This window comes from Melopsittacus undulatus, chromosome 5 (assembly GCF_012275295.1).
Source record: "Melopsittacus undulatus isolate bMelUnd1 chromosome 5, bMelUnd1.mat.Z, whole genome shotgun sequence".
NCBI lineage: Eukaryota > Metazoa > Chordata > Aves > Psittaciformes > Psittaculidae > Melopsittacus > Melopsittacus undulatus.
This window is the reverse complement of record NC_047531.1, coordinates 65,412,919-65,701,276: the sequence shown is the minus strand read 5'-3', so window position 1 is coordinate 65,701,276 and position 288,358 is coordinate 65,412,919. Positions and strand designations below refer to the sequence as shown.

The following is a 288,358-nucleotide window of genomic DNA, read 5'->3' as shown; positions in this document are numbered from 1 at the left end:
TAGCAGCTAAATACAACAGATATAATCTTTATAATTAACATATTAATATCATTTCCATGAAGAACCTGGGTTTTTTTTCAGCTTTTGCAAGGGCTGGAACCCCTTTTACTGCAAAGGAAACATTTCCCAAATAAAAGCTATCAGAATGGATCTCCTGAAAAGCTTTTTTTATATGAATAATACCACCTTAGAAAAACCATAAAAGATCTGTGGTCATACCTTGGCAACCGCTCCAGGCAATATCTGAAACACAATACATATTTTTCACTGAGATATGCAGGAACAAAGACCTGTGTTCCAATGTCATCACTAAAGTTTAAGAATTTTACACCTAGGATAACCAGGAATGCTCCATTGTCCCCCAGACAGACTTGAGCCCAGACACACCAGCAAAATACCAGATCTCGCTTTCAAAGAGACCATTTGACAGGAAAGTTGAATCAGCCTTTCTCTCCTTGGCGAGGTGCCTAATGAGGTACAGAAAAAAGGGATACACCTGTTTAGAAGCCAGCTGAGCCAAAAGGCTTTTTACAGAAATAGAAGGGGATGCTCAGTAACAATGAGAACCTGAATCATTGTTGTCAGGAGCTTGCCTGGGTGGCAGGAGCAGGGGCGCAGTGGAATACACATCAAAGGAATACCACAGGCTGCAGTTTATTTTATTGTTATCTTCTTGTACTACCTCCCCAAACTGAATATAAGTATAATAATCATAATCAAAAGAGTATTTTATCCAGTTCCAAATATTGAAAATAATTTCTTGTAAACAGCTTATTGCTTAATAAAAAATAATCAAGGAAATTCTGTAAAATATCTTTCCAGACAGAATATGCTCAAAACAATGAAAACAAAGCATCCTCCTGAACAGATTCTGTGACAATAATCCTGAAGGCCACCATTTCCAACTGATGTAAGACTTGTCACTTACACAGTAACCACTATATTATGTTTCAAATTTGCCCATCATGTGTTAATATGCATTCCTACAGCAGATGAAAAGTTCAAAATCAATCTAAGCTTTGCCAGTGGCTCTAAAATGAGCAGTCATGCACAGAACTTCATATAATGACATTTAAAGTTAGCACAGATGTACCCATCTCACATACACTTTAAATCTTTTATTTAAAAGGAATTGAGCAGAAGTGTGAACTATTTCATACATTTTCCCAAGACCACTGCAGGAAAGAGCAGAATGTTTAAAGTGAAAACACACTTTCCACAAACCAGGAAAGGATTTACATTGCGTGACAGCATGAAGGTCTCTATGGATGAATCGGAATTCTTGTAATGATAATTGTATTTACCATTGAGTTACAATTTCTGTGCTTCTTACTTGGGGTAGAAAGTATAGCAATAGTAGAGTAGAAGGGAGAACAGACTGTGTCAGATTTAATATATATAAAGGTTTTAATATAAAATGGCTCCAGTCTTGGTTAGGATTTCTTGGAGCTACTGTATGCGTGTATGTAAGTTAATAATACTAAGGAAAAAGAAAGCAAACCAGTAGAACTATTCACTTCTTATGAAATGAAGAATTTCCTCTTCTGTGCCTTTGTATTTGGCCCTTCATACACTTTTTTTGAATAGCTGAGTGGATTATCCATTTCCATTAATTTTCTAATTTTATCTGTCAAGCATACTCTCCAATTTCCTTATCTTTTTAATAAGACTATGCATAAAAATACAGCTCACTGGAAATTGCTTCTTGAGGATGCTATAATAGATGCTTGTCAGGTATATTATATGAAAAAGGCTTTGTTTATATGTCCATGTAAACTGACACAATTAGGATACTATGAATTAGAATACAATTTGTGTCCTGAGTCTCCTGAGGTCCTCTGAAGGAGCTGAATACTGTGTAACTCTACTTTCCCCTAAACACGGCATCTGCCATTTTTTTTCTGAAACAGTTATATTTTTACTCTTGAAAAATATTTTACAGAACAAGCATTTTCCCCTCAACAAGGTTAAACCTTATTAGCCTTTGGTAATGGTCTTTTCTAAAGGGTAATTCATATGTGATTATCAACTGCTCCAAGGAAACTGGACAGTGTTTTTAATGTGTAACTAAATTGCATAAAATACCCTCCATCTTTGTGAGCAGGTTTCTCATCAATGTGTGTTTCATTAGCTGTCAGCACCCCAGACGTGTCAGCTGGCCATCAATCACAGACTATGTGAAGCCCTTAAGATGGACAACTCAACTGAGCTGATTTTGAAAGCCAAAATAGTGATTATGCACTTCTTACAGATTTCAGTAATAATGAGGCACAACGTGCTAGAAACTGGGCTGAGACACCTTTGAGTGGTGGAGGGGACAAGTGACACTAATTAAGTCTTTCTGCGTAGCTAGTTGGTCCAAAACTTTGCACATTGGACTTACTGTAAACTGATAGTTGCCATGGTGCCCTGGAAATCAGTTTTGTAGGCTTGGTCTGACTGTAGGAGCGCAAGCACGAATAATGCAGTTGAACCCATCAAACTACACAAGGAGTTCAAGGGACTTGGTGCTTAGCCTGGTCGGTGAGGAGCGAAGATCAAAACTGTCCTCAGCAAGACTGATTCCCAGGTCAGATATTTGGAAAAGGGATTACGTCCTATGGAGCACAACCCTGCTCATTCATCTGGGCTAACAAAGGTTCAAGTGCCTCTGAACACACTGACAAAGTATGGAAACTTTTTGCTTGGCTTTTGTGACTCCAACCCACTGAGCTGGAAGGAAATGGATAGTAAGTTTCTTTCACTTTTAAGAAAAAAAGTATGTAATTATTCTGGCATCCCTGAAAAATAATACTTCAATGTTATAAACTATTTCAGAAATCTGAGGTTTTGAGCCAGTTCCAGTATTGGACTTTTACAACACCCACACCCACCTACCCCTTTGCTTGATACAGTAGCTGAAAAGCAGAGTAGGAAGATAGAAACTACTGTTTACTTTGCTTAGTCTTAACTGATTTCTTTTTCTTCTTTATTCTCTCTCTTTCAAATGACTCTTTCATGATTCTGGGACATGAGAAGCCACTTTTACAACTTTACACTATCTCACTACTTCATTCTCTTCCCCCCTTCCCCCTTTGTAACATATATTGCACAAGCAGCAAGCGTTCATTCTGGAATATTAGGCAGTTCTCTGCTTCTTTGTTAAAGAATTATATACTTTTTCAATTTATTTTCAATGCCAGTTAGAAAATGACAGCAATATTTGATTTTTACTGTATAAAGTGAATGAAAATGGTTCGTCAGCTGACTTATTTATTTTATTCTTTCCACACAGTGCTATGCTACTTGTAAAATACTGCTCTGCTTCAGCTTGGAAGAGCTATACTTGACTACAAAGAGTCCTTTGGTTTGAAATTTTTAAAAGATAAAAATAAATAATGGTAATGTTTGAGAAGAATAAACTTTTACAAAAGGCTTAAATCTACACATTCCTATTCCTTACAGGTCTCTAAGAGTATGGATGCAGAGAAAAGGGTGCTCTACAGGGCTTCCAACATAGGGGTTGCTCAATTTTCTTCAGTTGTACAGATGGACATATTTCTTCAAATATGTACAGGTGATGAAAAGGAGCTAAACTGTTTCTTTTATATTTAAGAATTGTGTTGGAATTTTCTCTGTAATTTCCTCAATTTCTATTAAAATTATGTAAAAGTCATGAAAGGAAAAATGTATAACATACAGAAAACAACTCTTAATAGAAAAGAGGATCTGAGGAGGCTGCAGAGGGACATTACGATTACTTGTCAAAAACTGTTCTTACACAAACAGTAATATTTCTTCTTTCCATACGACAGGACCAAAGGTTACTTCTATTCAACAGCTCTTTCAGAAGAGGTATTGATGACAACTCTACTATAGCCAAAACTAGGGGTTTGCAGATACACTCCCACTGTCAGCTTAGCAATGTTGTCATGCTTGTGCTCATGGGACTCTGGCCTGGATACCCAAAAGGGAATTTAGATGCAGCCTACATGCTTAAACTCAAAACTGTGATGCAAATAGCTTAATTGAAACAGTTTTTTCCTAAAGATTCATAGCCATATCTTCCAAAATAAATTACAACACAATACTCTCTCCTTGCATATAGAGATATGGCTTTAAATACCTACAGAAGAGACAAGGGTAAATCCTCTGTTTCGCACATCTTGACTAAAGGCTCTACCTGCTGGACTGTAAAATGCAGAGGAGTTCTCATGGTTTTAAGAAAAACAATGACTGAAAGAGCCATGTGATGTAACACATGGGCCATTTGGACTCCCATGTACCCCACAGTACCTTACTAGATAACTCCACATTATGACCTATTTCTCATAAGGTCTTTTGTAGATTCTAATATCCTTTTTATATTAGATTAGCCTGAGCATCTACCCAGAGCATTCATGTACCTAGATATTTGCGAAGAAGGAATTATTAACTCTTATATATGAGTTTCATGGCAATTTGAATTCATATATTACCTTTTTCCTTACCTGTATTCTACTTATCATTTAGAGGTTGCACATGCTTTTATGTCAATTCCTTAGCATTTACATAAATTAAAAGCTAGTGAAAAGTGCTGATCCCTGTTTATAAGCAAAGTCTTCCCCTCACACAGGTGACGAAGTGGTTCAGCTTCATAATATAAAGAGAACTCTGTGGTCAGTACTGAATGTAAAGAATAGTCTGAACAACAAATTCATGCTCAGATATCTCAAACATTTACTTTCAGGCTTAAATGGTAACTATAGCTAAACAGAATCATTCTCAAATGTGTAAATAAAGCACATTGTAAATGAGATCATGGCAATACTCTTTCAGTGATGATATAAATGTGCTTCACATGATATGATGACATATAAAAAAATATTTGATTAAAAGCAAGGTAGATCAGAAAAACATACCTGTCACCGAAGCATCATGTGTCACTGTTTAAAGTACAATTTCTAGCCTAAAAAGTAACTTTTTGGAGCTTCTACCGAAAAGCTCCACATTCACACCTCACATGTTGATAACTGTCTGCTCAAATCTGCTGAAGTCCCAGAGAAAAGTTATCTTCTGTTAATGGGCAATCCTGCAAAGTGGATCTCAGAGCAAAAAGCTGGTTCCATGTGTGTGACTTCATGCATCACCAGCAACAAGTGTGCCTCAGCCTGAACTTGAGTGGTTTCCCTGCTGATAAAGCACAAACCAGAGAGAACTTGGCTCATGCTTTTGTTGTCATGCAAAAGACCTGGCTGTGAGGAGAAAGCAAACTCCACAGGTTTCAGCTTCCTCTGCTGTCATTTTCTTCAGCCAACAAATTGATTTAAACCAAGAGTGGATCTGAGCTAAACAAGAGCCTCAACATAAATGTTTAAGGACACTTTGTACCACTCTGTCAGCTTAAAAGGGCCTTGTAGACTTAGTAAACTAGTTTTGCATTCTCTGTAATGCTTATGATATTACTTATATGGAGTAAAGCAGCATTCATATAAATAAGAGTGAAGGCCTAAAATGCAGTCTTTCAGAATTTCTCAAGAGAAAGTATAAGTAATTAACAATTTCCCCATCCCACAAGATAATCCCACAGCTACAAAATTACTTTAGCGCTTACGATGAGAAATGCTATCATAGTTGTAGCAGTAATTATCAAGTCAAAGTACAGTATATTAGCATAAAGAGTCATTAATATATGTGTCTGGTGCAAAGGTTGGCTTCCCCCTGCTCCGGCATTGTTTCCTCCATGGGCTGCAGGTGGAGTTCTGCTCCACCATGGACCTCCATGGGCTGCAGAGGCACAGCTGCCTCACCATGGGCTGCACCACAGACTGCAGGGGAATCTGCTCCATCAGCTTCTCACAGAAGCAGCTACCAAAATCTTGCCACACAAAGCAAATCCACTGTCAGTCAGGGCATATGTTTTAGAAACTGTCCTAGCAAAAAACCCTTTTCAGAACCACAGGCTTGATTCATGTTCCTTCAGAGACTGGTGTGAGATGGGTCTTACAAGGAGCAAGATACATGAAGAGTACAAACTTGGCTCTTATCCCTTTCAGGTCTTCTTTACCTTCCCCAAACAGAGTAAGAAGGACTTTGGAGAGTATGTACAACAGCTGCCAATGCTGCTCCTCCTCCACAGCCTCTGAAGACATTATAGAGAGGGAGGTATCATTCGTGTCATTCACTCCCAAACTGGTGCCTGCTCTGACCTGTCCCCTTGGAGCAGCCCGTTTTGTCCATGAGCCTCAATCAGGTTGACAACGACTACCACAATTCCCCTGTAATGTGGATAAATCAAAGAGCACAGAATGGAGACACCAAAGAATCAAACTGGAGATCCAAATTCCTGTCATGTTCCCAGCCCAAATTAACCATAGCGGCCACTGCACAGACGCAATAAGTGAAGAACAGGCTGCATAAATATAAAGGTGTGTGATTTTTATATTTGCCATTTTAAAAGCCAGTGATTGTCACACAGCGAGGAAAATGTTGCATTTTATGAATCATCAGCCCTCTTTATGAGATGCATTTTGGACTGTATATCACCGTATTGCAAAGGAAAGTATCTCAGTAAGATTAATTAGCTGATGTTCATGAAACATTTTGGATCTGGGAAGCACCATATAAATGTGAGCTATTATTACTGTTATTTATTATTAGGGAGATGCAAATCCTCTCTAGATGTTGACTAAAGGCTTGCGATTTTTATGGTCACAACTTTGTCAGAAGTGTTTTCATCTTTCTAGCAGCAATGCGCTCCCGAAGATGCTGAGCCTTAAATCAGCAGATGTTGTACCTCAAGCAAGTTATGAATTTTCCTTGATTTACAGCAGTTGAGGTGGTTTTTTATTTTTCTTTTTAGGGATGGGTGAGAGAAGCGCGTGCTTTTGGAAACACATAACATAAGACCAGGAGCTCCTCAGAGGCAAACCACATTCACCCTCTGTGAGGCTGTTGAATCCACCTTCAGGCACTCAATGAATGACCTGGTTTTCATCGTACAGAGGAGGCAGTGATCCCCACTGAACACACCAGGAGCTGATCTGGGAGCACATTCCCTTACCAGCATCCCTTATTTGCTTGTCTAGGTCTGGCTGCAGGATGCTCTGTTGAGACACTAGCTAGGCTGTTTTTTGTTTGATTTTGTCTGTTTGTAGCTAACAGTTTATTTTAAATCCTGATCGATCATACAGTGAGAGCTGTGCAAATACCGAAGGACCATGAGTTATTCAATGGGGTCCCCTAAGGGAGCTCCCTCCCAGGTTCCCTAGAGGTCTGCTAATTATCCCACATGTTAAGAATTCCAAGGGAAACCCTAATGGGAGTTGTCAGCAGCATTTTTACACCATCTTTTAAACTGGTGCAGACAGCCACACATGTACAAGCCAAGGACAGACAAATTACCTTGGGCTCAAATACAGACAGGATTAGGACCCTCCTTTCAAAATTCCCTTCAGGGTTTCAGCATGAGCATTGAGTGGAAACTGAGGCCACTTGTGTGAACATAATCTATTCTTTCCAGCACTGCTATTGAAAAAACATCTGGAAGAAGCAGAGGATTAAATTTGTGGTATTCATCCGTTAAGATCACTTGGAGAGGACTTCCGGAGAGCCCCGACTCTCCTGTAGCCAATGGAGTGTTGCACATTTTCCACATGCATGCATGCATACAGCCCACCAATTATGCACTTTGGTCAGGAAAGTTTGAAAACACTGGCTTTTTGTACACCTGCAGTGTGGCATTATTTTCAAGGGAAGAATGTGTATATCAAACATGTTCTTTTCTATCCTGGCTGGTTTTCTGCATAACAAACATTTCTGGCTAGCAGTTCACTTTGAGGACACCAGTGTACAACTCATCCAGACTATTGCTGTAAAGGGTTTGATCCCTGAGAGGACCATATCTATTCTGAATGGAAACCAATTCCACCATCTTCAATGAAATATGTATTTTCTTCTTTTAGGGCACCCAGTGTCAGGAGCCTGTGTACAACTCTCCCTTCCTCTGGCTGCCTTCACAACACATGGGTCCACCAGGAGGTCCAGCTCCCATAATGGAATCCTCAGACCTGTGATCACCTCAGTCCTTGCCCATAGCTCCATGAACCCTAGTAAATCCCCTGCCCACAACTGAGCAAGTTACAGTTACCTACTTACATATTGTCAGGTTATTGCAACAATTGTTATGGGCCAAACCTTGCCAAGATCTTCATATGGATGACTCCAACTCAGCAGACAGTAAAGTGCAAGTTATAGGGTAAGGCAGAAGAGGAAAACTTTCTGGTTTTAAAATAAACCCCTATGACTATGTGGAGCAGACAGCCTTTCCCCATGGCAGAAAAAAAGGTGGTAACAAGAGATACAGGAGTCTCATGTGGTCATACTTGCTTCTCTTACCACACAGTACAAACTCCTCATCCACAGAGATCTCTTTTACAGGTTTTAGAATTTGGCCTATAAATAGCACTTCAAAGCATACATACAATAAATGTGAGCTTCAAAATTGTGCTTCCTTATTTATATTCATATTGTAGGACTGGTATTTCAGGACAGACCTTTTTATTATTTTTCCAAAAATAGGCATCTTTTAATTAAATCCTGCAGTAAATAATGATATTTGTATTTCAGGACTGTCAAATATTTCATTAAAAATCAGCCTAAAATAAATACTTACATTGGAAATGTTTGGGGTTTTGCTTTGTGGGGTTTTTTCACCTTAGCTCCAGTTTGTATCTACAACCATACCAAAAGACACGAATATTTCTCTCTGACACATACTTGGCTGAGAGGGTAATATTTTGCTCTAAGTGTCTCCCCCTAAACATTGTGACAAAGTTATGTTGATGTTGCACAGCAATTTTATGTTCAAACCCAAATTTAAAAACTGCTTATACATGCATATCTTTATGATTCACTAGACTGTGCTTTGAAAGCCCCTGTATCTCAGTTAGTATCGTGTTGAATCCACAGCTACCTTAAATCCATAGACATTGTTATCTTTGCTCGAGAATCACCCATTAAATTGGGATGATTGGAGAACTATTTCTGGGCTTTACAGAGATTAACCAGACTTTACTTCCTACTATTGAAAATGCTTCTGTGACATGCTGCGCATTGGCAACGGAGCAACAGATTGACAGGGACAAGAAATTGCCATGTCCCCTCAAATGTTCATTGGATTTTAACAAGTAGATGAGCCCTCAGAAAGCTGCTGGGTACTGCTGTATTGGAGCAGTTCCTGTAAGCACCAGCAAGGAGTGTTAACCAAGCAACCTGTGTATACTCAGCTGTGGAAGATCCAAGGAAATGGAGCCACTCCAACATATCTTAAGGGACAGAGTGTGCAGTTCCCATCCTGCAAACCCAGCCGTTCAGGATGGGGAAAGAAGCAGGGAAGAAGCGGGAAGAACTGAGCCACTGTTTCATTTCCTCTCCATCCTACTTGCCCCATTCAACCTCATGGCAGTTTAAGGAATGGAAATGAGTCTGGTAGAATCAAAACCTCACTTCTGAAACTGAACTTGTCTTACACCATCAGATATTCTGTATTTGACAATGCAGTCATGCAGTGACTGGAAGAAAGATTTGCTGTGCTGGTGGATGGGCATGCACAGCTAATTTATCTGTGAAGACAGTCTGCTTCACTGAATCCAGCCTTGTCAGAGGTGCATTGAATGAGCCCTTGTACCATCAGTGCACATTCCTTCTTTCTGCTTGGTGCACACTTTGTACCTCTCAGTATGGACATTCAGGTGGAAGGATACAAGCAAGTATAATATGATAACATTTTTTAAACCTGTTTTTAAACTACTCTAAAAATACCTGTGCTGAACATAAACATCTGCATGTGATGTGTCACATGCTCTACATTTTATAAGTATGGGCTGTGCTGCAGAGAAGTCTTACACTGAAGAAATGAGGTCTTTTCTCCAAAAGGTTGTGTGACTCCGAGCTGAAGCTCTGACACAAATCAGGATGATCTCAATTTACATAATTCTCTGTAACTGGTTGTTTCCCATTAAGCCTGGGCATGTAATTGATTTTTTTGCATTCACAAACATGGGCCCCAGCAACCTGCTTAGATCACAGCTGCCTGAGTAATCCTTCTCTTCCTGGGGATCCCTGTTCTCCAGCATCAGCACAAATACCTGATTTGAGCACCAGGGAACAGAAGGAAGGAAGAGCAGGGAAGAGTCCTTGTGCTTCCCCTCTTTTTACAGGGATTGGCAGCATATGGTGTACAAGGAGCGGCTGAGACTTGTATTTATGCAATCTTAAGAGACTGCTTAAGAAGAGATGAATCTCGCTGTCTTCAGCTACCTAATAGAAGCATACAGACAGAGACAGAATCTAAGACTAGGCAGAGACAGAATCTTCCCAGAGACAGGATGAGAGAAAAGGGGACAAACTGCAACAAAGGGAATTCCAATTAGAAATTAGGAAGAAAAAAAAAAAATCACTCAAACATTGAACCAGGTTGACCAGAGACAATATAGCATCTTCGTCAACAGAGGTGCTCGAAGTTTGACTGGACAAGATCCTGAGCAACCTGATTTCAAGCCAGGGCTTGGACAAGATGACCTCTGAAGTCCCTTCCTCACTCTGTCATTCTGCAGTTCCAGAGTTAGCAGTGATTTAGCTGCAGCAAACAGAGGTTTCTTACTTCCTTTCTTGTTTCAGTTCAGAAGTAAACCTAACCACCCTATTGCGCTCTGACCTCCAAGGGCACTGAGTAAGGGTGGATGTTACATATGCTGGAAAGCTTTAATGATTTATACAAATTTCAAGCCTCAGAGCTGAGTTCTCACCAAGTTTAATGTCTGATGAGGATGCGCCTCAGCAAGCACCCCGAGGTTATGCTGATAAAGGTTTGCATGCATTCGTTCTATAGCTATCTATCTATCAAAAGACTTATGTGGTAATTTAATGCTTTATGGCAAGTGGCTGATAGTAAATGAAGCAATCAAAACCTGCCAAATATTCTGCTAGGCAGTAACAGGGAAGAGTTGCCAGGGTCTTGTGTGTCATTACCTCCCCCACTGATCCTTTGGGGATTCTTTCTACCATTTCTGTCTCCATAGCACAAACATTGTCCTTTTCCTACTATTCACTCCGTTAGGTAGTACTGCATTGTCACAGCACTTGACTATAACAAAATTAGAAAGGCAACCTTGTTCCTGTGAATGTCATGGTGCTAGTACAGCCTCCTTCTGCAAGACAACTGACCTTACTTCCTACTCCTGTGATCTTAAAGCCAGCAAAGTATGCAGAGACAAGTCTGTTTCTTTTCAGTAAGATACTGCTGAAACAAAACACCAAAAATTTGTTGTCATGGGAAATGAACCTATCCATGATGAAATAAATAGCAATTTATTCAATAATTTCTACATATTAATGGGAAACCTCAGAAGATATGTAAGTGGTCTTTGTATGGAAGCAAAAATCTAGAAATCCCATTGTATTTGGCTAATTCAAATCAATCAGCATCAATTGAAAAACATATGCAAATATCCCATAAGTAAATTGATCCTTCTCCACTAAAATCTGATCACAAGAACAATGAATATCGCTGGGCAGCTAAATATTTAATGCTGAGTACTTTTTCTACTAATTGTAGTATTTTACTATGTCATCAAGTGAAGGAAAACTGTCAGTGTTCTCAATAAATGCATATACAATAAAAGCCTGAGAGATTGTTGCCGTATTATCTGTCAAGCAAATATCAGTGCCTCAGTTACTGTTTTCTTCCAGCAAATATAAAATCAACCCACAAAGAGTGATGGTGGAAAAGTGCTGGCACTTTTACCACTCTGTAACTCTGCCAGGGGATTATTTAGCTAAATACACAGATGCTACAAATCAACATAGCTCTATTGACTACTTCATCTTCAGAATTAATATTCTTTAGACTATGTAAAGACCTGGCCCATGAAAATCACCAGTAGGTGTTCCAGTCATACACCAGCGCAGGGGTGTCCACTACAGTCTTAGTGTTCCAACCTCTCTCAGGTTTGTGCCAGCACTGATAATCTTAACAGCCATGTGGAAAAAGGTAAACAAAATGATAAAACAATTCAACTGTTTGGGATTTTTAAACAAAAAATAATATCTCTTAATTTCTAAACCACATCTCCAGATTTTCTGGACATGGCACAGTCCTACTACTATGTTTGGTTCAGTTAAGATTCAAAGACAAAAATATAATGCAGCTTTCCCATTTTCTGCAGAAAGACAACATGCACTTTGAATCACTTCATTCTTCAGGATCTTTTTCCTGACACTCTGTCCCAGTTTTCTTCTTCAGAAATTGTCTTGTCTAAGCAGCTGGGAACAGCATTTCAGATCTCAGGCACTCGTTATCTCCTGTTTTTTGGGATTCTGGTTCAGAAGTTGATTGCTGCCCATTTATTGGAACAAATGGACCAAGAAAGGAATTGCATTCCAATAAAAAAATAAAAGAGAACACCCCAAGTTCTGCAGATCTAAAATGCATCATCCCTACACACATGCTATTTAATCCTCACTTGTGAAGATTGCAGTAGCTGGTAGCACCAATGTGGCTTTAAATTCTATCCATTTTCAGAGTCTTTTTGACTTTCTTTTATGGGCAATATCTCCTTTCACAAAACCTTCAATTCTGATCGTGTTTATGAAGAGATGACACCTAAAATCAGGATCCACTTTTTGCAGTAAATTCATTTGTCTTTTGTGTACATAGACTACTTTAGAATAAGCCACCCTTAGCAGGGTGACTCTTACTGAAATATGTAGGAGTATATGTAAAGCACTGAGAGGGCTTTATGAACTCCTGGTGAACCTGTTGCCCACACATTGGATAAATTTGCAAGATGGCTTTGAAATAGGCTGTCTGTGCAATTATCTGTCTGTTAAAGAAGCACCTTGTCTATTTCAGTGGTTTTCTGCCATGTTATAATTAATGAATTTTTGTGCTCATTATTTTTTTCTGTATTCATTAAAATGTTATGAGAAAGTAATTTGGAACAAATACTTAATAAAGGGTTTTGATAGGGAGTATATTCTTTAATTTTCTTACTGTTGAGTAATTATAGAAAAAAATCAAATAAGATCTTGTTTACATAAAAGAAATAGAATAGATATTTCACCTTAAATTCATGTACTTCCTTAATCCTAAATAACTCTCAAAAAAGCCTTATTGAGGGAGTGAGTAGAACAATGAAGTTTTAACTTTGTAAATACTCAGGACCTAAAGTAACTGCCTCCATTTGTTTTGCTGGATTTAAATGAATTGCTATTACAAGTAGGGGGTTTTCTAGGCATATGTTCCCACCATGTGCAGGTCCATCCTATCAACATCTTGTCAGCCCTATTCTAACACGCTGTGTATATGTATATATGTGTGAGAGCATACACAGCACCTCCTATCACGCCAGACACCTAATGTTCATTTTATGTAGCTGACCGCTGGCAGATATAGGGCTCCATACTGTGATAACTAATGAAATTTTCCTGGTCATGTGGCTGTGGGCTCTGCTGCTACAGATGCAAGTTTTACACTACACTTACCATACACAACTTGATGAAAGACTCTGTCTCCGTATTTCAAGGTATCTCAAGGATTCACTGGAATACCTTCCTCCATTTAATGTATTTATGTATTTAAATTTCAGTTCTGAATGATTCAAGAGCAACCTTTCAATTTAATTGTATCCTTTCAGTTGTTTCCCACTATATTTCCAGGCCTGCCTGAGGTCAAGTTCCAATAATGAGCCAACAGGAGCCTTATGAAATTCAACAAGGACAAATGCAATGCTATGACCTCAGGGGGAAGAAATCCTTGCAACAAGGCAGGCTGGGGAGCAGCTCCATTGGGGGACCCTGGGAATGAGCTGAGAGTGGGCCAGCAGTTATCCCACCAGTCATGAAGGCCAACAGTGCCTGGGGCTGTGTCAGCAGGAGTACAGCCTGCAGAGTCAAGGAAAGTGATTATTCTCTGTATGCAGCAGCTGTTAGACCACATCTAGAGCACTGCATCCAGTCTGGGGCTCCCCCAAATGGGAAAGGCACTGATAAATTGGAGTGAATCCAGGGAAAGAACATCACGATAGTCAAGGATGGATGGAGCACGTGCTCTGTGAGGACAGGCTGAGGGACTGGGGCTTCTTTAGGTGGAGAAGAAATGTCTTTTGGAAGACCATACAGAAGCCCCCAGTACCTACAAGGATCTTATCAAGGAGATGAAGCAAGTCTTTTCCCAGCAGACATGGAGGCTGAGAGACAACAGACATAAAGTGAATCTGCAGAGGTTCAGACTGGACAGAGGAAATGTTTCCCCATGAGGACAACCAGGCAGTGGAGCCAAGTTGTTCAGAAGGGCTGTCCCTGGATGTTCTGAATCTCACACTGTGGGTACAGCCTGGGGCAACCTCATCTGACCTTGTAGTTGACCCTGCTGTGAGCATGGGGTTGGGCCAGAGGCCTCTTGATGCCCCTTCCAGCCTGACTTACCCCATAAACCTGTATGTGTCAGGAGTTAAACTATGCAATATATTCCCTTTGTCATCCGGACAATATGAAATGTCACTGATGTCCATCTGTACCTCAAGACAAGTATTGTTTCAAATCTTGTAGGCATGTCATAAAGCTTACCTAAGTAAATCTTGGAAATGAGGTGGAAAAAAATATCTTCCTTTTTTGATTCTGAAAGTTATAAAACATGGGCTCAAGATGAAATAATGCTTCACTAAAAGCAGCATAATTTACAGCAGCATTCAATCAGATAGTTTAGGAGGAAATAAAGCCCTAGTATTGTTATGCTAAATATAAAGAGCGAAGCCAAGTCTGGGTGTAACTCTTCAGGGTTTTGATTAAATTACTTGAAATCTGGATGAAATGTGAAAATACTTTTGAGTTTTCCTTCCACATATCTAATGCACTGCTGGTGTGGAAAGGGGTTAGAAACTGAAGGACATATAGAGAACTGTGTTAGAGCAAGAGTTTGGCTGTGGAGGAACCTCACAGCATTTCATAAATGCTTTCACTTAGTGACCTGTCTACAACTAAATGTCTACTCCAAACACAGAGGACATTGATAGGTAAAAATGTCTTATATGGCTGCCTTGGATATTTAGACCATAAATTTCAGGTACATATCTTAGCACAACAAAGTCAGTGCTTGTTGATTAGATTTCTGAAGAATTATCACCAGACAAAATTTAATTATTAGTTGTTGGTATTATTGTCATTCTGCAATACAACTATTAATTCCTATCTGCTGATCTTTAGCTGTCTCTTACCAGAATCTACCAAGAACTCTGAATTGCAACACCTTCATTATTGAGAAGATATGGAATCAGAGCTATGTAATTGTAGTATAAAATCAGCTCATTACTCTCCCAGCAAAGTAATCATTCAGTATAAGATACTGGAAGCAGAGATCCTTTCCTGTTAGCTACTATTAGCATTCTCACTACTCAGCAAAAAAAATAGAATAAATATAAAAGTACCTTAGCCTGAAGTGAGAAAAAACAGTATGTAACAAAACCCAATCTTCTCAGATTCTGGAGACGTCAAAACTAGTTAACTGCTCAGCAGTCCCAGCCCTAACTGCTAATAGGATAAATCTAAAACCTCTTTGTCAATTAATTAACTTATCCTTGCTTCTCAAATTAAAAAATCAAATAAAGATAAACATGCAATTTTCTTTCTTTCCATGCTTCAATTCCCCAAAGTGCTGCAAGCATGTTTTCCACAAATAGCCTCAAATGATGCAAATGATGCAAAAGGTACAGTAGATAAATACAGCCAGAAAGAAACCTTTGAAATACTATTTGTTTAAAAGAAGAAAAAGGAAGTGTTGAAGTGCAGAGGTGTACAAGAGTAGGTGAATAAGACTCTGTCCCTGACAACTGTGACTGCAAAAATTCCCACTGGTTATTTCTGCACAGAGAAGCAGCGAAGTACAGAGGGCATCCGCCAACACCTGCTTAATAAAATGCCAAATGGTGCTTCTCCTGACATTCACTTCTAACACAAAGACAAAAAGCCACTTTTTATGCTCCTTCAAATCCTTATCATCTTAACACCTCCTCACCCAGAAGGAACTTGAGTCCACACCTGATGCAAAAGCCAAACCAAGAGTTTTGCAGGAAGGCTGACAAAGAAATAGTGAAACCGGGCCACTCTCACTCTAGTAGAAGAGTAAGTGTTGCTATGAATGGATGTTCTGCTGCTCCTTCCCACATAGGTGTGCCTTGGAGCCCTGGCGAGCAAGGCAGCCTCAGAGGTCTTCTTAATGCTTGGGACCTTCAGCACAGAGACAAAGCCAATAGTGTGACTCCTGCTCCTAGAATGTTTTGTGGTTTTTTTACAAAATCTCTCATTAATTCCAAGTTTGAAGGAAAGAGAAAGTTGCCAATCACATTCTTTGATCAAGTAAGTGTCACAGACTATCAAAGAGACAAATTCAGGCTGAAAATGATGGTGCCTTTCTATCACCTTGAGTTCAGCACTGGAACTCCAGAGTGGAGCTTTAAGTGGGTTCCTCATGAGTAACTCTGAACTGGTTCTTATGGATTTGGCACACGGGAGTCCAAACGGTGTGATTTTATTTATTTTTTCTTTTTCCCTTTTTGAGGAGCCAGAAAGGAAGATTATGGAAAGGAAAAGGCCCTACAAGGAAAAGGTATTTGCTTATGAATTAATAGATAAGCAAACAGAATGGGTTAAAATGTGGAAATTGAGCTGAAGAAAACGAATTCTTAATCTACCTAATTTTGACAAGATGTTGATAGGTGGTGTAGATTTTTTTCTCTTCATGGAGCCGATTTGCTATTTCTTCTGTACATCAGAAGCCTCTATCAACCAGTGGTTGTTCTTGAGATAGCTCCTTGTCTCAGGGAGATCCCCTGTTGCCATTAAAGCCACCTTCTCTAAGATGCAGAGGACAAATCTGAAGCTGAAACACTTTATCTTTCAGTGTAAGATAAAGATATAACTAATTCACATCAGCAGTCACTATATGGAACAGAAGTTATTCCAGATTCCTTTAGGAATTCTCTAAGACTAAGCCTATCAACCTAGTAAGGTATTTGGACACCCTAGCTAAACGCATATGAGCTACCCTATGATTTCATGTGATTTAGGTAACTTGAGTTCACTTACTGAATCAGGTTGGCATAAAACACTAATCCTTCTCTTGCCTCCCTCCAACATGTATTACTGTAAACTGTAAGTACTCTGTTTCATAACTGGGCACAGAATTGAAACAGTAGTTGTGGTTTTCAAAGAAATAGCATTTAAAATTACAGGAATAGCTTTACTTGTTGCTGCATTTGAAAAGGGACACAAATTTATACGATTAATACCTAGTGTAAAATTGTACATTCATTACGCATTTCTAGAAGAGATCATGTTCTCCAGGTATTCAATTATAAGCCACATCAGAAGACCTGCTTTTCACTGTGAACTGATTCCATCAAGTTATCCATGGAGATAGCATGGCTGAAGTAACTCCTAGGGCCCCACTGTTTTGAACAGAGGCCTTAGACTACAGCCTTGCTACCATTTTTATTTTGGTAGCAATTGGTAGCAACTATGCACCAAGACCTCACTCCACAAATGCCTACAGAAAGAAGCTGTTTTGATGGGCACACGCTGGGTGTGCCAGCAGCTTGGCTGTGGCTTCTGCAGGCACAGCATGCCTGGGGAACTCAGCTGACATCTAAAAGGTGAATGGTGTTGACCCCTGGGAAAACAGCAGACAGGTTCCCCTGGGTGCTCGGGCTGGGTCAGGCCACTGGAGAAAAGGTGCAGTTAAGCAGAGATATGTTTTTTTGCAGGGCTGGGTGACCCTCACTTATTACCCTACTTCAACACCTGTTCCTACACAAATAATTCTTTCGCTGTGGCCTGTGCCTGCCTAAAAGTGTGGTCTGTAAGATATTCTTGATGTTATTAATGATGTCATTGGATTCTTTTGTACCCACTTATACCCAGTTACCAGCCCCTGGGTACTACCATGTTGTTAGAAATCTGGAAGACATGCATGCTGTCATTCTTCATGTGTGATGTTTTTATACCGTGTTTACCTCAATATCAGTATAATACCTGAAATAATACTGAGAAAAATGAGGAAGAATCACAATACACCTTCTCACTCTCTGTGCATTAAAGTATCAGAACAATATCCCTGAAAAGGCAAACTGTCACTGACAAGTACCTCACTGTGCATTGGAGGTAGCAACTTTCAATGCCTTTGAATGGTCTCTTCTACTGTGACAACTCAATCTGTCCCAAGACCTGGGCCTGTCACCTTTCTCGGGATATTGAACTGTTTTGAAAGCCCTGCTGCCCTCTTTCACCATGGCCCCACATCCTCATGTGTCTAAAAGGAAGCATCTTCATCATGTAACTAAAACACCGAGGTTGGCTGGCAGCTGCTATTGCCAGGGCTGGGTGGTGTTCTCTCATCTGAATGGAAACACAACACTTACATAAGAGAGCACATGGGTGAGGATCAGGGACTTTCCTGGCACATGGGGAGATGACCACCAATTCATCTACATGATAGAAACACATCCTGGCCTTTGATGACGGGGCTGGAGCATTGCCCCAGAAAAACTTACCCAACCTGCTCCAGCTGAAAGATTCCTGCAGTAATGCATATCCTCATGAATTTTTTTACTGTGTTATCAGCTGCTTCCAAGCCACCACTTACCATGTACTTAGTGTATGTTCATCAACTTGATCCTGCACTCAAAAGCACATTTCTACCTTAAAATCCTTGTTTAGCCACATGGGAATCACTCACATACTTGGTTTCTTGAGTGGATGAGATCAGGTTATTCATAGAATGGCATGACCAAGGCCTCCAGAAATAGATGTCCACATCACCCTTTCCAGCCTTCTTCCTCCAGCCACTTCTCCACAGAAGGGAGGTCAAATATATATGCTGTAAGTGGATAGGAACCTTTTCTCTTTTCATCAATGGATGTAGCACTTACTTAAGCAGAATTCAACATAGACCATATTCTTCATGCCATTCCCTTAACAAGTGCGGGCTATTTAATGGAGGAATTTAAAGGAGCAAGTAACTGAAGCGAACTTATTAAAGTTAAGGCACAGAAATGTCAATTAATGATGGTTGGCATCACACAAATTGCTCCTTTTCTGAAATACATGGCAAAAAGTGTTTTCAAAATAATTATTTGACAGTTTCATTTATACATTTCTATAATTATAGCCACCAGGCTTATCTCTCAACCTCTTTTATTTCCATTCACAAAAAGAAAAAAGAAAAAAGAAAAAAGAAAAAAGAAAAAAGAAAAAAGAAAAAAGAAAGAAAGAAAGAAAGAAAGAAAGAAAGAAAGAAAGAAAGAAAGAAAGAAAGAAAGAAAGAAAGAAAGAAAGAAAGAAAGAAAGAAAAGGTTGTAGAGCTTTTATTTTCTACAGGCGAATAAAGTTTATATCTCAGAGTTTATTTTGACAGAAGAAGAATCAAGGCAAGCCTAGTAAACAGTACAAAAGAGCCTCAGGTTTTGTCCATATAAAGAGACAAGGTTCCACTCGCTAAAAAGCGACAATTATGCAACACATAAATATATTAACTCTGGATACGCCATGCAGATGCAACATCATGTACATCTCCTTGTGTCTGACAAGTGTGCATGCTTCTTCTTGCACATGAAAATCTTGAAACGTTCACTTTTAACAAAAGAAAATAATCTTGCTTCCGAAGTGGGTGGGCTGTGGTAGCCTAAAGTAATCTGCAAAGCAGAAAATTCTTTGGTTTTAAGCCTTTTGTTATTCCATGCATGTGCTCAGTTATGCATGTACTTACTTATGCATGTACTAACTGCAAAAATATTTATTATAGGTTTATAATTGTGCTTTTACTCTATGGTTCACTGACATGGGGCTTAGAAGCTTTTTCAGTTTTTCAGTTTTCCATTTAATAGAATGTACACCAAAGTATGACCCTCAGATCAAATAGTGCCGAATGAACTGAGATGTACAGACACTTTTGTCTGGCTCTCCATGCACTACATAAAATTGCCAAAGTGTGTTCACAAGACAGAAAGAGAGCATCTCAGAAGTGCTACTCTCTCAAGTCCTCTAACAACACTGCAGATTTGTTTCAAATTGAAATCTTCCTCCCTTGATACTTCTTCAAGAACTGTAAATATAAGCAAACAAGTTTAGTAATGATAAATGTCACCTTCCAAATTCCAATTATATCTGTCCTTAGTTACAGCAATTTTAACCCTCCCCAAAAAAAACACCAGCCCACAAGTCATTGGAACTATTTAGACATATCATTTTTAAAACGTAGAAATACAGACCTGGAGTAAAGCCAGTCACTTGAATTGTGCAGATGTCCATTCCAAATATATCTTCTGTAGTGATCATTGCTGACTTGTCGTCAAGATCTATTGGCCTTCTCCAGTTTCTTTACTGCCAAAAAATAATTTTATTTTTCAGTATTTATCCTGTTCCTTTTATAAGCTTTCTGCTTTCGTTCACACTATTATTTAACTCATTCTTCTAAATATATCTGGAGGAACCTTAGCCTCAAAATTGCAATGCCAATTTTATCTCCTTTATCACCTTTTCAGCTGGAGTACATGCTTTCAGACTCAGTGAGTCAAGTTCCCAAGTTTCTTGAGGCACATTGAACCTTAAGTTCTTAATGAATCTCTTCACCAGCAAGTTAAAAAAAGGACTTTAATGCAATCCACTCTGATATGTATTCAGAAAGTAGTGACTGTGTGCACTCAGCTCAGAACTGAAAAGGGGACCGGGTGCGCATTAAGCAGTTTCCAATCTTTATATATGTGAGTCTGACAGTTCATGATTAATGACCAGTTGCAAAAAGAGCTCTGTAAGATGGAAGTGAGGAGGGAGGTGTCCAGGCATCTGACTGCCACTGCAGTAGCAGGAATGCCTACCTTCACATGCAAGTTATAAATCGCTAAACAGTTAAGTCCCCAAAACACTTGGTGAAGAGGAAAAAGAATGAGGAAATGCAAGCAGGCACTGTGGCAGAGGATTGATGGAGATTGGGACTCCTGGGATGTGGAGTTGTGGCTGTTTAAAATGAGATGTTTAAAAACAAGAGGCTTAAGGCAAACCTGTGCATGGAAATTGCTGTTTGACAAATACAGAGAATGTATCTTCAGCCTCTGCCTTGATTTTCTTTTAAATTAACAGAATACATTAAGCAAAAAAGCACAAGAAGTAGTCTTAGGGGCAAAATGCATACACTGCATCCAGAATGCTCTTAAAAATGAAATTAAATATACACAAAACTCAAAATCAAAGAAAAGCACAGCAACAAAACCTCTCAACTCATTTTGAAAACCTTATCAACCATGGTATCTCTTTCCGTGAAAATATGTCTACCCCTCCTCAGAGGGGTCCCGTGTCAGTGAAGAAGCCATCCTCTTTGACAAGCCTACACCTGGGTCGGAGCAATCCCAGGCACAGCTACAGGTTGGGCAAAAAGGAAATTCAGAGCAGGCCTGTGGAGAAGGACTTGGGGATGTCGGTCAATGAAAAAATGAACATGACCCAGCTTCAGTGTGCACTTGCAGCCCAGAAAGCCAGCCGTATCCTGGGCTGCATCAAAAGAAGCATGACCAGCAGGTCAAAGGAGGTGATCCTGCCCTTCTACTCTGCTCTTGTGAGACCTCACTTGGAGTATTGCGTGCAGTTCTGGTGTCCTCAACATAAAAAGGACATGGAACTGTTGGAACAAGTCCAGAGGAGGGTCACGAGGATGATCAGGGGACTGGAGCACCTCCCATATGAAGACAGGATGAGAAAGTTGGGGCTGTTCAGCCTGGAGAAGAGAAGGCTGCGTGGAGACCTCATAGCAGCCTTCCAGTATCTGAAGGGGGCCTACAGGGATGCTGGAGAGGGACTCTTCATTAGGGACTGTAGTGATAGGACAAGGGGTAATGGGTTGAAACTTAAACAGCAGAGGTTTAGACTGGATATAAGGAAGAAATTCTTTACTGTGAGGGTGGTGAGGTACTGGAATGGGTTGCCCAGGGAGGCAGTGAATGCTCCATCCCTGGCAGTGTTCAAGGCCAGGTTGGACAAAGCCTTGGGTGATATGGTTTAGTGTGAGGTGTCCCTGCCCATGGCAGGGAGGTTGGAACTAGATGATCATAAGGTCCTTTCCAACCCTAACTATTCTATGATTCTATTCTTCGTAATAGTGTACAAATGAATGTAATTTCCTCAACCTTCTTTAAACATTTTTATACACAGTTTAGTATTTAGACATTGTGTAGACAGTGGAAATGAATGAAATTCCTCTGCAGAGAGGAGCTGCTGGAAGTAATACTTTTTTTTGCTCCACAGCCTGGAACCCATTGATTTCACTGGAGGGACCCAGGCACAAAGCAACAACCAGTCCAAAGCACATAACTGTTACTTATTCATTAAACAAAATCCATCTGTGATGTTGCTCACTACCCAGACAAATCTCCAGCTATTTCTGAAGGGCAAATGAAGATACCCTGGATATTGTAAGGTAAGGTCTCCTGGGCCAGAAGGAAGGTGCAAGGTGGGGTGTGACAGTGGAGCAGCAGGAGGAAATTCTTGGGTTTCCTGGGCTCTCTATCTTCACACAATGTAGAAACTGTTACCCCCTCTTATGCGCACACAGGTGGAGAATACGAGTGGATCAAATATCACATCAAAGAGCACCATTAAAAAGGCAGGTACAGATTTTTATCTTCCCTCAAAAAACTTTTAAATGCAGACAATGACTGTGACTCTCCAGGAGACTATTAAATCAGGCTACAGCCATTAGTACAGCATAGATAGACTCTGAGAAAGTTCAGGGTAAACAAAAAATACCGGATTGAACCCAAAGATAGAAACTAGGCAGCAGAAGTCCAGATGTCATCAGATACAAAGAAAAGGAGCTCAGCTATGATGTTCCAAAGGGAGCACAGCTCCTGCAGTGCTTTAGCCCTGGGTGGAGAGCAGCACACAGCAGCTAGATCACCTTCTCTCTCTGGCTATAGTCAACAATATTTGTAACAGTTTGCTGTACTGATTTCCAGCAGGTCCACCTGGATTTTATCAGTTTATATATTTTTTAAAAAGGCATTTTTTACTTTATCTATAACTAACATTTCGATTTGCAGCTTTGTTTTGATCTTGGGATGTTTTGCAGTATTAACTTTTCATGCTTCCTCAAATATAGATTCAGTTCCACAACTGAATAATCATACAAGGAGTGCAGCTTGTGTTTTGGTGATAGCATTGTCATAAAACTATTTTTAAGGAAAACAGGGAATCATTGAAATAATCTTTTCCCTTTGGAACCAGTTATTCTTTCAGCTCTGCTCAGCCCAGCAAAGAAAGCTTTTTTATTTAACATGAATAAAGTACATGCAAACAGCACAAGCAGCCCATGCTAACTATGGTTTTCACTGACACATGATTGCAAAGGGCATTTTCATCTCTTCTTTGCTTAGTGTTCTTTAGCAGTCTTGCAAGACAAGCACCAACTTCAGTAATACTACATTAGGGGGTAAATGAGAGTCCTGCTCAGTGGCAGAAAATTGATGTGCAATACCATCTGACATGTTTATATCAACATTTAATTATTTAATCAATTTAATAAGAGAATATTTAAACCAGCATTCAAAAAAAATCACTGGGCATAACCCACTCAGTCTATAAATCAGAAATTTTGCTCTTCTATTTTCATTCTTCAATTACATTCTGCGAACTAATCGGCAACACTTGATGGGAATATAGGATGTAGACAGACCATAACAGGTGGAGCAATCAGCTCTTCACAAGAAAATTAATTTGTACAGCCGCTATTACTCTCTCATACACACACATTCGGATTTGCACACACAGCCAAGCAAGCAGCCCTGAGAATTGCTAATTGTGATTACAGCCAAATGTCATAAAACACATTTCATTATATTCAAGGGAATGATAGCCGTGTTCATTCTCTTATCTTTTTATTTTCTTTGGCATTATCTTCGTAATCTTCAGCTTGCTTGGTTTTCTTCTTGATTTGTGAACAAAATAATTGTCTTGTATCCCAGTATTCATACTGGGTTTATCTAAACTTAATTAAAACCACTCTGTTAATTTCTGAATTGAATACAAAGTATGCCAAAGTATCCAGAAATGGTTCTCATGAGACACAATGAGACACTCCACTGCGAATAGTAATAATAAAATGTTTATAAGAATATTCCATCAAGACTAAATTTCTCCCATCGTGTACCCTCATTTCAACCAGCTAAACTTCCTACACTCACAAAAGCAAACAATTCTGGCTCTGGAAAACTCTGTTAGGCATTAAGATTGCCTCTTGAGTGGGAAGTTGTCTTTCTTAGGCCCACAGGATCTTCTTTGTGTGATGCATGGCCCCTCCGGTAGCAGCTGGAGCTGATGACTTGCCCTTGGCCTGGACCTCCTCCAGCAAACATCAAAGCCTGGCAGATGCTGACCTGTAAACAGGGCTTGGGAGGGTTAAGGCAGCTCAGAAGAAATCCTCTCCCAAGGCAGACCATAACTGAACCTCTTTTTCAGAGAGCTGTTAAAATCAGCATACGAAAAAGAGTACTACAATACAAGGTATCCTGTGCTGTATTTGCTGCTTCTGGGGACCCACAGTTCTTAATGAGCTGAACTGGGAGTTGAAGGATTGTCTGGATTACTTAAATGTTAGGGATGACTTCAGGAGCAGAGTGTTTAGTTAAAGCACATTGAGTGCCTGCTGCGGGCTGGCTTCTCAGAAGTTCGGCATGAGGAGCTCCCAAACAGCCATCCAGCGTGGAATTAGATGTAAATGCTTAAATCTCTATCCTGAACAAAAAATAGGTTTCTCCTTTGTGCAGCATTGCAATGCTGGAGCCAGGCTGCAGCAGAACTCCCAAGATCCTCAGAGGAAAAAACAGAAACAAAGTGCACCATTGCAGCACAGACAAAAGGACTGGAAGCCACTCATGGTGTCTAACTCCCACCATCTCTTGTGCTCTGGGTGTCCCTTCTCACCTCATCCACACTGCACATCTCCCACCCATGCAGGGGCTCTCTGACAGTGGGAATTCCAGACACCTGGAAGGACAAAATCATCTTTTTCCTGCATTTGAATAATGTCTGGTCCCCTACAACATCCCAAATACACCTTGTCTTCAATTTATCATCTCTGTACAAGAAATGAGGAAGGGTTTACCTCATAATCAGCTGACTGGAGAGCAAAAAGCTATGTCAGACATCAGGTTTGCATTTTGTATTCCAGCATAGTTTTAATTGGAAGACATCCAATCACCCAGACACTCTGGGACTGCCTTTATTTGAGTTTACCTTTCATTCATCCTACCTGCCATTAAGAAAAATAAAATGGGGGGATATTCTAATGTTCTGTGGGCAGAAGGAAAAGAGGAATGAACCAGAAGGTGACCAGCACTCCTCTGGCACAATAGGAGAAGGAGGAAATCTCTCAGCAGAGCTGGGAAAAATAAAAGCCAACAGCTTCTTTCCACAGATATGTGTCAATCCAAGTCCCCAGCAGGGTAGGGATGTGTCACCAGGGAAGCTGTGCAAAGGGGTGCATTTTCCACTCAACTCTGAGAGCTACACTAGCAGGTAGCGGTAGGCCACGTTCAGCCACATATTTGTTATTGCTGTAGCTCAGCAAGATATTGTCTCCTTCTCTCATGAGCCTCTCATTTTGGCTGATGTTACTGACATTTCCAAAGCAGTCAGAGCCTGGCTGGTAGTCAGCTCCAGTTCCAAGAAATACCTGTGCTGCTGAGAACCGTCTCCCAGAAGGCACTTCCAGCAGGGCATTCTCAGCATCACATATCACTCTCCCATCATTTGGTGGCCAATAGCTCATTGTCCCCTAAGACAGCCCATATGCCCATTGCCAGGGGAAAAAAAAAATGGCAGAATTCTTTGTTAATACCATCCTGATCATATCCATCCCCATGGCTATGTTATTATACATGCAGGTTATTTGTTAAGAAGTAATAGTTTTTTATAACCACATTTATAATGAGTGTTGGAGCGCCTACAGCAGAGAATCGAGGCTGCCCTTTTTCATTTTATGAGTGTGCAAATGCAAAGGAATACATCTGGAACCCGAATTTACAGCAGCTACAATAAAGGCCTTTTGTTTTCACTTTCAACTAAGTTCAAAAGGGGATGCAGCACAGTCAAATGTAACTTAGTAAAATAACTTTTGAACTTAATCAATAACAAACGGCATGACTGCAACTGATAAGTCATCCAGAGCCAGGAATGCAGAGTGAAGTCTGACATGGTATCTATGCCTCACACCATTAAGTTTTTGTCACAGCGTTGAGGGTTAGACACAGAGCACCGGTCTTAGCTTAAAAATAGGAAATATGTCTCATCCTTCACGTTGTTTCAGTTTAGCCTGTATATTTAATTGTAGATTACCCTTCTTATGCAGAGAGCTTATTAGTTTTCATTTTCTCTTGTTTACATTTTCATATCAATTTTTTCCACCAATCTGCAATTTAGAGGATGCTCAATGACACTAATGTTAATGGCATATATTACACTTCTGTTCCACAACAGTGCATGTCTTTTAAAAACATGAAGTGCTCATTTTGCAGATGCTCTGACAGACTCATACTCTTATCCCTGCCTCCACTCTGCAGTTATAGAGAACCTTGACTTTACCCAAAAGGGACATCAAGAGACCAAAAATATCTAAATTAATTCCATCCAAGGTCTTCTCTGACAATCTCACTGCTCATATAAGGGGTCAGAGTCTTGTCAATGCTAACAAACACCATCCAAAGAGCTAAATAGTGTCCAAAGAGCTAAACAAATGTGGAAGAGCACAAGAGGAATTGTTCCCTAACTTACCATTGGGGGACTGTCCCGTGCCAGGACTTCACTGGAGATCACAGGGCGATAGCGAAGAGGATAAGATCCAGGCTGCACATCTGTCGACATAGCTTAACATTCAAACAAGGCCAGGTGGGGAGGGCTGCAGTGTTTTCAAGCATAAGGAGGTTCTGGTCTTCCTTATGCAACCTGAGTTGAGTGTTTTTCCTAAACAAGCCTGTGAAAACACACAGCTGGCGATCCCGCTGTGCTTTATACACCAGCATGAGGGCTTCTCTCTGGCACTCACAAAGCTTTCTGAGAATCTGTAGAAGTCATTTCAGAAAAGATTCTCATTTCAATGGATTTTTTTAAAAACCTCTGTATGAGGTCAATACAAAGGGTATACCCGGTGCTTGCTACAGACAATACCGAGGACAAACATTGATCGGTCATACTAGCAATAATGGGAGAGCTGTTGCTGTTCTTACTGCTGAGCAGCAAGATTGGGTCTGCTCACACTGAGCAAGTATTCAGAACCTGTTCCAAGGGAAATGGATGCTCACCTTTATTGCTCTTTTCCAGCAGGAGAGGTTATAACTGTTGGTCAGATTTTTTGTTCCTTCATGGAAGCCTGGATTTCCACATAGGTGTGTGTAAAAGGGACTGGGAGGGAGATGTTGGGGGCCATTGTGGGGAAGAATGTGCCAATATCTTCATTAAACTGTTTTTCATTAAAAACTTAAACTCCTAAACATTGACATATTTTGTGTCTAAAGAACTAAAAGTCTTTTCCTCTGTCTATGCCTTCCATAGTATCTTTCTTTTTTGTCTTATCTTTTTAATATAGACTACAAAGATCCTTTCCCTTCCTTTCCCTTGTTCTGATGCTCATCAGAATAAGCAGGTCCACAAGAGACACTCATCCCTGATGAGAGAGGGTCATGAGGAGATGTGATTCAGTTTTGCTCCCACTGAATCTTGGAAACAATTTGTCTTGTTGTTATTAGTGCATGTCAATACTAATATCCCATATTTCGGCTAATGGTAGCTACTTAGTCTCTCAGAAACAGCTTTTTTTTTCCCCTCCTGTGAGGAAAACTAGTGGACTATGTTAGTGGTTCAGACTGTGATGTACAACACTGTGAGGAAAGGGATGCAGCATGCACAAATGGACCAAATGTTCTACAAAGACTTAGTCTTATCCCTCATGAGTGAAGATATGAGATCCCAGTTGTGCTAGCACTGACCAGCTCAAGCAGAAGAAATGCTAATTACTGGTTTACTGGTTCAGTTGAAGATTTGTACTTCAGTTGAAGCATGAATGCACATCCATAGAAGGCCTGACTCTTTTTCAGTTTTTCTAGCTAAGTGCAGCTGCGGAGCATCAAAGTACTGATTTTGCTGTACCTTTGCACTAAACCGTGCTGTTTCAGACTGTTCCTCCCTTTTATGTATTTCTTAACTAGTTTTGAGCTTGATGAGGCCTATTAGAGGCAATAATTAAGACAGTCTTCTTTTAACTCTATTCCAGATAAAGATAACTAGCAGGATTTTAGTTCTTTTGACATGTAATCCAATTCCTCGTACTACCACAGTTGAAAAAGTGTTCCTTGCCCCATATTTTTTCAATCATCCTTTTTTTTCTTGTAATGCAAATAAAGGCAAAAAGAAAAAATCATGGGAAAGTGATATAGTTTGGTCCACCCCTCACAGCAAGATATAAACACTAGATTGCGGCCTACTGACAGGGCTATTTTAGACTTTAATTATATGAGTTGTCCTTGCTCATTAGCCATGTACTACTGAAGTGCAACAAAAATAAGTGATTCATTGCTAACATATGGCATCTCAGAAGCAGTCATTAATTAGCAAAGTGGCACTTGGATAAAAACTGGTGAAAAGCATCAGTAAATGGAACTTTAATCAGGGTCTTCCTTCACCCTCCTTTTCTCATGCGCCCCTGTGGGTTTCAGAGGCTGAGCTCCAGTGGAAGCACAACACTTCCCCACAGCACAGAGCACTCACCACCAGCATCACCAGTGGTACAAACTATCACTGCTCCAGCTGCAGCTCTGCTGATTTACACCAACCAGGGTCACAAACCTGCTTGAGTGGGGAAAGCTCACCCAAGTAGTGTTTTCTTCTTGAAATCAAGAGAAAAGAGAATTTGCTCCTAGTCTGACACTCTGCAAAAGGCCTTTGCATCAGTGAAGCTTGCAGGCTGGGGGGAGAGGTTCACCGGGTTATCTTGCTGCATGAAGCCCTTTGCTTCTTCCACATCCATCTGAAGACTGGCAAACATTCTCTTTCCACAACACTTGCTGTATTTGTAATTTTGACATAAAGTGCATTGAGTTCAGCAGGTGAGAAAAAGCAGAAGGCTTCATAATCTACCACTCTAGATTCTACAGATAACAGTGCTTAAAAAAAAGGGGGGGGGGATTTAAGGTATAAAAGCAAGATCATGAGAAGAGGGTTTTCTATGCCATGGCATATAACCTTTTTTGTTAATACAAATGGACTTCAGTTTGATAAATTTCATTGCCATAACAATAAATGGAATTAACGATTTGTCAATTCTGCCATAAGGCTAGGACAAATCTGTGGTCTATTTTCTAGTCCCTAGAAATGGAAAATCAAACTTTTACAACAACAGAGCTCTGTGTTCCCCTCTCAGATGGTAAATGAGGCATTTATCCACATGACAGATTACAAAACTGGAGCATGTCATTTACTTGAAAGCACTACTCTTTAAAGGGTTTCAGAGCACTTTAAGTTCATGTGGTGATTTCTGTGAATTGCTGTAGTGCAAGTACCTTTCTTAGGAGTTGTATTTACAAGAGATATTTGAAAGTTGTGCTGGTTTCAGCATAGGCTGATTATGTATTCAGGATATATTTGCAGATGCCTATGGCTGCTGGCTATTAGATCAGGAGAGTATAAAAATCAAATTCTCTTCCAAAAGTTACCATTATTTTTCTCAGCTGGAGCATCAATTTAACATTTTAGGGGAGCTGCTTTCTTTTTTAAGTGATGCTGTGAAGAGAAATTTCCACTGGTAGGTGACTGAGAGCAATTTATTCATCCTGTCATAGCTATGCTAAGTTCTATCACAAATAAAGAGTTATTAGACAGCAGATGCAGGCAATCCCCTTCTTGGAATGGTCCTACACTCTCTGCAGGAACATAACTGAAATACTCTACTAACTTTACTTGTGAAGATATTTTAGAGACAATTTATCACATTATAGAAAATCTCAGGGAGATTTTTGAGAGGCATCTTGAGGAGCAGGTATTCCTTTAGAAGAAACTACAGGTTCCAGTACAACAACAACAAAACCAAGGGAGAGCTCTTAATTTGAATAGGAACTTTTGGTGATTCCTACCCTGAGCATACCTGTATATGCTACAGTATTATTCTGGGCTCACAGAGGAGAGCAGAAAGTATTTACAGATGTCACAGCATTCTAAGTACTCCAGGAAAGAAAACTTCTGATTGTTATTTGAGAATTCACACTTGTAATGTTAGGGCTGTGAACGTAAGGTGAGGACTCTGAAGCAGGGGTAGTTAAAAAGGAGCTGTGCAGTAAGCACAGGTTTCTACAAAGGCAGGCCTGGGTGCACTTCAGAGGAGAACAACCAGTCCAGTCTGACAAGGAGGACCAGGCAAGGTCAGAAGTGGTGAAGTCTAGCTCCATTAGCTATATCAACTGAGATCCATAGCAAAGTTTAGCATTCACAATGAGATGTGGCCCAGCCTGGGGGCCCAGAGGATCAATAAGCAAATACAGAACCCTTTACCTTCAGGCAACCAGTTAAATTCGTGTTCCAAATATTGCCATCAGTTAACTCAAGCCCTTCATTTGCCTTCTGAGTGAGAGTGAGGGTGTTTTGAATTCAGCCTCACAGACAGCTGCAATGTCATGGCTGCAGAACCTGGATGGCAATTGTAAGACCGAGGCACAATTTAGCAAACACAAAGACACTTCACCTTCTGAGGTGGATAATGAAGAATAAAGGTGAAGTTTATACAGCCAGGCATGGATTCAAATTGGGTTTCCTCACACTGTTATCCATCTTTCCTAAACTGCATTGCAGTACAATTCCTCTTTACGGATCAAGATAACAAACAGGCTTCTGTTGATAACTCTCCAGTATCTGCTAAAAAGCCAAAGCCAGATACTGGTAAGGAGCTACACAAGATTTCCATTTAAAACAAACTGACTGAAGTGTGAGATTTAATTACTACACATGCTTCAGTGGTTCATCAAATGGTTGCTATTTACTTTCATGCAAGAAAAAAAATCTTCATTTTCATGTGTATTATCAACTTTCAAAACTAAATGGTGTGCAAGAGAAAGATTTTTTTGCTCCAGCATGATCAATTCTGTGAAAACCTGGGGAATGTTATCATTGAAATTCCATGTTAGTTAGAAAGTGCACTGCCCTTTGATATAGCCTGGGACACATTTAAGACATTAAAATGGACCAGGAATGCTACCAGGTCACTAATTATTTAGAGAAAATAATGAAAAATAATTAATTTAGTAGACATCAGAATAGATCAGTTCCAAATTTGCACTAAAATTTTAGCTAACAGCTAAGTTTAAACCTCTGTGTTTTCTGAGAAGGACATACAGCAGCCTCCACAAATTGATAAGAAATACACTATACACTATACACTATACACTGAGTAAAATTTTGTGAACATACTTTACAAAGTCTGTTAGTTTATGAATCACAGAATCATATAGAATTACAGAATGGTTTGGGTTGGAAAGGACCTTTAGGATCATCTAGTTTCAACCCCCTGCCATTAGCAGGGACACCTTTCACTAGACCATGTTGCTCAAAGCCCCATCCAGCCTGGCCTTGAACACTATCAAGGATGGGGCAGCCACAGCTTCTCCGGCCAACCTGTTCCAATGTCTTATCACCCTCAGTGCAAAAAACTTCTTCTTAATATTCAATCTAAATCTCCCGTCTTTCAGTTTAAAGCCATTACCCCTTGTCCTGTCACTTACAAACCCTTGTAAAATGTCCCTCTACAAATTTCTTGTTGCTTCCTTTCAGGTATTGAAAGGCTCCTCTAGGGTCCCCCTGATCTTTGGGCTCTGCTTATATCCATCATTTTAAATCATCCTTAGAATAACTCTAAGAATACTTACAGCATTCAGACAAACAAATCAATTCCAGATCTTTCAGAGGTGACAACTGACTTAATTGCTTCTAGTTTGTATGGGCTTCTAATCCATGCTGCTAAATTCTGTTTGTGTTCTGGTTTATGTATTTCTGTGTCACAAGAACCAGAAGACATGTTATGAAATAAAACATAAATTCAACCTGAATATCACAGTTCAAAACATGTTCTTCAATGACTATGGAAGAGTGTTGCTGTAAGGTCATGCAGCTCTCTATTTGAGACTCAGATGAGATACACCTGTTTGCTGCAGAATTGCTTCTCCTGTTTCTGAGGCACAGAAGGCAGGACACAGGACTGTAAGTGTGCTTCAGTGCCCTAATGCTCCTATGAAAATCCTTAATGGTTTCTGTAAGCGCATTGGATTATTGTTTCATAAACGAGTCTCCAAACACACACATGCTAGACCACAAACATTCTCATATTCTGCCTTGGCAAAGACATATCTCACACTTAATAATCTACCAGAAAAATTCAGTGAAGCTTCTGTTCCTATTGCAAACACCACATGTAACCTTAGGGAACTCATTTATTCCATCTGAGCTTCAGTTCTCTGTTTGTGAGATTGAACAGAACATCCCCCACTAACACCTGGAGACTAGTCACTTAAGTGCTGTGTATATTATGGATACAAACAAGAAACAGGGAATTGGGAGATTTCACTGTGAGTTTGTATGTGGTTTCAGTTAACAGTAAATCATCCGTTGCTCTAAGAAACCACGAAATGTTTTAACAAAACCTGTTAGAAATGTGAGGTTTAGGTAAAGTAGGATATGCAGAAATCACCCGCTTGGTTTGGTTTTCTTCTTTTATGACAAAATGCATGATTTTTACATTCAATGCATCAGTGTCTTATCAAATACTGTAAGTTTTAAATCTGTTCATTGGAACATTTTTCTTTCTTGACTACCCAGTGACAGTATTGCTGCACTAAAGGTGTGATAGTATAAATGAGCTGTAGCAGCACTTAGCTAATGTTTAGTGGTGCTTCTAGCAAGAGTCCTGAATGCTGCCTCAATTTAGACTGCTTTGCACTTTGTGTTTGTGGTTTTATCAAGAAATGTACTTGGGCAGCCTTAATTCTCAAGTAAAACTGTGCACTGCTTGCTTGTCTGCAGCAGATAGATCACAGATGAGGTTACAGGTGACACAGCTCTTCGTCCACGGTTCTGCTGAAGGCATCAGGGCACAGGGGGACTGCTTCTCAGAAGATCAAATTAAACCAAAAGAAAAGCTGCCCATATCTGAACATGGCACTTACCTAAGTACCTAAGCCATTGCAGCCACACTCCTGAAGTTAGTCAATATTAAATACAAAGAGGCAGGTAGACGATAAGTCTGTAAGAGCCACAAATGGCTTTAAAAGACAACTACTTCATAAAACTTCGAAAGCTGTCACAAGTCTGCTGAAAAACTGGGCCAGACTCCTTGTATTTCTTGCCAACATGTCCCCCCCCACACCCTACAGAGGATGAAATGATGTATTGGCTTTGCACTCGCTGTGTCTCGAACACAGTGAGCTCTGCAGTTACTCAACCCAAACTCAAGCCAGAAGCCACAGCAGGCAGAGAAGGAGACTGAAAATGAAACAGGATGAAATTACAACACAGGCAAAAATTGTGCCAAGAGTTCTGCTTCTGAAATGTTCCTTGCCCCTATGTCTGTGCTAAGGATGGTGAGTTTCAAAAGGAAAAGCACAGCCACTTTGAAATCAAATCAAAGCAAATCCCAAAGAAAGGAAATATGAGACCAGCACTGATACATAATAGATATATCTAGTTTATTTCTCTGATGGAAAGCTGTATTCCCTGAATGCATAAAGTATTTTTTAACTCTGTTGCAGACAACTGATTTGGATTATACAGAGACCTCATGGGTATATATGTATTGTTTTTCATCTTTATTTTTGATGTTTATATCCTTATTTTTATCTGTGATATAGGAACTAATGTTCTGAAAAGCCAGATTTGCCACTAAGGCTCTATATATTTATTGGCCATATCTTAAGAAACTAGCATATATTCCTCCACTCTCATATTTAAGCGTGATTGAGTATCTGCTGTTATTCATTGGTCCATTCTGATTTCTTCTTGTTTGCCTATTTTTATGGCATTGTTTTATTAAAAGAAAAAAAACAGAAAAGTAGTAAATCATCAGTTACCATTTACATATACATAAGTACAGCTGCAAATATGTCTTCCTTTCCCTTCTGGGTTTCAGTTTTTATCTTTATGTAACATCTGTACATTCTGAATGCAAGATACGACATGACCTTTATTTTCTTAGTCTGCTGTGACCTCTGGGATAGAACCAATAGCCTTTTTTTTCTCATGAAAGTAAATTCAGATGTTAATTGAGCTGGATACAGCAATTTGCCAGCTCATGTAAGTGAAGTGAAAACACACAGCTCCCAGTCAGGCCCATTTTATGAGTGTACAGGAGAAAAAAATAGGAAGAAAAAATTACACATCATCTACTGCTAGAACCAGAACTGCATTCAAGCAAATGAGCACAATTAACAGATTGGATCCCAGGTTTAGGAAATGTCCAGATCCAGATCCACCAGACATGGCAGGCTATCTGGAAGCTCTCACCACTGCCTCACAAAAATACTGACAGATGCTCATCAGAATCGTTACAAAATTTTCTGGCTAATCCACAAAAACTTCTAAACAGATGTTAAAGTCCCTACTTTAGTTCATTCTGAATTCAAGAACTGAGGACATAATGAAACTAGATCAGGTGGGTCTTTTAAAGTGTAAATCATTAAATGGTATGTGTCAAAGTGCTGTTTTCCGAGTGATGAGAAAGTAAGAAAATATAGTAGTGGATAAATAGGCTGTGTGGGAAGAAGACACAACACATTGTAGCCAGATCCCCATAGATGTTAAAAACGAAGGGCATCAAATTTAAAGGAAAGGCAGCAGAAAATACATCTTAGAGTATGGCACAGCCTGGAGACCATTTCATTAGTGGTTTTGAATTATCCACAGTTCCTTTTGCCAAAGCTTATGACCAAAAAAAAAAAAAAATCAAAATAATTTTCAAAAACATTATTAAAACATTTCAGCTCCTGAAAAATGCTTTTCCAGCCTATCTTTTTTTTTTATTTTATTAGACCATAAATATGTCAATATAATTTCATTAAAGGCATAATGAAAGACATTACCAGAACAGTGGCAAATGGGTTCATTTGACAATTTGCAAAATGAGAACTGTCAGTATTCCCCTAGCTTTTCCTGATAATGCTTCAGGCTTTGGACTGTTTCCCCAGGGGAAAAAGCAGATAAAATGAATAAATGGCTTCCCCCCAGCAATAAGAGAACTCTATTAGACAGCTTTGTGGCTCTGTGCTTTCTAGGAACAGGCATTTAGCACAGCAGAAGGCGATGACTTCTTCTGAACTAAACCAAGGTAGAATTGAGGCCAAAGAAAGGGGGTTGGTTCTCCCTCAGTGCTGCCCTTCAAGGGGGAAGCCCAGCAGCACATTTGTGGAGGCACAAAATGCTTGTGGGCAGGGTCTCCCCAACAACAGAGGCCAGGGGGGCTGGTGGGAGATGGCAGACCCAAGAGCCACCACAGTGGCTCCCCAGACAGGAGAGGTGGTCTCCACCACGGAGACAGAGCCCGCAGGAGCTGGGCCAGCACTGCTGGCCACAGGCAAGGCTCCCTCAGGGTTTGTCCAGCTTCTCTTACTCCCTCCGTGAGGACCCTCTGTCAGCCATTAGAGACAGGATATTTGGCACTCTTCATTTCTCACAACACCGTGGCTTGGTAAGACAGACTGTTTTTTCTGCCTCTGAATCCAGAAACCACAGGGCTCAACACAAGCAGCGCAGAATTGCTAGACAACATATTTGAAATCTTCTCTACCTAATCTGTTGCATTTCAGGGGTCTTGTTTTGATCAAAACACTCTTTAGTTCTTGACAAACTACCTCGTTTTCTAAATATACTCCTTCTCCCCACTTCCACTATGTCCCGAGGGGGAACAAGTCTAGGATATTAAACCACATGGACTGAAGCTACAGTATGGATATACTTTTTACAACCAACAGAAGGAAATGACAGGAAAAGAGAGGAACACACATTAATTCACAATTCCCTTAGGGGAAATAGCTCCAGCCCCAGCCTCTATATGTACTATTACTTCAAGGGTTATCTTCATTGAAGAGTGTTCCCAGTGTAAACAAGAAAGTCTGTATTTCTTCAGTATTGAAAAAACACATCTTGGTTTTGGTTTAGTTGAATTCTTCCTTTTTAACCTAAAGAAAATCAAGCAAGAAAACACCAACCAAACAAAAAACATCATCTTTATGCTAAACATTTTAATCTATCAATCACCAAGTTTTTGAAACTTGCCACATCATTAAGCACCACTAAAAGCCACACAGAACAAAAACATTATCACTAGAGATACATCGCTTGAGCACAGGCTCATGAAAGATGTTTTTACAGCGTTTCCTGAAAAACCCACATAATTGGATAGCCTCTGCAGTGGAGCTGCCTCTTCCCTGCTGGGTCTGAACATACCTCTTCCAGCAAGGAATTACTTAGTGCCTAGCAGCAGGACTAGCAGTAGTCTTTCTCTCTGTCATTATGACCGAGTTGGACACGGAACTTGTGTTGACACATCTTGGGTTCAAACTCCTGCAGACTGCAGGCAGTCTTTGTGTTTGAAATCATTCACAGAAAGTACAGTTTGGAATGATTGAGGGGTTTCTTTATGGAAGTATTCTACTAGCACTTCATATGAAATATATAGGAACTGCCTCAGCACTGGTCAGTTCATTAAAGAATGGACTGTTCTTTCTCCATGACCATAAAAGTGGACCTATTTTTGAGAGCTTTTCTGGTCACATTCAGGCTGGATATTAAATGAAATTGGAGAGCCTATCTGAAGCACCAGCAAAGACGGAATGTGAGCACTAAGAGTGTGGGAAATCGTGAGAGGAGCTTGAACATTGTTTGAACATGCTGTCAAAACAAGGATTAGTCAAAAAATACCATCCTCTGTAGCCCAGAATGTGCCTGTCAATGCACCAATGCTTAATCCAAGGCAGGCCTCCAAGATCAGTTGTCCTGACTGCTGGCACACCTGCCCCGTGCTGGAGATGCTGTGTGGTCCCTCAGCTGGAGCCAGTCTGCTGGTGATTCCTCACAGAGTCCCATTTGGTGGGAAGTGCCAGCAGCTGCCCAGGGAAATTGGCATCGCTACCCATTCATGTTGGAAGTGGCAGTAAAAGTGACAAGAACATCAGTTTCACTCTGCTGAAATGCCCTGTCCTGGGAGTTTGTCACTCAGCACAGATTTCAGAATCAGAAAAATGTTTCTAGCTCAGATAACACTAAGGTAGAAAACAAACCCAGAAAGAGGATGGGGAGGTTATTTCATATCATGGAAGCTTCTCTTTTAGGCCAGCTCTCCTAAAGGGTGAAAAACAACTCTACAGTACCTGGGGTATGACAACATGCCCTCTGCTTGGCCCCAAAGCTCCCACGCTATCTTTCAGTTCCTCCTCTAAGGATCCAAGAGTTTTTCAATGTCATAAAATCAGTCTTGGCTCTTCCAAACTAGTTTGGACACAACTCATTTCAATTAAACAAGGCTTCCAGTAATGTATTTCAAACACTCTTGGTTGAACATGTAGTGAGTAAAAATGGCTAGAAGAAGTGACAGTGACCTACTTGGGGAATTTCTGTGCAAAGGAAATAAATAGAAGGTTGTTAGATACTTTTGCACTGCATAATCAGTTTGCACTGTTAGTATCCCCAGACAGTGGTATGTGTATAAGAGGGTGCTGCAGTTGGGATCATTACTCCTCACCAGCAACGGCTGCAGCAGCAACTTTCTGACACCACTTTCCCACAAGAAACCCAGAGGAAAGAACAGTGATAGATTATAAAACTGCTGTGAGCATGAAGTTACTGCCCTTTCTTCAGAGTCTGACCTCCACATGCAAAGCCTCTCTCTCCAGCCCCTGAAGGCACAGTTAACAAACTTCAAGTCCCTGTCTTTGCAGTGAGTGCTTCCCTGGAAATGCGGACCTGGATTCTACCCCAACTCTAATGGCTATCTACAGATTTTACATGAAACAATCACTGGGTAAAACATGGAAACAGCCAGTGAGCAGAAGGATGTGGTGCTGCCGCAGTAAATCCCCAGCAGTCCTTCCTCCACCCCACACATCCCCCTCCTGACCTGCAGACTAACAGAGATATCCCTGCTGCTCATTTCTTACTTTGGTACCAGTTCAGAGCCTCCTCCTCCCTGGGAGAGCATCTTTGGCTATCATACCCCCTTGTGCTGGGCTCCTCCAGGAACAGAAGGCCGCTTTCATGATGAACATGTGCATCATGAATCCGCAGGAAAAATATCCATATGCTGTAGCACAGCCTGAGATTTCAAACCAGAAGCTTTTCCTGCATCAGAGTTGAAGCAGGGCTTTGAAGGCTTTTTTGCAGTGCAAGATCTCCCACTAACTGGGAGGTGCAGGATGGGTAGGAACTGCACCCAAGTCTTTTACCAACACACAGAAAAAAAAACTCCACAAAAACATCTATATCTATGATGTCATTTACCTACATTTGAAAACTGCCCTCACTTCATGGCATTTGAACCACATCTATCTGTCTTCATAACAGCGACTTCCCATCTTCCACATCAATACATTTAATTCTTTAGTGTTCTGGTATGAGCAAGGACATTATAACTATTACAAAATATGTCAGTAAAACACATGCCCATTACATAAACGTACATGAATGCAGTGGGACTAAAAGCTGTGCCATTATGTTAATACTATTGAAAACACATATCTATATGTATAGATGTGCGTGTGTTAGCAGCTATATTGATACAGTAAGTGTAAGTGTGAAATCCAGCCCACTGCTGTCAGTAGCAAAACTCCCTGTGGATCCAAAATTATATAGAACTTCATCTTATAAGCAGATTTACAGGTATTCTAGTTAAGATGTTGAAGACCACCAGGAGGATTTGGCATCCAAATTCCATATGCAACTTCCAAAAGTCTTTGTTTTGAAAATCTGGGTGTATAGTCAACTGTATTAATTGGTTGGCAAACACAGCTGTAGGTTGCTGCCAAATTATTGTTTAGCTACAAATAATTGTACGTGCACACTCATATGAACTTTATTTATGAACATGTTTTCCCAAAAGCACAACTGTGGGTGCAAATGCACACATCACACCCTGACAATCAGTCCTTACCTTGTACCTGCTATTTAGCCCCTAAAATCCCACATACAGCAAACAAACAAAAAAGAATTTAAAAGGTTCTCCCCAGACTTCCCCTGGAGGAATACCCAAAATACACTGGTTTATCCCTGATGAAATCTAGAAATCAAACAAGCAAACCCCTCAAATGAGATTCCCAGGTCTGAGCAGATTTAGCTTAATTTGCCACAGTCCTTTGTGGAGCTGCTGTTCCAGGGAAAGCAGCAGGTCTTGATCTTGGCCTCTAACAGATGGCCCCAACAATATGACAGTAATAGCATCTGACATGTGTTGTTTCAATGATCTCTCTATCTTTTGGAGAAGTATGCAAGCGTTACATACCGTGTGCTGCTTCAGATTGTTATTTTTGGCATGCTTCTGCTGGCATATGTTATGATGAACCATTCACAACATCTTACATTTGCATTATAAAATAAAGAGAAAATAAGAGAGTAGGTCCGTAAGGCTATCATTCAACCCTGTTCTCAAGGTAATATTTCCTTTGCATAAGGGTCAGTTCCAAAGAAACCAAACCTCAAACTGCATATTGAGGGATTAGGTGTATTGCAGGAAGTAGAGTCCTGGAGATAGTACAGAGACAGGTTGATGGAAATATTTATGGCCTGGCTCTCAGAGTGTTTCACAGTGATGCATAATCAGAGTTTTCTACAATGTGCATCAAACAGTGGCAAACTACAGTCTGAGTGGCACCTGGTAATTATGGAGCTATGAGGAGGGGAATGGAGGTAAGTCAGAAAGCACTGAGTGTCCCATCAAAGTTGAGTTTACCTGATAATTACAGGGGTAATGAACATTTCCCCTTCCAAGCCCAGAGGATTTTCTTAAGGAACTTGTGATTTTACTCATTGCCAAGTTTAATAAAACAGGATTTCAGGCAGTGAAATGCTGTCAAGTGCAAGTAGCAAAATCTAGCTAAAGCAGAAACAATGATTTTCACTGAATGCAAGTCATTGACATGTCTTAGCATCATAAACTACTTCTGATTGCTTTTTTCACAAATGAGCTGCTGTCAAATAGAGGACAGATGGCCACGGGGAAACCCATCTCAGCTGCTTTCCTCAATTTGCAGTTACACCCCAGACCATTTCTCCTCCTTAAAAGCTTATCTAGCTCTTCATAAAAGTATTTGTTATTGCTATGTGGGTTGTTTATTCAGTCGATGGAGGACAGGCTCCAGCAGCCCTCACTCCTTACCCCTCCAGGCCCTTACCTCTCCTTGACTTCAGTCAATGCTGGCTTTTCCTCTGCCTTGGCTCAGCCTCACTCAGCTCCCACAGCCCCATCTCTCCTTCACAGTCCTGTGCCTTTTTTAAGCCACCTCTTCTCCAAAGAAGCAGGGACACCTTCTAGTGCCTCTGAAGGGGCTTTTAAGCACAGAGGTGTGAAAAAGCTACAACACAGATACAGAGGTGAAAAAAAAAATCACGAGGTTTGGTTGTTAAGTTTAAAAGAAGAAAGCCAAACATTTTACAGCATAGCCTTGAATTTTTCTCTGCAGGAAGAGGAATGTTGCATGCATCTGTAACAAAGGTGCCAAAACTTGTGCAAAGCTGCGTTATTTGCACCAGAAGCATTAGACATGTTTCAGGAGTCATAGCCCTCAAAAGTGGTCACTTCTCTCTCATTCTGGCTACAGCCCATGAGAGAGGCTTAGAAAAAAGTGGAGACTAAGAACGGAGAGTCCCAGACAAGTGACATGGAGAAGAATGTCTGACTGCAATGTACTGAAAACCTGCTGGGAAAAGGGAAGCAGGAAAGCAGGGAAGAGTGGGAATGGTGAGGTCTTCTGCAAAAGTACCTGAGCAGGGAAAGAGCCACTGTGATGGAGACAGGGCCAAATGCAGACTGGTGGTCTTTGGATACAGGACGGACAGGGGAAGACGTGAGCCTCCATGAAGCCACTGGGGTGTCAATACCAATGCTAGTGTCTCCAATTAACAGCACACAGGCTATTTACACATACTCACTCTCACTGGTCTCCATAATGGCTCAGACTACTACAGCAGAAAGAGTAGGACAAGGAAGAAGGATGAGAGGCAATCAGCCTGCTTTGCAGGAGGGACAATCTTGGATGGCTCTGGGGGGGAAAGACTTGGTATCAGTGCAACAGAAGTGGCTGCCCTCAGGGGCTGGGGATTGTGATGGGTGAGACAACCAAAGCTCCCGCTCCCATTTGTTCTGCAGTCGCCAGAGGGGCTCAATTCATCACCCATATGCAGAAGACATCTGATGCCTTCTTCCTTTCAGTGTCATTGTTCTTTCCTGTGCTTTTATTTCCCTGCACATCCCAGCATGCCCCTTCCAAACCCTCAGATAAAACGCTCAGCAATAAAGCAAGTGGCACTGACATTGAGTGAAACCAACGAGTGCGAAGCTGGCACTTCACTGAGATGAATGAGGTGGAAAGGTTCATGCTTTTTGGTTAAGGCTGCTTGCAGACAGACAGAAAACGGTAGGTTAATTAGACTGGGACTTTTTTTTTGGCAAACAGCTAGAAATTCTCTAGTTTTAACAGATTTGGTACTCTGTGATGCAGTCACACCAGTCTTTTTAACTCAACTCACTTAGACACAAGGAAGTTATTTTACGTGACATTATAGAGCAAAACTGTAATTTCTCCCTAACTAAAGGAACTTTTCCAGACAGCTCCAATCCACGCTCATCTTTACAGTTCAGTACTCATTTAAGAGCCGTTCTAGTCTGAGTAATATCTTTGCAGAAAATGGCACAGTCAGACTCCATATTTACAATTTTTCCAGAGACTTCCACAGCTACTCACCTTGTTAAAAGTTAAAAGGAATTTATTGCTTTTTCCCAGACTACTTGTCCTCCAAATCCAGCCTGAAGCCTAAAATTAAAAAAAAAAAAAAGACTATTGTAGCTGTTTTTTCACTATCTATCTAGCTCAGACATCATCAGTAATAAGGACATAGAATCATAGAATAGTTAGGGTTGGAAAGGACCTTAACATCATCTAGTTCCAACCCTCCTGCCAGTCAGAGTTTTAATCATCTTAGTCATTGCTGTGGTGTCCCCAGGGTATGTGGGAAGACTACAGCCACCCTGTAGGTCCTGTTTGTACAGGTGCAAGGGGGCACTTGTGGTCCCACCATCCCTGTGCCTGCCTGCTGCTACTTGCCTGTTAGCACAGGTAGTGCCATGGAGCCTGCCATATTGACAGCCACCCTCTTTTCCCCTGAAATAAAGGGTTACCCCTTTCTCCTTTGGTCATCACTAGTCACAAAGGAGGCCAAAATACCAATATCTCCATTAAACAACATAGAGACTTCACTTTTTTTAATCAGGGCAAGATAGCTCTTGTGCTAACTCAAATTCGCACTGTACCTCTGAGAGGAATACTCACTCTAAGTAGGGGTAGTTAAGCTAAAGGAAAAGTAAAATCCAAGTAACTTTGCCCTAACACTAGGCTTCATCTTTCTCCCTTACAGTTCTTGATGCACAGAGCCTGAGTTCTTAGCAGAGATGGACCATGTATCAACAGCTGCAATGTTCAGCCTAGAGAAGAGGTGCTTGACTCTCTTCTTTCAGGCAGAAGGCCTTTTATAGCTTTGGTCAGTTCTGCTTCCAGAAGGCTACTGTATTTTGGAGGAGGAGAGAAAGGACTTTCCCTGCCTGAGTTTTAAAAGGAGCAGACAACACCCTCCTGATTTTGTGAAATTAGTCTTCCTAATTCCAATCAACTGTTCATGACTTGCAGGAGACTTGCTCAGGGAAATACCTGATTGGAAATCACAGTCAGACTTAGGCAGTTGCTGAGTGATGACAGTGACAATTCTGTGTCTTTCCAGAGATTTAAGCACAGAGAAATGCCAGAGTCAATCCTTGTGGCACTTAAAGAATTCATATATCTCTAGGGTGTAAGCAGGAAAGGAGGTTGTATTTTCCATGTTTTTTGATGTAGATGTCTACACTTTGCCTAAACAATACTTTCATGCCCTTTTTTTTGGCACTGACACCTAAATTCAGGAAAAGACCCGCTGAAGACATTGGGTATTTTCCTACTAACTGGCTACCCCGTTAATTAACTCCTACATAAATAGAAAATTGACAGCCTGATGTCATGCCTGATGTTGATGCTGGTGATATTAAGGTTGATTGTAAGTGGCTCTCCATTCTGTAATGAGACTGATACTTTATTCAGTTCCTGGTGAAAGCTAGAGAGCAGGAAAGATTAGGCTGGTGGAAGATGAAAATGTCACAGGGAAAAGCACTCAAGGAAGATTATAAACAACCTTTGGATAGAGGGAGCCTTACTTTGGTTTGCAGCGGAAAGGCCTGGTTAGATGCTCAACCAGCACCTGGCAATCATGTAGCTGCATTAGCTGGCATGGGGTCTCTCAACTCCAGCTGGTCAGGAGCTTGCAAAATGTCTGTCCATTACATTTATTATCTCCTGATTATTCTATTTACAACACATGCTCTCCCCAGGGGGCCCCCTGGACAAGCTGCTGTAGAATCACTGTATGCAGCAGTTGTACTGTGGAGGCTCCTACTGTAAGCACTCGCCTTCGGCACTCAAGAATCTGTACCGGCAAGCTGATAGTTTTCACCTATAATTACCAAAATGGCTTGGGATCTCCCTGTCTGTGAGACACTTAGACACTTCTCTCCTCAGGTGATCAGACTGTCACAGTGGAACTCAGCAGATATGCTCAAGTTGTTGCCTTGTCAATTTAAGAAAGAGCAGGACCTGCTTGCAATGATTTTGCTGAAGAGGGCTCCAACCTTTGAGGTATTCTCCCTTAGCTTTAACAGAATGGTAAAATTCCGTGGAATCTCTTGACTTTTACAAGTACCTCATAAAATCTAACAAAGCTTTCACAGTGATGATAGCAGGGATAAAGAGGAGGCAATCAGTATTTGTGAGGTGGACAGACCATTGCTTACCTACATTTTCACTACTTGGCACTTAATCTGTAAGCAAAAAGGACACCACTGGATTATGCATCCAAATCAGAAAGAAATAAAGGACTGTATCTTTTCTGAGAACTTTAAGGAAAGTGGGGGAGGAAGAGAACACAGGTCACTGACAGAAGTACATCAAATCAATGGCAAGACTTGTACTGTGGCAAAAAGGTTTTGCACTGCTGGTGGGACACAAGAGCCCTCCACATTTTCATTAACAAAACAGTTGTCACCTACTATTTCCAAACAATTCACCCACATCATTCAGATCAAACACCCAAACTATCAACACTGTGAGAACAAAAAATGCAGCTTGAGCTTAATTTCTTTCACTTTTTTTTCCTTTGTAAAGCACCACACATCTCAGCTTGACTTTCATTTTGCCTACAACTCTACCTGATTTACATTCACATGCCAATATGCCTGCTATCAAATTTGCTCACACCATTTCCTTGTAGACCCCAAGAGCTGAGCATAGAAAGTTAATGTTGGTAGTTTAATGCCTTGAGACGGAGAATTAAAAGCTGTTCTCCTGGCATCAAATTAACCCCAGCTTTTTTGAATACAGAGTATATAGCAAGGGGAGACTCCCTTGCTCTTTATCAGATGGGTGAACTATGCCCACATGCACAGAGACTGTGATTAACATGAATTTACATAAAACAATATGGACCTGTGTGGAAGAGTGGGCTGTATGAGGGAATACAAGGACCAATGCACACTGCCCACGGGCAATCATTATTCTGTAGGAATGGTCACATTTTTTCCATGTGATGGATGAACAGCAGATTGACTGTGTTTTGATACTGATTTTGGAACAGAGCCTTGAAATGAGCTAGTGGGGTCAAAGAGAATGAGGCTATGAACTTACTGACTCCAGATAGCAATATCCTTATTTTCTACCTCATCCATAAAGCTATATCCTTGGTGTATATCCTATTTCATCACCTCCAGAAGTCCAGGAGAAGGAGGTTCCATCTGTGGTTTTCATAGAAACATAGAATTCCAGAATAGTTAGGGTTGAAAGGACCTTAAGATCATCTAGTTCCAACCCTCCTGCCATGGGCAGGGAGACCTCACACTAAACCATTTCTTCCTTATATCCAATCTAAACCTCCCCTGTTTAAGTTTGAACCCATTATTCTTGTCCCATCACTATATTGTTCCATCGCTAATGAAGAGTCCCTCACCAGCATCCCTGTAGGCCCCCTTCAGATACTGGAAGGCTGCTATGAGGTCTCCACGCAGCCTTCTCTTCTCCAGGCTGAGCAGCCCCAACTTTCTGGAAGCTCCCCTGTGCCCCTGCCCTGTCTGGCCTCCCCACACCCCAGCATGGGCTTTCTTCAACCTTCCCCCTCCAGGCCCATGTGTCTGCCAGCTAATAAAATAGGGCTGTCACCTTGACAGAGTCAGGAGTGTTGGAAACACCCTGTGCTGGAGTATGAGGGCATCCACATGAGAGGGGGGAGAGAAGGAAGTCCTGGTGCCACCCTGTGCTATGGCACCTACCACAGGTGTACAACCCAGCCTCTCCTTCCCCTGCTGCCTCACCAGAGCAGACAGGGAGAAGAATTAAAACACCACCCATCCTTTTCATGGGTATGGCTGTAGTTCATGGTTGCACAATACCAAATACAGCCCGTGGCTCTGCCTCCTCATGCTCTCACACATGCATCAGCCCTGAGCTGTCACTCAGGCAAATATTTTCCTGGCCTTGCCCCAAGCCAGTGACTGACTTCCAGGGATTCCCACTGGGAGATCCCCCTGGATGTGAACAGCCCCTTGTCATCAGCAATTGCCTGGGGTTAATTACCCCTTTTAACACAGCAGCTGTAGATTCTTCAGGGTTATATGAACAATGCCTGTCTCCTTATCCACTGAAGTTCCAATCTGGCCCCTCATCACCATACTTTCTGCGCTGTAATTATAACATTATTAATGGTTATCCACCCTCTGTGAAGTAAAGTAATCTTGACTACACCAGTTAATCAATACTTGGACAAATGAACTAAGCTTTTCCCTGGGCCAGGACAAGTAATTGTAATTATGAGATGTGATCAGCTGGTGAAGTACAGTTACTAACTTGAATCTGGCAGCGAAGTGAAGCTTAAGTATCTACCGAAAGACTGGTTTCACAGAGGCAGTATTTCTTTAAGTGCAGTTAAGCACTTGTCAGAAACCATTAGCTTTAGCTAATCAGTTATCATCCGAAGGAATAACAAGTGAGAGTCTAGTGGACTGACTGTTGAGGTCCCTTGTTGGCACCATTGTCCATCTGTCCATGTGAGCACTGAGCAGAAGGCACTGCATTCACAGTGAGGTCACAGGGCATCAAAGGGAAAAGCATCAGAAGGCAGGGTGGATACGGACCAAAGGAAACAGTAATTTACTATAAGTCTTGAACACTTTGAGGCATCTGGTAGTCAGTATGGGTTAGTTATGTTATGTTTGCTCTGTTTTCTGCAGAAGAACCGCACGTGCAACTTTGCAGAACCCTGGGCAGCAATTACAGCATAGGAGACCATGGAAAAATCTGCTCAGAAAATAATCTGGCCTCTTTTTAATTTACATATACATACATACACACACTGAAAAACTGTATTGCCTAACTGAGGAGACACACACCAGATTAATTGGGGTAAAAGGTAATTTAAACACAGAAGGGAAGGAGGGCAATAAAATACCAGTTTCCTTGTTTGCTTTAGTGCTCTAGTAAGACTAGAATAAGTTTTTGTTTAGGACTTCACAGATCCCAGTACTGGGAAATGCCCAACAGTGAAAGATGTGTACAGGCTGCAAGCACTTAGGCAAATGTGTGAATGTAGATGTAGTGTCTGTCATCTTAGCACAAAACATTGTACAGGGATCTGCAAGAAATAAAGGTCCTTCTTACAGCAGCAAAGATGAAGCCATCTTCTGAAAGGGAAACACAAGTCATCTTTCACCATGCTATAGCACTGCAGGCAACTGAAAGTAAGGTTAAAGATGGAATCAAAGGGCACAGATGCTGTCTATAACAACTTCTGGGGTGAGACTGCCAGAGAGGGTGGCCAGAAGAGCAGTCACTCTCTTGAACTTGGTGATGCTGGAAAGGGAAGGTTTTTTGTTTGCACTACTTGTTTACCAACAAAAGGAAGACCAGTTTAGGGTTTCTTTTCTTTATGTTATGCCCAGTGGAAAGCAGAAACTCAGGAATTCAAGGGAATCCAGAGAAATCTCCTGTAACTCCTTAGTAACAGCAATGGCCTTGTGCAAATTTTGCTCAGACCTCCTGTAAGACAGCCTTGGAGCTACCATGATCTATACTTATCTCAAAGAGTCACCTAACTGCCAATGACCATCACAGCATGGAGGTGGATTCCTCCCGCTCCTGCAGATGTGTGAGTTATTCCAGAGCTAATCAAAATAGCAGATTTCACTTAAGCTCAGACCACTGCCAAGGTTTGCCTGGAACTTATTAAGGTCAGAAAGATCCAGGGTGAGAGCTGCCCAGCTGAATGGAGACACCTAGTAATGCTACATCTGCAGTAGTTACCCACGGCTAATTTTACAGAGAAAAGCACTCACAGGCTACATTTCATTTCACTCATAAGTAAACACCTCATAGAACAAATTCACCCCATATTCACTCCTGCAATCTGAAGGGAATTAATGTTGCATTTGTGTGTTTCACAAGGAGTGGAATAATTGTACCACTGCAAATTCCCAACCATGAAGCCAGTACTCCTGGCTTTGTCCAGTTTGCCAACAGCTAGGCCCAGTGTACTGCTCCCAGAAAGGGCAGCAGTAAAATCACCCTGAGACTCAGCAAATATTTAAACGGGCACCTCTGTCCCAGTGCCATTGAGGGCCATAGAGCTGGAACTGACAATTCTCCTCCTGTGCCTGGACAGAGGTACTAATGGCTTAGCATTTGTAAGAAACTAACAAAAATTTGAGTGGTTTTTTTTCTTAATATGCTAAGATGAGGTAGTTCTGCTATTGATAATCTTAAATCTCTCTCCCCTAGCAAAGTGATGTTCTGTTTTTGCCTATCTTGTATCCCTTTTCCATTATATCTATAGGAAAAAAACAGGTACTCTCCTTCTGCTATGCAGAGCTCCCCCTCAGGTCTCCAGGAAAAATGTGCAAAATGGGTTTTCATGCTCTTCAGCTGCTTTGAGGCCACTGACAGGTGCCATTCCCATCAAGGTGGTTCCTCCCTGTACTGTTTCTCCTCAGCAAGATCCTAGATTTCAGCACCCACATTGCTGCTGCCATCACCAATTTAAGTGGCTCTCAGACTAAATGCATTTTTAGTATCAACTTTATACTTACGGTGAGCATAAAGGGTAAGGTAGACACAGATTCTTCCTCGAAGTGACTGTCTCATCACTATGTAGCAGCAATAGGTAATTGCTGGGTTTTTTTACATTTTACCTATGTAATTTGAAGTAAGACTCCTAAATCCTCAGCTGTGCAGATCATTATATTTTTTAATAGCTTTCATCTTTATAGCCATTGCTTTCCTCCACCTAACCCATTGACTCTCACTGGATTTTAAGAGCTCTACTGAATGTATAGTTTGGGAGAGAAATTGCCCTTTTACAGTATATTTGTCCAGAATATCTTTCCAAATAGCCCTGATAAGCACTAATGTATCATAAACAGTCGATATTAACAAGTGACTAATTACACTCTTCTGGAAGGCTGTTCCATTCCAACACTGATCCCATGAGCAAGAAATGTATGTGGTCAGGGCTGGTTTACAGTCATTTCCAGATTAAAAACTGAACCTCCTTATAGTCCAAGTGATTTCTACTCTCAGTAAAACTGGGGTTAAAGGCAGAAAAATGTCATCCTGTCTTGTAAAGCAGCTTAGCACATTTACTAAACGCCTCTGGGAGATGCATCCCTTCTTCACCAGAGTTTTATGTGGCCAATTCAGCTGTAACAGTTCTGGCTACTTTACTATCGACAATTTGACAAGTGGACTCAAACAGGAAACATTTTGTGATTTCCTTTCACAAACCTGGATGGGGAAAACATTAAATAGAAATTGAAAACCAAGTTCCGTTGGCATTTTTCTTTCGGACCCATTTTCCCAGGGAATTTAACTTCATTTTCAGAGAGTGTTCCAATAGACTGCTGGAAAGATAACATTTGCTTCATTTCCCTTTCCTCCAGCCTTAAACAACCAGGATTTATACAGTTATTTTTATTCTTTTCAGATACCACAGCCTTGCCTGTTTATAAAATGTAAGAGGTAGACAGATAATTGTACTATTTCACTAGTAAACAGGGAGCTGAATATGAAGCTGAGCTCAGAATTGGAAACCCTGTCAGAGTGTTGGTGAATCATTGTATGAAACAAATTGTTCACTTTCTGTTCAGTCCATTAGCTACAAGGATGGAAAGAATTGCTCTCACAACGCATAATGCTGCAATTTCCTATATTCACTTAGCACTTCCCCTTTCCCTTCTGCAAATCAGAGGCATTACTTTTGAGATTTAATTCGCTCCCTCTAATCACGTTCATTCCCAACTCTGACAAACCAAGCTATTGCTCGGTGAAAATGCAACAGCTTTTACACAGCATTCACAAATACAGTGCTCTTCCTCTCCTTTGGAAATAAGGTAATGGCAGGAAAACACAGGTAATTATATAGAAGCTCCTCTGCCTATCCAGCTTCAAACAGCCCCCCCTTTCAATTCTCCTGAGCTTTTTGAGAGATGGTGTATCAAAACTGAATTCACATGAACCCCATGCCATTAGTATGCCAGAGTTTGTGTTGACATTGTGATGAGAAAATCAATACTTGCCCACAGGTACTACACAGTTGCTCATGCTCATTCCTTGTGTTTGTAAGCTTGGGGGAGCCTTTGACATTTTTAATAGTCCCCCAAGTGTTAAGGGTTCCTAAGCAAGCTGCTTAATGCAATTCTGCCTCTGAAGTGGGGCAAGGAAAAGTGCATTGGCACAACTGAGAGCTCTGACTCTCCTGGAGGGCTTCACTCCAGTGATGAGGCTGGCCTTAGCATCTCAGGCAGAACTATGTGCTACCAACTGTATTCATCTTCAGACCTGCAGTAGGTTGCCACCTCTGCAAGGCAATGGCCTGGGTGTGCACAGCAGTGAGAACCAACAGATCCACTGAACATCTACTCACCTCAGAGAAGAGAGAGGACACTGTGCAGCTGAGAATGACCACCTGCACAGCTTCTACAGGATGACTGCAACGGGAGAGAGACCTGGAAAGAATGACTGTGTCATCTATCATAGCATCATGGAGCGGGTTGGATTGGAAAGGACCTGAAGATCATCTAGCTCTAATTTCTCTGTCATGGGCAGGGACATCTCTCAGCATGCCTGGTACTTACAGGGATGGTGCTGGTGGGCATTTGTCATGTTGGGTCTTATTCAAGCCAAACTGAGGTATGAGAAGAAAAAGATCTGAAAGGAGAGCTATGAAATAAAATTCTTGGCACTTTCCAACCTCTCTTCGCTAACTTCTCTGCACATATGACAGCACACACTAATTGATCCTGCTACAGACACCCACACACACAGCCTGAGGGGTTGCTCTGTAAAAGCAACCCACAGAAGATGAAAAGTGGTCATTTGAGGCCACGGGAGAAGCAAGGAGTGGGAGCTCTGCTTTGAGACTGAAGTGGCTTCCTAACTTCTGCTCTTATCAATGAGCATGGGCCAAGTGTCTTTTCCTTGGACGCATGAGCTGCTGACCAACATTAGGAGGAGGCAATGAGATCTGGGAAAAGATCTGACCTTGTTGCCTCTGCATCTTCTGTGCACTGCATTTTTATTCTGGAGATAACATTGCAAAAGAGGCTTTTAAAAAAATGCCAGCAAATGAAATAAGGAACAGACCTCGTATGCTTGACTTACAGCTCTAGCTCCTGCTCCAGCAGACGCAGATCTATCTCAGCATACAGTGACTGGATTGAGACCTGAAGGTAAAATGTAACATTTCAGTCCAGCAACTATGAAATCTTGTTTGAGCTACTTATAATTGAACTGACTGGCACTGGCACTGAAATGCCTCTTGGAACGTGCTGGTTTTGCAGTAGTTGAGATTTTCACTCCCTGGTCCCTGTGCACTTGCTTTTTCACTTTACCTGCACGTAATCTGTCAGGGGTAATCATTAAAAGGGAATTCAACCAAAAGCAAATTGATCCTCCTGACAAATTCTGTTAGAGTGGCAAATCCACTGTGTGCATAACCTGTTTTAACTTACCATTTTAATACCATTTAATTTACCATTTACCATTAACTGGTTGTACTCACATCTGTGAGGCTAGTAATTCACTGCAAGGAGGGATAGTGAGGGAGGGTAGCATTTTAGGTGTATCCATGAAGCCATGGGAAATGACACCATCACATCTTCAGCATTAGTCTACTTTCATGTAAAGTAGCAAGACTGGGAAGGGAGTTTGGTGGCAACCAAAAGAAAAGCTCAAGGCAGAAAGTGCTAAGTGCATCAACCATTCCACAATTAACACATCTCTTTATAATTCTTATGGAAAAATAAAAACAGCAACATGTTTCAAAAGGAATTTTGCTAAAGAAATAGCAAACAGAACTGATTTATTAGGGAATAAAAGTGATTTTTTTTGTGACATGATGGTCTCAAATCACCCATTTTGTCTCCTGTGGAGAAGCAGGACTGTTTGGCTCTGGAGTGCTTTATTGCTGCTATCAGAACTGTATTCATGCTGAAGCTAATGCAGAAGGCAGTGATGTAGGTGTATTTGGGTTACGTTTCAGGTCATGTGCCAGTTTAACACAGACTGAAATGTACCTCCTGCTGCTTTGTAAACAACTCTTTTACTCCAAAGGTGGAGCGTGGCAACAGCAGCTTCTTCTCTATTTTTCCTGGACATCTGAAATTTCTGAGCACATTAAAAGATGTCCACCTGAATTTCCATCACCCACTTGCATTTTGAAGTACGTGACTATGTAACCCATTTTACATTTATTCCACCTGAATAATCCACTCCAGGCCAAATCCCAAGAATATGGCAGCACGCATTTTTAGTCTTGTCTTACCATCTCAGCTGTCAGCAAAGAAATATGAATTCTTACTCTAAGGTGTTGGAGGGCCTTTTAAAACTAAATGTAGTTGTTTTTAAGAGAGATCACCAAATTGTGGTTATTTTCGTATTTACTTGTTGTTCAGGATGAGTTACAAAATGAAACAGCAGAGGTTTCATGGAGTATTTCAACTGAGGTGGACATTATTTAGCCTCAAGATCAGTTAATTTACAAAAAATTGCCAGTAAAGATTCCAGTGACATCTCTACAGTCCTCATTATGTCAACTAGGGGGACTCATTACTAATAAATATTCACCTGTATAACCAGAATCTCTCTTAACTCTGTGTCTCAAGCATACTTTGAAGCCCAGAAAAGGAATCTGTCACTGTTGTCCTACTCTTCACAGAGAAGGCAAAAATTTATCTGTGAAACATCTCCAGAGCTGGAGTGATTGATACCACAGAGCACAAACTTTATATCACAGTACCAGAATTACCCCCTTTGAAAATCATTTGGAAATATGATAATGGCTCCCTCTGAGATAGAAGGGAAGCTGCTGTATTTCTAAAAATGCATAGTCTGTCTTGCTGAAACAAGAGGTTTCCAGGTTGTGGTGGAAAGCTGATTTCCTGAATGGAAGAGCACTGCACTGATCCTTATCTGACCCTTAATGTGACACCAGGCTTAGCAGCAGGTCTGGTCCTCAGGTTCCCTGGCCAGCCGTGTCAGGGGCCTGAACCAAAACTGCTGTCTGGACTACACCAGTGGGTTTCTTTCCCTTGGGAACCAGGGGAATTAGGGAGAACATGCTGTTCAGTGCCCATATTTCACCAAGACACAAGATTGATGTGTGGCTGCAGCAATCAGGCTCAGAAGCTTGGAAGAACTCCAGGTTCTTCAGATTGTGCAAGGCAGCACAGTCTTCCTGATGGCTCAAATGCAGGCACATATAGGATGAAATATGCATTTCCATTGTGTTTATGAAGTTGAGAAACTTTAAACCTTGTTTACAAAAACAACAAAGACTGGTTGCTCTCTTATCAGTCTTCTGCCTCTGGGTAGCTGTAACCAGCAGTTAATTTGCACACTGGGCTTTCTCAAATGTCCTATGAAATTGAAACAGAGCACCATTGTCAGCATTTAAGGCTACACTCCAACCATGGATCCTATGGTCCCGCACCTGGGTTGGGGCAACCCCAAGCACAAATGCAGGCTGGCCAGAGACTGGATTAAGAGCAGCTGTGAGGAAAAGATCATGGGGGTGTTGGTTAATAAGAATCATAGAATCATAGAATGGTTATGGTTAGAAAGTACATTAAGATCACAGAATCATAGAATAGTCAGGGTTGAAAGGACCTTAAGAAAGGACCTTAAACAGCAGGGGTTTAGACTGGATATAAGGAAGAAATTCTTTACTATTAGGGTGGTGAGGTACTGGAATGGGTTGCCCAGGGAGGTAGTGAATGCTCCATCCCTGGCAGTGTTCAAGGCCAGGCTGGATGAAGGCTTGGGTGATATGGTTTAGTGTGAGGTGTCCCTGCCCATGGCAGGGGGGTTGGAACTGGATGATCTTAAGGTCCTTTCCAATCCTAACTATTCTATGATTCTATCACTACAGTCCCTAATGAAGAGTCCCTCCCCAGTATCCTTGAAGGCCCCCTTCAGATACTGGAAGGCTGCTAAGAGGTCTCCACGCAGCCTTCTCTTCTCCAGGCTGAGCAGCCCCAACCTTCTCAGCCTGTCTTCATATGGGAGGTGCTCCAGTCCCCTGATCATCCTCATGGCCCTCTTCTGGACTTTTTATGTTGAGGACACCAGAACTGCACACAATACTCCAAGTGAGGTCTCACAAGAGCAGAGGGGCAAGATCACCTCCTTCAACCTGCTGGTCACACCCCAGAAGTTCTGAAGAAGCAGCTCAACATGAGCCAGCAGTGTGCGCTCGCAGCCAAGAAAGCCAACTTTCTCCTGGGCAGCATCAAAAGGAGTGTGACTAGTTCAAGGGTGGTGATTCTTTCCCTCTGCTCTGCTCTGGTGAGACCCCACCTGCACTACTGCCTTCATCTCTGGGGCCACCAAAATAAGGACGTGGACATGGACCTGCTTGTGTGAGTCCAGAAGAGGGCCACGAATATGATCAGAGGCTGGAGTACCTCCACTATGAAGACAGGCTGAGTTGTTTTTGTCCAGCCTGGAAAATGAAAGGCCCAGGGGAGACCTTGGAGCAGCTTCCAGTACAAGAAATCCGGAAAGGGACATTTTACAAGGGCATGTAGGGAAAGAACAAGGAGGAATGGCTTTAAACTTAAAGAGGGTGGATTTAAATTAGATATTAGGAAGTTCTTCTTTCCCATGAGGGTGATGAGGCACTGGCACAGGTTCCCCAGAGAAGCTGTGGCTGCCCCATCCCTGGCAGTGTTCAAGGCCAGGTTGGATGGGGCTTTGGGCAACCTGCCCTAGTGAAAGGTGTCCCTGCCTGTGGCAGAGGGGCTAGAACTGGATGAGCTTTAAGGTCTTTTCCAACCCAAACCATTCTGTGATTCTATTAATTCCCTAAGGGAAGATGGGAAGATGAAGAACCACTTTTTAGTGTTGGTTAATGCCTGAAGGAAGAGGGAGAGGTGCAGGTGAAGTACCAATGGTGCCTGCTGACCATTGCTGTTCTTGTGAGCTGGCTGGAGCCTTTTCATGAGGAGTCTGAAGACTTTTCCAAGCAGTTGCTCTAAGGGACTTCAAGTTGTCTGTAGCCTCTCTCCTGGTCTCAAGATGGAACTGACTGTGCTAATATCATTTCTGAGATAGCAGCCTAACCTGTTCTTCCTAGACAATCTATCCCCCATGTTTCACTATTACACAGCTTAATGCTCCTCTTCTGGAGTTTAAGTCCATTAGCTCTTGAGGCGGGAGAACAGTTTGTCCCTTCCATTTTGCAGCTGTTTTGATGTGTTTGAAAAAGGTTATCATGTCTTTCCTCAGTCTCCTCTACTCCAAACTAAGCAATCCCAGCTTCCCAGCTCATCACACAGAAGCTAGGCTGCTGCTGGCTGGTGATAGCTTTCAGTAACTGCTGACTGGGCTGGATTTGTACTAGCAGCCTGTAGGTGAAATCCTTCAGCAGCTTTAGCTCTCTAAGCCAGGCTGTCCTTTCAAAGATAGGAAACTTTCTTCTGTGCAGCCATAAATATACCTTATAGTGCAGTGAATTTCTGGAATTTTCTTCATTACATTACAATATAATAACAGAAAGAAAGGAAAAGACCTTACTTTGTGACAGCATCCTGAATGGCTGAACATAAAACAGGATTCTAAACAGGTCTCAAAAAGTAGAGAGGGAAAACACGATATATGGTGTTAACACCTTTCCCACTCCATCCCCTCTCCCAAACAAATGAAATTAAATGCATGAGCCATGTCTTGGTTTGCAAATGAAACTTGGTATTTGTATTTGCTGCCATGTCTCAGAGTGTTGTTTTTCATTTTAGACTTTCCATGGTAGTAAACACTGCAATGCTTTACATTCATTAAGCTTGGGCCCATTTACTCTGTGCAGGCAAAGCAAGTGCATATATCTTAGACCCATAAAGCATCAGTTCAGAATTACACAGGAAATAAATGAGCCTAAGCCAGAAGTCCAATTTCCAGAGTCCAGCTCACTACAGCTAAACGAGCACCTTAGATAAGTATGGCCTATTTTAAATGAAACATTAGTGTAATCTGATAACTGTCAATAATTCTCTCATTATGCCTAAATGAGCTTGTCATCGTAGGGAGATTGCTGCATGGCTGATCTTAATTTGCTAATAAAAACTGCAGAGACAAATTTCAGCTAAGCTGAAACTATTTGATTCATAAAAATGCAATAGTGCACTTTTCAAAGCATTCTTTCCCAATCCTGGCTCCTGACTGGCTGAAGCCCAAAGCCAGTTTGCTCTACGGCCTGTAAGAAGGCAGCTTTGCTATGTAAAAACAATGAGCAATTGTCTCTCTAAATCACTATTATTCCTTAGCCCATTATATTTAATTTATTTTTAATCATGTTGTATAATAGAAATAAAATCATTGGATTAAGCATATATCTAGCAGCAAGAGCCCATTATCCTTTGACAGTGTTCTGTTTCATTGACATTATGTCTTCATTGTAGACAGTTTCCCTGCCATCATTAGTCCTAAAATGACTATTGGATTTCAAGGGTTTCTCCCTAATCCATAATAAGATTTACTTGGTAACAGCACAAAACAAAACAAAGATATGCTTCTATTGTTTTACTGCTACAGAATTCTTGTTTTAAGCTCTTCAGAAAAGTCAAGAATAAATCCAGATATTATGTTTCAAGAATAAATCCAGACAGTATAAGTGTTTCAGGTTTTCCTGCATTATTATGATTAAAGGGAAAGCCTCAGTAACTTTGTAAGCTTTGGAACTTTGTTACTCATTGCAGCTTTATTTTACTTAAGCAAGCAACAATACTTAGTTCTTGAACAGAATAAGATCTACTATTCTTTGTACAATGATTTTTTCAGACCACTTAAAGCAAATCTCAATACAGTCCATTTTCTCCAGAAAGGGCTAAAAGGAGTTTATCAGATTCCATGGGAAAAAAAAAAGGACAAACTTCCATGCCAAGGTTGCCAGCAATTCCTAACAGAGTCAGCACTAACATTAGGAAGTTAAAAACTCCTCCAGCTGATCCCCATGGGATAATTCAACAGCTCTTCATCTGTACCAACGGCAGTCACAGTTAAATCTAAAACTAGATTTTCCCACACCCTATTAACAGCAGCATTGGAATGCAGCAGGGATCATCCGGAGAAAAAAGCATTTTCTGTTATCTCATAGTTATCTTTGAGGAGGTGGCAGATTTCCCAATGAAAAATTATCCGTATAGACTGCCTCTTATTTAAGGATATGCTGGTACTATCAAGTGGTGCTCTTTTTATGCTGAAATTGCTAGCAACAATTAAGAGTATCTATCTGCATGACTCTTTCAGCTGTGAGTGCAGCTTCAATAGATACCTATTTTCCATGCATGTAAGCTATGACACTTTCACCTATACTGACATGATCTGCATAAGCCATGTGGTTTCCACTAAGAAGGGTTTATACAATAGACTCAACTCTCCATTATCTTGGCTAATAGGGAAAGAAAATAACCCAGATAAAGGAAAGACATGCATAATTATTGCTTCCAGATAAGAGCCAGCTCAGATATTTCTGCACTGTGCTCCCTAGACAGAGCTTGTACTTCTGTCAGAGCTTGCTAACTTAGACTTTATTAACTCAGGCATTACCTGCATCCATCTGGTACAAACTAGGCAGCTTGGGTGTCTCCATGATTTAATCACCCCACAAGTAATCTACTAACTGATAATTGACTTTGCTGTAATTAAATAACAGCTTCCATATTCACCCTTTTATATGTGCTGATATTGATACAGCATAGACCCATTCATGCTTGGCCATGTCAAGGTTGAATGTGGCATAATGAAGAAAGGCAAATTATGCATAAAATACAAGAGGAGTATGTTCAAAAGACAAGGGAATGCAGAGGGCACACAATGATGTAGAAGGGCTTTATATACACATCTAACAACCCGGAATTAACACAAGCACTTCTTCTCTTATTCCCATATGGTCCTTGTAGGGGAAGTATGCTCAGGACTCTCATAGGTAACATAGGCAGGAACTAGAACTACTTTTCTACACAAATTGTCAGAGGTTTTCTGGGTTTTTTATTATGTTGCAATCATTCAGCCATGTTGAACATTTGTCAGGTGTGAGAGCTCATAATCTGTAATCTCCATGGGCCTTTTAGTACTGATACATAGCCTTCCTGATCTCAGCACTGGTATATAAATTGTATTGTTCAGTCACAAGAGACACTCAGCTCTGTTACAGATATATGAGCAAATCATTGTCTTCACCACTACAGAAAGAACTACAGATTCTCTTATAAAGAAAATTAAAATATTGTAAATATTTTTTCTGGATTCCTGTGGGAGGAAAAGGATTATAAAGAAATAAACTCAGACTTAATGAAATCAGCAACTATTCCTTATACACTGAAGTGAAACATCTTATGGAAACAAAACCATTGCCAAGTAAGTTTTTAATGGTGTACTTGTACATGACATTGTATTGAGGAACTGATGACTATATTTTGCCACATTCCATGCTGCATTTACAAATTAGCATTGCCTGGGTTTGTCTGCACATTACAATCAGACAGAGCTACACAATGATGCAAGCCATAGGCCAAGCTGCAAAGGGAAAATTGATGGGTTTGAGAAGTTAGCCATATCACGTGATATTGCAAGACTGGCTACAGAAAAAGCAACTAACAGCAAATTACAGTGCCACAACTATCAAATCCCCAAATATCTGTTCATTTTGCTTAAAGCATCACATACAGTGTTCAGATCGCTGCGGAGGTCCTGAACAACATTTTCTATACTCCTGGTATCCTTCAGAATCTCAATGCTTTGTGTATATGGATTGAAATACACAGAGAAGGGACGATTGATAGATTTGGCAAAGTCCCTGGAAGAAAAAAAGAAAATTAACATATCTTGGGTTTTTTTTCACTGCTAAAGAAGAGAAAACTAGATTTTTTGAGTCAAGGGAAATATTTTACCTCATCTTTTCTTTGGCTTCTTCAAAACTTTCTGAAACAAAGTAAGCTTCCTGGAAAGTAGTGATAAGGCATTCTTGCAAACAGGTTGTCTTTGGATCAAATGTTTTCACATTGGCCTTATCAGAGAGAGCATGCTGCAAAATACACAAGAGGATCTGTTAAACTGTATTTCAATACTGCTGTGCATCTATACAACTGTTCATATATACAGCTTTTATATCACTGTGCTGTGTTTCCCTTTGGTTAATAGCCTCTCTTTTTTGCATACAGTGGGTTTTCAGAGTAGAATAAATCATTTATTACTTAAAAAAGCTCTTTTTACAAGAGTAAGTTTTCCCAAAAATGATTATTGAAATAATATAGAGGGAATTAGAAATTCAACTGCCATGTAGGCATACAAACATAAATCCTCAGCTGGAAAGAGGAAAGTCATCAAATAACCATTCCTAAAAATTTATCTCTACAACCAGAAATACATATATGCCCAAAATGTCACTTAACTGGCAGAACTGATGATCATCTTGGTAGGTGAACTGACTCTGACAAAACCATTCATATAATCTGTGCTTTATATTTCCAGGTCAAAATCATAACTATTTTCCTAACTATTTTCCTTAAGAAACTATATATCTGAAAACCAATTAAATAATGCCCATTTATTGCACACTGATGAAATGCACTACATTCTGCCATGTACTGCTGAGCAGTAATGCTCTATGTAGTACTGTAAAGAAAAAAAAAACTAAATAAACAGGCACAGAGCAGACCATGGGCAGATGATGCATGAAATGCTGCTACCCAGAGAAGAAATTTCCAATTAGCCTTTCTTTCTATGTGACAGGCAGAAACCACTAGAAAGGGTGCAGAAGTTCCAAAACTGAGAATCAGGTACTGAGATGTTTTCCAACACAATCTTTTTCTAGCCCCCCTTTTTACTTGAATAATTGTGTTAGCTTTTGGATCTACCCTAACTTTTAGAGCACCTGTATTTTCATTCTCAGTGCTCTGTACAGAAGTATAAGCTAAGGAAAGAGAGCATATTTAGGTCAACTTTCAACCTTTGTAAGTCTTCTAATATCTATCCATAGTGAAGATGTACATGAAAAGCATGGAGAAATGACAGGGAGGGAGCAGATCCCTGAGGTCCAAAGGTGCCTCTTATTTCTTTACTTTTTTTTTCTTCATGGACATTCTTTATAGCAGAGTAAGGTATTAATATTAAGGTATTCACCCCAGCTTTTATCCAGGCTTTCGCTTATGCTCATTTCTAAATCCCTGTGAAAGGCTATGAAAATATCACACTAGCTCTCAACCTGCAGTCTCCAAATAACAGGACATAAAACTGGAACAAGAACCTCTTCCTCCCACTTCTTCTGTCTCCAAAAATAAATACATGAAAAATTAATGTATGAAAACTTAAAATGTCAGGGAATTAACTTTCTTTAGTACATGTATCTTTTCCTTCTCACAAGGTTTGCAGTTTCTAGCCAGCCATCAGTTAAACAGGTTTGAAAAAATAAAAAATGGCCTGTCTTGAATAGCATCCTCTTCTAAATGGATTGCAGAAACAGGCTCACCATAGGCTGCTGTCTATATCTGTCATCACTTTCTCCTTTCAGAGCCATGATGTGGTTGAGTGCCTGCAAATTCAGGCATTTACCTCCTTCTACCAAAATGGATGTGTTTTTATTGACTGGGAATGAAAATTCCCTGGGATGCCAACTATAGCTAAAAACATCTCCTCTAAAGATGCCTTCAGACTGCCAGGTTGAGACTTGATGCCACAAATGTCTAAAGCACAAAGTTTTAGAACTCTGGGTGACGTGCTATGCAGGGCATCGAGAGTGATATGTGTCACATTTTCTTAGGAACCAAATCAGGAGGTGACCACTTCTGGCTCATGGTTTCTTTTCTATACTGTGACAGCTTCAACAGAAAGGGTGACAGTGTTGTCATCCCCTCTTCTCATTCACTCACTAATGGCCTCTGCTGGGCTAGGCCTACTCCTTGGGATATAAGACATAAGAGGCGAGAAAGGATTCAGCCTGTGGCTCCTACATCATGAACAACTGCTCTGGTCACTTAGCACTGATTTTATAAAAAGGGAGAGTTTAAAGAGAAGAAAAAGCTAATTCTTTATCACAGTGGATGCACTCTGAGAAAGCCCTTCTGGTTATTCTCCTCAGATCTCGTACATGAAATGACTCTTGCTTTCTGGACCCCAGCTCACTTTCCGCATGAGCAGAGGTGCTGCTTCACAAAGCAACTCTGCAGAGACTGGGATGTGCAGAAACCAGGAAACATACAACCTGGAAGCAGAGGGTAAAGGACTCAGACATGCCTTCAAAGTTAGGTGACAACTGGTCAGTTATTCTTAGGGATGCAGTTTAGGAACTGCCTACATTCTGATGAATTCACACTCAAGATACCTATCTATCTCCGTTCTTGGATGTGGTCTTTTGGCTCTTGCATCAAGCAAGCATTGGCATGCCTACTAAAGCAACAGGAAACATCTCTGTGAATCTAGATGTTTTCAAATCCTGCAGCCTAGTGCTTCTGATGTCTACTATTGACTTGATATGCTGACACCAGCGATGGCAGAGTTCAGAAACTTAACTGAGCCTGCAGACAAACCTTCAGATAGAACATTAACTGCCTAGTGCGAACTAGGATGGTCAGAACACTGACTCAAAGCCAAACTAGTGGTTTGGCTCTTTCAACATTATGATGCACAGAATCTCAATGAAAAACTGTCTGGTGAGTCCAAAAGCTTCCAGGCTATATTTTTTAATGCATGCTATTCACTTATGTTCTGGTTGGACATTCAGTTCTTCATTGAACTCAAATAAGTAAGTATCCAATATGGATTTCTCCATTAGAGACCTCTTCAGTTATCCAAAGAAATGTCAAGATTAACAATCATAAGGAAAACAGTATTTAGTCAAACAGAGCATTTTACCATCTTGTGGATTTGTGGTAACTGTCTCTAAGGGCCCATTCATACAAACTCTACTGCTTTATGCTAATACAGCCATTGATGATTCCCATTCAGTACAAGCAACAAGTGTTTGGAGTGAAAATTCCAAATGAATCATCCCTGATTCCCAGGAAAAGCAGCACTATCAAACAACCAGACAGCTTAAGAATCAGACAACCACCGTACTGGAAATAAGCACAGCACTAAAGAAATGCCTCCATGACCTGCTAGATCAAAGGTTGAGGCTGACTGAGGTACCTAACCACAAGTCTCTAGGGACTAGGATGTTTGATACATCTGTATAGGGATGGAAGATACAGCACAAGTCCTAAAGAAGACTTATGTATTTCTGAAGTGGCAGCTGGAGAGAGTTAGTCAGATACACTGGGGCATCCCAGAAGGCACTAGGCATTTACACTGAGCCAAGAACCATTAATCACTTCCTAAGTGACCACTACCATTGACACATGAAGGAAGAGCTTGGTCTTGCAATTTCTCCTCTGAGTACAAAAACTGGAGTGTAATAATACAACTTGGATTTTTCCAGTTTCAAAAAAAAAAAAACACCCCTTCCCAAAAAAAAAAAAAAAAAAAAAAACAAACCCCAAAGCAAAAAGCTGGCAAGGAGAAAACTTCAGATGACTTATAAATACAACACTGTCTGAGCAGTAGAGGAGGGCAGAATAAGGACAGAGATGAGAAGCTGTCTGTGTGCCAGTACTGATTTTACTACCTTACTATTTCAAGGCATGAACTGAGTCTTGGAAAACCTGCTCTTACAGGTTTTTCTGATTATCTACAACATAAGTTGCAAATCTGACAGTGTCCTAATTTTACCAGATTTTTTCTTTTTTTCATCAGCATAATTTTCTATATTGTTTAGACAAATAAAGGAAAGACTCTCTAAAAAGGGCACCAAAATGAGCGTCTAGGATCCAGGTGTTTTCTCCATCATCTTCGTACTCTTCAGAAAACAGAGTAAAAGCTTTTATTTGAATCACTTTGGTTATAAAGGCTAATGCTGGCTCTCCTTAACATAAATTATCCTTAAAACAAAATATGAGATCGTATATGGACATCACATTTGACTTTAAAAATCTATACAGAAAGATCTGAAGTCTACCTCTCTGTTAAATATAGAAGCATATAACAGGGATATATGACTTGATCTATAGCCAACTAAAGTTGATAGGAGACTCCTTTAATGAAAGAATTCAAGAGAGCATCATATAAAGCAAACGGATTAAAGCTTCCAAAGACATCTGGACTGCCTCTTAGAAATAGTTTTAATAATTGAAATGTACATTGTTTCTGCCTTATCTCTAAGCCCCAAATATATACCGTGTAGTAGCCTTAGCTCAAGTTAACCTGACTATATTAGGCAGAACATTTTATAACTACTTACTGTACTATTTGTTTTCCCCCAGGCTTCACTTTTAATCTTCTCTTTCTCCTTATTTTGTTGTGCTTTTAGAAGTTTTTTTTGCCTCATGCTTCCATAACATGCACATCAGGAGCTGCATTTTTCAGTTTCTGAAATTGTAAATCTAAGCATTGAGTGAGGAAAAAGACTTGAAAAAAATCCTATATTGATAGGCTGGTGCCCATATTTTTCTAGCTTTTATAGTTCCTTTTTGCTTAAGTTGTTGACCAGATTTGCAGACTGGACCCATGCAATATAGAAAACAGCATGACTGAACAAGCCATTCATTCATCTGAAAGGCCCAAATACTGTAGGCCACTTCCAGCCTTCAAATAATGCAACTCAATTATTTCTAGAAATTTCTAAAAATTATCCATAAAATTGGGCACTGTTTTGCATCCTGTAAATAATACTGTTGCATTTAAAAGAGAGCTGATAGGGTGGGCAGCTGGGGAATGGTTTTTCTTCTTGCTTACAAAACCATATTATTATCAAATGCCTGTAAAATCAAGGCAGCAAAATTCAACACTGACACAAAATCTACCTTCCTAGTGGCAAGGATAAATAAGTATTTGAACTCCTTCAGAGATTGGACAACAGGCTCACAATCACTGTTGTCTTAAGAATGGCAGTATTTATTTCTGAAAGGGCTTCTTCAGTCTGACTCCTGTGAGAAGTATGGGATCTGCACACATGAGGGTCACACTTCATAACCACGCAATCTGAGTTTCCTATTCATCCCCACTCACCACAGAAATATCCAGTATTGTTGTTATCATTTTGAGAGCAGTTCCTGCCATCAATGAGGATTTTAGTTAGAATCAGGATATTATCAGGATCTCAACCAAATCCTGTTATATTAGCATTATCTTTCAGACACCTTCAGGTTAAAGAAGACATTTTCCCTCCCAATAGGTGCTAGGAGGTGGAAATAAGCGAGTTTGCTTTCCCAGGAAACATGAGAAACTTGCATGGCTTGATGCAAGACTGCACCAATCCCATGGGTAGCCAGACATTTTCCTTCCTAAGCATTTCCTGATGTATCTTGTTAATAAGAAGCACATTCACTGCCAGGTTTCTGGTCTAGAAACAGCTTCTCCTATGGTCATATTAGCAGAAAACTTACTGGTGTTTTACATTTTTTTCCTTACCTTTTACCTTATTTTCTACCATGGAACACAGCCCCAGACGTTTTTCACCTTATCATTTTCTTCATGGAGACTGGCTATTTGTGGTATGGTGCTGTTCTGTGCCTGCAGCACACAAGTCCTTAGTTTCTCAGTAACTGAAATGTCCAACTTACGTCCCTATGCTCAGTATATGCAAGACCAGGAGAAATTTAATAGCTTACGATACACAAGAGGTCAAACCAGATGATCGAATAGTCCCTTCTGGCTTCACATCTATGAAATATATATGCAGTATAATAGAAAAGTATATAATATTATTGATTTATGGCAAAATTATTATGATATATGGCCATACCTTTGAAGCAGATCAATATAGTCCATTAGTGGGCACATTATTTAATTTTTACCGTTGCTTTTCAAAAGGATTATTCTTTGCATTTATACTATGAGATTACTGCTGAGTGAAGAACACAGATTTAGGATCACAAATGTAAGGTAACAAAATACACACACTTGACAAGAATAATGTGTTTGTTTATGACATTGATGGTAGAAGATTTATTTCATTCTTGACTATTCATCTCCTCACTTTTACACCCTTAAATTTTGTAAATGATGTGACAGGTATTTTCAGGGTCATTACCTAATGACTGTAACTGTTAGTTTAAATAAAAGGCCTGATTCTCTGCAGACTCCTGCACGGAGTCTGGGGCTTAGCACTGAATGTTGTAGGGCCAGAAGAAGTGGGACATATTCATCTCTCTGTATCTAACCATCTTTGCACTGTGGGTATAAAATATTACTAGGCTGATACAGAGTACTGTGGCTGAAGTATGCACTGAACTTAGAGCAGCTGTAATGCAACCAAATAAAAAATACTGGAGAAGGCAATTTTCTTCAACCTTTTTTCTACTAATGAAAGAATAGCAATCTGACTAATGAGCTTCACCATGAATATTCTCAGTTACAGATGAAACAAACATTAAAAAAGAGACTGAGATTCTTCTATTAAACTGATAGGTAGTTCATTGAAAAAAGACAGCTCAGGAGGATGGGAAGAAGTTAAACATAAATAAACAGCAGATATATTGCAAAACAGTTTGTAAATACTATTATACATATACTGCATACATATACTATTGTATATGTATCTGTACATGCTTTCTAAAACCAAATCTTTACCTGAAAAGCCACCAAGAGTTCATTTAGGTGCCAGAAGATAGAACTCCTCCCTCTCCCTCCCTCCCATCTTGCCAAGAGAGAGCTGTATTATGCTCCAAAATACTAGACTTGTGACAAAATACCTTTTGCTTGTTCTCTATGTTTTCTAGGCATAAAAAGAGGCAATAAATGATCCACTACAACTACTCACACCATGCAAGGTTAAACATTTTCACCTTTATAAGAACAGGGCTCTAGGTATTGGCACACTGGCACATACTTCAAATCTAGCATGAGATCATATGCATTCCTTAACTTTAAATGTGATTAAACTGCTAAATAAGGACCTTAATAAATGTTGTTCTTTTAATATCAATAATGAATCAATTGAAATACACTGGATTACTTACACCAGAACCACATCTGATTTCAAAACATTTTTGTATGTTTTAAAATTATATGCTTCTCTTCTAAACAAAGTTTTCAGAGCTCAAGGAATCCTTACCTGTTAGAACCTATGAGCCTCCTTTTACAAGAAATGCAAACTCAAACAGAAATTAGTTCTGTAGTTTGTAGTTGCTTTGGTACTTTGGGCCTTACAAATCCATTTCATGCTTCAAGTGCCAGCTGGTATTTCAAAAAAGCTTTTAGGTCAGTATCATACTTTAAAAGTAAGCTTTTTATCTTGACAACTTTAGCTGTTATTTGAAAGTGAAAATATTTACATTCAACTATTATTTTGTTAAGAATAATAAAAAAAGTTGATTCTGCTTTAAGGACACATACCTTTAATTCGCCAATAGAAGACAGAAGTCCTGCCCCATAAGCACGTAGCTGTCCTTCTTGCTTGCAAAGGCCAAATTCAATTGTAAAAAAATAGCACTGCAAAATATAAAAATACATATAGTGCAGCTGCAAACAGGCACTTCGGCAATGACAATTGGTACCATATTCGCTTGATTGCCCCACTTCTTCAGAATGTCATGTCTTTCATATAAATTCAGATAAAGTATGTTGTTACTGCTAAGTACTTTAAATGTCATGGTCTGCAGTAGCAGAGCTTTGCACAAAAATGTGTGATTCTTCTTTTTTTCTGAACCCAATCAGTTCACAGGAATGGCCAGTTAGGAACAGACAAGCAAGATCATTTAGGTATCAAAAGCACTGATAGGAATCTGCAGAGATTTTTGAAACCTCTTGGAATAAATGAGGTGCCTTAAAATAAAATCCTGCGAGGTAGTTGGTCTGCCTGTCTAGAAGCCTCTGAATATCTCTGAGATCTAGTTCAGAGCACGAAGCTTTAAGATTGAGCTGATGCCACTTTTAAGTGTGTCACATATTTAAGTACTTTCTTGAGTTAGAATTAACTTACTTACATGTATGGGTTTAAGAGCCTTCTTGAGCCGAGGCCTTAGACTTCACTTGATTTTACACTGTCATAAATGAAGAATTAATATGCCACTTGGCTTCTTGAATTACAGAAAGAAAATTACAGTCAGTTGAATGAGTCCACTTGACCAATCCATTACAATTGTTCTTTAGGTTTACATTCAATCAGGTAATATATCTGATAATGAACTGATGAGGAACTATGAAAGAGAGGTGCTAAACCAGTATAACAGTACAGTAACTAACTTTGCTGTATCCACCCAACAAAGTTAAATGTTAGGAACACCATAAGAAGCACAGATAGCTCACTGACCACTAAATGCAAAAGAAGACAGTCACTTTTGCTCCTATGGTACCGTGTTTTAGTTTGGTTTTGCTATGACACATCATGATTACTTTTTGATGTTAGATCAAACAGTTGAGATTAAGCTAGTAACTATTTCTACGTATGAAGGTTTTAGGAAGTTGATTTCTAACTTGAACAAAAACATTACATATATTGTATATATACACACATATCTATATACATGTGTGCTTACTACATTACCTGACAATTCCAGGTTTTGTGCAAAAGGACATAACTCCACTGAACCGAACAGATTTACAAGTCTTTGCAGGAAATACGAATTTAGGAAAAGAGCCCAGTATTTAACACTAAGTCTTTAGTTTTTCTGAATTACTTGTGAATGGATCCTAACATGATGACTTTTTTTCATTCATTTCCCTCTTAAACCCCCATTCTTCCAAGTTGAGTATCATGCTGAATGCAAAAGAGCAGAAATTAACAGCTTTTTTAAGTTCAACAAATGTTTAGAAATTGACAAATGATTCATTTCTCTGCCTCATAAAAGTTCCTGTAGAGCTAGTGATTCATGCTGCATGGCACTATATAGAAGGGTGTGATAAAAAAGAATAAAAATATGAGCCTTGTGTCTAATCCAAAGTTGCTAACTCAGCTGGGAAGAAAAGGTTGTGGTGACTTCAAATGCCTTGAGTCAGATTCCATCACAGCAAAGGCACAGATACACACTAGGGGAAGTGAAAGCACAACTCTGACCAGCAAAAAAATGCCAATAAAAAAAAATCAAAGTTCCACCACTGGCCTTGCTTTTGACTCAGATAAAGGCAAACTGGCATAAAATATTTCATTAGATGTAATGAGCTGGTGTCATCATTTAAAAGAAGGCCAAGACAATTGGTTTCTAAAAGAGACACCTCAGGGACAAATAACCAGGTGCACAAAATGTCAAAGGCATCAGTACGAATGATGAGTGAAGCTCAGAGACCTACTGCCAAAAAGAGTACAAAGTTAGCTTCCCTGTCTGAATATTTTGCTAGGAAAATCTTCAGGAGGCTACCTGCAGTCCTGGTTCTGTACATGCTGGCACTGTTAGCAATGAATCACTCAGCTTTACACTTTAAATCCCATTAACACCTTCAAATTTGCCCCCTCCCCATCAACTCCCTTAAAACAACCTATCAGGTAGTGGTTCTTAAGCTCTGAACATGAACACCCTGACAGATACACAGCAGGACTGGGATCCTGATAAAACACAGTGGTGACCACAATCACTTCCATTCTGCAAACCAACCAAAGCTAGAAAGGACATGATCTGGTGTTTGTCTGTTATAGATCTGTAAGAGCAACCATGACTTTGCTCGTCAATGTGGGACACTTTTACTGTAGACCTTTCTCAGGCTGAGAAGGACCAAACCAATGTCACACTGCCCACAGGAGAATTCCCACTTAACAATACATAGGGACAGTGGAGGGAGGGAAGAGAAATACTCTCCGCTCCCCTGAGGAGGTGCACCATTGGGGAATGAAGGGGCAGAAGGCAGAGAGCTAACACTGGCAAAGGTGAGAGCAGCCCTTGCTGCCATGGAGTAGGGTGTGCATAAGACAGAGGGAGACCTCAATGGCATTTCCTCCTTGATGGACACACAGCACACAAACAGAGCTTTTTTTTTACTTAAGTTCAAAAATTATTACAATTGTTACTATTATAAGAAAATATACTATTATTATATTTATGAGCCAACACTCGCTGATGACAGCCTATCTTCAGTGTTGATAAATCTTGCACTCTCGCGATAACTAACTCAAATAAAATGCATGCAAAATGACCAGATGATAAAATGTGTCTGCCTACTACTAACTTCTGGCATTAAGCTACAGCATTAAGAAAAGCCCTTCAGATGAAAAGCTGCTTTTTTTATAAATTTGCCATATGCAACAACTACAATTTCTGTATTTAAGAGACCTCTGCTTAGCTAAGAAAACGCGATAGCTCACCCAATACTGCCATCTTCAGATCATTAGTCAGCAACACACGATTCCCCCCCTCCACTCACAGGCTCACTCAGTGCCTTACAAGACTCCGCAGGCTTTGGCAATCTGTGCTCTCAAGTCTACAAACGCCGAGGCATACTGATAAGGAGGCTGAATGTTAACTATAGAGACACGTTTTATAAGACCAGACGCAGAAATACCCACTTAATCACTCTTTTTGTATGGTAAACCACACTGACTGTGGTAATCTGTATTTTATATAAGATAACTATAACTGAAACTGGAGTGGGAATGATAGGACAAAGAAATGGCTGTTGAGAATAATAAACTTGTTAAAGCCTCACCTGAAGGCAAATAGCTGATTATTGCTGTTATATGTGGTTACTTGCTGAATGCAAGCACATGGTGAATGCAAGCAAAGCGGGGTACACAGGCTCTTGTTCTCATTTCAAATCTTAGGCATGTCTCTGGCATACTCCCCAGCCTGCAGCCCCAGGCATGTGGCCCTTCTACAAGCTACAGTACTATCCTGTTGTCCTCCCCTACTTCCAGCTCCACCTCATCTTTGGGATGAAGTGTGGCTTTGCTACCTACAGGTAGGCACTTGAATTAGTGTGTTGTAAAAATTCTGTAGTTCTTGAAGAGACTTCACCTAAAATGCACCTCCATTACCCAAACCAACAAAGTAAGATGAAGGATCAAAGTGCCAAATGAAGGATTGAAAAGAATTTTTAAGACAAGAGATTCTCCCCAGCCATGAGGAGAAGGACTTGGGGGTGTTGATTGATGAGAAGCTCAACATGATGCAGCAGTGTGCACTTGCAGCCCAGAAAGCAAGCCGCATCCTGAGCTGCATCAAAAGAAGTGTGACCAGCAGGTCGAAGAAGGTGGTCCTGCCCCTCTGCCCTCGCAAGACCCCAACTGCAGCACTACATCGAGCTCTGGCATCCCCAACAAGGACCTGCTCAAGCAAGTCCAGAGGAGTACCACAGAAATGATCAGAGGCTGGAGCACCTCAGCAGTGAAGACAGGCTGAGAGACTTGGGGTTGTTCAGCCCAGAGAAGAAAAGGCTCCAGGGAGACTTTAGAGCAGCCTTCCAGTGCCTAAACGGTGCCTAGAAGAAATGTGGAGAGTTTTTTACAAGGGCACATAGTGATAGGAGAATGGCTTTAAACTGAAGGAGCATAGATTCAGATTAGATATTCAGAAGTTCTTTATTGGGAGGCAGGTGAATCACTGGCCCAGGTTGCCCAGAGAAGCTGTGGCTGCCCCATCCCTGGCAGTGTTCAAGGCCAGGCTGCATGGGGCTTTGAACAATACAGTCCAGTGGAAGGTGTGCCTGCCCATAGCAGCGGGGTTGGAACTATATGATCTTAAGGTCCCTTCCAAGCCAAACCATTCTGTAATTCTATAAGACATCATCATAATGACTAAGACTGTGCCAAGAGCATAAGACAGTAACCAATATGATTTTATTTCTCTTGTTTAATGAAAGTACACAAAAGATACTTTACTGTCAAGTGCATGAAACACTGACTACATGGGTCCAAATATTATTAAATAGATAGACGGAAGAAAATCCTATTAAGGGCTATTAATTACTAATAGAGCAGATCTCTTCCTTCAGACTGCCTGAAGCAAAAGTCATTAGCAACTGAAGCAGCATACCAGGAAAATATTTCCACCATATGGCTTTCAGTCTACACTGTCCTCCAAATGTCTGCAGTTTGCCAGTATCAGAGACAAGATACTGGAGTACCTGGTCTGGTCCCGTATATATGTGATTGTAAGATTTAGACAGTTGTCCTACTATCTGTCTGGAAAGCCCTGGCTAAGTCCGAGCCTGGTCTCCAGGGTAAATACAATTTCTACTCTTCATGTTCAGGTACTGTCCTGCATTATAAACTAGACTACCAGAAAGAAAAAGAAAAAAAAAGTTACTAATAACAATAATAAATTATTCAAGGCTGTTTAGACATTTCCAAAGGCGGGAGAAGAGGACTGATAAGTTGAACTCTCTTCATCGTAATGGTTTCTAAGCCTCTGAAAATCACTCCTCACATTACAACACTGTAATTGGAAATCTCCCTCCTGAGACATATGCAAACAGTTTGTGCAGGGTTTTAGGTGCTAAGGTCATAAAGTCAGTAGTTCAAAATCTGCTAGCATAAAAAGGCCTTGCAAGCCATTTCACTTTGCTTAGTTTTCTTATGGTATAGCATAGAGACCATTGTTTGTGTTCACTTGGCAAGTTTCAGCATCATGTGTAACTTGAGATTTTATCTGTTCTCTAGAAGTACTTTGTAAAGACGTTGTCAGCATGAGTCCTGAGAACACCAACCATGTCAAGATCTGATTCACTTGCACACCCTGTCAGGAGAGGAAAGAAGGCGAGATTGAGTAACTGCATGACTGCAACCTTAGCATATGGCTAGGATATGCTTCACTACTACAGGAACTGGTAATGGGATGGTGCTACAGCCCCAAACTGACATACAGTAGCACAATCATTTTACATATATGTATGAAATTAGTTGCTATGAGCACAATACAACTCTTCGTGTGTGTAAATAATTGCAAGTCCAGTGGCAAATAAATACACTTCAGAAAGCATCTCTACATTCATTTTATTGTATTTAAGATTTTTAATGAACCATTCTCGATTCAGATATGTTTTATGTCATAGAGCCATAACAGTTTAGGTTGGAAGCAACTTTAAGGACCACCTAGTTCTAATCCCTCTGTCATGGGGAGGGACACCTTCCACCAGACCAGGTTGTTCAAAGCCCCATCCAGCCTGGCCTTGAACACTGTCAGCCACATGCGGCAGCCACAGCTTCTCTGGGCAGCCTTTTCCAGTTCCAGTGCCTCACCATTCTCCCATATGGTTGGCCCTCTAGGCTGCAAGTGCACACTGCTGGGTCACGTTGAGCTTCTTGTCAGCCAACACCCCAAATCTTTCTTCTCAGGGCTGCTCTCAATCCAGTCTCTGGCCAGCCTGTATTTGTGCTTCACAAATATGTTCACAATATGCAAGAATAATTCCTTTTTCTTTAGGAGGTGTCTAAAATTATTCACCTAGAGATTAAATCTCACATATAGTTGTAATTAATTTTCTTGTAAAATATAGTTATGTACAACTGAAGGACCTCTAAAAATCCCACTTTTAGAAACCAATCCTAAGAATTAATAAAGGTATTTTTTCCCTCTGTAAAAATTGTTCAAATTGCAAGCAAATGTTGATTCAGAGATGCTGTTGACTCCTTGTTTGTGCTTTCTTTCTTCATAGCTGTTGCAAATAAACTTGTCAATAGTTGCTTATTTTTCAATCTTATCTTAAACACATCAATAGTCACTGAAAAAACACCTGGCATTTCACATTAGAATTACTCAGAATACACAACCTGCTGAGTAGTATCAAGAATCTCCACCACAAGAAACAGATAGATACAACACAGGTAACCCAGGCAACTAGCCAGTACAGCCAGCGTTAAAAGTCCAGACATCAAGCAATGCTGGCTATTTGATAGCTATTCATGCGGGAAGGTTATTGAGTAGAAAAGCAGGGAGATATCTGAACAACAAATAAATCTCACGATGAGCTTGTGAATAGATCAAAAGCAGAAAAGAAGTAAAATTCAATGGCTAAGCCTCATTATAGATGATTTGCCTACCTCCAACAAAGGCAGTGACCCTACTCACAGCCAACAGCGCTTCTAAATAAGAAAACAAAGTTTAATTATTCTGAGTTATCTTCCTGAAGTATTTTGTTCAGTGTGCCACTTTGAAATGTATTTAGGCTCACTGAAATGAGGCTTCCTTTGGGGATTTCAAAGTGTATATATTTAATAATATTCTTCTTTTCTCCTCATCTGACTGCTTTGCATTCAGACCTTTCACTAAGGGTGAATACTTGGAACAATCTCTTTATAAACAGAAATTTGAGTAGATGTGGTGCCACTCATTAAAGCACTCAGGGATAGATGCAGACCAGACCTCACAGTTCTGTTGACAGTCATAGCACACAGTATCGCTACATACCAGTTCCTCTAATGCAGAGGCTCGACATACATAGAGAGGGCACACACTACAGCAAGCACAGCGGGGCTTAACCCCTTGTGAATAGTTTGAAATGAAATGTTTCTTTTTTTCAGGAATTTCTGCAGAAAAACTCGTAATGGCAACCAAAATAGAATTATCATCATGAGTTTCTAAGGAAGCAGAAAATATACTCAGGCAACAAAATGCTACAGTGATATTGGTAAGGAATAAAGCTGTACCTCCAATACTGGTGAGCCCAGCCAAGACAAGAAAATGTGGATGGCAGTTGGCCACCTTGCAGGTACAATATACCTTCTAGAATAAGATCTGGAGGACACCCTTACAAACATTTTTCTGTCACTCAAGAGAATGAATCTTTCTGTTGCTCATTCTCACATGAAGGAGGCCCTCTTCCTACTCTGAAGAGAAGGCAGGGAAAATGGAGGATGAAGCACTTCTGGGATCTTTCTGCTGCTGTCACTCCACTTAGCTCCCACAGAGTTGGAGCCAATGGATATCCTGCTCCATGTCTGAACTGCTCCTAAATAATCTGAATTCAAGCTTGCTCTGCATGAAGATGACGTCTGCCCACCCCTCAGCTGAAAACCTTGGAGGCCTTTGGAGATGCAGAATCAAGAAAATCTACAGTTAAGCAGAAACTCTTTCTGTGTAAAAAGGCTGGTGTTTCCTGGCCAGGCAACAATTCCCTTCCACCAAAGCTAGGAGCCAAAGAGATGACACAAAAATATCAATCCCACAAAAGCACACTTGCCTCAACCTGCTCAACACTGTCAAAGACCTCCTAGATTTTTTAAACATAATTAACTAGTAGTGCTGAAGCTTAATACGCAGCTAAGGAGGCGAGACCATCAAACCTATGAACTGCTGCTTAAATCACTTAGAATCATAGAATCATAGAATAGTTAGGATTGGAAAGGACCTCAAGATCATCTAGTTCCAACCCCCCTGCCATGGGCAGGGACAACTCACACTAAAGCATTCCACCCAAGGCTTCATCCAACCTGGTCTTGAACACTGCCAGGGATGGAGCATTCACAGCCTCCCTGGGCAACCCATTCCAGTACCTCACCACCCCCAAAGTAAAGAATTTCTTCCTTATATCCAGTCTAAACCTCTGCTGTTTAAGTTTCAACCCGTTACCCCTTGGCCTATCAATACAGTCCCTAATTAATAGTCCCTCCCCAGCATCCCTGTAGGCCCCCTTCAGATACTGGAAGGCTGCTAAGAGGTCTCCATGCAGCCTTCTCTTCTCCAGGCTGAACAGACACAACTTTCTCAGCCTGTCTTCCTATGGGAGGTGCTCCAATCCCCTGATCATCCTCGTGGCCCTCCTCTGGACTTATTCTAACAGTACCATGTCCTTTCTATGTTGAGGACACCAGAACTGCACACAATACTCCAAGTGAGGTCTCACAAGAGCAGAGTAGGGGGGCAGGATCACCTCCTTCAACCTGCTGGTCACGCTCCTCTTGATGCAGCCCAGGATACAGTTGGCTTTCTGGGCTGTGAGTGCACACTGCTGGCTCACGTTCATTTTCTCATTGACTACCACCCCCAAGTCCTTCTCTGCAGGACTACCATGAATTTCCTTTTTGCCCAACCTGTAGCTGTGCCTGGGATTGCTCTGACCCAGGTGTAGGACCTTGCACTTGGCATGGTTAAACTTCATGAGGTTGGCATCAGCCCACCTCACAAGTGTGTCAAGGTCCCTCTGAATGGCATTCCTTCCCTCTAGCATATCAACTGAACCACACAGCTTGGTGTCATCGGCAAACTTGCTGAGGGCACACTCAATTCTATTGTCCATGTCAGCGACAAAGATATTAAACAAGACCGGTCCCAACACCGATCCCTGAGGGACACCACTCGTTACTGGTCTCCAGCCAGACATTGAACCGTTGATCTCAACTCTCTGAGTGTGACCATCCAGCCAGTTCTTTATCCACTGAGTGGTCCACCTATCAAATTGATGTCTCTCCAATTTAGAGACAAGGATGTCATGTGGGACAGTGTCGAACGCTTTGCACAAGTCCAGGTAGATGACGTCAACTGCTCCACCCCTGTCCATCGCTTTTGTAGCCCCGTCACAGAAGGCCACCAAATTGGTCAGGCAGGATTTTCCCCTAGTGAAGCCATGCTGGCTGTCACCAAGCACCTTGTCGTTTTTCATGTGCCCTAACATGCCTTCCAAGAGAATCTGCTCCCAAGATTTTGCCAGGCACAGAGGTGAGACTGACTGGTCTGTAATTCCCCGGGTCATCCATTTTCCCCTTCTTGAAAATGGGGGTTATATTTCCCTTTTCCCAGTCATCAGGAACTTCACCTGTCTGCTATGATTTTTCAAATATGATGGCCAGTGGCTTTGCAACTTCATTCGCCAGCTCCTTCAGGACCCGCAGATGGATTTCATCAGGTCCCATGGACTTGTGTACATTCAGGTTCTTAAGATGGTCTCGAACCAGATCCTCTCCTACAGTGGGCCCAAGGTCTAAGTTTTCACAGTCCCTGCATTGAACATAAGGCATTGAAGCCCTAATGCTTCACCCCTCCTATTTCCCCTTCCCTGTCATTTGACTCTTACCTTGAACAACTTCTAAAACCCAGGGTTTTAAGGTTTATTAATTTCAGATGGAGTTATTAAGAACAAATGATGTGTAATAATGAGCCATTCCCTTTCCACATTATTTTACAACATGTAACATCAATTCATGTTCAGATCTCCCTACAGTAGCTGAAGTATTTGCCCATTTCTTTTTCAAACTGTTGTTTCAAATTTCAGCAATTCTAACACAGCTAACATAAGAGGCACAGTTAGGTCTTTCAACATTTTAGCTGGGACTCCAAGAGATGAGGTCCTCTGAAAATCAAACTAAAAAGAAACAAAAAAAGAAAAGAAAGAAAAGCAGACTAAACACATCACTGCTGTCCAACCGCACTCTCCAGTCTTTGCTGCCTTATGTGACACACTCGATCCACCATGATCCTTTGCAATTCACAGTCTGCAAGCAGGGAGTGTCTTTTCGGGATCTGTCATTCCTGTTTTCCACATCTTTGTTCTGCTACTCTATCAAATGAGAACTTTACATTAAGAAAACCTATCAAAGGAAGAACCATCCTGATTTTATACACTACACAGGCAAGGGCTGGCACCCTGGAAGTGCTTCCTCAGCCTTGTGGCTTATGCTACAGCTTGAAGAGTGTCATTTCTGTAGCAGAGGGCTAAGGACTTGAACACTGACAGGTTGGCATGACCCAAGAGAGAGCAGAATTTGGAACCAATACACATAAAAGAGATCATTTAGCTTTCCTTCACCTGAGAACACTCCCACTTTCCAGGTAGTCATTAACTCTAAGACTGTTGCCTCAGTTGTAAACTGCATTCCTTAGAAGAATACCCAGAGAACAGAGAAGAACAACCTCAGACACTTTTCTTCCTCTGGCATCCAGAACCAGCATCTCTACAAAAAGCCTAGGCCAGCCCTCAGGACCTGTTTCCCACAGTTACCTACAGACCTCATCACTGGTTCAACATAATTTCCTCCTCTCTAAAAAGATCAATTTCCCTGCAAGCAAACTTGGAGGGAGACTCAGAAGAGAAGACATAAAGTTACAACACTTCCTGAAATACCACTTCAGGCTAGGGAGGCAGTGTGTCCTTTTGAACATGCTGCAATGCTCTTAGAAAATGTTGTAAGAGGACAACTGCACTGGATTCTCTCCCACTTATCCTGGGAAAAGCTTTTGTTAGACTGGTAAGGTAAATTCACAGATTAAAAAGAACCAAAGGTGCAGCAAAATCACAGTACAGGCAATCCTCACTCTATAAGCAGAGAGTTTGCAGAAACACTGCCCAGTCCACTGTCGGAATTCATTACTGCGGGCTGCAAGGCATCTTTAATATTATCCTTGGCCAGCCTGGAGACTGGCCCCACTGCCGTCCCTAACAGGTATTCCCCTAAGTAAGGCAGCAGGTGCATACGGCACTTCTTATGATGTGATTCCCTGGAGCAGGCTGTGTCCCCTTGTAATTGTCAAGACAATTACTGCATATGGCAATTGTACTGCAAGGAGTGGTGCAGAAGAGCCACTGAGCCTCCCATGACATTTTAGCTGATGAGGGACATGAGGTTCTTGTGTCCATGATTAGCAGCAAAAGTCCTAATGTATCTGCTAATGGAGGAAGTCACATCTTCAGAAAGAGAAGCAGCCTCCTGGGGCTCGAAGGATCTCAGAACTTTTACAAGACCTGAAATCTGGGGGCAGAAACACATTGAAGAGACAGGGACAACTGGCACTGAAGTCACAAAATTCTTACTTCAAGGAAAAAATGCACTATTTCTTTACAGACATATCCATTTCAAATTTATTTTTGAGGAGCAAAAAGGGCAGCTCATTCAAAAAATAACAGCATCCACACTAATTTTCTAAACATTTAAGGTAGAAAATTAACGACTTGCATCTATGTACTGAATATTGATTTAATACATAAAACTTGCTTTCAAACATCACAGTTTCCAACAGCAACACTGCATTTAAACTCAATGTTCTTTTAATCACATAAATGCAAAGGGAGTCCCAAAAGCTTTTGTGGCTCTTAATGCATTTGCTTAGCCTGCTTTGCACAAAACCCCCAAAAAAAGGTAGTAGGCATAGATACAAAAGTATAAGTTCTATTCCTGTCAAGCTGACAGGCAGATCAAAGAAGAAAAGTAGCTCAGGGAATTTTAAATATCTATTAATTTTGATACTAAAAATATATCCAAATTGAAGATGTTTTCATAGCCCCAAACAGAATCCTTTTCAAGTAGCTGAGCATCTCCTTGTAGCTCTCCAATTTTCAGCAGTGAGGGCAAGTAAAATGAATCTATTGTAACCACAGAGAAATCAACTGAGTCACCACTGAGTTACCTGACAGAAGCCTGTAACCACAAAGCAAATCACATGAACTGGTATTCAGCAAGGTAGAAAAAAGTTATACTGAGCAAGCACCTGTGAGCAGAGATCACAGCTCTTCACTGAACCAAGTCCAAGGCTGTGGTCTAGAAGTGATGAAGATCACTCTGAAGACCAAACATAAAGACCAAACATGAAGATCACTCTGAAATGGTCACTAGTGATCTTGCACTGATATGTAAGATCTCTGTACTCATATAGGTCCTAAATTCAATGCAGATATGCAATATGTATCTGCTCATAATCTAATAGGTTTATTCAATATTAAAATTATCTTATAAAGGTGTTTACATTCTAGAAGTCTAAAATGTATTGTCAAATATAAATTTAGACACTTTCTATAGTCAAACTCTGTAACTGCAACAATTACAGTCTACTGATTCGAAGGAGGGAGAAAAACTGTTAGAAAAAGAGTAATGTGTTTTATGGGGGGGAGGGGGGAGATAATCTGGGAATACCCACTCTTTCCAGCATGTCTTGAAAAAGATCTGAATTAAAACTGTTTTACCCAGCACTATTAGTAGACACCATCTTTATCAATGACACTATGATGATCTATAGAAAGTTCTTATAACTTACAAAAACCATAAAGCTTACCGATGCTAACTGAAACAAGGTTATCTTGCCAAAACTAATGCTTTGTCTGATGCAAAAGCAAAATCCCAAAGTAAGCTTGAATCTAAGATTCAGACTGAGGGAGTGGGAGACTTGTTCAAAGTGTGCCTGAAATGGCACTGTCACATTGATGTCCTCACCTCACACTGCAACAACTTCAGCCACAGCTAGAATCAAAGCAAAACAATCAAAATTAAAGGACACAAGGCCCCTCTCTTTAAACTTCTCTTTGGTTTCAACAGTGCTCTCAGGCCAAGCACTTGCTTTACCTTTCCAAATTGTCAACAAATAAAAAGAACTTTTATACAACAGCATCAGAAGGACTGCCAGCTCTCTAAGAAGTAGCTAACAAAATTTGTTGCATGCTGTACCATATGAGCTTGGTTTGGACTGAGGAAGAGACAAAACTGCAAAGTCATGTGTCCTCTGGAGTCAATTTTTCTCCTGAAGAAACCCATATTCCAAAATAACAAGTTTTGGCAACAAATTATTAACATTAATTTTACACAATAAATCCTACTTTCATTTACATGTGTGTACAACCCTACTGACCTTTAGGAGACTGTATACAGGGAAATTAAGGTAGTATTTAGACCACAGACCTAAACGCATTGAAAGCAATGGCAAACCTCCCCTTGGTGTTGTTTAGCATGAGGCTTGGACCTATGAATAGATAACTCAGTTATACTTACAAAATCATTATGGTAGAGCACACAAAAAATATCACAATTAGAAATTTATGGAACCGTATTCCATCTAGCACTTTGATGCAATTTGATAGAAAAATGACAACAGGCACAAGAACCACTTCCAAAGCTGCAGCACTAAATAATTAAGCCCTACAAATATTTAGCTCTTTATGGATATCAACCATATTTTGTCTTATTTCCATACTTTTATCTGTGCATACAGAGAAAATACCCAGGAACAAGCTGGATGAGAGAATTAAAGCAAACACATGTGGTACACTCAGTCCCCAAACCAGTATGTAAAACAAAGCAGATTAGTGCATAGTTGTGATTATTAAGTTAGGATCTTTCCAGCTTTGTACAGACACGAATTTTAAGACTCTTTACATAAGACAGTATTTTGCTTATGCATCGTAGCTACATGTATGAATGTCCGTTGTGTAAGCAAAATTATTTACTGAAATATTCCACACAATAAAACGGTAAGTGCATGATTCAAGGACTGTCTTTATTACACATAATTGCTTTGGATTCTGCCTGAAAGCAGAATCTCCTGGATTTCTTCTCCTGATGGGGACACAGACCCCAAGAGGGAGGGCTGGGTGTGCAGGGTTGCAGACATGGTTCTACTGTGCAGTGTGGCACATCCCTGAGCAAGGGGAACCTAGAGCTGGCCCACCCCAAGAGCATAGCAAGTTCCAGCCAGATAACTGGGCATCTGCATTCAGGAAGCTGCTCCTAGGAGAGCCCCTGCCTGCAGCCACCAAAGCTGGTTTTGCACAGCATTCTTTAGCTGCTCTGGCTCCATGTAAAGCATGGATAAAGCCAACTCCTTCACCTGTCCACACAGAGCACAGACATTCCGTCAGTCCTAAGTAAGACCTAGACATGGCTGAAATGAGTTGCCACGTGCTGAACTCCTTCACTTCCCCGTATACCTGTGTGATGCTGACGAAGGACCTCCACAACTTGTACAAATGACTCAAATAATTACCACTGTGTTACAGAATCATACAGAAGTAGGTAAACAAACATGACAAAAAAAGCAAGGAGCAGATCATAAAATTTACTTTGTTAGTTTAACACATATATTCCTCTGAGAATACTTCTTAACATAGTCTGGGATGTTCTGTGGTACATAAATAAAGCTTTAGCATCATGAGAGCCCCACAGTTCTGGACTGTACAAGAATGCATTTTAGCAGTGAGTTTCACATATATGTGCTATGACCAAAGAAAAGTGTGTGTAGTAGTGTCAGTATGAATGGTGTCTACACAGAGCCTAGGATTGTCTCTTTCCTTCAATGTATCAGTGAAAGCACTGGGGCAGTCAGGAACACCATTAGCAATATGTTCCAAACCTTTCCTCAACTTCCCCCCCATTTTCTTTATTTAAACCTTTATTTCTGTTACTTTTGTAGTTGTTACCCAATATGCTTGTGCTATTGTTGCTCACTGGTGCCATGGTTTAAGCCCAGCCAGCAACCCAGAATCATGCAGCTGCTCGCTCACTTCCTCCCTTCTTCCCCCCACTCCCAGAGGGATGGGGAGGAGAATCGAAAAAATGTAACTCCCATGGGTTGAGATAAGAACAGTCCAGTAACTAAGGTATAACACAAACCACTGCTGCTACCACCAATAATAATGATAAGGGAAATAATAAGGGAAGAGAATACAACCACTCACCACCTGCCAACTGATACCCAGCCCGACCAGAGCAGTGATGTAGCCCTTCTGGGTAACTCTCTCCAGTTCTACATCTTGGGCATGATGCGCTGTGGCGTGGAATACCCTTTTGGCTAGTTTGGGTCAGGTGTCCTGTCTCTGTTTCCTCCCACCTTCCCCTCCTCCCTGGCAGAGCATGAGACTCAGAAAGTCCTTGGTCAGAGTAAACATTACTGAGCACCAACTAAGAACATCGGTGTTATCAACATTGTTCTCAGGCTGAGAGTCAAAAACACAGCACTGCACCAGCTACTAAGAAGGAGAAAAATGACTGCTACTGCTGAACCCAGGCCAACTAGAAGCTTATGCTGGGTCCTTCCTTTTGTCTCTGTTACATAGGTTCTATAAGAGACAATTCATGCCTTTTTGCTAATACATTTCCTATTTAGGTCAAAAGAGAAAACAAATATGCAAAAAACCCTATCAAAATAGTGCTGCGTGGAGACCTCATAGCAGCCTTCTAATATCAGAAAGGGGCCTACAAGGATGCCAGAGAGGGACCCTTCATCAGGGACTGTAGTGACAGGACAAGGAATAATGGATTCAAACTTACTTAAAAAGGGGAGATTTTGGTTGGGTATAAGGAAGAAACTCTTTACTGTAAGGGTGGTGAGGCACTGGGACAGGTTGCCCAAAGAAGTGGCAAATGCCCCATCCCTGGCAGTGTTCAAGGCCAGGTTGGACAGAGCCTTGAGCAACGTGGTCTAGTGGGAAGTGTCCCTGCCCATGGCAGGGGGTTGGAACTGGATGATCTTAAGGTCCTTTCCAACCCAAACTATTCTACGATTCTAAAATTCATAGACTCCTTCCACCCACTTTTCAACCTATTTCAACAGGATCCAACATCAAAATGGTAGATGCTTGCCATTTGTGTACATTCAAATCCCACAAATTCTTCCTGAGCTTTTTTTTTTTGATGCTCACTTTCATTACTGTTGTAGCAGAGCAAATGTTCAGAGTGTGATCTATTGAACTACCAGCAAAGATTACTATTGCAGAATCTGCAATTTCTTAATGAAAATGAAGTTGCTCCTGAAAATAAACAAACATAATTAGCAAGCCAGTACTGTGTGAAATTTGCACCATTCTCTTGTTAACCTATATGTCAAAATGTATTACTGTGTGCATGTAAATTTGCATTTGCAGTTCAGTAACCTCACAGATTATGATCTAACCACTTTTGGAAACATAATGCTGCAAGAAATAAAAGCAAATCTAGTGCCTGGCTATAATTTGTTATTTTATTAGAGGCTTTTTCTTTAGTGATTCTAACTGCTTAGGGCTTGATCTTCATAAATTACATCCTGTCTAAAAGGAGCCATATTATTTCTACAGTGAAATTTCCAATTCCTTCTCTGCTCCCTATTAAGTCAAATTAGTTCTCTTTTGCATCTAGCTTCCTCATTTCAGGGTTGGGCCCAAGCATACAAACACAAGCATGTTACAGAGCAACATACTTCTAGTTACTTATGAGTGCAAAATTTTGTCTTTTATGGAGATACTGTGATACTCTCAAGAAGCAGGTCGTTGACTTGATCAGCCGGGCACCCTCATGGTGCATCACCTTCTTACCCTTGAGTAACACAGTACAAAGCACAAGACGTTTCATTTCCAGACCTAACACGTTCTGTGTTGACCTATGTAGCCCAGAAATGAGTTAAGGCAGGATGTTTAAAAATGTTTTGCAAACCAGTATTTTATATCACCCTCTACACATAAAGAAAAAAACCCACCACAATTCCAACATCAGCAGTCCAGCTCCCCACCTTCAATGCAGTTGCTGACACACAATTTCTCCACCAAATTATTTCTCTTACACCATCACAGAATTTGCAGCAGCAGAATCACCTCTTTGTATTTCTGCTGATCAGAAACTGCAGGGACTCATATCCTTGAATAACAATGCTGACTGATGAAGATGGATCCACTGAATCCTACCTCCCCCCTGCATGCAGCCTACCCCATTTCTCCTATATCTAAGCAGCAAACAGAGTCAGATGTACACCACCAGGTCCACTCCTCCTGCCATGCAAAAGGCTCCCATTTCTATAGCAAGTACATCCAAAACTAGCTTAACTCCACAATGCTGCTCTTAACCAACTTGGATTAGGGTTCAAGGTGCTCATTTATGCCACTCCCCTGCCTGATGACTGATACTCCCTCTCATTCTTTTCCAGCTCTAGCTGGAAAGGGTTCAGGGAAGGAGTAACATGCTCAAAGTTACAGAGCATCTTCCACATAATAAATAACTAAACAAATGATTCAAACTAGAAAAGAAGACAACTAAGAGAGAAAATTAAAAGTTCTGTAGTCATGAAGGTGTAGGGAAAGCATGCAGGGATGATTAAATCATTCTCCCTCCCAATACAAAAAAGCTAGTAGGAATCAGGTTAAAACCACAGAAATAGGTAGTTCACCAGACATTGAATAGTTGAGCCACAGAGCTCTTTGTCAAAGTTACTAAAATAGGTACTAAAAATGTACGCGTCTTCAAAGATAACAGCTGTCTCTGGATAGAAATCCAGTCAGGATAATTAAATATGCAGAAACCACATTTGGCTCAAGAGCTCCCTAAGTTTCTGACTGGTTGGAAACTTGGGAAACATTTAAAAATAATCATATATCCTCATCCTGTTCTTGCATCCCTCCTAAGCAGATATTTATGACTGCATGTGGCCTGACCAGCACAGCAATTCTGGCAGATCCAAACTTCATTCTAAACCCAGAACAAAGGCCTCAACAAATTGTCACAATTCCTGAGAAAAATATTGAGCATTTGCTCTCATTTCAGCAACAGAACTCTTCAAATTCTCCTTGTAGTAACTTCTCTGGAATGCCAGCTTATTTTTATGTAGTACAGAGCCTTCTGGTTTTGAGCTACAAAGCTAGTGAGGTATTGCTGCTGAGGTTTTGTTCTTGTGCCATGAATTGCTGACATGATGACTGTGAAAATGCTCTGCAGGGAAACACTGCAGTATTCTAAAATATTAAATATTGATCCCTCGAATCTGTGAGGTTTTTTTGCCTTTAGTCTTGTTCTGTGATATACATACTATCTTTTCTGCTCACCTCTTTGATTATGCATACTGTAGGAAGGACCTGACATCAGTAGTTCAGCTACTTCATCAGAAAGTATTGCTGAAACCCTTTAAAAATGGAGACCATTACCCATTATTAATTCCTTTAGAACATTACACAGAGCAAACCCACGAATTAGGGAATGCTTTTAGAGCAGCAGTCAGCGGCCCAGCAACATCTCACCAATCAAAGGAAAGTAATCCATCGATAACTTATGCTTCTCTCCTGATTCAAACAGGCCTGTAAGACTTTATAGTGAATAAGAAAGCCACAAGGTTTGTCACCACTGGACTTAAGGTACTCACTGTGCTCACTCTCGCATCCATCACACAATTTTGGCATGCAATTGAGATACAGTAAAAAGACTGAGCAGATTTGAATGTTAAACTTCAGTATGCTCAGTGACTCCCATAGCTCTTGGGCTATACTACCAGGTTTCAGCTGGCCAATATATAATTATTTTCATATGGCAGAATAGCTTCAGCAGGGGAGCTGATCACAGGCTTACAACAGTGGTTAGTTCACTGCCTATCATTTTGCAACTATAAACAAGAAACATGTGAGCAATCTTGATTTTTCAAAGGCACAGTGGGAATGTTCAAAATCGCAAATATTTTCATAGTTTTCGTCTCGGCTTCATTTGTTCATTCATGGGGGGAGACAGTAATCCAGTTCACAAGCTGTACTTATGGCCTAGCACTATCAAATAGCCCCTCTGGGAAATCTAATCTGTTGTTTGTGAAGATGAGAGACTGCTACAGTCTGCTCTGTCTAGTGAGACCACAAATGCTGCATCTAGCTTAAGTTATTAAATGCAACTCAGTCTTTATCTGCAGTGTTCCTATTTCTTCCATTCTGGTTTTCCTCTCAGCAAACACAATGTGTAATTGTCCTGAATTATGTGCCAGTTGTTCAGCATGGGAGAAGAACTAGAATGAAGCCAACAAGACCAGATAACATAGATCCTGAGGGAAGACAGGCAAGTAAGCTCACAGGAATTACTGCTGACTTCTCCCAGGGAGGCAGTTCTAAACATTGTTTTTATCCCAGCATATATCTTTAAAATATTTTGCTTGTGATACTTACGCAGATAAATTAAAGTCAGCTTTAGAAATGAAGCATTGGCCTCAGTCATCATCTGGGCAAGGTAAAACATTTAGATTCCTAACAGGATTGAAATGCATTTACAAGACCTTATAACACACAATTTCTTCTAATTCAGAAGCAATTTTCTACTGTAGTTTTCCACATAAAGGACAGCAAAACCAGGAGAAATTTTCTTGATTTCTTTGGTCCCATGCTATTAAAATACCAGAACAAATATTATCAAGAAAGATGAAATGATGACAATTTTACAGTTCTAGAGAACTGAAGGTTTCAACATAACTTCCATTAGGAAATAATTTGGAAAAAAAACCTAGTGCAACTAATTAGGCCCTGATTATCAAATTCCTGGTGGAAAGATTTGGTGATAAACTGCATACAAAGACACTCTGCAAACATCTTTTCTGAATCACCGCCAGTTAATTTGCCCCACTGAATTTCGTAGACATAAACACACCCTATACATAACCACATTACGAACCTGGACTGTACCGAAACAACTCAGCAGGAGCTGGGAGTCATTTCATTGCAGCTTTACAAAGACAGCTGCTTTGGCTCCCAAGTCCACAAATTACAAGGTAATACTGAAGTGTAAACGGAGATGTATTTTTTGTACAATTTTCCTGACAAAACCTTATGTTACATGCTGTTAAATATGTTGGAAATGATATGTTGGAAATGATATATTATATAAATTAGCTGAAATACCACATGTCAAGTCCTCCCTACAGCTTATGGTTTGATAGGTAAGCAGAAAAGACAGTCTTTGTTTCTTTTCATATTATGTCAGAGAGGAAAGACCAGTCATGCTTGAAAAATCAACTCAAAAGTGTTTTTAGAAAGTCACACAGAGTACCAGACATTAGTGATGATGATAATTAGCACTAAGACATGCATGGCTAATACTGTATTTCTTTAACTAGTAACCCCATCATACTATACTACAAACAAAAACATGGGTTGTGCAAATATTTTGCTTTGTTTCAGTAACATACCTCTCAGTCACTTGTTTTTTGTGCTTTCTCTCTTTCTTATTCTCCTAAAATATTGTAAAGGAAATGGCATCTCTCTAAAAAACACTGCAAAGCCAGTCTTTTGGCTCTTTCAATACTCCCCTCACATGATAAGAATGATTAAGTAAGTTTTAAAAGGAGCAAAAGCAGCTTCTTTCTCTTTGTTCCCATTCAACTACCAGACTCAAACAAGAGGACGAGGGGAGCTTGCATCCTTTCCATTCAGCCGTCTTGCCCTGCAGCCATCCTTCTCCCTCTAGCTGGCCAACATCAGGGTCCCTACAATGCTCTCCCTTTTAAACCCTGCCTTCAGCAGGACTGCAAAGATGTGATTAATTGCAATTTACTAAACACTCCTAGTCTGCCCAGGGATGAGGCTCCAGCTTGCTCTACATCCACTGTGTCAGCTCTACAGGGATAAAACCAGCACATTTCCTTTGCACCTCAGTACTAATGGGGCACAAAGAGCAGATCTATCAAAGCCAATACTCAGTGACTTTTGAAAGCAAAATGGAGCAAAACATTACAAAATCTCCTGCAATAATTCTTCCCTTTCTACTTAAAATTCCTAAGAGGTGTTTTCCTCTCTTCCTAAAGCCACTGTCCTCCCTGTAATGGCTCAGCTGTTAATGTCACTATCTTTTGAAACAGGTCATGCTAATGGAAAGCTTGCTTTGGGCATATTGCTTCGAGCTCATTAATATGCATGTTCTCTCTCTGTTCATTTGTTTCTCTATTTATTCTGAAGTTGCCTCACTGGAACCTGCACTGCTTTTCTGTGTTCAGACTCTTGGCTGGCATTTCTCAGCTTGCTACGTCTTTGGTTTTAATCTAGGACGGAAATGGGACCAAATGTTGCAAAAGTCAGTTAACAGCAGCTCAGGTGACATTTGGTGTCTAGCTGAATGAATTTCTTGGCCTCCTCACCCTCACTGCTGAGAGATGTTCTTTCTACTTGCTCTCAAATTGACTGTTTACATTGCAAATTTTAGGGCAAGTAACATCTCTGCATTTGTCAAGCACCTGCTTCAGGAGAGTACAGGCCCACATTGTGCTTCTATGAAAAATAGCACCATCTGGGTTACCTTAATTCTCTAAATGTCTATTCCACCTGAAAGAGCTATTTCCAGCATGGAAGAAGGAATCAACTTTGACTCAGATATCAAATTCTCAGTGTGATAAGGGAAAGTGATTCAGCTGTCTTCTTTTTGCCTTTATGATTCAGGAGCAGCTCATTGTTCAGATGACAGTGTCGTAACTGGGAACACAGTCATAACTCAGAACTTCTGTGACAGGGGGGAGCAAAAGTACTTATATTTTATTCAGAGGTCACTTTATATTAATATCTCTCCCCACAGAGATCAGTCCCAACATTGTCTTCTGCAATAGGCCCATGTCACCCAAGATTATTTTGGGGTAAAAGACTTAGAGATATTCTTTTCCTCAAAGTACCTCCAGGGACAACCAGTTAGGTAGTTTCTCTGGAGGCTGCACGTTGTGACAAGGTACATCTGCTTCCTACTAAGTCTCTTCCTAGCAAATGTGCAAACAGACACACAACCGTCATGATTCCTTCATACAAACAACAGTTTATTCTCAGTAAACTTCCATTAGAAAACCAAGGAACACACCCTGAAGCATATGAGAGGAACTGGCTGTGACCAAGACACTGAGCCTGTCTAACTAAGGAGTGAGCATGGCTGCTTAAACAAATTTACTAGCTTTTTCTATAGGGCTGCAGTATTAAAATCAAACAAATGGGTACAAATGCCTTTTTCAGCAGATGGGACTCTAAGCCACTGCTAAGCCAGTGCACCAAAACTATCACAGCTTGAATCCATCTTCAAACTGTGTCCAAGTTACCAACCCTTTAAATCCCCACTGCACAAGAATGCTAGGTAAGTTTTGAAGTAGCCAGTTCTTCTACAGGATCTCACAAAATTTTTCATTACACAAAAATATTTAAATATGGAGCTGGTTTTTAACACAATATAGTTCATTAAATTATTTGCAGAATCAGTTTTAACAGGATCCACAAAGGGAAACATATCTAAATTAAAAGAACTGAACTGAGCCAGTGGTATAGACCAGGATCACTAACCTATGTCATCATGCAAAGGGCTGCATATGAGTTATTTGGAAATGGCAATACAACAGGGCTGACAGGTAGGCAGGAGCTGAGAGTCCTGGGAATTTGACAGGGCCCTACAGTGCAACCTGAGGGTGCTTAACACACAGGCCATCTAACATCTAACATCTTTAATGCACCACGTCTTCCAGTTCACACTATTTACTGGCATGTGCCTCATTTGATGCAATAGAGAATCCATCCCACAGCCACTAGCTGAGGCACTTGACCTCAGTCTAGATCTACTGCTGCACAGCCTTGGATTAGTAACTATATATTCTCCAACAGGAGCAATAGAAAGGATGCAACATCATCTCAAAATCCATCACACACTACAGTACACTGAACAACTGCAAATCAGAACAGTGAGTACAGAAATAGCAGTGGTAAGGGCCAAAGTGGCCATCTGTGCAGGAGCAAACAGTGTAGAGATGAGAGCACACACCAAAATGTAGTTTTATTTTCAGAATTACCTTGCTTACTTGTTTTCAGAACCTTTAGGTAGACAAATGGCTCAATGTGCAAGTGGAGATAACTGGCGTTCCTAAGGGGCCAGTATTGGAACCAGTGCTGTTTAAAATCTTTGCTGGTGACACAGACAGTGGGATTGAGTGCATTCTCAGCAAGTCTGCTGATGACACCAAGCTGTGTGGTGCAGTCAACATGCTGTAGGGGGGGCATGCCATCCAGAGGGACCTGGACAGGCTCAAGAGGTGGGCCAGTGCAAACCTCGTAAGTTCAGCCTAAAGGGGGCCTACAAGAAATCCAGGAAGGAACATTTTAAAAGGGCTTGTAGGGACAGGACAAGGGCTAATGGCTTTAAACTGAAAGAAAGTAGATTCAGATAGGTATCGGGAAGAAGTCCTTCACTGTGAGGGTGGGGAGACACTGAAAGAGGCTGCCCAGAGAAGCTGTGGCTGCCCCATCCCTGGCAGCATTCAAGGCCAAGTTGGATGGGAGTTTGAGCAGCTTGGTCTAGTGAAAGGTGTCCCTGCTAATGGCAAGGAGGTTGGAACTGGATGATCTTTAAGGTCCCTTCCCTAAACCATTCTGTGATTTCATGAAAATCCATCTCATCCAGCCCTGAAAACTGGTGGTTATTTCATGTAAAACATAAAACTGACAACCTGAAGACTAGTGCATTCAGCTTTGCTCTTATTAAAATCAATGGAAAAATACCTAAAAACTCTGTGACTGTCACATCATAGTCATCTGCAACCTGAAAATGCATTCAAGCTCTAATAAGATAATGCACATCACTTAATCAACCAAAGAGGAGGAGAGATGAGAGAGCATGCCATAAAAAGATTTTGACTCACAGTGGCTAATTTCTGAACATCTTCATCAGATGCTCCCAGTGAAGCAAGTCCTATCTCTTGTGAAAACTGTGCAAACTTGGGATCAGCAAGTAGAGGCACGTGTCCCAAGAGTTCATGGCACGTATCCCTGAAGAAATGGAAAGTAAAAGAGAGTCATTACAGAAATTAATGCCATAATAATTCCATAATTAATTTAACATAAGCCATTTTACCTGACCTCTACTTTAAAAGTCTTACCATTAAACACATTTTTTACAGTATAATTTTTCTTCCCTGTACATGGTTCTGTAGAAATATTCATGTTTGCTTCTATTAAATGGATTATACATAATTTAACCCCACCTGTTCTGTGACTTCCCCATCATTTCTAGATTGAATGGAAGGGCCTAATCACTGCTGTCTTCCAGGCTTAGTACCACGAAGACTGAACTGCCCAAAGGAAAGCCAGATGTCTCACAAGTACAGTTTTCAGCATTTCTTTCCATGTGAATCAAGTTCAAACACATTCCCTCTTCCTCTTCTCCATTGCTCTTTTTGCATGTGGGTACAACTTCACAACCAAACATTTTGCCACTTGCCACTATAAATTCAGGGTAATATTTACAGTAGTTTCTGTGTGTTTGATTTCTTGTTTAGTCCTGAGTTCCTTCTACAATTACTGGGTACTTTTGTTACTTGGTCCACTTTTCACCAAGCAGGTTTCAGAAAAAGCAGAGAAGCCAAATCATTTCAGAAAGAACTGCTGTCCACACCTGTAAGTGCATTTTAGCCATGACAAAGTGCAGATATAAGTGTACAAAAAACTGCCAACCAACCTAACAGAAGTGCACATGCATCATCTATAAAAGCTCTCAAACAATTCTGAAAGTTTTGGTGCATTTGTTCTCAGAAAATAATGGACCTGGTAATAAAGTTCACTTTAAAAATCAGATCTGACATTTCCTTTGCTTTTGCCTCTTCAAAGACATTTCTTTTATTTTTATCTTTTTTTTTTTTGTCTTAAGCTGTAAACAAATGCTTTAAAGGCAGGGAGAAAACATCAAGTTTTCTGCTTTCTACCCAAAATCATCCGATTTGTCTTTTATAAACTATTTTTGTTTGAAAAGACACAGAACCCGACACTTCAGATAAATCATGAACAGAAAAACAACACTCTGTATTATTTAAAGTCTCCTTACTCATTATTCTTCACCAAGAAGGCTGCAGCAACTGTGTCTAGGTAGATAGTAGTAGTTAGCTTCTCAATGCATGCAAATGAAGATTAGCATTTTTGGCATTCCTAGGTTGCTTCACCAAAGGCTTATCAAATAGAGTTTCAGTACTGAAGGGAGACATACAAGCTTCTCTTCTCAGCCCAGACAGCCTCACTGACAGATGCTTAGCAACATTTGCTCATGTTATATTCACGCCTTTTGGTGAGACAAGCACCATTCTGAAGTTGTGCATGATAAGTTTAAGCCAAATTCATATACAAATAATTCATTCACTGGTACAGAGAAATTACCAAGTCTCATTTCTCTTCCTTCCTAGACATAGGTATTTCCCAAAGAAGCAAGGGAGGTGAATAGATAATCTTGCTCCTGATAAAAAAAAAAGTACTCTTGGCATGATAAAACAAACATGATCCATGGACACTGACTACAGATTCAGTTGTAGCAATATGGGCTGAGTGCTCAAATTTGCTGCATGCCAGTATTTTAGTCAGCACCCATAAAACATGTTTGATATGTACAGCTGGGCAGGAACGGTATCAGACATCATACTTACATAAGGAAAACTATTTGCATTTGTTTTCTACTGCCTGATAAAGCTTGTCCTGAAAGTAATCCTTCTTCCCTTGTTTCTACATCATTGTTTGTCTTTTCAGAGCCCTGGAAATTCCCAATTTCTTCAAAACCAGCTAGTAAGAAGGCTTTTCTTTTATGATCTCCAAATCCTTTGGTGATGCTCTGAGTCTTGCGAGATGATCAAAGTAGCCTACCACAAGACCCATAGGTTAGGTAATACTCCTTTCCTCACTGGAGATCAGACTTGAAAAATTGTCTGCCTCTGCATGGTATCATAGAATCATAGAATAGTTAGGGTTGTATCTATCTCTTTGTTCAGGAGATGGTTTGCATAACTTGAATGGATAACCATCAGCACTTAATAACCTTTCTTTAATTCCTTCAGTTCCAGCTATAACAATTTCTTCTGTCACCTCCTGCAAGATTTAGCTTGGACAGCAGTAAAAATTAATTTGTAGTCTGATAGATATACCCAGAGAATTCCCAGAACCAAACAATTCACTGGAGGAACCTAACTCCTCCAATCATCACCTTCCAACACAGAAGTGGGCCAAAAAGCCCATTCTCTGGAAGTCCAGTGCTCAAACTCCAATTCTCATCTGCACTGATGAAATCAACATTGATTCCTGAGTATTTCACCTATGCTGCACTGCATCAGTCCATATGTATTTAACTTCGTATCAGCAGTTCAAATAACAAGAGCAAAGAAAATATACTGGAACTGGCTTCAAGTTCCTGGCTTCAGATAAGGCTTCCACAGCAGCATCACTATTACTGGTACCTGCGCGAGTGTCTACATCTCTGTTTTCCTGTGCTAAAGCCACAACTCCCAGAAACAAATAAGTAAAGACGTGTTATTCCTAGTTCTGAACTGGGACACAGGCTCTTTGTGTCACTTCTACCCTTGCAAACAAAATGAGAACAGACAAAGCCTAGCCCCATTAATTTGTCTCTCCTGACAAGGAGAGGAGGATGAGGACGCAGAAGTTACTTGTCGCGTGCCTATAGCCTGCAGATTTTTCCATTATAACTATGCAAAACAGTATTTTTAACATGCAGTTATAAAGAGGGGAGCTTGAAACAAAAAGCATACAAAAAAAAAAACAACAAACCCAAAATCTTCCAGGCAGAACCATGAACCACCATTCCATATTGTCACTGGAGTGTCTTAGATGTCCCTGCCAGCCTGGCCCTTTATAGATAGCCTAAACAATATAATTCTTCGTTTAACTACAAAAGCTTGATTCTTTTGTTTTGTTTTGTTCAGAAAATAATTAAGTTCCTTTAATTTATTCACACACATTGCTCAGAGAAAATAAGATTTTTGTAATGCACTTTTCACAGCAAAAGATTTTTCTTGGAGTAAATTAGTTAGCAGAGCAGAGGAAATCTATATAGCTCTCTGAATGTAGTAGAAACATAATGAAACTCAGAAAGAAATGTTCTAAAATGCATATAGTAGTGATACAGATCAAACCAAATGAACTCTCTAATTTGTATCTAGCTCTATAGCCTGGGTGTTAAATCTGATGGAAAGCCCACTGAAGTCAAAGGGAGTCTTTTTACCAGATTTATATCATTGAAATGCAACATTCACCAAGCCAGGAACCTGCAGCAAATCTCATTATGGCCCTGTATATCAACCAGCAGATCTCAGGGCATTGCAGCTACTGCAGAAAACAAAGAGCTGTCCCCACTCAAGTCAATTTAGTTTTGCCATTGATTTAAAAAAAAAAAAACAGATTTCACTCTGTATTTTTGATAACACTTACTATATGCTCTAACTATATATATAAAAAGAAAGAATAAACACATTTAGAAAGGTATTTTCAGAATTTTTCTGCAGAGTTCCTAATAGTCAGTACACACTATTAAATTTATGTCAAGAAACAGGTCTGCAAAACAAGGGTAACATCATTAGAAAATGACAGCTTCATTCCTCTGTCAGTTTAAATTTAAAGGTGTTAAGAACATAACCTGGATTTTTAAGTTCAGCCCCCAAAAGGAATAAAAACCTTCATTTTAACTGAATGATTATTACTACACAGTGACTTTTCAGGCACCATGACCAGAAAGGTTACAAAAAAAGTAGCTGCCATTACTATTAAGGATCTGCTGTAATACACTGCATAATTATGAATGTAAGCAGCATCCTCCTAAAAACTACAGGGGTCTCAAATATACAAATCAATGAACCAGAGAACATCAACAAAAGCACAGACACACTTAATTGATTCCTGGAAGATGTTCCTTCCTTTGTTCCTGTTGGAGTTATGTACCTAAATCCCCTATCAATACATTAAAATGATCTTCTAGTTTGCATTAAGTTAATAAATGTCATCCTTCTTTTACTGAATATTGGCAGGTGCTGTGATCTGAGACACTGGCTTCCCACAGGAGAGGAAACCATGGGTGCAAAATCTGGTACTTCCTAATTTCTTTTTTTAAATATCTAGAGATATTTTCAGATAGATCAGTAGAGGTCCAGCATCATGTATGAAAACCCTTCTTTTACACTGCAGCAATTTGCCCACAGATTTAAGAGATTAAAATAATAATTATAAATTATAATTACAGAGGTTACAGAAATTAATTAATTTCTTCAGGGATTACCATCTCTTTTCCAAAAGAAAAATACACACACAAAACTAACTTCACAGTACTTCAGCAAATTCTTTGCCCAGTTCACATGCTGAGGAAAAAAGTAGATAAGTGTATAACAGCACCACCTGGTGACTCATGCCAGAATAATGTTAGAGCATTTTTTGTTCCAGCTTAATATGCAGTTTCGTTAATCCTTTCATATCCAAAAATACCACTCCATGGTTTTGGCAGTCTATTCATGAAATCAAAATTAGGCATGCAACCAAATGTTTGCAAGGCTGGAGCTGAATATGTATGTATGAATCCTTTGTGTAAATTTGGGCAAAAAAAAAATTACACTCAAGTAGTCCAAGCTGACTAAACAACAGCCACAATTTCATGCTAACCACCTGATGACTGACTCACTGCGAAAATGTCATTCCTTGTGGTTACAAAATCAGTGTATGTCTTTGGTAAAACTACTTCCATGTTACCCAACTGACAAGTATTGTTATTACTATACAGAGCACACCATATATAATACAGGATAAGAACTACAATCGCTTTGATCTTTCCCCCCCCTACTTTTCATCAAGAGAACAAATACTGAAATATTTCATCCAAACTCACAATACTCTGTTTTAGAAAAGCTGCAATGCTGTCCCATGAAAGTCTCTTATTCCTAACATGTCCCCTATAACAGGCTTTATAGCTAATATCCTCCCTGGCTGAGAGAATAATGCCTCCTGACTTGCTTGTGTTGTGTTATCTGAGATAAATGAAGGTCAGCTGTGGAGTCTGACCCAAAGAAAGATAAATGGGGACATAAGAAGACCAAATTGTAATTCTGAAAACATTTTTTTTCAGTTGATTCAAGAGGTTTTTTTTCCCCAACTTCTTTCCTTAGCTATCCACCAGAGAATAAAATTTTAGATACCTCTTCAAAATGCTTAGTTGAAAACTCCATTTTTAACTGAAATATAATCCAGATAGAATTTTTTTACCCACCATATAAACAACCCAGTCATTTAAGAGTCTTGCAAAAAGTCCAAAAGAAGCCTTTAAATAAAATTCTGGCTCACCAATGTAAAGGGTTTTGTCATCCATGGTATAAGTAGATTTTTACACTTGAAGAAAGGTTCCTGTTTTCAGTCTTGGCAAATTCAGTTAGGTCCTTTAAGACTCTAGTGAGCATATTTTCTCAGAACTAAAGCAAATGTAGCAACTTACGGTTCTGGTGTGTAGAGAGGATCCGATCCATGTCGTATGTACTGAGTACAGTGAAAAACTCTATATGCTAAGCCAGCTAAAAAATCTCGGGGAGACAAGTATCCAGCAACTGGTCTCACTGTGAATCCAGACCTTTCTGAAGTGAAGGAGATAATAAAATACCACATTATATATATGTGTATATATATATATATATATATATATATCTCACTATATCAGTTTCTGAGGAGAGGTAGTGATATGTTGTTAATTATTGTACCAGAAGCATGACATGGAAAATCATGGCTGAAAATCATCACACATAATTTTCACCTATTATATAGGAGAACTATCTTGCATTGCTAGCATATGTTTAATGAAAACAGTTTGAAGTATTTCAAAGTTGGTCTGAATACATTTCTCTAGAAAAGATGGTAGGGTACCATAAGTGATGTTCTCAAATCATAGACTTTTATGTCTGGTACCAAATGGGAGAGAAATTTTGAAAACAGAAGATGTCTTCTGTAATAAAAACTAACAGAACAGAGCAGGATTAAATTAAATCTGTCCTTATTTTTACAGATAAATTACAGTTTGTGAGAGTAAAATACTGGCTTTCATAGTTGAGATCCTCATTTAAATATTTAAAGAAGTGTTCCTTTATCAGATTGGTCCCAGTGGGAAATAATTTCACTCAGTGACTTTGAAAAGCACATTTCTCTCCCAAATTCATTCTTTATTCTTTCCAAGTGTTTACAGGAGGACGTTCCAATTTTTTCTTTAATAGACACTACTATTGCTCTATTTAGCCTGAAACCCTGTTTGTGAAGGAGTGTGAGGGTTTGAGTTTCCAGTTAGGGAGAAAGAAATCGTACACTTTAGCATCATTCCTTAGAGACTGTAATACAATATATGAGACACCCAGAATGACACAGCCAAACTCTAAGAGTGATGAGTCAGTTATTACCAAATGCAGGTGTTCACAACAGGAATTATGGATGAAGAAAGGAAGCCTTTCATTACAAATTTTGTATTTCTCTTATCTAAAGATTTTCAACACATATTTAGGGCAAAATGCATTGCTAATTCTTCTCATAACATTTAATAACACATAACATTTTTTTCCAAACACGCATCTTTATAATATTTTACTTCTGGAGCTCCTGGAGCAAGAGGATTAAGGAACAAGTATGTGTATCTGAAAGATCCTTGAGGAGAAATGAAAATCTTAAATTAAGTCTTTAGTGGCTTTTCCTCTGCTGCTCAGAACAGCAGGTTCATATCTGTCACTTTCTTTCATATGGGATAAATTTCCATTACAGATCAAAAATAAGTGTATTTTCAAACTTAAATATGTAATATAGTGGTCACTTAAAAAATAATATTAAAGAGAGGTACCAGATCACCTATGCAGTCACATTGATTTTTTTCAACATACAAATATGGCTTTAGGTGTTGAGCACTCAGGAAAGCCTCCTGTCCTCCAAACTTGCTCTCCTCTTTAAATTCAATTATCTTGGCATTTTATTCCCTCTTTTACCTGCCTGGATATTTAGGGGGATGACCACTTGCAGTTATCAGACCTCCCACCCTGTGGTACAATGAGAAAAGCAGAGCTAACTCTGCTCTTTCTTTTCATTGTGGTGACTTTTCTCTCTATGAAGAGAGGAACATCAAGTGATAACACTACATGATACATCTTCAGCTTTTTAATTCCTCTCAAATTCCTACTTGCAAATACACAAACACAACTGTTTTGACTCAACAAACTTTCTGCCATGGAGAATGTCAAAACCAGAATGATACTTCAGGCCAAACTAAAGTCCACTGACAATGCAGGGAGTCTTTTCACTCCGTGTGTTTTGTATCTAAAAAAAAAAGTGTTTTCATGGAACTCTATCTATCTATTAACAAACCAAACATGGAACTTACCCTTAAGAAAAACAGAAACATCTTCCAGCTGAGGCACGTTATCCTCTCTGTATCCACAGTATTTGGTCAGCAGGGGAAAGTTTTTCAAATACTCACGACAAGCATGGGTAGGATAGAGTTTACTGAGTTCCCTAAATACCACTCCCCATGTTTTAATTTCTTCAGCTGTGTACTCCACTCTGGGAATGGGCTGACCACTGTAAAAAACAAAATAATGCAAAATACATCTGAATACAACCTCGGACAGACCGAGGATGGCAAAGTTTCTGTAAAAAATACTGTTTAAATAAATAAAGGAAGCACAAACTTTTAAAACTATTAAAAACTATTTTGAAATTACAGATAGATGCTTTTTTCTTAGACTTTCTTATTCATGTTAAGTTGTACATACTGCATTTATTTCTTAAAAATCGTATTTCTTACTAAGCAATGGAACTATTAGTCTTCATATATATCATAGTAGAAAGATGGATTTCTTATACGCCACATTCCTATACCAGAGTAATATTTCTCCATTTATTGTCACTGATGCCTTAGCAAGATCCTTATTTAGTCTAGTTTGTAGATTCAGTAAGACCATCAGCAGACTACACTTACTATGCATTCTTTAAAATACTTAATATTCACACGGCATCATTACCTAGCATTTTACAAAGTGATGATCAGGCAGTTACATGGATGTTTAGAAATGTGTGGATCCAGCTGAAATCTACATATTTATTGTTTAGGTGGTTGCTTACATGTGCAGATATGTTTGGAACCCCAAATTCATGCAGGATGACACCATGAGGAAGCTCACCTCAGAGCCAACAGCCTATCCTAGGTGTAACTAAGCCTCTAAATACATCTCTCCTTTAAGTATTGTTTCTTCTGCACCATTCCCCTGCCTACTTGCCCTTCCACAGATGTACAGAAAAGCCTTCCAGAGTACCTGTAAACCTGTTTCTGATATCCAGGATTTGCCTTGAGTTGTTATAGCTAATTCAAAACTGATAGTGTGAAGGGCAAGAGGGGATCCTTCCAATTTACACTACCTTGTATTTAGTTGCAAGGAATTTCCCATGCCATGGTCATGGGCCATCATCTCACATTATCAGGTCTCCCTAGAAAACACTTTATAATCTTTCTCTGGATTTAAAATTCATGTTTTAGCATGCAAACTGTACAATCTGCCTTCTCTGTGGGTATCTTCTTTTTCTCCACTGTAATGTACTACACAATGGCAAAGGGATTCAGAGGATCATCCTCCTCCCCATCAGTCCCTACCTCCCACTCCCCTGCACAGGGCTAGTGACATGGGTGCTACCAGCCCAGTGCTGCAGCTTCCCCAGTACCACAGACAGCAGCTGAGCAGGTGTGCTGAGCATGGGGAATCCCACCACAGCAGAACTCCAGTGCTGGACTTCTGCTGGGGATTAAGTTTCCATCTTGGTTGTCACCCAGTTCATAGTGTTGCCTATCTGCATCGTACAAGGTAATAAGGAATGAGCCCTCATATCATATGGTGATTGCTTCTATACAGTCCCTACGTGCACAAGAGAGGATGATCTGCCCCACATTTACTGTAGCTGCTCTCTCATCTTTATTGAAAACTTCCCATTTAATCCTCTTGCCTTTCACTGTATCAAAGAATTTTGATCCACAGCAGTTATCTGTCAGTCAAAGGCTACTTTGTATGAGGTACTCATTCTTGTTAAGGACTCACTGAACATACAATACACCCACTAGTTCCCCTTCAGCCACTCTTTTGACACGACAGGAATTGCAACACATTCAGTGAAGCATTTCTCATCAACTGAAGCTGTACTGGGTCTGTGCCCATTCTGCAGAAGGAGTGAGTCCTTCAGGTCTGGTATCTGTCTTCACCTTTACACTTTATCAGCCTTAAGCTGCCTGCCAGCTCATGGGAAACATAACAGCTATTCTAAATTGTACCATACACGACAGATACAAGCAGGTTACTGCTCCATCCACCTGAAGTTGCCACAATACTGTTCAGTAGCCTTGTCGCTTTTCTTCAGACCTGACCTCTACTGTGGATACTGCCAGTACAGTTCAGCACTGGCCCAGCAAAGAGGAAGAAGTGTGTGCACCAGGGGAAAAACTCAGGTTTCTATTTAGCCCGTCACTAGAGAGGTATAATGCAACCAAGGATCTGAAGCTTGGTCCCTGCTCACTAAAAGGTTTATAACTTAGTTATTGTTTCAATTAATTCACTAGTACTGAAGTAAGGTTCACTGAACATTAATTCCTTAATAGGATTTATGCCTAGGAGAGCTGATCTTATTTCTAGCTGATCATGGCATTGCTTTCTTTATCTAAAGGATCAAGGCAGCCAGACTTGAGGGAGGACCTATACCTTTCTCACTCAGCTCTGCAAAGCTCATTTTTCTCACCCTCTTATTTCAGCAAGCAAGACCTACCTTGCACTCAAACATTTCACTAAATCACATAAATGGCCAGCCTGCATAGCCAGTTTTCTTGTGGCTGAGTAAGATGACTCTACAGGCTAACCCATCCTGAATTTTTATTTCCCCTTATTAAAATAGGGTCTTTCCATTTTGCCATGGTCATGAGCTATCAACTCATATTATGAGTTCACTTTTAAACATAGTATTTTTCCTCCAGATTTAAATTTCTCAACACTTTTTCAACCCCTAATCAGTCTCAAAGGATTAATTAGCAACATCAACATATTTTCACTATCTTTAGTGTAGAAGCTAAGTGAAGGAAGGAGGAAATATTTTTGGTCCATTTATTTCATACCGCTGATCTTTACTGCTGTGCTCTATTAATGTGTCTTTCCCTTTATCACCCAGCCCCAGTAAATATCTGCTCCTTCAAGTTCCCTTCTTAGTGTTTCTCCCTCTCTCTTCACTACAGAGGCCTCTTTTATGTTCAAACAAAGCAGAGCATCTACCACTATAGAACTGTAGCAATTGATAAAGGAAATGCTGATCTGGGATTTTCAATTCAACAATTTATTTACAGAGCCAACTCCAAATTCTTTTCAGCCAAAGCTGTTATTTTTTTTAAGGAAAGAAGTATTTAGTTTTTGGGTTTTTTTAACACTGGCAAAGTAGAAATGAATCAAGCCTCAGCAAGTGATTAGGGAGGTCATTCACCTAGAATACATCAAGAGGTTCAAGACAATGCTCTGAATTTATCCCTAAGGGAAGCAGTCTTTACAACAGAGCTGTTTGTTTTCTATAAGTAAATAGTCATTAGTGATGAGACTGCTATAGTGTAGTGTCAAGACACCTATATTAAATCTGAGCTCCCCAGCATGGGGAGCAGAAACAGCTTAGCTGTAGCAGCATGGAAACCTCCCTGAGCTGATCTACCTTTCCCTCAGCATGGCCTAGGCTGAGCTGCAGGATGCTGAGGGTACATGTCTCTCTGGGCTGTTTCTACAGGCATACTCAGAGACAGATTGACAGTACAGCCCAGTAGACATGGCACATGCCCGGGATTAAGATAACCACAGCATGAGACCTGTGGAGTATGAATGAGCTTTTGCCATTTTTAAGTAACCATTTTAAGCACTGGCTTCCCAGTGATTTTGGAGTCCCTGGCTAAAAATATTTGAAGCATTTTGTCTTCCCTCTGCCTGTAATAATTGGAGAGTTTGAAATCTTTTAAAGGTTTGAAAAGATCAGTAAGGTGAAGGAGTACTTCTGAATAGTTTTGCTGAAGTACAGGATCTGACCCCCAGATAACATCTGGTTTGGGCTGTTTGGTTTTTATAACGTGCCTGCAGAAATGGTTCTTGAGCCTTCAATACCTGAAGAAGGAAAAGATTTTCCTTTCCTTTATCTGTTTTTTCTGGGGGGGTGCAGGATTACTCTATGTGCTTTTTGTGAAAAGATGTTTCTCACTGGATTCAGAGTGGAAAAAAAAAACACCTCTTTGTAGCAGAAGACCAATCACTGCTTAGTGAGCCAGCTGCATGATCTTAACAGCACTTAACCAGCTGAAAGGGAGATATTTCCAGCAACTCAGCAGCTGTGAAGTGCACTGCACTACTGTTACCACCATGGGAGAACTGTCCAACTTATGAAAGAGCTCTAGGAACATACACAGTCTGCCCTCACCCACAGGTACCTGCTTGCCATTTCTTACTGCAATAAATGCTAGGCAAGAAGCTAAATCTACCACAAGCATTAGACTAGAAAAAAAAGGATAATATATCAATCTTCTCTAAACAGGCAATAAACTGTCTCAATTTACATCTGAAAGCTGTAAAACTTAGGACTTACCCGGTCTGCCTAGGAAGCTTCCCTACCAACTAGCACCCTGCTCCTAGCATGCAGCAGTTCAGTACGCTGGGTGAATATCAGGAGCTCCCAGCTAAACAAATGCCACCATGAGTGGAAAAAAGGGGAACCAAAACTAGCACTTATCAATTTATTAGATTGGTAATAGTTTAACAACAGGAATGGGACAAAAACAAAGGAGAAATACAATCAGGATTACACGTCACAAAGCAGAGTCAATCCTCCTGTCCCCCCAGCTTTCTGCAGCCCATATATTAGCCCTATATGAAAAACAAAAAAACAAAACTGAAAAACCTTCACCCCTTTTTTTGCTTCCTGACAGAATGTGCCTTCTATGAAAGGAGAAAAAAAATTATGTGCTATATCATTTAAATAGGTAGAAATCTCATAAGAGAAAAATTAAAACCTGAAGAAGTGTGGTAAAATGGAAAAGAACATGAAACTAATATGTTTGTTCCCTTGAGAATGAGAGTTTAGGCCTGTTGCAAATGAAGCCTAGAATATGATTATAATTAGCTGAATACTTCTGTGACAAGAAAATTGCAACACAGTAGGTGGCTGTAGGTAGCACAGAAAGTTTCCCAATTTCCAGGCATGGTAACAACACCAGCTCCACTAACTATATAGAAATCCACTGACTGAATTCTGAGAAATTTAGAGCTGTGTTAGCAAAATAGATAAATGGCATTTTGCAGCATCCAGGAGAGTAAGCACATGAGAAGAAAACACTAATTTCATTTACAGTGAGCTTGTCCAACTACAAAGGGATGATAGATATGTGCAATTCAGCAGTGCATCAGTCTGTCATTGAGACATGCAAGTATTTGTAAACAAGTTTCTTCAGTTTTAGCAGCTACGAATAACATGCTGAAGAGATAGTGCTTACCTTTCAAATACTTTACTTGCCTGTATCTGTACCAAAAACATAACGGGATTTCAAGCATCAGGTTTGCCATCTATAGCCTATACTAAACTAGTCAAAGTTTAAAGGATGACTTTGTCTACTGTTAAACTTCCATCCTACATAATTAAGTAAAGCATGATCCTAAATAGTCAGCAGCATAGGGAAGAATTATGCCAATACTTACTATTTATAGCTCATGGCAACATCCACAAAGTATTTTCTTCTCTGTCGATAGACATTGTCTTTAAATCCCTTAAGCAAGGAAGAAGAGAGTAATTCACAATAAGGACAGAAAATTGGTTGTAAGAATTAGAAAATAAATCATTAAATTGTTTATTTAGTATCAAATTATACTGTCTTTTGATTAACACTATCTACTGTACTGCAAGAAAAGATAAGGATTTCTCCACTTTTCTGCCCACCAAAGTCCCACAGGTATTTTTTTGAGTTCCTCCTTGTCTGATCAATAACTTCTGACAAAAGTGTTGAGTTACTCAGTTGAAGATCATTCAAGAGCTGAAAAGACGGCACAAGGGATTTAAAAGTCCATCATGTGTAGTGAAACTGAGGCTAAAACCATTAGCCAATACGGAGTGGATTACAGCTCTGCTGCTGAAGTGGTGCTGTATTGGTTCTGTAACAGGGTAATTCTCTTTGGTCCTCTAGCACCCATGCACCACCACAAAGGCAGACACCAGAAGTGGCCTTTGAAAGACCCATCACAGATTTCACAGGGCTTTTTTTCCCCCATCTCTAATACCTAGCATGCCATATAAGCTAACAAATGGTGTGTAAATTATGTTTATAGGAGTTCCCCCAAGTGTAAAATATATATTCATATAATGCAAATGTCTTTTTTCATTGTCTGTAAAACTGAAGGCAGATTTTCAGCAGAGCACTCAAGTATTTAATGAAGGCACCACCTCAGAATGTAAAAGAGTATCAAATGGTCCATCACAGCCATTGACTCAAAGCTGGAATGAGCTGCCACTACAGCTTCTGTTTGAACCAGATTACTGTTCATGGTTGAAGGTGATCAACAGGCTTTTCCATTCTGAGAAAATGTGAGGTAAATCCTAGTTTATCATCAAGAAGTATATGGCAGAAACCAGAATCCAGGAATGCACTCCCCAGCTGTGGGCCCAAAGTGGGGGAAGGGCTCACAGATGGTAGAGATGGCTGGGAACCAAACAAGGTGATGACAATTATCATGGCTGATAGGCAGGCAGGTGACATTGGAGACAAAGAAGCTAGGCTGCCAGGGGACATCATGATGATGCCTTTTTGCTTGAGTGTCTGTGAGAGTCTGTGCCTGAGCTCCCACCATGGCATGGCTGCTGTAGGAGTTGTGGAGCAGACAGGACAGAAGACAGCAGCCTGAGTGCCATTTCTGCACTGACGTAGAGCCCCAGGCCCAGGGTACCTGGAGAGTACCTCCTCAGCCAAGGCAGTCACCAGGGAGATGTCCACACAAGCACTGTAGTACCACAGCATACAGATGCATCACCAGAAAGTCCCCTACACCAAACTGATCTTTCTTCAGTCACAAAATGCAGAAATGGCCATTTTTCACCATCTTGGACAATACCAGCACAAATGTGTGTGACAAAACCTAAAGGAGATTATCACCTACAGGTAGCGTTTAATCTGATCCTACTACAAAACATTCTTATAGTCAGATATCTTAGTTCATTACCTACTTCCTGTCAACTAGAAATTTCCTACAGTACCAGTTTAATCCAGCCTATTTTAAGAATGAATATAACTACCTACCACCAGTATCTTTCAGCCAAGTTGTCCAAAGGTAGAAACTTTGATCTATAACACATGAAAATGTAACATAAAACCTTGCAACCATCTGCCATCTAAAGACTCAGAGGTTAAACATTTACAGACATCAATCATATGAAATAAAACAATAACAAATCTGTTTTTCTGCCTTTTGCATTAAGCATTTGCCTGCATATACGGCTTGTGTGAAATGCAGGCTTGTCTCCTGTCACCAAAGTCTGAAAACAATGTGAGGCACCTTCCCATCTGCTGCATTCATGCAGAAACAGGAACACCTTATTCTATTTTGTTTTGTAATTACCTCCTGTGTGCCCAAGGAAGTACTCCTTCATAATTCTTTCTTCTCTGACACCTAGGTCAATATCAGTTCTTACCTAAGACCTACATGTGGCAGAGCCAAAGGTCATATTGATCTAAACTTTTCAAAGTTTGAAAGCATTCTATCAACTAGTTCATTAAAAAAAACAAATAAATGAAAGCAGTACAAAAGGGGACACAGTTGTTAGTGACATTTTCTAGAAGACCTCCTTTTTCGAGTGTCCTACTAGAGAAAAATGAATTCACTGAAACTACTGAGGAGAACTAAATCCCACCTTCTGAAAACAGTATGCTCAAAAGAGCACTCAGAATCAGCAGTCAACAGGCTCTTTATTTGATTGGTAAATAACCTGAACAGATCATCTACACGACAATTTTACATTACACTTACAGGGTGATCAGCATCCAGCTCAGATCCATACATCAAAACTCTTTGTGAGCATTTGTCTAATTCAGATATCTTCCTGGGGAACCAGGGTACACAGTCAAGATCTGTAGAAGGCAGAATGTGAGTTGAATGTACTGGCATGTAAGATTATGCAGATACCTGTGCAAAACGTTTGTCAGTGTATAAATCAAGTGATACAAAAGCAGCCTTGCCTTCTTCATCAGTCCAGATGTTTTCTGGTGGGTTGAGAGAGACAATATTCGTCTGAAACTTGAGCAACTGGATTAGTTCATTAAATTCTTTCTTACTGCAGTCGCAGTCCACAAAAATTTCCACCTCCGAGTTCCTTCTCTTTGATTTTCGTGATTCAATATGAACCATACTTACATGTTTCTCCTGTGGAAAGATGAAATAACAGATGAAACACAGAAATACCAGCTAGAAGGTATATTCCTCATTAAAGCTTTTCCTAGTTATTAAAATATGTTTGCATTGAAAGTACTTACTTTGTATTTACGCAATTAGTGACACAATACTGATAACAGAAAAATCTATAGTCTGAAAGTAAAAATAAAACTATTAGTCTTAATGAAGAAAGTTAACTAATGATTTAATTTCATCTATCAAAATAACCTCATGTAGGAGATATAGGATTATAACTTGCATAGAATTACAGAACAGTTTGAATTGGAAAGGGCTTTAAAATAATCTAGTTCCAATCCCCCTGCCATAGGCAGGGACACATCACACTAGACCATGCTGCCCAAGGCCCTGTCCAACCTGGCCTTGAACACTGCCAGGGGTGAAGCATTTTATACTTAAATTTTATACTTACATTTGTTATAAATACTAAATTCTAACGCAATTTTATAAGGCAAAGTACATAATAATAATTTAACTATATTTGAGTGTGCTCACTTTCTCTTCACTGCACTGCACAGACTTAACAACCTAACACTTTTATCACACTCCTTTGCCTCCACTATCTTTAGACACACCTCAAAGCCCTCTTCAATCATTAGTAAGTCAAGCAGACTACATGCACTACCAGCAGTCTGACCAAAAACTGTAGATTGCATGGGGATCCATATGGGAACCAATACTTCAACATTTACATTCTAGTTAGACACATGAAACCCTGACCCTGCAAGCACTTAAAGGTGCATTTAACTTAATGACTGAACACTGTGTTGCAGCAAGACTTCCACCACCTGTATGTAATTTAGATTCTGAACTTCTCTCTGAAAATGCCTCCTTTCATTGTGGCCTGCACAGACAACTTCAAATCTAATTTATGCTGTTGAGAATCACACACCAGAAATCTACAGCGAATGGCACAAACATCAGTATCACTCTTAAACCATATTCTAGAAAACCCTTCACAAGCCCAAAATGCTTTATTGAACGGTCCATTAAATTTTAAGTTACTTTTATTCAATTCTGTAAAGTGTAACTGCACTCTATACCTTCTGCCACAGTCCATTAGATTTATACCAACAAACAACCTGACCTCAATAGCCTCCCTCAGTCTGGTCAGCATAATGATTTGCGAGCTTTACCTGGAAGAGTCGGAGAGCTTTCACCAATCCACCAACTTCATTCTTCAAGGAAAACACTACGGCTGTCTTTCCACCTTCAGAAACAGATTCACCTTTGTCATTTCCCTTATTCCCTTTCTTTTCCTCATTCTTCCCAGAACTTGATTTGTTTAGCTACAAATGTATAAAGAAACAGCATCATCTCAGATGCAAACAGGCATTTCCCAAATTTAAGTCTTTTTACTCAAAGTGAAATTTTTATTAGAAAATAGCTGAATGGAACTCATCCAGACTTACTTTAAATGGTAATGCATTTACTTGTAGATTGGTAATTTACATTACCAGAATCACAAATCAAAGGCAGCTGTTAGAGATGATCATATAAGAGGCCAGTCCATAAAAGAAAGCTTAAGGAAAAGCATAGGAATGCTTGGGATACAAATATTATTATATTATTAGGGCAATGCTATCGTTAATAATAAATATGAAATAAATTGATATGATTTAAGTTACTGCAAAGCCTGTAGTGATGCTATTCCACTATTCTAACCTGAATATTGCTGCAAAATTGCACCGCAAAATTTCAGTGACCTTACTTCAGTCAATTTACAATTATTTACACTTCTCTGTATGTTTGTATTAACCATCACATTTAAAACACAAGCTTTATATTCTCTGTTTTAGTACAATTAACGTTCTCATGTAATGCCATTTTTCCTGAAAGAAACAAAACCTCTGTTGATTATACAAATAAGGACAGAAACACAGACTGTATCACATAATCATAGAACACCAAGTTGGAAGGGACCTCAAGGATGTCTTGATCCAACATCTCTTGGCAAAAGCACAATCCTGACAACATATCCCAGCACTCTGTCCAGGTGAATCTTTAGAAGTGTTCAGTGTTGGGAACCCACACTTCCCTGAGATTATTCAATGGCTGGTTGTTGTTACTGTAAAAAAACTGTACCTCCCATTGAAGATGAGCTGGACCAGGAACTCAAAAACATACAGAAGATGACACCATCCTTGACCACTCCTACATTCTTCTCACAATTTGGAGGTCAAAGACTGCTTTAAGCCAAATTTAAGTCAGCATTTAAAAAAAAAAAAAGTAATTTTCACATCTTAAATCTTGCTGAGATGCCAACAGTACAGCATTTATAGAGAATTGTTATAATATCAACCATGATTTTCAAGAAACAGCCTGAGTTTTCCAGTACCCAGGATGTGCCTCCTGGAGAAATCAAATCTCCAGTGAGACACTAACTGCTTTTTTATCATCCATAATAGAGTCACTAAGGATACACGAAGATAGAAGTTAAGAATCATGTACAACTACTGCATGTGGATTAAACTGTCCTTCAGTAAATTGTAAAGCAGCTTTCAGAAAATAATCCAAAAATAAAGTTTTAAACAGGTCTCATAACATTTGATGGAAGCCAAGTTAAATCTCTATTCTTATTTTCTCCTTAGAGGTAGGTTATCCAATTATGAAATATCTGTGGAGCCATGTCGATGGACTTTAGCAAAGGGTCTCCCTGTACTTCTAGATTTCACAAGATTTTATCAAGTGCTTTGTGACCCAGGAAAAAAATTAGTGAGCCTCAATGTGATCCCTTTTCAAAATGGATTATATAAAGTGATTTTCTTAAAAATAGGTGTTGCTGGCAGTGACAAGGTATTTCAATCACATACATCTTAAGGCATCCACATGCTCCATGTCAGATTGGTTCACTTTTTTACCTGATGCTAGTCCACTCTCAAATATCTCCTGCTACGGAACAGAGCTCACAGCTCACAGCTCCAGAGCTCAGCTCACACTGGATCTTCTGAGATTTATTTTTTTTAAGGCACATGAACGCACTGACTTAAAAAAAGAACTAGTTAAAATGCATAATCTTACAAAAACCCACTCTTTAAATGGCACATGTTAAAACAGTCACGCTTAAACTAGTTATGGCACATGCCAAAAAGTCTCTGTGGTCTTTTCTCATCATCTCTTAAACTTCACAAAAACCATCTGGAAAAAATATTTATGTTTTTAGAATGACAGACCAAGGGTTTCAAACATGTTTGTTTCTTAGTAATTGAGCTTACAGGATTCTGATCAGTAGAAGGTTTGCTTAGGGATAGCTTAAGGGAAGGCCACTTTTGTTTTAACTTCAATAATATTTGGGATCTGGCTGAGTCCTTTTCACATCCATCAAACACACCATCTCCACACGAACTGACAAAGGTTCTATCTTTATAGCACCCATGATTTTTCACTGTGTGCTGCTTTCTAGAAATTCTGTACTGAGGATCGTGTAGTCAACTGAGTGTCTGAGAACCTCAACACCATCGACTCCTCTGGGAAACAAGAGCACTTGGCACCTTCCAAGATTGTCACAGGTTCCCTAATGCTTTCAAGCAAGCATTACCCAAAGTGATGGTTAAAAAACCCTTTCAAGCATATAAAAACTAGAAAACTATTTGTTATAAACACAGTAAAGAAGTCTGAACTCAAAACCTTATCAGCCATGCTCATTAGTACACTTCATAACTAAACAGACTAACAGTTCAAATTCCACAATGAAAATTAATTATCTGGAGCAAGCACAAGTACTCAGGAATAAGCCATCTATAGCAGAACTCAGTGAAGTAACTCAAATTTAAAGAGGGTAAAACAAATTTATCATATTTAATTCAGTATTTCTAAGTGAAGCAAAGCATATGCAAATCGGGATGTTTCACATTTTACTATGAAGACGACCAGCCAGTTCACAACTGGTACAAACTGGTGCATTCTGTTGGTTCTTCCCAAGTGATCTGGACCTTCATGTATTGCAAAACTGTACAGGAGAAAATCTTCATAATCCCGAATATCTCACATATTCAAAGCAGATTACATTATTAGCACCAACTAACATTCTTTACTCCTATTAAAGTACATCTATTCAAATACGTTTACCTGTGAGTATACAGAAGTTTACCCCATGGCTGAGATCACCTGTTGCACCACTATCATCACCCCACAGACAGGGAACTACTTCTCCCCCCTGACAGGGCTTCCAACACGGAAGATCCACATCCCCTGCACAATGCTCACGCAGGTCCTTGTGTGCCTGCGAGTTAGCAGAAGCTGGGAAACATTAAATCCAGCTGCTCTGCAAAGAAAATGCCACAGGCATCAAAGCAGTGTGATCTGCAAAGTGCCAATAATGCTTTATATATAAGAATGCTTAATATATATAGATTGCGTCTGTCTTGAAAGGGCAGATTCTGCTGGCGCGTACAGTCCCAAGAACTAATCAAAGCCTTTCAAATTCAAGCACTTAAAACTACCTAAACTGGCCCCGAGTGCTTTTACATTATTCCTATAGCAAGCAGGTTCATTTCTGCAGTGAGGTTTGTACGTCTAACAAAACTTTTACAGATATTTAATGACACTTCTAAGGCAGCGTCTGCAGCGAGGACCGGTTATACGGCAAAGTCGGCTTTACTGTTCCCTTCCCCTGAAAGCTGCAAGGAAGGGGTCGGCTTCCTGGCACCGGCCCCGACCCGCCCCGCTGCTGCCCGGGCCCCGCGGCTCCCAGCCCCGCCACTCACGGTGAGTCCTCCGACGGCGGGGCGCTCCTCCGGCAGGGCCGAGTCCAGCGAGAAGCCCCTCCGCGCCCAGTACTTGCTGGAGAACATCATCATGGCGGGCTGCATGGGGCCGGCCGGGCGGGCAGCGCCGCTCTCTGCACGCCTCACCCGCCGCGGCCCCTTTTATACGCCCCGGAGGAGGCTGATGGCAACGCGATTAGGGGACACCCGTCAACGGGTGACGAGCGCCGCCGCCAGCGACGCCCACGGGCCCGGTTTACCTCAGCCGGGGCGGGGAGCGGCCCAGCCCCGCCGCTCCCCCCGCAGCAGGAGCACCCCGGGGCTGCCCTCGCCTTTGGACCGAACCCGAGAAGCCGAAGCAGTCTGCCCTCTCCTCAGGGGAGGGCGTGCAGCCCAGGGCGCTGCCCCGGGGTCTGAGGAGCCACGGCCTCAGCAGCGTGGGGACAGGGCCCGCGGAGGATGAGGGGACAGAGTGCCACGGGTAGAGGCCGATTTTGCGCACGGAAGAGTTGTGTGTAGGTTTTGATGTAAGAGAGTCTGTGATGTAAAACTTCGCATTTCTCCCTTTTATATAGTACTGCTTTGAAAAATAGGCTGGTTCAGAGAAGAGGAGTTAAGGGACAAAAATGACATCCTGCAGTTAAAAACTTAACATACCTGATGTACTGAAGGGTGATGAGCAACGTGCAAAGCCTAATTCCACTGAGAGAGAGAATGCTTAACTGGAGAATGCTTTTGGAGAATGCTTTTCCATTAAGTCAGCATTGGCTGTGGTTTGTGTGTCAGCTGTGTAAGAGACAGACTGGAATCCTAAGAACATCTACTAACCACAACATCGGTAAAGCAGTTAAACACCTACAGGGGTAAAACAGTCCCATACAGATCTTGGAGATCTTCTATATTTATATGACGACTTCAGTTGTCTCTGAAATACATTTCAGGGTAAAGTTTCTTTGGTTTGGCTTTAGGGTTTGATTTTTTTTTTTTGTATGCTTCCTTGTTTGACTTGGGGGGTTTTGTTTAAGACTTTGTTTACTGCTTAAGGCTACTATTAGCTCAGAAATATTCAGTGCACAGAAGTCTCTCAAACCTGCTTACAAAATTGGTTTGGGATTTTTAATTTCTCTTACACTACCATTCTGAGGTCAAACACACATTTTGCCACCCACCATTGCACTTGCTCTCCCCTATAATTTTCCTCCCCACTTCTTCCATTCTCCAAAACTTCCCCATGAGCTACGAATAAATACCTAACATCTATGGAGTATCATGGAATCTTCCCATTTATCACAACTACCAAAAATCAGCAAAAGTTTCCAATCCAAACTGGTCATTGCCAGTTAGATGACCCCTTTCTTAAAACGGATGGTCACGGATGTTCAGGACCAGGACAGAGCTGGTCCTGAGCTGCCTCAGAACTCAGAGGGGGACCTGAAGCACACCCTTTTAGCTTCACTTTTCCAGCATTTCCCATGTGTAAAATGTAATAATGCTCCTTTTCTTCTGCTTGACAATAAGTTTGTAGTAATATTTGGTTCCTCTACCTGCTCCTGTAATTCAGATCATTCTCATTATGCTAACCTACAAAGTTTTACTTTTTCCCAGTCAGAGGAAAGCGTGTCTTCATGTATTAGTCCAGTCTCATATCCTGAGGTTGCAAGAGACATTCTCAGTCATGTTTATTCATTATTTTTAATGATGGGAAAGTAGATTTAGACTTTCATATTCCTTCCTTCTCTGCCTGAGATACACAGACACAGTTTCTGCAGTTGAACAATTTATGTGAGATTGCTTTGTGCTCTCCAACTGCTCCAAAGATGAAACCAAGCCCTGCTGGGTGGCTTTTCTCCTACCGGCATGACAGAGCATGATTTCCTCTACTGTTAGATGCTAGCCCTGCAGCTGGGACATCAGACAAATCAATGACTCTACTACCCAGTAGCCTTGCTATCTATCACAGCTCTTGTGCAGTAACTAGAGCATGGCAAAGGTTTTCTGTCTCTCATAACCTCTTCAGGATGACTTATGAATGCAAAAACAAAGGTACCCTGTGTCACCAGGTACTATACTACAGGTGGAGAAGACTCAAGTGACTGAACTATTTTAACTATTCTGTCTGCCCATTAATCCCATGGAGTGATTGCTTCTCCCTTGAATTGAAAGTTCATTGAAGCAGATATTCAAAAAATCTCTGTTCTTCAGCAAAAAAGAGTTATGAGAATAAAGCAGAAACTGACACTTTCAGAAAAGAGGACTTCAATAAATTCAGCTATTACAGCCCCCAAGGGGAGGAAACCTGAGCAAAAAAAGACAATTCTTTCCTTGTTTCAGGAAAAACAAAAAAAAAGTTTCATTAGGAAACTGCTTCACTGTAGAGGAAGTATAGTCTCCTACTACACTGTCACTAATATTATCCTAAGTTTGTCATTACCTTCAATTCAAAAAGGAGCTTAGAGGAGATGAAAACTAGGACCAGGCTACTAAATACAGGAAGCATAACACATAGACAACGGCTACGGTGCAAAATTCAAAGTAATTAGTATAGGACATTCAAAGCAATTTTTTTTAATAAATAGAGGAGCAGCCATCAGAATTGAAGTATTAGTCCACTACCAAACACAAGGAAAGGACAAAACAAACTTTAAGTGATCTAAGTATGTAATGCTCTTTTAACATCATTCTTTGCTGAAAGAATCAACTGTGACCATAGTTCTATCATAATTAGTAGGAAGGGCAGAGGTAAGGTTTTAGCTTTGAAGAAGATGAAACAATGTTGGAGAGTATTTCAGATAAGTCTGGGATATTTGGGATAGCAAATGACTTGGCAGACACCACACTTACAGAGTAGGCTTGTTAGATCTCTGCCATCAGTGGCTATTTTAAGAGCCCAGGGAATGGGCAAGAGTCAAAAGACTGGGGAAAGGCCAAAATCATGTCCATTTTTAAGAAGTCACTGGGGAGGATGAAGGGCTGAAGAATTATAGACCAGTCTAATTTCATTTGTTGGAGAAAACAGAAGTACCAAAATTGTTTGTAAAGACCTAGAAGATAACAGATGATTAAACAGTCAAGATGGATTTGCTGAGAATAAATTGAGCCAAGCAAATCTCATTTCCTTTTATGACAGTTCTGTGGACCAAGGGAAAACTACACGTCATTCATCTTGATGGTAGTGAAGCATTTGGCGTGATCTGTCATAACATTCTCACAAGACAGATAAGGAACCAGGTCCAGATAGAACTAATAGGGCAAAAGGGTGTCTTCACTGCTAAATGAAAGGGTACAGAAAACAGAGAGCCGTAAGTACCTACCCTCATCTCCTGTACTATTTAATAATAGCCTAAATGACTGTGTAGAGACCACCTGTAAGTTCCCAGACTATACCTACCTCAGAGATGCTGTAACAATTACAAGATTTAAACAGATCTTGGCAGGGGAAAGGCTACTTGTATATGACCAGCTGTATATTTACAAGAGAAGGGAGAGCTCAGGTAAAGGGAGTCAGAAGTTACAAAAAATCCCCAGCTACACCTTATCATTCAAACTGCCCTGAAGGTCCACAAACATCTGAAAAGTGCTTGCCTAATACACTGCAGGATCTATGAAGTTATCCTCCAAATGGATACCTTCATATCCTTCAGTGGATGGGCATAATGGCAGAAAACAGTCATACCTTCCAGCAGGAGACAGTTGAGCCTAGTCTGTTACTGACAAGCTTTTAAAAGTTCCTTCCGATACTGCAAACCTATGAGTTTAACTAACTTGGTGTATGCATATACTCAGGTATATACTTCATAGTGAAAAAATGTGTGGTATGATTGACCTGGCTAAAAGAACTGGTTAAGCATGCAATTTGTCAGCTCTTTCATGTGATTCACCATACACTGCACAAATTTATCATACCAGCATAAAAGAGGTAGTGGCACATGGCAGAGAACAAGGAACCAGGACTGCCACTTCTGGTAGCAGTAGCTGCATTACTTTGCTGCTTGAGGAATTATCAAGTCCCTGAACCCAAATATCTGTAATTTTGAAGACTTGGTTTCTTCCATCGGTTACTTTAACAATAAAACCAGAAGGGTATGTGAAAGCTCTCAAAGAGCCAAACGCAAAGGTGGCATGCATCCATGTAACCTAAAGGACTTCTGGACCAATTCATACACCAAAAAAACGTGTTTTGGAAATTCTGGTGTTCAATTTCATTCAGTTACGACAAGCAACAGAATAGCTGAATCCAAGTTGCTTAGATGCAATATAGCTGTATGTTGCATCAGGTCTAGATGAGCACTTAAGAAGTGTCCTCTTCAGTAGGAAGGATTCAGTTTTTTCTAGCATGATCTCAGATACCATGAAGAATGTATCATCACACCAAACCGGGTCGGGCTGGGATGAAGTTAACTTTCTTTGTATCAGCCCTTATGGTGCTATGCTTTGGGTCTATGCCTAAAACAGCACTGGTAACACTCCACCTGTGTTTTGGCTGTTGCTGAGCAGTGCTTGCACACTATTGACATGCTGTCACTTGTTCCCCAAGAGGTTAAGAGAAGACACAGCCAGGACAGCTGACCCAAACTGACCAAAGGGACATACCACATAACACTGTGCTCAGCAATAAAAGCTCAGGGAGAGGAGGAAGCAGGCACATTCATGGTCATAGTCATCTTTCCAAGGAACCTGTGCTGAAGCCTTGTTTTCCAGAAGTGCTTTGACATCTGCCTGCTCATGGGGCAGTAGTGAATGAAATCCTCTTTGTGCTTTGCTTGTGGGAGCAGAATTTGCCTTCCTTTTTAAACTGTCATTGTCTCAATCCATGAGCCTTCCTGCCTTCTTTTTACTCTCTCCCCATCCTGTGGGGAGTGGGCTGGGTGGGTGCTTGCTGCTGGTCAGGGTCAACCACACCACACAGAGGGGAAACAAGTGACCACCATTCGCTGAACTGCTAGACTGGGAAGAAGTTTAAGCTCTGCACAGCAGGGCTCTGCAGTTAGTTGGTTAATAACAAGATATGTATGTAGAAACAATCCAAGAACTAATGTTAGCGTAGGGTACATGTAGCCTGTATAATCCAAATATATACTACAATTGAATTCCTTCAAATGAAACCCATCTAGAAGACTTCATTTACCTGAATTACATGGACAGTCTGAAATACGTATTTGATTCAATTGTGAAATTAACTTTGGATGAGGCAAAAACTGACAGCCTACAATATATTTTTTGTTTGCAATTCATCAGAAAATTAGTTTGTGCCAGAATATAGCGATTCAACATGAAAAAAATTGCATCTATTCTCAAAAAAAAGGTTTAAAATCCCCACTTGAATGAAAAATTAAATTCAAGCTTAATTTATACAAGGCCTGCAGTGCAATAACATCACTTAATTGAATAGCAGACATTTTCAAGTCCCACTAAACATGAAGCACAACTCATCTTTTAACACCATAAAAAGTGCATTTGAAAGCATCTTTAAATCAAATATAATAGCAAGCTTATGTGAAATGTCTGTTAAGCGCTCAGTTAGGTATCTGCATCTCATCACCTTATCATGCTCATATACAGTCATGTCAACAGCAGAGCTAGATATAGGTAGGTAATTGCATGCACAGAACCAAGGGTTAGGATTTCCTGCTTTACTCCCAGCCACCATAGAGCAGACCATGGAAATTTTCTCCTAAGAGCAGCCTTTCACATAGACAGAAATGGCACCAGCAAATGACTGGAAATGTTCAGAAAAGTCAACAGGTTTGAAAAATATATATTAAAATATTTAGCCAGCCACAGACAAAACCATGTCACCAGCCAGTTTTCCACGGCCCATGGACCAAACTCCAGCTTTAAGTTGCATCTGTACAAGAATATTGATAAAACTTGAGTCTGAGGAACACATCTCCGAAACAAATCATTACCCCCATTTGTTAACATAAATAAATTCACAGACGCACTTTTAACATTTCACTAACCTCTTCAGCACTGTTATTTGTGGTGTCTGACATGGAACAATCTAAGGAGAACAGATACTTTTTACCTATGGAATTTCAGTCCCAAACTTGGTAAGACTTCATTTGCATCACACAAGGATGCATGAATCATGCTAGCAATACAAAACTTGTTCACTGTGCAAATTCTGAATGCCAAATAGTTTATAATAGAATCTTTTTTTCACATTAGGCAAGAATCCTGTAACAGAGAATTGTTTAGAAAAGTGAGGAGAAAGTGCCTCACATTCCGAATTAAAATATATAAAAAAAAATGAAAGCTAAGAGAACACTTTTTTTGGCTTTCTGAAACGTTGCAACAATAGAGCTCTGATTCAGTGCTAATGAGTGTATTTGAAAGTACTGAGGAATCAGTGTGGATAAAGAATTTCATAGTGTAACATATAAGAAAAAAACAGAATAATTGAAGAGGCAGCAACAGCATCTTAAATTTCTCCACCAGAAAAACTCAAAGGTTTTAAGAACTGGGCTTGTGGAACTTTAACACCTTAATTTTAATTAAACTACAGATTAAAAATAAACCCAATTCCTAATACAAACAACACTGTATTTCCACATCTGGTTCTTAAAGCAATCAGGACCTGTTATAACATATATGTAGCCTTCAAGAAGATTAGTCACAACAATGAATACAAACCTCTACACTTCACATACATTTGAAGGCCACTGGCTACAACATTCACTAGGTGCAAACATGGTCATCATAGAAGCACAGGACAGGCATATGTTTACTAAATGTAGTCAATACAACTGATGTGTTAAGTGATGGCTATGGGCAACTTTGTATCATCCTTTCATATTTTAATCTCCTAGTATCAAAACCATTCTAAAAATATTCACATTAGTCCAAACCTCCAAGAAGCTTCAGCCAACATTCCTTTTTGTAAGCTATCTTCTTAGAATCACAGAACAGGTAGCACTGGAAAGGACCTTAAGATCATAAAGTACCAACCCCCATACCATGGGCAGGGACACCTCGCACTAAACCATGTCACCCAAGGCTCTGTCCAACCTAGCCTTGACCACCACCAGGGATACAGCATTCGCAACTTCCTTGGGCAACCCATTCCAGTGTCCCCCAACAGAAGAAAAAGACCCCAAGAATGTCCTTTTGAAACAAGTTTAATTGCCCACATAGGCAAACTAAGAAAAAGTTCTCTCAAGACCAACATAAATGTAATTTTTACCTTGGAACAGATAACACTGGCATACTGCTAGGACTGAAAAGTATAAAGCTTTAAAATACTCCAAAAGATTATTATCTTCCAGTAAAGCATTAAAAACAAAATGGGTTTGCTGGAACTAAGCAAGTATTACTTCTTTTATAGCCTGACAACTATAACTAAAAATGTATTCAGCTAGTTCGTATTTCTTAATTCTAAGAAGCAGATATTCTCTAAAGCCATCTAAATGATTCATATAAAAACCAAAATTGCACCTCCAGAACCTCCAACATGGCATTTCTTCAGCCATCATGATCCTGATGCAGATCTCTTAGTGTCAGTTGTCTCATCAGCTTAGGCTAAATTCATCCCCAAGAATCAGTAGTTCAGTGGAGGATGAGATTCTTCATGATTGCAGATCTTTGCAAAGTTGGCAGGAAGGAAACTACAGATAACATATGCTGCAAGGGGGATTTGATCTTATTGTTGGGAAGCAGAGCAAGCATACTTACTCCAAGCCTTCCACAGCAGCTGCTGTTAATTCAGGAACAAACATCTCATCCCTGAAATTCACGTGCTTCATACAAAGGGAAAAGATCAAGAATCATACCCAAAATGGAAAGGCAAGCTTTAAGGGGTACTAGTATTTCTAGGAAGCCATAGCTGTTAATTCTAAGAGATTACAGAAATCCACTTAAAACATGTTTTTCTTAAACATCTGAATATTCATGTTCAGCCAGTTATTGTATTCTTCAACATCTTAATATGTTGCATATAACAAGGTATTTTTGTGGCTCCATGTCCTCAATAACCAAGAACCATGCACAGTTAACTGACAGACTCGACCGATACATTTCTGTTCTAGACACTTCCCTCTCCCCTTAGTTTCAACTTAATATAACTCAAAAAACCATTCTGCAAGTATACTTCAAAGCGAACTAGGTGCTCCAAAAATACTGAAACTAACTTGCTTAGTGTATTTGAACCAGTGTTGATTACATAAGTTCCAATGATTTTCTGCATTCTACACTATGTTAAACTAACTGCCAAGCAGCACAATGCTTAGCAGTGAACAAAGGCACAATGCTTCACAGTAATTTCCTGGACAGGAAATGAAAGGCTACAGATACACTGAGCTGTCAATCCTTGACTTCCACAACATCAGACATTTCTTATTAACTGATGAGAGATAGCACATTGACAATATTAAAAACAAAATCTATACCAATTCAGCTCTCCAGTGTTTGTTCACAACTTGTGACAGAAGTGTAATCAGGTCTCAAATTATTGTAACAACTTATCTATTAAAGCCTTTTCGGATTACTTATATTTGCTTTAGATGGCACAAATAACATTTGCAGACGTAAAACTGCTCCAGAAGAGCTCAACCGTATCCCACACATCAGCTGCCCAAAGATGAAAGGCATGTTCCACTCTGCAATAGATACTCCCACTGCTCTTCATTACTCACAAAATAAATTTATAAATAGACTAATCATTGTTAGTTATCCCCTCTGTCTTATGTTCTTATATCAACAATCAGACAACTAGATTTTTGTTTCTCTAAATAAGATTTAATTAAAAACACTAAATCAGCTTTGATTTTTATTTTATATATGTACAATAGTTACCAAATATCAAATACACTGAATCAGTTATGTTAAATTTCACATAACATCAAAGGACATCAGCATGGCATGGAATAAACTCACACTGCCTTTTGCATGTACAAAAAAAATGCATTCATGTTAATTGCAATTACTGGTTTGGTTTGTGGTTTTTCAGTTATCTGCTTATTAATTCTCCAAATAATCTTGCCATAAAAACAGTGCAAGTAGTTAATTGATCAGTTAATATATTAGCAAAGATAAACATTAGTAAAGTTTGAAAGAAATCAATTGCAAAATTATCTCAAGTGTAGGACTGAATGTATTCACATGAAAGTTACTTTCAGTTAGAAAAGTTCTGAAAAAGAGCCCAAGTTGGAGCTTTACATTAATTTGGTCAAACTGATTCATATGAATGAACAGTCAAGTTTATTCAGATATTGAAAATATGACTATCCTTTTTAGTATTCACAAACATTTATGTATATAGTGTGTGTATGTGTGTAAATATATATATGCATATATAAAGGGAAGATATGTTAATGTAAAAATATACTGTTCATCCACTCCCAGTTACACAAAATTCAGTTTTTGGACATTCAACTGTGTAAGTATAAATGTCCACTTCAAATCTACATTCAACCAGCAACAAATACTTTGAAGTATTTTTGTAAACATTTGAGATAGGGAAACCCCATTCATTTACAAAACAATCCTTCTTTAACACATCAGCATCTCTTCAGCTTGAAAATTTTGTACAGCAGCTTCAGCTCCTATCGTGAATCTGCTCCAAAGAGCTCACACTTAAATCAGTACGTGTGAAAGCTCAGTAAATGCAGAATTTGTAAATTCATGCTTAATCACCATCCATTTCCAGTTCACCAGCAAAAAGAAAAATGCACTTGGCTACAAAAATATTAAGGAATGTTATTGAAAACAAAAGGCTGTTTTGGTAGAAGAAACTACAAAAATAGTTGAGTCATGTTGTAAAGCTTTAATGAGAGAGCATTACAGTACAGATATTCTTTCCAACCTTAAAGCTTAATCAACACCAAATTTAAATATCCATCTCTCAAGTGCTTAAAAAAATGTGCTCAGTAAAAGTCTTTCTTCAATGTAACCATCTGTGATTATGCAGGTGTCAGGCTCTGCGTCTCAGACATCTGTTGAGTGCTGTCTCTCGTACCATTGGCAGCAATTACAGGTGTTGAAATACTCTCATATAATGAAGCTGGACAATTCAACATGGCTCGGCTTTCATCTTCTCCATTATCTGAATCAGGTGTTACAGAACTGCTTTCCATCCCCAGGATCTCACTAACTGCTTGAGGCAATTCCTAAAAAGCAGGAAAAAAAACCCAAGTAGTACTAAAAATCACTGTAATAAAATAAATAAATAAATAAGTTTACAATGAGCTGTCATCCCCCCAAGCCCATGCCCCAGCCCTAGTAAATAACCATTTATCTGAATTTAGCTGTACTGAAACCATCTCTCTCACCATTAGTTCCATTAAAGTTACAATTTCCTGTATCTGGCTTTTCAAAAAAGCAGCAAAGGGGACAGGCTCACGAATCAACTCCTTATGAACAATATATTCTTCATTGTAAAATTAGAAGTCTAAACAACTATTACACTTCATCTTATTGAAATTAGTTTTCTTGAGTGAACCATTAGCTTCTGCCTTATAAGCCTGGTATGCTTTCAGTGCAATGCACCTTTCACCTCATTTTTCTTGAGCACACTGAAGATCAAATTACTTGTACTGAGGTTAACTAGTAGGACTTACAAAATCACAACCAAAAGGCACAATCCTGCTCATCCCCAGTAAACGATGTTGCTCTGTAAAATTAAATCATTTTTGCATACAGACCTCTAGAATATAGGTGCTATAAACATACAGCATGTTCTTGATCACACCCAGTCATCAATTATTTTGCAAGTCATACATGCATGCTTACAGCTAACTACGTACTTTTATTGTCTATAAATGCTCACAGTAAATATATTCAAAATATCTTTACCTTGCAATTCATCATCTGCATAGAAATTGCTTCTGCCTTGCAGAGTATATATTCCACATCAATTTTCATAGACAGTTCATTGATATGCTACAAATATATTCACAAAGAATAGTAAAAATGTGATAAATGGTAAATATGTGTTATTGTAAAATACACTAATACTGTACTGCACTGCTAGTAAATATCAATTTATAAGCTTGCCCCTTAAGCTATGAAATGCTAAATATGCTCCATTTGTTTTGACAAATGGGTACTGAAAGATGTAGTATGCAGCAGCTGGCTGACATCAAGACCTGCAAGAGGAATCTATAGTACTTCTAAATGTGACAAACTATCTGGCCCTCCTAGGTACCCCCAGCTCACATTTGCAAAGATTTAAGAAATAAGATTCTGGAAGAAAAGGCAAAAATTAAGATAAAGCATACTAAGTAGTCTAAGAGGGAGATCAGTTAATGATCTTATTCCCAAATACACTCATCAAATAGACCATTTTGAATGCATAGACATTCAGTTTGCATTTAACGCTTTGGAAGATACATCCATCTCCATCAAATCTTCATTTTTTCCTCACACCAGCAGGAAGTAAGAACATATTGCATTAACTGCAAAAAGTTAATCAATATTCAAACAATGCATAAGAATTCAGTACCTTTAATATTTCATTAAAGCCATAGTGCTTGTCCATTATTTGCTGTTTTTCAGATTCTAAGATAGCACAACAAAGGAGAAGATGAAAATTCTGGCAAGGCAATTCCGTCCACATGACCTGTTAAAATATGAAAACCACTTTTGAAATGCTTATGCTTTTTCTCCAGAAAGCAGTTCTTGGAAAATAAGCCCCCAAGCCAAGTGTGCTTAACTAACAGTAAGCTATTTTTTAAGGCAGCTAAGTATATACCATTACTTGAAATTTTTCTTTTGGCTAATTAGTGACCAAAATTAGCCTGAGTCACCAAATGCTTATCTGGTTCTTCAAGACTTCTCTGTCTACCAGATTGCCCACTATAATGCTGTTAAACTGCCTGAGCTTGCAGTCTTGTGAATGGGTATGCTCTGCCTCAGCTCATGTGAAATTCTACTTAAAATTACCAACTACACAGAAGTCTTTAAAACTAAGAAATTATTTGCATGGCTTAATGTATCTGCATTACATATGAATTGGTAGAACTATATCATGCACAGCAATCCCTACAGAAGGGATGGTTATAAAAAACGGTGCTAAAGTTATTCCCAATCCCTTGCTACAAAAGCCCAAACATATGTACTTGCAGGTGTTGGGGGTGGGTAGGTGTTACTTTCTGACTTACTGCAGACACATTAGCTTTCGGTCCCACAGAGGCCAAAACAAAGGTGTTGCATATAGCATTGCAAATAACTGCAAACACAATGTGTCTCAACTTACTCACATAGGGTGGAATGCCACCTCTCTAGCATGTGCACCGCTGCACCATAAGGCAATGATTTAATCATCTACATTTTCTACCACAATCTGATTACAGCTCTTGCTCAGTAAGCGGACATGGCTTGGGTTTAGCCTCTACTCCAGCTGATGCAGACTGGTATCCCACATCTCTAATGTGCACGTCTAATAACCAGTCTAAAGAACAATCTTCTTCATTCATTTTTTTGAGATGAAACACTGGAAGACATGCAGCTGGTGGGAACAGGCAAAAAGTATCCACTGCTACCCTAGTCGTTCAAGCAAGTCCAAGGACTGAAATGGAGATCCAAAAAAAACATGCCTGAAATTCACAGATTAGACTAAAAATGCTCCAAAGTCCTAGAACTTGGGAATGGCATCTCACATGGTACCTCCTCTTCTCCACATTCTACCCTCTGCAAGTGAAAACATCATAGGGTAACACTACTTTCAAATGGGTTCCCTTAATTCATGTGCTACTGCAAAAAAGCACATGAACTTTGCTCAGACTGAAATACCCTAAAAGCTACTAATTTCTCTGTGCTGGTTACAAAGGTGAAATGCTCTCCTAAGCCTACAGCTTGCCTGTGGAAATCCCACTTATACACCCACTAATACCACTGAAGTGGCATAGTTATGAATAGGGAACTTGTTTTGAATAGGACCTTGACAAAGGTGACACTAGCTTTCACATAAAAACATGAACACCATTCCTTAATTAGCTTGTTTTTAAAAGTTACCCCCTTTCTCATTCCATATCTCCTAGCAAAGAAACAGAATACTTGTAAACACACATTATGACATACTAGAAAGAACCTACAAGACTATGATATACCAATAGGTTTCTATTGTCTTCCTAGGACAGAAAAAAGTACTTGAGAGCTAGAAATAGAGTCTGTTTCTGCATGCAGATGTATACACACATTAAAGCAGAGGCAATAAAAACATGCTAGCCTGGGACTATAAACTATAAATAAAAATACCACTGTCAATTTAGAAAGAAAAATTAGTCTTTAAAAACACAGTAAGATGACGACATAGCACACTGAAGAGGGAAAGTGAGATTGATGATACCTTATCTCCCAAAAATCATTATCATTTATACCTTGGACTAAAAGAATTCTTTTGGTTTTGTACATTTTCGTTCCCTTATTTATGAATGTTATTCATAAACTTTTTAGTCCTCTTCAGTTAAAATACCACCTTATGACTCTGTGATAGTAAATTCCACCAAAGGATAATAAAAAGCTAAAAAAGATTTACTTTAGACAGTTTTAAATACTGGTCCTCCTTTTTATGCGAGTACTTTTTCAGTAGTGGAAAAAGTTAATAAAAGCATCAACATTATTCTTCATTATACCAGAAACAACATTATTTTTCATTATAGTACAAACTTTATGTATCTCAGTCCTGTTCTTTTCATTACCCTTCTGTTCCCCAACACAACCCAATGGGATGTTATGTTCTAGAAAATACTCCTTCCATTCATCTGAACATTTATTCTCTTGTTTGGGAGTTTTCAGTGGATACTGTGCTCTTGTTAAATGCATCTTAGACAGTAAACTTGTACTGCTGACACACTTCTCAACTTTCTTGGAATAAAGAACTAAAGAATATTCAACAAAAATATTAGTTCACCTTAATTACTCCACCTGATTCCAAGATTACCTAAATCAAAAAAAAGAACTCATTAACCTGGAACTATGAGAACTTCTACATTTGGATGCTTTAAATCATGTTATTTGGCATCTTGAGGCCTCCTAATTAACTGGACCTTCTGACATCATCCTCTTTAAGGTTTTGGCTAACACAGAAACTACCCTGCCGGTGCTTCATTTCACTTAATCTATAAAGCACAGCAATTATCAAAGAACTAATCAAGACACACACACTGCTTCTTCTAGCATAAGCTGTCTTGCAGTCAAAGGTAATAGATAACTCTCCACATACTACTTCCACTTCAGACCCTCATCTGAAGGACCCTGTCCAAACCTTCTGAAAAAGCCAGTTTATCTCCACCAGCTCTTAGGAGTATTTTTCATTAAATTCCCAAGTTGCTGTTTTGGCTAAAAGTATGTAACATACGCTAGTTTGTCCTCAGCTCATTGCATGGAATCAGTTTAAAACCTATCAGAGTATCAAGCACTTTGCAGAATGATCCATGCTTTTTGTTCTGAAGTCCAAAGACTGCTGGGGTTTGTGTGATGAAACATCTTCTTACCTCCCAGAGTCGAAGAATATCTTGAAAGCTAAATTCCCTTTTAAATCTGATAAGAAGCCATCGGAAACAAAAATATAGGTAGCCCGAGTCTTGAGATTCTAGGAATAAAAGCATTACATTTCATAAACAACAACTTTGGTTAAGACAACAGGGGGAAAAAGCAAAGAAACCAACTAACCCAGAACAAATCACACTTTACAGGTACAGAATCATACCACTGATTTTTATGACAGTAATCCTGTTTCAGAATCAAAGATATTTGCCAGAGGAGAGCATACATTTAATATCAGCAACAAGGTGACCATGTTTTTCAATAGGCACGAAGCAATTACTAAAATCTTTTAGGTGTTATTAATGTTTAAGTCCTGTATTCATATATTATTATTGGAAGTATGTTTAAAGACTGGCAAGGACATTAATGCATACGGAATGCAGTAAATTGTTTCAGTTAGTGTGCATGAATAATACACCTACCTAAATAACTGCAAAATCCACTGTCTAGTAAACGAAGCAAAGTACTCAGCTGAACTAGTTGCGTCTTCATCCCTTGCATCTGTTCTTCAAAATTCTGATGCTGCATGGAATAAAACATTAGCACTGTCATTTTTGTCAATGACAACTTTGATATTTACAGCTGTTCTTTTAAAAAAGTTTTGTTATTGCAACCATGGTTCTCACCCTTCAGGTATATAACATGCATATTTAACTGTAGTTCTACCTAGTGAAATGCCTGCCTTTTACTGAAAGGTTTAACTAATGCAGTGAACTATGTTTCTTTGATAACATATTTGTATATAGTAAGTGATGGTTTTATATTAGCCTATGCTCTATATCTTCAAGCAGCACCACTGCACTCAAATCAAAAGACAACTTTTTTTTGTATTCTCCTACCAGTCACATACGTTTTTGCCACATGAACAATTTGCAAAAGCTTCAGTTTGCAGAAAATCTAAATTGTATTTTGTCATGTTTTAAGCCCAGACAGTAACTCAGAACCATGCAGCCGCTTACCCACTCCCCGCTCCCCACCTTCCTCCCCCTGCTCCCGGGGAATGGGGATGAGAATCGAAAGAATGTAACTCCCACGGGCTGAGATAAGAACAGTCCAGTAACTAAGGTATAACACAAACCATTGCTGATACCACCAATAATAATAATCATAAGGGAAATAACAAGGGAAGAGAATACAACTGATTATTACCCACCGACCGATACCCAGCCTGACCCAAGCAGTGATCTCGCCCTTCAGGGTAACTGCCCCCAGTTTATATAGTGGGCATGATGTGCTGTGGTATGGAATACCTCTTTGGTTAGTTTGGGTCAGGTGTCATGTCTCTGCTTCCTCCCAGTTTCCCCTGCTCCCTGGCAGAGCATGAGACTCACAAAGTCCTTGGTCAGACTAAACATTACAGAGCAACAACTAAAAACATCAGTGTTATCAGCACTGTTCCCAGGCTGAAAGTCAAAAACACAGCACCGCACCAACTACTAAGAAGGAGAAAAAACTGCTACTACTGAACCCAGGACACATTTAACAAATGCCAAAAAGCAGGGGTGACAGGGAACCCTTATCCTGAACAAAGTCATGCAAGAGGACCCGATTAATACAAATTCATCTGTGATGCCTCCAAATTACTTTGGAACTTCCAAGGAGCTGAATTTGTCTGCATTACACAGTAATAGTATCACAAACCCACCATAAGGCATGTCAATCAAAGAAAATATAACTTCAAACATGACTGCTTTAAAAAAATTAAAAACCCCAATGAAATGTATGAAATAAAATTAATTCCACATGCTGTCTGTAGCTTATACGTTTGAGTGGACTAAAAAAGCCTTTTACCATTTGATCCATGTATGATACAAAGCACCAAAAGGCATCTACTTCATTCTCCATAACATACAAAACAGGTGATAGCAAGTCACTCATCCCCTGAACATAACCTTAAAGGAGAAAAAGGGGGGAGAAAAGGCAAATAAGAATTTAGTTAAATTCAGAAATTTATTAGTAATTTTTCAAGGTGCTGAATGACTGAAACAAATGTTAGCATTCCAAGTTTGTATGGATACTATAGTGTTCCAACTCAACCACCAGTAAAGACATTTTTGTATTAATAACCACCAGCATCCAGCAGATCTAACAAGATTCAGCAGCTGATTCTGCCAACCTACAGAGAACATAAAACATTGGGTTTAGAGTTGTTAAAATACATACAAACTGAGCTAACATCAGAATTGAATTTTAATTTTAAAAGTACCCATTACAGCTCAGGAGCATATATTGATATTTTCAAGAAGATTAAATATATACCTTGTACTATTGCAAATACAGACTTGTAATTATTCTCCTTTCTATCTGAATTGGTCACTTTCCTCTAGACATTTAAAATCTATTAATGTCTTCCCACTTTCCCCCGCCCCCAGATGAAGATTTTTTTTCAAAGAGGAGATGTTGAGTTTCAATCCCACAAAAACATCTGGTACAATAGCTTTTATGTAGAAAATTCTGCATTTAGCATTTCTTTTTTTCTGGCACTGAATATACTTGAAGGATTCCAGTATTTAGGGAAATCAGGACTGTTCTGCTAGGATGATATTTTAAATAAACCAAAGCCCAACACCATCTACGTAACCAAGCAGCTATCAACAAAAAAGACTACTACCTATCAAACTGGAGAAAAGGATTAGTTGCCTGTGAGAAACATGAAACATATCCAGACCTGATTCAAGGAAGCACCTTAAGGTTTCTGTGCCCAGAAATGGTGAAACAAGTTCATATGCCACAGAACACACTCACATGCCTTAGAAAAGTTTACATTAAATCGGAGAGTAAAATACCTATTTTTAGAGCACATCAATGTTACAAATAGCTAGAAAATATTGGTTGTACACAAAACAGTTTAAGAATTTTATAGCTTTTAAATACTTTTTCCAGCTCGTTTGTAATTAACAGCCCAATTAAGAAGAGTAGGGGGACAATGGGCTTTAGAGCTTATTTTTTCCCCAACTCTTGAAACTACCATACCGCTGACACTCAAGTCAGCTCATCTACTGTCCTATGGCCTCAGACATCCTTAAGGGAGAACATGATTTATGTCTATCATCAGTGGTTGGTTCAGCACAACATTTCTCAGCTGACTGATTCCATTTCTTAATGATGTAATTATAACTTAATAAATGACAAGAGGGTTTGAATCAATGACGGTGGGACTGTGGAGCTCATGTGAGGAGAAAAATACAAGGAACAGAACACAACTGAAAGGTCAAAAAAAAAAAAGTTTTATTCCCACACATTTCATACTAATAGCCAATTAAAAACAAATGGAGGGAAAATTCTGTCCAAAACAGTTTAAAAGCCTCTTAAAGAATAAAATGTTTTATTAACACAGACTTGAGGAATTCCTTCAGAAAAATGTAGTATTAACAGCTGTTCTGTCCCTTTCCGTATCTGGCAGTTTGTGGCATTATTCAAACCTCTCTACAGCTGCTGTTGAAGGATTAAGTGCAGCATTGTACAAATGTTTGAGTAGCATAGAAGCCTGGAACAGATAACGTGTCAAATGTACTATATTTCCATTATTCTTGCTTGTTTATAAAACTGAATACTTATCCACTGCATACATGTATGCCATCCAAACAATGTTTTTAATAGTGGGTGGTGAATGTTCTTTAATTTCACTTATATGTCACTGTGTGTTAATGCAGGTTGACACGTGGAACAGAGCTACATGCTTAAATAGTCTAAATCAGTTTTCCCTTTCTTTTCCATGCCAAAGATCTAGTTCCTCTACAGACTTGACAGAAAGGACAAAAGCTGACAAGTACTATGCCTCTGCAGCAAGTTTACTAGCAATCAAACATTTGTTCCAACTTTTTGCTTTCAAAATCTGGCACAAAGTGAACTTTTAGAACCCCACACTATTTTGAGATAGAATGCACACACAAAAAAGTACACAGCCAGATGTCATGGCAGGAGTGGAGGGGAGAACCAACTAGAAATATCTTTTGCATCCCCAACCAATACATCTCATATATGCTATGATTAAAGCAAAGCCTTATATGCTCTTCCTTCTGCAACAGATGTGTACACTGAAGTGTAATTTGACAGACTGTTAAATGTAGTCCTCAAGAACCATCTTCTGAAGTATTGTAAACATCTATGTTTACAAACAGCTGTCTCAGCATGCTAAGCTTTAATTACAGCAGTGACAGCTGGTTTACCATTTTTATTGATATATCAGTTGTAAAAATGGATGTAACTCTCAAGCTCCAGAGACCCAAACCCATATAAAGCTCTAAAAAGCAAACCTGCTTCAATCCTAAAATACAAATAAACAACAAAAAACCACAACAACCAATAGGACTATGGGGAAGACAAACTGTCACTTAATCCCCAGTCCCACCTCAGCTGATGAATTCAGATGCCCGTGATAAGCACCTGATAGAAGGAAAAAACAGGATGAGAAACTGAATAAAGTTACCTACATTATTAAATTATACATCTTGACAGCTACAAAAAGAATTGTTATCAAAACAAGTTGAACTGTGTTAAACAGGCATTAATATAATCAAAGCTGCATTTTGGAAACTGAAAAGGCTTTTACATTCAGAGGAACACAACTTACCTAAGTCAAAGTCATACATGCAATAGGTCATCAAAATATCATGAAGTAAAATCAATCCTGGATTATCTTCACCTTCATAGAATTTATTTGTCCGATCTGTTCTGTTTACATCTTTTTCTAAGGAAAAAGTCCAGATTTAAAAACATTTTCAAAGCAAATTCTACAAAGCCAGCATCAAATGAGTTCAGAATGATTTTTAAGCTGCTGCTTTTTTCCTCAAACAATGCTGCAAAGCTTTGAAGTGTTTAAGACAACTGCATAACTGAATGGCATTTCAAGATAAAGAGTATTTTAAACGAAAGAAAATCCTGTCTGCAATAAAAGGATTTGCTTATAAACAGATTTTAAAGGTTTCTGCCCCTTTTTATTTGTTAATACTTTTTATGGAATACTTCCTGATTATAATTCAGTTAAAATGCTTTACACCTACATGGATTAACAATTTTATGCGAGTTAGCTATGCAATGCCATTTATGAATACTTATGCAATGCAGCATAAGCCATAGTAGGGAAGTTAACACATGATCAGCTCAGAGACACTGTGATAGTTCACAACAGCATGTTTATAAATTCTTCTAAGCTCATATAATTCATAGTGAGCTGAAACTGCCTGTTCCATCAGCAGTTCTCATGCCTCAAACACAGCAAGCACACAGCATACTCCAGAATAATAAAAATTCAGGATTTGATTTATTGAAATAAGCCAAATTTTGAACGTGCTTTAATAAGAGTAGCAATTTATAGTTTGGGATCTATTTCACAATGTAAGCCTAATACTGTCATTTACATTTCAAACACTTAAAAAGGAACCGAACTGCTTCAACAGAAACAAAACTGTTAATATATACACTCTTTAAGATTGATCTACTAAGATGAGACTCAATCCTTTCAGCTTGCCTACTGAATAACTGGCTGAAACAAGTTAAGTTCACAACTCAGAATAACAAAAACAATCTTACCCTGTTTCCTGAAACAACTATTTAGCAATCCTAAACGTGGTTTCCAAATCTCACTACCAAAAAGACCTGAGTATACAAATTGCTACTAGTCAGCAGAACTTGATGAAATCTTTAGAAGTAGATATAAACCCACCACAAGTCAGAATGCACATATACAAATGCTTATAATAAATTTTTAAATATGGACAGATGCATTTTCACATTCTTACACTGTCATTATTCTAATGTCATTCCAAGTAAAATTACACCAGGAAGTAAGAAGAAATAAAGATCCTTTTGTTACTAAGTGAAAGAAGTTAAAAAATCCAGCCATTCTGTAACACTGACATGTAAAGCTCTGAATTACTCTGGTTGAGGAAGTTCTAATATTGAGTACAAGAAGTTCAGACACCTCTAGGACAGCAATATGTCAGCTTTGAGTGTCTCTTCATACACAGGTTACTCAAAAGCTTACATTTTTTCAAATTCAGATTGAATTGTAAGAGTATGCACATTCGTACAGTTAGGTCCATTTCTAAATCTAAATTTACCTATGAGACTCCGGTAATCTCTCAATCTTGAATTTCGTTTTTCCTGTTCCTCACTGACAGATTTCCACTGCAGTTTCATCCTGAAATATTCATCCCTGAAGGAGAAAAGATAATTTTGAGACAAAAATATGCTCAATTACTACACTTCTTTTTTTATTTAACCATTCATTCATTCCATTTGTTCTTTGGCATAAATGGCATAACCACACCATTTACATAGTATGTTTACTTTCATATAACAGCAATTTTTAAGAAAGTCTCAAGCATTTATTTGCATTCAGCAGCCTTTAGCTGCTTTTAAGTTTCCAAAACCCTTTCTACTTCACTGCATGCCTCAAGTAAAAAAGCAGCTTTGAAATCTTTTCTTAAAAAAAACAACCACACCGTACTCACGTTTTCCTTTTTTGCAGATTTGCTCTCTCTTCTTTAGTGCTATTCCAAGGAAAATATCCCAAAAGAAATTTCCACGCCTCTTTTCTTAAAGTATGGCAGAGACCCTAGGGAAAAAAATTGATACGAAACATTCCTAAAGTGATACAACACTTCTTAAAGTAACAACTTTAAAAGACAATTTTTATAATTAAATTTCTTTTCACACTGCAGCCAAATCTTATCTGCTATCTAGGTACCATACTTGGAGGAAACAGCAGGAAGAGAATATGATTAGCAGAAAGCTGCAGAAGCATTGGATTCTTAGAAGATAAAAAAAGAAACTTTTTACAAAAGACTTTTCTTCCTACATTTTTGCTTCACTGCTAGAAATGAAAACCTTGCAGGCATCAGAGACTTCAAGAAACAAAAAACAAACAAAAAAAAACCCACCTTTAAAATTTATATATTTAAACATCACACTGCTTAACTGATCTTGAGGGCTAGACTTCCCTCTTTTTATTTATTTGGTCAAATATTTTTATCTAACAAGACACAGTCAACACACAGATGAATCTTCCAAGCAATCAATACCAGTATCCACTCAAGGATGCTTATTTGTCAGAAATGTTTCCAAGTAATGCTCATCATTTGCAGATGATGAAAATGTACTAGCTGAATTACGTCCCACTCATCCAGAGTTTCTTTCAACTCCCGCAGTTCAGTCATGAGAATGATACACTTCTGCTTTCACACTCCCCAGCTGACCAGTCCAAGGCCAGCTTAATTCCTCATTATAACTAAAGTTTTCAGATTTCCAACACTGAGACTAAGTTCAAATTCATATTACAAAAACCCTCAGTTGAATAAGAAAAAAAAAAAAACAAAAAAACCAAACAAACAAAAACTGATTTCCTAACACTGAAGCACTGGTGTCTTCACAAAAAGCACTTTGATTTCTCTTCTTTAGCACTTAAGCTTTTGTGTTTCCAACTCAGTCACTTTAGCCAGCCACACAGATCTCCCCCCTTGTAGAGCATGTTGTATGGTTGCAAGACTGCTAAGGTATTTGGTCAGATCACGCTTTATGAAGTCTCTCCAACAATACTGAGGCTCAAAGTCCTGCACAAAGCATTACAAGTGTAATGAAAACAGCGTAACCATAGTTTGTGAAGGACAGAAAAACAGGCTGGAATCAAGCCACAGGTGTTGCTGAGTTTAGAAAAACAAGTTACCCCTTTGAATATTGATTGCTTTATGTAGTCGACATTTAAAATTCTTCCTTCAGCATCCATATTCTTAGCCCATTCTTCAGCCGACACAGGCTCTCTTCTACTAACTTCAGGCTGTTTTCCTAGATCGATCTGAAACATATGAAAATACGATGTATGAATCCCACTGAAGTGCTTCAACAGTTTTGAACAACTGCACAAATAGTACTAAGCTCGTCAGTTTCTTATACCGAGTGCAACTACATTTTCATATGTGCACACCTCAAGTGTCAACTCTAAGGATCTATGATTGTGTCCACATTAGCAAGTAGTATGGACTAATACAAGCAGATCTTTAAAGCAAGATACTCCATGCTGAGGGCTTGGGTAAACATACTAATATTTCAGATTTTGGAAGAGAATGTATGTGTTTTAAATAACCTTTACCCCCACAGACACCTCCAAGCTAGCTTCCCATGGACTAAAAGCCATCATGAAACATGGTAGATGCAACACAACAAAACAAGGACAACAGGAAGCTTCACTTCAATTGCACATTCCTGATACACACTAGTGCATCTTAAGAGAGAGCAGAAAACCAGCTTGGATTCAGAGATGATAAGCTCACACAGACTGCAGCGTGACTGAAAGATCAATTTACATACACTGCCCTTAAAAAATAAAAATAAACCCAAGACTGTATGTGCTTTCAGAACTCCTAACCCCCACTAAAGTTTCAGTTTAAAGTTACTCTCAGCTCCCAAACTGCATGTTTAAACAGAGCAAACGCAGCATACAATAATTCCTTACTATCTAAAAAGTGTTTTGATAAAGGCAACCACCAAGTCAATTTGCGTTTTAACTCTTCAGAAATCTAACACATTTACCAAATTAGGGTTAATATTATTTTCAGTATGTAGCAGTTATTACACCTTTTCTCTTTAATAAACTAAGTGCTAGGCAGCAAGTTCTTAGAATCGCATCGTTCAGACAGCTATTGCTAAGTTAGTAACACTATTTTCAACTCAAGAAAAAAAAAATAACATTCAGTCCAGTTTAACACTCTAAAAACATGTAATCTGCTTATACAGTAATCACAAGCATTTAGAAAAATCTTTTCCACCTGTCTGTAAAAGACACTAATAGAAGACTAAAGTGATTCATAATGCCATTACAAGTTCATTCTAGCTTTGGTTCAAGTCACACATAAATCTGTACATTCACACACCCTAGACATTAATCATCCAATTAAATAATTTGTTTTAATCTTTTTAGTCCTCTTAAAGCACACTGAAATGTTAAAATGATTAGCCAAGAAAGTTATTAACATCCATATCCCAATTTTACCTAACATTTTTTTTACTTAGCTCTAGCTGACCACAGAGGAAACACTAAACATGAAATGGGTTGTTTTTCAAGGTAGTAACTCTGTGTAATGATAATCCCCATTTCAGCAATTACTAGCTTTCTTTCAAAGCAAACCTCATATTTGCAGGCATAAAAATGACATTCTAGATGTAGCTGACAATGATCTTCTCTTGTGAACAAATGGTAGGGCAGCACATGCCACAATGACCAAGCATAAACATTGTAACTCGCCAAGCTTCAACTCCTGTTATTCCTTTAAAGGTGTGCATAAAAAGAATCAATGCATCCGTTTCATATGCATTTACACACTCACTCGTGTAATGACTTCAAATCCTGGTTCTTCCTGCTGATTTATCTTCAGCCCTGGAATAGCATCATTGAGAAAGTCTGCCATTTCTGATGGTGGTCGCCTTTGAGTTGAAGGATCACTTGAACGGAAACTGTCAAAAATATAGTTTGTGACTTTGGAAAATCTTCCCATTGTTACTGTGTAGGGATCTTTCTTCAATTTCTGTGTTATAACAAGGAAAACAAGTAAAATACAAAAAAAAAATCAGATCATTTGGCATTCTTGTACTGAAAGAAAGCAAAACAGGAGATATACGGTACATCTCAAAGTTATTGAAGTTTCATGTATCAGTGGTTTCATATAGTACATTCATTACATGATTAAAAAAATATATCTTGAGTATTAAGATAATACTGTTGGCTGATTTGAAAAATTGAATATCAGAGTGCTCAGCAAGCATGCTCTACATATAAAAGTGGATCAAATTTACTGTTTATTTTCCAGTGATTAATGCCACAAAATGTCATCTTTATGCCTAGCTTCTCTGCCTTCACAGAGAAAGCAGATTGAATTATCATGTACTCTGCTAGGAATCTCACACAAAAATTTATTTGACAACTAAGTCCAGAAACTAATGCAGTTCACTCAGGAATATTTTCTTTAATTAAATAAATCACTTGGTTGAAACTCTGGCCTAATTCAAGTCATTGGAATTTTTACTGCTGACTTTCCTAAATCCACAAACCCCGCTAAATGATAAGCAGTTTTAGCATTAAAAAAAACAACCCAAAACCTCTTTTCTGCAGTATTGTGTTCTTTGCTGCTGTATTTCCAACATCACTTCAAAACTGTCAGAAAATATCAAGGAAAAAACACATAATCAAGGAAAATTTTTTAAATTCTAAGTAACATTTTGGTAACTCCTAAAATTGTTCCTTATTCCCTGTCATAAAACTATCTGAATCCAAATGTATGGAATAGCAGGTAACATTAACTTGAATAGCTTTGAAATAATACCACAGGGATATTAAGAATTTCTTAGAACACATAAAACAACTAATAAGTAAGTTTACTTTCTACAGCAAGCATTCATTTTAGGACACAGTCAATGCTTCTACAATGGCAATAGTTCAGGCAATATCTGTGTGACACTGTAGGTGGCTTTTTTTAATACATTTCTTCAGAATAAAAAATTCAGAGATAATACATACTTGTAATAAGCCATATGATGATTCATCAAAGAGATTTTCAAAAGACTGAGAAAGAGACTTGTTCTGAGAATTCACAAGAAGAATCCGTTTATCCTGGGGAGATCTGCAATAAAAATAAAAAGGTTTCTATAAGCACCACTAAGTTTTTCCTGAAAACATTTTTAAAACACTTACTGTTTTTTCAAGTCACATTTCAGGTGCTGTACAATGAAAGCAGGTTTGATGCAAGATCACTCTTAGTTCTTGGCACAAGTTCACAAGCTAAAACACTACAAACAGGACTTCCATTTTTCAAAAGATTAGCGGTAATATTAATGCTGAACTGTACTCTTTCATACTGCAAAAAATCATGATGCTTTTGAAAAATTTTTGAGAAATTACTCTGGAAGATAACCTTTGTCACCCACATGTACATCATTTTCTTCAACTACAGTTTTCTGTATTTGACAACAGACAAAAAAAGAGGTGACACAGGAAAAGAAATTTAGTGAGACATGGTCAGCCTCAACACAATAAATGACAAAACTCCTTTAACGTAACAGAAGAATTGAAAAAAAGCTCACATGACCACACACACTTCAGGAATTCTTTTTACCCATTATTAAGTCTTACATTACCATGCCCTGTAAAACATTACATAAATGAATACAAACTGCTTTACAATCTATGAAAGCACATCAATGAATTTTTAACCAACAGTATTAAAACAGCTACTGCTAGAATAATTCTGAGATTCATACTGACAGGAGCTAAAAAAACACCACAGCCATTGTATTGTGAAACAGAACCATCTCAGTACAGTCTGCAAATATATTTCTGTGTAGAATCCAAAAGCTAAATGAACACAATACAAATTTGGCCCAACTCAAGGTCTTTGTACACTCCTGTTCTTCAATGTAACATTTTCTTCTCTGACAGGCTTGCACAGGGAGATGAAAACAGTAATAACAAAGGCAGTGGAACCACACTGCTCCTAGTATTTAATCTGTTCTTTTGTTCTCACCCCCTCAACCCAACATTCCATCTTTTCCCCTCCTCTGGCACAGACTATAGAATCATAGAATGGTTAGGGTTGTAAAGAACCTTTAAGATCATCTAGTTCCAACTCCCCTGCCAACCCCATCAATTCATTAATCAGCTCCTGAACTCCCAATTTACAGCTCAGTATGTGACAGAAGAGAGAACAGCTCAGAAGCCAGGCTGACATTCAGGCCTCAGAGCTGGTAGCTAGGCAAGGGAAAGCCAAACACTTTGCCATCTGACATGAATCCAGTGCACAGGCTTACTTTTATTGCTCTCACCCAAAGTTCAAATCCACTATTCCTCATCTTTGAAAGAAAAATTACTTTTATTTTTCTTAGTACCTGCATCATCTACCATGTTATTAAAGTCAAAGATAAGAACTTTAATAAGCCTTATCTCTCTCCCACTCCAACAGGACAGGACACTGTTAACACAGACGGATATGAAATGCAACAAGCAATCTCATTTTGAGACAGCCAGACACCAGAGTCATAGTTCTGAGGCACGAACAGTTAATGAAACACAACTGACTTTTGCTAAAAAGCAGGACAAGGGCAAAGGCTGAGTCATGTATTATGTTTTCCTTAACCAAAAGAAGAAACAAAAACTTTGTACCATTATCTCAATTTTAATTAAACATCCTCTCTGGACAGCCAGTTGGGTATCAACAGCTACTTGGGTAACTTGGGTATCCTCAAAGCAGCAAATTATAAATACTTAATTCAAGTTTAGCAACTTCCCAAACACTGATTTCAGCAACAATGTTCCATTTTGTAGGGAAAAAATCTTTTGAGGTGGTAGAAACAGAGGAAGAAAATACCTGTGACAAAAAGCTGTTTTAGAGAAAAGCTGAACTTTCTGCCTTAACACCAATATCCCATGTATTTAACTAGAAGCTGGGATAACAAGTAATTTTGCTGACAAGTATTTGCTTCTGTCATCCACAAAAGAGGTTTTGAGCTTAGATATATCATTTACTAAAGCATAACCATTAGGAAACAACAGAAATGTACAGCCACTGAAGTCTGCCATTTCCACAACTTATGTTTGCTCTTTTCTCTTTCTTAAAAAAAAAACATAATCATCATAATTTATGATTAGACCACAGAAAAGAATTTGGTACCAGAAGCAGACCTTAACTGCAAGAGAGAAAGCTAAGAAAAACTAAAACTGGAAGTTCCCGCTCAGCTAAATGCTTAACTTCATTCAAATTTCATTTCCATAGTGCCTCAGCTTTTTGCTTTAAAGTTCCCAAAGTACCTGCTGTTGCGTTCATCAATACTTAGAACTGCATTGAGTTGGCAGTACTAAGCAGCTCAGCATATCCTAGATGCCTGAACATCACCTCAAGATCCCCTGTGTTACCTTAGCAAGAAACTTCATCTGGTAGGAATTCCTGGACCTTCCCCAGGGTACCACTGCTGGGTCAGACCACACAAACTCTACACCACTGGCTTCTTTCAAAAACAGACACATAAGGACATGACTGCCTCTCTTCATCCAGTTCCTTCCCCACCTGACAGCTACTGGTTTACACTGTCCATAGAGAAATGTCCACCTGGCAAGAGGCTACAAAGGACAGTAACTAGAAATTCACTGGGTCAAATAAAGGAAGAATGGTGACCACCCACTCACTCACCACAGACTGTCTGAAAGAGACAGTATTTGAAACAGGAACCAAAAATCAGTACCTATTTCATTTTCATTCAGTGACTCACCAATAAGCATTAATTTTTCACAGCAATGTGAAGTGTAATTGTTTACAGCACATGACTCAATAAAGCTGGAAATAATGCCTGTTGGCAACACAAACTGTTCAACATTATGTGCAATAGCTAAATGACAAACACTCAACAGAACCTAGATGTCTGGCTTAAGAGAAACTTAAGTGTTCAACTTCATAAAATGATTTAAAGTATTCCAGTACGTTAGATTCCCATGGTTTGCAAAGCTTTCAACCCTAAAGTCAAAAGACACAAAAAACTTCCTGGTTATGGAAAGACAAAGTAACTCTTTACATAGCAAAGCAGTATCGTGTAAACATTTTATGTTTTTGAGCAAAAAAAATATGAAATATAAGCTTAGTCTAGGTGTCACAATACTAAATACATGGAACTCCAACAAAATTAATTCAAGAATGACTACAGATTGGTAGTTCAGTACTGCATTCTGGTTATCAACTTTTCTGTTACTTGTTGCTTTTTATGTGTATGTCTGTGTACATACACACACATATATATTAAAAAAATAAGCTCTTTAAATACTGGCAACTAGAAAACCCAGCAGCATGAAGTCGTCAGCTTTAAACTGCTTTTGTTAAAGCTTTCTGTGGACTAACTGGAAAGAAGGTGTAAGTTTCTAGTTCACAATCAGAAGAACAAAGTTTTGATTAACTTAATGCAAACCAGTTTGCTACACTGTCATTACACTGTCACTATACTGCACTCAGTAAGCCTACTTAAAGCTTGGTCCTGTCCATTAAATACATATTATGGAATTAGTTAGAAAATCTGAAATACATTGCTGCATTATATAGGCAACAGATTACATTAGGCTATAAAGCTTTCATCAACTCTCCATACAACACAAGGGTTTTTCTTAGTGTTTCCCACAGCCATTTCACTATCCACCTTACAATCTGTCATCAGAATATTATATTGCAAGTGCTAAAAAAACACTTTTGAAAACAGATTACCTGTTACACTGATCTTACACCTGCTATAGGTGTACCTATTACACCTTATTTTTCCTCATGCTCTACCTAGTCTTATTTACCCTGATGCCTTCCTAAATTATACTTATGCCTACATGATGAGAGCAGAACATTTTATTTCATTCTGCATTCATGCTTGCCAATCACAAAGGATTTTTTCTAAGTGAAAAACTTGGAGGTGACACCATGTTATACAACATATATATATGTTGTATATATAAATATACAACAAAAGCCAAGTATTTAACATCATGATAAGGTCTATGTTTATATTCATATGATTGAAAAATAAAGATCAAGTGTGAAACATTCTCCATGGCAAGAAGTTACAAGGAACAGAACCCTGAGGGAAAACATTTATACACAAGCTGATTAAGTTGGCAGTGCTATAAGTTACCTCACACATCAATGTCAATACAGATAGTTCACACAAAATAGAAGATCGCAAACTGCAACACAAATTATCCAATTTAATACAGGTGGTTCAGGAAGAAGGATTTAACTTTACAAAGTGCTCATGAGAAGCTTCTGTAGCCGCCAGAGGGAGCTACTGAGGAATTATGGAACTGGTACCACTTCAACAGATTCTAAACTAGAATTTCATAAACTAGATTTCATAACTCGATCTAACAATTTCAAAACTTAAGCCTACATTCCAAATGCATATGTTTGAGTCACCTTGAAAACTGATTCTAGTAATAAAAAAGGGTATGTGAGAGACATCAGGAAGCATTAATCTGAAATTCATTAAACCAATAATCTGTATTGTAAATCACAATTAAGAGTTGCCTGATACTTACTGATTCAGGACAACATGCTTTTCAAGGCATTTAATCAATAGCTTGCTATCCCCGTGATGAAAGTGAAGAGGTGGTAGTTTCACGTCATCTTTCAGACAGAACACCAAGTAAGACCATCCCATGCCTTCTTTGTTTTGTTTGATTGATTTCAGATCTGTCAAACTGAACACGAATGACCACTTGCTTTCGCCATTTGCATGAGCTGTAGTATCTTGAAAACAAAATGACCACATAATTTTAGTTTGACTTCCAGTGTTAGCAATTACAAATGCATTGTATCTGTCACTGTTCCTAAAACACAAGCACAAAACCCAGCATTCATTCTGATGATGAAATGTATACCATAACTACTGTAACTGCTATTTCTGGATTTCTCTTTGTGCTCCTCATCTTCTAACAGACTTCAAAAATAACAGGCAAGTAGATCAGACTGATCCCCTAAAGCTGTGCCTACAGTTTATAAAAGAATCCAGCACTTAATGTACAACTGCTGTATCAAATTCCAGAAGAAAGCCAAATCCCACCAGCACCTCCACCAGGTAGTACTACTTACTCAAACTAAATACGATATACATTACAATACTGTATGCTATACATCAGACACAGTACAGGTGATATGCGGCAAGACAGCTACCAAAGCAAGGGAGAAGGAGCTGAAAATCTCACTAGCCACTCTTCTGTCATACTGTGCAAGCACTTATATACTCCATGCAAGAGTGTACATATTCAAAAAGAAAGGACTACATTTTACTTTACCAGAGGACACAAAATTGCCAGCACGCCTGGGTGGAACCTGACCCTCCCTCCCTGCCCCAGCCTCTCTCCATCAAATGATAGCAACTGGAAATGAGAAGTGACAAAGAGCATAATCCAAGTCAGTAGTGCTCTATGACACTCGCTTTGGATGAAGATGTACTCTAATACCTGAAGATGAAAAATCAATACAAACCAGTGGCATAATAAACCATCTTATGCCTGACACAGATACTGATTTTAGCTTTATATTGTGCTCGCACTAAAAGCTCCTCTCAAACACAGGAGCATTTCAGGAGCAAGGACTGTGATTTACACAAAACCATCAATAAAATAAAGTCCAAACCCTGCACTCACACATGACATAGATGACGTTTAAAACCATCACAGCTACGGTGAGACAAGCACAATGATCTCCAGCTACAGACTGAGAAATAACACAGTGAAAAGAAGTATTATAAAGAAAAATACTATGGGAGAATCAGAGGAAAAAAAAGATTATTTGAGAATCACTGCCCTTTCTCCCCCACTCTTCCCCACCCCAAACATCTCTACTGAGACACTGTAACAAAAATGATGCAGCTATAATATTAATTGGCTGAAGTAAAAAAGACCATATAAAAAAGACCCACATACCACATAATTGTACATTCCATCTCCCTCTGCTGTTGCAGCATGGAAAGGCATTTGAGTAGTAAACCACTTCTGTTTTCATTTTCCTTTCTAATATGACATCTAGCTCATACCATTTATTTGAAAGAATGCTAGAGCCCAATGCAGGTAAAACTGTTACATCATCTAATGACTGTCACAGTAAGAAGTTAACCCTAACATTTATTTTCAATACAATTCTCCACCAATTTAAAGAAAAAGGGATTGGAGGCAGATGGCAGCTATGCCACTGTGATTTTTTTCATCCAAAGATTCACTTCACACGGCAAACAACAGACAGCTTTTCAATTCCTAGGAAAATTAATTTTACTGTATCTAAAAGGCATTTCTTCACCTAAAAGTTGCCATAAAGTAAAAACAAAACTAAACCCTGCTTATATCTTAAGTACCTCCATTTGAATGTGGTTTCTTTTTAAAAGAGACTGTGGCAACCATGTCCCATTCTGCTTCATAGCTACTCGGACGGTCTGCTCCTCGGGAACATTTTTCTTTAGGAGTCTGAGTCCACTCAACAACAGAACTGGAATCCTGAGGAGGGGGGTAGAAAAAAAAAAGTTAATATCAAAAAGAAAAAAAAAAGACATGAAAATTGAGCTAGTTTATCAGATTTAACAAGAACAAGCATCTCCATTTTCACAAATTGAAAGAATCTGTAGTATTAATATCCTAAGAAACACAATACACTTCAATACAAGAAATCTGGACTTCTGACTAAGAGAAAAGACTTACATAATAAATTCAACATGGTACTGAAATATCCTAGCCTCTCTTTCAGATTCTACCAACACAACAAACCTTTTAGTTACATGTAAAACTTAAATCTTTCTTCTTTAGTTGCATCCTCTTAATATTGCTTAAATACCACACATCACTGCATCTTAGAACCCACATACATTTAAATATTTATTTTGCATTAGAACAGTACCTCCCTGTTTTCAGTCTAATTATGAAGAGCAAATCAACATAGTAGATGTGGGGGATTGGTGACTGCGATACACATATTCATTTGGTTTTTACTATTCATACAGATAGATCCCTTCTATTTTATATTTTAATCAAGTAAAATATAAATACAGTCACCTACACATGTACAGCAATAACCTGAACTGGGCTGTAGTCCACAAATGATTTCTACACATAGCTATTAATACCAGTGATAATCACATTAATAGATTTTGCTTCCAGTTATAAGATCACCTATGCATAAGTTAATACAAAATAAAATCTCTGGAGAAACAGAATGAAGAACACCAATAACTAACAAACATACCTTTCCAGCACAGAGGATATTAGAAGTATCCAAAGTATCATCCAGTGGTCTCCAGTCTACTATTACTTCATTTTCCTACAATACAAACCATCATAAAAAAAATCAATACTCACAACAAAGCTCCCTGTGTATGATCACAGTACAAGTGACATATATAAATACACATAAAATTATGAAGATTAAACATTACGTAGTGTTTGCTCATTTTTACATTTTCTTATACTTAATATTTCCCAAACACATTGTGTGCTTCACCAACAAAGAGATGAAGCTTCCATAAATACATTATGCAAGTACCTTTTCTATGACTCGTAGTACTCCTGACATTAAGTTGTCTTGGTCATCATTTTTTCTGCAGGATGAATGAATGAAAACTCCTTCTTGTTCATATACAACCTATAACAAAGTGAGCAATGAAACAAAAACACAAGTATTTTAATTTATCATCCTAACTCCCCTACCTAAGTCAAACACCTTTACCTTGTTAGAAGATTTGCTACCTTTCCTTCCTTCCCACCCCCATGGTATGAGTCTTTCACTTGAATCAAGAAAAAGTAGGAAATGGAACTTCTTAAACTTGCTCTCTAAGCAACAATTAGACTATTATTACTTCACCATGAAATCACAAAAAAATGCATTCAGTACCTAGTATTTTTTAAAGCAGCAGGCAGAGGTTCATATGGAAATACTACACAGCTTGTAAAACATTAAAAGGCCTTCTCACATAGTCTGCCTTTCCCCCACTTGCCATTAAGCATGTTGAAACGATAACCATAATTTAAATTAAAAATGGAAAGTCTGGTGTACAAAAGATGAGCTCCACAGAAATAAAAAATTGCAGCCTTAGATTAAATAATGGCCCAATCCTACATTCTTTGCCTACATGAATGGCAAAGGTTCCATTCCAAAGGCAGAATATGTGACAGTCAGCTAAAAGACGCTTGTAGGAGTACACGCTGCCCACATAACTTCTGTATTTAAGCATTTACAAAACTCTTCACAGTATTCTTAAAAAAGAGGAGAAAAAAGAAAATCAGATATTTCTTGTCTGTCAAAATTCAACAGACTTCAAAGGTATGCTATACATACTCTTAAAAGCTCTATAAACAATGTAAACAGGCTCTGCTTTTAACAACTCTCTAAAAGAAGCATGAAAAGTCCCTAATATACCAAGCTTAGATTTTGTGGAAGTTAAATGCATCAAATAGGAACAGTAATTTTTTTTATAACCATGTCAATTTTCAAACCAAGCTGCAAGCACCTCCTCAAGAATTACATATTTTTAAGGCAAAACCTAATAATACTTGACTAATCAGAAACAGATATTATACTTCTTTAGTACTCACATACCAGTATCTCCTTGTCAACTTGTTTGTCAGATTTTTTAAATCCTTACATTTGCAGTCAGGACAGTAAACTAAAAGTTTAGGTATGTAAGCTTAACTAGCCAGACAAGAACACAGAGCTTAAAAATACCAATAAGAGCCAGTTAACTCATGTTTTCAGTTGTGCATTTACTACTTCTATTTCTCTTCACTTTACACAATTCTGAAGTGTTCTGCGTAATAACAAATATATAATTTTAAAGAAACCTATAGAGGTCACTTAGTGTAATCTCTCTCTTGAAGGATTATTAACATCAAGTTACCTTTCAAATACTGGAATCCTTTCCTCTTCTCCATTACAGCTTTTTGATCTTTTCTATCAAAAAATATTCGCTATTTCTACCAAATACCTGTGGTTATGTTCAGTCCCTATTTAAACAGGGCAACTTTGGAATTTATGCAAATTTTCCTTTCTGGCTATTTGGACCTAATTTATTACCACAACTAGTCAGAAGTATCAACAAAAGTGATCAATCATACATATCTGTATCAGAGTTACACTGATAGAAGTGGATTTCTGCCAACAATGTTAGTAAATATCAAAGAGTATACTTTCTCAGCCTAGAAGGTATGCAATCTAGTAATTGGTTTTATTATTTTCCACCCATTAATTTCTCAGGATAAACACTTCCTTTTAAGGAAATGAAAACATGTTCCCAACACTACAGTTGTCATGCAAATGAAAAATTCTACACTGCTCTTCATAGCAAGTCCCTGCCCCCATGCTCCACCAAAACCAGAGAGAAAACCAAGGAAGCAAGAACATGCTTAGAAGTCTGGAAGTTATCTGTAGAACAGAGGCCTTCTCACAGTGCAGGTGATTAACCTGTTACTCAAGAGAAAAACTTTTCCAAGTTTGAAAGGCCAGAAGGCCAAGCTGTTGGGATTTATTCTTAACCAATAACAGGTGCAAGCTTGTATTTACTTTTTCCAACTGTTATGAAGCATTTCATATAACTGAGCTTAAAAAGCTCTATTTTTTTTGTATCACTGAAGAAAAGCATTAAGTCACACATAGATGGGAGTCTACAAGATGGAACTAATCTGAAGAAAAACACAGCATTAATCTTACAAAGTATTACCTAGGAAGTGCTTTAACAGCTGTTCCTACTGCAAAACATTTTCGAAGTTAGCATTTTTGAATTATCAAAAATATTGAGCTGCTCTGTTTAGCATTACTTGGTAAGATAAATCCACAACTGAATTTGAGAATATGATTTTATAGTGGTAGTACCTGAAGATTAGCTACACTGGGTGGCTGTATTTCACACACTGTTCTTAAGCTGAAGAATCAAAAATGCACCTTACAGTAAAATGTAGTTTGTGATAGATTTCTGTTTTCTGGTATTACAGCACTGACCAAGCTACTGGTCAATTCAAAGAGGGGAAAGTAATGTTAAATTATATATACAAGTACTAAGGAAAGTATCGAATTGAAAGACGGTACACTAACAGCTAGATTTGAATAAGGAAACATCATCAGTAGACAACTTCTGTAACACTGTATAGCTCAACCCCACACACCATGTGGCCCACAAAGGTATTTTTGCTCAGTGTCTCAGCAGCCCAACACACCAGGCAACAGCAGCATAGGTTGCCACTTGCCTGAACAGCAGGTTACTGCAGAACATGCGAGATGAGTGTCTTGAAAGAAGATTTGGAAAACAGACAGCAAATGCTGGAGTTCAACAGAAGCATCATTAGAATACTAATGACTTGTGTAAGGTGTGCACACAAAATGTATGTAGTGAGACCCTGGCACATATGAAGACAGTAGAAGGAACTAGGTAGAACAGGGCAGGATAATGAAACCTTTGCTCCTTTATTAGCAGTTAAACTAACTATAAGCCCCCTTAAACCTGACCAAAACCAGCATCACCATTACCTGTCAATACCCCGTGCATAGAGAAGCAACCCAATCTTCTTCAAACATCAATTAACTTTTTGCCTTCAGAGACAGAGGTCTGTAATCTAGAAAGGTCTCCCTATCCACTGTGTGAATCAATTCAAGGGTTTTAAAGAACATTATCTGTTCAGTTAGTCAATTCTGCTTCTTGTATTATGAGGCAGGAAAACGCACTACTGGCTCACCTTGGTTTTGTACTATTCATTATTTCACATATTTCATCATGGTTTCTTTTCCAAAGGTGAGAAGTAGGTAGAGTCAAGTTCAATCTTCCATTTTCTTTTCATATGATTAGAGCCATCACCCTTCCTCTAAGTCTACACAACATCAATAAGTCCACCATGAAGAAAAAATAAGTTAATGTTAATAAGGCCAGATAAGCTGATAACTAGATAAATTGACATGTGCCTAGGATTTTAATCAAAACCCAAATGTATTCCTTACCCCAAATGCCTTTCCACCCTTCCACCCAGTAAGAAATCTGTGTTCTGCACTGAAACAGAACACTAGGGAAGAAAAGCAGCATATGTTGCTTGGACACTTGAGACCAAAAAGGCTGTAAAGCCATGAAAACCCTAACTACAGACTTAAACAAAGGTTGATTTGTTTTCTTCTATACCTATTTGCAAACATCTGTTCAACAGTCCAGAGATTAATGTTCCTCAGGTTTAGCCGTTATTACATACGTGAAAGCCAGACCCTACTAGTCCCACAACAAAAACACAAATGAAAAAAGCACAGCAGTTTTTGTTAAAAGCACACATCAACACAACCAAAGGAAACGGAGATGTAACCTTACAGAAGCTAAACAATCTCAAAAGTTACCTGATTTAAAATTTTAATTGTCTTGCAGCTGTACATGTACCAGAATTGCTCAAGGGTTTTCAGACCTCTCACTAGCTTAAAGCTAGTTCTAATGCAAAAAAAGTTTCCAGATTAATCTCTCGTATCCTGAAGTTCCTCAAATGCCACAAATCAGAAGCGTCACTACCTTATCACTGGAAAAGCGCTCAGTTGGCAACTTTTTTCTATGAAGAATCACAGAATCCCAAGGGTTGGAAGGGACCTCAAAGATCATCTAGTCCAGCCCCCCTGCAAGAGCAGGGTAACCTAGAGTACATCACACAGGAACTTGTCCAGGCGGGCCTTGAAGAAATTATGGAGGAACAAAAAAGTTTGTATGACTTAAGCATTCCTCTTTAATAAACTTGAAATTTTAAGTTTTCATTTTTTCAGATACGTTCCTGAGCAGCTTATGTTCATAGGTCTTTCTTGCTTCTCAAGCAAGTCCACGCTTGCAATATGCAAACATAACTTAAACCAGATTTTTCCAGCTCTCTAAATTAGACCTATTGCCTATTTGATCCAGAATCCTACCAAAAGCTAAAAATTGATGCAAGAGCTTCCAAATGCTAAGCCACATTGACCTGGGTTTTTTCCACAGGTGCTACAGAAGTCAAAGGCAAAGTAAAGTCACAGTTCATTCTAGTCAGTCATTAATAGCACTGTGCCACATGAGACTGCAGCTATTCCATCTCATATATGGCAGAGGGTCTGTAAAATCAGGGAAGTACAACACAAAATTCAGGAAAGCTGCATGAAGCAACAGCTGTCTACTCACCAACCATTAAAAAAAAACAGAGTAGCAGCAGGGTGTAGGCTTAATTTACATGTCACAGCATATGCTAGATTAAGTTCTGGAAAACTGATCAAGTATTTATATTCTATGTCCAGGAGAAAATAACCTTAAGACCCACTGTTTTCCCACTAATGCTTTCTGAGAAATAAACTGTATCATTCTTAATACTGTAAGGACACAGCACAGACAATTCGTATCTCCAGCTCATTGTACTGCTTACAATGAGCAGTCAACAGGCAATGTTTGCAGCTCTTTATTGCCAGGGACATAGGCAAGCAGAAGGCTTTCAGCATAGTACATCAACAATTACAATATATGCCAGGAGAGAAGCAAAATTTGGGGATTAAATGCTTGTTTTGACAAGCCCTGTGCTACCAGCCAGTGAAAGACAACACTGCACACAAAGATGATGAGGTGCAGGCAACAAAAAAGGAGAGCTACGATCTGGAGCTACCATAGAACAGCCCCAGGGTCCTGCCCTCCTCACCCATGTGTCTCCCACCGTGCCTGTTCTGGGCACCTAAGTACAAACTGATGTCACATCCACTGATTGCTCATATGTGATACTCTTGCTCTTGCCTCTGCCATGCACCAACCACCTGCCAAATGCAGGACATTTGAGAGAATGGAGAAGCAATGCAACAATCCCAGCTAGTTAGCTAGCCCATCTTTCAGATGCATTCTGTGTTCTTATCCAACTCGCTCCCTTTTTCTGCCAAAGCGTACAGCTCACAGCCAGCTCTGCTCTGCCAAGATGCCATCCAGCTTCTCATGACAGACACAGCTTGCAGCACCTTATTCAGTAAATCAGTCACTGCTCCGGAATTACTAAGTAATTATGGCGCTGTGCAAATCTTCATTTTAACAACTTTGCAACAGTGGTTACTTTGGTTTTGCCTCATATTAGAGAATCAGGTAAAGGACCTCACTGTGGATTCAACAGTTGAAGCAGCATGCAGGCATGCTTGTAAGAAAGTGACTAAGAAAGTCTGAATGCTCCACAGACTACAAATTAAGAAAAAATGGATCTGTGTGCAAACACTATTAACAGATATGGCAGCTGTGAAGCATCTTATTTTTCAGAATCTGACAGAAGGTAAACAGAACAAAAGATGCAACACAGTAAGGAAACAACTACAGGCCAGTAAAATAAATTCCATTTAGGAAATGGTTGTCTCAAGAAATCTTAATCCACAAAATAAAGTATCTTAGTTTAGATCTGTGCTTTAAGTTAGAAGAAATACAACTCAATTTAAACAATTTGCATTATGTTGCTTTAATTTCCACCTCCATCATTGGAAGAGTTTTGGAATAGCTAAGGTTTCCCCAAAGCTTACTCACATATCTAGTGCTGAACTGTCACTGAACATGTCAAAGTACCTACTCAATCAATAACCTGCTTCCAAGGACCAGACATTGGCACATTTGAGTGTTCTGCAAAGCATGAAGTGAATATTGCTTGACCAACACGACTTTTTCTGCTCCACAGAAGATACGCTATAACTTCTGGGGAAAATATCACAAACATTGTTCACATTGTGAAAAATATGAGAAAGCTCACACCAGGAACCACATATCATAAGAAACATTTCCTACTTAACATAAGAAATCATAAGAAACATTTCCTACTTAACAAGAAGTTTTCAAGTAAGTTTTCAAGTTCTGCCTGAGGTGCACTGACAACTGAACCATGAAGTATTACCACTACTTATGCAACAATAGGGGGATACCATTGAAAATGCAAGTCTATTCAGGGTACCAAGAGTAAGGGCTTGAGACGATAAAGCACTATTTCTACTGTGAACACTTCTGCAAGAGAAATCTTTAATGAATAGAAACAGAAAGAATATACAGACATTTCAGTTACCAGTGAACTGTTTTACATTCCAGCATAATGAACCTTTAACTGAATTCAACAGACATAAAGACAGGTATAGGTTTTTGGTCGTGGAAAAAACCTATGAAATAGAATATATTCAGAAACGATTATTATCCTGTATACAGTAAATTATAAAGGCTGAAAATCAAGTCCTTAATAAAATGGCATAACAATGCATAGCACAGGAGTTTGTGGCCCCAAATTTTACTATAAGGTGCAGCAAGACACTGCCTAGCACCACAGAATATATATATATCTAACATAATCTGCTATATCTGTGCCAACAGACTACCTGATGGATGCAAAGCTACTTTTACCAGCTCATATCTGAAATCTCTTTGCTGGTCCTGGCTATAAAAATAAAACCAAACCACTCAACAGCACGCACACAAGCATACAACACAACTCACACCCCCAACACCACAACATTTGCAACATTATTGTTTAGTGATAGCTACACTGCTACTCAAACACTTCTGGGTGCTGAACTGGCCAAATATCTGAGCTTAGAACTGAAGCTCAGATGTTCAGCCATTTAAAGCTCTGAAGCTTTAACTTCAAGAGCAAGGACACAGACAAGTGAAAAGTAACTTCTCTGGCAGCCCATGTGTCAACTGGTAACTTGAGAAAGATCTGACAGCCCATGTGCCAAAGACACTCTGAACTCCAAGTGCATAAAAAAACAGTACTGTCTTTAGACTAGCTATAATAATAGCCTATAACAACCAACAGACTAAGACTGAAGTTTGCACTTCTCCCCATGCACAACTTCAATCTCATTTTCTAACACGATTTTCTATTATAAGGGTGAGTCCAGAGTCAGTTATCTGAATTAAGGACACTGCCATTCACTAAGCAACAGAAAGAGAAAATAAACCTGTTTTCATGCATAAAGCTAAAAGCACTGAAAATAAATTACCTTACTGCCAAGCCACTTGCAGAAAAAAAATGACAACTCTAAGAAAGTACAAAAAACTGAAGTTCAGACTGTTCTAGTGCAGACGGGCATTAGTAAAGAATGAGTCATAACTCTAAAAGTCAAAAGCATTAGCTTAAGTTTTCTGGAACCAAGCTAAGCACATAGAGAAAAAAGACTGAAAAGGAACCTTCCAAGATACAAAGCAGTAAGAAAAAAAACAAACAAAACAAAAATCCTAGTAAAGTAGCAAACACAGTTATGTGAAGTAACCAAATTTATAATTCATATCCCTTTAACATATGGAGCAGAAACCACAGACAACATGAAACAGCAAAGCTGTGAATCCCTTTATATTGGCAATGTCTGGGAAATTAAAAAGAAGTGATAGAGAAGGGGAAAGCAATCAGGGTAAAAAAGTAATCGAAATCACAACCTTACATGGTTTGCTGGAGCAAGACTGCATAAAAGCTAAGACACTGCAAGGCTATTGCTGCTGTCTAATATATTGCCATGGGAATTTCTGTAATATTTTGCAGAAAAGAACGTACACATTAAAATAGATTACTTTCAGGTGTTAGGATCTGCCAAATGAGATTAAAGCATTCCATAAACAGATGCCTGATAGTCCTTCAGAAAACTATCAGCTGAAACACCCCCCTACACAACACTGCACAGTCAGAAAGAAAAGTGTTATTAATTTAGGACACGCATAGCTTGGAAACACACAGAGCTGCAAAATGCCTTAAGTGAGAATGCCAGGTCTGTACCAATTTACACTGTGTTTATTCCACCTGCACTGAAGTTTCACTAATTTGTGAGTGCTTCTAAAATCTTTCTGCCATCCAAATGGGCAATTTGTGATTCAATGGACTCCCTAGACCAACAAAAGACCAATCCAGCCAAAAATACACATACACAGGTTTATGTATTATTTCAGCTTGCTAAATCAAATCACTGAGAGATCAAATGAGAACAGCACCCAAGAGAGCAGAAGTGCAACACACAGGTGGGGGGAGAGGACAGAACTGCTCCTACTAAGAGCAGTGAAACTTCAAACCAGCCCAGCCACTTCATGAAGCCTGAGAAAACACAACTGTCTTTTTTTTTCTTTGTACCAAAAGACACATGGCAAAGAATGTTACTGAATTAGAAGTTGCGGTAACAAGTTGCGTTTATATTGTGGATGTGGAGTAACTGAAACGGAGTTTTGCAATATTTTGGAGATTCAGCCTCAGGCAAACAGCCTTTTTTTTTTTTTAAGGAACAATGAGTACATACCAAATTCAGAAAACCAATCCACAATACGTTTAACCTCTGATATAAGCTATCCTAATACAGCTGCTTTCAGGAGAAACTTCCTGAAGATCCTGATAAACTACAGGAGGAAGGGAAGCTGCAAAAAGAAAATACTTACCATCATCCAATAAACTGCTGGATTGATATTAAAATGGGCAAAACAAGAAAAGTAACTTTTCCCTGTATACATAAAAACTGGACATGCACAGGTAGAAACAGCTGGGAAAACAGTATGGTTACCTTTACATTAACTGCACCTAACAGCAGTAAAGAACTTAAAAGTAAAGTTGCAACAACGCCAGCTGAACAAACTGCCTGCTCTACCAGTTCTAGGTGGAATGGAGATGGCAAACTGGCACAAGCAAAATCTCTCCTGAGTTTTCCTGCTAGCTAAATGCACTCCTCAGCACCCTCTGAGAAGCACAGACATGGGTAATTACTTATGTTCTCCTATGCCGAAATCAGCACGAGCGGAAATTACCAGTTGCTGCCATATGCTGGACGAGTGAAACTGAACACTGCCATACTCTAACCCTGCCTACATACAGTCAGATGCTACACTGAGATTTTAAATCCTAGATAGAATATCCACACGCTCGGGAGGCCAGCACAGCAAAGTGACACTTTCAGGAAATGGGACTTATGGAATAAAAATACTCCTACAATAAAACCACAGGGACACAAGTCGGACATGCTGGTGGGAGAGCACGGAGGCAGAGAAAGTTGCCAATACTTTCTCCTGTGGCCTCAGAGCAGGCCTGCCACCTGAATCCTTGTCAAGCTTTATTGTTTCATTCAGGAACACTCGGCAAGGATCGGCGTCATGCAAAAATCTTTACATTCCCAAACTATCTTACTGACATGGCTTTGTATCCACCCAGGGAGAACACCCGCACGTTAGCAGCGCGCAGGCCGCGGGAAACGCTAGGAACGTCTTCCAGCACCTCCGGGACATGCGGCCACGTAGACCGGACAAGCCTCGTTCCCCCACCCCGGCTTCAGAGCCTGCTCTGACAAGACCAACCCTCGGTCCCAAGGTAGTCCGCCTCCGCCGGAGAGAGGCCTCTTGCTACATCGGAGCCGTCTCTCCGCGAACCCCAGGGGCGAGCTGGGGCGGCAGCAGCTGCCACAGGCCTCAGGCATGGCCCGAGTCGCACCCGAAGCCGCGACCCCCTCCAGTGCCCGGCGCAGGGCTGCGCAGCGGGTTCACGGCCTCTCGTCACTACCAGACCCGCCAGCGGACGGGACCGCCCGTGTGCGGAGGAGTGAGCTCGGGCCCCATAAGAACCCGCGGCCACACAGAGGCACAACCGCCCCTTCCCGCTGCTTCCGCCAACCAAGGACGACCCCAGCGCCGGGCGCGGCGGGGCCATCTTCGCTGGAGCCGGGCCCAGCGCACCGCCGTTACCTTGCCGCTCGAAGGCGCCGCCATGTTGCCTACGAGTGTTTATGATGACGTTGCGCTCTTCACGTGCTTCCCCTGCCGCTCCACAACAAGCCGCGTCACACCCGCCGCGGCCGCGCCTCCGGAGCAAGCGCGTGCGTACTGAGGCGCCCCCGCCAGGCGCGCAGCGGCCGAGCCTCAGCCGAGGGGGCGGGGCTCCGGGTGTGGGGCTCCGGGTGTAGGGCGGGAAGGCCACGCCCCGGTGTGAGGGGTCTCTGCGGGTGGCTGACGCACGTTTACAGCGGGAGCGCTGTCGGGATAGAGGGGGTATGGTGGGGTTATTTCTTCCTTGCGCTTTGCCTTCACGTAGCTCCCTGCGAGATTGGCCCCCGGTGGGCCCGCCCTTGGCCTGGTGTCCCGCTGGTTCTTCTCAGCACAGATTTAACAGGAAAGTGGGGGGAGGTACGGGAACTGTGAAGGACAAGGCAGCAGTGATAGGCGTATCCAGCCGGGTCTCTACGGAACAGCAGCGCTTCTGCCCCTGCCGGCTGGGCTCCGCCGCGGGGAGACCAGCAGCCGCCCCGCTACATCCCGCGTATGGCCGTGAGGGGAAGAGAGGCGAGTTTTTTCTCATCTTTAAAGTTTTTCTGAGCTACCGGAGATTGTAATTACAACCTGTTGAAAACTTGGTGTAAAACACACATGGTATTCTCTGTCGTTTTATTTCTCCTCCTGCAGTTGCACGTTTAAATATGAAGGAAATACCGGCCCGTGGGCACCATTAAGCTGCACATAGACCACTTTTTTACCATTAATGAAAACTACAGCACTTTGAAGATGACCGCTTTCAACACATAACACATTCACATTCGTCAAGGGATAAAGCCAAATCTTAATTATGGTAATCTCATCAATGCTAGCAATTACTCAGCATTCATAGGTGTCCAGATTTATAGTCTGGAAGAATTCTGAAGATGTCAAGAGGTTTTGATTGGTCTTTACCTGTAAAACTACATAATGCATGGTATTTCTTTAATTATCTTTCACTTAACGTCTACAATGTTTGATCTTCCTGAGAGCTATAAATAAAGATGTTTTTTAAGACATTTGTCAACATCTTCCCATAAAATATTTTTAGCAAATAGTATTTCCCCAAATACTGTTTGTTTGAAGCAGATGAATGACAAGCTCACAGGGAAGTGAGGGACCAAAGGTAATTTGGTTTTGGGTTGTTAGGGTTTTTCTGTCGTTGTCATAAATTAGCATTATAATTTGCTTCTGACTTCTTAAATACTCCTTTATCTAGATTAACACCCATACTGTATTTGGTACCATGGAAACACAGGTTTGCAATTCTCAAATACCGATTCTGCTTCAAAATTGTGAGAGCATGTTGTAACTCTCTGGAGGAAGAAGGAGAAGCTCAGAACTAAGATTCCAATCAGCTTCATTAGCCTGCATCTGCAACGGACTCCTTAAATTCTGCTCTCTCCACTAGCATAACTGCCATCTTCTAGTTCTTCAGTCTCTTGGACTTGACTATTAGCATATTGAATCAAAGCCTCCCTCTCTTTGTAATTGTGTAAGTATATATTTATCCCATGACTCACTGCTTTATTTCTCCTACAGCCATTAATCCTGATCCAAATTAAAATCTTCTTTTATCATCCACAGGCAGCTAACGGAAAAGATGGTTTTATCTTCCTCCAGACTCTCTTGGCACCCATCTCTCTCTCTTTAATATCTTTCTGTCTGTGAGGCATACTGCTTGGTTGATGCTTCAGCCGTAAATATTTTTCTGGATTCTCCCTTTCACATAGCTAGCTCCCTTGCAGACTTTCTTTTGTACAACAGCACCAAAGTGTACCTTTTCCTGTCTGTCCACACAGCTGAACATTTTTTAACTGATAACATTCTATTCGCTAACAACAGCTGACACCACTTTGATCTGTTTGAACTCCTGCAGAATGCTTTTGCAGAAGTAATTCATCCAGCCCATTATCACTTTAACCCTCTCATCTAGCTCCTTCTGTACATCTACCAACTCTCACTGCTCTTTAGGGCCCAACATAAAATGCCCTTCCTTGTTTTGAGAATGATTACCTCCCATTCTTATTCACTGCCAAAGTCCAGCTTCCACATCAAGTCAACAGTGCCAGACTATGCCTGTTATTTGTAAAATTTTCATGCAAGTTCTGTGGAAGGCTTTTTCCTCAAGCTGACCTTCCTGGAGCAAAAACTCAGAAGTGCACAAATTGTCTTATTATTCTTCTTGTCCTAGATTAGGGAATAAAATTGGCATCAAGTAGATGGTTGATGACCTAAAACCCCCACTGATGGTGCTGTTACACTGTCTCGTTTCCTTGTCTATTCCATCTGTCTGCATTCATGCATTGTTTCTTAACAATTCTTTGATTGTTAGTGGGACTGGGCAGGGTCCTTGTTTTTCATATAATCATACAATAATTTAGGTTAGAAAAATCTTTTATACATCATCTGGTCTGCCTCACTACTCAAAGCAGGACAAATTTAGTAGTTGGGTCAGGTTGCTCAGGGTCACTTTTGCTTTGTGACAGACAATATGACCTCTTGGCAGATTCAGGAACACAGCTGCAGAGGCACCCTGCAATCAGCTGAGAAGCATGATTCTCAGATGAAGGACTGAAAGAGGGACCAAAACCAGTGTGTGGGGGTTACACATGCTCTGTGTGACATGTGTCCTGCTCTGGACAAGACAAGTGCTTTTCATTTTATCCACTGAGGATGGTGAAAAACTTTGTTTATTCCTATCTAGGATTAGCATTAATGGCTGCTTCTCGACAAATCTGGCTACTTAAGGGAAAGCCAGTTCAGGATACTGCTGTTCAAGTTAACTTACTTACCTAAGTTAGAGACCAAGCTAAAGAATCTATCACAGCAGGATCCTGTTCCTTTATGAGATTTAATGGTACTATGGTAATAGTACTTCTACTAGAAGTTTTTTCTTTCAGTGTTTCCATTACTAAAAACATGCTAATTAAATTAACAGTGTCTCTAGGTTCACTGAATGCTAACCTATGCTCCTCCATGCATTTTCCCTTAAACTTCCAGCATTCCCATATTCATTTGTACAGCCAGTCAAGAAGAATCAAAATAGAGTGGGAATTGGAAAAAAATGGAGGCTCCACAGCAAGAAACAGCTACTATACACCCATCATGAGGGGAAAAAGGGCTTAACACATTGGGTTTCTGTATCTATGCACAAAATCAGAGTTGCTTTGCCAAACATGGAACTATAACTCAAAATAATGGCAAAAGTACTCTTCAGAAGGATGGGAGAAAAGAATCACTTAGCAGGGAACAGGCTAATACAGAGAAACTCGATAAATTTTTTGAAAGAGGGAGCTGTGAAAATATGTAGGAAATGGTGAATGATTTCTAGACTGATTCCCTTAAACATTTTAATCTAGATAAAGATTATTTGTTAGGACTGGTTATTGTTGCCAGACCTGTGCTAAGGTGATCAGTGCTTGTACAAGGGAATTGCAGCTCAAAACTAGCTTCCATTATTCCTTAAGAAAAGCAGCAGCTGGGGCTTTGGAGACTAGACTTGGAGAAAACAAGAAGTATAAGAAAGGTACAATTAAAAAAAAAAGGTATATTGTTGACCAGCAAATACTGGAATATTCCTGAAGCACAATGGAGTCTGAACACTTGTAGAAGCATCATGGAGTTCTGGATAAGCCCTGAGCAAGAAACATGGAAAAATAATGACCTGACTAAAACCATGTTTAAAACATTCCTAATCCTAGAGTTGTGCCTAGCCCTACTCAACATACACTTCAAAAAGAAGAGATTAGAATGAGGAAGAAAAGTTCCTTCAGTCTTCAAACATAGACTTTAAAACATACATGCTGTTAGGCCCATCATTTTGTAAAAAAAGATTTTTCTTATGCTTAAGTGGAATTTCTTGTATTTCAGTTTGTATCCATTTAGTCATGCACTTTCACTGGACATCACTGGAGAGACCAGCTCCACCTTCTTTACCCCCTTTCATAGTGTATTTTTAAATGCTGACAAGATCCTCTGAGCCTTCTCAAGACTGAACAGTCCCAGCTCTGTCAGCCTCTATGACAGATGGTCCAATCTCCTAATCACCTTTATGATAGCCCTTCATAGGCCTCACTCCAGGAAGCCAATGGCTCTGTTGTACTGGAGCACCCAGCATTAGATTCCAGAAGTCTCTCACTGGAGCTGAGGGGAAGGATCACCTCCCTCAGCCTGCTGGCAATGCTATTCATGATGCAGGCCAGGATACTGCTGGCAGTCTTTACTGGCTCATCACCAACTGCTTGTGCACCATGACACTGAGATCGTTCTGTGCAAAGCTGCTTTCCAGCCAGCCCATTCCCAGTCAGTAGTGGTGTATTACAGCATTTCAGTTTATAGAGCTGAATTGTTCACATAGTTCCATAGGCAGATGTTGTGCTAGGAGGTTCCTCTGCCTTCTCCATAAGCCTGTTAAAAACAATAGGGCAGGCTGTAGCTCTTATGCTTAAGTCCAACCCTTCACACACTACACAGATAGGAGTCTAAGGAGGGTGGTGTCTTCAGCTTGATGGCTCACTCTTGATTGGATTTTAAGTACCCAACTACTCTAACAAGGAATCTTCTGCCACATAAAGGTAGTCACAGCACCTGAGCTAGCACCAAGTGCAAAGCCAGAAAGTGTTCCAGGCTTTCCCGTCAGTTCTGTTGCCATCACAGCTGCAAGTGTAGCTATTACTGCTATGCCATGCCAAGAAATGCAGCAGCTGCTATTGTTGTTCACACAGCTATTTCAGCAGAGTTTCACGACCCATTCCTGTATTCAGTGTCAACTGCCCACATGCTCAACCACATTAAAAGCTGGTCCACACAAGACAAGTGCGGATTCTGTCCAGTCCTTCCATCACAGGCTTAATTTGTACAAACAAAACCTGCACAGCAGTGTAACAAACAGTGCCAAAAAATATCTTTCCCTTTGACCTTTTTTCCTGCACACAGGAAATGGATACATTCCAAGCCTTTCATTGACAGATTCAGTCTACAATTTGTCCAGGCTACTCCAGCTTGTCACAGATAACAAAAAGCAAGACACCCAAGCAGAAGCTGCAGATCAGGCTTCTCTTGAGTTCCTAATATCTGAGGAGGTACCAGTCTTCAGTATGAATTATAGACAATAAAGGAGCTACCCAAGGATTTAAATGTCACAGTCTTTTTCTCCACATGCAAGAGGAAAAATATAAAGTTGTGTCCTACTCCACAGTGAGGAGAGCAGGAGAGATTGGGCTGTGGCTACATCCACTCAAGTCAACCAAGCAAGCCTGCGGTGCTAACCAGCAGCTAGCTTTCCTGCTGTTTAGTCACAAGCATGCTCTTCTATATAATTATACCACTTAAGGTTCCTCAGACTGATGTCTTGATACAGCATGGGGAACAACACAACCAATCCAAGCAGGCAGCATGTAAATATGATTTAAAACACAGTAGAGGACTTAAGCACCTGGAAGAAAGCTGTACTGTGCTTACTGTGTGTACTCCTTACACACCCTGGCCAAATTTATTTGCCAGTAGGAACATAATCTCTGTGACCAGTTAGTATCTTGTCTCTACCACAATGTAAAAACTGAGAAATGAAGATATGATAGCCTTAGCCTGTTGCTCTAAGAAAATATATATAAAAAAAAAATAACCTGCACAAGTGGAACTTGCAAGTATCATAATTTTCCATACTTGGCTTCCTTCTGCCACAGTTAGACAAGGCCAGGGAAAAAGAAATTAAGTATGCACAGATTTCAGTAAAAGGAAGGAAACCCCATTCCCCAGCAGCATTTATTTGTATTTAGAGTGTGAAGGCATGGAGATGCAACAAGACACGTAGGCAGTACAGTGAGTGATGAACTTCCTTCAAGTATTTGCACTGTGTCACATTTTGTGTATCCATAACCACAGCTGTGAGTTCCTGTTTGTGAACCTGGTATTTTTTTACTCTATGCATATCAACTATTAAATAGAATTCCAGAACATTAAACAACCCAAAACATACAAGATTCACCATAACATTATGGTTGGTACAATTGATCACAAGTTTACAATAGCTTTGTTTTCCAAGTGGAACAAGAAACTTTTTAAATATAAAAGAAGCAGAGCAGATATCAACATGAAATTGCTCTGCATTTGTCAATGCAAGGGGAATTCATGACCACACCAGCCTCCACAGAGGCTAACTGGAAGATATCCAAGAGTGATGACAGAACAGAAACTGATCTGTTGTGTGCAATTGGCACAATATTACCAGAGCTAGGAACAAGCAGAGACAAATAATAATAACCCCACTACTTCTATATGTGTATTACAACACCCCCCAACAGGCAGCATTTCCTGGAAAGAGCAGGAAACTAATAGAACAATTGTTTTAGGATGGTTTAGGATTGTTTTATCTTGTGCTGCTTTTCCTGTTGCTTCTTATTTTCACTTGGGTGCCCATCCAGTTCAAATCCAGAGCATCAGCTGATCAGCAATTTTCACTAGGAAAGCGTGCTCAATCATTGTGGAAGCGGGACATGAGTACACTACAAACATAATGGGTGAAAAAAACCCAGTGCTGAGACTCTGGTTCCATGTTTGAGCTGGTTTTGCCACTCCCTTTGCATATGGGCAGTGTGTCTGGGGCTATCACTGAACTGGCAAATGTAGTTCAACAGCAACTGCTTCTTCCTCACAATCTGGGCTGTATAATACCAGTTTGGAGAATCAAAGCTGCATTTTGATGGGTCCCTGCTCACACTACAGCCTCTGGAATACGTACTAGCATAACATAAAAAAACTTTGCTGAGCCTGGTTTGGCATTTTAAAGCCATCTTCCATGACATCACACCCAGATGGGTTCAGAAATTTGTTACTGTATTTTTAACAGAAAAATCCATGGTCTCAATTGTTACCAAATCTTTGTAAGCCAGGCCACTGTCAACAACCACCAGCATTTTTCAGGTGCATTACAGACTGTTCATCAACTTTCAAATTGTGTGATTTCCCAAACTGAAAGATATAATTTTCAGATATGACAGTAACAAGAATTACCAGCTTCCTTTTCTTGTATTGATTTTTCAGTATGCATTTTGCCCCCTTTCTATTGATCCATTTCCACTTAAATGCATTTTTCACTTTTAATATTAGGTATTGATAGAACAGCAGTCATGCTAAAGAAGGTCATTTCCCCAGCTGAATGATCATTTGGAATTAATTTATCACAGAATTATCTTCTGTGTACTAGTACTAAAGTACTAGTGCATAAGACCTCTAACATGTACTTAAGAACTCTAGAACTGTCAGAAGTGTAGCAATGCATTAGAAAAGTTAAGGTTTGTGAAGCCTCTGTTAGATACTTTTTTCCTCCAAAATTTTTTATCCCCAAATGCCAAATAGAAAATTCCTACATTTGACAACATCAAGGTACCTGATGTTAAAAATGCCATGTCCTTTTCAGTACTTTTGCCCTGCTAACATTTTCTCTAGTTTCAAAGAAAGGATTCTATTTGATTGAGCCTCATAAGCTAAATGAGCTTATCAGATGAAAAAAATCCAGGAAGATAATCACTGTAATGCTTGTATGATCAAATAGCACTGATAGCACTTAAATCTTTTAAATATCAAGTGCTTTCCTCTTTCCACTAAGGAAACTGATTAGGCAGTTCAAGTTTCCTGTTCTGAAAATGAGAAACTATTTGTTCTCTTACACCAAGTCCCAGATTTTCTGGCCTTTCCAAAGGGATTAATGGTTAAAGGGTCTGCAATTTAACAGTCTCAACAGCTCAAAAGAGGTCTGTTCATGAGTTTGGACCTCTCACAGCGTATCAACTACTTGGCAACAGACAAAAAAGTAGTTCTTAACTCTCTTCAACCCTCTGTAATTCAATTTCTTCTAAGTCACTTCCAACAACTATTCTGTTCAATGCAGTCGGCAATGACAGCTCCAAAAAAATGGAAGCAGGAAGATTATACATAGTCATTATTTGACAGAAAAAGCCCAAGTTCAGTAGACTGATACCTCACAGAGATGTACAGTTTTGTCCTAGAGGGAAAGTCCTGGTGTTGAGCAGAATTCCTCAAAGAGTAGCATGAGCAACAGTGTCCAGCATAATTAAAAGCAAACTAGTTTTGGGGCTGTCTTTGTCAAGCTTGCACAGCAACTAGGGCCAAGGGTCTTGGTCTTCACCTGTAACTCCTTGACGCAACTGTAATAAAGGTTACACTCACTGTAAGAGATACATTTCCTGACACATCAAGGAAAAAAAATCCTAAACTTTTATGCAAACTAAGATTAAGTCAGTTAACTGTAAATAGCTCATAAATTAGCATATTCTAATCAAGTTTTAAGTAGGTTAGTATTGTGTCTGACAGCCTGTTCCAAGTTAATTGTATCTTGTTAGTGAAGCAACGATTTTCCCTACTAGCTTTTCTTTCTAGTTCTTTTTCCTTCCATAAAAAAGTGTAGAGAAATAACAGATTGTTGGCTCCACCTTATTCCCATACTCCATCATTCAGATCACTTACTGCTTGTGGGGATTCTTAACCTCCATCTGTTCCTCAAAAGCAGGACTCCCATTCCTCTCAGCTTCTTTAAACTGTTCTTTCCTGACATCATCCAACATTTTCAGAAAACTCCATCTGAGCTCCAGCCACCTTCCATGAACTCACACCTCTTTCCAAAGCTTTCTTCATCTGGCTTGAGACTCTGAAGTAGAAACTGAGTTACTACATTCTTCAAGAGCTGTAGCAGGTGTGGCTGGTTTTATCTATCTCACAACAGAAGTACCTTCTAAAGACAAATGCAGTTACACTCTTGCACTCTTAAAAGAAAACTAGCTTACTTGTTTCTAGCAATGGAAGGTAGCAACAAGTTTTCCTGACAACCTACAAGCCATATGATCTAGACATAAAATCTAGACAGTTCCCAGCAAATGCAAGATTCTTGAAACTCAAGCCTCACAGCACTAATACCAGGTTACTTGAGTAAAAACATCTTCAAATACAGCAACCAAGCTATCTGTGCTCTCCTATACATTTAATGCAAAGAACACTCTAGATATCTTCAGTAAAGATGCTTTTTCCTGTAACTGTCTTTTTCACCTAACAAAGGCTACCTGAAGTCTTGTGTTAATCAGTTTAATCAATCCATGTTTTTGAGTCTTGGAAACCAAATTTCCTGTCTTCATGAAGTTGTATTTCTTCTGTGAGCTAATATAATGATACTCTTCTAAGCACAGGTTTTAAGTTCCATAAATAAAGGAAGGTTACTAGGGAGTATTTTTCATGCTGTAAGTAACTTACGAGAATTTATTTTAAAAATATTTTGCTAATACAAATGAAACCATACAAAATTGTAAGCTTTCTTATCCCCACTTAAATATTCAGCAGGAGTAGTTTTAGTTTTGTAACAGACTTAAGAGTTAGTATCAACATGGCTTTGTTAGTTTTGTAATTGACAAAAGTCACAAAGAATGCCCCTACCACAGAATACACTGAAGGAAACTCTAGCTGCAGGACCAAATATATTCTACACATTGCTTCTGCTCCAAAGCAGTCAAACATAACATTCTCTTGGGTAAATACCCAGTATTGCTTTCCAGACCAGAACTGCATTTGTCCACTTCAATGAAGTGGAAAAACCTCTGCTCCAGTGAGAGCACATATGCTCTGGTGCACATAAACCCTTCTGACTCATCCACTTATCAGGTCTAGTTGAGGTTGGGTTGCTTGTTTTGTTGTTTGTGGGTTGTTGTTTTTTTTTTCCCTTCCATCACTGGAAAAAATAAATATTTTAATTAGAAAATCTGGAACTCTTATTATGAGGAGATTCCAGTTGTGCGCATCAAGTCTTGCCAATTTCACTCCTCCTATCAGTGTCTGTATTCATATGATGGTACCAGTTTTTGATGAACCTGACCTGGTTTTCAGTTTTGGCAAGGCTCACCCATAAGTTAGATACAAGAATGTTGACAGGGCTGCTACATATGCACATATGAATTTTAGATTCACACCAAAGCTCTGTGCAGTCAGGAAACTATCTACACTAGTGTGAACATACCACCTTTGTCCATCATGCACACAATCATGCCAAAGAGCACAACAATGGTGGCTTAGTAGAAAATATTTACGCCACAGTTTAGGCAGAAAATGAAAAAATGCACCACGACTAGTCTGTATCAAAGCCATCTATTATTTCAGAGAAAATTTAAAAAAAGAAAAAAATCAGGTTGAAGACGGCACACTCCTCTTACACAAACTGATTAGTTATTACTATCCCTTTTGTGCATCAGAACATACCCACAACATTCAACGCATTCATATGCAATACTAATTCTACCTTCAGAGAAAGGAAGGCCAAGGAATATTCTACTTTGTCACAGACATCACCTTTACTGGTTTTCCAAGCATGACAACTTAAGTAAAAAAGTCAGAGCACAAAACATTCTGAAGTTACAGCTACTACTATCTGTGTCCCCTGTGAGAGTACTTTGTACACCTTTTCTGAAAACCCTCCTCCCAAAACTTAAGTGGGCTTCAAAACACTTTACAAGAGAAACAGCAAGTCAGGAGTAAGTTCAGTTCTACCTAGTATGCCCAGAGTTACATCTTGCAAGTTTCATATCTCCCATTTAATCACTCCAAATCAGAAGCAGTCCTAGGTAACACCAATTCTTTAGTTCACTCAAGCCCTGCAATACAGAGTGTGGGGGGGAAATATGCTCATTAATAATTTATAATGCTGTGTTGGGGACAAATGCATTACTGAAGCTTAAGAGTATCCCATGCATCTGGTTTACTGGCCACCAAATGATGAGGGCTAAAGTTGCTTTGACTTTGGGTGATAGTCTGAGAGGTCAAAGTAACTGCAGAGGCAAGATATATGCATGCATCAAGTGTTTTAGCTGGGAGTCAAACACCTCAATGATGAACAGCAGTCTATGGACGTATTCTCTTCCCACTAAGGTGATACTCTAAATACTGCTGCTTGCCAGAAAAGGCTTACAAAAAAAAAATACTGTAGCTATGAATGTACCAAGAAAAAAAAAAAAAAAAGCTTTTTTTTCAGGTAGGGGAATAGAATGAACAATTCAACAATACACATGAAAAGCTTGCATCTTTCACTGACTCACTTCACAACTACTGACAAGACTAATGTACATATTTCCGCACCTGCAATTGTAAAAGCAGATAAAATATTTAATATGTAATTTACAATGTATTTTACCAGCTTGGCATACAGGATGAACAGAATATATCAAAGTAGTTGACAGTTATAGGCTTGTGGAGGCCCTGCAAAAATATTACTTCAGATATCTGCTACTTTAAAAAAAAAAAATCAGTTTGCATTTTAGAAGTGATACAATTCAATCTACCACAAAATACAAAGAGCTGCAAAATGTATACCATTCCAACAACAATGTATATAAGTTATTAAATAATGATCTGATTTAAAAGAATATAAATGAAGCCTTTAAGTAGGTCTTTTCTACATGCATATTATTCCTCATTAAAGAAAAATATGTAAAAAGGCCATTGGTAATTGCTTTGTTAACCACTGTAGAAAATGCCAATTCTCTGGTCACAGATGCCACTAGTTTAGCACTTAAGGTCTCTGCAGTGTTACATGTGATTACTTTTAAATACTGTTAATTCTATTACTCCATTGGTAAAGAACACGTGACTTGGAATATGGCAGTCTTCGTATTGAGAGGGCAGTGATGCACAGTTTTATAATTATCCAGAAGAACAGCACCCTCCACTGCTCTGTACTTGTGGCTCATCATCAATGATCTGTACACCTCGCCTTGCTATTCCTGACTGGCTGGAGCCATTGCCTCTTGCTCTTTCATCCACTTGAGCAGTTTCTATCATTCCTGTAAAGGAAGAAATGTATTAGAAGATATTCCACTGCATTTTGACCCAAGACTTTGAGATCTTAATCTATCTGAGTTGCATGCACAGAGACAAAGTTCAGCAAGACCAGTTCTCCTATTTATTATGTGGAAGTAAGTACTTCTTGAAGTGACACTCTGGTATCACATGGCACAGCTGCAAGAACATACTTAAATCTTTTTCCTAAAGCACCAAACATCAGCAGCTCACATTGACTAGGGACACCTTAGATGCTCAGATGCTCTAGAACAAACAACTTCAAAAGCTAGATATACCCACCCATATCAAAAACATCCTGTTAAGAAAGAAAACAAGAAACTCAACCCACATAGCACTCCACCCCACAAGATAAACCCTCAACCTACTCTTCAGACATTCAGGTGAAGTTTTGCTTAAACTCTTGTATCATGAAACAATATGACAACTTCCTTGTATTACAACATTACCCTACACTGTGATTTTTACCATTTGCTTTGACTGCTGTGTAAAAATTTGGATCACCACAACTTCCAAGTTTATGATTTGTAATTGACATCACTTGAGAAAATCCTTGAAAGAGACTGAAGCAGAGGGTTTGAAGCAGGCAATAGTGAGATCCATCGCATGAAGTTTGATTTGAGGTTATTATTTACACAAGTGAAACAGCAGTTAGGGCTCCAACAAATGACAAAGACATTTTTGGAGTATGAAATTGCGATATTGTAAACACCCCATACACCAAGCTCCCAGAGCAGTTACAGTACACAAGTGGCTTGAAGTAGACTCAGATGAAGTTCTTAGAAATAGTTTACATTAAAGCTCTTCTATATGGTTTTAAGCATTACAAAGCCTTGAGCATTTTGTGAATGAGCTCTTTACCAGCAAACTAGATAATACGTACTTTTACAAAGGTCAAGGAACAGTTCTTCAATTCCTTTGTTCTGTTTAGCTGAAGTGTGATAATGTTTTGCTCCAACAGATTCAGCATACCTGTAGGAACAGATACAGAACTTGACTGTACTAAAAGGACTAAAACTTCCTAAGCTATTTCACATGAAGCAAGGAGATGATCACAAAAGGTTTTATTCCAAGTTCAGAGTTAATCTACATGTGCTGTAAAAAGGGAATTCTGTGGTTAAAAACGCTGTGAAAAAAAAACACCAGACAAAGAAAAATTCATGTTTAGAAGTGTATTTAAACTAAAAGCATTGACTTTAACCATGTACAACTCTCAAATGATGCTTTGGTCAGCAAGGACATTCAAGGACTCTGATACAAACAGAATATTTAACACAGCAGCCAGCTAGGCACTGTTGGTTTATACTGTCAGTTGTTGACAGCATCACAAGTTATAATTCTGCAATGACCATTTCTGTGAGTAATTGGCGTGACTTACGTTTCTGCTTCTTGCACTGAAACATGTCTCTCTTTTTCCAAGTCTATTTTGTTACCTGTTGGAAACAATACAATCTCTCAAGTCCTTGTACTCCAAAATTACACAAACAGAAGTAATCAGGTAATCACTGTACCCCATCATTTTCTTACAAGCTATCCCAATAAAGATTAACTCTTACACAGGTCTCAATTTGGAACACAATGATATAAAAATCTGCTTTCACTAAAGCATTTACAGGTAATGAAAAAAAGTTCTATTTCTATAGAGATCAAGATAGCTCAATAACTCCATATAAACCAACGATTCTGCTTTTCTTTTGTCATTTAGTAGCAGCTTATCCATGCTACAGAGATAGTTTTTGTAGGATATCTTTACATCTATCCTCCTGAAAGTATTTTAATCACTAAATAGGATTTTAAATCTAAACGCAGTATTTCTGTTGCATTCTATTTGAGCTGAAATACCCAAGTTTTAAGACTCACTCCACTCCCCAAGACCTGATTATGAAAGAGGACAAGCATCCAGCCCATGCCACTGAAAACAGTATAAAACATGACATTTGAGTACCTACAAAAACAATCATACGCATTTGAGGTTTATGTTTCCCTCTGTTGGGACTACAGTCTTCAGGTGTCTGACATGGTGTATCATTAAATAGCTAAATTTTTTAAGTTAACGCTTCAATTCCTCAACGTGATCTACAGAAACTTCTAGCTCCAACTGAACTTTAGATATCAAATTAACATAAACTTCACCCCTTCACATGCACAAGCTGTGAAAGCAGTGTTTGGAAAATGCTATTAATTAAAAGAAATATTTTGATTCAGTCATTAGACTTGTGCTAAAAAAAAAGACTTACCTACTATACATAAACAGATTTCATTTCCCAACATTTTTCTTAATTCCTTAACCCAATTTTTTACCTGCAAAAAAAAAAAAAACAACAAAAGTTCATTTTCACTTGATATACTTAATACTAGCTTAGATATTGTGGAACTGACCAATTTCCTTCATTAATCACTCTAAACTTGAAACAAATGTGTTTAGAGAAACATAAGATGGACAAAATATTATTTATATAGCTATGCACGGCTCTTGTTCAACAGCTGAAATTAAGAGCAAATGACTTAAATAAAATGGTTCAATTACTCCAGAAATATAACTCAGCACACCTATGCTCAACCCACTCCAAAGAACAAGTTCACTGCATTGGCCACTTTAGGTCAGGCATGAGATCTTTTATCAACAGGCACTTACTGACAGATCACAAATGGTACTTTAAAGGTAGTGGTACCTGAACTGAGTAGCTCAGGCTAGATTATAACAGATGTTTGTTTCCCAAGAGAACAGCTGGGACAAGAGTGTCAAGTTAGGTGATGCTAAGTTATCTGTTATCAATTCTACTGTCATGCTTTGAGATTGTATGATCAGTGCATTGACTTAGGGACTATTATTTTAAGGGAATTTAATCATGACAAGACGTGATCAAGAACCTAAAAATAGTTAGGATATACAATACAGAGTATGCAATACCTTCTGCCAATTAACCTTCCCTCTCCCCCCCCCCAAGAACCACAGAATTTTATTAAGTAGGGCTCAGCATGAAAAGGTACATATTGAAGTACTACTCAAGTCATTGCAATTCTGCAGATCGAAGGCAAGAGTTTAGCTTTTAGTACAAACACTTTACTTGCCCTGTATCACAATGTCTGAATTACTTAAGCTGTTGCAGAACTATAGCCTTACACTACTTCTATCACTGCTAACCCAAGCCTTGCCCATACAACCACAATTTCTTACTCCTCAATACAGAAACCCTACTAGTATTGCCACAAGTTAATTGGAGACTAACTCACTTAGGAAATAGGGTCACCAGTTTTCAGCTGGAACATCTTACAGTAACAGCACAGATTTGACACAACACTGGTAAAAACCTCACCTGCTCAGAATGTCAACTAATATTGCTAGAATTAGCCATCAAATTTAAGGGTTTGATGAGGATTTGAAGTCCAAATACCTATTATCACTGAAAAAGTAATGTTCCCACAATCGTGTATTACAATTTCAGAGTTCAGATCTGAAAAAGGTCATGTTCCTTAATATCTTTCAGTAATTTTGTTTATACAGTAGAGATCAGTACTGTGTACTACCACGACAATTCCAGTATATATCTGTAGCCTGTCACATTAGATGGGAGGTAACTCACATCTAATTCTCTGGTGGCCTTTGAATAACCTTGCTAGAACTTCAGTAGACTGATAAAGTCAGGCTTCAAAAGAAGGCTAGTAAGACATACACTTCTACTAAATTCACAAATGTAATATACATTGCTCTTGCTGAAAAGAGAAGATTCCCATTTACACATACATCACAGATTATCTTGTCATTTACAATTCCCACCGATGTAAGAACTGTCCAGTACCTTTTGAAAAGAGTCTTCGTCTGTTATATCATATACTAGAATGGCACCATTAGAATCCCTGTAGTAGATCGGCCCCAATGCATGAAATCTTTCTTGACCTGCTGTATCCTGCATTTAATACACACTTGTTAGCATTTAAGACAAAGCAAACAATACTTCAAGAAACTCCAAATACTTTGAAACTTCACTGTTATTAAGAAATGCCTAACATTTGAGCTCTAATAAGCCCAAGTAATTTTTCAGGAAAATAGAGTATTTAGCTAGGGGAGGGGAAAATAGGAAAGTAAACATACCCATATTGCAAGGTTTACTCTTTTCCCACCAATATTTAGCTTCTTTGTAAGAAAAGATGCCTGGAAAGCAAAACAGATGAATTAAGTTTTATACACAAATGTCTCATTTGACTTCAGATTAATTTACTAATAAAAACATCTGAATCAATAAGAGACAGATTTCTAGACCAAAATACTCTTTAAGCCAGAAGGCTGAGTCAATACTAAGTCAGTCATTTTACTACATTTTGCCAGGAGTCTATTTAAAATAAATTTGGCTTAAGCCAATCATTTACTACATCTTTTTGCTGTTGTTTGGAATGATTTGGGGAGGATAAGAGTTGTGTGTAAAGATTCTGAATTCACAACACTGACAAGTCCAAGCCGACTTCAAAGCATTCCACAAGAGTGCACAAACTTTGGGTAGGAACCAACCTAACTGGATTTTTTATTTGGTGGAATCAGACCAAGTAATTCACTATTAGTGAGCTACTAAACCAAAACAAAACAGTTTTTCACTAAGTCTCAGAACACCGGCATTCTGCACATTTGCTTGTCTGTACCTGTTCCTTTTGCTGAAGTGAGCCCACAACTCCCCCCATCTGTTTTGGGGAGCTTTTTGGGGAACAGTGGTGTGGTATGGGTCATGCTCACACACACACACACACACACACACTTGTTCATGAAAGCTCAGCAATATGCTTCTCAGCTAACATAAAAGCAAGCTGCGGGATAAGAAAAAGCATTCAAACTTCTCTAAGAGTTCTTACTACATTACCGTCTGAAAATGTTTTACAGGACCAAAGCATAAAAATAAGGTTTACCCAATTTCAGCAACCCAAGAATGTATCTGTTCTCCAAGCCTGCATAATCTACGTTTTTAAACACCTTCTGTTACCAAATGTATAATTCAGCGGCTGAAATGGGCATAATTTAATACTAATTTAATAGGCTAGAACAGGGTCTGAAGGAGTCTATGCATTTGGAACCTGCTCCCATTGTTCTGCAGACTAGCAGTGGCAGGTTATCACACAATTCAGTTGCCAAGGGTTTCTGACTTTTGCCTTAAATTATTCTCAGTTTTCCTTTCAGCTTTACCTCAACTTGCATTTGGATACAGACAAGAGCTCAGGGTATTTTACAGTACATTCATCCCAGATGATTTTAGGCTGGACTATAACAGCTCAACATGAGCTCTCTGTATCAGCACTGACCAGACACCGGTCTAATTCATGTGCATGTAGCAAGTGTCATAGGCCACATCAGCAGCTTGATCCAGCTTACTGCTTAACTACACAAGCAACCAGTACACACATGTACTGGTAGTTCATTTTACATGGTAGTTCAATTTATACCAGCCTAAACTGTTATCAAAGTGCCTCTCTGGAGTGCAGCCTGTATTACAGTTAAAGTTATCCAACACTCAGCTGCTAGAGTAGGTCCTGCTCTTCATCTACTTCCCCAACATCAAGTCTGGCATCTGTATGACCTAAGGTGAGATGATTCACAAAACTTCCCTTTTCAAAGTAAATTACACATTCCTCTAAAGCTTTCCATGAAGTCTGATAAACAGAACAGATAAAGAGAAGGCAGACTAGAGGAACAAAAAACAGTTAACTTTCCAAAAGCAGACAAAGAATTAATCATTATAACCACTATATTAGGCGTTAAGGCTACTCTACAGTCTACAGTGAGGAGGCATAAGTCAGCTTCAGAAAAAGCTCCAGACAGCATGTAAAAAGTATTTAACACTCCAGCCAACTCGTAACAGCTTAACAGCAAAGTTAACAAACTGATCTTACACATCAGGAAAGCTTTAGTTCTTTAATCAGTAACTGAGAAGTTTATGGCTTTCAGCTAGCTGTCCTTAAGGATTATCTGATCAGTGCCTAGTCTTCATATCATAATTTGTTCTATTACACCACAGTTTAAAAGCCAAAAGCTAAGAGGTGACTTCACAAGTTTTGATCCATCAACTCTTGGGCCATATTAAGAGAAGATATGGTTAAACACAATGAATCCAGTTTACCTAACACTGCTGTACTGCACTACTTGATATTCTATTGTGAAGCTCAAACAAAAAAAAACTCTTTTGAGCACTGTTTGCTTTTGTCACAACACTGACAATCAAAGCTGTTCAGTTGACATGAATTTCACCTAAGTGATCAAGAATCACATTTTTGGACCAAAAGGCAGAAAAATCCTTCACAGGAACAGAGTTTATATTAAAAACAAGCAAAAAAAAAAAAAAAAAACAACACACACCCCACCACACAGAATTCCATATCCATATGGCTTTAGACATTAGCCCAATTAGTACCACAAATACCTATGGGGATAAGCCTACTTTAATATTTGCTCTGCCAGATAAAGGTGTCACCAGTCCTCTGGGTTATCACAGATTTTGATAGCAATACTGTCTTTTTAGCACTAAGACATAAGTATTTCCTTTGCTATATACCCAAGTATTAGAAGACCCATACATTCAAGTAAGGCTTTTTAGCATCTTCTGAACAAAACAAAAAGCAAAATCAAAGAGATTAGGGCAACAGTATTTTGTACTAGGTTACTGTACTTGCTCTTTGTATTAAATTCGATGAATTTATATCAATTAAGTTTAGACTAAAGTCTTAGGCCCTTACCCAAAATAAGAAGTGACTATCCTGTATCAGTTAACTGGATTACAAGCAAGTTTGTCTAAAAAGTTTGCCAGACAAAAGGATTGGAACCCAGTTTGAAGTAGTCATGGTTAGTAATGAACAGAAGGCTTTGTGAACAAGCTGCAAGAAACAGTCAATACTACATTACAGATTAAATGTTTTATTCTTCTTTACTGTGTTCATATACTTGAATACTGTCAGCAGATTCTGTTCTTGAATTAATAGGTATGGGCAAGTTGGTTGTATTTACTATCAGTACAGTGGGTTTTACCACCACAGTAACAAACCACCTAATATTTACCTGCTAACACACCCCCACTCTCCCCAACTTCCTTTTGTCTCACAGAAGAGCAAGGTTACCACTACTTCATTTACTATAAAGTTGGAAAGGAAAAAATCAGGCGGACTGATAACTGAATTGTCAGTTCACCTGACTATTCAATCCAAATAACTGAATCAGGCAAACTGATTGAAACCACTGGGAAGGAACCCAAAATGGAAGGAAAAGCCTAACTACTGTTTAGGGATAGCTCAGGAGGTAGTTTGGAGAAAAAAAAAAGTCAGCTGCCAAGAGGTCAAAGCCTTTGAAATCCAGACAGTCTAGACAGCATTAGGTAATTACATATAGAAGAGGATTCAACATTTTTTCTAATCTCCCAAGAATTTACTAAATTGAGTGCCTACAGATTGAAGTCCAAGTTGTATCTTGACTTACAATCAGTAAGTCATAAATAAAATTCCATATTATTTTCATTACTATGACAACACATTTTTTGCTAGGACTTTCAAAACCCCACAAATATTTAAGACCACAGTTAATTCAAAGATAACTCAAACAGCTCTTTGAACTAAGGTACTAATTTTGGTATTTGGCTGTACCATCTTAGGACTGCCCTAAAGATTACTTACGCACTTAAAAGAAAAGGATAATGCAATAATAAGAGCTAAAATTCCATTGACTTCAAGTGCCTATAGAAAGGATTGTTGGGTTTTTTTTATTTTAATTTTTAATTCTAAGAGCCCAGTTTCACATGTCCATCAGGCCCTGTTAGGAGCGGATAAAGGGGCCTGAGTAGAACATAAGGAAGACAAAGCTGGTAGAGATTCTTTTGAAAGTCACTAAATAAAAGCAGGTGTGTGTCACCTGCCCCTTGACTGCTTCATCTTCAGCAGAGGCAACCAAGGCACATAAACACTGCATACAGCACTGAACCTCCTTGCATTGTCATCCCCTTGCTCCCAGCCCCAGCTCTCTTAGCCAGCCAAGACAGTTTTTCCAGGTTATGCAAGTCCATCACAGCAATCAGGATCCATATACCATCAGCAGGTCTCTTAGGCTGGATATTTCACAGCCCACCACACATTTGAAAGATTAGCACACAGAAGCTCTATTTATCTTGAATAATTAACAGTGTCTACCAAAATTAAAAAAAATGCCAGTAGGTTTATTACAGCAACTCCAGCATAGTTCACTTGATACTAATGTATAGCTCAGAATTATTTTATCAAGACAAGGGCACTGATCTCAGTATTTCAGTCAATGAGAAGCAATTTTAACTGTCCCATCAGATCTGAAAACACATTATGGATTGCATTAATTGCCTGCAGAAACCCCTACCTTTTCTGCATCAGTTTGTTCACATTATTCTAAATAAATGTCAGCTTATGTGAATCAGTAGCTACCTTAATTTTAATTTCAATATCCAGGTCATCAATATCTAAGCACATGACTTGATGCTAACACACCTACAGCAACACATCCCAACAGCCTCCTAACCTCAAAGGAAGTCCCTCTAGCTAGCATTAAGGGAAGGGGAGCACAGAGAAAAGAGAAACAGCTCCCTTTCACTAAAAGCCATCTGTAACCAGCACAGAAAGAAACTCTCCTATTTGGTGAGTTTCACAGGTACACAGGTTAACTTCACAGCAGAATAATACTTAAGTGTTAAAATTCAGGTATGAAAGTACAGATGTACATTAAAGATTCACACCGACCAATTTAAAGACTTCTTGTGCTCACCCCCATCACTGGGCTCATACTGCAGGAAGCACCAGTCAACATCAATAAAAGTTTCCAGAAGGCTACACTCTCACCACCCTTTTCGTTGTGGTTGTATTGGAACTAAGCACTATGCAATAGTTTCTCTTAGTCTAAAAGAGAGAACACTGTATATGAAGAGCCTCTTGCCTCAATATTTAGTGATCTTTTCATATGATTCATCACCATGGCTCCTTTGTTGAATCAGGAGCTAAGTATTTATCTCATTTTGGCTTTACTGGAACAAAATAATTTACTGCAGAACTCTGAACTGATGCCGTGAAACAAAGCCACCTTATCAGAGGTAAGACTTCTATCTTAAGAAAAAGGATGTTTTGCAACAATATCACTTCATTGTTTTAAAAATAATGATAAGGAGAAATTAGGATATCTGAGAAAAGACTGTTTCAATTTGCTAGTGAAAGAACTTCAACTTTTTTCTGGAACTGTAAGATGTAGGAAAACAAGAATAATTAAGATATTTCACAACTCTATGTTATGTAAGGCAAGATTCAACTGCAACTGACACTGTATTTTACAATCAGTAAGCATACGTGGCTAAGGAGCCCAAGCATAAAAAAGGCAAATCAGCTGAGAAACACAGTGCAGTCAGTTAAAAGATACAGGTAGCAACGAAAAACCAAATCACAGTGGAGAACCAAAAACTTCTGTATCAGGTGTGGGCATGTGCTTCAACTCCTCTACAAGCACAAGCACAGGCACCCCTCTTCTGAGAGCCAAAACCAAAAGCTTTACAGCCACAGTATCTAGAGCTGTTTTCCCATCAGCCCTTTGGAGACACTTAAAAGCCTGTTTTCTGGCAACTGTGATCTGAGTCTGTATTCCAATTTTAGATTTTCCACTACAGATTTGAAGAACATGATTAACAAAAAAAACAACTCCCCCAAAAAGGCACACAAAACCACCCATTAACATGACAAACTACTCAGCTTTTTTTATAAGGAATAAGAGAATTCAGCTATACCAAATCATTTTCATGGCCTTTAAGCAACTGTTTGCCCCATGTTATACTTCAGCTGTAGCTGTACTTCCTATGGGCTACCAGTCATTTCTATAGCATAACAAATATGAGTTACCTCTGTGGCAATCAGAGCTACAATCAGCTTTCCATAAATGCCACACCATAGCTAATAAACTTATGAACAGATTCATCCAACAGTGAAGTATGAACACAGTGCAACAAAGCTTCAAAACATGTTAATTTTTAGCTCTTTATAGCAAAAATGGGAACATGTTTATGAAACATTCCCTATATTGTTTCTAGCACATCTCTAATGTTCCTTTGCTTTTTAAGGGAAAGTTTCACTATTAAATACCCACGAGTTTCCCCAAGTATACAGGAATAGCACACAACTACACTAAGGCTCTCTTCTGGTATTACCTACTATTTATTCTCTATTTCACAGATCCCCAAAAGTGTTCAAAAGCCACTAGTGGCCCACATGGTGGCAGGGCTTGTTTCTTTATTTACAAAACATAAAAGTATCAAGAGCAATAAACATTATAGTGCTAAACCCACACTTCCATATACATACAACTGCTAAGAAAAATGCTGTGCAACTGGTGTAACTACAAATAAAGAAGCAGAGACATCCTGAAAGACTTGAACACTGTGGGTTGTATGTTAAAACATGCTGAGACCATGTACAATATAAGCATTTTATTCTGTACCGTGGCATACACACCATTCAGCACTAGTAGGTAATGAAAAAATATTACTTTCAAGGAGACACCCTGCCACATTTTTAGTTCATTATAAATTAGCAGACTGAGAATCAGGCCAAATTCGTGGGGCTAATGTGACAAGCAAGCCTTAAAAATCCTTTCTGTTATTAGATCATAAGCCCTAATCTCATAACCCATTTTGTAAAAGCTGTTCTCTTTAAACAGTAGTATTTAGGTAGCCTAAGTATTCAGATCCGAGAACATGAGGACTATAATTAACAAAAATGCAGTACATATGAAGCATTTAGTCATCAGTCCTATACCAATGACTACAATAACACTACTTTCAAATCGTACTTCCTAAGATTCAAAGGAAGACATTCACGTATATAACTGGAAAAAAAATCCGAGCAGTTAGCAGAACAGAACATCCAGCATTCAGAACAGAAACACGGCCTTTAAGTATCGAAAGTTTAAGTTTGAAAAATAAACAACATCAAGAAATAAGCTTCCAGCAAAGTCGGCAAGGGATAGCCACCATTTAAAGCCCAGCAGTGACCACTTCGTCCACCGTTAAGCGATAAACAAGACGGCAAACACCGAAACCCTAGTGCGTGTTTACGGACCAACCCTCCCCAGGCACCAGGGCGGAATGGGCAGGCCGGTGAGCGCCAAACATAGCGCCATAGAGGCGGCTGGCACCGGCCAGCAGCCCTAGAAGGTGCGCAGGGCAAGTGGAGAAAAGCAATGAGTTCCCCCCCCCGCCTTGCCTCGTATCAGCCCGGTGGCTGTGGGCCGGGGCCCCCTGCCCCCCCCCAGAGCGGCCCGCACCTGCAGGGTGGTGATGTGCTTGTCGTTGAACTTGCTCTCGCAGTAGCGCAGCACCAGAGAGGTTTTCCCCACGCAGCCCTCCCCGAGCAGCACCACCTTGAAAGAGAAGCTACGGCCCCCGGCCGCCGAGCCGGCCCCCGCCGCCATCCGCGCCCCGCCGCCGAGTCCAGCCGGGCCGCCGCGGCCTCACATCAACAGTCCGCACAGCCGCCCACCAGGACGGGGAACCCCCGACGGAACAAGAGGAGGGTCCGGTGGAAGGAAGTGAGATAAGGAGCGATGGAAAGGAACCGCCGAACCCCAAGGAAGGCGACGAAGGGGGAAAGAACACCCAGAACCACAATGAAGCCCCCCGCCGACGGCCCCGCTCCCCCTAATGGCGTCTTCTTCCTCCTACGTCACGCGCCGCCCGGTCACGCGCACCACCCCGGCCGCCAATGGAAGGGGTGGACGCGACAACGGAGAGAGGCTCCGCCCTTCACCGCTCCTCTCCCCTCTCCTCAGCGGCCCTTGGGCGGGGCCTTCGACAGAGCGAGGCGGAGTCGGGCGGCAGCTCTTCGTCCTGCTCCTCAGGCGGCCCCGGTGGCAGGATGGTGCTCGGTTCGTTCATGGTGCTGCGTGGGTGCTTGCACGGCCGCGGGAGCTGCTGTGCGAGTAAGTGTACGTGCCTGATGGCAGCTCTGCGTTCGGCGAACGCGGCGGGTGAATCACCTCCCGACAGCGGCTGGATTTTTCCATTGCGAGTAAAGTGCAGCCGGAGCGGCGGCTGTGGCGAAGGCAGCTGCGGACAGAGGCCGGGCTGGGTGGGAGGAGCTGCTCTTCAGGCCTGTCCCCAGGAAACGCCCTGAGGGGAGCGATGAACGGAGCGCCGAGGGAGGACCGCCGCAAGCCTGAGCGCGACACACAGTTGTGCCATACTATAGAATAATAGGACAGTTTGGATTGGAAGGGACCTTAAACCTCATCCAGTTCCAATTCCCTGCCATGGCAGGGATACCTTCCACTAGACCAGGTTGCTTCAAGCCCCTTCCAATCTGACCTTGAACACTGCCAGGGATGGGGCAGCCACAGCTTCTCTGGGCAACCTGTTCCAATGTCTCGTCACCCTCACAGGGAAAAATTTCTTGCTGATATCTAATATAAATCCTGTTGGTAGACATAGAAACCCATGCAAGATTTATAGGTGCACATGAATTTGCTTTTACACGTCCTGTTGAGGCTTTCTAATGCAGCAAATATATCTACCAAGCATCTCTCTGTGAGCAGAGGCCAATGCCTCTAAAAACAGATTATAAGCATAACAAGCACAGGTTTTGTTCCAACTTCAGTGGCCCTATTCATGTGAACTAAGTTATGTGAGTCTCTAAATGCTTGCAAAAAACCTAGCCCATGATTAAGTGCTTAAAAACAAGAGATGTGGGAGCAGGTGATGAATAAGGCACAAGAAAAATGCTCTGTTGAGTTCCATGACTATAAGGGTCTGGTCTTTCATTCATTCAAGAGCTAGATAATTGCCTTGTAAAACTGGATATCATTCCTTAGTTAAAAGCAATCCTTACAAACCAATCCAAAGTGCTTCAGTTTAACTTCTCTCTACGGATCATTTAGTGGTAAGAAAAATAATGCTTATGGAAAGGCACCATAGTGCAATTTCCTTTTTATCTTGTCAAAGGGTATTAATGCTCAGTTGTGTGAGAAAGAGTAGAGGAAAGTACAGAGAACAAAGATCAAATTTCCTGAAGCAAGAAGCCTCATTACTGGATAGTGTTATGTTCACATACAAAGTGGATTGGTTTTATTTTCTCAAGACATAAATAAAGTAAATCTATTTTATCCAGGTGTAAATAAAGGGAATAGGACAAGGAAAAAAAAGCCCCACGATGCTAACACAGTTGTCAGGAGTATCTTCTCTTTAAATGAATTCCCAGTTTTATTAGCACATAGGGGGTTTCAGCAAGTTACTATAAAACTGTATTGCTGGAAAGCAATACTTCTCCCAGTCATGCTTTCTGTGTACAGGCAGTAAAACTGACTGGCATGTTATTTATTCTTTCAGGCTGAATGGAAGGAGAAGGTAAGATCAGGCTCAGATTAAGGTTGCCAGAGACAATGGAAATCATTGCTCAAGAGGAGGAGGTGCTTGCGGGGCCCAGCATGTTGAGGCTTTCCTGGATAGCTAGTGACAAGTGCATCTCCTGAGACACAGGGCTGTATGGAAAGAAGTCTTGAAAACTGCTAGCAAAACAACTTCCTGTTCTTGTAGCTTTTTACTGTTTTCAACAAAAGCAGGTTCTGTACATATCTTCCAGAGAGAAAAAAGCTGAAGCTTAGAAAAGGAAACAGGAGAGACACCCTCTGTGAAGTCCATATGCTGAATGCACCTGTAAACACTGGTTTCCTAACAGAGAGCACAGCAAAGCGTAAGGCACCAAATTAAGCTCAGTCCTGCAAACTGTTTCTCCAAGGACCCTCTGCTGTGGTGCAGCCAGAAAATGCATCTTCCCACTGACAGTTGGCTGCTGTGAGTAACTGCTGTATTCCATCATTTCTGTTTTCCTCTCACCAGGAGCCTCTGATTACTGTTTGTTGTATGAGAAGTCCTGTGCCTTCCAAAACTTCAGCTGCCAATACTAAATGAAATTAAAAGGCCCATCTCTCTGAGAACAGAAAATTCTGTCACAGCTACCTGAAGCATCGCATTTCACTATAATCTGATACCTATGACTTACTAAGTCTGCAGGTTCACCATTTGTGGAAGATATCAAGTTACTTTATTTTAATAGTGTTTACTTATATGCGAATTGTGTATTTTATTTCAACGTATTTGAGAAGACAACGCCTCTTTCATTTAACTTTGTGTACTTCCTCTTTTTACATAGCTTCCTAAAAATACTTTTACAGACCTCCTGTTTTAAATATGTTGCTGATGATATCTGCATGAAAAATGCCTTTTGAGACATAATTTCTATTTCACAAATAAACTACAATACCCTACAAGTTATTATATCAAACCAAATTGTGCCATTGTATCCATTGCCATTACTTTTTATCATTCTTGGTAAGACTCTACTCCAGCTTTTTACTTCACAGGCAACATCATCTCTGAAAGTGAAAATCATATGCTTCTTTCAGCTTGCATTATTAGGTGTCCTTATAAAAGTATGATATGTTTTAATTCCACTGTAAACTTAAATGCTTGTAGTAGCTGTATGGAGGAGATACCCTAGTTGGTCAAACCTACAACTTCAACACCTCCTGTGCCATTGGCAACACACAACTGATTTCTGGGATAATTACAGGTTTCCTGTAAATTATAAAGGTGGCAGTTGTTTTGCAGATAGTGTCACTCTTATATTTGCATTTTTTGCCTTGGAATGTAGTTCTGAGCGTAATATTGTTTCAGTAAAATGCTCTGATTTTGTCAGATTTACTTGGAAAAGAAAGATAGAATGAAATTTCAACCAAATAATGTATAGTTGTATAAGATCAAATGATTCTTTGAAATTGTATATATGTCCATAAAAGCAAGAAATCAGGAAAATCAAAAAACAAACAAAAACCAATCAAATAACACCCCCCCCAAACAAAAAAAAAAAAACACACGAAAAATAACAACAACAAGAACAAAACCCCAAAACACTTAAAGTTAGCAATACTGACTCAGTTCTGTCGGGAAAGAGAGATGCTCAGAATGAAATGTGTGCATTTGCCTTCTGACGTGACTGATAAAACCTTCTGTCTAGACAGAGAGACAGTGAACACTGTTCTGCCAAATGGTAATCACAGGTAGCATCAACCTATCAATCAAAAATACCGGTATCTAGGGTGAGATCAGTACTTTGGGTTGTGTAAATCTATGATAATTCAGTGAGCCCATGTGAAGAAAATTCAATGTAGTGCAAAGATGCAGTTTCATCCAAAAATAAAAATGATATTTCATGTTCTGAAAATGAAGAATAAAGATGAAGAGCAAAGCACATGAACCTGAAAAGAACAATTAATTCAAGAACCTTGATCCAGAGGGTCTTTTCTGAACATGCTTTATCCACTCACCACTGAGAGCCTCCATGTACCTGTGGGGATGTTCCTGACAGGTTTAGAAATGTCCTTAGAGGCTTTAATGTGGCATGAAATTTGTTTCTAATTTGTAGAAACAAGTAAAACATAGAATCTGATTTCTAGCTAGGCATCAGTGCCAGCAAGGGACAACTGTTGTTTTTTCTTGTCAAGAAAAAAGTGGGTTTTCTTTAAAAGTATAGTTCTCTGTGCTGAAAAAGAATTGTAAATGTCATCGCCCTTGGCATAAGTAGTTTTAAATCCTTTGTCACTTCAGATTATCTTTTTCATGCATTCACAGCAGCAGAGATGGCAATGCCAAATACCATCCCCATGTGATCCTGGTAGATCCACTCACTGACAAGCAGCATCCTGGACACGTGCTGGGAGCAGCAAGCAACATGCTGCTTCACCATTCATTTCTCCCCTGCTCTTGGCATTTCCCCTTGCAGGAACAAAGGCTCTGCTCCAGCTCTAAATATTCTGTTCATTGTTTCTTCTCCTTCTCTCCAGAAATGAACATCCCTCGAACTCTTTAGCAAAGGAACACTGGGGTGAAAGCAAGAGCAAATCTTGATGGCAAGGTAGAGCAATCAGCATGCTTAGAGTAAGCTCAAAGATGCTGGAGATCTGAAGGGGGGGAGGGGGGGCAAGGAGTGAAGGAAGAGGGGAAGAAAAAAAGGAGGGATTCAAAAGAAGTAGTCAGGTAAATGGTTTATTAATTTATTGTAATTCTGCTGTTTCTTAGGAAAAGAAGGAAAGGAGAGGGAATAATGATCTGGGCTAAGAATGAGGAGGAAGTAAAACCTCCTCGTTTTCTCCCCCCTCTCTCTTTTACATTCTCGCTCTCCTAGTCATATGTACAGTTTTTCTCCAGGTGCCTCAGTTTCGGCAAATTTGGCCATTATCTTGAATATGCTTCACTGATTAGTGTGTGGTTTTGAAGCCATCCATCTAAGTTGCTGCATTTCTTGCTGTATTAATAATTAAGCTGTAATAATAATAATGTATGTGTTCTCTGACAACATTACTCAAAATTATGTGTGGATGTGTTTTATTTATTATAAGAAATATATATTCTGATATATATATGATATACCTGGGAAGATCATTCCAGTGGCTGATTGTTCTCATTGTGAAGATTGGTGTCCAGTCAGAATCTCCCCAGGAGTAACTTGGGCCCAATGCCCCTTGTTTTTTCCTGTGTGACTGCTTATGAAAAGGGAGTCTCTGTCTTCTTTGAAGCCACCCTTTAAATACTGGTATCACATGGAAACTGCACAGAATCTCAAAGCAATGAAGAGGAGACAAATGGTGGTGTAACTCCTTCCAGCATTAATTCATGATCCCACTCTTCAGCCCTGTGTGGGGGCCCTGAGAGCAGCCCTGCTCCAGGAGGTTTGGCTGCTGGGGCACAGAGCCAGTGTAGAGCACTGTGGTGGCAGCACTTTTGTTCTGGGAAGAGGTGCCAGAAGTAGACATGCAATATGAATTATTAGGTCCTCAGCTGCTACGAGTGCAAGGTTAGGGTTTTGTGGAGCATTTGTCAGCATTCCAGCACTTGGGCTGGTCTGAAGTTTTCATATATAAGAATTAGTCATCCTGGTTGGCAACCAAGGTGAAATCAGAAGAGGGTTCTGATAGAATAAATGCATTACAACAGCACCTACATTGTTTTGTGTTAGCAGCACGAAATGAGCAAGAGAAAAAGAAAAATTATTTGTGGGAAGAAATGTGCTATGAATGGTGCTTCTGAAGCTTGCATGATCAGTTTGAATGGGTGGAATATAAAAATAACAGCAGCCTGTAATCTACTCAACAAGCATAAAATAGTGAAAAATTACACACCAAGACCTTATAACTTGATTTGGACAGATTGTAACTTGTATCAAAATTAGTAACAACTCTGGCACAGAGAATCTTGAGTGCAGCATTTCAACTAGTAAAACCCAATAAAGGTACATTGCTGGGGATAACAGAATCATAGAATCATAGAACAGTTAGGGTTGGAAAGGACCTTAAGATTGTCCAGTTCCAACCCCCCTGCCATGGGCAGGGACACCTCACACTAAACCATGTCACCCAAGGCTCTTTCCAGCCTGGCCTTGAACACTGCCAAGGATGGAGCATTCACAGCTTCCTTGGGCAGCTCATTCCAGTGCCTCACCACCCTTACAGTGAAAAATTCTTCCTTATATCCAATCTAAACTTCCGCTATTTAAGTTTCAATCCATTACCCCTTGTCCTGTCACTGCAGTCCGTTATGAAGAGTCCCTCCCCAACATCCTTGCAGCCCCCCTTCAGATACTGGAAGGCTGCTATGAGATCTCCATGCAGCCTTCTTTTCTCCATGCTGAACAGCCCCAACTTTCTCAGCCTGTCTTCATACGGGAGGTGCTCCAGTCCCCTGATCATCCTCGTGGCCCTCCTCTGGACTTGTTCCAACAGTTCCATGTCCTTTTTATGTTGAGGGCACCAGAACTGCACACAGTACTCCAAGTGAGGTCTCACAAGAGCGGAGTAGAGGGGCAGGATCACCTCCTTCAACCTGATCAAGACCACCAAATGAAACAGAAAATTAGTTTTAATTTCTTCATAGAAACTTGTTTATGTCTTGTATTCTGCCTGCACAGTTGGGAATGAGAGGAAATAGTGTGTCAGTCCACTTTGAAAATCTGTACAGAAGGACCTGGAGACCAGCTATGACCTCTCAGCTGAATTTCACCAATGCCTCATCTTTCATTTCTTAAAACAAACAGAAGAGCACACAGCATGAGACAATCCTGAAGTGCTGGACTTCAGGCTTAAAGAGAATCATGGCACTGGAGATGCTTTTCTAGGCATCAGGGACATCAGTGAGGGCAGAAAAAGAACACTAACGGTAGAATCATAATTTGGGTTTAGAATCATAGAACGGTTTGGGTCCTTAAGATCATCCAGTTCCAACCTGCCTGCCATAAATAGTTTGGGTTGGAAGTGACATTTAAAAGTCATCTAGTCCAGCCCTCTTGCAGTGAGCAGGGACACCTTCAGCTAGATCAGGTTGTTCAGAACAGAGATGGAAAAAAGAGAGGGAAGACAGGGGAAGTAGAAATAAATTACTAGTAGTTTAAGATAATGACAGGCAAAATATGAGCAGGGCAGCCAAAAAGTAGGCAGTAAACTCAAGTGCCTGTAAAGTCAATAGGATTCAGGGTGTCATAGTTACAAAAGCCAATACCTCCCTTCCCCCAAAGTCTGTTTAATAGATACATGCTATCACAGTGTCAAGAATTCAAGTACATAAAAAATGCAGAAGTGCTCATTTCTAACACGAGCTGGCAGACCAAGGGAATTCCAGAGGAAGTCAGAACTGGTAGGATTATGTCAAAATTAAAAAAGTAAAAGTGGGACCAATACAATCACAAACTACTCATACTACATCAGTCCCTGGTAAGCCTTGTTTAAACAATCATGCCAGTACTTCCTGGGGTGTATGAAGGATGAAACTTTCTACCCAATTAACTTGGTGCTGCGTGGTGCAGCAGAAGATGGGGCAGTCAGGAGCACCATAGGTTCCCTCTGACAGAAAGCGATATGCAAGCTGATCCCCAATGATATCTTGCAGCACGCTGACTGTGGGTCAGTCATGGTTGTAATAATAGAAGAAAGGTTTTGTATTTACTGGTTGATCAGCCACTAAATTTTCAAAGAGGTCCTATAGGGGGAATAAGAACACGGCAAGGAAGTGTGGGTGCTAACAGAGTTCCTCAAGGGTATTCTAAAATCCACCTAGTTCGGTGCTGCTGAGCTGCAGTTAAGCAGTGATAATTGCATGAGTAAGGAAAGTAAAGAGCCTCTCTGAGCAAAACCAATCTGCTTTGGATCATGGAAAGCTTATTTAATCCACTATGTATCTTCCTCCAAATCATCATCTATATAACAGCAACCAACCTGTTTGCAGTCCAGCTCTTTGGTAATGATAATTGCCTGTTGCACATAGGTCTGTACAGCACACTGTACTCACAAGCCTTGATACACCCAACCTCACCGTGCCGTTCATACCTTCAGCTGTGGGGAGGAGCAGATGATGACATGAAAAAAAGTAATTACGCAAAAGAATGGCTAGCAATTAAATGAAACATTTGGATATTATGTGTGCCAGTCAACAAAGACTAATGGAAAAATAGGTCTCACAGAGAACCTGAGATGAGTTTACAGGCTTTATTGTTATAAGGTAATGTCATAGCTGTACTAATTTTTTAAGGTGGTTGACTTAGCACTGCAGGTTAATGATCAGGAAAAAGTGCTTTATAATGCAATAAAGCACAGATTCAGTGCACCAGGAACTGGATGAGTGCTTCAAAGTATCTGTTGGTGACAATCCTCTTTGAAAACTGATGTTTCCTTTGGAGCTTCTTGGATTTCCTGAATGGCCTGCAAAGTAAATATAAAATCAGTGCTAATCAAACTTCATGTGATGTATCACTGTCAATGTGATAAACAATGATAAGATTAAGGCAGCTAGCAACAACTCTATGAAAAGCTATCTCCTGAAAAGTAGGAACATTGTAAAGTCTTAGGCAATACAAAGAATATGAGAGTCAAAAACCTAACAGGTATCTCAGTACATGACTGCAGCAGAAGGGTGGAGGTAATTCCTGGATATGAAATAATGAAATACCAAAGAGATGATTTTATCTCAGTGTATAGCACTGATAAAACTGATATTGAAATGTATCACAGAGTTTTAAAACAAGGCAGAGGGCAGGGAAAAGCTCCCTTTGGTCAGTTCATCGATACTGTAGCAGGGACAGGCACAAGGAAAGAACTAATAGCAGGAATCCAAAGCCAAATGCATTGATGGGGAGCCCGATGGCATGACTTTGGCCAGATACAGATTGTATTTCAGGCAGTCAGCAGGCCCAGTTCACAGGATATTGACCATCTCTGCCAGCTCTTACACTAAATAAAAATTTTAAAGTAATTTATTTTATTTTTAGTATTGTATTAATCATATTTATTGCCGAAAAAGGCCAGTTAGAATTATGAATGGGACTCACATCTCACTAAAATGTAGTGCGTTCACCTCAGACCTTTAAAATTTGCAGAAAAACATGCATTCTAAACATATACTTCATGGGAATGAGTGAAGCAATCCTAGGACCACATTATATAATTTAAATTGAAGCAATTTAAATTTATCTTAAAGTAACCTTCAGAAAAAGGAGGGGGGGAATTAGAAGCCATTTTTAATAATATCATTCTGTTCCTACCATTGATGTAAAACTTATCACTTAAAATACACTAACATTATAGATGTTTTCATTTGTAAAGTGTTCCTTAAAGTGCTTTGCAGTACGGATACTGGCAATTAGCAAGTAAACGAATAAGTGTCAACTCAGTTATCACTCCTTTTCAGTCCTGTATTGTGAAATGTTTTTGAGACTATATAATATGTATAATACATATTTGATATATCTATTGTTGAGAAATTGCAAATATATATATAATATGTATTTATACGTATGTTGTTGAGAATATATGCATATATATAATAAACAGCAAGTGACTGGACACCAGGATTATCATGTAAACTTCTAAAGCAAGTGCTTGCGTTTCTACTGACCGAAAAAATAAAATAGCATCAGCCAGCCTGTTCCTTTCCCTCAACATTTCTTCCCTTAGAAATTTCTAATCTGTAGCCAGTTCTCCTGTTAATTACACTAAGTAATGCAGTTTCAAGAGTCACACAGCCACAAAAAGGTATAGTTTATCAAGAGCAATTGCATATTACTGTCAGAATACATCCCATAAGAACAATCATCATCTTCCTGCTTTGACAAGTGATTTTCTTTTAAACTGCAAACTCTCCTATTGTTAGAAGTGGAGAGCTGTGCTGATAGAAATATTTGTCTTAATTTCTGTCTCGAAAAATGCTTAAGTACGACTCCTGCCTGCCCCCAAACCTGAAGCAGCCGATGCTCCAAAGGAGAATGAGGGGTTGGGGGGTTATCTCCACCATTTCAATTCTGGAGGGAGCAGCAAACATCCTGTGTTATGTGAGTAGATGCTTAAAATGAGTGGTCCTGCTACATTCCAGATTGCCAGTTAGATTAGAGTACATTTCTGAGAAGCACGTTGTAACAAGCAGCAGCAGTGATGTATTTCTGGCCAAAATCCTCCACCTGCCCGTGAATGAGAGCACTACACCAAGTTGCTGTTGCACTGTACTCAAGAGGAGGCTGTCTGCCAGCATGGGGTTAGACAGCCTTTGAAGAGTAGGCACAGCAGAGTGTGCATAGTTGTATGGGGATATACATATGTATATGTAATTTCCTGTTATAAGTATGTATGTTGTGTATATAAAAAATGAGATTAAGTATAAAATGAAGAGCATTATAATAAATTAAATAACAACAAAAGTGTTTTCAAGTAGGATCCTGTGGGAATTCTTAAAGAGCCAAGGCTACGTAGTGAGCGATCCCGATACCCTGAGCTTTATTACTGTAAAGTAAGAAGATTCTTGGCAGGCATAACCAAGGTCAATTGTCTTGTTAGGCCTCTGTAATTTTCCACTGAAAACGTGCAGAGAATGATCTCTGCCAAGGTTGTAGTTTCCCACTGTATTTTTAGAGTAAGGTATTTAATCACAATTATAACAAGTTGTAAACATTAGCTCTGTAAATGATAATAACCTCTAGACTAACCAATTAGAGCTTAGTATCCAAGGCTGTTACATAAGGGAGTAAGGGTATAAGAAGAGCACTGTATCTAATAAAGTTTGGCAGTTGTTTGATCACATTGATCATCTCCATGTTGTCCGGGACTCCTGCGTCGATAGGGTCCCCTTTGCAAAGCCATTTTTTCTATCAGACAGTTTCTTAGTTAATAGTAGAAAACATCCCCCATGGCATGTTTGCACATCCAGCCACTGTACAGCAAGATGTCCTTCAGGTGCTGCTTCCTGCACCTTCCCTGCTGCAGCAGCTTGGAGGGGCAGTGGCTTCAGCTTGGCAGGACACAGGGAGAGACATGTCCCTGGAGAGGGGCACGGGGGCTGCAGTGGGCACCAGCCTGCTGTGCTGTGGCTGTCACCCGTGCGGGGTGGTCCTCCGCTGGGTGCGTGCCTGAGGCTGCAGCCCCACCTGCAGAGGTGAGGTTTACAGACTCTTCAGGCCTGATATTCAAGCCACAGAGAATAGGTCTGCAGCCAAAGGCAGCAGTCCTTAGTGCTGGAGATATGAAATATGTCATTACCTGCAGTGAAGATGAAGTCACAGATGAATGGTATGGGACCGTCATAGTTTCCCATTTTCTCTGTGTTTTGCTTTGGGTTTTATATTTTATCTTAACCCTATAGTAATAGCCTTCACACCATTAGTACAAAACATCTTTCAATGCAGGTCTTGGGCCTCGACCCAGTTTGCTTAACACAGCTTTCTGAAGACAAAGTATGTCTTTCTGTTTCTGGTAAACTGCTCAGTTTGAAACGTGTTCTAAAGCAAAACTTCTAAGACTTTGTATCTCATGGGAATTTCACAGGAAAAGTCTGAGGTGATGAACCTCCAAACAGGCCCTGGGAATGAGCACTTCTGGAAGACCTGTGCTCTGTAGTCTGTAGATAATCCTGCTGGCATTGTACCATTAGGACATGTAGTTTGGTGGTGAGTTTATACAGAAGCTTGATGTGGCAGTTAGTTATCATTAAACATTTAATCATTAGCATCATTACCAGTGGAAAGCTTCCCTGTATATTGCTTCATCATGTACTTTTCTTTCCCCGCACAATTTATTTTTCTGACCCTTATACTTCTGTGCAAGCATAATTCTTCAAGTTTGTGATGGACACAAGTTTAAAAAGACAGACATAAAGCAAATGCACAACACTATTTGCCAGACTTAGTGAGGATATATGCAAATATCCCATGAGGAGTTGTGGCACTACTATCTTGGGTTGATAAGGGAGGAATCACCTTAATTTGAGGCTATCAGGTGACCTATGAGGTGCAGGAAACATGATGACGCAGGGAATGTAGTAGGGCTGTGGACAGGGCTGGCCCAGAGAGTAGGAGAGGTGCTCCAGCCCTCTGATGCTATCTTCATGGCTGTCCATGTGGCCTTGCTCCAACAGGTCCCTCTTGCGCTCGGGGCCCCAGATCTGAGCGCAGTGCTGCAGATGGGGTCTTACAAGGGTGGAACAGAGGGGCAGGATCACCTTCTTCGAACTGCTGTCATTCTTCTTTTGACGCAGCCCAGCATACAGTTGGTTTTCTGGGCTGAAAGTGCATATTGCAGGGCTGTGTTGAGCTTCTCATCAACCAACATCCCCAAGTCCTTCTCTACAAGACTCTCAATCCAGTCTCCACCCAACCTGTATTTGCATTTGGGATTGCCCTGACCCAAGTGCAGGAGCCCCCTGTTGAACTTCATGAGGTTTGCACAGCCCCACGTCTTGAGCCTGTCCAGGTCTCTCTGGATGGCACCCCTTCCCTTCAGCTTGTCTACTGCACCCCTACAGCTTGGTGTCATCAGCAAACTTGCTGAGGGCACACTCAATCCCAGATGTTGAACAAGACTGATCCCAACATCAATCCCTGAGGAACACCACTCGTTACTGGTCTCCACTTGAACACTGAGCCATTGACCACAACTCTTTGACTGCAACCATCCAGCCAGTTCCTTATCCACCGAGTGGTCCATTCATCAATCCATGTGACTCCAGTTTAGAGACAAGGATGTTAGGTGGGACAGTGTCAAATGCTTTGCTCAAGTCCAGGCAGATGATGTCAGTTGCTCTTCCCTTATTTGCCACACTGTGACCACATCATAGAAGGGGTTATTCATGTTAAACTATATGCTGATTCTTCAGAATGAAGGTTCCTATCAGGATTGCATTCAGTGAGTGAATTTTCTCACAGAGTAGCCTTTGCTGACTAAATACAAATTGATGCTTAATATCTTCACCTGGCACAGAAACCATGGCTGGCGTGATTAATACTAATAAAACTTTGTTTTATTCTTGGTGTTTTGTCATGAAGCTGGTCTCAACTTGTTCACTCATTTAAAAAACACACACCAGTTCAGATAAAAGCTGAAGTGAGCCTTTAACAACTAATAATGCCTCAGCTTGGTTTGTGTCAGCTGTTCTGCACCTTCTTGTCTCATGAACAGCAAAGGTTAGTTTAAATGGTGTCACTTTCTCATCTGCCTTGTCCTTACTACATGAGGACAACTGCAAGGGGAGTGCTGTGAATACCCAAGGGCAACAGGCCTAAGCCTGTGTTTCCTTTCAGGTCGTAAAGCATGACACAAGTTTTAAAATACTGTATAGCAGGCACCTCTGAACTCCCAGCTCTGTCAAGTTTCAATTCCTGACTTCTGAGCTCCCCAGATGTGCAGCAGTGACTGAAGTGATGATACAAATGCCAGTGAGTCAGAAAATTCAGGCTCTAACTAGGGTGAGTTACAAAACATCCACTACATGCATGTCAGCTCCTAATTATTCAAGCCAGTTCTCTTGAGGTTGGTTCTTCCTTCAAGGTACCTACCACTGGCCAGATTCCAGCAGGGATGCTGAAATTTCTCCTCCGATTTGATCATACACGTAATGGTTTCTGGAAAAGCTGATGTCTTCACATGCATTTGGCAAGGGAACAATACAAGATCCAGGAACACAGAAAAGGGAAACAGTACTTTCACATGGCTGGGGTATGGGAATTACCCATAACAAGCCTTGAAGCCTCAGGATTTGTTCTGGTGGCTCCCTACTTTACTTTCATTCAGGACAGCTGGTCCTACTTTTAAAGGAAGGAGCTGGAGAATGACCCTGTCTCAGTGAAGGCATTCTAGAAAAATGTCTGAAGTTAAAGGTGATAACAAGTTTTCCACTTCACTTTCGATTGAGCTGTAACTGTGACTTCTCCAAGGACTTTTGTTTTTCCCCACAGTCTCTTAACACCATAAGGGAAGATGTAAAGGAAATAATCCATCAATACAAACAGCTTGTTTGAAAGGTGAAGGCTGAAATTACCTGTGTATCTCAATTGACTCATTCCAATAGGGAAACATAAACCATTTGCTTATGTACTTCAACATAATGACGTGGTCACTCTGATACTAAAGTATGCTATAATATCACTCACTCTCCACACTTTCCCATACACTGTTCTGTGCACGACAGTATTTTCTGACCACAGGTGGAACAGACCTTCTTGTCTGCAAGGCAGCGAAGTCCGTACCTACAGTGTGAGAGCTTTGGGGAGCAGCACTGCAGAAGAGGTGCTGCTGGTGGAAGTCATGGTCTGAGCAGACCAGAAACGAGAGTTGTAGAATAGGGTTCACAAAGCTGGGAAGTTTGAGATTTGGGCATAACAAAAAAGGAAAAAAAATAGTTTAATAGAACTTTTCAGGAAATGGCCTTTATCATGTAAAAATTAAGTCTGTAAAAGGTAATACTGAAAAGATCAGCCTTTAGGATTACCAAATGATTCTTAGGTAATGTGTTTCATTAAACATTCTCTGGCTGTTTGTCATCTTTGACATGCAATTCTGTACAAAATACAGGAACTTCAGCAGATAAAAAGAGCAGACATCACCGCAGCATGGTCAAAGGAAGCTACAGTACAACCTCCAGCGCAGAAAACTGAGGAGAAAGAAACTGTAAACTTTTAACTCACCAGAACACTTCTGAACGAGACAGACTGTAGCAACCCAGCTTGCAAGTCATTTAGAAGACAGTGCTGACCTCTGCTCTTCTCACTGAACTCTGAAGGATCTTTCATCGTAACAACCTATATATGTCATCAGTATCAGGCACGTGCCTATGAATAACAGAATAAATTCAGCATTGAGGAATGAGGCTGTCAGAAACCATCCAAAATCTCTGGATTTAGGGATAGAGATAATATGAAACTGCAATGAAGAAAGCTGGATTATTCAGATAATAGCAGAAATCTCTTGATTTTGATTCATGTTCACCTGTGTCCTCAAATCAGTACAGCAAGGTTGTCCCAGGCTACACCAGTCTGCCAGGGTAAACCTTCTGCCTGATCCCTCTATAAAATACAAAAGAGGGTTCTTGGTTATGGGAGGATATTCCATGTGAGAGATTTCAGTGCTTGGTTGTGAAAATATGGGTGTATTCAGGTAGTCAGCTTTGGGCTTCTGCTTTCAAGTGCTGCAGGACCTGGGACACAAACTGCAACAAGTACAACAGTTCTGATAACTCACAGAAGGGAACTGAAATTCTTGAGGATCAGGAAGGTAGGAGCACTTGGCTCCTTCTCTTCCCATTGAGTACTTAGCACACATTGAGTACATTAGAACCAGAAGATTAAGATTGACAGAGCAAGTTCTCCTCCTGGTGCTGCCAGTTCAGCCTGGTAGAAGTCAACCTAGACTTGCTGTCCCAATCCTTCCTTGGAAGTCACTGTAATACATTCAAACAGAGCTCTCAGGAAGCAGAATTGAATGGCAGGTCCCTCAGGACACAGAGCACACAGACCTGTGGCAATACTGCAAATATGGATTAAATTCTCCCAGTGGTGTTACTGCAACATTAATACCATGGTCTTATTTTTTATAATAACATAGTGTTTGCCGAGGCAAACCACTTTGGAAATCTTACTGTATTTAGTAATGTTCTGGTTTTATCAGGAAATCACTTCTGCTCACCACCAAAGGCCTGCAAGTTGTTTTGTGTCGAAACACTTTAGGCTGCTTAGGTATTTTTGCATCCAAATACATTTTTACATGTATTCATGTTAGCAGATGAAAAAAACTATGTGTATCTAATGGCAAATTCAAGGCAAACAAATGCTTCCTTGTGTTCTGTCAACAGACACTACCTGACAACTCTGTAAAAGACAGAGTTTGCTTTTTTTCATGCAGTACAGAGGACCGATGAGCTAAGGCAGCAGGACAGAGCACACGTACATTTAAACAAATGTAAATAAATTGTGTTTCATCTCCTAATGATTACAATTGCAAAGAAGTAGGGACAACAGCCCCAAAATGGCACATGTTTTGTGGTGTTATTTTTGGGCTTGCAAATTCCATGAAGACAAGGGCATGGATTGGTACACACACATTACCATCACAATCCTTTTCCTCTTACCTTCTAGCTTAAATACCAAAGGAGAGCTTCTGTATACAAGTACATACAGACATCATTTAATGGAATTTAAATGGTATCACAGATTTAACAGTAATTTTCAATACTTTTAACTCCATTTAAGTTTTTTAAAGTTCTTTTGGGCTTGCATTTGTAATGTTTGCTCTTGGACAAAAAGTGTGAGTAACCTTTGAACAAAATATTATCCTGGCAGTGGTGGGAAGGAGATTACTAATCTAAAATGTATTATTCCTTTTGTACTATCCCTTTCATATGAAACAGACTACTAAAATAAAAGCCTTTAAAGAAGTTGGATTTTAACTTCAGCAGCTGTTAACCCTAAAGAGAACATTCTTGGCAGTTTCAATCTTTAAAAATTAGAGGTGTCAAGAAGCAGTCTTTATAGCAGTGCCTATTCAATCCAGTAGGATTTTGCTGTTAGAGTATGTACAAATGTCAGCAACAGTTAATTGTCAGCATGTTTCATTCTTCAGGACAATCCTTAGATGCTGAATGTTGACATGAACACGTACCTGTTGGAATTCAGCTGCCATTAAATGCTATGTTCATTTGCATTCCTTAATATGAAATAACCTGTTGCACTAATGAATTTCTTCTTTTCAGTTTGGCCACTTATAAATCCTTCAAAACTCGCTTTTCTTCTATAGCAGATAATGGTGTGGTAGCACCAGTAACTTGGTTTTTAGCATATATATAAAGTGAGCACATGGAAGGTTTACTTGTTACAGTAAAGGAGTATTCTCAAAAAGTAAAAAGAGTATTCTCAAAAATCTCAAGCAAATAGAAGGTAACAACACTGCCAGATCACAGTGAAAATAACCAAGAATTCAGGGAAAAAATTAAATACATCATCTCAACATTCCTTCATTTTAAATGTGCCAAAAATCAGGAGGGAAAATATTGGCTATGAAAATACTGACTAATAAGGAAGAAATTTGTGGCAGAAGTCACTACATGGGGTTGGAGAACATTTTGGGTCAGAGAATATTTAAATGAAGTCCTTGTGCATTTTATGATTTTGGGCTTTATTCTGTTTGTAAATTGGATTACAAGTTCACTCAAGCCATGTGCTTGCAAGGCCTGCGTTCCTGTGATTGCATAGAGGGCTGGAGGCAGGAGAGCACTGCGCCTGAGTATGGTTTAAGAATACGTGTCAATAAAGTGGAGCACACTGGAACCAAGCTGGGGCTTGCACTTCACTGCAAAAACATCTCCAAGGAAGAACTGGGCAAATCATTTTCAAAACTACACATGGGTTTGTCCTTGCCTCTGTCTTTTTGTCTTCTTCATACCTTAAGAACGAAGACAGTTTCTCACACAGAACAGTAAGTGAAGACAGATGACTCACAGTTTTCCATTGTGGAATCCCCCCAGAAAAAAACATATGTAGTAAAACACTGGCATCATTAGAGATAAGAAAGAAAAAGTAAAGTCATCTAAGCTTAATATCCAGATTACATTCTTATTCAGGGGAGTTCTGAACCAAAGTATATGCTAGTCCACTCCACACCAAACCTGTCTGAATCTAAGTGGTGCATTACTCATAAATCTACAGGCAACCCAGTGTGAGAATAATCTTCTGAAGTACAATAAATTAAATTATGCTTCTTTTTTGTGTTGTGACAATGGCTTCAGGCACTTTCCAGGGTTTGGTTGGTGGGTTGTTTGTTTGTTTCCAGCAGAGGTTTGCACAGGTTAAATCAACTGTAGAGCCCTTTTGGGTAGAAACCAATGAGGGCATTGTCAGATGCTGCTTTCTTATGGCATCTAGCAAAAGGCATAGGGTTTCCAGAATTCCAGAGGTGAATTACAGTCATACTTCTTATCCCAATGCATCATGAATCAGTTCCTTTCACTTTTTATATTATAGTAGGAGACGCTTAATGCAACTAGGTGATCTGTATATATTGGGAGCACCATAACCAGAGGCATTTGGCAGTTAAAGGTAGACTGAAGCTACAGTTGCTTTGGAGAAGCATTTCATTGCAGCAGCTTTCAACAGTGGAATGGTTTCAGGACTTGGGAAGTCAACAAAAGCAGCCACCAGGCAAGAGAAATGCCAACAAGTTCCACACGACTTTTTGCGTGTGGCTCTGCAAGTCCAGTTGGGAGGTCCCCCCAACTGGCAGCTGCTTCCATAGTGGTGGTATTCGCCTTTCAAAAACATCTTCCTCCAGTGGAGATCAGGCTGGTTCTTCCACATTTCTGCTAACCCCAGCCTTCTCCAGGCAAGCACTCAGATTAGGAACCAGCACCTGTGCCTCCTCTAAGACAGAAAACCCCAGAGCAACATACAGCCAGCAGTCCTGCCTAGAAGGGAGGACATGTTAATCTAAAGATATTTTCAAGGTGATAATGTGTATGACTTTACTACTTTGTATTATCAGTCACATGGAAGGTTTTCTGGTCAGAACTCACAGAATGATGGTGTTCTGCTTCACTGCCCATCTGCCTTACTCAACAAATGCTTCCTCAATGACATTGAGGGATGTGGTAGAGTCCCCATCACTGGAGGTTTTCAAGGTGGGATTGGACAGGGTGCTAGATAACCTCATCTAGGCTCTCTTTCCCACAAGGTGTTGAGAGCAGATGATCTGTTAAGGTCTCTTCCAACCTGGGATGTTCTATGATTTAGTGGTTGTAGTGGCAATGTATTAAAATTGACTCATTTTCCCCTGGGGGGGAGTGAAAGCTGTAGAAAAGCTCCAGAACAAATGCTTTCCTGGTGGAATTTCTTGGATGAAAGTTTTACAGACTTGGGAGTATCCAAGTACAAACTGCCTTTTCCTGGCAGCTTCTTTCCACATTCCCGTATTTCATCTTCATTTGGGACTTGCATTAACATTTACTGAAGGCAGCTGCAGGCTTGGGCACACTGCAGGGATCCATGTAGTCTGAGTGAACCCATGTACCTGCTCCAATTTATGCATTACAACAGGCCCCCCAACAGAAGCAGTGTTTAAATTGGAAGTTATTATCCAGTTACAGCAAGAGCCAGAAGCAGAGACTGTAAAGTGCCTACAAAGCTTGAAGTGCATAAACCATCTGTCAAACAGGCTGACTCCTGCTTGAGGAACAGTGACTTACTGCCATTTGAAAAGCTGGTTAATAAAACTTAAAAAAGGTCTGAGTGGGGCCCAAAGCACTGCTGGGGGGAACACAGGTACAACAAATCCTGCTTACAAACCTGAGATGCCCAATCCTAACAGCTTTTAATATATCAATCTATTGCCACATTTATCCAGTGCCCAAACCAGGATCTGTAAAACACCAACAGTAATTCAAGATGTTTCAGCTCTTTACTGTTAGAAACTAAGTCTTCAGAACTGTTTACGTATCAGTGACTGTTACTTGCTAAGGTTACTGATGGCTGGGAAGCAAAAGGAATATTTAAGTGTTTAAAAAATTGAATTATATTTACTTATTGTAGTGACCTGTTTTGTACCTTCAAATCTGTCAATTTCCTTGGTTTTCTCCTAGCTCTTTTTCATCACCTTCCCTTTTACTTACTGCATTTTCTGCCTTCCCAAGTAGCACATGGACAGGTGGTATCCCTCTCTGTCCCCTTCTGAGCTCAGGAACTGCTCTTAGTGACACACACCAAGTTACTGGCAGTTTGTCACATCCTAGAACCTATTTCCTCTACCCCACCCCACACACCTCCCCCCCAGCTAACAGTTTTACAGCTGCTAGAGTTAAATGTACCAACATTCACATATGCTATACTCAGTATAATGTACCTGGAGCTTAGGACTGTCCTTTTCACAATTCAAGAGCACTCAGACCTTTCTAAATACGGGAGACTGATGAGTGGGAGTTTCAAAAGCAACTCAAGCATCATCCGCAAGACATGACAAGTAAAAAAACAATGGCTTTGAAGGTCATACCTGCAGGAGTTCATTCATTCAGATCATATTCACTCACATGTTAACAGATCAAAGCATTTCATGCTGCTATGAATTTAAAATCCCAGATGTCTTCTCACTACAGCAAACTTTTTCAAATGAGACTCATATTAAATAGTGAAAAGTTTCAGTGTTAGAAAGCAGACTTTGTTCCAGGAAACGAAAGAATATAAAAATAACGCATTTAATGGAAAGAAAAGGTATCTTACAAAAATGTCTTAATTTCAGAAATCACAACAGTAGTAATAAAACCTTAAAAGACAACTAAGACGGTGTTTATTCAGAAGCAGCATAAATCCAGACAACACATAAAAATCTCAAGTGTTTATTAAGTGCATATATTCATTTACAATTTTATGCCTTTCCACAGGAACAGACATACAGCAGCCACACAATTTGTTCTTTTCAGAAAGCTTTTGCTAGCTTGAAATCTCATCTTTACAACAGGATAATACAGTGAACTAGTTACAGTGATAAACTCCAGATTTATATAGACCAGGTCTGCAATAGAGTAAATTCAACATGTGAGTTTTTAATATTGCCACAAATGTGACAAAATACACAATTCAAGTGAGTTCAGACAGGCAACAGACACAAGACATTCATAAAAAACAATCAAGTGTTTAATACAAAATACTCAGCTAAAGATAGTTAAAAAGAAAAAGCTTTTCATACGTAAACAGCATGGGCCCTATCTTCTAATGTCAACAATGACATGTTATTATGTGGGTACCTCTAAGGTTTAAATACAATGTGTGCAGGCTAAATTACTTCCACCTCTTTTATAAAGTAATGATGGAAGATGGAATCACCCAACACAGAAGTCTGAGTACCAGAAGTTAAATTTCCATTTTTAAATGGCTTGTGAGACTTTCCCCATTCACTACAAGGATACCTCTGTAGCTTCTTTGGCTGAGGCCACCAACTCTGAATAGCAATCCCAAACAAAATGGGAAACACTTCCACTGCTGAGAAAGAACCAAAGAGGATAGTTTGGTCAGAATGCTAAACATTATGAAACAATTCTAAGCTTATGAACAAAATGTTCTATTTCTAAAGAGATGAATGTGAATTCAAAATTGTAATCATTAATTTCGTAAGTATCACAGTATTGACAATGTTCATAAATATCGTTAGTTTTGAAATAAAGACTTCAAAAAAAAAGCACAAATATATTATTCTGGAATAACTAATGAGTTTTTATTTAAAATTCTAAACTTAAATTCTATTTTAAACTTAGTCTTTTGCTGCAAAAATTATGTAGCGGCATCACTTTTACCAACCTTATTCCCAGGGAAGTGGAGATAGTACCAGAATGCAGAATAGGCAACAAGGCTTATTCTCTTATCAGTATTTCCATAAAACCTTACATACCGTAGATTATGGCAAATGCTAGGTTCCAGCCATTTCACCTGTGTTACCATTGCATACATAAAGTTGCAGTGTACTTGGTGGACAAGAGCCACAATGCCCCATCACACTGACTGATGCTGATTAGACTTCTATTTGTACCTCAAATAGCATTCGATTTTGGGCCCCTCATTACAAGAAAGACATTGAGGTGCTGAAGTGGATCCACAGAAGAGCAACAAAGCTGCAGACCAGTATGAGGAGCAGCTGAGGAAACTAGGGATGTTTAGTATGGAGAAGGGAGGCTGAGGGGGTATCTTATCACTCTCTACAGCTACCTGAAAGGAAGTTGTAGTGAGCTGGCGGTCAGTCTCTTCTCCCAAGAAACAAGTGACAGGGTAAGAGGTAACAGCCTCAAGCTGCACCAGGGGAGGTTCACATTGCACATTGGGAAAAATCTATTCACCAAAGGCAGGATCAGGCGTTGGAACAGGCTGCCCAGGGCAGTGGTGGAATCACCATCTCTAGAAGTGTTCAGAAACCATGTAGATGAGGCCCTCAGTGACACGGCTTAGTGATGGACTTGGCAGTGCTGGGGTAATGGCTGGATATGGTGATCTTAAAGGTCTTTTACAACCTAGTTGATTCTATAATTCCAGCTTCTTGTCCTTCCAGATGATGGGGACTGGAGAGAACAGACTCCAACATTTCAGTTCCATGAGGATAATAAAATGCTTCACATCACTTGGCAATGATCTGTATCCGTCTCAAGAGCATCAAGAACGTATTAGCAAAACCCCTTCCTTCCCCTGAGAAACACAAATTGCGATATGAAGCTTGCAGCCCTAGTAAATTGAGATGGAAAGTTCTTTGGATCTCTGAAAGTTTCAGATCCCTCTCTTCAAGAAGGATTAAAAGAGGATTTGGAGTCTTTGTGTAAAACTGAACATAAACAAATCACACGCAGAAAACCTTAAACCATTTCAACGCCTGGGCCAGAAGCACCACGCCATACCTGGGAGCACCAAAGCAATGATTATAGAAGAAAAAAGATTTACTGCATTATTGTCCAATATGGGTTTTCCAGATATGTGCTTGGAGTCTTTTGTTTGGTGGTTGACAACCATGCCAATATTCTGGTCAAAGCCTGGGGAAAGATAAAAGACTTCATTTTACAAAGCCAACCAAGCTGAAAAGAAACTTAGTAACCAAATGTATGCAACTTTATAAATTTAGTTTACCATTATGTGTTAAACCTCTGTAAGAAAAGACAGCAACAGGCTAAATTAAATCACAGCTTAATCTGGTAGCTTCAAAGAATGGAATATAAATACAGTATTTTATGTTAGAAGTTTGTTTTTTTTTTGCAAAGTACACTTCTGCCAGGTCTACTTCTCTATGTAGTTTCATAGCTAAGAAAGGAATGGAGCAAGCTGAATCAGGAGAGAAGTTGTTCTAAGGTACTGGATGCTCATTTCAATCAAACAGAAACAACTGGTTAGCAACACGTATTTCCTGTCACGAAGATGTATTTGTTTTCAAAGGAAAATTATGGAAATAACATTATTATTTGATCTGTCAGAAAACAAGCTTCTTACGGAGCTTGAACTTATCATTTCTACTTACATAGCAGTTTTACAATACCAGCAGCTGTTTTTTTTTCCTGGTACTTAAGCCATTTCTTGCTCTACCTCTGTTGTCAGTACTCTAGTACTGTATTTCATTAGCTGTTACTGTACACAGTTAGCCTATCTTCTGTCCAGCTGCATTACTTTCTAAGTTGATCAAAGTGTAAAATTCTAGCATGATTGATTTTAATGCCAACTCAAGCTGTAGTGAAGCATGTAACTGGGTACATATGTCCATGTGCACACCTTTAAGGATGACACAAAGAAACATTCCAAAATAAATCAGTATATTCTATATTACCATTATTTTCTCTTATATGTAAATCCCACAACATGGAAATTTCAGTTTGAACTGCTGCCTTATGACAAAAAGATTTTCAGCACCTCAGACAAAACTTAAAAAACCCCACAGCACGAACTTGCCTGGCAGGTATATGGCTGCTATTACTTTTACCTTTGAATCATGCATTTAAACCTAGCTTTGGATAATGCAAAAAAGCTACAGAAGAATCCAACTTCAAAGCCTGACAGTTTTAACACTTGCTATGTTTTAGGAAGTTGTACGTTTTCTTGAGAGAAAAACTGGGAATAGATTTTTATAAATATATACTTCAAATGAATATACTTCAAATATATACTTCAAATGTAAAGCATAGACTGAGAGCATAAACAAGTAGTAGGAAAGGTAACAGTAATTCCTTCTGTTCCTTTTGTTATTTACAGAATAAGTCTGGCCTCAGATTGATAACACAGGAAAATTTTAATGTAATTCTGTGCAGCTATTCAAAGTTTTACGTAACACATGTGTGGGCAGGGAAGGACTTTCTCCTAGAAACTGGCTATCCCAGTATATTACACAAACCAAATCTAGGAGGATTACCAACTGGAAAAAAATTGACAAAAGGGATTAGTAGCAGCAGCACAGTATTTTCAAAAGAATTCTTTATTACCACTGTTGTATTTATTGTTTTTCAAGATGCTGCAGAGAGACTGAAGTATTTCATACGAGACCACACTGAATGGGGATTGGAAAAGCAGGTTGAAGTATGGAGGAACACAAAACCTAACAGCGTGCACCACATGAGCAGCACTATTTTATTTATATCACAGCATATATATACATACACACACACACCATAGTGTATATCTGTATATAATATAGATACTGCAGCAGTACTTCTGAATTTGTATAAGAAACTCTGGAACTTGCATAGTGTCTTTGCTGCAGCTAGCAAAGTAAGTTGCTGAGCATGGAAAAATATCTGAAGTGAAGAATAAATAAATGCTGATAAATGCTGGCATGCATTAGCTAGGTTTACCACATACTCTTAATGCATCTGCATCGTTAGAAGCATGAAACATCATCCAAGTGCTTAAGAGCTTCTTCTTTAGTATAGAAATTTCTAGAAATTCCTCAAATGGCTAAACGCTCAATTCCATTTTAGGCTTTCTTGGAAGCAGAAAGTCTAAACAGACTACAAGAAATAGAGCATAAAAACTGCTGGAAAGCCAAATCCACAGCATCAACAACAGCCTGCAGTTCTCATTGTGATGACAGACTTAAAGGACTTGTACCTCTCAGGCAGTTCATCTGTACCTTCAAACCTCAACTTCCAACAAATACATAAGAATTTCCTCTATAACCAGCTATTGAACAGAATAGTGTCACATACAGCCTTTAAACAATTTTTCAGCAGTTTACAGTTTAGCCTAAAGGTTGTCTGTAGTGTTTATTCACAGACAAAGATCCTTACAGGCAATGAGTAAAATACTGAAATCATTTAGAATCAGCCAGCCAGGAGGGTTTTTAAAAATGAATATGATTTTTTAGTTAGTCACAGCTGGTTTATCATAAACTTAACTTACAGGGAACAGTACTCTAGAAGCAGTGAAAACTTAAATTGTGGGCACATGTTCCTGGAGCTTTCCTTACGTAATTCCTAAAGCTGACACTATTGCTGTCTTCAGAGTTAGAACTCAAGCTGCTGCAGTGACAACTGATTTGGGTAAATGGATAAAATTAAGCTGCCTTTCTCTTGTATGTTACCATAATTAGATCTACAGAAAACTAGAGGGCAGCAATTCCTTTCTGCAAGTTAACATGTTGATCTTTGCTCTCTTTCAGTAATCTGCAAGACAGTAACACAATATACACAAATGAAAATACGGAAAAGAATCAGCTGCCCTTGCTCTTGTTTTCATTATCAAGTCCATCACTTTGGCTCCCTTGTTCCTTTGTGTTGCTAACTCTGTATTTTCTCCATTTAAAAATCATGTCCTCAGCCCTTCTGGAAATTCCAAGTCCATTTTGAGATTACACTGAAGGGGGGGGAGCAAAAAAGAAGAATCTTACCACTGTATTGCATTGTAGCTCCCAAATAGGAATCAACAATTGATCCCAGTAAGCCAGCTGCTGCACCAAATACAATAATGGGCCATTGCGGAGCAGATGCTTCCAGATCAGTCACGAAAATGAGTTGTGTGATGAAGTAGGCTATACCTACTACCATGCCGCCAAGCAAACTTGAGAGCAGGCCCACAAAAGTAATTGCTCCATTAGTACCTGAATCAAACAAAACCAAGCTGATTCACAAACTTTTTCTTGAAGCCTTGCATTTGTTCAAATGTTTTATATGAAATCAAAACTATGTTCATAGCGATCTTCCCCCCTTATACCCCCAGCAAAAAAAAACAAACAAAAAAACCCATGCATTCAAATCCTGTCCTACAAGGTGTACAACTCAAATCAACATGCCAACAAGAATAAAAAAAAGACACACCGCTTTAAGGCAGCAATGTCATCCACTGTTTAGACAAGGCCTGACAGACAGAAGGTTCACTTTACCCATGCTTGGTAAGATACCAAAGGAAATGGGTGATTTAGTTAAGTGAATTTTCTGTAGCATCTGTATTGAATATATATATTCTTCTACTGATTAAAATTTTCATGTCTAAAAAAACTGGCTTGTAAACTTGTATTCTTTATATTTTGGCAATATAAAGACTTTTATTAGTGCCAGAGATGAGAACTGACAGCACTCATTAAGAATGATTTTAGCTCCCACCAACGAGAAGCAGCAGAAACAGAACTGAGTGTACTCCATTTCAACAAATGCATTCCTGCTAACATTTTCTAATCCCGGATTTCTGATGTTTGGGGTTTTTTGAGTGTTTGTTTTTTTTTTTAAATTTTCAAGTCAGATGCATAGTTCTAAACAGATTAGCATAAGAACATGCAGAACAGGTAACACCTTACCTGCTGGAACCTTTTCCCAGGTTGTTATCAACCTTGGCTTGCTTTTACTCATAACACTACCAATCTCTGAAGCCCATGTATCACCAGCAGAGCATGCCAAAGCTCCCAAAAGGGATAAGCACATCCATGATGCTGTGTATTGCTTGGAAAAGTCTATAGGAATTTCACCTGGTCCATTTTCTATCATATATAAGATAGCCAGCTCAGTAGGAACACCACCGTTACACAATACCTGCAGCCAATTCCTCTGTCCACCTAAAGTGACAAAAAATACGTATTAGTATTTTCAGGTAAAATACCCTGGGCAGGCAACAGCATGAGACAAAAGCAAAATACACACATATAAAGTTAAAATTAAAAAGATACATTTTAGAACCAGAAATTAGATAGCAATTTATTAAACAGAGCAGAAGCAAAAGCAAAGTCACTTGCTAACATTCATAGGGATGGGATTGGAGGGGAGTCACAACAGTGTGCCCTATTTTGGACGTTACATCTCATCTGCCCTTTTGCAAGAAAGGGGAATATACAGTATTTATTCTTCACAAGAAATCTGGAAGAATTTAAAAGTTGTGGCTTACCTTCTTTGTATTCTGAATCTATTTGCTTCTTTATATCTTTTTTCCATTTAGTAAGTTTTGAAGAAGTAACAAAAAATACGAACAGAGAAGTGAAGAAACTGTAATTTGCAACTGTAAGGATAAATCCAACCACCAGTCCTATGGGAAAGAAAAAAGCATATACAGTTCCGTCACGTAGCACTTTGCAAAGCACTTAAGCATTTTGAACCTCTTGAATACAGAAAGTATGCTAAACCTCAATCATGCAAGAAGAGAATTACTGAAGCATCTAATACCTGTGCAATAATACCAAAGACATCTTGACTGAAAAATAAAAACCAGTTATTTTTGCAATTTTCTCTTAAGTTTTATTGTCAAATTGCTAGCTCTATTGCTAAAGTATGTGATTTTTAAAGACCTTCTCTTGCACAAATTAGTAATACTGTGCAAAAAAATAAAAGACAGAGCAAGAAACAAACATAAATAAATAAATAAAAGGCCTAAGGTTATATAATTTAAACTGAAGTACTCTGCCTGAAGAATAGGATTATTTATGTAAAAACCATATACAGAGCTGTGTCTGTGTCTCTATCAACAAATTTATCTTCTGTTTGGGAATCATATCCTTCCCCCAAGGCCTCTAAGATAACCTGAATAACCATCTTCCATGTCTTAACAGATGCTACTTCTTTTCTGTTCCTCATTTTCTTTTTCTGTTTTTAATTTTATGCCCTCTTTTTCTTTCTATAAGTATTCAAGCTCCTGGGTATAATTCTGTTTTATCTCCTCCTTCAACAGGGGAGGCCTAATTCTCATTGCCCATCATGAGATTACAATTCTTCACAACTCAAAGAAAACTAGCTGCACATCAAGCAAATACCAGTATAAATTGGCTAGCAGAGCTGTTAACGTTAACAGGCAGAAACATCAGAAAAGATGGCTTTTCTTAATTTAGAAGATGCTCCTCTTAACTCACAGACAGAATAAGACTTGAAAATGAGTGACATGGAAGGAAAGGGTTTGAGCTCCTGTTTCTTTCCACTGACCATCAATCCAGACAACATCAGAAGACGAGGGTGAATTCACATCACCCAGAAACCTTGCATCAGATTTCAACAAAAACTACCGTATACTATGTTGGGTTTTTTTAATAACATGGTTAAGAAAAGTTTTGTTGATATGGTAATTTGCTTGAAGTACAGGTTTCATTTTCTTAGAAGGCCAAAAAATGTCTACAGACACATTACAGAAAGGAGAACCACAGTATCTTTACTGGTTTCCTACCAGGCACATAGCTACTGACATGGCTCAGTTTCATGGTATTTCTTTACAGTTAACTCTTGACATTTCTTTATTTCTACAGGAATCTATCTGTATGTTAAATCAAAACATGCAATTTAACTGCATGCTATACTGAAGTTTACAAGAAACTTCTAGGTTCATGTAAGTCTAAAGACAATATTAATCAAATGAATTACAAACAACAGCAAAAAATATTTAAACAGGCATGAGGAAAAAAAAATCAGTATTAATTTAAGGTATGTATGCTTACATTTACACTTTTATTATAATAGAACTAGGTAGCAAAGTCTTAAAAGACTATTATGTACAATACAAAGGTCTTAGTTGAGTTTACTATATGTTTAGCTTAGCAGTCTCACAGAAAACATACCTCCCAATGCACCACTGTGATCAAGACTCTTCTTCTTAAAACCCTGTGTAGCAATCATCAGTGGAACCAAGATTGAAAAGAGCCAGCGCCATGGAGAAATAGGTCGTAAAGTACCTGACAAAGCAAATAAAAAGGTTATATATGATCCTTATAAGCCTTTTTGAAGCCTTTATATATGAAAAGTCATTATCTTCTAGTATAGTTTTAAAACTTCCTAACCAAGCTTTTGGGTCCCTCCCCACCACAGGAGTGCATCTCCTCGAGGCAGAATTTACATCCCTCAGGACATGAGAACACATTTGTTATATTTTACAATAATTGTTCCTATGACTTTATTAACTCTTAACTTTTCACCAAAGGGGCAAGTCCTAAAAATGTTTAAAGGCAACTAGGAATACTGAAAAAAATAAAGCTTATTTCAGAAAGCCATCACATTCTCCAAACCATAATTTTTAATAAAGAACAATAATACACTATGCATTTTGTATTTAAGGAAAGGTAGCCACATGACATACAAATCAAGTGTTAGATAGTCCAGTTTCCACCTGATTATTTATGCTCAAGTGAGCCTGAAGAAATTTAATACAGTTCTTCTTGTCCTGTCTGTTTCTGCAGAAAATTTGGCTTAGCTGAGAATTCACAGATGATTTAGACTTCTTAGTCTTTGCTTTGCGTAGGCCCTCTCTACCACACATGCATGCAGCCCCTTCCCAACCTGGCAACCCATCTTCATAGAATCATAGAATAGTTAGGGTTGGAAAGGTCTTCAAGATCATCAAGTTCCAACCCCCCTGCCATGGGCAGGGACACCTCACACTAAACCATATCACCCAAGGCTTTGTCCAACCTGGCCTTGAACACCGCCAGGGATGGAGCATTCACAACTTTCTTGGGCAACCGATTCCAGTGCCTCACCACCCTAACAGTAAAGAATTTCTTCCTTATATCCAATCTAAACCTCCCCTATTTAAGTTTTAACCGATTACCTCTTGTTCTGTCACTACAGTCCCTAATAGTCCCTCACCAGCATCCCTATGGGCACCCGTCAGATACTGGAAGGCTGCTATGAGGTCTCCACGCAGCCTTCTCTTCTCCAGGCTTAACAGCCCCAACTTTCTCAGCCTATCTTCATATGGGAGGTGCTCCAGGCCCCTGATCATTCTTAGAGGCCCCCTTCAGATACTGGAAGGTTGCTATGAGGTCTCCACACAGCCTTCTCTTCTCCAGGCTGAACAGCCTCAACTTTCTCAGCCTGTCTTCATCTTGATCTGGATTATCATAGAGACCTATTGAAAAGTAAGCTGCACCCAACAGTTTTATGTCTTGTAATATGTATTTACTCCCAGAATTTTTTTTCTTCTCTTAGGATTTTCTAGAATAATCCTTTTCCACTTCTGCATTTCACTGTCCTCCCTATTATTTTTTTCCTCAGTTCTATTTAGCACAGCACAACCAAACATATTGACTGACAACAGAATTTATTTTTGTTTACACAATACATTGGCATGAGAAATTATTTTCTTTGTGGCATTCAGTGTAAACTGAAAGCACATATTTAAGCTAAGAGATAGCCTTCTTTCTCTATACGTTAACATGCCCCACATCATGGGTGCCGCGGTTTAAAACCAGCCACGCAGCTCATTAACTCACTCCCCCCCTTGCTCCCCCAACTCTCGGAGAGTTAGGAAGGAGAATCCAAAGAATGTAGCCCCCACGGGTTGAGATAAGAACAGTTTAATAACTAAGGTATAACACAAATCACTACTGCTACCACTAATAATAGTAATAATGATAAAGCAAATAACAAGTGAAGAGAATACAACACCTCACCAGCCACCGACCCAAAACTCACCTCACCCTGCCCGACCCAGCACCGACTGATACCTCCTCCATCCCCCCAGAGCTCCAGCCCTTCTGGGTTTCTCCCAGTTACATCCTGGGTATGATGTGCTATGGTATGGAATACCCCTGTGGCTAGCCTGGGTCAGGTGTCCTGTCTCTCCTTCCTCCTGGCCTCCCTCCTTCCCTGGCAGAGCATGAGGCTCAGAAAAGGCCTTGGACAAACCAATCATTTGAGCAATAACTCAAAACATACTTGCTCTCAGCAACCGTTCCCAGCCCGAAAGTCAAAACACAGCACTGCACCAGCTACCAAGAAGGAGAAAAAATGACTGCTACTGCTCAAACCAGGACAGTGGGGGAATCCGTTCCACTGGTTTTTCTTCTCTGACAATGACTGCAACCTGTGCCAGTGCCTCACCACCCTCACAGTAAAAAATTTCTTCTTGATATTTAATCTAAACCTACCTTTTTCGCTTAAAACCATTCCCTCTTGTCCTGCCAATACAAGCCCTTGTAAAAAGTCCCCCTCCAGATTTCTTGTAGACCCTCTTTAGGTAGAGGAAGGCTGCTCTAAAGTCTCCCCAGAACATTTTTTCCTCCAGGCAACCCCAACTCTCTCAGCCCATCTTCACAGGAAAGGTGTGCCTGCCCTCTGGTCATCTCTGTGGCCCTCCTCTAGACTCATTCCAACAGCTTCACATCATTCTCATGCTGGAAACTTCAGAATCAACCTTCTTGCTCCATAACCATTTAAAAAAAAAAGGGAAGACTCGTCCACAGTCTCCTTCTCAGTATAGGAGATACTTGATACATCTGATTCACCTGCTGGAGTGAGTCCTGAGGAGGACCACAAAGATTTACCAGGACGCTCCACGTTCTGCTGTCAATTCTCAATCACGTTATATAGAAAGGACTGGAATATCCTATTTAGCAGAAAAACACAGAGACCTATACCTATAGAGCTGATACACACAATGTTGCATGTTTCAATCCAACTTGGCTAGCTCTAAATGAGATAAACGGTTTGCTTCTGCATGACTTCTGTGTGTTTGGCATCTCTCTACAAGCCAATGTACAAGTGTCCAGACAACACAGATTTAATGCTGTACCAGGACTAATACACCATCCTAAAACCTGAAGCACTGAAAAACACTGAGCAGAGACATCCAGCTGCCACTGCAAATGTCAGCTTATACTAGTGGAATATTTATTCTTACTGGATTTATTCTGGATCCAGGGTGACACTAGGCAGTTGAGGATCTTTATGCTGCACCCCTAGGTACTCTCACCAATACTGCATTGACACTGGAACTGAGCATTTCCTGCATGAAACTGGCAGAAGTCTTCAGAACACTTCTTTCCTTGTCTTAGGAAAGCAGTTAAACTCTTCTAGGTTTGCACTGATGTGAAGGCAGTACTGCTGCTTTTCCACACTGTTGTAAAAATGGTCCTAGAACTGAAATGACAGTACCGAAAGTACTAATGTCCCTGCAACTACACACCACTAAGCCACAGCCTGAGCTACCACTGAATCACAGAATCATTTGGGTTAGAAAGGACCTTAAAGCTCATTCAGTTCCAACTCCACTGCCATGGTCAGGGACACCTTCCACTAGACCACATTGCTCAAAGCCCCATGCAACCCGGCTTTGGACACAAACAGGAACAGAACACCCACAGCTTCCCTGGGCAACCTGTGTCAGTGTCTCACCACCCTCACAGTAAAGAATTTCGAATATTTCTTTTCTTTCAGGGAGACAAATTATAAAGGATACCAACATTTTACATTCAACGGGATCCCCAGACAGTGTACCTAGAAGGGCACAGTAGCCATTAACACCTCATAAACCATCAGCAGCTACTGTCAGGGCTAAGGTTTTCAGCTCCGCTGAGGCCGAAAGGAGCTGTGCAACCCCTCTTCCAACGCTGTACCCCCAGCCTGCAGGGGCTCCACTCGCCCCTCGCCGTGTCACCTCCCCAGCCCCCACCCGACCTTTGCACTCACCGTAGTACGTACTTGCGGTCATGGAGACGATCCAGAACACCAGAGAAATACAAATGAGCGCGTTCAGGATGATAATATTCGCCATCATCTTGAGGTACTCTTTGAAGAAATCCTCCTCGCAATAGGACATAGGAATCCAAAAAGAGAACACCTGGAGGGGAAGCACGGAGTGCACCCCATCAGCCACACAGCTACCTCCTTCTCCTCCCGCCCGGCCCGAGCCGCGGCCCGAAGCAGCCCGCACAGCCCCCGAGGCCGCCTCTGTTCCCTCACACCTCGGGGCGCCACTGAGAGGCACCGACCCGTTCATGGGGAGGCGGACGCTCGGGGCCGCGCTGCCAGGCGCTGGGCGACTGGTGGGCCCCGGCCCTTCCTCCTTCCCTCCCATCACCTAGCTCTGCCACTGACCTGCTCCAGCGGCCCGCCGGCGCCGCCACCATCCCGCCCCGCCACCCCTCTGCGCATGCTCCGCCGAACTGCACAGTGGTGAGGAAGGAAGGAAGGAAGGAGGGGGGAGGGACGGACAGACAGACGGAGCAATCCTAGTTCTGCAAGCACTTAGCAAGCCTCGGAGCGGAGCTGTGATGTCGGTCATCCACGCATAGCCTTTCTCAGCCCCAGTGGGCTGTCGGCTATCGATCCTCTGCGAGATCGGCGTTTGCCTGGCGCAACCCCCCGTCCTTATTAAGTGTCCCCCTTCTGTGGTAAACGGTCATCCGTGAGCTAGCTGCTCTCGCCGGGCTCATGGGCCCACGGCTTGCTTCAGCACCAGGGCGTTATCTGCCTTACACGGTGGGCTCGAATAACGACCAGTGGAAAAAACACTAGTTAAATATAAATCAAATTTGGCAAATATCGTTTGTATAACAAACCAAGACATGAAAAGTATGAAGTGAGTTGGTAATTAGTGATACCAGTATCTGGATGAGGTTTAGAACTTGCTGGAGCATTGCAGAGTTCATTAACAGCACAAGAAGGAGACTTGAAACATCTCTTGAAGTTCACGTGGGATGTAAACAAGCCAAACCTGCCTGGTAGGTTTTAATTGGGCATGCCAGAGTTACTCTCAAAACACTCGACTCTGTAATGTATCCCAAGTTACTAGAAGGACTCCACAACTCCCACTTCACATATCAGAGGCTTTGTTACCAAAGCAAAGAGAGATGAGAAACTCCACTTCTCAAAACCCCTCCCTTCATTTTGACGCAGCTGCCAATAAAATAAACTACTTCAGGCATGACAGAAGGTAATTCTGAAGTAGCATTTATATATTAAACATTTGTTATGTGGAAGGTAGAAGCAAACTCTTCAAGTTTACAAACATGGGTACAGATGAGCCACCTCATGAACATCAGTAACCTTGGGTGCCATTTTTTATGGACTTGCGGCAGCAGCAGAATAGAATGTTTAAGTATCCAGTGACAAGCAGAGTTAATAGGAAAACGTGAATTAAAAGTTCCTTTGCATACAACAAAAGTAGCTTTTAAGCTTAAAAATTCAAATGAATAATCTCAGTGTAAGAGTTGACAATTTCCCTGCTGATTTGAAGCTGATTTCTTGCATGTTGGCACCTTTCATCTTTCAAGCATGTTCCATTATTTTTCATTCAGGATCTGGAGTGAGTATATAACAGGGTGTGAACACAGCCCAGGTTGTGAATTCTTTTGCAACAGGAACTTACATATATTTTTGTGTTGCTGTGAAAGAAATAGTGAGCTCGCAGCTGCTTCTTCAGATGTTGTCTAAACTAGGGACTGTGTTCTACAGAGATTTACAGATACTTGGTTTTACTTGAAGACAGCAGGCTTATTTCAGAGGTTAAAGTTAACACTTGGGTGTTTACAATGTGTTGGCTCCAGCCAATTAGAACCAAAATTTGAACCAGGTGCCTTAGGCAAGGGTGTAGAGGCTTTATTTTATTTTCTGCTGTATTTATTGATAATAAAGACTGGGAACACCCAAATTTTCTCTGAACTAGAAATCCTCAAAACATTAATACTAATGTAGCAGGACTTTGGTATACCTGGTGTTCCTTCCTAGCTCGCAAATTTTCATTCTGAGATCTGGATTTGAACTCTTGAAAGTCAGGGGCTCAGCAGCTGGGCTACTTTGTAAGAACAGGACACCTTTTAAAGGATAACGCTGATACAACACTGCTTAGATGCTCCTGGCAAAATCTAAGTAAACAAATTTTTCAACCAGAATGAGATACTTCTACTTAGACTGGTGGCTGAACAAGTAGCTGCTTAAGTGTAACCAGCTCCTATAAATCTATTAGTTCAAATACACTCTTAACTGAAATTAATTATTTTTGTTTGTTTGTTTGTTTTCTAAACTGTAATAGACTGATACTGGATTTTCTGGTGGAGAAACAAAGATTTCTGCAGGAATCATAAAGCCCTGTCTGATACCTGTGGGACTGTACAACCATGGGACCATAATTAACAGTAACACACAAGCTGATATGACGAGGGGACAGGTTTGTGGCACTCTAAAGGATCCTTCAGCTTTCTTCATGGATAGGTAGCACTTGCACTGGTTTAAAGACATGCAGACTATTACACTGGCTTATCCACAAGCCTTTCATCTTGGTTCAAAGCCACAGACGCTGCTCCTGGAGCTCACATGAGAAAGAAAAGCAAAGAGTATACTGCTCTTGGTGCCTGGAGTGAGAAAGGTGGTTCTAGTCATGAAACCTGTAGCAATCACTGTGAATAATGTTGGCTTTGACTCCTCTTTTAGCTCTGAGTCTTCTGCTATATGTGCTTTAGCTCTTTTGCTTTTTCTGTATGTGTCTTCATACATCCCTCTTTCTTTTTTTTTTTTTTCTATTATATGGAGCTAACAAGTTTTCCTGCAGTCACTTCGTACACATGGAATTGATACAAGAAGATTTGGAAATGAAAAAGACAGAAACCCAAAGTTGGACTTTTTTCCACTTTTAGAAACTGAAAGAAGTTGCCACATTTTTGAAAGTAACATCTACAGCAGTTACTGTCATTGGCCCAAATACTATGTTTAAAGTCCTCTTTTCTAGATGTTGCCCTTTGTTTTTACTAAGTCCTGCAACAATGATTAACAATAAAATCACAACACTTTCAAGGCAAATGTGTTGTTCGGGAGTTTTTTAAAATTTAAATTAAGCACCCATCTAGATGTTTACAGTATCGTGAATTCAGAATTCATGTACTTAAAATGCCATCTTGATCAGTAAGAAGAGTATTGTGTAATACATGCAATACATACATTTAATAAATAGTTTTTGCTCATTAAAAAACACATTCCCAATTCATACCTAATATTATTGATAAGCTTGATAGTTTAGAAAAGGCAAGTAACAGTTGCTTTAGACAACTAGATCTTAAAGTTTTTCCCCATGCTTTCTCATACAAATACATTCTTGAAACAAGAAAAATCTGAGAAGCTTAAATAAAAAATATTGTTAGAATTACAGGCTGCCCAATATTGAGAAAAAGAGTTCCTTCTTACCATTTTCCCAGATCTATAGGATGCAAAGCACAACCAGCGCAGAGTCTAGAAGTAAAAATACATACAATTTACTAGGAGACAGGAATGCAAGATGATTAAAGGCATTATGACCAACTGAAGATAATAGCATGTTACTGTACACAGCATGCTAATCAGTCTTTTATATTAATTCTTTTCCCAGGAATACATTAGAATTTAGTACGTTTGCCATAATATAGCATCAAATTTCCAAATTTTCATGAAGTAGAAGTAGACTTTTTGCTCTGTTCCACTTTTTTGTATCTCTGATAGTACTCTCCGTTCTCTAATCTGCTTAAAACATTATTCATATTTGTGAGAGTTCCGGTTTTGTTATGCTGTTGTTTTTTCTTAGTGGTATAAAATCAAAAGGAAATGCTGGTCTGACCATGGAATAATCCATTTCACCTCCCTCCATAATCTTTTTTACAAGATAAAAAATTCTGTTCATAGTAGAGGTAAAAGAAAGATAAAGGGAGCTGGCCATTGTTTTTTAAAAACAGAGGAAGCTATTAACATTCTCTTTGGAGATGAATATTGTTTGTCTTACGGTTAATAGGATAATGAAGGAAAAAGAACTGCTTCAGTGATCTTGATTTTTACTACTTTCTTTAACTTGGCTATTACAGGAGAAAACACCATACTTTGACATGAACTTTTATGCTGTATTTTTCTTGTAACACTCCACAAGAATTTATATCTGTACATATATTTACTTAATGAAATATTCCTGCTTCTTATCAATTGCCTCTGTAGGTTTTGTGCTTGACAGATTGCATTATGAGTAGTATAGCTTGAAACTTAAATACTAATTTAAACTTTTTCTTATTCTTCATTGTTAAACTTGTCTTTCTAATAACAAAAAATATTGAAAATACTGTTAAATTTTTAAATAAATTAAAAATCTCTAAACGTTGTTTAACATTGCACTAAGTATAGCTACTGGCAAGAGCCTTGAATAATATTCATACTTCTAGAAAAGACAAAATAGTAAGACTGTAAAATCTTTTAGCTATAGTGTCATTAGATAGTTTATAGAAAACAGAACGAAAAGCCTCATACTGCAGGTAAATATCCATTTTAAGTAGAGCACCCAAAATTAGCAGTCAGCTGTGAAAATACCTACCAAATTGCAAACACTTCTGGAAACAGCTGTTGGCATTTGGTAGGTATTTTCGATCATGTGGTCCACATGTGGGGTCAGACCCCTCAAACCTTTGAGTATGTCTGAAGGGAAACTGGGAGGTTAGGCTCCTCCAGGACGAATCTAGCTCATGTACACCAGAACTGCTTTGGGAAATGAATGGCAACATGTGATGGATGGGAGCAGCCACAAGGCAAACATCAAAACTGCATCATTGTTCCATATCACCACACTAGGCAAACCATAGTCTGTGTTGACAGAATAATAGCTATGTAAGGAAACAGGATTGACTGGCTTTTAGATTTAGATAACTTCTAAATGATTCAGAAGCATTAAGTCACATTTTTAGCCTGTAAAAACACGTCCTTCCACGTCTGCCTCAACACAAGTGGGTATAACTTGCTATACGTAGTGATTCAAATTAGCAGTTTTACCTGTTTAGGCAGACTGAACAGAAGTGATGGAACTATGAACATTTTTTTTCATGCATTTTCAGCAAAAGAGCTAGGTCACATTTACCTTTAGGGTATTTAGCAGTATTGGACAATTCTGGTAAATACTGCTAAAGATTTAGGATGACTTTTTACTGTACTTAATTTAGTTTGTAACAAAAATGGGGGACAAGGGGATGAAACAAAGCCGAATCTAGACATGGAATAAAGTCTTAATGAAAAGTATTGTCCTCCAGGTTATTAGTGACTAGGCTTAGATTCTGACAGGTTTGCTAAACTGACATTGATTTGAGATGGAAATGGGAGCCCAAGTATCCGTAAAAACGAATGCTGTAGGTTTTTTAAAGGAAAATATTTGGAAAAGCAGTCCAGAGGAAGGGCTGATGGGAGCTGTGAAATTGCTTCATAAAAAAGATCAGTGGCTTCAGGAAAAAAAAAAGTCTAGGGCAAAAATGAGGATTGCTAAGAAAATAAGGCCGGGGGAATGCCTGCAAAAATGCTTGTCGAGATAGGCTGAAACATGGAAAGAGAACCCTCAGAGGGTAGAAAAAGCTCTGCTGAATGACACCAGCAAGAAGCAGCATGTAGGTAGGAAGGTAGAAGGGGTAATACTGTGAGTGGATATACAAGTGTGAAGTGGATGGTCCAACACACCTTAATGCCAGTTTTCAGATTTAAATGCAGAGGAAACCCCCTTTTTTCTGTCTTCTTGTCAGCAAGTTCAAATGAACTGAGCTCAAAAGAGATTTTTGGTTGCAGATGTGACAGTTTCATCAAAAAAATACTGAGTGCACTCACCTTCAAATGAATTAATGGGCTGAAAATCACTGGGCATGTAGAAGACCAGTGTCCTTACTTGTCTTCACAAAATTAAGCAGCACAAGGATTGAAATTGGGTTTACTCTTCTCTGTGGCCAGTAAACTGGATTTCAGGACATTTGCTTTTTAATAAAGAGCATTTTTTTGTATCAAGTACTTTACTCATGCAAATACAATACTTTTGATTTTGGTAATAAAGAATTTTAGTCCTGTTTCACCCAGGAGAAGCACCTGAATATCAAACTTCAAACACTGCTAATAAGCCAAAGAGTTTTTTCACATTAGAAACTGGGTAATTAAGTATGAAATTTGGAGACACTCTGGAAAACTAAAACTACAGAGTACGGAAGGAAGGTTTTACCTAAAAGAGATGGGTATAACAGTGTGCACTCAAAAGTTAGGCAGAAATATCCCTTACCTTTCAAAACTTCAGTACAGATTAAAATGAACTGGTGCAGATAAAGTATTTCAGAAGCAAGATCAGTTTAAGTCCTGTGACAAACTGCAGATTCCAAAGGTCTTCACCAACTGAAGTTTCTCATCAAAAAGAATATTTTAACTGGCTGTTCTGCTTCTTTGCCGTTGTCATTTATTCCTGTTCTTTTAGTCACAAACAGTAAAGTGATGCCACAGTAAATAATCCAGTTGTGAAGCAGATGAAAAATGGAGAAATCAAGACGCTAACAAACAGGGTGGAGCCAAATCCACTCTTCTCATGCTAAAGAGAGTGTCAATTAAAGACTTCTTTTCATGTTCTCCTGATTTCAGAGATCCACCCAGTGTCATAAATTGGTATTGAAGTTGCAGAGCACCCTATCGCTGTGCAAAATACACTAAGGTACTAGTGTTTTAATCTCAGAAAAGACTGTAATTCTGACTTGCTGGGTGGAGGAATAATGTCTTAACTTCAGCTAGGAGAGAGTTAATCTCTTCCTAGAGGCTAGTACAGCATGGTGGTTTGGATTTAGTGTGAGTGCTGGTAACACACTGATGTTTTAATTGTTGCTAAGCATTGTTTGTACTAAATTAAGGACTTTTCAGCTTCTTGTGCTCTGTCAGCAAGCAGGCTGGGTGTGCAAAAGAAGTTGGGAGGGGATAAAGCCAGGACAGCTGACCACAACTGACCAAAGGGAAATTCCACACCGTATGATGTTATGTCACGGTATGTAAACTAGGGAGAGTTGACCAGGAGTCACTGATGGCTGCTTGGGATGGGCTGGGCATCTGTCAGTGGGCAGTAAGCAAATGTATTGTGCAATTGTATTTTTGCCAAAGATTCAAACCTAAAAGTAGTTTTGTCAAAGTCTTTAGATTTATGTCTTGCAGGTGAAGAGCTCAAGACCTCTTTTAAAATCAGTACTGCAACACAGACAGCCACTGACTTTTTTCCCTGAAAACTGGTCTTACAGTTTCATTACAAAACACATACAAAACATCACTGGTAATGAAAAGTTCCCTACACAGTAATCAGGCCACTAGTAGCTGCCACCTAATGTAAGCTACTGAAACATTTGCAGAAATGCCTCATGGCATGATGTTCAAGTATTCATTATCTTAGGACACTGTGGTGTATATATAAAAGTTAAGTTCAGCCCGTGGAAGCCACTGTTCTCCTATTAATTAACACAAGGAGATTTCTGCAATGTGTCCACCCTGTGAAGTCACAGTCATGAGGCGAACTGAAACGACCAGTATAAAGGCATTTTTCTTTCTCCATACACTGAGAGAGAAGGCTTTGATGATAAATTTATACTGCTAAGTAAATAAAGAACGCCTCAGTGCAGCTCAATACCATGTAATTGTAAATGTACTCTCCAGCTGTATTTGGACTTCTCCAATGAGCTGTTTCCAGGAGGTCCCTAGAGAGTGGGCTCGTCCTAAAATCCAGCTGACCCTGGGGTCAAGGGTTGGACTCAAACCCACTTATTTAGCAGCACAGGCAACGTGAAATATTATCTTCCTGTGCTTTAAATTGGGGTCTTTGTGAGTGTCATCCCCTTCCACTTCTGTTTTCTTGGCGAGTTAAGATTCCTGAAGTTTTCTGAAGATAGTGTAAAGAAAAGATGTCTGGAGCTGGACAAAACACTTCAAATTTTTTAATTTTCCTACATACATAGTTCAGATTAGGCTGAAGAATAACAGTAAAGTGCTGCAAGAAAAGCTGAAAAAAATGTCCTGGCAGAGAGGATCATGTCATACCCCTTTAGAGATCAATTTAGCTCTCAGAGACTGCAGTCCCAACGTTTTCACACCTACCAACTGAGAAGTAACATGCATACTCTTTTGTTTTTTTAATATAACTTTCATGAGGTGTTAATTTTTGGAAGTCTGGTTCCCTTGGTGATATTTTCAATAGGATAAATAGGCAACCTGGTGGCCCGGGTCTACTGGGATGGCTTTTTCAGCTGGTATGAAAAGACTTCCAATGGAAAGAAACCTAAAACAAACAAAACCCAAACAAAAGAAATCACAGAAAGTAACTGCTGGTGGGTTTTTTTTCTGATTGAAAAAAACCCTAGATACTCTGGTCCTGGGTCATCCCCACCCTCATTTTAAAAGGGAAACCCCAGCATATTTCCAACTTGCAAAAACATATATTCCAACGAAAATTACTCCTGTCAGCAGCCAATATTTATCTTGCTGTTCTGTCCTTAACCCTGCAGCATTATGTCTGCCTCTTCCTATGGAGGTTGCCACAGCCATCTTTCTGTTACAGAACAACCCCCAGCACCACTCCATGATGTCAGATATGTTCCCCTACAATAGTGAGACATAACCCTTTTTGTAGATGGGTCCTGTTCTAGCAGCTCCACAGGACATCCAGCTTCAGGGTGTGCTGTCTTCTTGTGGTTTAACTCCAGCTGGCAACTACATGTAGCTGCTTGCTCACTCCCCCAACCCTGGGTGGGATAGGGAGGAGAACTGGAAAAAGGTAAAACCGCATGGGTTGAGATAAGAACAGTTTAATAACTGAAATGAATAAAATGTAATAATAATAGAAATAATAACTAGAATAACAATAACAGGAAACAAAAAAAAAAGGAGAAATGAAAATTCAGAAAACAAAAGTGATGCACAATACAATTGCTCAGCACCCACTGACCAATACCCAGCCTGACCCAAGCAGCAGTCTGGGCCTTCCTGGTAATTCCCTCCCGTTTATATTCTCAGTATGATGAACCCCTTTGGCTAATGTGGGTCAGCTGTCATGGCTGTGCTCCCTCCTAGCTTCTTGTGCACCTCCTTTCTGGCAGAGCATGAGAAGTCCTTGACTTAGAGTTAACCATTGCTTAGCAACAACTTAAATGTTGTTATCAACATTATTTTTAGACTAAAACCTAAACCATTGTGCCAGCTGCTAGGAAGAAAATTAACTCTATCATAGCCAAATCAGGACATGTCTGTACTTCCACCAAAGGTCTACAATCCTATTCATTGGCAACTGCCCCTTCACGATCTCTCATGCACTGCCAGTGAGGTGTGGCACAAGAAGCTGGGATGGAGCACAGCTAGGACAGATGATCTGAACTGGCCAAAGGGGTATTCCATTCCACAGCACATCATGTCCAGTACAGAAACTGGGGGGAGCTGGATGAGAGCTGCCAAACACTGCTGAGGGACAGGCTAGGCTTCAGTCAGCAAGCGGTGAAAATTGTACACTAATGTTGTGGGTTTTTGTTTTCTCCCTGTCTCTGTCATTATTATTATATTATAGCTTATTTTAATTATTAAATTGTTCTTACCTTCACCAGCAGGTTTTCTTTTTTCCAATTCCCCTCCCCAACCCACCTGGGGCAGGGGGACAAGCAAGTGGCTGTGTACTTAGTTGCCAGCTGGGGTTAAACCACAGCAGTCACCAAGAAACATCTGAGTGAATGCCTCATTTTGGAATACTGCTTGTATTACACAGCAACCAGGGGTCTCATTTCGCAGGACAAGTTGTCCAGGAGGTCTATAAAGCCCTAGAAATCCAGCATCATTTGCTCTGTTGAGCTGTTGAAAGGAAGAATTCTGTTTAAGAAACATACTGGCCAAAATTTGTGAAGAAACTGTCCTAAAATGGCCAAATGCTTTACCTTTGGCCCCAATACACATCAAGGGCACTGTGAATAAAAAGCCATGCACTATCCCCATAAGTTCTTGTAAGTAAATCCATAAGGTTACTGCATACCCCACCTAAGCCGCCACATAGATCCAAACTATAAATGACTGATGACATCACGTTGAATTACTGCAAGGCTCTAATGAAATGCGTGGGGACTATTCACTCACAGGTTGCCTTAGTTTCATCTGAGGTAACTTTCTCCCCAGTAGCCGTTTCAGTGCTGTGTTTTTGCTTTAGTCTGAGAACAGTGCTGATGATACATTGATGTTTTAGTTGCTGCTGGGCAACACTTTCTGATCAAGAACTTTTCAGTCTCTCATGCTCTTGCCAGTGAGGAGAGGCACGAGAAGCCGGGAGGGAGCAGAGACAGGACACCTGACCCAAACTAGCCGAAAGGGTATTCCGTACCAGAGTATATCATGTCCAGTAGATTAACTGGGAGGAGCTGGCTAGGTGGGGCTGGGTATCAGTCAGCGGGTGGTGAGCAATTGTATTGTGCATCACTTGGCTTTCTTGTGGTTTATTCCTCTCTCTATTTTTTATTATCATATATTACTGTATTTGACTTCATTTCAGTTATTAACCTGTTCCTATCTCAACTCATGAGTTCTACTTTTTTCTAATTCTTCTCCCCATCCCACTGGGGAAGGGGAGTGAGTGACCAGCTGCATGGAACTCAGTTGCCAGTTTGGGACCCACAGATGACTCAAGATCAAGAGAAGGGAACCCATAAAGACACCGTCCTCCAGGAGTTTAAAGTCTTTATATTTTAACATAAACTATTAAAATACTTCTCTTCAGTTGGCCTACCATTATCTAAAGACTTATGTGTTTCAAAATGCTGGGTGTGTTCCCATATCTCTCATCACCCTAGTGAAGGTGTCACCGTACTTTCTCTAGCATGTAATTCGTCAGTGAAAACAGCCTGGAGTACCCAGAGGGCAGAAATTCCTTGTCGAAGGGCATCCCCACTGGCAACAATGGGAACTGATCCAACTTGGTCCAATAGAGATGTGCATGAAGCTCCAACTCCTACCCACTACCTGGGATTAGTTACCCTGGGAATACTTGTTACTTGCAAGCAGACGCAACATGCTATATGGGACAGAGTAATTGTACCAAAGCTATTAATTGTCATTGATTGTCTAATGATACTAGATGTTTATTTGATAGCTCATAAAACTGTGAGCAGACATCATGTTGTATACAGTCTTGGGAGCCTATTTAAATCATGGACATTACCCCATGTCCTGTGACAAACATGCCTTTGTAAAAAGTCCCTCCCCAGATTTCTTGGAGGCCCCCTTTAGGTACTGTGAGGCTGCTCTAAGGTCTCCCTGGAGCCTTCTTCAGGCTGAACAGCCCCAACTCGCTCAGCCTGTCTTCGTAGAAGAGGAGCTCCAGCCTCTGATCATCTCCACTTCTGACCAGTACAAATAAACAAGCATCCTCATGTAACTCTTAATTCTGTCCATCAAAAAAGATTTTTATTAATGGCTCCTTTTATTGTTGCAGCGACTAACTTGTGACTTGCATTCAACACCAATTTTGTTATCCTCTGTTCTGAGTGTATGCTGTAGCAAATAGTACATTAAAAATGTTTATATTGAGGAATTTTAAGAACTGAGGAAAACCGTGTGTTTCTAAAGTGTTTTTAACAGAAAGAAAGGAATTGTACCTTGATATAGATGAACATGCTATAGTAAGGTTTCATCCGTCTCTTCAGGAAAAAGTAAGTATTGTCAAATTAATGTGAGTTTTATTTCTTCACTTCTCTCTCCTTCCAGCATTCTGTGTGCAACCCAACCCTCAGCAGTCTGCCTGTCAAATAGAAAAGGTAAAACTGCTTATTTTAAATCATGCTAATTTTAGCCCTTAGTTTCAGATTTTCTGTTTTAAGTAACATTTGAATTATTTTTAAATCATTTAGGAAAAAAATGAAAATACCAATTGAAAGTGTTGCACGTAATCATCCATCTATGTACTTGTGTATGTATCAAAGTGTAAAAAATGTCCAGACATTTGATCTGTTAAATATCTCCAACATAAAATTGGCTATAGCATCCACATACTATAACTTATTTTTTATTGGAAGAGGAGTTAAACTTCCAAGATATTTCTGATTAGTAAAAGTACATACAGGAAATGAAAAGAAAACACCACAAGATTGTTCTAGTTCTTTATTTTTATCAACCATGTACACAATTTGAGGAATGAAAGAACACAAATCATCCCATCAAAGGGCAAAACCCCACATCACTGCACACTTACCACAATCTCTTTGGGGTTAACCTGGGGCTAGATGTACAAGTACAATGTAGGTACAACCTTCAACTACAATATAAACTCTACAGGAAAAGCCTACAGTGTTCTTTGCTTTAAAGAGGGCACGACTTCTATGGTTCAGTTTCTGACCTTGCTTGCTTACTTCTCCTCAGCATGCCATTCATTTCTTTGAGTCCTTACAGAGAGACTTGTCCAGAGTCTCAAGTTCCAATGCAGGATCCTCAGTTGCAGACCTCTGGGGACAAAGGAAAGGGTGCTGAGGTTCCCTAGAGAAAAGTGCCATTCTTTTTAGCAACATCTAACAGGAGGAAATGAACTGCTACTTGAGTGCATTCCATCTGAAGTTACCTGCAGTGATCATTTTACGTTTCTAAATAGCAAGCCTCTTCCAAAAGCAAAAAGCTTCTTGTATGCACTTTGAGAAAGACAGAACTCTCAGAACCCGCTTTTCCATCAGACATTATTATTACCTGAGGTGAAAACCTAAAATCACATTTTAACACCTGCCAGATTTTAAAGATGTCTTCAATAGCTGTTGAATAATAAAACAGTCATAAAAGGGAGATTTTTTTCTCATCACTGAGTGAATGTCTGAGAACATATCAATGTGACTTATTCATATTTTAGCACTAACTCACCATAAATACCTAAGTAAAGATTACAGACTACTTTTTGATTTGAAAAGCTTTATAAATAGTCTTCTGTGAAAAATCTCATTTTAATCTCCTGTCTCTTATAAATACCTCATCTTTCTATGTTGGATTTTTAACTCATCCCAGGGAAGATTCCTTAAGGCATTTAATATCATTTGCTCAGTTGTATCTCTTGGTGAAGTACTACTTGATTTTGAGCTTCTCATGAGGCAAATATGTCCATCTATTCATTGTGCAGCTCTGCCTGCTGCTTGGATGTGATTCTTCATTCTTTTTCTCAGTGTTATTGTCTCTAATTTTTACTTCTTTTTACTTTCACATGCCTTTTGAAGGCATTAACTGCATTCAGTAAGAACATGTTTACATTTCATGTTTCTTTTGAAGCTGGATGTTTCTTCTTGGATATAAATCTCATTCTTAGGAAGATTTCACATATTTCTGTTATGCAAGCAAACAAACAAAAAACAGGAAATGAGTTAGGAAACAACAGCATTATGTTAAATTTTGCAACTTGCTTAGTGTCAAGTTACGGATTAACTGAACATTGTGTGAGCCAGTATGGGAAGGATGCAGGAACAATCTCAAAACCACAGATGAAATGTGAAGAGTAAATTCATTTCCATCACCTCGCCAGCCAGGGGATCCCTGAAGCAGCCTCTGAGCAGAAGTGGGGACATGGACACCACTGGTTTTGCCTGTTTATCAAGGATTCATGCAGGCAGAGTTTACCACCATGCTTTGATTTTTCCTACAACAGGGCAAGAATCTAAAACATACCTGAGAGGGTGACTCTGTCTGTCACAGGCTCATGTTATCTAAACACAAATGTTCTACTTGTCCAATAAGCATATTTGTTTTAGATACCTCAGCTGCAAGTCACTTGGTTGTGTTTACAATCCTCCTTGCCAGTCTTCCGTTATTTTCCCACAACATACTTGTTAGAAATTGAAATACAATCTATAGTGCTCAATTTTTTATGTAGAATGCCTTTGTCATAAGTGAGGAAACTCATGGATTGAGATAAAAACCAGCTTAAGAGGGGGAGGTAAAGAATATAAGACCAAGTATAGCAAAGAGAATCACTTGCCACCTCCCACAGGCAGGGTGATGCTGAGCCACATCAGCTCGGCCCTAAGTCTTCGTGCAACATCAGCTTAGTAGACAACTCCCCCAACATCCATCTTCTTCCTCTGCTGTTTTTTATTTCTGAGCACAGGGTTACCCGGTGTGGAATGACCCCTTGGCCAGTTTGGGTCTGCTGTCCTGGCTGTGTTCCCTCCCCACCTCCTGCCCATCACCAGCCCACTCATGGGGGCATGGGCAGGTTGGAAAAAAGAGGGCGCCTTGAGGCTGGGCAGGCAGGACTCAGCTGCATCCAAACACACTGGTATGTCACCTACACTGTTTTAGCCACTGACCCAAAACACAGCACCATATGGGCTGTGGTTTAGAAACTCCATCCCAGCCAGACCAAATGCACCAATACTAGTTGCAATTTAATATGAAGTGAATTAAGCTTAAACCTGGCCAGATTAATTCTTGTGTTGGTGTCAGACAATCATAACTGACACTTACAAAGCAGGAATGGAACAAAAATAGTCATATAGTTAGCCTCAAACACTGCAGTACCAAAAGATAATGAATGTCTTTTATATCCTGAAATGTGGCCCAGTCCTTAAAGCTCAGACTGTGCTTCTGAAAAACAAGATTTCATCCTGTAACCACTTACATGGTAAACATATCACTAATTTTCTGCCTTAAACTTTGATTTTTTTTTACGTTTTGTGCACCAGAAGTAAGGTCACTTAAAGCAAAACCATAATGGAGACTACTAACTCAGTATTAGTTTTCAACTCTAGATGAAGAGCTTGAGACACATGCAGTGAGAAAATTAAAATATGATGATATTTTTATGCCAGGGATATTTAAAACTTCAACAGATATAATAATGCTGGGATTTGTAATTTATTGTCTGGAATATCCATTTGGTCAGTTGGGATCAGCTGTCCTGGCCGTGTCCCCTCCCAGCTTCTTGTGCACCCGCAGTCTTCTTGCTGGTGGGGTGAGAGGCAGAGAAGGCGTTGACTCTGTGTGATCACTGCTTAGCAGCAGCTAAAACATCCATGTGTTATCAACACTGTTTTCAGCACAAATCCAAACTATAGCCCCATTCCAGCTGCTAAGAAGAAAATTAATTCTACCCCAGCCAAAACCATCACACTTTGTCTAGAGGTGCAGGTAATATTCAGGGAGTGTGATAAAATATAATTCAAATTCTGTGCTACTGTATTAAGATGTATGCTTTCCTGTATTTTAAATTATTCCATTTGTACTTTACTGAAAACATTTTCAGTATTTAATACAAAAAATTGTTATCTAGCAGCAACATCATCCCTTTTGAAGGCATGAAGTCAAATGCAGCTAAGATAAAATGTCTTAATGTTTTCTCTTTGAATTGCAGCTCCCTTGGTTTCCAAATAGCCTTTTGTTCCAATGTGTACATACCAAAACCATCAGATCAATGCATTATTTTTACACATGCCATGTTATTACCTTTACAAACAAGAATTTAACATTACTAATTTCCTTGTTTATTAACAGTAATGAATACAGTTGATGAATCTGCTTCTTCCTGAACATTTAGACATAAAATTACTTGCTTGATTGCACCAGGCAAGAGCAAAAAGCAGACGGTCTCAGATGACTGAAATAAAAGAAGGGACATATGATACCATAGGATATGCAAAACCACTGGGAGAGTCTCAGAATCTTTTTTTTTTTTTTTTTCAGATGGTTGAGTATCTCTGCTAGAAATTTATAATACAGATCATATAGCATTGTGGAATAAATTCAGCACACTTGTAAGTAAACATGCACCAACAGCCAGTGGAGTGGGAATACCCACATCAGGTTAATTTCCCATAGGAAATGCTGCTATTTTGCCAGTTTCAGCTCTACAAATATTTTCCTTCCCACTCCAAAAGATGCTGATACTAATTCCCTACTGGTGTGTAAACCACTTAGAAATAAAGGTAACTGAACAAATGAAACTAGAATCAGATACATGCAAAGCTCTGGAATGCCCAAGTAAACAAACATCTGCTGGGAGGGAAATTTCTGCAGCATAGATGTAGTGATATTGAAACTTTTTGTAACTATACTGTATCAGATTTCAGACACAGACATAGGAACCTAGCACAGCTTAAGAAACCTGCCTGACCTCCCTCCAGCTTCTACTTCAGAAAGTATTAAACAGGTCCTGTGTCATATCTGCAGGTGATTTTAGTACTGTGGGATATGTAAAATAGTATAATCCACCAATGAACCACCATTTCTAAAGATATCATAGAATCATAGAATAGTTAGGGCTGGAAAGGACCAGAAGGTTATCTAGTTCCAGCCCCCCTGCCATGGGCAGGGATACCTCCCACTAAACCATATCACCTAAGGCTTTGCCCATCTGTTTGAAATGAAGAATTGATACAAATAACACACCAACTGCTGCAATATGATAGGTACAGAATCATAGACTGATTTGGGTTAGAAGAAACCTTAAAGATCATCTAGTTCCAGCCTCCTTGTACTGTTAGGAAATCTTCCATCTCCACTCCTCTTTCATCCCACCTTTAAATACCAAACTCAAACTTTTAACTTGCTTCATTCTTCCTTGCAAGTATCTTAATAGAACACACACTGTTCTAAATAGAATAAACTGGAGAAATTTAGGACATGATATACGCATTCCATTACCCTGAATTTTGTACAAAGCCGAGTCATTGGAATGGTATCTATTCTAAGTCATGTAGTTTGTCCAGTTGGGTCAAAACAAGATGATGCAAAGTGTTTTGTTCAAAGAAAGTTATTTGGCACAACATTTTGAACTTTACAAAGAATATGCATTATCCACTCTCTCTATTCTTGTTGGACCTAAAGAAATCTAGAGAGAAAGGCAAAGAAAATAAATAGTAACATGACACTGAGTTTTATTTTTGGTAATTGTACATTCACAGCACATTATTCGCTGAAAAAAAACCAAAACCTGCCAACCGTTCATAATTTACCCTCAAGAAAAGAACAAAAAGGCAGCAGTCCTTCTCCAAGTTTGAGAACCATGGCAAGTCTGCAAAGATGTTTAGCATATATGATCACAGAATCATAGACTGGTTTGGGTTGGATGGGACCTTCAAGGTCACCCATTTCCAACCCCCTGCAATAGGAAGGAACACATTTCACTAGACCAGGTTGCTCAAAGCCCCATCCAACCTGGCCTTTGCAAAGAAACTCTCAGGGTCTGTGCTGTAAGTTTTAAAAGTCAAGTTTTCTAAGTTTTCCAGGAGATACCAATGTGATTCAGAAAGACTGATAGGCTTTATTTAAAATAATGTTTCTCCTTCTGCCCAGAAAAGTAATCACTGCTCACCAGACAGCACCCTGACAGGATGTCAATGCCCTGAAACAACCAATGAGGCAGCTCCAGAACACTCAGTGAAAGTGACATTCAGACAAATTATTTAAGGAATTTATGTAACTGCTTTACCTTCTCTGATGCTCACTTTACCATCATAGAAGCCATAAGGCCAATCCAAACTTCAAAGTAACTACAGGTTGAAGAGTGGGGTTGATTGAAGAATAGGGTGGATTGAAGAATGGGGTTGATTGAAGAATAGGGTTGTAAATAAGTAACTCCAACGACTCCAAAGCTTTGTTGGCAACTATAGAGAAAAGTAAATGACTAAGATGCTTTGCCAGAACCATCTGCTGGTTACTGATATTACAAGGATCTTAAAATGAAGTGATGAAGAAACAACCACCAGGGGTCCCAAGGCCACTACCACATTTTAGTGCACATGTGGGAGGAATTCTCTAGAAGTATGATGTAATGTATGTAATTTAATGAATTTGTATGTTTAAGGACAGTATAATCACAGCCTGGTTGATGTTCAGAGGAGACACGCTAAGAGGAGTGATCCCCTGTGTCTTCCGGCGTCACAATAATGAATACCTGTGGAGACAGTGTTCTCACAGGAGAATGAATATTTGGTACATGAACTCTGAATAACCCCAAAAGATACAGCAAGGCCGTGAGAGGCCCGAGGAAGCTTAAGCAAGGAAGATAAGAAGAAGCTGGAATTCACCGAGTTATGAGAACTGTGGACTGTTGGCAAGCTTTCGAGGTCAAGTTCTCACACCTGTGCTTGACCAACTATATGTTAGTCACTAAGGGTCTTCAAGACATGTATCCAATCGTAATATGCCAAATTACTGTAGGTGTATGTAAGCAATAGTATATAAGGAGTTAACGCTTTGCAATAAATGGCTTTTTGTCTGATCATATTGATCTCTGACTGAGTCTATTCCACGACAAATACCTGCTTCTCAACTTAAACTTTGTTGGCCAGTTCCTGGAGATTTCTCCTAATCACCTTAGCAACCATGAAGGGACACTCTCTGCTCGGCTGCAGGACCTGTTGAGGACAGGGATCCCTGCAGCCCCTGGGAAAAATTTCCCCAGGGGGACCCCTCCACTCACTTGGATCACTGTGGGAGCAGACAAGGACCATCATCATCATTGTAAAAGTATCCTGGGAAAAAACATTCTTTCTGAGACCATTAAAATACAAACTGGGAAAGCAGACCGGTGTGCATAAATTTTTATATATGCCAAACTCACCAAAATCCTTACTGGGACAAGACTTATTAGAACATATGGAGGCAATAATAACATTTAAAGAAGGAAAAATGAAATTGAATGTAAAAGATGATCAATTGATTAAAATTCTGAGCTTATCTTTAACCCAACAGAAAATTAATGAGAACCTTCCTGAAATAGAAGAAGTCTTTAACTGGGTGTATCTGGGAGCATGGGCATCTAAAATTCCAGGTAAGGCAAAAAATTCTTTGCCTATTAAAGTAGAAATGAAAAGGGGGCCTGCCCAGTTAGAATAAAATAATATCCCTTAAAATTGGAGGATTGGAAAGGGATCAAAGAAATCATTGATAATTTTTTAAAATATTATTAGTGTTATCATTTGAATGTGGATCGGAATATAATACTATTTTGCCAGTAAAGACATCTGATGGGAAAAGTTACAGATTAGTTCAAGATCTCAGAGCACTCAACAAAAATGTGGAGGATATTCATCCAGTAGTAGCTAATCCATATACCTTGTTGACTAAATTGAATAATAATCAGAAGTGGTTTACAGTTCTGGACTTACAGGATACATTTTTCAGTCTGCCCCTGGCCAAAGAAAGTCAAACTTAATTTGCTTTCAAACGGGAAAACCCTGAAACAGGAAGAAGGACACAGCTCACTTGGACGGGTGTTACCTCAGGGATTTAAAAACAGTCCGACCATTTTTGGAGATCAATTGGCACTAGAATTAGAATCCTGGGAAGCACCCACCCAGACAGGAACTTCACTACAGTATGTTGATGACCTGTTAATTGCTACCAAAACTGAGACAGAATGTGTTCAATGGACTGTGGAATTGTTAAACTTTCTGGGGCTAAATGTATACTGGGTATCTAAACCGAAGGCTAAACTAAGTTGAACTTGAGTATCTTATTTAGGATACGAAATAACAGGAGGAGAACTAGAACTTGAAGCAGCTCAGAAGGAAACAATCTGTCAAACACCAGGACCATCCACCCTTAAAGATCTCTGGATGTTTCTGGGAATGGTGTCAACTTTGGATCCATTATTATGGTGTTCTGGTAAGACCCTTATATGAGCTGCTAAAAGAAAATCCAACCTCTCTAAAATGGACAGATCAAGCTGAAGAAGCATTTGAAAGTTTAAAGACAGAACTCATGAGAGCTCCAGCTCTGGGGCTTCCGGACATAACTAAACACGTTTGGCTATATTCCTATGAGAAAAAGAGAATAGTCTTGGAGGTTTTGGCTCAAAGACTGAGACCTTGTAGAAGAGCAGTGGCCTATTTTTCAAAACAGCTGAATGAACCAAGTAAAAGCTGGCTTGGATGCTTGAAAGCAGTGGCAGCAGTTATCTTAAACATCCAAGAGGCCAAAAATTTACACTGGGACAAAAGATCATTGTGTTAGTGCCACACACAGTACCAACAGTCCTAGAACAAAATGGTATACATTGGCTGTCGCCATCCCGTTTCTTCAAGTATCAAGCCATCTTAGTAGAATTGGACAATGTGGAAACTGTGATCACTAATGTTGTGAATCCAGTATGTTTCCTTCAGGGAATCCCTACTGAACCATTGACTCACAACTCTATTGCTTGGCTGCTATAGAGACAGTATATTCAAGCAGCCCAGATCTGAAGGAGGAGCCTCTGAAGGGTGCGGATTCCTGGTTCACTGATGGCAGCAGCTTTGTTAAAGAAGGTAAATGAAAAGCAGAATATGCCATAACTACAACTTCAAAGGCAATAGAAGCTAAACCATTACCTTCTCACACCTCAACACAAAAAGCAGAAATAATAGCCCTCATTAGAGCCTTGGAGTTGGCAAAGGACAAGCAGGTAAACATACGGACTGATTCCAAATGTGCCTTTGGTGTAGTTCATGTACATGGAGCAATTTGGAAAGAATGAGGACCTTTAATTACCCAGGGAAGACAAACATGCAACAGAAATTCTGTGACTGTTAGAAGCTGTATGAAGTGGCTATCATACATTGTAAAGGATATTGAAAAGGTAACTCTGATCAAGAGATTGGAAATAATTTGGCTGATCATGGGGCTAAACGAGCAGCAGAAACAGAAAGAGTTGAGGTTATGTCCTTAATTCCTGATGGCAAACTGGTAATTGAACAAAATAAACCTAGGTACTCTTAAGAATATATAAAACTAACTGAAGACTTGGAAGGACAGGAAAATGAAAAGGGTTGGATAAAAATACCTGATGGGGGAGTAGTGATCCCCTATAATCACTTATGGAAGTTGATACAAGAAGAACATAACAAAATTCATTGGGGAAGTAACGCCTTGTATAAGCATTTAAACAAACAGATCATAGGAATAAATTTATATACCATAGTGCAATTAGTGACAAAACAATGTCAGCTATGTCTGAAAAATAACCCTAAGATTGAAAACAGGAATCGGATAAGGACAACTGGAAAAGGGAACTATCTGGCACAACAGTGGCAAGTAGATTTTTCTAAATTTCCTAGGAAAGGAGGTTATCAATATTTGTTGGTATTGACAGATACTTTTTCAGGGTGGCCAGAAGCATTCCCTTGCAGGGCTGATAATGCAAAACAAGTGATTAAGGTGCTATTAAATGAAATAATACCTCATTTTGGGGTACCAGCAACTATCTCCCCTGACCACGGTACACATTTCAGTGCAAAATTACTACAAGAAATCAGCAAGAAATTGGAAATAGATTGGCAATTACATGTTCCATATAGGCCTCAGGCCAGTGGGCAAGTGGAAAAAATTAATTACTTAATTAAACAACAGCTTGGGAAGATTTCTCAAGAGACTGAGTTATATTTGTATCAAGCATTACCACTGGCCTTACTGAGTATCGGAACAAAACCTCAGTCAAAGTAAGGAAATAGCCCATTTAAGATTCTATATGGAAGGCCATATCAATCTCAGTTTAAAGGAGAGAGCCTATAAGAAGTAGGAGAAAGATACCTTCAACAGTTCTTGGTAAACTTGGAAAACAGTTAGCAGAAATAAATGACAGAGTGTTAGGGACAAGGGCCAGAGGTTTAGATTATCCTATTCATCCTTTTAAGCCAGGAAATTGGGTTTATTAAGAATTTTGCAGGTGATCCCCTAGAAGAGAAGTTGAGTGGACCATACCAGGTATTACTGATTACCTTTACAGCACTGAAGATAAAGGAACAGCCTGCTTGGATACATTACTCGAGAATCAAGAGGGCACCAGAACCAGAAAAACACCAGAACCAAGAAAATCTATGGTGTGTTGAGTCTTCAGGACCCACACATATGAGACTACATCGATCATAGTTTGGATTTGTATAATAATTGGTGTAGAAGCATGGAATCAAAATCTATACCTGAGGTTGATACAAAATGTTACTAGTGTCTTAAGCGAGAGTGATTGTTGAATATGCACACAACTACCTAAATCAGGAGAGAGACTGGGTATTCCTTTAATTGGCCTCCTTATCCCATTTAAGACAAATTGGAATAGATTAGATATGGAAATAAGTTAAAATATTGCATGAGGTGGCACAGGGCAGCACCTCATGGGGATCTGAGGAAATCTGGGAAAAATTAACATCATGGGTACCAAATCTCTCCTGGTTGAGACAGTTGTTTTTTACTGTATTGGCAATAATAGGAATGGTTTTGATTGCACGTATAATGGTCCAACGCTCCTTTTGGTGTTGCAAACAATCCATGATGAACTAGGATGAATGGAAAAGAAACAAAATTAAGCATCAAGTAGAAACAGGGAAATACTTCAGGAAACTTTAAATAAGAATGAAATAACTCAGTTGCAAAAGAATTTGCAATAGGACAAGAAAAGGGGGGACTGAAGAATGGGTTTGACTGAATAATAGGTTTATAAATAAGCAGCTTCAAGGAAGTTAGGCTTTGTTAGCAACTATAGAGTAAAGGAAATGTCTAAAATACACTTTGCCAGAGCCCCCTGGTGGTTACTGATATGACCATGACTCTAAACCAAAATGATGACTAAATAACCAGCAGGGGTCCCAAAGCGCACTACCACAGTTTAGTGTGCTTGTAGAGGGCATTCTCTTACGGTATCATAGAATGGATATAATCTAATGAATATGTATGTTTAAGGAGAATATCATCACAGCCCGGTTGATGCTTGGACGAGACACGCTAGGAGGAGCGATCCCCCACACTTATCAAGACCATATATTTTCAACATAAATGTTGCCATATACATGTCTCATAATACTCTAACAGCTAGTGCTAGTGTTTTTCTGTATAGCCAGGAAAAGGCAGAATGCAGTTAAATCACTTTTTAAATGGCAGGCCACTGAAGTTACGATGTGAGAGAATGACAAGAAAGTTGTTGATAGCCAGGAGAATTTGATCTGTGAGAGGCTTCTTGCATGAAAAATAACAAGTAGTATAGCATCAGTCTTCAAAAGGAATATGATGTGAGGCAGCAAATTCCTGAGAGAGCAAATAGATGCAGAGGTTTTAGTACACGTAGACTGTACACCCCCTAGTCTTCATCTTTAGACTTAGAAGGACATATGCTATGTTCTTTTTGTGTACATGGAAAGCCTTAGTTTTAGTAAACACATGCTATTAAATACTATACTCTAGTTATACTAAATAGTGAGTTAACTTCAGTTCAGCTCTGAACAAAAACCACTCTCATGAGTGACAGCAAATGCTCAAAATGCCTCTTCAGTGGGAAAGGATTAGGCCCTACTTTCACACTGCATACACTGGTTGAGTGTGTCAGGCACCACACCAGACATTTTGTTACCATAACCTTGCTTGCTACCTTTTTAATTCTAACTGAGAAATTTAGAAAATTATTACTTCTTCCTTAGAAACACAGGAGCATAAATCTGTAATCAGCTTGATGTCGTATAAACTTGCTGGCCCTGTGCTGGTGCTATGAGAAAACAAATACTAGTAGCAGCTTCCACTGAACATGATGTCATGTTCAGTGCTCAAATTTGGGTTGACAACTGGCAGCCCAGGGAGTCACACTTTACTTGGAGTTGGTAATCTCTAACTGGTGATACAGATGATTTCCCTGCTCATGAGACCTGGTGATATCTCCCACAACATCTCTGTGCTGGGGCATATCAGAGCATGCATTGCCTTCATGTAATATTCTGCTTTCTGTAAAGTGGGAAATGCTAATAAGGATGTTGAAAACTAAGCTCTGGTGTATTCTGAACACTAGCCATGTACTTCAGATGTGGCTTCAATGACTACACCAATACGGACAGAAAGCATGTGGAGGCTGGGGAAACTGCCTTAAGCCAGTTGCAGTTATTCTCATTTCACAATAGAAGCACAGCCTATCTGGCTCTCTGGTTTGCATCCAGCTTCCTTCTTTGTCATTAAGCATAAAGGCAAGCTCAGAATGACACAGGCAGTTGGAGATCAGATATACGGTATTGTGAAAGCCTTGGTCATCAAACACTTGTGTGTTGGCCAGAAGCGTGATGTGGAGGTAGGGGTAAAGTTATTCAAGCTATTCTAGCACCTCATGTACTCTCTGGGAAATGCCCATCAGAAATTATTTTTAACGTTGTGACAGTTAAACTGAGGGGAAAAGAAATTAAAACGTGTGCTACGTGAAATGCTTTTTATACTTTCCATGGCTGGTAAAGCTCCTCTAGGTGCAAGAAAGTTATCCTTATCTACTGCAAATAATGCAGAGAATTCTAGGCAATTTGAATCATTAACATTGTCTTTCAGAGAGGAGAATTAAAACCTGAAAGCAGTAAGTCTTCTCTACATGCGTCTTTTCTATTTTATAATGAGTGTTGTCACTTGCTCTAAGCTTTCTTTATGCTCTGTCATCTACACAGCACCATTATCTCTTTCCAGTGCCAGTTACTATGCAGTCTCTGGGCAGGGTAAGAAAAGAAAAGGCAAGAAAAATGGTGAATACATTAAAAGACAGTCTTACTGATTTAGTTCAACCTTGAACTATGGTTGTTTGAAATGCCAGCAGCAGTATATCCAGTCACTCACATATGCAAGACTTTTCTTCAATATGTAAACCTATTGTTTTTTCTCTGACAAATTTCATAGACGCATGCATTTAATCACACAATACAAATCCAATAGTGTAATCACCTCTGTGACTTTTGCAGAGGTTTCCTGTATAGTGAAGAGGAAGAATAAATAGCAAGTCAGCATGAACTACAGAGAAAGAGTTCCATCAAGGGTTTCTGGTGATGCTATAAAAAAAATGAATCTCAAGTCACCAAAAACCTGTGCCAGAATCATAGCTCTATGCTTCAAATAAAATTAATGTGCAAAAAATTAACGTGCAAATGTAAAATGAATAGCGTTCAACTTGAAGGTAATGTGAGGCAGCACATCTTTAAAGTATGCCTGCCTACTTCTCCATTCTTTAGTCTTCAAGAGGCTTTTTGTCAAAGGCATGTGCTTGATTTTCCTAATATAAAAGAAAGCTGCCTGAATGTTCTCTGATTTGGATATGCATTTGTAAATACTCTGACCAGTTTAAAATTCTGTTGGGTGGCTGGCCCTCTGATCCATACTCTCCAAATTATTTTAGGCTAGGCTGAATTCAGGACTATAATCACAGGGCATCAGCTGTTCCTATGGTTGTAACACAAGCAGAAAATGGAGATTGCACACACCCGTAGGATGATGTTTAGAAAATGTGTCCATTAAAACCCCATGGATAGGTGACGTTTTCTGATATTTGCAGCTTTCTTTGGACAAAGTCAAGCAGAGAGGTAGGAGACTGAACCAAGAAGGGAACTACAGCACTGAGAGAAGTGGCTGGGGATGTACCACGGTTTCCACCAAGGAATAACTGAACTGCTGCACCCTGACCTTGCCTAAGCCTGCTGCCTCACCCACAAAAGACAGCAAAGCTGAGCAGTGTGCCTGGGAAGCCACATTATGGTTCAGTTGGTTGATTGCTTCTTTGACTGTGACTCATGAAACAGCCACATGCAAAATGATTGTTTGTCCTCAAGTAGCCCCCAAGCACCATCTCTCTTTAAAAATTAATTCAGTTCTGTCGTGGTTTAAACCCAAGTCCGCACAGCTCGTTCACGCACTCCCCCCCCCTTGCTCCCCCAACTCACGGAGAGTTAGGAAGGAGAATCCAAAGAATGTAGCCCCCACGGGTTGAGATAAGAACAGTTTAATAACTAAGGTATAACACAAATCACTACTGCTACTACTACTACAACAAATAATAATGATAAAGCCAATAACAAGTGAAGAGAATACAACATCTCACCAGCCACTGACCCATAACTCACCCCACCCTGCCCGACCCAGCACCGACCGATACCTCCTCCGTCCCCCCAGAGCTCCAGCCCTTCCGGGTTTCTCCCGGTTACATCCTGTGTATGACGTGCTATCGTATGGAATACCTCTTTGGCTAGCCTGGGTCAGGTGTCCTGTCTCTGCTTCCTCCCGGCCTCCCCTCCTCCCTGGCAGAGCATGAGTTCAGAAAAGGCCTTGGACAAAACAAACATTTGAGCAGTAATTCAAAACACGCTTGCTATCAAAAAATGTTCTCAGCCCGAAAGTCAAAACACAGCACTGCACCAGCTACCAAGAAGGAGAAAAATGACTGCTACTGCTCAAACCAGGACAAGTCCAAACTGATGAATGGGGTCAGGTTGCTGCCTCTACAAGAGAAAAATCAGTGGGGAAAGAAAGACTAACAATTTTCTGCTTTGAAGCCTAAGAAAACCCCTTTCATACTCTAGCCTGATGTATTGTAAGTGACATCCATTCCTTACATTAGCATCTGGAGACTATAATTATCGATGCAATACAAGAGCTGGGGGAGTGTTTTTGTGATGCTTTAGGTTGAAAGATGCTTTGGAAGGCTAAACAGTGCTTATTAATAATAGGACCTCTAAGATGCTATATGGGTCTCTTTGTCCAAAGACCCTTTTTTTCTTCTGCCCTGAACCGATGGCAGGACACTGAGAAGTCAGTGCTCTGCCTCATCCTTCCCTCTCCTCTCTGCAGCTCCAGCCCCTGGAAATCCTGCTGTCCCACAGTTAACCAAGCTGCCCAATTTTTGTTGTCTCAGAGGGACCTTTTCCTGTTCACATTGGGAAGGGAAGCCTGCTTTGTCCTTCTTGTTTCCAGTCTTTACCCCAGGATCTGCAGAGGGGACCAGGCAGCAGGGAGGAGGTAAGGAAGGAAAGCTGGGCTTCCAACATGCAGAGGGAAAAGAAATGAGCTGGCTTTACACCCTTTCAGGCAGAGAGACTTCTGAGAAAGAGAAAGAGGGTTTGTCAGTCCCCTGCCTCGACTGTGAGGGCAATAACAGCTCCTAGTTTTAGTTTATTTTACCCACTGATTACACATGGTGGCTTATGCAGAATGACAACTACAAAAACCAGTAATTCTGAAGCCCACGGAGTTATTATCCCCTAAATCATCTTCCCTTGTCTGATGTTTACAAACAGTCCATGGTGCCATTGACACAAGTATCACACTGACTTCAAGACTTTGCTGTGTATGTGAAATGTGAAAAAGGACAGGAATTTGAAAGACCCTGCTGTTACCTCAGTGCTTCCCATACTGAGCACCTCCACGTTCAAAGTTTACCCTTTGTAGAACCTCAGTCGTGCAAGCTTGCCAGAATTAAATTACTTAAACCCAAGCTTGCTGGAGCACCTGCAGTTTGCACCTTTTGTCACATCCATGGCTGCATAGCAGGTTGAAGTGTAGGAAGAAATGGCAGTGACATGGCCAGAATCAGAATAAGAGTAATCAGGCTTCCAGCAGAGCAAGAAGCAGTGAGCTCCCAAGTTTTCTGCATTCTCAGCTGATACAGAAGTGAAGGACAGCTTTCCCTGAAACTAAACATCAGCAGCGATATGCATTTACTATGTCTGCTGTTGAGTTACAAATGCCTTTTGTATGGAAACAAGCAGGATGTGAGGATAGTTATTCAAACACTGTTTCCCCCCCTGTGGAATGGCCATAGGGTGCCTATACTATTCTGGGACAACAGTTACTCTCAATTCTGCATGCTATGGCTAAAGCAGAGAAGGAGGTTTGTCTTTTGGAGAACAGAGAAGCTGGTCACCACTGAAGTCAAGGACATGCCTGTATCGCATCCTGGTTTCCTTATATAGTATCCTTGATAATTTTGAAGAAGTCAGAGGTGCAACATAAAACCCTGGGAAAATTAATAAGCAATTTCTGTAAAGGCCAATTTTTATAGTGCTGGAATTGCTACTGAGCAGGGTATCAGTCAAATTAACTTCTCCCCTCAGCCCCTGCACTTGCCAAGTTCCCAGATATTTTACCAAGAAAACAAGAATCAGGGCACATGACTGCTTTTCATCTAGATTTTGTCTCAGCTAAAGACAGTAAGCAAACCTTCAGGGAAAATTAAGAGAAAAGTAAAATTGGATCACCCTTCCCTCTCACTGCTTTAATACAAATGTTTGCAAGGAAATGAAACTTCAGGAAACACGATTTAATCCCACAGCAAACAATCACTCTGTTTTTTTTCCCAAGGAATTGGGTAAGTAGAACACAGCTTGGCCTTTAACAAATGAGAAAACAAATACACAAAGGAGCATATGATCAGAAGTGACAAGGGCAAGAGTAGAATGATCCAGAAGAATAAATGGAACTGTGAAATTTAAGAATAATATTCTCTAAAGATATTAAAAATTCTGTTCTGACTATTGCAGAGGTCCCTTAAATACACTGATCCAGAGCCTGAACTCCCTGCCATCAAAATTTCCATTGCTCCTACTGTTTCAACTTGCTCAGGATGAGGAAATCATCTTGAAATACAACTGGAAGGCGCTTTGATAGCCATTCCTTCACATTTGCTTTCAAGATGAGTATGTGTTTTGAGAAGTTTAATTAAAGTTAACCACCTTCGGAGAAATTATGGTCTTGCTTGTTTCAGCTCTCCCTAGGGGTATGTCCTTCCCAGCTGAATTAAGTTGCCACTGCATTTCACAAGTATGTATCTGATGCTTAATGAATTGGGGTGTTATTACCATTGGGTAGAGGTGGATTAAAATTGTGTTGAAGCCTTTTCCTTCATTTTGTTAATTATCCTCTGCATTCATTGCATGCAGACGAAATGATGAAAGGCTCCCTGTTCTGCAGGATTTGGACATTTCACACTTGAAACATAAATTGGACTGATTACCCTTACAGCATTATTGTCAGACTTGTGAATCTGGGTGCCAGAAAGCAATAGGATGTGAACTGCCACATTGTCCATCTTTCAGCTCCTTGGAATGGGAGGGAAACCCCTTATTTGTGTGTCCTCCAATTACCTATCTGGATCATTTTGGCATACAAGACCTAAACCAGAGACAGATTTCCTTGTCCTCTCCCGTAATGTATAAACAGCCACTGTTCTGAAGCTTTGGAAACACTCAGAACGTGTTTCTAAAAAGTAGCATCCATTTCCATATTCCCATATTCCCTGGTTTCAAACAGAAGGCAAGGTGCTGAAATGCTGCAAGTGCCTTCTTTTTACACAGTCTGCTGGTGAACTGAATGCAGGAAATCTCTTGAACTAGATCATTTCTCATAGAAATTATAGTCTGTGACTTCCAGAGGTTACAGTTCATGGCTGATTTTCACCCTGTCAGGAAGTATTGAGTGCTTTGGATTTCTCACCTTTTAAGCTAACTGTTTTGGTCATAGTGAACAGAAAGTCTTTACTGGGGCAGACAGACTGCTCTGTGGTAATGACAGATTCAGCCCTTGGTTGCTGAATCAGTTATATTATAAGTGCATTGCTTCATATTTATATAGCACAGCAAAGTCCCTTCTCCATAACGACAGGACCTCCAGTACGGCACCAGAAGCCACATCAGAACTTAACAGTTAGCTCTTTAGCCTGTATTTTTCCAACATTTTTCTATGTCTTTGTGTGTACAAACAGGGTGAAGATTTACAATATATAGATGCACTTGCATCTTAACAGGTAATACAGGCAAGCTGCTCAGGTACATTGGGTTCTGGCATTTCAAGAGAACAAATCAAAAAGAAATTTGTGGATGTCATGAGTCTTTTGTGTGCAATATTTCTATTTTGGAGAAAGATGTCAGTATATTTAGAGTAAAAGTTACATTCTCAAAAATCTCCTGCATATAACAAATGGGAAACTCATGAGGAAAGTAAGTCTGGCATAAACCTGAACAAATTGGAAGCATCTCATGCATAAACTTGGAATCTGATTTTATTCGCCTCCTGTGGATGTGTGAAATACACTGACAGCTTGCTTAGTCAGTGTCTTGTCTGGCTGATGGCTGCAGCAATAGCACATGAATGAGACTATGTGAAATAGGGGACTAAACTTATTCTTCAACTGTGCTCCAGTAAGGAGAACAATGTTGAAAGCGACAACATTTGCGTTACGTGGCAGAGGTGGTACAAAAAATGACTGTTAACTTTACACACTGTGAAAATTAGGGATGTATTTAACAATTGCATTCCCATTTTGTGATGATGTGACTATGACTATGTTCTTGACAGAAATAAGCTATAATTCCAGAAACAGGAAATAAGAAACAGAAACAAGCCAAATTCCCTAGCCTCCTGGTATCTCATAACCTTTAACAGTATTGCACAACACAATGATTTCAAGGTAATTGCTCCTGGAAGAAGAGGCAAAGCCATTTTTTCCCACAAAGGACTTTAAACAGATCTGAGAGGAAGCTGGGGAAAGAAAACTTGATGGGATCCACATACTCTTAGCAAAAGCCCATGCACATTTATATCACAACATGACTGGCCTTTAACAGCCACAGGCATTGACCAAATGGGCTCATTCTGCTTTTGGGGTGAAGTGGTACCATCAATAGTGAGAAGACAGTCTGGCCATGGGAGTATGGAAGTTTTCTTGGAAACTCTTGTATCATCCACTGAGATGAAACTGTTCACAGTAACAGAGGCCCAAAACACAAGTACCTCATATTTTTCTTGATGAAACCACGCTCAGTTACCTTGCACACCGCAGCTGCACAGCACTTATGGGTCAACGATAAGGCGTGTACAAGGCAACTTCTTCCTATGAAAAAAACCCTGTGTAAGTAACTATAAAAAGCAACTCTGAGACAGGGCTCACTAAGCAAGCAAGGTAGCAAGCTAGCAATATTCTGTAAGTGTTCTGAATCATGTAGGGATTTATATCTTCTGTGGGACAGCTGCCAAAATGGACACACACACCTCACCCAGGCTGACATATATTCCTTGGAAGAGTTGTGTACTTTATAAGCAGATGTCCTCTGATAAAAAGATGTTGAATAGCAAATGCCTTGTGTTGCCTCTAGAGGTGCCTCTCACTGTCAGCAGTGAGTGAGACCAGAGCCTGTGGGAAAACTTGGCAGCATGTTCAAAAATAAATGCTAACATTAGTTACAAAGATTTGAGTTGCAATATTAAACACAGCATTTGACTGGAGTGCCTGGAGCCTGAGCCAGGGACAAAAGCTTTGGCATCTCCTGTTTGTTTTCCCATTAGGAAAAGTTTGTGGGTATTCTTGCTCTGTTGATGGTTGTGAATCTGTTGCTGCTTTGTAGAGAGAGCACAGGCATAAACGCTGTTCATTCGAGAGGGATGACATACAGTACACAGATGCTGTCCATGATATTTCTTGACCATGGAAAGGTTCAGTGCTCCTGGAATGAGGCCCCGCATGAAGGATACCAAAGCTATCCCAGTGCTCGAATGAGGAATCCAAACTTAAATGAATGTTTGCTAGTTCATTCACCTTTAATTAGTTTGTATCTAATAAAGCCATAATACGCTGTAACTGATTGACCCAAACTGAAACGAAACAAATTGGTTAATTGAGAGAAAGCAATGCAAAACCTGTCCTTGTCTGCAGGAGCTGCAGCTACTGCTCCCCTGAGCAGAATTGCACCCAGAAGGACTGCTGGGTTATCATCCAGTTAATCCCATACACCCTTTGGCCACAATGGCCCCAAACAGCCCGTTGGGCTGGAACTCTTGAGCTTCGTGCCTCCTTCGGTGTACTTCCCTCTGCCCTCCCACACCCACCCCAGATGCACACCAATTTCCACAGCCTGCATCTGTGCAAGACCCTGGGTACAAGCAAAACATATTCTTGTTCCCTCTCTAATACCCTTCCTCCCCCAAGACTCCCTTTACCCCTCATTCTTCATCCCCACCTCTGTCATTTCCAGGATTTGGGAAGTGAGAAAGAGGGCTGAGCATAAGGATTGCTGCACAGCCTGCACGAGTCTGAAGCAACTGTCTTTTAATCTGGCCTTGGAGGATTCATCCCGATATCCTGCTTACAACTGCTTAGCTGTCAGCTTGGCTTGGCTCTCACTGTGAATTTCAGTGGAGAAAGCTCCCTCCACAACTCGCTTTTCTTAATAGCATGCAGAGCCCTCAGTTCAGGAGGGTCTGGTGGGATTTCTTGTCTCCCCTTGTTGCTGACCCTGCAGACAGCCAACATAAAGCCTTTTCTCTGGTTTTAAAGGAAAAGCTCCTTTTCTAAATTGCCAAAGATTTGAAAACATTTATTAAAAAACAAACAAACAAAAAATAACACAACAAAACCCACCAACCTAATAAAACAAAAAGCAAAAAAATAAGTTAAAACCTTTAGTTGCATTCATCAGCTTTTGCAGTGGTAAAAGCATTACTGTTTTTCTACTTCAGATTAGAGATCTAAGCAGCTGAATACCTATAGAACTCCAGCTAGCCTTTGAATCTGAAATCACTGAAATAGCAGCAACACCCAGCTGGAAATTCAGCTAACTCAGAAATAGCATCAACAAACTGTAGCCCAGTCTGCTCTCTAGCTCTTCTCCAGCACAATGGAACTGAAACTATTGCTACAGAAGAGTCCCATGACATTTCCCTTCAATTTTGCTGCTGGAAGTATCAGTTACCTTTCAAATACCTGCAAGCACTCCTGAAAGTTCTTTGATGCTGAAATGCCCAGTGATTTTCCAGGCCAAGTCAGCAAACCCTTGAGAATTTGAAGCTCATGAGTTTACTTAGGCTTCATTTACATTTGTTCCCAACTCAAAGCCCCTTCATCTTTTCATATGGAAGGATGTCACTTTGGCCTGTTAACATATTCAAACTAAGAACTACCTTGCTTTCATTTTGATTGATATCATATAAATTTCTTCATGTCAGGTAATGTAGAGAGTGAAAGACACATTTTTTTCCCATAAGGAAGACAACGCTTGAAAATTCCTTCTTAGTATAATGTCTCTGCCCAAAATGGTATGAAATTGTTTCAATAGTGAATAACATCTCTGCCATAGGGGAAGAAAAAAAGACCTGGATTAGGTCAATTACTTGAAAGAAAAGTTGCATTATACTCTTCTGGAGCAAAAAAGATGTAATGATGGAGAGAAGGCTGGTTTGGGTAGTTTATTACATAGATACTTGATTACTTGTTTTCCCTTCTTTTTTTTCTTTTTTTGTCCTTTCCTCTTACTGATACCTGAGTACACAGACTTCTTTATCCACATGCTGTTGCCTCACTTGGAAAATGAGTCAGCTGGTTTTGTTTGTACCTGTACATTCTTACCATTATCTGACAGTGCATAGCATCATCCTTCATTGAAGTCCTAACTACTGAACAGCAGTGCATATGTTCAGAATTCTTAGCAACATTACAGAGGTGAATAAAAACCATCCAGTGGGGCGGTCTGTTGGCCTGAGAATACGCAGCACTTCCGCAGTCACTGACATACACATCCAATTTTAGAGCCTAGATGAAAACAAGTTTATGTGGCAGAATTCCACCTTCATGCATGCAAAGCACATTTTAAGAGCCTTTGCATCAGTTACCAGATATGCCTAGCAGGTGGATGCTGAGACAGTGTGAAACTTAAACTCTGCACAAAAGCCACAGGAGAGTACTCAATGAGTGTCAAAGCTGTCAGTGTAGGGCTCCAATGACTGATAACGTTCTTGAATGTTCTGTGAAAGCAAGTGACAATGATAAAAAGAGAAGTCTAATTTGGCGTAACTTCAGGTGTTAGACTAGAGAATTCACAACCCCAGACTGCATTTACTTAGGCCTCAAAGTTGCTCCACTGCAAACTCAAATCTGTAGGACAAGCATTCACTTCAATTCCCTTAAAGACACAGGCAAATTCAGGAACAATGTACAACTGAAATACGTTACAGAAACCCTTCCTGAAAGGTTGGTGCTGTGCTTATCAGACTGTTTCACATGGTAAAAGATGCATGCATGCATGACAGCAATAAAACTGGAAACTGTATTGCCATTCAATTCCTGGTGGAGTGGTAGAGTGAGTTAGTAAAAAGGCTGAAATTAATTTCCATCTCCACTGTACACTTTCAGCAGCATTGTTTATTAAGGTGGTGGGAATGTCAGAGAGCAGATTCCCACAAAAGAGCATATTCATGAAACTGTAATCAAGTAGGTGACACGTAATCATGCATGATTTTCTAGTCTGAGTAGGGAATTGAATGAAGTCAGTGAAAAACAACTGAGCTGTCACCATTGGAAATAACTTTGGATCCAGCCATCATGTGTTGCTCGATCTAAATTAAATTGAATTAGATTATAACAGGTTTGGTATTTTAGACAGACAAACTGAGAAAGCCAGGACACGAGTCAGTGAATACACCTGGACAGGAAAAGTCAATTTAGTTATATTAATAGTAAGAAAACTATCAGGACTATTTTGGGGGGAAACAGGGAGTAACCAGCAGGATTTCAAGATAAATCACCTATAAGGAAAATGGAAAGCTATAAAATCCTGACAAAATATAGATTCCAGAATACTGTCTTTAAAAGTATGGTGATATTTCTGTTATATTTAATTTCTGTTTATATGTAATATTGGATTTCTATTTAACAAAATAATAACTAAAAAAAAACTTGTAATAGTAGTAAGAGTCAGCAATTACCCTGTAAGAGAATGGTTGAGATTGGCTAGCTCAAACACGTTTCAGAAACTCAGCGGTTTAAAGTGACCCACATATCCTGTATGTCTAGATATATTAATTGTCTTGCTGATGATTACACACATCCAGGCTGACACTGACACAAGAAAAGGGTGAGAGGCAGTAACAGTGGGAACCGATTCCTCCAGACCAGGAATAAATCACCAGCTATCACTACTGAGCTGGTACCCTGAAGCTACCACGCACTGGAGCTGCAAGAGCAAAAGAAGCCAGCTCCATGGAAAACAGCCCTCAATCCATTTATTGCGAAGACTGTGCACTTTATTTCTCTGTCAACACTTTCTCCTCAGCAGTCAGGGAGCACAGGCACTGCTCCCAGCCTCACACCTCCAAATGAGCCCAATTCTTCATTGGCCTCCCCTGCTGTGTCCCACGTGGCATCAACTGGTACCAATGAAGTGATCATGAGGGAGTGAAGGCACAAAGAGCTTTAGAGGGGATATCTGGGAAATCAGGAAGTGGCTGGGGGTTAATCTGCAGGACTGAGGAGATGGATTGGCAGCTCCTGAAGGGAGAGACAGTTCCTCAGCGGTTGGATGGAAGGTGGATACTGCATGTGAGTGTGGTTGTATGACCTCTTTTTTGCTTCTCGCATTCCTAAAAGATAAGTACCTGTAGCTGAGGGGCTCGGTACTGGTCTTTGTCAAGCTTGGTTAGGAAGGATATTTGAATGTTGGTGAGAAGTGTAGCATAATCCATAGGAAGGCTTGAGTGAAGTGAAAAAAGGCAGTAAACAGCAGAAAATGTAGTAGCGGTAAATTTTTGGGGGAAAAATTAACTTCAAGGTTGCAGTGAGTGTGATTTAGTCTTCAAGTTTTCCTCTGCCAGCTGGGATTTATATTCACTTGATAAAGAGATTCCTTCTTCTGGAGTATTTGCTAAATGCTTGTTTCCTTACAGTTTATTTTGTCCAAGAAATGTAGTGGTTTGAAAAGGATTGAGATTAATTGAACTGCGTAAAATGATTTACAAGTGGTAACTTTAGCCTCCTTTAGAGCTGAAAATTGTGAAATACACAGGAATGATTCGTGTCAGGAATTTAGGAGTCCTTGTCGCCGTTGCACTTCGTGTGAAACCAGCCCTCCTTTGTGACCACGATTACCATAAGTGCTCTTGTCAATACAAATAATGAAAGGGAAGGAGAAACAAAGGGGATAATCTCTCCTAATCAATCGCTTCGTTCTTCAAAGGGTGCTTCCTTTTAACTGTTTGACTGGCTTAAGGAGGTTACATAACCAAGAGATACATCTTGTTACAGGATGTTGCAAACTTGGGTACTAGGCAAAATAACCATATAAGATATAGAACAAAGTGTTAAGACTAGGGTTAAGCTTGTAAGCATTTTTCTGTTAATACATTACTAAGAAAATTCAGCAACGTCTTCACCGGAGAAAGACCCCAGCAAACAAGAAAAGAACAAAGGAAAGGGGCCACGTCGACATTTGGGTAAAGAAGACAACAGGATTGGCTAAAACCCAAGAGCGAGAAGTATAAGAGACTGTACTCCAAAGATCCTGGTGTGCGTCCTTGGTGGAGCGGAGACTCCCAGACGCACCCAGCGCTGCTTGCTTATTGCCTCTCGATATTAATCAATTGTAAATAAAATTAATTGGATTGGATCATGGCTAAGACGAAATTTTTATAACAAAATGATTTCTTAAAACAGGAAAGTGAAAAAAGAAATCACAAGAACCCACACACAGAGAAAAAAATCCCAAACAAAACCAAAATAAAACAACACCCCACCACAAACAAAAAGTCTTGATGCACTTCAAGGTATTTCCAAGCTGTCTGAAAATAGCTCAACGCTTCTTTGTATGAATCTGATGGGGAAACTACGGAAGGATTGCTTGCTCTATAGTTACTCCATGGTCAAAGCTTTGGCTTTGTTTTATTTGAAGCCTACTTCCAGTTGCTCTTGGCATATAAGTTTTAGTTCAAGTAGCATCCTCACTGATGTGCCTGGGCGGAATGAATTTGGTAAATAAGATGGATAGATTGAATTTGTAATTCCTGAACTGCAGTTATTGAAAGGACTTTTATCGGGCAGCTCTGTTATAAAAAATTTACCGCAAACCGGGTTTTGTCCCAATCGATTTTATTCACAATTGATTAGAAATTTAAGAGAGGCAATAAGCAAACAGCGCTGGGTGCGCAGGGGAGTCTGCTCCACCAGCAACGCACACCGGGATCTTTGGAGTACAGTCTCTTATACTTCTCAGTCTTGGGTTTTAGCCAATCCTGTTGTCTTCTTTACCCGAATGTCGACGTGGCCCCTTTCCTTTGTTCTTTTCTTGTTTGCTGGGGTCTTTCTCCGGTGAAGACGTTGCTGAATTTTCTTAGTAATGTATTGTGAGATATACAGGAATGATTCGTGTCAGGAATTTAGGCGTCCTTGTCGCCATTGCACTTGGTGTGAAACCAGCCCTCCTTTGTGACCGTGATTATCATAAGTACTCCTGTCAATAAGGAGAAACAAAGGGGATAATCTCTCCTAATCAATCGCTTCGTTCTTCAAAGGGTGCTTCCTTTTAACTGTTTGACTGGCTTAAGGAGGTTACATAACCAAGAGATACATCTTGTTACAGGATGTTGCAAACTTGGGTACTAGGCAAAATAACCATATAAGATATAGAACAAAGTGTTAAGACTAGGGTTAAGCTTGTAAGCATTTTTCTGTTAATACATTACTAAGAAAATTCAGCAACGTCTTCACCGGAGAAAGACCCCAGCAAACAAGAAAAGAACAAAGGAAAAGGGCCACGTCGACATTTGGGTAAAGAAGACAACAGGATTGGCTAAAACCCAAGACTGAGAAGTATAAGAGACTGTACTCCAAAGATCCCGGTGTGCGTTGCTGGTGGAGCGGAGACTCCCCTGCACACCCAGCGCTGTTTTGCTTATTGCCTCTCTTAAATTTCTAATCAATTGTGAATAAAATCGATTGGGACAAAACCCGGTTTGCGGTAAATTTTTATAACAGTATTAACAGAAAAATGCTTACAAGCTTAACCGTAGTCTTAACATTTTGTTCTATACCTTATATGGTTATTTTGCCTAGTACCCAAGTTTGCAACATCCTGTAACAAGATGTATCTCTTGGTTATCTAACCTCCTTAAGCCAGTCAAACCGTTAAACGGAAGTCCCCTTTGAAGAACGAAGCGATTGATTAGGAGAGATTATCCCCTTTGTTTCTCCTTATTGACAGGAGTACTTATGATAATCACGGTCACAAAGGAGAGCTGGTTTCACACCAAGTGCAATGGCGACAAGGACGCCTAAATTCCTGACACGAATCATTCCTGTATATTTCACAGCTCTGAAGCATGACACTTGTAAAACTGTGGATACAAGGTTGTCTGGTGGAAATGCTGATACCCCTATAAAGTGTGTTGCTATGTGATGGTGATGTGGAGGAGGGATGACTGTTATTTGCATGGGCTGTCATAGCCCGAGGCTCCCTATGAGCTTGAGTAGTGCTGCACCTAACCAGTAATGAATGCACTATGGCTGCACTTGTTTGAGGAGAGCTGGAGGACTAGGGCAGAGGAAGGAAAAACTTGCATGCCCAGACAGAAGGGCAGCTTCTAGGTGTTGTCTGTCCTCAGACAATACTGTAAAGGCAGACAGCTAGCCATACTGTCTCAGTAAAGATTGAAGCCTTGAGAGGGAGGATAAAAAAAAAACACCTATTTTTACAATGTCTCTTTGCATTTGCATGCCGCACAGGTGACATCTTGGCTTTAAAATATCACAGTAAATAGTACTGATCAGACTAACTTCCAAATCCAAGCAGTCATGATGCAAGCTTCCTTACCAGCTTACTCCAAGCTGTGTTAGTTCCCCTTCTACTTCTCCCCACTATAGCTTTTCTGAGCAAGGTAAATGCTACCCTCAGTGTTGTAATCAATTCCATTTCACCTCTAATGGGTAGTACAGCTATCTGGGTGTTAGGACTGACAAGTTTGTAGTGAGCTTATGCTTTTCCTCCTAGTGAGACCCCTTTGGAAAGCTGCTATTGTTTCCTTGAGATATAGTGCTGGGAGTAGGAAATCTGAATGTGTGTGCTGGTGCAGAGGTGATAGCAAAGCTGACTGTTATCCTGGTTTATGTGGCAATGCATGTGCTTCTCAAAGGAAAACCACAGTGAAAGGCCTTGGTTCTGCACTTAACTGCCTGCAAGAAGGAGAGGGGGACAGGGAGATGCTAAAACTGTAGAATGTTTCTTACTGCCTGTAATTCATGAAAGTTCAAAGTTCTCTTGTATTAAGAGATTGTTATCTACCACACATCTTAGCCTTGACCAAAGCATAGTGAGGCTCAGAAGATGCAAAACTGTTATATGACCTAAATTTTTTAAAAGTCTGATGGAGAAACAGAAAACAGGGAGAGACTGATGATAGCAATAAACTGATCAATGAGGATTCTTATAACTGGAAGGGCTATATTTCAAAAGGACAAAGGGAGGGCACTATGCTATAATGTCCAATTTACAGGTTTCAAATATTAGTCGCTAAGACAAACAGCTTGGTAAGAATAACCATATGGTGACCTTCTGCCAAGACAGGTGGGAAGAAAATCTCAATAGTGAAGCAAACTTGGTTTTGTATGCTTCCCCATAAGGATCAAGAAGCCTTGCTCCTCTGATTAGAGTCTTGTACAGCTATCCGTACTCTCTACATAGCAGAAATGTGCTGATAGATGGATCAAGAGAAATGGAATGTATTTAGATCACTGAATAAACTCATGGGCTAAGCAGTGGGCTTGATCAGATGAATGCAAGATCAGCTTTTAATGCAGATGAAAATACTGATTATCCTGTGATTACCAGGCTTTTGTATTTCAGTGCACATATATCTGCACCCATTTGAAGCCTGAAATGGATAATGAAACTCACAGGGGGTTTTAGGCCTTCTGTAAGGGATGTCCATGTTTTATTTTTCAGGGTATGGTTACAGTTTTGCTATAAAAAAAGGGAAAGAAATAATCAAGACATAAATGTCTTGGCTCAGTTCAAAGCCATTCAGTTTCCTCCATTCTTGTTAAGTCTTCCTGTAACTAATGTTCCCTGCCCTCCAGCAGCAAAGTACTCCAAATGTTCTGCTTTTAGTATGTTAATGAATAGAGTTTAAGTTGGAAATTGCTCCACTATCAATTATGGTAGTCGACTTGAGCAAAGGAGACAAAGGAACGGAATGCCAAATAACTGCCTGACTAGGAAGGTAGAGAAGGGGGGGGGGGGGAGTGCGTAGGCCTTTGAAAGGCAGTGAGCATTTAGATAAAAGCACCAAAAGAGTTTCGTCTCTCTATTATGGAGTCAGCTTCTGCTTGGAGAGCATCAAACTGTCCTGAAGACACCTGGGTGCAACCCTGCTTGGTGGGAGGAGGATACAAGTCTCAATTTAATGCAGCTGATGATCCAGTACCTAGTATGTGTGCTGGCTGCCCCTTCTTGTTTTCAAAGGGATGAGGGTAACTCCTGCTCTCATTAGCACCCTTGATTAAATTAGAATTGGTGGGGTTTCTCCCCCTCCGTAGGAAAACCACCTGCTTCAGTAACTTAGTTGTACTTTGTGAAGAGATGGCTTTGTTCCAAGGCACTCCCGGGCACAGGGATTAGGATGTCTGGTGCAGGTTGTCTTGACCTTGTGCAAAAAGCATCATGCATTGGTGCCATACTTGAAATACACTGCACGCCTGCAGTGGCAGAGGTATATGCTGATGTGTGATGTTAAGTTGCTATAGTATCAGCAAGCCACAGATCATTAGTCAGGTGACAGTTTGTGCCTATATGCTGCTGTGACTGATGCTCTAATAAATACCTAAAAGAAAAGGGTAGGGAAGGGAAGGAGGGATGGACTGATGGAAATGACCTTATCCTGAGAGTTGCCAAATACCCATACTGGTCATAAAAATTAAGGACACTAAAAAATGAATTTGTATTCAGCTAAGGATTCAGTACTGTAAAAAGAGGAACTAATGAAGTAGAAGCTCCCTCTTTTCCATCTTAACGTCAGTATATTAAGCAGTTGATAAAATCCGATATAGGAGGAAAAATGCCATTCTCCTGTGTATGGCGTGCCTTCAGTATATGGAAGAGAGCCTGTGTAAGGCTGAAGGTGTTAGTTGAGTCCAGAGTCCCAATCTAACTTCTCCTTGTAAACTTTTTATGTCACACTGGTAGCGATTTATCCTCTCTGTTCCTCTTTCTAAAATTAATTTACCCATTTCCAGAGGTACTGAGAGAATAAATGTAGCTATTCATGCTGGAAGTGCACTGACCACTATGAATCAATACTGAATTCAAGGTCTGTGCTAGCAGAAGACACTGAAGTTGCTAAGACAGAAGGACACAACAGCATTAGTCTCTGTCATGATGATCCTGCATTAGGCATTTGATGCTAATTGCCACCAGGTACTAGATAGTAATGTCTTTTTGTACAAGGAATGGAAGGACAGAGTTTCTGCTGACTTCCTCAATGCTGGCATATCCTTGCTGTAAGGAAAGTGCCTGGGGCCCAAGGAAATGCAACAGTTTCTCCTTAAAAAGATGTAACTACTTAACCCCTCTTTTCTGTCTTAGCCTGGGAAGGGGAACTTCTGAAATAGATTTGCAAGAAAACAGTGTGCTTTTGCTCAGCACACACAGTTAGTCTCAGGATGTGTCCTGGTTTGAGCAGTAGCAGTCATTTTTTCTCCTTCTTGGTAGCTGGTGCAGTGCTGTGTTTTGACTTCCGGGCTGGGAACGGTGTGGATAGCAAGCATGTTTTGAGTTATTGCTCAAATGATTGGTTTGTCCAAGGCCTTTTCTGAGCCTCATGCTCTGCCAGGGAGGAGGGGAGGCCGGGAGGAAGCAGAGACAGGACACCTGACCCAGGCTAGCCAAAGAGGTATTCCATACCATAGCACGTCATACCCAGGATGTAACTGGGAGAAACCCAGAAGGGCTGGAGCTCTGGGGGGACGGAGGAGGTATCGGTCGGTGCTGGGTCGGGCAGGGTGGGGTGAGTTATGGGTCAGTGGCTGGTGAGATGTTGTATTCTCTTCACTTGTTATTGGCTTTATCATTATTATTTGTTGTAGTAGTAGTAGCAGTAGTGATTTGTGTTGTACCTTAGTTATTAAACTGTTCTTATCTCAACCCGTGGGGGCTACATTCTTTGGATTCTCCTTCCTAACTCTCCGTGAGTTGGGGGAGCAAGGGGGGGGAGTGAGTGAACGAGCTGTGCAGACTTGGTTTAAACCACAACAGGATGAGAATAGAGAATTTGGCTTAGCTGTATAGAATGAAAAGGAATTGCTACAAGCATAATATCATGAATCCTCTGCTGCCATATGCTAGAGAAATTAATGACTGAGGCCAGGGTTGTCTTTGGAGAGAAGTGGTCATGAATCCAGAGTGTTTATTCTCCACCTTGCTCTTTTCAGAGCACCTCTCCAACAGGGCAGGGAAGACTTTAATGAAAGGTTCTCCTGCTAAACTTTGTGAATGACAGAAGGCAGGTGTCATTGACATGTCATGTTACAACAGCTTTGTATGCATCCAAAGGGAATATGGATGCTGTTTATCGAAGGAAAAAGGTTCACTATTTTGGTATCTTTGCCAAAAGTACGCAGTATTAGTGATAGCTTGCTTGCTGACATAGAGCAGCTGGGAATATTGAGAAACCAAGTAATCTGTTCCAGTCTTGGCTGCTTTGATGCATGTTATTACTAAACATGTATGCTCAGAATTGACTTGATTTGTTTCAGGTGTCATGCGGAAGAGGAATGTGAAAGGGCTCATGGTTCTAAAACATTTTATCTATTATAAAATAGAGTAATATATAATTCATAACACTGCATTGCAACCTGATTTTTAGCCACACGTGTATATCCTGACTGAGTTTGGAGTTGCTGCATATTTCTGTGAAAGTTCTTCATGTTCTGCATTTTGTGGAAGTGGCTTTCACCAAGCTTTGTGTTTATTTTCTGATGAATTCTACATTAAATGAAATGAACTAGTGGCTTCTCTAGCATGTCCATTCTACAGGCTCAAACATAAACGAGATATTTTTCTCACATCCAGATTAGCCAAAAGGAAGAAATCTGGTGAGTGACCTATAGATTTTTAATTTTGGGGGTTTTTTGTTGTTTTTTTTTTTTTTGTTTGTTTCTCCAGACAGATGTATCCTTTTTCTCTTCATGATCTAGTGGCACATCCTAGTTTTCATGTAGACTGTAGTCTAGATGTTTTTATCTGGTCTTGAAGACATCTACCTGAATTTGTCAGCTGTCTGTCATGATTGCTTTCAGTTTAATCTCAGTCAGCTGTCTTGATATAGATATTGCTCAGATGCTGTCTCTGACTGCATCTTGGACTAATGATTTTGCTCTTTCTGTGCTAATTAATTCCACACTCAGTGCCAAATTGTCTTAGTTTGGGTAAGTTACCTTCAGCAAAAACCTTCCCTAGTTTAACAGCATTTGCCCAAGTGCCCTCAGATAGTCTGTTTTTCAGGTGTTAATTGTAGAAATTGTGCCCAGACAGCTTGTGGCAATTTTTAAAGTGTAATCTTCCTATCTCGTATTTGGCCAAGGTCAGGATTTCAGGAGACTTGAAAGTCTTAGTAGGCTGTCATACAGATCCTACTGTAGATTGCCTAGAATTTCCTAAACTGAAACTGGTTGCATCCTAAAGGGTCTTTGATAGGAGCTGCGAGCACTGGATTATTGCCTAAGGGGATAGAGTGTTAATCCTACCATAAACAAGACAACAATCTGTGTGTAATAATCAGCTATTAGTTAGCACAATTAGTCATAAGTACAGAGGGCTTGCATGGCTTCTGTGATAGAGATGTATATTATCTAATACTACAAAGAGGAAAGGCAGAGAGCCAGTTCAAAGGCAGCTTTGCAATAACTTCTGTTAGCAATCCTGCTGCTGCTTTGCTTTGGAGACTTGGTGTAATGGCCTGTATTTTCTCTAGCACCTGTCTGCTTGAGGAGAGCAGAGGATCTGTCAAAACTAATCTGTCACCTGTGTTTTGTCTCTTAAGTTGATGCTCTTGGGAAGGACTGCAGCTTTTGTGCTCCATCTTGTCCGTGTTAGATGGAAGCCTCTACAGTGTAGGCTTTTTGCTGGGAGTGTTTTCCATCTTGCCAGCACTGAGCAGCCCCAAAAGGGAATGTGTCTTGTCCTGTGAAGAGTCTTAGGCAAACTTAGCATGGAGAGTTGGCTGCTACTTATCCATCCTGTGCTGTTACGTACAGGCAGACAGGAGATCTGTGAAACTCCTTATAGTTTCTGGCCCAGGATGTCATGGCTTAAGTCCAGCTGGTAACTCAGAACCACACAGCCTCCTGCTCACTCCCCCTCTTTTTCCCCACCCTGCTCCCAGAGGGATGGGGAGGAGAATCAAAAGAATGTAAACCCCATCGGCTGAGATAAGAACAGTCCAGTAACTAAGGTATAACACAAACCACTATTGCTACCACCAATAATGATAAGGGAAATAACAAGTGAGAGAATATAAAAGGGGAAAAGTTAAAGGAAATTATAAACACAAGTGATGCACAATACACTTACCACTTGCTGACTGATACCCAACCCAACCTGAGCAGTGATCTGAGCCTTCTGGGAAATTCTCCACAGTTTCTATACTGGGCATGATGTGCTGTGGTATGGAATGCTGCTTTGGCTAGTTTGGGTCAGGTGTCCTGTCTGCTTCCTCCCGGCTTCCTGTGCCCCTTCTCACTGCCAAGGCATGAGAATTAAAAAGTCCTTGATGGGGGTAAGCATTACTTAGCAACAACTAAAAACATCTGTGTGTTATCAGCATTGTTCTCAGACTAAACCCGAAACACGGCACTGCACCAGCTACTAAAAAGGAGAAAAAACCCTGCTACAGCTGAACCCAGGACACAGGATATTTTGTGTGTTGTTTTTGTGTGTGTGTTCTTGGTTTGAAAAAGGTCATTTGTGGATAAATGGGCAGGTCATGCTTAGCTCTTTGCAGAAGGCCACAGTTTTGCATACCACACATGCACCAGAGCAGGGAAAAGTGCTATAAAGAAGCACCAGGGATGTCAAAAGGCTAATGGAATAAATAGGATACCCGGGTCTGTCCCATGTCATCTCCACTGTACCAAGATATATCAAAGGGACCTACGCTGTGGATGTAGAGCAGATGGGATGCTCACACTGGGAATATCCTCAGGCTCACATTAACATAGGTGCTGCCAAAGTAGGCAATTTTCAAGGATGAGATTCCTGGAAACACAGGAGTGTTCCTTATTGTGAAATATAAGATTTAGAATCCCAGTTCTACATAAAATCCAAAGGAAGATAAATCCAAAAGGAAGGTGAAGTAACGAGATCTTAATTCTAAATTTAATTTTAGCTGAAGATTGGCTTGGTTCCTCACAGACTTGCCAGAATTCCAGGGTTATTTTCTGTTTATTTCAAATGCACCAGCCAAATCCAGATAGAACTTCTACTGTGCAGGAAAAACGCTGCTGATCAAAGGCCACATTCGAATAGGATTATTTTCTTCTTATGGTTGAGAAGTACTGATCATGTACACTGCAGCTATGGAGGGCGGGGGGGGAAGGCAACATGGAGGTCATAATTTTTTCTTAAGAGAACTTGCATTGGATTGTAAAATTATCGTATGGGCTTTGCTTTGCAAACCAAGAGAGTTTCAAACTTAGTACTGGGTGAAGAGCCTACATTTGGGCAGTGCTGTGCACCTCACTGCTCAGAGCATCCCTTATTCTTTCCTTCCTTGCATTTCTACCTCTTCCCCTTCTTTCCTGTGTGTACTAAATTTGGTGTGACATCTGCAATTATGTGTAGCTGGGGTGAGTGAACTGGTGTGATTCGTACAGCACTTCTAATTTTTGATAGGCCTTCTGTCCCTGAAGGTCCACAATCAGTGGGATTTTTAGACCATAAACATGGAAATGCATATGGAAATATCCGTATGTGGAATGGGCAGAAAACACAAAATATTAAGATTTTTCCGGTGTTAGTCAGCTTACATTTTTCTCAGTCTTGCAGCAGTCTGAGATTTTTCCATCCATTGTCAAGGCTATTGATCCAACCAGCTTCATCAGATCACAAGTGCTGTAGAATAATTTAACATGTTGTGAACTGCTGTAATTTTAAGTAACTTATTGCTTAATTTATATGTGTTGCCCTCTAGGATAATGTCAGTTTTTAAAGGTTATAAGGAGTATTACTTCAGTTCTAAAAAGGCATTGCCTAACTCAGTTTCATTACTAGGAACTAAAGCAATATATATGTGATTTTTATTTTTGCCTGCTAATTGTGTAACACCCTGTTGCAATTATGTTGTATTTAAGATAGTACAGACCATGACTAACAAACTTGTTTGCTCCAACTTTAAGTTCCTTTAAAGGTAAAGTGCTCAAGTGGGTTCTGCCAACTGTTTTAGAAACTGAAATGCAGCAGTAGCCAATACAGAAGAAGAAGGTCCTAAACAAAGATTAAACGCATTTTTGTTCTTCCTCTCGTCTTGTAAATTCGATAAGCCTGAATTACTATATATGTTTGTGCAGATGGAGAGGAATCAAACGTGTTCTGTTGGTTTATGTGCCTAGTGCTGTTTTACAGCTCGGAAAAGATAGCTTAATTGAGACTGTGTGTGGCATTCCCCATGTTTAGTGTTCTGCCCGCTTGTGGGAAGGACCTGTGGTTTCTTGCCACATCAAGCATCACAGAAGAATACTGGCTTCCCAAAACACAAATTGTATCATGTTTTCTTGGCGTCCACCATTTGAAAAGAGTGTACACTCCCTAGCATTTTGAATGTTGGCATCATGATTGCTTTGCTTACAAGGACTGTTTTTATTAGGCCTAGCTGGTGAGTTGCATTTTCTGTAATAAGCAAGACTGTAAATCTCTGCCAACAAGTATTGTCAGCAACGCCTGTAATCCACTGGCCGTAGGTGTGTTGTGTGTGTCACACTGTCATCACAAAGTCATTCTCCCTGCAGGCTCTCTGTGGCCATCCCCACCATCCTGGTGGGCTGGGCATTGAAGGAGATGAGCCATCCCTGTGTGATTTGTGGCGACAGCTGAGGTGTGGAAGAGGTAACTGTCAGAAAAATCACAATGATTCTTGCAGCAGAAGCAAACAGCATCTGTAGTCTGCATGGGTACATCTGGTAGCATGCTTCTAGAAGGAAAATAAGACCTATCAAAACTAAACATGTTTTGAACACTATTTCATCGCAAGTAACTGCTTTCCAGTGGGACGGAAGAATCGCTGCTCTCTGATGATGGTATCAGAAATGCCAGCCAGCTGACTGCAGTTTACAAGCCAATCTTTGCTACAGCAGCATAGTCTCTGATTAAGGCATTGCATAGTCTGTGGAACTCACTGCTGCTCTGTTTCTGTCCCATCACCAGGCAGACCTGCTGGTGACCTGGTCTGTGGGACTCCTCTTACAACACTGCTCACTGAGGTGATTTCCACGCAGCACAGTGTGCTGAGCCTTGCTCTTCAAGGTGCTTTTGATGACTGTGAGCTGCAAATCTGAGTGTGTATGGCTCTGCACTAATACATGAGGTACACTTTGGACAGTGTTTTGGCTGATTTTGTATATTTGTGTGGCTGGTAGGTCTGGTTTTGATCTGTTCACCTACAGTGGATGTTTTGGTTCTAGATAAAGCTGCAGGAAACAGCCACTGAAGCCAGTGGCCCATTTGCAGAGTATAAAACACCATTAGGTGGCACAATATATTCCACACCAGATTTTTGTCACTAGTATGTACATTGAGCACCCCTGTACTTCATTCATGAACTTACTGGGGTTGATATGCTTGAAACTTGGAAGTTTTGATGTATGCCCAGGCTATGTTCCAGTGCTACTGGGCCGTATCCTTGACATGTTGGCTGGGTATTTTTCCCCCCTTCTTGAAGTCTATCTGCCCTGCAGCCTGGATATATCACCTGCTGAGAGTGGGTCTCAAAGGGCTTTACTGGTGTGGGTAAATATGGCAGAATAAAGCCTTTGTACACTCCATTCCTCAAAGCTTTCAAATTTGAACCTGCAATTTCTAACCTAGTTTGCCTTCATGCTTTTCTGTAGCGAAGTTTTGCCAAAATACCAACAGTGGCCGTGACTGTCTGTTGGTTTGGCACAGTTGTGCTCACAGTGGTCTTCCCAAAACAACTACAATATTTAGAAAAATGCACAAGAAACCTGACACTGTTCATTGTTACATATTTTTGCACAAAGTGTGACATGGGAAAGATTTTGCTCTGTTTTTCAGTTTAGGAACTGCGGGAATTTCCTGTCTTAAGTGACAGTTTCCCTTATTACTGTGAAAAAAACCATTTCATAAGTCAGCAGAAACAGTCAAAAATCCTATTTGAGTAATTTTAACAATAGCAAAATTATTTTTGTCAGTCCTACATTTTCATAGAAACTACAAAGGATTCTTTCTAGTTACAAAACTCCTTGTTCATTCAAAGTGGGAAGTGGCCTGATCCTGTTTAGCCAAACTGGACTTGCATCTGAAGAACAAAAAAGAACAGCTTGCACATAGTAGGGGTCCTCCCACACAGCCAAAATACATTTGCCCCCAGTACTTCCTCTTCTTGACCCTGTTGTCCTCCTGGAAACCTCAGGCCTCTCATCTAGGAACTGTTTGAATTGTATCCCCAGTCATTTCAGCATCATTGAAGCAAAGCACAGACTGATCTTTTCTGAGCTCTGCGGGCTTTCTCTTCCAAAGGGTTTGCAGAATGCCTTCTGAACTGGAGTCTACAAGGATGCTGGGAAGGGACTCTTCATCAGGGACTATAGCAATAGGAGAAGGGGGAATGGGTTTCAGCTTAAATAGGGGAAGTTCAGGTTAAATATAAGGAAGAAGTTCTTTACTGCAAGGGTGTGAGGCACTGGAACAGGTTGCCCAAAGAAGAGCTGAATGCTCCATCCCTGGCAGTGTTCAAGGCTATGTTGGACAGAGCCTTGGGAAGCATGGTCTGGTGTGTCCCCCCATGGCAGGGGGTTTGGACCTAAATAATCTTCAGATCCTTTCCAACCCAATCCATTCTATGATTCTAAGCAAGCCCTGCAATGCAGCCATTTATGTGCATATCAAAGGCAGGAGGTATTAGATGGGTATCGAATTCTTGCTGTGACCACCAGCCTCTGGAAGGCTTTCAGTCTCCAGGAGGTGGTGCCTATGAAGGTGAGCACCAGTTTTTGCTGGTCTCACTGAAAAATACATAAGATCTTTTAGCAAGCAAGAGGTTAACTTCATGCTAAGTTTATGTGCAATCAGTGTCAAGTCTTTACTTTTCAATATATTACCATAATGTCCACCACAGGCTGAACTGTTCTGTGGCAATCTAGCAGTTGCTTCAGTTGTATTTCAATTGACTGTCCTCTTTATGCTGAGTGATGCTATGCTAGATTACTCCTGCCAAGTGAGATGCTGCACTATACTGGGACAGTTTCTTGTCCTGAAGGTCCTTTTCACTAAATACCATGTTTCCATTCTGACCTTCAAGTAGTCATCTTGGTTTTGACAGCCCCTTGAGTCTCCTAGCTACTGGTTGCAAGCTGTGCTGACTGTGCATCTGTCCTGTGCAAATAGTTATTAGTTTCTTAAGCATACCTCAGTCTGGATAATTAGGCCTGTTCCATAGACCAGAGGACTGCTAGTTGGTCATTTCTAATTGGTGTGTGCCAGGGGAGGGCTCAGAAATGGTATGATCTATAACCAGAATTTTATCCTATGTTGGGGGTTTCTGCTCTAACCACTGGAACAGAATGACAAGTTATTTAAAAGATAAATATTACAAATGCACAGAAAGGTCAGTTGAAGGAATTTGACTGTACTGTAAGCTACCACTTCAGGAAATACAGAGAAAATTACCTCCTTTGCCATGAAGACTGTGCTGAAATATTGCCAAGCCTTTAAATATTCAGATGACTGGTCAGGTGCCAAGAACTTGTTATTCATGAAATGCTTAGTGTTTACAAGCTGTAGAGCTATTACAGATCTTAATGAACTACAATAGAGACTTTGCTCTACAAAAGACAGAGGAAGCAGCTTGTCCTGCCAGTTCTTTGTTTCAGTACAGTTCTACAAACATGGGACTAGAAAATCAAGGACCTTCATTTGGTTTGAGTGACTGGCTAACTTGGGACGTTTGTGTAAACAGAAAGGGGTTTGCTATGCAGGCAAGTTATCTGCCATGTAACTCATTAGATTATTTGATTAGATTTTGCCTGAGCTTCCATGCCACTGTAGCCATCCTTATTTAAGGCTGTTCTTCAGCTGCTCAGTTTTGAATTTGTGATCAATACAGCCCAGCTTCTGTCAATTCCCAATCCGGCTCTCCTGTCCTTGCACATCTCACAAACTGCAAAACACTTGATTACCTGGAGGACTATGCCCTGCTGCTCTACTCAGATAAGTAGCTTACTGCTTTACTGGTAGTTGCAGGGCAGACACTACTAAAGCCACTTGCTTTCTGGAATCCAGGCTCTGCTCCATGTGTTACCTACCATTCGCATACTTGGTGATCACCAGAGCTGAAAGGCTGCTTTTACCATCGGTCTTCCATACAGGTTGGATTTGTTTCTCTTGAAGCATTCACAATTCAACCGTGGGTTTTTTGGTATGAAATTGAGAACCGCACGTGACCCCCTAGTCAGATGTTCAAACCATTCCAGTCTCACGTTGAAAAGTCCTTGTCTCACTCTCCGCTGGTTTACGGTCACTAAGCTAATTCTGAAAAGGACAGAAAACTCTCTGACGTTTGCAGGAGGAGGCTTGGTGATTTTTCTGAGTAGGAAATCAAATGGTAGCTTAAGGCTTCCATGGGCAGAAGTAACCTCAGTAACCAAAACACATCCTCAGATAGGGCACTAATTTTTGGGGTTGATTTTTCGCCTCCTTGTTTGAGAAATAGGCCAGGACTCTTCCTGACCCCCCAGATACATCTGCGCATCCACACACCCCACCGTCATTCCTCATTTCACAGGAGCTCCAGGAATTCTCGGGCTGGGCACGGACATTTCCTGGGCTCCTGCTGCCCCCTAATGACAGCCTTGGGGCCAGGGCGAGCCCCGGTGGGCTTCGGCGGGGCAGAGACCCAGCTCCTTCCCTCCCTGACACGCACTGTCTTGCTTCTGCAAATCACTGCAATAGGGGAAAATGTGGGTATGCATGTAATACACGCACCTGATCGATATTTTAATGTAGACATATATGTGTCAGCATGAACTGGCAGTGTGCGCTTGTAGCCCAGAAAGCCAGCTGTACCCTGAGGGGCATCATAAGAAGTGTAATCAGGAAAGGGGATCCTGCCCTGCTACTCTGCACTGGTGGCAACCCACCTGGAGTACTGCATCCAGATCTGGGGACCCCAGCATAAGAAGGGTGTGGACCTGTAGAAGTTAGTCCAGGGGCGGCCACAGAGATGCTCTGAGAGCTGGAACACCTCTGCTATGGAGACCGGCTGAGAGAGCTGGGCTTTCTCAGCCTGGAGAAGAGAAGGCTTTGGGGAGACATTAGAGCAGTTTCCAGTCCCTAAAGGGGATTTACAGGAAATCTAGAGAAGGACTTTTGACAAGGACATATGGTGACAGGACAAGGGGGAATGGATGTAAACTGACAGAGGGGAGACAGATTAGACATTAGAAAGTAATTCTTTACTATGAGGCAATGGCACAGGTTGCCCACAGAAGCTGTGGCTGCCCCATCCTGGCCAGGTTGGATGGGGCATTGAGCAGCCTGATCTAGTTGAAGGTGTTCCTGGCCTGTGGCAGGGGTTTGGTGAAACTACATGATCTTTAAGGTCCCTTTAATCCCAAATCATTCCATGATATATAATTATACGTAAATAATTAAATGTATTTAACTTGTACATTTTAAATGACCCAGCTCCTGTACATAGCTGCAGATGTGCAGATGGTGGGCTCTGTCCCTCGGAAGGACACCGTGAGGAAAGGGTCTTTGTCTGCATCCACAGGCCCAAAAGAGCTTTGCGCAAACTCTGTTGTACCCACACAAAATGCAGTATGGTAACATGAATGTTGTCTCTGAAGCACTGGAAGCTTTTGGAGACTGCAGTTTCTCTACAGGACTTCCAAGTTAAGCTGTGAATTTGGGCATGAAACAGCCTGGGTAAACGTGGGTTTCATCCTCCTAGTGACAGGAAATCATCCCCTTTGTTGCTTGCACAAAGAGACTCTGTAGCTTGAAGAGAAACCAAATATTTTTGAGAGATGCATTCAGGGGTCAGAAAGAGAAGAAAGGAAGGGGGGAGTGAAATAATCCCACTTCTGCAACTTCTTTCTTTTGCAGGTATAGTCAGTAAAGAGCCCCTTGCAAATCTGTGAAATGCATCCTTTTTTTATCTTAAGATAATTATTCTCTGTTCTAAAAATCCTCTGATTCTGAGGAAATGTTCATTTAAAGCTATGCTGCAGAGAGAAAGTTAGTTCAAAACCTTTTAATATAACTCCAATTGGTGCCTGTGAATACGGTGTAGTCATAAAAAGAGAAGTACGAAGTATGTGTGCAGCTTGGATGCTTTGGGCTGGTATTGTCCTGGGCCTGGTACAAGGTAGTGCTGAAGGCTTATTCGGTCAGGTGGGGGAACAAGAAAGAGGGGAAAATGATAGCAGTGACTTGCACCGTGAAGATGCTCCACAACACTTCATTTTCCTGTGCTCCTGGGGGGGGGGGGGGGGGGGGGGAGCTGCCTCCTCTGGGAGTCCCAGAAGCTGGCTCTTGTTTCCCCATTGAGGCCAAAGGCCCTGTGAGTGTGCCCATGCCAGGCGGGGGGGTTCTGCTGATTGGAGCCATCCCCAGCACCTATGGGCAGCTGGCAGCCTGCTGCAGGCAGCATCAGAGACCTCGAGGAGCCCAGCTGGGAAGGGAGAGGGGCTGCAGCCCCCTCAGGAGCGGCACAGGTCTGTGCCAAACCCCGGGCACTCAGGATACCCATCCCTGGCACTGTTTCCCTCCTCACCTTCAGCGTTCAGCAGCTTGCAGCCCCTGCACGTGTCTATCGGGAAGAGGCTGTTGGCCCAGGTGGACTTCCCCAGCACAGAATTATCTGGGGATTAAGGGAGCAGGTGAAAACAGGGGTGGCAGTGCCAGCTCAAGGTGACCTCACCTGACTTGGCAAAATGAGCCGATACGCTGCAGAAGCCACAACCACGCAGCTAATGATGGCAGGGAGGGGTAAAAAAGGGGGACACAGCCATCACTGTGGGGACAGCCCAGGTGCACCATCAGGGGAAGGATCCCCTGAACTATTTCAGGTGACTGAAAGGTAAAGGTCATGCAAGGGCAGGAGCTCTGGCATGTGCAGCCTGCGCCTGCCCCATCCTGCCTGCGCCTTGCCCTCAGCTTCCCCACCTGCCCTCTCTCAGCCATACAGAGGATGCTGCTGCAATCCCTGAGCTTGGGGAGCACCCTAGATGTTGCGTTCAGCCCACCCACCTCTGCTCCAGAGAGTAAAGACTCCTCTGGTTGCTGTTGCCAAGGCAACATCTGTCCTTGACCTTCTGTAAACTGGGAGCTGCAGCACCATGGGGAGCATCTTCAGTCAGAGGGGACACTTAGTGATGGGTCAAACAGAGGGTACTGGAAAGCAGCACGTGTGCCCTGGACCAGGAATCAAACACAGGGAAGGCAGATGTGAACATAGTCTGTTTATTTTAAGTGGGGGAAATAAAACCAGGGCGTGGGGATTTGGGGGGGGGGGGCAGGGCGGGCTGGGGTTGGAAATTGTATATTCACAGTAAAAACTGCTAAAATGATAGTAACATTGTGGTAAAAATACTAGTTTACTATTGTTATAACAACAACAGAACAACAGTATAAAAACAAAAAGCTACAATAAAACAACTACAGTATAAGAACAAAACAATGACAGTATAACAAGGATATTAGAACAACCGTAGAACAAACATAAAACAATAAAAATCTTCAATCAACATCATAGACGCCGACGTTTTGCCTCTGGCAGCCCAAAGGGCCACTTGGCATCTCCGCAGTCCTCTTCCTTAGGGAACAAAAAAAACCCAAAGAGAACAGGTTTAGTCCCACCCGTGTACATTGCAATTTAGAAGGAAGCAGCTGCTGTCAGAGCTCAACTATAAAAACAAAGTGTGATTTCATTAAAGAACATTTCACTACCTGTGGGTTTTGCGGTAATTTAGACTGCACCCAACACACACAATTACAGGGCTCAGAGAGTAAAAGACCTCAGAGAGTGAAGCTCTCCTGGGGGTGGTGAGGACCCCATGGGCAGGAGGGAGCAGCTCTCCGGTGACCCCTGGCTCCAGCATCCTCTGCCCTGCTCCCACTGAGTGGCACCAGGGGAGGCAGCACTGCAGCTCCTGGGAGCTGGTAAATTCCAAACAGATGGAGATGAGCCACAAATGAAAACCAATTGGGATTTGGGGAGGGGGAGGACCTCATTCTGCCTGGGACTCCCCCAGTGGCTCCAGAGCACCCCAACATAGGAAAGGGGATAAGAATGGAGGGGAGAGACTGCCAGGGCTGGAGCAAAGGTTTACACCTTACCAAACGTGGCAAAAGAAAGCCAGGATGGAAATGCGGCACAGACACACAGAGGTTCATCAGCCTTGGCTGATGAAGAGTTCTACTTCCAGTTCCTACTGGAAGACTTCCCCCTTTCCCACCCCAGGCGCTGCCAGCAGGGCTTCTTGCCGGCAGCAGAAATGGGGCCTGGCCCCATCACTCCACTCCAGCCTCGGGGCTGCTCTGAACGGGAGCCCCCACTGCTGCTGGTGGGGGCCAGCAGCACTGGCCATTACTTATTGCAGAAATGATGGATCCGTGCCTTGTGCCGCTCGCAGGCTCTGTCTTTGGATCTTGCCCGGCTGGAAGAAGCAGAGATGGATGAACCTGGAAGCACAAATGTTGCTCAGGTTTTGCAGCCACACTCTGAGCTGGCACCGGTGCTACCACCATCCCCTATCCCTGGGGGAACGGAAGGTTTGGCATCCCTGGAGCCCAGTAGCTGCAACCCGAGCCGGCCCTTCCGCCATCCCCCAGACCCAGGGGACAACACGACCCTTCAGCTTCTCAAGCCTGAAGCACCAGCTCCGTCCTTACCAGAGGAAGTGGCGTCTCGTCCAAGGTCTGAGCGGCGCTGGCTAGAGAAGGGCACGGGAGTTTCTGGAAAGCAACACACCACTGTGAACCGAGGTTGGCAAAGGAGGAAGAGCCTGGCTTTAGGGAGTTGGTAGCACCCGCAGGAGCTGAGGCATCCAGTGCATCCAGAGGGGGCGAGGAGCGGCATTTCAGATTCCCCTCCACCCCCAGGGCTGGGGACTGGGGCAGTGAGTGACGGAGGCCCCTTCCCTTCGCACGGCAAGGCTCTGCACAGCCCCAGCACCAGACCCACAGGGCTGCTGAGCCCGGGCAGCTCAGCCAGGTCCGGCAGGAAAGCTTCTGCCTAAATCAAGCCCTGCCCTTCACCCCACAGAAGCCCTGTCCATCCCAACTCACCTGGCAACACGGGTGAGCTCCTGCTTCTGGGCTGGGTGATGTAAGTAGGGCCGGTGGTGGTGGAAGCTGCTTGCCCAGAAGCGATAGATGCTGTGCTCATGGACGCTGCCTGTGTGCGGCTGGTGCCTGAGCAGGCCTGGCTGATGGCTGCTGGCAGGGAGCAAGACATCAGCACCCGCAACTTGCTGCATGGGACTACTCCTTAGCAGAGCCTCCCAGCTTGAACAGCTGCAGCTGTGGCCCTGGGCAACCTTGCCCATCAATCACCATGGGGACTGGGGGACACGAGGTCTCCCTCCCGAGTCTTCACAAGCCTCTAAGAGCATCAGACCCGAGGACCAGGCAGCACTGGCCCAAGAGCTTCCTCAGCCTGCACTACACAAACACCCACTGCCCTGCCAGCCTGGGCCATGGCTTTCTCCTCCTTGCCGTGCCCTTCGCATTCCCAGTCTGCCCTTACCAGCCTTAGGTCCCAAGAGCTGTTGAGAGCGCTGAAACGCTGCCTCCCTCTCCTTCTCTAGGATCAACTCTGTGGTGGGGTACCCAGGGATAAGCTCAGGGAACTGCCAAGAGAGAGCAGTAGCTTAGTTCCTTCTCAGGGCAGCCAGCAGAGGAGCTCTGAAGCAGGTGTGGAAGCAGGCCTGTGCCAGAGCCATGAAGCCGTGGTTCTGCCACAGCCACGGCAAAGCTCCGGTCCCCATTCATTTTGGCACCGGCTTGCTGCTGAGGCCACGGCAGCCTTGCCCAGGCCAGTACCTGCTCCAGCAGCGGGCAGCAGTCACGCACAGCCACCACACGCTGGGGCAGGGGAGGGCATCAGTTCCCATTCAGCCAAGGACGAGAGCTCCTGCCCCAAGGCAGGCAGGTCAGCCTGCCGCCAGCCCTGCAGGGATTGCACTGAGAACGTTCTATCCCCAGAGGAGGGCAAAAGAGGCCGTGAGACAGTGATGTACCAGCACCAGTGGGTGGGTCTCACCAGGCACCAGCAGGCAGATGCTCCTCCTGCGTGGCATTCCTTTCCCCAGCGAAGGTGGTGGGCTCGGGGACTGCCGCCGCTTCTCCTCGGGCCTCTCGACAGCTACAGGAGGAGACAAGTCAGGAGCAGCTCCCAGCAGAGGCGTTTGGCCTGCACCAAGGAGCTTGTCCCTTCTCACTCCTCTCTGGATGCCCATCCTGGAGGGCAGAGCCAAGGACACAGCCTTAAGCCACTGACAAGGCTGCGATGCCCTGAGGCAGCAGCTGGCCACGTGAGATCCGTGGGGAAGCTGTCACAAGAGCCTGCTGGGGCTCCACGGGCCAGCGGCCCCTTCCCACCTCCACAGACACTCCTTGCACGCTGCCCACCCGAACCACAAAACACACCAACTGCCACACGTGCCCACATCTCGCACTGTGCCACAGGGCACTATCCGTGATGGGCCCACGGGGTTTCCTGTCTCTTTCAGCTGAGGAAGTGTTGGGATGAGCTCCGCCTGGAATTTGAGCAGGCCCGCACCAGTGGCCCATCCAAGCCCGGCACACAGATGGGCCCCACCTACACTCACCTTCCTCGGTCTGCATGGCCTTGTTCGCTCTGCCTGGAGCGCGGTCTTCTGGTCGCAACAATTCCCATTCCCTGTGCAAGTGGGAGAGAGCCAGTTAGGGTCAGCCCCTGGCTGGGACAGGACATGCCAGTGCCACACGGCAACGCCACCGCTGCAGCAATCTGAGCCCTTCAAGCTCCAACCCAGCCTGCAGGCAGCGCAGAGATGGTGCTGGTCAGCGCTGCCGCCAACACTGCAGCGGAACAAGGCAGCAGGGATGCTGATGGACACAACAGGGAGGCTTCCCCACCACTGGGTGACCCAGCAGCCACGTCTCACGGGCCTGGAATGTCCCAGCTCTGGTGGAGAGCAGGCCTTGGGCACTGGGTCAGCTGGGAAGGCAACTGCTTTCTTCCTGGCTGGCACTGACAAGCAGGTGGTGGCTGGATGAGCACTACGTCACCTTCCTGTCCAAAGTGGCACCTCGCAGCAGGATCCTGAGCCGGACTGTGGGGACTCCCTCATGCACATCCTCTTCTATAGGAATGTGGAAAGAGACCCGGAGTAACTAACTTGGTTCAGGGAAGCACAGCCTCCCTTTCTCCTGCTCATCACAGCGTAAATCCCATCTCCCAGGTGCTGTCTGCTGAGCCCAGAGCCTCTCTTGCTTCAACACTGCTTAACTCCCCTCCGCAATGTCCGTAGAGGGCAAAGTCTGAGCTCCCCAAACTGAGTCCACTTTGGGAGCAACCAGCCTCCAGGCTCTTTACTAGCCGAGGCAATAGGGAGGGAGGATGCTGCTGGCCCAGCCAGAGTAAACCCTTCCCTACTGATTCACCCTGGATAAAACCTTTCCCTGCACAGCTGCAGAGCTCCATCAGCCACGACTACGTCCCACTCTCACATCTGCAAGCCCAGCCCAAGATGTGAGCAGTGTTTTACTACAGCTCAGCAGGTGCCGAGGAGACCCGTGTCAAAGTGGGAACACAGGGCTCCCACATGTGCTCCACATGTGCTCCCACAGCCTCCAGCTGAAAAGGTGCCAGCACAGCAAAGAGACTTTGTCTCATCATCTGTCCCAGCGTACCGGTGGGAAAATGGTCTCAGGGCTCCGGTCCTGTAGCAGCGGGTCCTGGTGCCACAAGGTCTGTGGCGGGGCTCTGCTGGGAGACAACGGTCAGAGCCGCTGTTAGTGGCAGGAAGATCCGATGCCATCCTCCCCCCAGGCTCATCCGAGTCGGTAGCAACGGGATGGGTGCTGTCAGCACGGACGGCACCTGCAGTCACCCCACTGTAGTGGCCATTTTGCCATGCAGGTGACATGAAGACAGGAGCAATACCGGCTGGCAGGATCGCATCACACCAGGATCCCCTGTGCCCAACAGCGATCCCTGCAGCACCACGCAGGACAGCGCCAAGGGAAGTGATATGGGCCCAGCACCGCCATCACAGTGCCATCATCCATGTCTTCAGCCAACCATGCTCTCTGCCACCTGCATCCCTGACAGCCTACGCCTCTCTGCCACCTGTGCCCGTATCCCACCCGTGTCCCTCTGCCACCTTCATCCCTGACAACCAGGCCCCTGTGCCACCCATGTCCCTGACGAGGAGTGTCCTACTGCCACCTGTGTCCTTATCCCATCTGTTTCTCGGGGCCACCCGTGTCCTTATCCCACCCACATCCTACTCCCGTGCTCACCCGAGGCAGTTTCCTGGGGTCGGGGCGCTCACACGTTGGCCGATCACAGCGGCCGGTCCGCCATTACTGGCCCTTTTCCTTGTCAGCCGCCAAACCACCTGGTCCCAGGGGGATGGGAAGCGGGCGATCAGGCTGCGCCTGGGCCTGTAAGGGGGCAGCTGCAGTCGGGGAGGGCGCTGTCGGGACAGGAGTCGCGCTGGAGAGCGTAGGGACAGAGGGCGCCTGGCGGGCGGGCGGGACCACAGCACCCAGCAGGCACCCCCCGCGCCCAGCGCCGCTCCCAGCTGCGATCCCGCCAGCAGACAGGTGACCGCCACCAACAGCACCACTGGCAGCGCCGACGGCCAGCGCCAAGGGCAGCACCGCGGGTCCGGCAGCGCCATCGCTCTCGAGCGCTCTGCCGCAACGGCCACCGGCCCGGAACGCGCTGCGGGAGCCGCGCGGCGGGACCTCGGCAGTCGCCGCGTTCTAGAGCGCGTGGCCCTGTTCCACCGGCCCCGCCCTTCCACCCGCCTTCTACTGACAGCCCTGTGCCAGCCGCGCCCCTGACAGCCAGCGTCCCTGTGCCACCCCTGTCCTTGTCCCACCCTCGCCTCGGTGCCTGCAGCTGCCAGAGCCCTGCTGTGTCCTGCCGGGCAGGCCCCATGTCAGGGACGATGCCGTAGACCACACAGAACACGGTTTCCCTGAGCATCTCCCGTGCCACGGTCCTGCCGTGGGGACCCTGCAGCCCAGCTGAGGAGGCCAGGGCTGTCTGCATGGCATCACCTCGCCAGAGAGGGCTGCTGGGGCAGCCAAAGCCACCCCTGCTCCTCAGGACTGAGCAGGGGCCACGTCGTGGTCGCCCCCACAACACTCAGCAGAGGTGATGTGCAGGGTGGCCCCGTGCACACGGTGCTGCAAGAAAGAACGCCCTCTTGCTAAAACCCCACAGCGAGTCTTAGAGACTTCTTTCAGCCACGCTTTAGTCACAGCGCACCAGTTGTGGTGCTGCTGTGGGCAAGTGCTGCTGCTCAGGGCTGAACCGGTGGAGCCCGGGAACTGTCGTGGCACATGTCGCTGCCAGGGCAGGGCAGGGCAGGGCATGGGCACCAAACTCCCCAGGATGGAGCAGGGACACACAGGGAATGCCCATGGAAGATAACAAACCGAATGCAAATGACCAGGCTTCTGATCCCAGCAGCTGCCAAGCGCCGCACCTGAGGCTAAGGGGAAATCTGTACTCAGAACTGGACTGGGTTTCAATGCAGGCAGAGCAAGCTTTGGTCTTTACAGCTAATAAGGGCATTGCAGGCTCCTCCTGAGCTCTCAGGGGACAGTCCAGCCCTGGCACCCGTTGTAATCTAGGTTGCCCTTGCTGGAGACAAATGGGTTGGGTTGAAATGTGCAGACCTCATGTCCCTTCAGGTCTTTCTGGTGAGAGCTGGGGGCAGAGGAGGAGGACGCTGGTGTGCGGCCATTTCAGAGGGGCTTTGCAAGGGTCCCTCACGCTCTCCCGGTGGAGCCCCGTGGTTTCTCCATTTCCCATGGCCAGTGCTGCCATGCAGTGGGCACAGCTGAAGCACTGGGGCTGGCTCAGGTCCTCGTGGGGGCTGCTCAAGGCAGCCTTTTGGGGGCAGATTCTGGGGGAGCTTCAGGTGACTGAAAGGAAACGGTCATGCAAGGTCAGGAGCTCTGGCACATGCAGCATGCGGCTGCCACATCCTGCCTGCACCTTGCCCCCAGCTTCCCTGCCTGCCCACTCCCAGCCGTGCAGAGGATGCTGCTACCATCCCTTTGCCTGGGGAGCACCACAGGTGCTTTGTTCAGCCCATCCACCTCTGCTCGAGAGCGTAAAGACTCCTCTGGTTACCATTGGCAAGGCACTTCTCTGTCCTTGACACTCTGCAGACAGGGTGCTGCAGCACCATGGGGAGCATCTGCAGTCAGAAGGGGGCACTTGGTGATGGGACAGCCGAACAGGTTTAGTCCCACCCGTGTACATTGCAATTTAGAAGGAAGCAGCTGCTGTCAGAGCTCAACTATAAAAACAAAGTGTGATTTCATTAAAGAACATCTCACTACCTGTGGGTTTTGCGGTAATTTAGACTGCACCCAACACACACAATTACAGGGCTCAGAGAGTAAAAGACCTCAGAGAGTGAAGCTCTCCTGGGGGTGGTGAGGACCCCATGGGCAGGAGGGAGCAGCTCTCGGGTGACCCCTGGAGTAAAAGTTAACACCTTAGGAAACGTGGCAAAAGCAAACCAGGACGGAAACGCTGCACAGTCGCACAGACGTTCATCAGCCTTGGCTGCAGAGCTCTTCCAGTAAGAACAGTTCCGCCTGTCCCACCCCAGGCACTGCCACCCAGCACGGTTTCCTGCCGAGAGCAGAAACAGAACCTGAGGCCATTACTCCGGTCCCGCCTCTCACCTGCTCTGGACCGGAGCCCCCACAGGTGAGAGCCAGCACCACTGGCCATTACTTATGACAGAAATGATGGATCCGTGCCCTCGACTTCCTGCAGACTCTGTTCTTGGATCTTGCCCGGCTGGAAGAAGCAGGGCTGGACGAACGCGGAAACACAAATGTTGCCCCACCACAAACCCCCTGGCACAAACCACGCCAAGTTCCCTACCTTGCTGCCCGACAGCAACACCGTGGGAATATGTCGTGGTTTAAACCAAGCCGCACAGAGCTCGTGCACTCACTCCCCCCCCCTTGCTCCCCCAGCTCCCAGAGAGTTAGGAAGGAGAATCCAAAGAACGTAGCTCCCACGTGTTGAGATAAGAACAGTTTAATAACTAAGGTATAACACAAATCACTGCTGCTACTACTACTACTACTAATGAGAAATGAAATAACGAGTGAAGAGAATACAACACCTCACTAGCAGCCGACCCATAACTCACCAAACCCTGCCCGACCAAGCACTGGCCAATACGTCCTCCAACCCCCAGAGTCCTAGCCCTTCCACGTCCCTCTCCGTTACATCCTGGACGTGCTATGGTATGGAATACCTCTTTGGCTAGCCTGGGTCAGGTGTCCTGTCTCTGCTTCCTCCCGGCCTCCCCTCCTCCCTGGCACAGCATGAGGCTCAGAAAGTCCTTGGACAAACCAAACATTTGAGCAGTAAATAAAAACATTGCTGCTATCCACACCGTTCCCAGCCCGGAAGTCAAAACACAGCACTGCACCAGCTACCAAAAAGGAGAAAAATGGACTGCTACGGCTGAATCCAGGACAGAACACTATTCGGGCGTGTGAGCCTCGCTGACTCTTCGAGAGGGCCACTCGTGCTTGTGCTCCGCAGTGACATTCTCTCTGGTCTGTGTGTGTGCTTTCTTTCCGTCCTTCTAAGCGGTGGGATTAGTAGTGGAGCGTGTGAGGCTTCCAGCAAGGTGACACGCGCGCCCCCCCTTGTGCGGACCTGCCCACGGCCCCGGCAGCATTCTGGCGCAGACCCGTCCTGCGGCCGGTCCCGCGCCGCAGCAGCCCTCGCCCTGCGGCCGGTCCCGCCCCGCAGCACCCCTCGCCTCGCCGCAGCAGCCCCACAAGGCAAAAATAGGGGACCGGCAGGGCCTGGCAAAAGCGAAGCCTACAGCACGCGGCCTTCCGCAGATCGTTGACTCCCTCGCCCGGACCGAGCCGAGGCAAGGCAGGTCTCCCATCCTTGGACTAATCGAGCCCTACCCTGCTTAGCTTCCGAGAGCTCACGGGATCGGGCGCATTCTAGGGTGGTGCCGCCGTAGGCTACTAGGACCCCTCCAGCGCCGCATTTAGGTCTGCCGCGCCACGCCCCGGCCCGGCCCAGCGCAGCGCCACAGCCCCACCGCCTCACGGCACCGAGCGCTGACTGACGCCCCCCGGCCCCGCGGCACAGCCCCCGAGCGAGCACAGAGCCGCGCACAGCCCGCGCCGGCCCCGCCACGGCCACCACCACAAACCCCCTCGCACAAGCCACGCCACGCTCCCTCCCTTGCCGCCCGACAGCAACACGCCACGGCCGCCCCCTCCTGCGGACCTGCCCCTTCACCCGCAACGCCCCACCAAGGAAACGGGGGCCGCCATCCCCCGCGCGTCCCGTCCCCCCGTCCCCCCCCCCCCCACGGGCTGACAAAAGCCTACAGCACCCGCCATTCCCAGCCGCTCTCCCACACAACTACCAAGCCAGCCCGAGCCCTGCTTGCCCTTTCCCCCCTCGCAAACTTAGGAAAATCACTTCACTCCTTTCAGACCAACAGCGAAATATTTCTTCGGATTGCCGCTCGTGGCACTCATTCAGTCTTAGCGGGCGTCTTCGCAATTCATTCTTGCTCCTCTCGCTGCCTGCCCACTGCTTCAGTGCTCGTGCCACTCCATGCACTCTTGCTCTAGCTGCCTTTTGAAACAAGAGTGGAGCGAGAGAATGACTCAAGACATTATCAACACGGCTAATGCAGTGCTAATCAGTGCCGTTAGCCATGAGCTCCAATTCCACCCTGATCTCGCAGATTTTCTCTCTCCAGCTTGCCTGTGCAATGTATGTCTTATGGAAGCTTTGGAGGATTCTCTCCTACCTTTTCCAAGAAATCCAAGTCGTGCTCCGCATCTCCAGTCACCCTCGGAATTCCGTGCGCACAACCCCGATCAATTCTATCTTGCAAATAGGTGCACAGCCCGGGCGCTTCCAGGAAGAGCGTCTCCAAAGTACTTGTGCTTTGGAAAGCTGCCCTTCAAGTTGCTTGTCCTTCTCAAGTCCTTCAAGCCTTTTCTGCTTGCATTTGCTAGTCTTTCTCCTCGTCCCGTTAGTTGAGAGATGCATTCCCTGTTCCTCCTGTATTGCTAAGGGAGTCAACAAAGACTCCAAAGTCCAATCAACTTGTACTGCAGCTGAAGGTTTATTCCATTCTTCAGCTATTTCTGAGGAATTCTCCCATTCCAATTTTCAATTTTCAGTGGGTCTGTGAGCTGTGATCTCTGCTGAGAGTGTGGCCTTGGGTGCCCACCCAGTGTGAGCAGTGGCTCTGAACACAGCGTCATGGCACTGGAGTGTGTGAGGCCTCAGCTCTAGGACACATCTACTTCCACAGCAGCGCGTCCTGCCCCTGGCAGCCCTCAGTGCACCAGGTGCCTGGGAATACTTTTAATTAGAACTTCTATTCTGCCTGTAAGTTTGCTGAATGCCTTTTCCCAGCAAAGCCCCAGCCCTGGAGGAAGAGATCCCTTGTCCTCCACACCCTGGTATTTCTCTGGTCCAAAGGAGGTTGGGTCAATTCCTTCACTTCCTGCACAGAAAATCTGCACTTCTCTGTTCCGTGAATCCTCTTTGCTGTCTCTGGGCTGAGGAGGGAGTTATTTGTTCTGGCAACCTGTAAATATGCAGCTGTGCCTAGGAGCATCCCACACTGCCTCAGTCCTGTTCGGCACCAGGATTCCCGTACAGGGAGGAGTGATACCCTGAAGGGGTCCATACCTCTGCCTGTGGAGCGAGCGGGCTGCCTGAAGCTGCTCCTGTGCTTCACCTTGAGTGCACACTGGCTGGGGACTCTGCCTCATTTAGTTCTTTATTATTTCTCTCATTTCTTTCTTTCTTTGGTTGGTTGGTGTCTGCCTTGCTCCCAGTTTTCCTTGGCTGTTTCAATGGGCTGCTCCGTAGTTGGAGCATTTAGAAAGCAGAGCTGGGGATGGAGAGATCACAGGTATTTTCATTTGAGATGATGTGTTCTCTGAGTTCAGACCCATGCCTTTCTAAGCGGCGGAGAGGTTTGTACTAAGTGGTTTCTGTCCTTTTCAGCATTGCTTTCTTTGCACATTTCAGTGGGGTAATTGTTTTGAGAAGGACTGTTCCCTCAGGTATATGAATGATGCAGCAGAACATCCAGAGTGTTACGGATATGGTATGTTTTTCTTTGATATCGCATTGTATTAAAATCATGTCTGTTTTCACAAAAATACATTTTCCTTAAAAAAGCAAAAGAAGCAGTGATGCTTATTCAGACGGGTGGGGGAACAAGAAAGAGGGGAAAATGATAGCAGTGACTTGCACCGTGAAGATGCTCCACAACACTTCATTTTCCTGTGCTCCTGGGGGGGGGGGGGGGGGGGGGGAGCTGCCTCCTCTGGGAGTCTCAGAAGCTGGCTCTTGTTTCCCCATTGAGGCCAAAGGCCCTGTGAGTGTGCCCATGCCAGGCGGGGGGGTTCTGCTGATTGGAGCCATCCCCAGCACCTATGGGCAGCTGGCAGCCTGCTGCAGGCAGCATCAGAGACCTCGAGGAGCCCAGCTGGGAAGGGAGAGGGGCTGCAGCCCCCTCAGGAGCGGCACAGGTCTGTGCCAAACCCCGGGCACTCAGGATACCCATCCCTGGCACTGTTTCCCTCCTCACCTTCAGCGTTCAGCAGCTTGCAGCCCCTGCACGTGTCTATCGGGAAGAGGCTGTTGGCCCAGGTGGACTTCCCCAGCACAGAATTATCTGGGGATCAAGGGAGCAGGTGAAAACAGGGGTGGCAGTGCCAGCTCAAGGTGACCTCACCTGACTTGGCAAAATGAGCCGATACGCTGCAGAAGCCACAACCACGCAGCTAATGATGGCAGGGAGGGGTGAAAAAGGGGGACACAGCCATCACTGTGGGGACAGCCCAGGTGCACCATCAGGGGAAGGATCCCCTGAACTATTTCAGGTGACTGAAAGGTAAAGGTCATGCAAGGGCAGGAGCTCTGGCATGTGCAGCCTGCGCCTGCCCCATCCTGCCTGCGCCTTGCCCTCAGCTTCCCCACCTGCCCTCTCTCAGCCATACAGAGGATGCTGCTGCAATCCCTGAGCTTGGGGAGCACCCTAGATGTTGCGTTCAGCCCATCCACCTCTGCTCCAGAGAGTAAAAACTCCTCTGGTTGCTGTTGCCAAAGCAACATCTGTCCTTGACCTTCTGTAAACTGGGAGCTGCAGCACCATGGGGAGCATCTTCAGTCAGAGGGGACACTTAGTGATGGGTCAAACAGAGGGTACTGGAAAGCGGCACCTGTGCCCTGGACCAGGAATCAAACACAGAGAAGGCAGATGTGAACATAGTCTGTTTATTTTAAGTGGGGGAAATAAAAACAGGGCTAAAACAACTACAGTATAAGAACAAAACAACGACAGCATAACAAGGATATTAGAACAACCATAGAACAAACATAAAACAATAAAAATCTTCAATCAACATCATAGACGCCGACGTTTTGCCTCTGGCAGCCCAAAGGGCCACTTGGCATCTCCGCAGTCCTCTTCCTTAGGGAACAAAAAAAACCCAAAGAGAACAGGTTTAGTCCCACCCGTGTACATTGCAATTTAGAAGGAAGCAGCTGCTGTCAGAGCTCAACTATAAAAACAAAGTGTGATTTCATTAAAGAACATTTCACTACCTGTGGGTTTTGCGGTAATTTAGACTGCACCCAACACACACAATTACAGGGCTCAGAGAGTAAAAGACCTCAGAGAGTGAAGCTCTCCTGGGGGTGGTGAGGACCCCATGGGCAGGAGGGAGCAGCTCTCCGGTGACCCCTGGCTCCAGCATCCTCTGCCCTGCTCCCACTGAGTGGCACCAGGGGAGGCAGCACTGCAGCTCCTGGGAGCTGGTAAATTCCAAACAGATGGAGATGAGCCACAAATGAAAACCAATTGGGATTTGGGGAGGGGGAGGACCTCATTCTGCCTGGGACTCCCCCAGTGGCTCCAGAGCACCCCAACATAGGAAAGGGGATAAGAATGGAGGGGAGAGACTGCCAGGGCTGGAGCAAAGGTTTACACCTTACCAAACGTGGCAAAAGAAAGCCAGGATGGAAATGCGGCACAGACACACAGAGGTTCATCAGCCTTGGCTGATGAAGAGTTCTACTTCCAGTTCCTACTGGAAGACTTCCCCCTTTCCCACCCCAGGCGCTGCCAGCAGGGCTTCTTGCCGGCAGCAGAAATGGGGCCTGGCCCCATCACTCCACTCCAGCCTCGGGGCTGCTCTGAACGGGAGCCCCCACTGCTGCTGGTGGGGGCCAGCAGCACTGGCCATTACTTATTGCAGAAATGATGGATCCGTGCCTTGTGCCGCTCGCAGGCTCTGTCTTTGGATCTTGCCCGGCTGGAAGAAGCAGAGATGGATGAACCTGGAAGCACAAATGTTGCTCAGGTTTTGCAGCCACACTCTGAGCTGGCACCGGTGCTACCACCATCCCCTATCCCTGGGGGAACGGAAGGTTTGGCATCCCTGGAGCCCAGTAGCTGCAACCCGAGCCGGCCCTTCCGCCATCCCCCAGACCCAGGGGACAACACGACCCTTCAGCTTCTCAAGCCTGAAGCACCAGCTCCGTCCTTACCAGAGGAAGTGGCGTCTCGTCCAAGGTCTGAGCGGCGCTGGCTAGAGAAGGGCACGGGAGTTTCTGGAAAGCAACACACCACTGTGAACCGAGGTTGGCAAAGGAGGAAGAGCCTGGCTTTAGGGAGTTGGTAGCACCCGCAGGAGCTGAGGCATCCAGTGCATCCAGAGGGGGCGAGGAGCGGCATTTCAGATTCCCCTCCACCCCCAGGGCTGGGGACTGGGGCAGTGAGTGACGGAGGCCCCTTCCCTTCGCACGGCAAGGCTCTGCACAGCCCCAGCACCAGACCCACAGGGCTGCTGAGCCCGGGCAGCTCAGCCAGGTCCGGCAGGAAAGCTTCTGCCTAAATCAAGCCCTGCCCTTCACCCCGCAGAAGCCCTGTCCATCCCAACTCACCTGGCAACACGGGTGAGCTCCTGCTTCTGGGCTGGGTGATGTAAGTAGGGCCGGTGGTGGTGGAAGCTGCTTGCCCAGAAGCGATAGATGCTGTGCTCATGGACGCTGCCTGTGTGCGGCTGGTGCCTGAGCAGGCCTGGCTGATGGCTGCTGGCAGGGAGCAAGACATCAGCACCCGCAACTTGCTGCATGGGACTACTCCTTAGCAGAGCCTCCCAGCTTGAACAGCTGCAGCTGTGGCCCTGGGCAACCTTGCCCATCAATCACCATGGGGACTGGGGGACACGAGGTCTCCCTCCCGAGTCTTCACAAGCCTCTAAGAGCATCAGACCCGAGGACCAGGCAGCACTGGCCCAAGAGCTTCCTCAGCCTGCACTACACAAACACCCACTGCCCTGCCAGCCTGGGCCATGGCTTTCTCCTCCTTGCCGTGCCCTTCGCATTCCCAGTCTGCCCTTACCAGCCTTAGGTCCCAAGAGCTGTTGAGAGCGCTGAAACGCTGCCTCCCTCTCCTTCTCTAGGATCAACTCTGTGGTGGGGTACCCAGGGATAAGCTCAGGGAACTGCCAAGAGAGAGCAGTAGCTTAGTTCCTTCTCAGGGCAGCCAGCAGAGGAGCTCTGAAGCAGGTGTGGAAGCAGGCCTGTGCCAGAGCCATGAAGCCGTGGTTCTGCCACAGCCACGGCAAAGCTCCGGTCCCCATTCATTTTGGCACCGGCTTGCTGCTGAGGCCACGGCAGCCTTGCCCAGGCCAGTACCTGCTCCAGCAGCGGGCAGCAGTCACGCACAGCCACCACACGCTGGGGCAGGGGAGGGCATCAGTTCCCATTCAGCCAAGGACGAGAGCTCCTGCCCCAAGGCAGGCAGGTCAGCCTGCCGCCAGCCCTGCAGGGATTGCACTGAGAACGTTCTATCCCCAGAGGAGGGCAAAAGAGGCCGTGAGACAGTGACGTACCAGCACCAGTGGGTGGGTCTCACCAGGCACCAGCAGGCAGATGCTCCTCCTGCGTGGCATTCCTTTCCCCAGCGAAGGTGGTGGGCTCGGGGACTGCCGCCGCTTCTCCTCGGGCCTCTCGACAGCTACAGGAGGAGACAAGTCAGGAGCAGCTCCCAGCAGAGGCGTTTGGCCTGCACCAAGGAGCTTGTCCCTTCTCACTCCTCTCTGGATGCCCATCCTGGAGGGCAGAGCCAAGGACACAGCCTTAAGCCACTGACAAGGCTGCGATGCCCTGAGGCAGCAGCTGGCCACGTGAGATCCGTGGGGAAGCTGTCACAAGAGCCTGCTGGGGCTCCACGGGCCAGCGGCCCCTTCCCACCTCCACAGACACTCCTTGCACGCTGCCCACCCGAACCACAAAACACACCAACTGCCACACGTGCCCACATCTCGCACTGTGCCACAGGGCACTATCCGTGATGGGCCCACGGGGTTTCCTGTCTCTTTCAGCTGAGGAAGTGTTGGGATGAGCTCCGCCTGGAATTTGAGCAGGCCCGCACCAGTGGCCCATCCAAGCCCGGCACACAGATGGGCCCCACCTACACTCACCTTCCTCGGTCTGCATGGCCTTGTTCGCTCTGCCTGGAGCGCGGTCTTCTGGTCGCAACAATTCCCATTCCCTGTGCAAGTGGGAGAGAGCCAGTTAGGGTCAGCCCCTGGCTGGGACAGGACATGCCAGTGCCACACGGCAACGCCACCGCTGCAGCAATCTGAGCCCTTCAAGCTCCAACCCAGCCTGCAGGCAGCGCAGAGATGGTGCTGGTCAGCGCTGCCGCCAACACTGCAGCGGAACAAGGCAGCAGGGATGCTGATGGACACAACAGGGAGGCTTCCCCACCACTGGGTGACCCAGCAGCCACGTCTCACGGGCCTGGAATGTCCCAGCTCTGGTGGAGAGCAGGCCTTGGGCACTGGGTCAGCTGGGAAGGCAACTGCTTTCTTCCTGGCTGGCACTGACAAGCAGGTGGTGGCTGGATGAGCACTACGTCACCTTCCTGTCCAAAGTGGCACCTCGCAGCAGGATCCTGAGCCGGACTGTGGGGACTCCCTCATGCACATCCTCTTCTATAGGAATGTGGAAAGAGACCCGGAGTAACTAACTTGGTTCAGGGAAGCACAGCCTCCCTTTCTCCTGCTCATCACAGCGTAAATCCCATCTCCCAGGTGCTGTCTGCTGAGCCCAGAGCCTCTCTTGCTTCAACACTGCTTAACTCCCCTCCGCAATGTCCGTAGAGGGCAAAGTCTGAGCTCCCCAAACTGAGTCCACTTTGGGAGCAACCAGCCTCCAGGCTCTTTACTAGCCGAGGCAATAGGGAGGGAGGATGCTGCTGGCCCAGCCAGAGTAAACCCTTCCCTACTGATTCACCCTGGATAAAACCTTTCCCTGCACAGCTGCAGAGCTCCATCAGCCACGACTACGTCCCACTCTCACATCTGCAAGCCCAGCCCAAGATGTGAGCAGTGTTTTACTACAGCTCAGCAGGTGCCGAGGAGACCCGTGTCAAAGTGGGAACACAGGGCTCCCACATGTGCTCCACATGTGCTCCCACAGCCTCCAGCTGAAAAGGTGCCAGCACAGCAAAGAGACTTTGTCTCATCATCTGTCCCAGCGTACCGGTGGGAAAATGGTCTCAGGGCTCCGGTCCTGTAGCAGCGGGTCCTGGTGCCACAAGGTCTGTGGCGGGGCTCTGCTGGGAGACAACGGTCAGAGCCGCTGTTAGTGGCAGGAAGATCCGATGCCATCCTCCCCCCAGGCTCATCCGAGTCGGTAGCAACGGGATGGGTGCTGTCAGCACGGACGGCACCTGCAGTCACCCCACTGTAGTGGCCATTTTGCCATGCAGGTGACATGAAGACAGGAGCAATACCGGCTGGCAGGATCGCATCACACCAGGATCCCCTGTGCCCAACAGCGATCCCTGCAGCACCACGCAGGACAGCGCCAAGGGAAGTGATATGGGCCCAGCACCGCCATCACAGTGCCATCATCCATGTCTTCAGCCAACCATGCTCTCTGCCACCTGCATCCCTGACAGCCTACGCCTCTCTGCCACCTGTGCCCGTATCCCACCCGTGTCCCTCTGCCACCTTCATCCCTGACAACCAGGCCCCTGTGCCACCCATGTCCCTGACGAGGAGTGTCCTACTGCCACCTGTGTCCTTATCCCATCTGTTTCTCGGGGCCACCCGTGTCCTTATCCCACCCACATCCTACTCCCGTGCTCACCCGAGGCAGTTTCCTGGGGTCGGGGCGCTCACACGTTGGCCGATCACAGCGGCCGGTCCGCCATTACTGGCCCTTTTCCTTGTCAGCCGCCAAACCACCTGGTCCCAGGGGGATGGGAAGCGGGCGATCAGGCTGCGCCTGGGCCTGTAAGGGGGCAGCTGCAGTCGGGGAGGGCGCTGTCGGGACAGGAGTCGCGCTGGAGAGCGTAGGGACAGAGGGCGCCTGGCGGGCGGGCGGGACCACAGCACCCAGCAGGCACCCCCCGCGCCCAGCGCCGCTCCCAGCTGCGATCCCGCCAGCAGACAGGTGACCGCCACCAACAGCACCACTGGCAGCGCCGACGGCCAGCGCCAAGGGCAGCACCGCGGGTCCGGCAGCGCCATCGCTCTCGAGCGCTCTGCCGCAACGGCCACCGGCCCGGAACGCGCTGCGGGAGCCGCGCGGCGGGACCTCGGCAGTCGCCGCGTTCTAGAGCGCGTGGCCCTGTTCCACCGGCCCCGCCCTTCCACCCGCCTTCTACTGACAGCCCTGTGCCAGCCGCGCCCCTGACAGCCAGCGTCCCTGTGCCACCCCTGTCCTTGTCCCACCCTCGCCTCGGTGCCTGCAGCTGCCAGAGCCCTGCTGTGTCCTGCCGGGCAGGCCCCATGTCAGGGACGATGCCGTAGACCACACAGAACACGGTTTCCCTGAGCATCTCCCGTGCCACGGTCCTGCCGTGGGGACCCTGCAGCCCAGCTGAGGAGGCCAGGGCTGTCTGCATGGCATCACCTCGCCAGAGAGGGCTGCTGGGGCAGCCAAAGCCACCTCTGCTCCTCAGGACTGAGCAGGGGCCACGTCGTGGTCGCCCCCACAACACTCAGCAGAGGTGATGTGCAGGGTGGCCCCGTGCACCCGGTGCTGCAAGAAAGAACGCCCTCTTGCTAAAACCCCACAGCCAGTCTTAGAGACTTCTTTCAGCCACGCTTTAGTCACAGCGCACCAGTTGTGGTGCTGCTGTGGGCAAGTGCTGCTGCTCAGGGCTGAACCGGTGGAGCCCGGGAACTGTCGTGACACATGTCGCTGCCAGGGCAGGGCAGGGCAGGGCATGGGCACCAAACTCCCCAGGATGGAGCAGGGACACACAGGGAATGCCCATGGAAGATAACAAACCGAATGCAAATGACCAGGCTTCTGATCCCAGCAGCTGCCAAGCGCCGCACCTGAGGCTAAGGGGAAATCTGTACTCAGAACTGGACTGGGTTTCAATGCAGGCAGAGCAAGCTTTGGTCTTTACAGCTAATAAGGGCATTGCAGGCTCCTCCTGAGCTCTCAGGGGACAGTCCAGCCCTGGCACCCGTTGTAATCTAGGTTGCCCTTGCTGGAGACAAATGGGTTGGGTTGAAATGTGCAGGCCTCATGTCCCTTCAGGTCTTTCTGGTGAGAGCTGGGGGCAGAGGAGGAGGACGCTGGTGTGCGGCCATTTCAGAGGGGCTTTGCAAGGGTCCCTCACGCTCTCCCGGTGGAGCCCCGTGGTTTCTCCATTTCCCATGGCCAGTGCTGCCATGCAGTGGGCACAGCTGAAGCACTGGGGCTGGCTCAGGTCCTCGTGGGGGCTGCTCAAGGCAGCCTTTTGGGGGCAGATTCTGGGGGAGCTTCAGGTGACTGAAAGGAAACGGTCATGCAAGGTCAGGAGCTCTGGCACATGCAGCATGCCGCTGCCACATCCTGCCTGCACCTTGCCCCCAGCTTCCCTGCCTGCCCACTCCCAGCCGTGCAGAGGATGCTGCTACCATCCCTTTGCCTGGGGAGCACCACAGGTGCTTTGTTCAGCCCATCCACCTCTGCTCGAGAGCGTAAAGACTCCTCTGGTTACCATTGGCAAGGCACTTCTCTGTCCTTGACACTCTGCAGACAGGGTGCTGCAGCACCATGGGGAGCATCTGCAGTCAGAAGGGGGCACTTGGTGATGGGACAGCCGAACAGGTTTAGTCCCACCCGTGTACATTGCAATTTAGAAGGAAGCAGCTGCTGTCAGAGCTCAACTATAAAAACAAAGTGTGATTTCATTAAAGAACATCTCACTACCTGTGGGTTTTGCGGTAATTTAGACTGCACCCAACACACACAATTACAGGGCTCAGAGAGTAAAAGACCTCAGAGAGTGAAGCTCTCCTGGGGGTGGTGAGGACCCCATGGGCAGGAGGGAGCAGCTCTCGGGTGACCCCTGGAGTAAAAGTTAACACCTTAGGAAACGTGGCAAAAGCAAACCAGGACGGAAACGCTGCACAGTCGCACAGACGTTCATCAGCCTTGGCTGCAGAGCTCTTCCAGTAAGAACAGTTCCGCCTGTCCCACCCCAGGCACTGCCACCCAGCACGGTTTCCTGCCGAGAGCAGAAACAGAACCTGAGGCCATTACTCCGGTCCCGCCTCTCACCTGCTCTGGACCGGAGCCCCCACAGGTGAGAGCCAGCACCACTGGCCATTACTTATGACAGAAATGATGGATCCGTGCCCTCGACTTCCTGCAGACTCTGTTCTTGGATCTTGCCCGGCTGGAAGAAGCAGGGCTGGACGAACGCAGAAACACAAATGTTGCCCCACCACAAACCCCCTGGCACAAACCACGCCAAGTTCCCTACCTTGCTGCCCGACAGCAACACCGTGGGAATATGTCGTGGTTTAAACCAAGCCGCACAGAGCTCGTGCACTCACTCCCCCCCCTTGCTCCCCCAGCTCCCAGAGAGTTAGGAAGGAGAATCCAAAGAACGTAGCTCCCACGTGTTGAGATAAGAACAGTTTAATAACTAAGGTATAACACAAATCACTGCTGCTACTACTACTACTACTACTAATGAGAAATGAAATAACGAGTGAAGAGAATACAACACCTCACTAGCAGCCGACCCATAACTCACCAAACCCTGCCCGACCAAGCACTGGCCAATACGTCCTCCAACCCCCAGAGTCCTAGCCCTTCCACGTCCCTCTCCGTTACATCCTGGACGTGCTATGGTATGGAATACCTCTTTGGCTAGCCTGGGTCAGGTGTCCTGTCTCTGCTTCCTCCCGGCCTCCCCTCCTCCCTGGCACAGCATGAGGCTCAGAAAGTCCTTGGACAAACCAAACATTTGAGCAGTAAATAAAAACATTGCTGCTATTCACACCGTTCCCAGCCCGGAAGTCAAAACACAGCACTGCACCAGCTACCAAAAAGGAGAAAAATGGACTGCTACGGCTGAATCCAGGACAGAACACTATTCGGGCGTGTGAGCCTCGCTGTCTCTTCGAGAGGGCCACTCGTGCTTGTGCTCCGCAGTGACATTCTCTCTGGTCTGTGTGTGTGCTTTCTTTCCGTCCTTCTAAGCGGTGGGATTAGTAGTGGAGCGTGTGAGGCTTCCAGCAAGGTGACACGCGCGCCCCCCCTTGTGCGGACCTGCCCACGGCCCCGGCAGCATTCTGGCGCAGACCCGTCCTGCGGCCGGTCCCGCGCCGCAGCAGCCCTCGCCCTGCGGCCGGTCCCGCCCCGCAGCACCCCTCGCCTCGCCGCAGCAGCCCCACAAGGCAAAAATAGGGGACCGGCAGGGCCTGGCAAAAGCGAAGCCTACAGCACGCGGCCTTCCGCAGATCGTTGACTCCCTCGCCCGGACCGAGCCGAGGCAAGGCAGGTCTCCCATCCTTGGACTAACCGAGCCCTACCCTGCTTAGCTTCCGAGAGCTCACGGGATCGGGCGCATTCTAGGGTGGTGCCGCCGTAGGCTACTAGGACCCCTCCAGCGCCGCATTTAGGTCTGCCGCGCCACGCCCCGGCCCGGCCCAGCGCAGCGCCACAGCCCCACCGCCTCACGGCACCGAGCGCTGACTGACGCCCCCCGGCCCCGCGGCACAGCCCCCGAGCGAGCACAGAGCCGCGCACAGCCCGCGCCGGCCCCGCCACGGCCACCACCACAAACCCCCTCGCACAAGCCACGCCACGCTGCCTCCCGTGCCGCCCGACAGCAACCCGCCACGGCCGCCCCCTCCTGCGGACCTGCCCCTTCACCCGCAACGCCCCACCAAGGAAACGGGGGCCGCCATCCCCCGCGCGTCCCGTCCCCCCGTCCCCCCCCACCCACGGGCTGACAAAAGCCTACAGCACCCGCCATTCCCAGCCGCTCTCCCACACAACTACCAAGCCAGCCCGAGCCCTGCTTGCCCTTTCCCCCCTCGCAAACTTAGGAAAATCACTTCACTCCTTTCAGACCAACAGCGAAATATTTCTTCGGATTGCCGCTCGTGGCACTCATTCAGTCTTAGCGGGCGTCTTCGCAATTCATTCTTGCTCCTCTCGCTGCCTGCCCACTGCTTCAGTGCTCGTGCCACTCCATGCACTCTTGCTCTAGCTGCCTTTTGAAACAAGAGTGGAGCGAGAGAATGACTCAAGACATTATCAACACGGCTAATGCAGTGCTAATCAGTGCCGTTAGCCATGAGCTCCAATTCCACCCTGATCTCGCAGATTTTCTCTCTCCAGCTTGCCTGTGCAATGTATGTCTTATGGAAGCTTTGGAGGATTCTCTCCTACCTTTTCCAAGAAATCCAAGTCGTGCTCCGCATCTCCAGTCACCCTCGGAATTCCGTGCGCACAACCCCGATCAATTCTATCTTGCAAATAGGTGCACAGCCCGGGCGCTTCCAGGAAGAGCGTCTCCAAAGTACTTGTGCTTTGGAAAGCTGCCCTTCAAGTTGCTTGTCCTTCTCAAGTCCTTCAAGCCTTTTCTGCTTGCATTTGCTAGTCTTTCTCCTCGTCCCGTTAGTTGAGAGATGCATTCCCTGTTCCTCCTGTATTGCTAAGGGAGTCAACAAAGACTCCAAAGTCCAATCAACTTGTACTGCAGCTGAAGGTTTATTCCATTCTTCAGCTATTTCTGAGGAATTCTCCCATTCCAATTTTCAATTTTCTAATGCTTCCCTAGAAGGGGATTTGGCACACTTCACGTGATTTCTCTTCCTTTACCACCTAAGAGGTAAATAAGTTTTCCAGGTCCCGTCACTCATCATCTCCTTCTAAATGGTGTGATTAGCACCATCACTATCACTATGTGTGAGCCCCCCAGCAAGGTAGCACTACCCCCGCCTTGTGAGGATGTGCCCCTCCATCCAGAACTCCCCACTTACAACAACCCCACAAGAAAAAGGGGGTGTTCCCTTCCTGGTCAAAGCCTCCAGCAGTGGGGAGAAATGACCACCTTAGCCGTGTGAAAGAGGAGTTTAATATTTTTCCACTGGAGCTGTTAAACTGTGTAAATGTAAAAATTGCTTGAATTGCTTGATTTTTCACATATCAACTGTTTTTCAATCAAGGCTCACAAAATGTAGCTACATTTCTAGAATAGGATCTATCCACTTTGCAAAATAAAACTGGATGTCCCCTGAAATGTAATCATATTGTGGAATAGGATGGATGTAACCAGAATGTAACCACATTGTAAAATAGAGTCTTTGTTCGTGTGAATCAACCATTCCACAGCCAGTCTTAGAGACTTCTTTCAGCCACGCTTTAGTCACAGCGCACCAGTTGTGGTGCTGCTGTGGGCAAGTGCTGCTGCTCAGGGCTGAACCGGTGGAGCCCGGGAACTGTCGTGACACATGTCGCTGCCAGGGCAGGGCAGGGCAGGGCATGGGCACCAAACTCCCCAGGATGGAGCAGGGACACACAGGGAATGCCCATGGAAGATAACAAACCGAATGCAAATGACCAGGCTTCTGATCCCAGCAGCTGCCAAGCGCCGCACCTGAGGCTAAGGGGAAATCTGTACTCAGAACTGGACTGGGTTTCAATGCAGGCAGAGCAAGCTTTGGTCTTTACAGCTAATAAGGGCATTGCAGGCTCCTCCTGAGCTCTCAGGGGACAGTCCAGCCCTGGCACCCGTTGTAATCTAGGTTGCCCTTGCTGGAGACAAATGGGTTGGGTTGAAATGTGCAGGCCTCATGTCCCTTCAGGTCTTTCTGGTGAGAGCTGGGGGCAGAGGAGGAGGACGCTGGTGTGCGGCCATTTCAGAGGGGCTTTGCAAGGGTCCCTCACGCTCTCCCGGTGGAGCCCCGTGGTTTCTCCATTTCCCATGGCCAGTGCTGCCATGCAGTGGGCACAGCTGAAGCACTGGGGCTGGCTCAGGTCCTCGTGGGGGCTGCTCAAGGCAGCCTTTTGGGGGCAGATTCTGGGGGAGCTTCAGGTGACTGAAAGGAAACGGTCATGCAAGGTCAGGAGCTCTGGCACATGCAGCATGCCGCTGCCACATCCTGCCTGCACCTTGCCCCCAGCTTCCCTGCCTGCCCACTCCCAGCCGTGCAGAGGATGCTGCTACCATCCCTTTGCCTGGGGAGCACCACAGGTGCTTTGTTCAGCCCATCCACCTCTGCTCGAGAGCGTAAAGACTCCTCTGGTTACCATTGGCAAGGCACTTCTCTGTCCTTGACACTCTGCAGACAGGGTGCTGCAGCACCATGGGGAGCATCTGCAGTCAGAAGGGGGCACTTGGTGATGGGACAGCCGAACAGGTTTAGTCCCACCCGTGTACATTGCAATTTAGAAGGAAGCAGCTGCTGCCAGAGCTCAACTATAAAAACAAAGTGTGATTTCATTAAAGAACATCTCACTACCTGTGGGTTTTGCGGTAATTTAGACTGCACCCAACACACACAATTACAGGGCTCAGAGAGTAAAAGACCTCAGAGAGTGAAGCTCTCCTGGGGGTGGTGAGGACCCCATGGGCAGGAGGGAGCAGCTCTCGGGTGACCCCTGGAGTAAAAGTTAACACCTTAGGAAACGTGGCAAAAGCAAACCAGGACGGAAACGCTGCACAGTCGCACAGACGTTCATCAGCCTTGGCTGCAGAGCTCTTCCAGTAAGAACAGTTCCGCCTGTCCCACCCCAGGCACTGCCACCCAGCACGGTTTCCTGCCGAGAGCAGAAACAGAACCTGAGGCCATTACTCCGGTCCCGCCTCTCACCTGCTCTGGACCGGAGCCCCCACAGGTGAGAGCCAGCACCACTGGCCATTACTTATGACAGAAATGATGGATCCGTGCCCTCGACTTCCTGCAGACTCTGTTCTTGGATCTTGCCCGGCTGGAAGAAGCAGGGCTGGACGAACTGCAGAAACACAAATGTTGCCCCACCACAAACCCCCTGGCACAAACCACGCCAAGTTCCCTACCTTGCTGCCCGACAGCAACACCGTGGGAATATGTCGTGGTTTAAACCAAGCCGCACAGAGCTCGTGCACTCACTCCCCCCCCTTGCTCCCCCAGCTCCCAGAGAGTTAGGAAGGAGAATCCAAAGAACGTAGCTCCCACGTGTTGAGATAAGAACAGTTTAATAACTAAGGTATAACACAAATCACTGCTGCTACTACTACTACTACTACTAATGAGAAATGAAATAACGAGTGAAGAGAATACAACACCTCACTAGCAGCCGACCCATAACTCACCAAACCCTGCCCGACCAAGCACTGGCCAATACGTCCTCCAACCCCCAGAGTCCTAGCCCTTCCACGTCCCTCTCCGTTACATCCTGGACGTGCTATGGTATGGAATACCTCTTTGGCTAGCCTGGGTCAGGTGTCCTGTCTCTGCTTCCTCCCGGCCTCCCCTCCTCCCTGGCACAGCATGAGGCTCAGAAAGTCCTTGGACAAACCAAACATTTGAGCAGTAAATAAAAACATTGCTGCTATTCACACCGTTCCCAGCCCGGAAGTCAAAACACAGCACTGCACCAGCTACCAAAAAGGAGAAAAATGGACTGCTACGGCTGAATCCAGGACAGAACACTATTCGGGCGTGTGAGCCTCGCTGTCTCTTCGAGAGGGCCACTCGTGCTTGTGCTCCGCAGTGACATTCTCTCTGGTCTGTGTGTGTGCTTTCTTTCCGTCCTTCTAAGCGGTGGGATTAGTAGTGGGAGCGTGTGAGGCTTCCAGCAAGGTGACACGCGCGCCCCCCCTTGTGCGGACCTGCCCACGGCCCCGGCAGCATTCTGGCGCAGACCCGTCCTGCGGCCGGTCCCGCGCCGCAGCAGCCCTCGCCCTGCGGCCGGTCCCGCCCCGCAGCACCCCTCGCCTCGCCGCAGCAGCCCCACAAGGCAAAAATAGGGGACCGGCAGGGCCTGGCAAAAGCGAAGCCTACAGCACGCGGCCTTCCGCAGATCGTTGACTCCCTCGCCCGGACCGAGCCGAGGCAAGGCAGGTCTCCCATCCTTGGACTAATCGAGCCCTACCCTGCTTAGCTTCCGAGAGCTCACGGGATCGGGCGCATTCTAGGGTGGTGCCGCCGTAGGCTACTAGGACCCCTCCAGCGCCGCATTTAGGTCTGCCGCGCCACGCCCCGGCCCGGCCCAGCGCAGCGCCACAGCCCCACCGCCTCACGGCACCGAGCGCTGACTGACGCCCCCCGGCCCCGCGGCACAGCCCCCGAGCGAGCACAGAGCCGCGCACAGCCCGCGCCGGCCCCGCCACGGCCACCACCACAAACCCCCTCGCACAAGCCACGCCCCGCTCCCTCCCTTGCCGCCCGACAGCAACACGCCACGGCCGCCCCCTCCTGCGGACCTGCCCCTTCACCCGCAACGCCCCACCAAGGAAACGGGGGCCGCCATCCCCCGCGCGTCCCGTCCCCCCGTCCCCCCCCACCCACGGGCTGACAAAAGCCTACAGCACCCGCCATTCCCAGCCGCTCTCCCACACAACTACCAAGCCAGCCCGAGCCCTGCTTGCCCTTTCCCCCCTCGCAAACTTAGGAAAATCACTTCACTCCTTTCAGACCAACAGCGAAATATTTCTTCGGATTGCCGCTCGTGGCACTCATTCAGTCTTAGCGGGCGTCTTCGCAATTCATTCTTGCTCCTCTCGCTGCCTGCCCACTGCTTCAGTGCTCGTGCCACTCCATGCACTCTTGCTCTAGCTGCCTTTTGAAACAAGAGTGGAGCGAGAGAATGACTCAAGACATTATCAACACGGCTAATGCAGTGCTAATCAGTGCCGTTAGCCATGAGCTCCAATTCCACCCTGATCTCGCAGATTTTCTCTCTCCAGCTTGCCTGTGCAATGTATGTCTTATGGAAGCTTTGGAGGATTCTCTCCTACCTTTTCCAAGAAATCCAAGTCGTGCTCCGCATCTCCAGTCACCCTCGGAATTCCGTGCGCACAACCCCGATCAATTCTATCTTGCAAATAGGTGCACAGCCCGGGCGCTTCCAGGAAGAGCGTCTCCAAAGTACTTGTGCTTTGGAAAGCTGCCCTTCAAGTTGCTTGTCCTTCTCAAGTCCTTCAAGCCTTTTCTGCTTGCATTTGCTAGTCTTTCTCCTCGTCCCGTTAGTTGAGAGATGCATTCCCTGTTCCTCCTGTATTGCTAAGGGAGTCAACAAAGACTCCAAAGTCCAATCAACTTGTACTGCAGCTGAAGGTTTATTCCATTCTTCAGCTATTTCTGAGGAATTCTCCCATTCCAATTTTCAATTTTCTTATGCTTCCCTAGAAGGGGATTTGGCACACTTCACGTGATTTCTCTTCCTTTACCACCTAAGAGGTAAATAAGTTTTCCAGGTCCCGTCACTCATCATCTCCTTCTAAATGGTGTGATTAGCACCATCACTATCACTATGTGTGAGCCCCCCAGCAAGGTAGCACTACC

The 288,358-nt window shown here is 41.7% G+C and overlaps 4 protein-coding genes across 8 annotated transcripts; all 4 read right to left on the bottom strand.

The window, feature by feature from the left end:
• Window positions 1-57,915: 57,915 nt before the first annotated feature.
• TPH2 (tryptophan hydroxylase 2) lies at window positions 57,916-110,348 on the bottom strand. The gene is made up of 11 exons (XM_005143009.1): window positions 110,218-110,348; window positions 106,648-106,800; window positions 105,301-105,484; window positions 105,092-105,192; window positions 102,776-102,843; window positions 97,411-97,607; window positions 95,500-95,635; window positions 89,900-90,026; window positions 66,318-66,413; window positions 58,841-58,974; window positions 57,916-58,746 (listed from the first exon to the last, which is right to left on the bottom strand). The coding sequence occupies exons 1-11, from the start codon at window positions 110,320-110,322 to the stop codon at window positions 58,572-58,574; spliced, it is 1,476 nt and encodes a 491-aa protein (XP_005143066.1). The 5' UTR covers window positions 110,323-110,348; the 3' UTR covers window positions 57,916-58,571.
• Window positions 110,349-118,971: 8,623 nt separating this feature from the next.
• On the bottom strand, window positions 118,972-152,974 carry TBC1D15 (TBC1 domain family member 15). 2 transcript variants are annotated; one of them, XM_031043602.2, is made up of 18 exons: window positions 152,872-152,897; window positions 145,916-146,047; window positions 142,737-142,835; window positions 142,440-142,514; window positions 141,559-141,697; window positions 139,745-139,955; window positions 135,209-135,311; window positions 134,022-134,219; window positions 132,365-132,493; window positions 131,154-131,257; window positions 130,761-130,855; window positions 129,272-129,388; window positions 126,490-126,590; window positions 125,121-125,220; window positions 124,647-124,744; window positions 121,655-121,771; window positions 121,006-121,092; window positions 119,958-120,320 (listed from the first exon to the last, which is right to left on the bottom strand). In XM_031043602.2, exons 3-18 carry the CDS (start codon window positions 142,764-142,766, stop codon window positions 120,114-120,116), a joined length of 1,911 nt encoding a protein of 636 aa, XP_030899462.2. In that variant the 5' UTR covers window positions 142,767-142,835; window positions 145,916-146,047; window positions 152,872-152,897; the 3' UTR covers window positions 119,958-120,113. The 2 variants fall into 2 exon arrangements, with proteins under 2 accessions (XP_005143065.2, XP_030899462.2); XM_005143008.3 differs by lacking the exon at window positions 145,916-146,047 and having other exon boundaries at window positions 118,972-120,320; window positions 152,872-152,974.
• A 5,689-nt stretch (window positions 152,975-158,663) lies between these two features.
• On the bottom strand, window positions 158,664-176,494 carry RAB21 (RAB21, member RAS oncogene family). Its single transcript, XM_034062793.1, has 7 exons — window positions 176,075-176,494; window positions 168,881-168,940; window positions 168,588-168,695; window positions 167,025-167,088; window positions 166,166-166,220; window positions 165,671-165,759; window positions 158,664-164,771 (listed from the first exon to the last, which is right to left on the bottom strand). Exons 1-7 carry the CDS (start codon window positions 176,219-176,221, stop codon window positions 164,632-164,634), a joined length of 663 nt encoding a protein of 220 aa, XP_033918684.1. The 5' UTR covers window positions 176,222-176,494; the 3' UTR covers window positions 158,664-164,631.
• A 19,965-nt stretch (window positions 176,495-196,459) lies between these two features.
• TMEM19 (transmembrane protein 19) lies at window positions 196,460-215,121 on the bottom strand. Of its 4 annotated transcripts, none has more exons than XM_031043605.2 (8): window positions 214,804-215,121; window positions 211,953-211,997; window positions 208,464-208,614; window positions 204,617-204,730; window positions 202,966-203,103; window positions 202,385-202,639; window positions 201,482-201,691; window positions 196,460-198,647 (listed from the first exon to the last, which is right to left on the bottom strand). In XM_031043605.2, exons 2-8 carry the CDS (start codon window positions 211,953-211,955, stop codon window positions 198,484-198,486), a joined length of 1,035 nt encoding a protein of 344 aa, XP_030899465.1. In that variant the 5' UTR covers window positions 211,956-211,997; window positions 214,804-215,121; the 3' UTR covers window positions 196,460-198,483. The 4 variants fall into 4 exon arrangements, with proteins under 4 accessions (XP_030899465.1, XP_030899464.1, XP_030899463.1 ...); XM_031043604.2 differs by lacking the exon at window positions 214,804-215,121 and adding an exon at window positions 213,097-213,215 and having other exon boundaries at window positions 208,476-208,614; XM_031043603.2 differs by lacking the exon at window positions 214,804-215,121 and adding an exon at window positions 213,097-213,214.
• Window positions 215,122-288,358: the final 73,237 nt, after the last annotated feature.

Coding starts and splice junctions, on each gene's coding strand:
- TPH2 (XM_005143009.1), bottom strand. CDS start 110,322: ATGCAGCCCGCCATGATGATGTTCTCCAGCAAGTACTGGGCGCGGAGG. Junction 66,414..89,899: donor ATGTTCAGAAATTAGCCACT/GTGAGTCAAAAT, acceptor TATATTTTGCAG/TGCTATTTTTTTACAATTGA. Junction 58,747..58,840: donor GAAGCCAAAGAAAAGATGAG/GTAAAATATTTC, acceptor TTTTTCTTCCAG/GGACTTTGCCAAATCTATCA.
- TBC1D15 (XM_005143008.3), bottom strand. CDS start 152,895: ATGGCGGCGCCTTCGAGCGGCAAG. Junction 139,956..141,558: donor GAAACCACATTCAAATGGAG/GTACTTAAGATA, acceptor TTTGTTTTCAAG/ATACTACAGCTCATGCAAAT. Junction 132,494..134,021: donor GATTTGAAGTCATTACACGA/GTGAGTGTGTAA, acceptor CATATGTTTCAG/ATCGATCTAGGAAAACAGCC.
- RAB21 (XM_034062793.1), bottom strand. CDS start 176,221: ATGGCGGCGGGGGCCGGCTCGGCGGCCGGGGGCCGTAGCTTCTCTTTC. Junction 168,696..168,880: donor GAGTAAACCTTGCAATATGG/GTATGTTTACTT, acceptor TATTAAATGCAG/GATACAGCAGGTCAAGAAAG. Junction 167,089..168,587: donor ACGAAGACTCTTTTCAAAAG/GTACTGGACAGT, acceptor TTTTTTTTGCAG/GTAAAAAATTGGGTTAAGGA.
- TMEM19 (XM_031043603.2), bottom strand. CDS start 213,153: ATGATCGAAAATACCTACCAAATGCCAACAGCTGTTTCCAGAAGTGTT. Junction 204,731..208,463: donor GACCGCAAGTACGTACTACG/GTGAGTGCAAAG, acceptor TTGCTTTGTCAG/GTACTTTACGACCTATTTCT. Junction 201,692..202,384: donor CTGGGAAAAGGTTCCAGCAG/GTAAGGTGTTAC, acceptor TGTTTGATTCAG/GTACTAATGGAGCAATTACT.